Source organism: Rhinolophus ferrumequinum, chromosome 8, assembly GCF_004115265.2.
Source record: "Rhinolophus ferrumequinum isolate MPI-CBG mRhiFer1 chromosome 8, mRhiFer1_v1.p, whole genome shotgun sequence".
Classification (NCBI taxonomy): Eukaryota; Metazoa; Chordata; class Mammalia; order Chiroptera; family Rhinolophidae; genus Rhinolophus; species Rhinolophus ferrumequinum.
The window spans coordinates 44,835,912-45,124,269 of NC_046291.1; the positions used below are offsets into that span (position 1 = coordinate 44,835,912).

Genomic DNA, 288,358 nt, shown 5'->3' on the forward strand with positions numbered 1-288,358 from the left:
TTTCCGTCCCCAGGTTAGGGAAGTTTTCTGTCATTATTTCTTTAAATAGGTTTCCAATTCCTTTCTCTCTTCTCCAGGTATCCCTATGATGCAAATGTTGGTATGCCTGATATTGTCCCAGAGGCCCCTTAAACTCTCCTCATATATATATATATTTTGAGTCTTTTTTCTTCCTACTGTTCTGATTGGGTGTTTTTCACTACCTTATCTTCTAAATCACTGATTCAATCCTCTGCTTCATGTAATCTACTGTCGATTCACTCTAATGTATTCTTCATTTTAGTTATTGTAGTCTTTATTTCTGATTTTATGTTTTCTATCTTCATTTTTATGTTTCCTATCTCTTTATTGAAGTTCTTCCTGAGATAATTGAGCATTCTTATAACCAGTGTTTGGAACTCTGCATCTGGTAGATTGCTTGTCTCCATTTTGTTTCCTTCGTTTTCTATAGTAAAATAAGACCCAATCTTATTTTACTATTATATAAGATCAGGTCTTATATAACACAGTATAATATAAGCCTGGGTCTTATATTAACTTTTGCTCCAAAAGATGCATTAGAGTTGATTGTCCAGCTAGATCTTATTTTCGGAGAAACAGGGTAGATGTCCTGTGGGACACAGTGATGCAGTCTCCCTAGTCACCAGTGCCAGGTGCTCCAGGTGTGCCCTTTGTGTGGGTTGTGTGTGCCCTCGTGTTGTAGTTGAGACTTGATTGCTATTTGCACATGAACAGGAGGGATTGACCCTCAGTCTGATAGGTTGTGAGGACTAGCTGTGACTACAGTGGAGGAGCTGTTGTGCAGGGGTTGACCCTACAGAGCAGGGTTCACACTACCAGGGCTCTGGTGCCTGCTGAGTCTTCCCTTTGGGTGTGTTATCCTTGGTAGTGGCCAGGTGATGCTCTGGCCCAGTCCAAAGCTGGCCAATGGGACTGCTAATCTCAGTGCCTTCCTGTGAAGGGAACCACTGCGTCAAGTTCAGCTGTAGTCTGTGCCTTGCCTGAGGTCACCTGGCATAAGCCACAAAGCAATCCAGAGATGGCTGCCACCTGGGCTGTGCTTAGAGGTGCCTTGAGATGCCAAGCTGTGAACCAAGGCTGGCTGCTGCTAGTGCCGGGCTTAGGGCTGCTCAGACTGAGGTACGGGACACAGTGAAGCTACATGCTACTTGTTTGGGTTTTGTGAACCTTTGAGAGATTTTAGAAAATTTCGAAGTATGAGCCAAGTCAGGCTGTTTATACAGAAAAGCCACTGGAAGCAGCTTGGGTGTGCCCAAAAGTTGGGTGGGAGTGGCCTCAAGGAATCACTAGGGCAGGGCAGATGCAAGGTGGTAGCCAGGTTGATGGAGACTCAGATATGATGTCTGCCTGCGTCTGCATGCTGGGAGGGGAGGGATCAACAAAGAAACAACGGCTTTTGTCAGCTCCTCCATCTGACAGAAAGCTGCTTTTCCAGCTCACATCCTGAAGCTAGACAACTCAGTTTCTCCCCACATGTCCCTGGTGCCTTTCAAGCAGCTTCCCAGCACTGGAGCTCAGAGTGAGTGAGTCTATCAGTGAGTAAGTCCATGTGTGGTCTTTATAAGAGGAGCATCTTGGAATGCAGCTGCCCTCCATCTCACTCAGCCATAATCTCTGCTCGTTTTCATACCAGAACTTATGGTGAATTCTCTCCCTGGTACTGAAACTCTGAGTTGGAGAGGGACTGGGACCCCTTGCTCCTCACAGGGGTACTCCCCAGCCGAGATAGCCCTCCTGATTTTTAATGGTCACAGGTGGGTGTCAGACGAGCGGTTTCTGCATCTCTGTCCCTCCTGCTAGTCTCAAGGTGGCTTCTTCTGTAGTTGAAAGGCTTCGGTTCAGGTAGGTTTCAGGTGATTTTCAATAATTGTTTTTCTGTGGTTTAGTTGTATTTGATGTGGTCCTAAGAGGAGATCACCACAGCATTTACCTACTTCATCATCTTGACCAGAAATATCTTAATATTGGGTTTTTTAAATGAGGGTTGAATCAGCATTGTTTTGGGGAGCAGGGGAGGAACTGATAGGGTATCTGGCAAATATTTTCAAAACAAACTCTTCATTCCCTTGAGGACAATTTTGGAGAAGTCCAAAGAGGACAAACGGGAGCCTGGGTTTCTGTCTTATAGTTCCTGACTCTTTTGAATGCCAGCCTTGCTGCTCTGGTGTTTTTATATATGTTTTTGTTTTGTTTTTATTTTTAAGCAAGAAACTGGGAGGTATGGTTCAATATTCTTTCAACTATGACAATTCTGTGCTTGAAAATGAGGCATATTCCAAGGCTCTTTCTTGAGTCACAACTTCCTAGAAGTTGTTTATCACAGTTACTTAACTTGTACATGATTTTGCTTTGTTCTTATCACCATTTGGGGAAGTTATTCGGAGAGGATGAACTAAGAGTTTTTGTACTTGTTCTCCTAAAAAAAAAAAAAAGTTGTTTGTACTTGGCACTCAGGGCATGATGCTGCAAGGAACTGAGATTTTTCCATAAAAAAGAAGACTTTCCCTGCAGTGTTTACAATATGTTCCACACACATCAAACTTTATGCCAGAGCAAGGATCAGCACCATGTTATCCTACATTGGCCTTTCAAACATCCCCATGCTAGATGGGCTATTATAAGAAATACATAAGATGTTTCAGAACAGCCAATTAAATTTCTTTGTGTTTTTTAACCAGATGTAAAATAGTACCATGTTTCCCTGAAAATAAGACCTAGCTGGACCATCAGCTCTAATGAATCTTTTGGAGAAAAAATTGATGTAAGACCTGGTCTTATTTTACTATAATATAAGACCAGGTTTTATATAATATAATGTAATGTAATATAGTATAATACTGGGTTCATGTTAATTTTTGCTCCAAAAGACGCATTAGAGCTGATGGTCTGGCTAGGTCTCATTTTTAGGGAAACACGGTATATTTTCTCTAGAAGAAAGTATTCCTGGATCAACCAACTCTCAGTTCTTGTGTCATATTCAAGGTAATTTTCACTTATTAACCACTGTAAAGTCAGCAGGACAGCCTGACCCTGTTGACAGACATTGTGTAAAGTGCTGGGTCACTTGGGCCTGATGAATTCTAAATCACCAGGATACATGAGCCACCCCTTAACATAATCCTTTTCTCGATTCCTACAGAGTGAAAGTTCAAACACAATGAGAAATGAATATCACTGCATATAGACTCTCTGGTTCCCAAAAACAAAATTCACAGGAAAATTGTGAAAAATAAGACTGCCTGCAAGAAGTTTTCATTTCTAATTACAGATGTGACACTTCTTTGGCTCCTTATAATTCACATCGCAATGTACTAATTCTTCCAGAGATTTAACAGCATTTTCTGGCATATAGGAAGGTCATTTAAACATTCAAGTGCACCAGTATTTTGGCATTGAACCTAAGCTAGGTCACCCACTGACAAATTGTCACCAAAAATATGAGTATTTTCATTTTACTTTTCAAAGTCTCAAGAGAATTTTTATTGAAAATCTTCTACTAAAACAGATGGAGCAAAATATTTTAGCAGTGGACAGTTTTTGCTGCTTTGTTTCATTTTCTCTCGAGGATGTTTTCTTTTTTTAAGAGAAAAAGTTCATGTTTAGTCTACTCAGAATTAAGACTTAGTAGGAAAAGCAGAGGTTGCTCTTCAAATGCCTCTAAAGTTGTTCTTCTATAGCATAATGTCCCTTATGTTTAGGGAAGGCAAGCCCTTTAATAATCCCTTCTTGATGGTGCCTAAGGCAGCTGGAGTGCTTAAGTCACTGCAGACACCTTGTTTAGCTCAGAAAATTACCTTATGTTCTATCTCTTCTCCAGTTTCAACTTTTCTTACTCCTTTCTGGCTGCCCCCATGTGTATCCCATGGCCTTCCTGGCTTTGATGATGCTCCATGTTAGATGCTGTTGGTGCCCGGCCCATAGCCCCCGGGACCCTGCCACAATAGTGCACACTGGCCAGACTCTCAGCTGCAAGCACCTGTACCTCATGGCAGAGCTTGCTCTGCCCATCTGCCCATGAGCATCCCTCAGCAATGCCTGACAGAAATTGATGCACACAACTTTAAATATTTTATAATTTTATTTGTCAGTTATACTTCAATAAAGCTGTGGGAGAAAAAGAAATTGATATATGCATACCCTAGCTCCTCAAACTCAGGTGGGAGGCATGTGGTCTACAATGGCTCTATCATTTCTCCAGCAATATTAAGTTCCAGTTACCCATAGTAATCATTAGCTAATAACACATCCTTTATTCACTTCCCTCATTTTCTTGTGTCACTTCTCCATCTCCATACCTATGTTTGCTGGATAATCTCCCAAATGACCACCTTGTCTTTTCTCAGGGCCTGCTTTAGGGAAAGTTAATCAACATACTGCCACTGGATCTCCTCCTTTTCTCACATGCTTTCAGCTGTATTCAAGTCATACTCCCTAAACATAAGGACGCTATGCTATAGAAGAGCAACTTTAGAGGCATTTGAAGAGCAACATCTGCTTTTCCTACTGTCCAAACTAGGCAGCCAGGTAACGTCCTTGCTTCAGTACCCTGCATCCCTACATATATTGAAGCAAGTCTGAGAATTACATGTCATATTTGTGCTTGCAATTTGTTTTCATATGCAATATATTTTTATTATCTTTATCTCCCTAGATAAATTGATCTGTTAAACTAATATGCTAATGATTTATAAATCCATGTCTGGCGGCCAGAGCTCTCTCTCTCAATTTTGAGCATGTATATTGAATGGCCTACTTGTCTCTTGGAGGTACCCACACTCATCACACTTAGCATAAACAATCTTTAGCTCAACAAATTTCTTTTTAACTCTGTTCCGCCTCCAGGCTTCACTGCACCATTTATCCGATTACTTAATTCACAAAGCAGAGAAAAACCTTGACAACTCTCATTTAATCCAATATCAAAGAATCTTGCATTCAGCTACAAGTACAGTAAGTCCTCACTTAATGTCATCGATAGGTCCTGCAACTTTAAACAAAATGACAACAATGAAACCAATTTTACTAATTGATATGAAGAAGAGTTAAGTTCCTGTGGCATTTCATTAACATTATACGGAAACAACATTGAATGCAATGGCATTATTCGAGGACCTGCCTTAGTAGAAAACTCAATTTACACATCCTTTATTAACAGCAGCTTAATGCTATTGCTTTATTTTTCTCACAAAACAAGTAGGTTCAAGGTAGGTGGCTGTGGTGTTGATTCAATAACTTAAAAACACCCAGCAATATTTTTGCAGTTCACTTGATGTTCCCCAATGGGATCAAGACAGAGCTGCATCATATTTCTCTTTCAAGAAAAATAGAAGTAGAAAGCAGCAGCTGCCATGAGGCCCTTTCACCAGGAAATGAAGCTTTCCCTGAAGAACCTTCCAGCAGACTTCTCTTTATGGCTCATTTGTCAGAGCAGTCCAGATGACTGACTACCCCAGCTACAAGGGAGCTTGAGAAAGCAGCAAACAGGATTACTATGATTGGATTCCCCCAATCAAGATCTATTGACTTGAGATAGGCACATTGGTGCCTCACAAAACCAGAAAGAAAGTGAAAATAGATATTAAGTAATTTGCAGCATGTGCAATGAACTCCGTCCTCTTTCCAATCAAACATCAAGTTGGGTCTACAGGCATACCTCACTTTATTGTGCTTTGCTTTATTGTGCTTCGCAGATAATGCATTTTTTTTTTTTTACAAACTGTCAGCCAGACTCTCCACCAGCAAAAATATGACAACCCACTGTATTTCGATGCTCACTTGGTTGTGGTGGTCTGGAACCAAGCCCACAATATCTCCGAGGTGTGCCTGTACTCTATCCTTTAAGTAGCTCTACAATGAACCTACTTTGTCACTGCCCCCACTTTAGAGTGAACTATTATTATCTGTGCACAGCACAACAGTAAGACTCTTGCTATTTGTTTTTCTGCTTTAACTCATAGTTACTTCCTTCCAGTCTCTTCTCCAACTTTATCCAGATTAATCTTCCAAGGAGGTAGTAAGTCTGACCTTGCTATTTATTTGTCTTAAACCACTTCAGTGGCAAATACCAGGCTGTTTCTTTCCGCTGATCATCATTATCCCTCCTGCTTGGTACTTGCTTCACCAACCATTCCCACTTACCCACATTTAGCTAACTCCCAATCATCCTTTAAGTTTTTCTCTCACTCTCGCCATCATGTCCCTCATATCCTGGCTGAGTAGATACACTTTTATGTGTTCTCAATTTATATATTTGTGTTGCATAGTTGTTCTGTATAATACAATACTGTGTGATCATTGTCTCATTATATCATTGTGATCACCATTAAACAGAGTTTTTTTAAAAGTAAAGCATTCATTTTATTCACATCCAAATCCCCACCACCCAGCACAATCCCTGGTACATAAAAGTTCAACTAATGTCTATTGAATACACAAATTGATTAATTAAAGATGAATATTTTCATATTGTTGTTAATTGGAAAATTTGGGTAGTAATTATTTCTGTAGACATCAGTAATAAAAGAACGAACAAGCAACAGTATAACAAAATTATTTAGAATATGGATTCTGGATCCCTATAGACTAACTCCACAAGGCCAGCTCTGTAATCTTCAGCTGGTTAAGTTAATCTCTTTGTGCAAATTTCTTCATGTGTAAAATGTAGATAATGATAATACTCCACTTGAAAGGCTGTGAAAAGGATTTAAAATGTTAATGCTTGCAATTATAAGTAATGTATGGGATAATACCTAACACATGGTGACTATTACAAAAGTTTTTTGAATAAGAGAATAAGACAGTCATGATTTCCTGTCCCCATAGAACTTATAGGACAAGTTGGCACCATCCAATAGAAATATCAGATGAGCCACATAGTGTATAATTTAAAGTTTTCTAGTAGCCACATTAAAAGTGATTGGATTACAAGTAAAATTAATTTTAAGAATTTATTTAAACCAATATATCAAAATATCATCATTTTAACATCAATATAAACAGTTATTGAGATATTTGCACTCTTTATTTTGTACTAAGTCTTTGAAATCAGAGAATATTTCATACTTACATCACATCCCAACTCAGATGCTTAATTTTCATCTGTACTGAACCTGTATTTAGATCTGTATTTAGATTTCATACAGTTAAAAAAGTAGGCTCATATATCCACATTTGTTCTAAATATGGTTAATAATTTTACAACTGATTTAAATATCACTTTAAAATTTAAATTTATTAAAATTATATAAAATTAGGAATTTATTTTCTCAGTCACACTGGTCACATTTTAGTGTTCAAGAGCCACATATTGGATAACATAGGACTAGTGAAAAATACTTAAGTAAGCAGACAATGATAGAATGTGATTAAGTGCTACATTAGGGCAAGAATAGAGTGCCCTGGGAGCATATGTTAAGGATGCTGATGGAGCTTAGGCAGAGGGAATTTATCAAGGAAATTTTCCTGGAGAAAATGCTATCTATCCTGAGACCTCAAGGATGAGCAGGAGCCAGCCAGGTAATAAGGAGGAAAGAGCATTTGACAGAAGAAATAGCGTTGGAAAGGAAGGGAAATGTACCATTTTCTCAGACTTGAACATATTTCAGAGTGACAAATACAGAGAATATATGTATGTGTAGTAAGTGGGTTATGGGTTAGAAGGGAAGAAGTAGAAAAGGGAGCAGTTGATAGGGGAGGCTAGAAAAGTCAGGAAGGGAGGAAATCAACAGATTTCATGAGACATATGAAGGAACCCGGACTATCCTGAAGGCAATGAGGAGCCACTGAAGGATTTAAACAGGGTTGTGTTCATATGGAATATTGTTCAGCCTTTAAAAGGAACGAAATTCTGACACATGTTATGACATGGATGGAACTTGAGGACGTTATGCTGAGTGGAATAAGCCAGTCACAAAAAGACAAATACTAAATGACTCCACTCATATGAGGTATCTAGATTAGTCAAAATCATAGAGACTGAAAGTAGAATGCTGGTCGCTAGGGGATGTGGAGAAGGAAAATGGGGAGTTATTGTTTAATGAGTATGGAGTTTCAGTTTTGTAAGATAAAAAAAGTTCTGAAGATGGATGGTGGTGATGGTTGCAAAATAGTATGAATGTACTTAATGCCACTGGATTGTACACTTAAAAATGATTAAGATGGTAAATGTTATCTTATGTGTAGTTAACCATAATAAAATAAATGGCTGGGCATCAAGTTAAAAAAGGTTATCCCTGTGATGCAATCAAGAGATAAAGATGGGAACTGAAATGGGGTAAGATAAATATGGACAAAAAGAAATGGGTTGAGGCCGGCCCGGTGGCTCAGGCCGTTAGAGTTCTGTGCTCCTTACTCCGAAGGCTGCCGGTTCGATTCCCACATGGGCCAGTAGGCTCTCAACCACAAGGTTGCCAGTTCGATTCCTCGACTCCCTCAAGGGATGGTGGGCTCCACCCCCTGCAACTAAGATTGACCTCGGCACCTTGAGCTGAGCTCCCGGATGGCTCAGTTGGGTGGAGCGCGTCCTCTCAAACACAAGGTTGCTGGTTCGTCTCCCGCAAGGGATGGTGGGCTGTGCCCCCTACAATTAGCAACGGCAACTGGACGTGAAGCTGAGCTGCGCCCTCCACAACTAAGACTGAAAGGATAACAACTTGAAGCTGAACCGCACCCTCCACAACTAAGATTGAAAGGACAACAACTTGGAAAAAATCCTGGAAAAATACACACTGTTCCCCTTCCCCAATAAAACCTTAAAAAAAAAAAAAAAAAAAAAAAAAAAAAAGAAATGGGTTGAATCCAGAGATATTAAGGGTGCAATTAACAAGAATTTATTTAGCAATTGATGTTAGTCAATTGTTAGGGAGAATCAAGAGTCAAGCTACGTCCCAGGTTTCTAACATGAAAATCTGGGGTGGACAGTGATGACATTCATTGAAGCAGGAAAAAAAAAGAAGAGATACAGATATGCCTGGGGCTGGGGGTGAGGGAAAATAAGGGATTCACCTACAGACACATTGATTTTCAGGTGCTTGCAGTGAATCCAAGGAAAATTGTCTGCCAAGGAATTGGGACTATAGGTCATAATTCTGGAGACAGATCTTGGAACCACTCTCATATGGAGAAAATTAAAGCTATAGGAGTGGATGATTACCAAGGAGTATGCCATGGACGTTTATTTTTGTCTGCCAGCAAATGTCCCTTGGTTGATTTTGAGTATTTTGTACTTCCTCACCAACAGTCTGTGTGATTTGGGTGGGGGTCCCTCTCTGGCCATAAGGATAGAGCATGAGACCCAGGTCTAACTTAAGTAGAAGACCACATATACCCGGCCACAGTGATTGGGTATAGGAGTGGCAGCCTAAGCTACTAAAATAAGTAGGAACCTAAGGACTTGTACAGGAGCTGCTGATAGTGAAAACGCCTACTCTGCTTTATCTCATTGGACTACAACCTGGAAAAATAAGAAATTAGAGCTACTGCAGCCATCTTGGTACCATGAGAGTGACAGTCACTGGAGGCCATCACATAGAGGGTGAGAAGGTTAACCAACACATAGATTTGAGGTGGAAAATAAACTGCGTTTTTCTTTGTGTCTTTCACCCCTGAGTCCAGTCAGACCTGAAGCAAGACCTAACCCTGGACATTTCAATTTTGTGAGCTGAAAAAATGACTTTATTTTTCTTAAGCCATTCTGAATTGAGTTTTCTGTATCCACATAATAGTGTATAAATTCAGTCCTCAGTTCACATGGTAGTGCAGGAACATAAAAATGACCCTGCAAGCTAAAACAGGAAGAATCACAATTGGGTGTGACCTTTAAAATGTTTTTGTCAAAACATTAAAAGCTCTCTTATTTGGGAGGTGAAAAAAATAATAAAACTATTATAATATTTGTTTAGTACAAGGAAAGTTAAAGCATTAGAAACATTGAGAATTAAAGTGTTTTATTTCTTTATACAAAACTTAACAAAAGGAGTTTGAACACTTTTAGTCTTCTCATCATGTGACTTGAGATGTAGAGTGCACATTTTTATTATGCCTTGACAACTTATCCTACTCCTTTCTAAGTTTAAATTAGCTTCCAACATTTTATCTTTTGCTCTTTCAATGCTGTGAAATAGCTCTGTGATTTCCTTTCATTTGAAGTGTTGTTGTTGTTGTTGTTGTTTACCAGCGTCACTTCCTCTGGAACATCACACTTCCTGTCACAACCACTTTCCTCCTTTATGTTGATGCATCTCCCTTCATGAAGTTCCCGTGGCTGCATGTCTAGTCTCTTGAACACGGCAGTGTCAACATCCGCACAGTTAGCTATTTCTTTTTAACTCTATTTATGTTCAATTCTAATTCTGCAAAGTCTTGCCAATTTCTGAAACAATGAAATCAGCCTTTACTGGCAGAGAAAGGTTTTTCCTTAGTCTTCCTTTAATTACTGTTTTCTTTCAGCGGAGCACCTAACTTCAGTGTTTGGCCTAAATGCTAGTTAAACTAATTGGGTTTTTATTTTCATTATCATTTTCAATTCAAAGTAGAAGTAAATGTTCCATTTCCACCATTAGCAGCTTTCTCTTCTGTGTGGAAGTTAAGCTAAACAATGTTGAAGCTGCTTTACCTTGTTTTTGATTCATTGGATGTTAACAATATCGTTCATTCAGTGGCTTCATGCAGACCAGGTCTCGTCTTAGCTTTGTTCTGCTGTCTCCATTTTCAAATCTCCAAATCACATCCAATTTCACTTCCAGCATTATCACTTTTAATTTTTTTTGCTACACTTTCATTTGTTTTCTATTATTAATGTAACATGGGTTTGTCACTGAGAGACAAGGAGACAACCCAAATACAACATTTGCTGTCTGTGAATGAACTGAATAACTGATGTGCAATGGCCGATTACCAAGCAAATTTGAAAGAAGTGATTTGTTATTTATGTAGAGAGAAGTTTATCCTTTGCACAATTACTCACAGTTAATATACTATATAACTGAAATGCGTTATTGGAGGACTGGTATTATTTAACTAAACCATAGTAAATAAAATTTGTATATTTTAGAACTGTTCAAAAGCGGTGACTGCCTTACTCCGTCATGTAGAGATTATGTAAGGAGAAAACAGAAGAAATCTTGGAGGAAAACCAAGATTTAAGGGATGGCCAAAGAAAAGAAACTTGCGTAGTAATCACTCGTAAAGAGTGGCTAAAGAAGGAGGAGAAAAACCAGAAGCATGTGGTATCTATCACACAAGGCAAGAAAGGAGATACTGCAATTGCATCTTCCACTTCTTTAAATTGAGATGTAATTCTCATCCCATAAAATTCACAATCCAGTGGTTTTTAGTAGATTTACAAGGTTGTGCAACCATTACCATTATCTAATTCCAGAATATTTTCACACCCCAACAAGAAATGCTGTACACGTTAGCAATCACTTCCCTTTTCTCCCCTCTTCCCAATCTCTGGAAACTACTAATCTACTTTCTGTCTCTATGGATATGAAACAGTCTGGATATTTCACATAAAGGGAAATATACAACATATGTCCTTTTGAATCTGACTTCTTTCATTTAGTATAATGTCTTCAAGGTTTATCCATGTTGTAACATCTATCAGTACTTATTACTATTTATGGCTGAATAATATTTTATTGTGTGGATATACCACATTTATTTGTCCATTCATCAAATGATGGACATTTGAGTTGTTTCTACTTTTTGGCTATTATGAATAATGTTGCAATAAACATTTGTTTAAAAGTTTATGTGTGAACATATGTTTTCAGTTTTCTTGGGGATATACCTAGGAGTAGAATTGCTGGGCCATATGGTAACTCTAACTTTTTGAGAAACTGCCAGACTGTTTCTATAGTACCATTTTATATTCCCACAAGCAAAGTGTGAGGGTTCTTTCACTTCTTTTTTTTTTTTTTTAAATCTTATTTATGATTATTTCCTCTCATTTTATTCTTCTTGTCTAGTTTCTCATTTCATTTTATCAAGCACATTTCCTCTTTGCATCTTTGACTTCTGTATCCCACATTTGTTAAAGTTACCTTCTAAATATGCAAATAAATCTTCTTCATATTGCAAATCATGTCTGGCTTCCTTATCTCATGCTATATACAATTTATTTAAACTATACAGAGCATAAGATCTCTTACATATCTCAAGTCATTTGTCTAAGCTGTTTATAACCACCAAAAGCCTTTCCAAACTTGGTTAACTATGGATAAGAACCCTGACTTTATTTACCGTCCCTTCTTCTTCAATTGAATTTATGCCAATTCAATCATTTTTGGATGAAAAATCTGTTTAATAATCTCAGTGGTAGGTGGTGCAAAATGAAGCAAATTGCCTTTTACTTTGAAAGAAATATCTCAGTGTGCCCCACTCCAATGGATTGCCAGACTTGATTGAGGTGTCAAGCTTCTAAACTTTCCTTGGATTTACTTCCCATCCTTTAGCACACATGAACCTCTTCAATGCATCTAGGGTGTCTGTCACTTATCGCATCCCACATCTATCTACATAATGCCATTGAAGTAGTGGACCAGCTTGATGTTCTACAGAATAGTGTGGTGATCAGTCCTTGAAGTCTAAATTAACACATACACCTGAAATGGAATGTGTCGAAGCAAGCTGCTTCTGGTGCTCTCTGCTTATTGGGCTAAGAAAAGAATATTTGTCGGAACAACAACAGAATACCAGGTATCAGGGCTGTGTGAACTTACTCAATTAAAGGGAACATGTGTAATAGCACCTCATCACTTGTTTAAATTTATAGTAATTCACTGAGATTCTCCAAGACCCATCTGTCATCTGAACAAACCAAAGGAAGAGTTTTTTTGGTTTTTGTGTGCATTTTTTAATGGCTATCTGACAGGAACCACTACCTATATTTGTTAACATATGGGTTCATTTGCTGGAAAGAGGCCTAGAGTGATACAGGCATAAACAAGACAAAAATTTCTTTCTTATTTGAAAGCCCTTGTATAAGCAGACTAGAGCTGGTATAGTGGTACTATCAGTGGCCCAATTCCATCTATGTTGCTCTCACACTGTTGCTAAGGTGGTGCCTTCCAGCTGGCACAAAGGGGACAGAAGAAGGGGTAGACACATCACTTCATTATGATTAACAAGTCCTCGCTGATTTAAAGTCGCTTTGTTACTTCTCAGGAAACTAATAATATTCATCCAAGGTTGTAAAGAATGATAGGTTTTTTTGTTTTTGTTTTTCTTTTTAAATTTATTGGGGTGACAATTGTTAGTAAAATTACATAGATTTCAGGTGTACAATTCTGTATCACATCATCTATAAATCCCATTGTGTGTTCACCACCCAGAGTCAGTTCTCCTTCCATCACCATATATTTGATCCCCCTTACCCTCTGGTAACCATTAAGCTATTGTCTGTCTTGTCTATGAGGTTTTCTTTTTTTTTTTTTCCTTAGACGTTTATCATTTATAAAGAACGATAGTTTTTGATGGCCTTTGGGTGACTTGTGTGAACATAGGCTGTGGTTTCAGGGTAATCTTTTTAAATATCTTGAAATACGTTCTCAAGCTGTATTCATCTCCACAACCCGCCCAGTCCAAGTACCATCGTTTCTTGGTAGAGGAACTGCAATAGCCGTCCCTTACCCAACTCACCTGCTCAGCAATCAGATTTCTATAATGTGGTTAAAACAGTCTTCTAAAAAATATAAATCTTACTTTAGTCTCTTTCACACTCCTTTCAACAGCTCAAAGCTCTTCAGTGAGAAGCAGACTCTGGGTACTGTCTTTCTTTTTGCAACCTCACCTCTTACGATTGTCCCTCCTCTTCGTGGTGCTACCCTAGATGTTTTTCAGATTCTTAAACTTCCCTGCTTCTCTTGCCTCAGAGTCTTTGCATATATTCTCCCCAGGCCAACCCTCCTCAGTGAGTAACACCCCTCTCATTACCGTAGCGCTCCACTCACTCAGTGGAGCCTGCCCACATCAGTCTCTGCCTTGTTCCTTTGTCTCAGTTTTTATGGACTAGTGGCTTTTATTTTTCTTTCCTGCACTTATCTCAAGTTAGATGGGTGCACGTTCATTTGTGAGTGAATCTTATTAAAGTCTATCTCTTTCACTAGCTGATAAGCTTTGAGAAGGCAAAGACTAACGTCTGTTTCTACTTACCCCGGTGCACCTAACACCTATCAGCACAGTGCCTGGCACATAGTAGCGCTCAGGAGAGATTTGCTGAATATGTTTATTGTTCAGTGAAACAGGCAGTTTCTGGAAGGAGGTGAACGGGCAGACAAGCTCTGCAAAAATCAACTGAAGCGACTTTTCTTATGTCTGGTCCTGACTCTACACCCCAGTACTATGAACGAACATGAAAATATAGGGTTGGTGTTTTATTTTTTCCCCATCAGAGGTGATACATCTTGTCCACATCAAGCCATATGAAGTGGGATCCAGGAGTGAATTCAAAGCAGAAAAAAAACATATTTGACTTAATAGAGGACTGCTTTAAACTGTATCTCCTCTCCTTACTTTTTTTATTGTTGTTCCTTGAAAAAACTTCTCCACCTCTAAGATAAATAAAAGACAAAAATATTCAGGACCTTTTTCTTTCACCATCAAAGCATCTGAAAGTCTTAATAAATGATGGCTAGAGAGAGCTTCCCTGGAGGCTGCATCCTCCTCACCGCCTAGCCACATACCCCAGCACCTCAGGATAATTTTGAAGGGGGGCAAAGAGACTGCAGCCTGCACAGTGTGACTGCAGCAGAGCATGGTGCCCCAACCTCCATCCAAAATATACCTCTCTTAGCCTTAATTCATTTCTGAATGTCAATATTAAGTGTTCATTCCTTTTTCTTTGTGCTCTGTGACTTTGCAAGTTGTCCAGGTAGGAGCATCAAATTACGTCTCTCTCTCTCTCTCTCTCTCTCTCTCTCTCTCTCTCTCTCTCTTTCTCTCTCTCTCTCTCTCAGTGCATGAATTCATTCCTTTCAACAGTAAGCATGGATAAAAAGAGCATAAAGATAATGAGAGCACCTGAGGGGACTTGGAAAGGTATCACAAGTGGCAAGAAACTGAAGGCATATAAAGGGTTGGTGGAGGGCACAGAAGACATGGAGTCTAATTTATAATCTTGGCAATATTGGTTGTAATCTGTCTCATCAAATTAAAAAGTTTTCAAGGAAAGGGAAAGGAGGTGTGTAGAAGCTCATATAGTTACCAATGAGGAGAGGATAATTTGTCTTACATCAGGCAACTGTGGGTGTCTGACCTCACAGCTTCTTGCCATATGCTAAGATGGAAGGGGTGGCCAATTCCCTTTGAGATGGCTCTTGGCATTTATAGTCCTCTCCCTGATGATTTTCTGGTCCCACTTTTTCTTCCAGCTCTAGCTTGCCTGCCTAGGGAAAGGATAAGTCAATGAGTTCATGGGATGAAAGAGTCTCAGATTATCAGGCCATCTCACAAAGGAGAAAAGATCTCACAGCAGAAAAATAGACTGACGTGTTTATTCATAACCTGGGAAGTTGTTTTAAAACATCTAGTTCCATTACAAGTAGGTCCTCTGTTATAATACCATTGTGCAAAATACCTAGAGCTTAGGCACATTTGTGTCATTTAGCTATGTACACATGTGTTTATTTGTTTATTTATTATGAAAGTCTAACCTAATCAGACTGTCCTGGTTGTCCCCAAAAGTGTCTTGTCACTGAGTGAAAGTAATTCCCCATGGCAGGTGCTCTCAGCAGGTGGCTGCTCATGGTACCTGCATCGGAAAGGTAGATTTAGTCAGAGATTTTATTTTAATATGAAATCCGTATTACAGCCTGAGCCACTACTGGGTGATGTGCCAAAATTCATGTCTGCAGCATGATTTATTATGTGAAAATACCACAGAACTAATCAGTGGAGTTACTAATTAATACAAATCTGCATTTTTTGCATAAGCAATTAGCGCAAGGAGAAAGCAGTGAAAGAGGAAGTTTGACTCCTTTAATCTCAGTGCCTATTCAAGCGGAAAGACCCACCAGGGCCAAACTCCAAGATCTACATTTGGAATTTTCCCCCTTTGATTAGTTAAAGACATAAAAGGTCAAATTATCAATATTTAATTCATGTGAAAACATATTTGTTAAAGAGGAAAGAAAACATTTTATTTAAAGAAGGTGAGACTCTAGAGGTGAATTCTTGAATTAAAAAATTATATTTTCCATTACAGCAAAGTCTGAATAGAAATTAATAAGAATTCTGATTGCTTATAATAATGATGTTTGAAAATTATATCAATAATTGGAGGAGGGTATAGGGTATATATTTCTAAGATATTTAAATTACCAAAGGTGATGTTCTTCTCAGAGTCACATCTCTACTATACTTTTCTAATACATTTTAGATATTATCTGTATTAAGATGCAATATTTTAAATCTAGTATGATTTAGATAATTGTGTGGCTCACCACATCTGAGCAAATATGCCATTTAATTTTAATTGGTTTATTCCCCCATTAAATTAATAGAAATTATTTGTAATATAAAATGACTGGCCAGTTGATAAGATGATGGTGATAAAAAATATGTATATTATCAATAAAATGTATACTCCATAAAACACAAGCAAAATAAAAAAATATGTTTAAATATTATTTCTGTGGACAGCAAATAAGAGTTCATTTTTGTCTTGAAGCTGTGTGGCAAATAAATGCAAATGTTAGAAGAAAAACTATCTTTCTGAAAGTTATTCAATACATTTCTTTGTTTCAAACTCACTAACTCAAATTACAGTTTAAGCCGTTCCTCCACCCCTAAAGCTTGATATCTAGTTTTCCAGAAAACTTATTCTGAAAAGAAGATGGCTAATCAAACACACATTTACAGAGCTCTCTGATCAAAAGTTCAGATGTGGTGGTCAGTCGTTTTGCGAAAGAAGGCCAACAGGAAAAAGTGAAAGCTGCTGGACAGGGAGTGGTTTTGCTGAACCTTAACACTGAATTCCAGGGCTAGTGTAGTGGGAATTGTCCAGGGTGCTGATACCTTGAGGAAGCCATTTCTCCTACAAGCTGCCTGGGGCTCTAAACTTGGCTTGCAGGGCTTCTCCTGCCCTTAGGAACTTGCCGGATCTCCTCTGGCGACTCACTCACTACAGCAGCCGTTGTTCAAGGGATACCCAGGCGCCGTCAGTGCTCTTCGCGCTCCACACCGGCAGCTACACCCAGTTACAGAGGATTTGTGTGTGTTGCTTTTTACCGCAGAGGTGGGCAAACGCTGAGCACTTGTCAGTTACGCAGCCCTGCGATCCGCTTTAGAATGCAAACTGTTCCTCAATCCCGGAGAAACAGGTGCGCACCCTCTGTTTAGGCTCCTCACCGGAGAGCAGGGGCTCCCAGGAACACACATTCACTCATGCACACTCACACCTATACACACTAGCACTCACATAAGTCACACCCACACGGACACTCACTGACACAGTGAGTATACACATTTCATACACACGAACAATCACACACGCTCATACATTCATTATACACACTCCCATTCACACACAATCTCACATACGCTTATACACTCACACTCGGATTCACACACGCTTGTATACTTAAGCACGCGCACAGCCACACACACAGCCCATCTGACGCACGAGGCCTTGAGCCATCATGCAGGTGACGTGCGCCTGCCAGTGCTCAGAGTGGCGTTGATTTTATGTTGTTTATATGCATGTTGGATGGTTTAAGGAAAGCCCCTCCACTCCTGACCCGGATCAGAGAAGACCCTCTGAGACCTGTAGGCGCTGTGAGCGGCGCCACCCAGGTCCCAGAGGGACCAGGAGGACGCAAATAACAAATGAAAGAGCCCAGGCAGACGGAATGGGGAAGCCCGGTACTAAATCACTCCCCAAATCACAGCCACGTCGTGCTCCATCCAATAGCTCTAAGCGATTTGTGGGATTGGGGGTTGGAATCAATTTTTTTTTTCGTTCTCGCAGGTGCAATATGAATCAATTATCTTAATTAAGATTATGCCGCAAGCCCAGGAGATTTGGAGAGGACGGGTTTTTCGCTCGGGGCGACGACCAGGCATTTTAATAGCTTCTCTCTTGCTCCGGTCTCTCCCCTCCCGCCTGTCTGTAGAGGCCGGGCAGTTCCAGCCTCTGGCCGGGACCCGGGCTCCAGTGGCCTCCCAGGAGGTGGAGGCGCAAACCCGGAGTGGCGCCCGCGATCGGGGCGGAAACAACAGCATCCCCTTGAGGCCTCCCAAGTGCCTCTGAACTGCTGGGCCTATGGGGACCCTACAGTCCTCGGCCCCAGCACCCTACGGTCTCTCCCGCCCTTCTGTCCCCCACCACCTATCGACCCCGGAACCGCCCAGGCCAGGACAACCCCCTCCTGGGAGGGGCGGGGAGAGGACGCGGGAGCCTCTTCAGGCCTATGCGGCCGCCCAGGCCACACTGATTCTTTCATTGAGCGCAAGGCTCCCTTTGCTAGAGTGAGCGTCTGTTTCCCCGCGAAACGGGTCACCGCCGGGACCGCCAGCTCGGCCCCAGCTCTTTATCTTGGCCCTGTGAATGCATCGCACCCCGGTTCTCCCGACAGCTACACGCTTCCCACATCAGTCCTGGCTACACGCCTCCATCCCCCCTCTTTCTCCAACACACACACAGTGCTACACGCCTCCTTTCCCCCCCACTTTCCCCGCCCAGGCCACACTCCCCTCTCCCCACCCCCAGCCGTAAGCCCCCTCCTACCCCCCTTCCCGCCTGCGCTCCCGCTGCTGCTTTAACGGCCGGGACCGCCCGACCAGTGCCGCACGCTCTGAACAGGGACCCGGGGGGCGACAGATTTGGGGCATTGCTCGAGGGCAGTGAATCATGAAAGCCGCTTTTGTTGCCCGCGCGTGCGGTTCGCGTGCCGCTCAGCAGCCTGCAGCGCACAGTAGTGACTGGAGCTGGGGAACGGGGACCGCTAACGGGCAGCGGGAATAGAGAGAGAGAGGGAGAGAATTTAGGAAATCAGGAGGCGGGAAGAGTGTGCAACCGTCGAAACAAAGTTCAAAAAGGGAGAAGAAAATAAGGAGGTGGGGCGGGGCAGTGGCGACCCCTCAGTAAGAGCCCCGCAGGGCCTGCGCTTTCCTCTCCCCGCATTCAGGCCGCTGCAGGCTGTATGTAGCCCCACTTCTTGGCCCCACTTTTTCACCCCTCCCCTCCCAACAAAAAGCACCTCGATTTAAACCTAATCTGTACTCCTCCCTTCCGGGTCCGACTACCTGGCTGCCGCTTCCCAGGGGTGCCGCGTGCACTGTGTGCGCGGCGATGCGCGCCGCTGGGTGTAGACTGGTCCCGCGGGAAGGCGGTTGGGCACATGAGCCGCGAGTTGGGAGACCGAACCTCGCCAGGTGTCTGGAATATCCGAGAGTGGCCTTTTCTCTGTACAAATCCCCAGGCCTGGGAGAACGACGGGAAGTGGGATTACGGGTGAATTTATCAGGAGGAGAGGGAGGAAACGGGTGTAATAATTCCCGCACTTTCCACAGTAGAGTCTCAGCTGGTGAAACACCAGGGTTTCCTTCCCAGCCCGGGAACATCTGAGTCCACAGAGTTTACTGTATTCCACAGGATGACGCACACTGGGGAAGTTTCTTCCTGGGTGCCGGGGTGGTGGTGTCAGAGGTGGTGGTATCCCCTAGGCCACCTTCTGGCCTCCGAGGCAGATGGAGCCATCTTCCACCCTGGCTCCCAGCATCCCCCTCGGAAGCTCCCTTCCCGTAAGTCTGAAAAATGAGAGACAGGGCAAGAGCTCCACATCTCCTTTGCACAGAGGGCTACCCCATCGGGCCTGCTGCTGGAAGAGTGGCAGATCTTGGTCCTACCCTGCCGCAAGTGTCCTCGGGTATGAGAGTTGTGGACCGACCTCCTCAGGCTGTTACCTCGATGCCCCTCCAGTTTTAAACCATCATTGAAGATTCAGACGGTACAGAGATAAATACTAAGACTAGACTCTTGGGTGAATTCTTGTATTCTCCTTTGCGCCTCTTGTACACCAAAGAGCGAACACAGAAAAGCAAAAACCCATACAGTTTGCCGTGGAAACTCAGCACGACTCTGATCACGCTTTGGGTAACGGGTCGAGCCTCACATCCCTTTAGTCCTCTTTCAGGTTTGCGCTGGGCAGGGAAGGCTGCATTCGCCACCTTCCAGACACCAGCGATCTCATTAGGAACCTCTACCCCTCCCCACCGCATCTTTCCCCCTCCTCCCACCCCCCCCCCCTTCCCAGGTGCACCCAGCTCCAGTCGGTCAACCTTAACACTGTTTGCAAACTCAAGGGGCTTTTAGAGCAATTGCCTTTAAATAAGCATTCAAGTTCGAAGCATTCATTGCAAGGTGCTACCTGGGGAGGGTGGGAGTGGGGAGAAGGGGTTAGTTAACGGAGGAATAGAGGCTGGTGGAGAAAGAATGGAAAGGGGTCAGGCCAACTTTTTTTTTTTTTAATGTATCATTCTGTAACACGCCTTGATGGGAATGACTGAATAAAGAATCGCCCTTTAAACACAAACATGGCTCCTTCAGAATTAGTCGGGAAGCTCTGTGGTCTTTGCATGACCATAAGGTGGAGGTCGCGTCAAATCGGTCTTTGAGGTCTGGAAGAGTGGTGGCCATCAGCCCTGCCCAGAGTGGTGCAAGTGGTTTTTCTTTAGAGAGGAGCGAAACTGACCCTTTTCGCACAGGTCCTGTGCATACTCCCTTTGAGAAGTCTTGTCTGAACCAAGTACGTATTTACAGGCCCAAAAGTGGCGACTGAGGCGGTAAGGCAGCCTGTGGTAGGCAACCAGGGATGTCTAGGTGAGGGCACCCTTCGCAACGTTTCAATGGCCTTGGTTAAAGGCAGAATCCAAGCGTCAGAGAAATCCTCCAAAGCTACAAGGCCAACGGAACCAAGGTCTGAGAGAATGGACTAGCTTACTCTGAGAACAAGGACCTGTGGGGGAAGGGTGACCCGATGTAGTGAGAAGTCTCCAGAGACAGAGGTAGCTGAGGGTCAGGGCAGGCCGGGTAGGGTAGGGTGACGTGCACATTTTCTATACTGAAGGAGCTGGGAGTGGCCAATCCAGTTAAGGGGGCTAAAGGACTAGTCTCAAAGCTGCATTTACAGATGAAGTCGTTTTATATGTCGCGTATGTTTGCTTAAGGGGTTTATGGAGATTAGGAGAAGCCACCCTTTGGCGTCAATAAGCAAAGCATCTGCCAACGGGGAGAATCCAAGAGATGGGCACCTCAGAAAGGACAGGGAGTCTTGGCGCCAAGGAGGGCAGTGCCTGGGCGAGCGAGAAATCGAAAGGAGTCAGGACGTTTCACTGTGCGCTCCAGTCTCGGCGTTTCTGCCTTTCACCTCTGCCCTATTTCCCGCCCCGACGCTGGCTTCTTGCTCCGATCTAAACCCAGTCAATGTTAGTTTTCCCGCTTCCTTCCCTCAAATCCCTTCCCCCTGCCCTCCATCCCCGGGGCCCCCTCTCCATTCTGCCGCCTGAAAGGGTTAATCTCTCCTGCGGGTAAAAACAGGTCCACGGAGTCTCTAACTGGCGACAGATGGGCCACTTTCTTCTGGCCACAAAGGGGCCGGAATGGAGCGCTCCGCGGCATACAAATGGGCAGGTCACGTGGTTCCCGGCTCTTGGCCGGACTCGGAGGACCATATGGCGCATGCCGGGGAGGATGGAAAAGGGGCGGGTGTAGGGTGGGGGAGAAGGGAGCAGGAGTAGGAGGGGGTGGGAGAGGAGGGAGGTGGAAGGGAGCGCCCTGCCTGGACGCGTGCGCAGGCGCTGGGCGCAGGGACCTGCTCGCCTCTCCGCTCTCGCCCCGCCCGCGCTCAGCATCACCAACTCGGCTATATAACCTGAGCGCCCGCGCCGCAGGGACACGAGGAATTCGTCCCACGCAGAAAGCACGGTATCCGGAGGCCCCAGGGTTATGAGACCATCACTGCTCAGGACCTACTAACAGTTACAGGTAATTACAATCCTTTCCTTTTTGCTCGTGAATAAAAGCAGTCATTGAAGACCCATATTCTGTATGTGTGCATTTGTGAGCGTGTATATGTGTGTCGAGACAGGCATTCTTTCCCATAATTGCAGACAAGTACGCACACATTTTGACTCTCATCACTCAAATACCTACTGCAGGCTTTCTAATTTTTTAAAACATTGTTTTAATTTTCTGGGGTTTTTAGGCGGTGGGAGGAACGAGTATAGGGGCATCTTTGGGTTTTTAAATAATGCACAATAACTCTATGATTATTAGCTAGTGGCGATTTCAAAGTACTGAAAGCAAGCAACTATCTCACTCCCCCCCCCCACCCCAGTAAGGGGAAAAGCCCTTGTTACGAAGATTTATTTTGTGTTCATGTATTTTGTGCACATTGGAAGTACCAAATTATTTTTTTCAGTAATTGGAAGGGACAATGATACCTTGAGTATACACACCCTGCAAAATAAATTGGGTTGAGAGATAGTTTAGTTGAGGGGGTGGGGGAAAGGCTGTGGAGAAAGGGAAGAAAGGGAGAGGTACCCACTTCTGCTACCTGTTACTGCTCCAGAGGCGGCCAAGTCCCCAGCAGCCACTGCACGAGCCAGAAATCAGTTGTCTCACTAAAGGCTTTTTATCTCCCTTATTAGAAGCGTCAACTTTCGCCATTGCCAATCGCTGACCATTATAATTACTCAATCTTTTACAGGGAGGTTTGAGGGGAACTTTGAAAAGCCCCAATAAAGAGCGGGTGGCCTTTTCAATGGGCTGTTTATTAGAGAGGAGCCGTCCGCACCTGATCCCCGGCGCGTGGAAGAGCGCTCTGCGCGGCGCCTCCAGCCCTGTCCAACTAGCAAGCACTTTTACAGAAGGTAGAAATTCAGCAAAGGGCCAGGGGTGAGAGGCGAGAAAAGAAAGGCAAGGGTGGGATGGAAGAGCTCTGCCAACTTTTGTTGCCAAATGTTTTGTTGATGGTGAAATAATTTGGTGGAAAGTACTTTTCCTCCACCATGCATTTGCTCTTCAATCTCTGTTTAGTATAATCTTCTTAAAAATCACTGCCAGCGTTGGTAAATTACGTAATGGCTCTTCAACTTTAATCGCTAAGCATTGAGAAGCCAGAACAGAACTGGGAACAGCATCGCAGTTTTCAAATTCATTATTTTTATGAAGTTGTGATTTTGAACTCATGCAGATAAGCACGAAGTCACCGAAATGTACACTCATTTTCACACATATTATCCTGCCGGGCAACCACCGTAAACATACTTAAGCTAGTCACTAGGAAACACACACACATGAGTGTACATATACACACAGTCACTCTCTCCAGCACCCCCAGCGCTGTTCTGTCTCCTACGTACCAGCGGGGCCCACACGCATTTAACTTTTCCTTCGGGGCATCCATTTTGTAATGAGATGGTACTTCTTTTCCCATGCATTTCTACAGGGTTGCAAAGTGGGAGCTGAAGGCACGTGTAGTTTTTGAATGCGGTGTTTTCCTCCTTTTCTTTCTGTTTTCCTCTCTCCCCTGTTGAATGTAGGACACTGAACCATGACAAAATCATACAGCGAGAGCGGGCTGATGAGCGAGTCTCAGCTCCAGGGGCCTCCAAGCTGGACCGACGAGTGTCTCAGTTCTCAGGAGGAGGAGCACGAGGCAGACAAGAAAGAGGACGACCTCGAAACTATGAACGCGGAGGAGGACTCACTGAGGAACGGGGGAGAGGAGGAGGAGGAAGACGAGGACTTGGAAGAGGAGGAAGAGGAAGAGGAGGACGACGATCAAAAGCCCAAGAGACGTGGCCCCAAAAAGAAGAAGATGACCAAGGCGCGCCTGGAGCGTTTTAAGTTGAGGCGCATGAAGGCCAACGCCCGGGAGCGGAACCGCATGCACGGGCTGAACGCGGCGCTGGACAACCTGCGCAAGGTGGTGCCCTGCTACTCCAAGACGCAGAAGCTGTCCAAAATCGAGACGCTGCGCTTGGCCAAGAACTACATCTGGGCTCTGTCGGAGATCCTGCGTTCTGGCAAAAGCCCTGATCTGGTTTCCTTCGTACAGACGCTCTGCAAGGGCTTATCCCAGCCCACCACCAACCTGGTTGCGGGCTGCCTGCAGCTCAATCCTCGGACTTTTCTGCCTGAGCAGAATCAGGACATGCCCCCGCACCTGCCGACAGCCAGCGCTTCCTTCCCTGTTCACCCCTACTCCTACCAGTCCCCGGGGTTGCCCAGCCCTCCATACGGTACCATGGACAGCTCCCACGTCTTCCACGTCAAGCCGCCGCCGCACGCCTACAGCGCCGCGCTAGAGCCGTTCTTTGAAAGCCCCCTGACTGATTGCACCAGCCCTTCCTTTGACGGACCCCTCAGCCCGCCGCTCAGCATCAATGGCAACTTCTCTTTCAAACACGAACCATCCGCCGAGTTTGAGAAAAATTATGCCTTTACCATGCACTATCCTGCAGCGACCCTGGCAGGGGCCCAAAGCCACGGATCAGTCTTCTCGGGCGCCGCTGCCCCTCGCTGCGACATCCCCATAGACAATATTATGTCCTTCGATAGCCATTCACACCATGAGCGAGTCATGAGTGCCCAACTCAATGCCATCTTTCACGATTAGAGGCACGTCAGTTTCACCATCTCCGGGAAACGAACCCACTGTGCTTACAGTGACTGTCCTGTTTACAAAAGGCAGCCCTTTGGGTACTACTGCTGCAAAGTGCAAATACTCCAAGCTTCAAGTGATATATGTATTTATTGTCGCTACTGCCTTTGGAAGAAACGGGATCAAAGTTCCTGTTCACCTTATGTATTATTTTCTATAGCTCTTCTATTTTAAAAAAAGTACTACATACAGTAAAGTTAAAAAAAAAAAGCACCACAAATTTGGTGTGGCTGTATTCAGATCATATTAATTATCTGATCGGATAACAAAATCACAAGCAATAATTAGGATCTATGCAATTTTTAAACTAGTAATGGGCCAATTAAAATATATATAAATATATATTTTTCAACCAGCATTTTACTACTTGTTACCTTTCCCATGCTGAATTATTTTGTTGTGATTTTGTACAGAATTTTTAATGACTTTTATAATGTGGATTTCCTATTTTAAAACCATGCAGCTTCATCAATTTTTATACATATCAGAAAAGTAGAATTATATCTAATTTATACAAAATAATTTAACTAATTTAAACCAGCAGAAAGTGCTTAGAAAGTTATTGTGTTGCCTTAGCACTTCTTTCCTCTCTAATTGTTAATAAAACTTGCACAATTTGAGCAATTCATTTCACTTTAAAGTCTTTCCCATTCCTTAAAATAAAAACCAGATCCATAACTCTCAAGGGGGTGAAAAAAAGAGATGTATTCCCTAACAAAACATATCAATTCATTACTTGCACAAGCTTGTATATACATATTATAAACAAATGCCAACATACCCTTGTTTAAATCAAAAGCTGCTTGACTATCACATACAATTTGCACTGTTTCTTTTTAGTCTTTTACTCCTTTGCATTCCATGATTTTACAGAAAATTAATGTTTCCAGAAAATATAAATGCATGATTTTATACATAGTCACACAAATGGTGGTTTGTCATATATTCATGTAATGAATCTGAGCCTAAATCGAATCAGGTTGTTAATGTTGGGATTTATACCTATTGTAGTCACTTAGTACAGTAGCTTAAATAAATTCAAACCATTTAATTCATAATTAGAACAATAGCTATTGCATGTAAAATGCAGTCCAGAATAAGTGCTGTTTGAGATGTGATACTGGTACCACTGGAATCGATCTGTACTGTAATCTTGTTTGTAATCCTGTATATGATGGTGTAATGCACAATTTAGAAAACACTAATTCAGTTGCAATAAAATAGTATTAAAAATCTGAGCAAATGTTGCATTTATTCTTTTAGTATTTTTTTTTTAGTACAAATAATTCCTAAGTAGAATAGTTGCTTTATTTGCTAAGGTAAAAAAAAAAAAAAAGTACTAAACATTATGTGTAGAATAAAATAAAAGAGAAAAGTTTACTGTAGCATACTCTCTAGTCTGTTTATCTTGATTAGGAAGTCATCAGCTCTTTGCACATAATGAATGAACCTAACTGATATTTCATTACTTGAAATATGAATGAAGCTGTGTGGGGGTGGGGGGGTGGGGGGGAGGGTTGTGGAGAGACAAACAGTTGTGTTTTTGTTTTTCTTTGATTTAAGTGTCTTCACCATTAGCTTTGGGTTTCCATTCTTTTAAATTATTGTGTTGCTTCTCGTTTTTAAAAAAGGGAGGTTTAGTTAGTTATTAGCAAGTCAGTCCCCTAGCTTAGTTTGCCTACATATTTAAATGTATATTTTAAAAACTTTAACCTTTTCTTGGTGCTTGTTTATCTGTACATTTTCCGGAGCCGATGTGTTCTCTATTGCAAACCAGCACTATCCCCAAAATGAAGTTATATACCTTTAGAAAATGCCAGGGGAAAATGATTTAATTAATTTAAAGAATCCAAGAAATGGCATTTTATAACTCTATAAACATCTTGTGATGTCGTCAATCATTTTTCCAAGAAAAAATAGGTAGTGAATTATTTGTACTCAAGAATATACTATTTGTACTATAATACATTATTGGAGGCTGTAATTGTTTCCCCACCCACTTTGGAGCATTATTGTGCTGTTTCATAAGCAAAACTCATTGGAAAAATTTACAGATGATTCTGTCCATTGTGAAGTCTACTAAAAAAAAGTTTGGCATTTTTCTTCCTCTGGATATATTGACTGACAGGAATGATTTCTAGGGAATAACGTTTTGGCACTTGTGCTCTGGCTGTACTGTGGTTCTCTGATTACTGTCATTAGTAACTCCATTGTTCCTTCTCTGATTCGGATGCCACATTGGATGACTACCTCCCTTCCCAAGCTTGTTCCTTTAATCTCCTTCTCATTGGTGATTTAGGGGTTCCAGAAAGCTGACCTCATTTAGCAAGCTGCTCCAGAAAAATGTGAGTAATCTAATGGACAGGAACAATTAGCCATACTAATAACATTGCCAGTGGGGCTATGTCAAGCTGTGACAGTAGCAGTAAGGAATATTTCAACATTAAGAAAATGTTTGCGTGCAATTTAAAATATATTATTTTAGCATGTTTTCCATCAGCCTTCATCACGACAGAAACACTTTTATGTGACTCCCAACTTTATCCAAAATGTAATAATCTCATTTCAAGTGAATCAGAGTTGTTGTTTTGGAATCAAGCTGTTGCTTCCGATATCCAAGATTGCTCTTGCTGTTTTTGCTTTAAGAGACATAATACTGATATAATATCTGAACACTGCCATCCTCCCAGCCCAGGAGACCATGAAGTGGACATTCAGGTCTGATGTGATCTATTCAGCAGCTCAATTTCACCTGTAATTAGACATCTTCATGCGAACTAAAAACTGTTGCCATAGTGAACAGAAGTAATAATAAGAGAATGACATTTTTGAGAATTAAAAGAATCCAGCTCTTCAAACAGCAAGCAGAGAAATCTATAATGTGGATTTTTTTGTAAGGTAGAAGTGAAGACTGCAAGTTAGGATTTTTGTTTTGTTTTGTTTTGTTTTTCCCCATTTTCCCTGTATAACTTCATTCTAAATCATAAGGATTCTTTCAGTCAGTCAAGTAGTAACTCACATGCCACCATCTTTTATTCAAAGGCAGGCACAGATGTTCCTTCTGCAGGGGAGGTTTTAATTTATGAAAATGATATTGTTTATGCATGAATGAACTGAATGCACTCTGCATAACGTACAGCTCTTCCATCTGATCAGAGAAATACCACAGAACCAGTGCCAATGTCAGAAACATATTCTACAAATTTACTCACTTAAATGTTTAATGAATATTTGGAAGGCATTTTTCAAACCACAAGAAACCTTTTCAATTATCTTTTTCTTTTCTTTTGGAATTGTTAGCCATATTTAAAAGAGACGCTAGCAATTTTTATAATTGGCTAATACCTATATCTAGCTAATAAGAAAATAAAATGTTTTACTAAAAGTGGAAAGCAACCCAAAAGAAGAAACACTGGCAATTTTAGCTTCGTTTGGGAAAAATATTTCTTTTAATGTTGTTTCATATTGCTTGTTATGAGTAGTATTTAGAATTCTGTGTGTTCTTTCATCTTGAACAATTACTATTCCTATCAAATAATACCTTAGATCTACTCATTTAATGTGAAAATGCTCTGAAGATTTATTTCCAGAAAAAGCTGGAATTTAAAATCAGCAGAGAGTTTCAAAGTTAGAGATGAAATTTGGCTAATTATTTTAACTAGTGCATAATTCGTTTCAAATAGAACACTGCATAACTTAGATTTCATTTACATCACTAATTGCATTTATACAGTATTTGCTTTTAATCTTAAGAAAGACAATTAAAGGCAAATTAAAATGGAGGATTGTGAGATGTTGAGAATGTTCTGCTAATTTTAAGTTTATAATATGTTACACTAAAATAACATTTGAAACAAATTTGTGTCCTAATTTATTAATCTTAAAAAAGCTCCCCATGTTTTTCACATTTGAAATTCTATAATACTTACAAAATAAATGCATTTCTGAAACAAGCTAGCGATTACTAAAATGATATATGGATCATTAGCTAAGAGTTTGAATCAAGCTATTTTAGTTCTATAATTAAACAAGAGATTTAAAGTGAAAATATCTATTAAGCAATTAATAAAACTAGGTTCCAAAACATAGGCTGATTTTGTCCTAATGGGAATTCTAAAATAGCAAAGCTATTTCTTAAACTACACTAAAATCTTTTCTTTTCCTTTCTTTCCATCATCACTTATTTCCTGAAAACTACCTACATAAGATCTTTAATTCCAGGGTCTGATAAAGAATAAAAGAGCCAGTGCAACATCTTGTGGAACACCAAGACAGAACTCTTGTTGTTACCGTCGCACAGAGGCATTCTGGCGTCAGATGCACAGTGATTTGTATGGTGGCCTAATCACTGGCTCCTGGCCAGGCATTATGTTTCAGAGGACACTATTGTCAAGAACCATTCAACTAGAAATTTGCACTGTATGCACTGAAAAGTTGAGATCATCTGCCTTCCTACGTCAGAAAGAATTCTGTGCTGGCAATTGACTCATGGACTCTTCGCACACACTAACACTTGGTTCAATGGCTCTAATGGAATTAGCTGTGTAACCTAACTAGTGGCATTGATAAGACAAGGCCACAGCCTCTGGGGACTTCTGTTTAAATTGCTACTTTTAAAATATCTTAAAATGCAGAGTGTTATGTTAACACTGGACTAAATCTTCAGATACATTAAATGTAGATTGGGCCATCTAAACATTATCATGTTATTTGCTCATCTAATTCAGAGGTAGATGGATAGTGACAATAACCATCTTTACAGATCATTAGGTATGGAGCACTCCAAAAGGATGGATCTGATTGTTATATGACATCTAGAAATTAGACAATAAATTTCATCTCAAATATATATGTTCGTCGCAGGAAAGGTAGTAACTTACTTTGCTATTGACAAGATTAAAATCTAACCCTGCTTTAGGTTTTGATGTCTTAGGACAGCCAGCCAGAAAGATGGCTTCACATGGTTACTATGTCAGTACGAAGTGCTTTCCATTCCTTCACACATTTCATCATCAAAGAGCCTTGTGCTCTCTTTTACAGATGCAGAAACTGCAGGAACCTGGGATACCTAGATACTTGCCTTACTGGTTTCCTTTCTTCATTCAGGTTTAGTTCAAATGCCACTTCCTCAAAGAAGCTTTCCCTAATCCCTATCTAAAGCAGCAACCACCTTCAACCCCATAAATTTCATTATTCTATCACTCCTCCCCTTTTCAGAGCATTTATCTATCTGATGTGACCTTGCTTAGTTATTTGTTTAATTTATTTTTAAGTTATCTATCTCCCCAGTATAATGAGGGTCTCACAAGCACAGAAATCTTGTCTCTTTTGTTTGTTGTTGTTTCTCTGGTGCTTAGAAGACTTAGGAGATCCTCAATAAATATTAACATTCTAGGGGAGTCAAACCACCCTAATTGATGCCAAAACCTTTGCCTTAACCACTATGCTGTAAATCTAGTCAGTTGAGAAAGAAGGGGCCACAAATGATTCTCAGCCCAGTGCAAGTTACAATCATTAATTTATAAAAAGAGAACAAGTGAAAGTAGATTCCCATGGCACGATATGGCACCAACTCCCCTCCCCCCACTCCTTTGGAGGATCAGCAATCATAAGTTATCAGTCATCTTTTCTTTTTATTGATATCAAGTGGTTAAATATGATTTGCAATTGGAGCCAAAGAAGAAATAAAATATTATTGGCTCTTTCCAGACCCTGCCATTTTTCACATTCATTAAAAACTTAAATATATGTTACATTTTCCTTTCTGTTCATCATTCTTCTGGCAACTGTTCTTGTTCTATTGTTAGTGTTATGTAAAATGGCCCCAAACTTCCTTATCATCATTGAAAAGATTAGATTACAGCAAATCAGAATCTAACTCACAAGAACTATGTATTCCAGCAATGAGTTAGAGAATTTGAGTAGCATTCAACAAGTTAAAAGCAAAAATAGGCTACCTATAGGCAGATGACAACACAGAAATAGAAATCCACAATGTAAAAGAGAGTGCTTGATAGTCACAATACTTAGTTAAATCCATTTTCCTCCAAAGTATCAATTAGACTAAAAAAGTGGTATGTTTATGGGGAATGTGATCTATAATTGTGCTAATACAACACAATTAAGGAAGAACACAGAAATATTATTTTTATTACCACCAGTTATTCACTTTAGAAGTACATTTGGAATTATTATCAGAGCTGTTTAGGAAACAGAACATAGAAAGATCAGTAAATATTCTTGGAAGATGATTTAGTATAAAATCACTGAAAACTGAAGAATAACCAGTTCTTCATGACAGTCATATGTATATATATATATTAGGTGTATATATATCTATATATTTATATATCTATATATATTTTATATATATATTTATATATATATTTATATATATATATATACACATACATATATATACCTAATAACAAATAGTAACAAATATCTATATCTATATCTATATATATTTTTATATATATAGTGCTATGCTATTGGTTGAGATAAATGCTGATTTACCTAACCTATAATTTTTATTTTAAAATGCTCACTGTATAAACTTAGCACATTAGTAAGATTTCGTTAGTGTTCTTTCTCAATGATGTCAGTTAGGAGATCATCCCCACTTTCAGTGACGTCAATGAAGGGGTATTACAGTGCTTAAAAGATTTGTTAATTCCTTACCACTGGTGTCACCAGCAACTGTAGTGCTTGTCTGTTCGTAGCAGGAATTATAAATTTATAATCTGTGGCAGGTTGCAGGTACATGACCAAGTAATGTTCACATCCAAGAGTAGAGAGGATAATGCAGTATTCTGAAAAGGAGACTTGCTTATCGTTGTTAACAGACAACTAAATAGTCTTTATTCCAGCCAATCATTAAATAAACAATAGATAAATAATAGTAACAAATGCATATAAATTATAACTAGAATCTAGGGATATTTATTAAAATGTTTCTTTTTTTAAATTATTTAAAAATTGTTTCAATTGTAGTTGACATACAATATTATGTTAGTTTCAGGTGTACAAAATAGTCATTAGACATTTATATAATTTATTAGGTGATTACCCCAATAAATCTAGTACCCATCAGACACCATACATACTTATTATAATACAATATTATTGACTAAATTCTTTATCCTATGTTTTACATTCTCATGACTATTTTATAACTACCAATTTGTACTCCTAAATTCTTTCCCCTTTTTCATTCATTCCCCCATCCATTACCCCAGCTGAGAACCCTCAAAATGTTCTCTGTATCTATCAGGTTGTTTGTTCATTTATCTTGTTCTTTAGATTCCACATGTAAGTGAAATCATATGACATTTGTCTTATTCTCTTTCATTTACTCCACTCAGCATAATACCCTTTAGGTCCATCCATGTTGTTGCAGATGACAAGATGTGTAAAATATCATAATGTGTAAAATCATAATGTGTAAAATCACATTTTTTAAAAATGATTGTGGTCCAAATGAATTTAGGTGCCATGAATTTTAAAAGCTGTATTTATTTCAGGTTATGTAGGGCCTCAAGTTGGTATTTTCCTCTATGAGCTTAAAACTCAGGGGCTAAGAATCCAACCTTAGTTACACAGGACTGTACTGTACTGTGCTCTGATTACTTGACTTTTTTTATTACTCAAAATACCAGTTAGTGAAGGTATTCAATTAATCAGAAGTTTTATGTAGATCTGGGCACTATGTTGTTTTTAATCCTCTTCTTTTTGTAAAAAAAAAAAAAATTATTATTGTTTTAAATTTTTATTGGGGAACAGTGTGTTTCTCCAGGGCCCATCAGCTTCATGTCGTTGTCCCTCAATCTAGTTGTAGAGGGTGCAGCTCAGCTCCAAGCCAGTTGACATTTTCAATTGTTAGTTGCAGGGGGTGCAGCCTACCATCCCATGAGGGAATTGAACCGGCCACCTTGTTGAGAACTTGCGTTCTAACAAACTGAGCCATTCTGCTGCCCCTCTGGAAGCTCAGAGGCAGCTTGTTGTCTTCAGTCTAGTTGTGGAGGGCCCAGTTCACTGGCCCATGTGGGAATCGAACCGGCAACCCTGTTGTTCAGAGGTCGTGCTTTAACCAACTGAGCCATCCAGCCATCCCCTAATCCTTTTCTTTTTTGTTTTTAGACAGTTGGTACTTTTGTTTCTTATGCTTGCTCTCTTTTTAGTTTCCTGCCCACACTTACTCATGTGAACAAGAGTAAGAAATAAAAAATAAACCTTTATTATTCTAAGCCATTGAGATTAAAAAAAAAACACATCATAACTGCCTGTGCTGATTGATAAAAGGTATTAATTCATTAAGATGAACTGATATGCAAGGAAGTTTCTGGAAAAGGGAAACTCCCCTTGCTTAAGTGGGAAATATCAATAAGAAACATGCACTCCTTGTCTGACGAATGTTGTTTGTGAGATAGAGGTCTGGGTTGTGGCAGCCATTTTGGTTACTTGGAAGAGAGGTAGAGTGGGATAAAGGGACACACATGGAGCTGAGGATGATGCTCTCATTATCGAGGGCAGGGTGACAGGAAGAGGAACTGGTTCTTGTTTCATATTATTTGAGCCACTGGGTCAATTTTCTCCTGAAGCTATCCCTACCTCTTCAATTGGGTTTTACCATTCGTGTGCTTAGCTTCAGTTAGGTTTTCTGCCACACAAGAATTGCCTGATTCACACAAGGGAGACTGTGATTTTTGTTGTTGCTTAGTCATTTTTATACATTAAGATAAAGAAAACCCTGAATATAGTGAAAATGAAAGTGAGAAAGATGTGGGTATGTTTGATGGAGGAAAGTGTCCGGCAGAGTACAGGGTAGAAGATCTTAGAGCATAGCCAAAGAGTTCCTTTGGACAGGGAGGATACTTCTTTCCAGAGACACGAGTCAGACTAGAAAAAAAGAATTTTAGGAATATATTTCTGAGAGTATATTTCTGATTTAAATTGTCTCTTTGTGTATCAGAGTATACCTAATTTAAAATTTTATACTACAGCATTGCTAGCAGGTACTATGAGAGTTTCCAGCTGTCTTTTTGGTGAAGTACATTTTAAGTAGTTTACTCCAAGTTTACAAATATCACCACCTACCTTAAAAGGGGCTTTAAAACTTAAGGGGAAGAGATGAAGGGCCTATTCTTCTTTCCTGTGTTATTTATTGTTATGGTTTATTGAGGAGCTAGAGGTCATCTGGTCATTATCATCACATAGTCGGGTGAGATGTATCCGAGAACACAGAGTTTCTAGAGTTTTAAACAGAGCATAGATCTGGGTGTGAAAAACTGGCACATGAAGAAAATGTGATATTCTGATTTAGTGGGTTTTAGAATTTTTTTCTATTTTCTCCATAATTCTTGTAGGGACTTATAACTCTCTACCTTTTAGGCAACAGGAGCCAGAGTAGCAGGAACATTCTGACAAAATCTCCACTCAGCATGAGAGGGAAGCAGTCCCTTTGATACACTGACAATGGGCCCATTTAGCATCAGAAATGACTGAGAGATGGATGCAAACAAAGCTCACTTCATCTAAAATATATGCTGACATGAAGAAATCAAATGCCACGAATTTTTCTTTTTTTCCCACCCATGAGATATATGTTGAGTAATATCAGAAATTAATACAGAAACTCAATTTAAAATGCTTAATTCATGCATTTGAGAAACAAATTTATTGAGCATCTATTTTGCTAAAAGCACTGTTTTAGACACAACAGATAGATTCATAAACAAGCAGACTAAGTCACTACTTTTGTCGTGGTACCCATCTGAGAGGAGAAGGGAGACAGACAAGAAATAGACAAACAAATAAACCAACTACAGATTTTTAGATAATGGGAAGTATAATGAAGAAAATAACATTGAGTAGAGGTCAGCTTTTGATTGACCAGGAAAGACCTCTGGGAAAGTGACACACAGTTGATCTGGGCACCAATGCAAAGCCATACCATGGTGAAAATTGTCCCAGGCAGGAGAAACAGCAACAGCAGAGGTCCTGAACGACAAAAGAACTTGGTTTATTTGAGGAATGAAAAGAAGGCTAATGTGGTTGGACATAAGTATAGTAAGAATGGAAGAAAAATGATAGGAGTTGGGGTTCGAGCAGGTGGCAGGAGTCGGATCACATGAGGTCCCCAAGGTTATGGTAGGAGTTTGGGTTTATCCTACTTTATAGAGCAGTCCTTAATAAAAATAATCTGTAAAGTAACCTGGAGTTTGAACGAGAGCTACGTTGATCGGAACTTGATAATATAGGTACTCAATCATTTGTCATTAAAAAAACTCCTAATGTTAAAGTCAGCAGAGACTTTGGGAGATCAAAGGGAGTGACATAGGATTATCCACTGGCCAAAGCTCAGGCATTAGACTTCCTTGTCCCCTGCACTTGAGGCAGTAGGTCCAAATGTATCTGTTGGTTGTGATTTCACCAGCCTCCATCTGTGATACTAAGAAGGTGGCCTCAAATTCAGGAGGCTGTACCATCAGACCGACATCCCTGGGACTTGTCCAGATACTTAATGTCCTCCTGAAAACAATGGTAAAAATAGCAGAGAGTTTTTCAAGGTCTTCCGCTCAGCGGTAGATTTCTGAAAAAAACAGTGATGGAGAGTGCGTTTCTAGATCTAGCCAAATGCCTTCCAAGTAGAAAGCAACTCTGTAACTGTGAAGCAAGGACAGATATCATTTGATGACCTGAAAACAAATACTCAAGCTTCAGTCAAAGCAGGGAAAGCAATGTTCAGGAAGCTTCCTGAAAATGTTTGGAGTGTAATTTTTATGCATTAGTGTGTTATATATGTGAATCACTTATGGGACAACTGATCCTAGGGAGCTAGTGGGCACACAACTATTGAGCTGCCCACATCATTGTTACAGAAAAATGGTAAAGGAGTACATGCCTTCTTTCAGATATTTTTTGAGCACTTACTATGTACTATGCTAGATACTGAGATTCAGTGGAGAACAAGATAAATTCCCTGCCACCAAGAAGCTTTTATTTCAACAGCAGTCATAACACTTAACATTTATTGAGTGTGTCTTATATTCCAACACTGTTACTAAATACTTTAACTCATTCAATGGGAACCTAGACAATAAACAAATAAGTAAATATATAATAAGAGGTAATAATAAGGGATATAAAGAAAAATAAAGCAGGCATCGAAGCGCGATCGATGGTGGCCTGAAGATGTCTCTGTCCTAATCCCCAGAACCTGAGAATATGTTACCTTCCATAGCAAAAGGGAATTTGCAATGTAGTTAAGGATTATCCAGGCAGGCCCAATGTAATCATAGGGCCCTTATAAGAAGGAGAAAAGACTTTCAGAGACAGAAAATGTAAGAATGGAAGCATAGAGAAAACACGCTATGCTGCTGGCTTTGAAGATGGAAGAAGGGGCTCTGAGTCAAGAAATGCATGCAACTGCTAGAAGCTGGAAAATGCAAGGAAATGAATTCTCCCCTAGGGACTCCAGATGGAATGCAGGCCTGTTGACACCTTTAGTTGAGCGAAACTGAGTTTAGGCTTCTGACCTCTAGGAGTGTAACATAATACATTTGTGTTGTTTTAAGTCATGGAGTTTATCATACTTGGTTACAGCAGCAATAGGAAACTAATACACAGGATTACAGGCTGGTGAATCATGGATGATTCTCAGTAATGGCTTCTTAGAGGAGGTGACCTTTAATCTGAAAAGTGAATGAAGTGAAGGAGAAAGCCATCTGGTTGGCTGACTGGAAAAGCATTCCAGCCAGAGGGAACAGCAAGGCAAATGCTGTGAGAAGGGACTAATCTCACTGTGTTTGAGGAGTAGTAAGAAGGCTTATTTGAGTAACCAAAGGGACCTTGGAAAGGTAGCCACGGGCCAGATGATATAGGGCTTTGTAGCTTTGCTAAGTATTTTGATTTTATTCCAAGAGTGACGGGAGGTCAAAGGAAGGTTGTGAGCAGGAAATTATATGATCCTGTTATTTTTAAAGGAACAATGTGACTGCTAGGTAGAAAATAGACTCTGGGCTAAAGGAGGCAGTGCAGGGGAAGGGGAAAGCAAGAAGATGGATTGAGAGGTGATAGAAACTGACCAGGTGAGAGGTGCAGGGGTGCAGACCAAGATGAGAGCAGGCTGTAAGGAGTCTATTTTGCACATAGAGTTGACAGGATTTGATAATGGATTGGACATGAGGTATGAGACGAAGAGAGGAGACCAGGATGATATCAAAGATTTTGACCACACTGTTTGCTGAGATTTGAACATTCTGGGAGGAATAGGTTTGAGATGGAAAATCATGAGGTTGGTTTTAGATATGTTGCATTTCGATGGCTATTGGACAGCCAAGTTGAGATGTCAGTTAGGCAGTTAGTTGGACATGGTGTCTGAAGTTCAGGGGAGTGGCTGGGGCTGGAGGCATCATTTGAGGAGCCCTGGCTGGTACGTAAAGCCATGGCATTGATGCCTATGTAGATAGGTCCTGAGAACAGAGCCCCCAAACACTGAAATCTTTAGGGCCCTGGAAGAAAACAGCTTATCAAAGGAAAAGAATGGGCACACCCATCACTTTCATTCTCAAGAAATGCAAAGCCAATGTTTTTGACTGTCTGGCCGCTGGACTGAAGCTTCAAAAACGGCATCTTGCCCCTTGCCAAGGTCCTAAGAAGAAGCCACTGCCTTGGTCTATGGCCCGGGCTCTCAGTGAACTTTTAAAATGCCAGTGAGTCCTACCTGTGTTGATTGCCTGACAGCTGTGAATACAAGATGCTGACTCCAGAGCTGCAACTCATTCTGCGGAGGGCACCAGCCTTCCCCACGAATGACTGATGAGCTCAGCCACCTGAAGCCTGCGTGGGGTGCAGCAGCAGCTGCACTTCTGCTCCAAGAAACAGCTCGCTGCAATCAGATCAAACTGAGGCTCTTCCCCGCTTTGGCAGGGAGCTTGGGTATTTGTTTTCAGAGCATTAAACAGTAAGAACCCCAGCTTAACTGGCACACTGGTGTTTATGTTTGAAAGGGACTTGGCTAGCTGACTGTCTCCCTCTCTGGTTGTTTGAAATCTAAGTTTGAGCAGGGAATCTTGAGACACTCTTGCTACTACTAGTTCTTCTGTCTGACTTTGCAGTGACCAGGGAAGAAGACAGAATGAGAAGTGGCTGACTCTCTGATGTTATTGGTTAGGCACCAGCACACTGGAATGAGATCCAGAATTCCATTAATTTAATTTCTTCTTTAACTCCATCACTTGTAACTTATCCCGACCTTATACCCCCACTCTGTTCCTCTTCCTGAGAATACACTTTCTCCCTGTTTGACCATAAGTTGTCAGCTCCCTGTTATTACACGGCTTTTCTCAGCCCTGGCTGAATACTGGAATCACTCCAGGAGCTTTTAAAAATCCTGAAGTCTAGGTAGGTTTCATTCCACAGAGATTCTAATTTAATTGTCTTGAGGACAGACTGAGCATCTGGATTTTAAAAATCTCCCCAGGTAACTCTAATGTGCAGCCATGATTGAGGACCACTGGCCCCCAGACTTTCTGTGCTTTTCAAATTAACAATCAGCTAATTTTATGGACTGTGTAGATGTCTGACCACTGAGCTATACACCTGAAGCTGAAGTAGAATAGTACTGAATTTCAACTATAATTAAATATATAACGGGGTGCCAAAAATGTATACAAGTGGACCCTTTGGTCAAGCAGTAGTTCCCTGTAATCAGAGGTGTCTGGATGCTGATGCATCTCTTGTAATTGCAGAAGTCTGTTATCAGTATATATTGAGTACTACAATTTTAATACAGTTTTCCTTTTTAAAAATGTGTATACCTTTTTTGGGCACCATTTATGTGTGTATATATATATATATATATATATATATATATATATATATACACACACACACATATAGACACCAGATGTGGAGTACAGCGTAGGGAATATAGTCAATGGTATGGTAATAGCTATATATGATGTCAGAGGGACAATAGATTGGGGGAGGTTATCACTTTGTGAGGGGTGTAAATGTCGAATTATTACATTGCTTTGTACACATGATACCAAAAAAAAGGAAAGAAGAAAAAAAGAAAATAAATCAGGTAATTCCATGAATCTCAGCTATCAGGAGAAACTGAAGGATGAAGCCCCCCCCCCCACCAGGGCTCTCTCCATTTCCAGGTGACACTACATTACAGCAGTAGCCATCAGGAGAACAAGCCCTGCTGCTAGTAATCTCTCTTCAGGGAGTGCCAGATGCAGCAAAGACAAAACTACAGAGGAGATAGCTTGGGGGCATGGAGGCACCTTCCTTTAATACTAAATTTGTCTGGTGAGACTTTCTCTATGCAAACCAGACACTTTTTGACTTTCTCTCACGGCTTTTGGGAAGTCAGCTCGCCCACATTCTATACACCAGCTGCATAAAGATCAGCTAATTACTGCGGGCATGGAAACGTGGTTATAAAGCACCACCTCTGCTCTTCAGGAGAGCCCATTGCAAAGGAAGTGGGAAAACAGAGGCTTATACTCTTGCAACTCAAAGTGTGTTCCGCAGGCCAACGGCGGCGTCATCGCCCGAGACCTTCTTAGAAGGACAGTACTTTGGGCTTATTCAAGAAGATTCTGCATTTTAACAAGATACCCACGGGGGTGAGTATGCAAATCAAAGTTTGAGAAGCGTTGGTTTGTTCAACTGCGAGTAACGCAACGCGCCAAATTCCACTGAACCGGAGAGACTGAGTGGAGGGAGCTATTTATTCCTCTCCTTGCTCCGGGGTCTTTTTGTCTTGAGCAGCAAGAGACGAGAGGCTGGCGGCCTAAGGTGCTGGGCTGCGTCCCGCCCGCCCCGCCTGCCCGCCCCGCCTCCCTCCTGGGTCTCTGCGCGCGGTTGCTGTGGCAGCGCCGGACGCGACTAAAGCCCAAGCAGCCGCGGCCTCCGCTGCCACCTGTTCCTCCTCCTCCGAAGGTCTCCCGAGGCCCTGGCTTCGGCCCAGCCTGTGGCTCAGCCATGCCTCGGGGCAAGCGGGGCGGCCGCGTGAGCGCCCTGGAGGGCGGCGGGGAGGAAGGGGCGCCCCCGGCTGCGGCCGCTGTGCCCTCCGCGCCGTGGGCGTTCCCGCAGCCACCAGAGGCGGCTGCCGAGCAGGTTCTGCTCCGGGGCATCTTCGAAATCGGGAGGAACAGCTGCGATGTGGTGCTGAGCGAGCGGACCCTGAGGTGGCGGCCCATCCAGCCCGTGCGCCCCGCGGGTGAGTGCCCGGGTACCGGCGCCTTCGCCTCCCTCTGCTTCCTTCCCCTCCTCCGCCCCGCACTCTCCACCCCGGCGCTGCCTCTCCCCCTCCATAAGCTCCTCCTTCGTCCCCGCCGGCTACCTGGTGAGGTAGCCGCTGCCTCCTCCTTCCCAGCTTGGGAGAACCCGAGCCATCCCCAGGGGCCTCCCGCTACCTGCCACCTCCCGCCCGGCTGGCCGCCTGCGGGTGCATTCCCTGGGCCAACTCCACACTCAGCTTCTGTTCTGAGCCGAGGAGACAATTGATTCCCGCAGGGGTGGTGTTTTCTAAACGCAGGAAAGTTACCTACTCCTCCCCTCCAACTTGATGAAGTTTTAATCTACCAATTTCTGACGATAGGCTGAAATCATAAGCCTTTACAGAATTTACCTCCACGTGGACTCTGAATCCAATTCTCATTTTGCTGACTTCTGAAAGTTTAACTTCAAAACTTTGGGGTCTCTCTGGACTTTTTCATCCTTCATATCTCTCTTGCTGTAGTCTAGAATCAAGCCTTTTTCAGGCTCAGTCTAGAAACTTTTGATTTTTAATGTTGACTTTAGAATCATCATCATACTGTTTACTTGTATTTGACTTTTATTGACTTAAAACTTTAGTTATTTAGAACGTGTTATAATGCTGTACTTTACAATAGAAATATTTCAAGTCCTAGTCTAGATATAACTTAGAGAAAAATCTGGGGATGTGGTACAGTCTCTTCTAGCTAAACACAAACTGATGAAATTGAAAAAAAAAGTGTCCTCCACCTGTTGAAAAACAAGACAGAATGTGCTATTTCTACAGAATAGAAAAATGACACCGTTTTAAAGTTTCTTACACAAAAGTCTAACAAAATGAAATCCAGCACTGATTGAGTGTGAACTCTGCTTCTGCATTTGCCATGCTCACTCATGAAACTAAAACTACCTTTGACCTTAATTTAAAAGTTTTCATGTGTTTTGAAAACCAATGTGGAATGTTTTCTTAAACCTGTGAATGAAAAGCTAGAGATATGCACATAGAGTGATTGTTTTTAGTTTTTAAATCAGTTTGAATTTTGGGGTTATAGGTTTACAGTTAGAATTGAGGTTAACCTACAAGAGCCAATTGAAGCTACAACGAAGCTGAAATAGGATAGGATTAAAATGAAACATTATGCACCGAGAGGTCATACAAATTAATGTTGCAATGCTAGTAATACCAAAAGGCAAAGAATGATTTGAAAGAATAAATGATTTTTTATACTGAGTGGTGATTGAGGAAAGGTAGGCTTAAGTAGCATTACTGTCTGTAGCATTTAAAAATGCATCTTGACAGAACTCTAAAGTTTGCAAATGTTGACTCTTTGTTTAATTTGGGGGCCCCCAAACCCTTTGGTTTTCTTTTCCTTCATCTAGGTGTACCACTTTTACTTTGTAACTAGTGTGCAAACCACAGTTGGTGCCCTAAATTTGAAGGTACAGAAGTCTAGGAGGTTAGTAAATACTTCTATTTATAGAAGAAACCAAGAGATGCTTTACTTAGTAACATAGTAAGGGTGGGAAAAGAAAAGGAGTATTAAGAGATGAGATGTTCAAACGCAAGAAATACTGCCTGATGTGGAATTAATTTAGGACATACTGCCCGATGTGGAATTAATTTAGATGTAAGTGGTGAAAGACAAAATTGGTCCAGAAAATGAAGGAAAAACTCCATCAAGTTTACTGTACTTGGCAGGACGTGGTGTGGGAGGCTGTAGAGATGGAGACCTTGTCTGCTGCAGGTTGCCCAGTAACTGGCTCTTCCAGGAAAGGCTGAAGGTGGGGTCACTGGGTGTTTTTACATGATGCATGTGAGAAGTTTGTAAGATGACTCAATGCTTTAGTAGTAGTTGTTGTTTTTAAATAGACTTTATTTTTTAAGGCAGTTTTAGGTTCACAGCAAAACTGAGCAGTAGGAAGAGATATCCTGTATATCTCTGTCCTCACATACGCACAGCCTCCATTATCAACATTCACCACCAGAGTGGTGTATTTGTTACAATTGATGAATTGACACTGACACATCCTTATCACCTAAAGTCTATAGTTTACATTACAGTTCACTCTTGGTGTTGTATATTCTCTGGGTTTTGGCAAATTTATAATGGCCTGTGTATTGGGGTTCTCCAGAGAAACAGAACGTATAGAAGATAGATTTATTATGGGAATTGGAGACTTACTATGGTATCACGAAGGCTGAAATATGCCACTGTTTGCCATTTGCAAGCTTGAGAACCAGGAAAGCCGGTGGTATAATTCAGATTGTCTGAAGGCCTGAGAACTGGGGTGGGTGATGGGGGTGGAGACTATGAAATAAGGCCCAGCTTGAAAACCAGGAGCTCTGATGTCTGAGGGCAGAAGGTGGATGGCCAAAAAGAGAGTGAGAATTTGCCCTTCTTCCACCTTTTTGTTCTATTTGGGCCCTCAACAGATTGGGTGATACCTGTCCACATTGTTGAGGGAGGTCTTTCCTCAGTCTCCCACTAATACACTCAGAAACAGTGTTTTACCAGTTATCCAGGCATCTCCTGCCCCCTTCAAGTAGACACATAAAATTAAACATCATAACATGTATCCACTATTATAATATCAGAGTAGTTTCATTGCTCCTAAAAGTTCTCTGTGCTCTGCCTATTATTTCTCCCTCACCGAAAACCCTGGCAACTGCTGATCTTTTTACTGTCCCCACAGTTTTGTCTTTTTCAGAATATTATGTATTTGGAATCAAACAATATGTAGCCTTTTCAGATTGGTCTGTTTTATTTAGTAATATGTGTTTAAGGTTCCTCCATGTCTTTGCATGGCTTGATAGCTCATTTCTTTCTAGTATTAAATAATGTACTGTTGTCTGGATGGACCACAGTTTACTGATCCGTTCACCTACTGAAGGGCATCTTGTTTGCTTTCAACTTTTGGCAGTTATGAATAAAGCTGCTGTAAACATCCATGTGCAGATTTCTGTGTGGACATACGTTTTCAGTTCCTTTGGGTAAATACCAAGGAGTATGATTGCTGGGTTCTGTGCTAAGAGTATGTTTAGTTTTGTTAAATTTGGCCAAACTGTCTTCCAAAGTGGTTATACCATTTTGTGTTCCCACCAGCAACAAATGAGTTCCTGTTGTTCCACATTCTAGTGGTATTTCATTTTAATTTGCATTCCCCTGATGCCATATGGTGTGGAGCATCTTTTCATATGTTTATTTGCCCTCTGTATATCTTCTTTGTGAGGAGTCTGTTAAGATCGTTGGCCCATTTTTAATCAGGATGTTTGTTTCCTTATGTTGAGTTTTAAGCATTCTTTGTATATTTTGGATAACAATCTTTTATCAGATGCATCTTTTGCAAATCTTTTCTCCTAGCCTTAATTGTTCTCACTAATAAAATAAAATGTCTTGTGATCTTTCCTTAGTTTTCCATCTTGAGTAATGAGCAAAGACACTAATGTATTTTATGAGGGCTATCACTGCCAAAATAGTAACTGATGGTCTTGTTGGCAGGGCAAATGAGCTTGACCATAGTGATTGGAGTTGTCTTTATTGGGTTCAAGGGTGACTTGGAATAATGTTTGTGTTACTCTTCCCCATAGAAGTGAGGACTGTTAAGGACAATTTCTAAGTCAAGATGGGAGGTACAAAAGCTCCAGTACTTTTTTTTTCTTTTTGGTCTTTTTTTTTTGATGGAAGAAATGTTTTCAGTTTAGTATATTAGATCTAGTCAATCAAGATAATAATTTGATTAGTGGTTATTCTCTTAACAAATTACACATTTTGGTGCTAACTTAGTGCTAAAACACTTTGCTAGGTGCTACAAAATACAAAATGGGGACCTGGTCTTTGCCTTCAAGGAGACTTTACCTTTTCTGAAAGACATATGACCCTAAATACTAATGTAAGACCTGTATGTCACCAAACAGTCATTCATCAAACATGAAACAACTAATATGTGATTTGTGCATTGATATCAGTAAGATGTGAGCCCTGCCTTTAAGGATTTCTGTGTTCAGAGGAGGGAGATGTCTATTCTTGCATAAGAGTTTCTTTATGGAAAATCAATTTTCTTGTTTATTTAAGTCTTCCAAAAAGAACTCGAGTTCAACATCGTGTTTCCCCGAAAATAAGATCTAGCCGGACAATCAGCTCTAATGCGTCTTTTGGAGCAGAAATTAATATAAGACCTGGTATTCTATTCTATTCTATTCTATTCTATTCTATTCTATTCTATTCTATTCTATTCTATTCTATTCTATTCTATTCTATTCTATTCTAGACCCAGTCTTATTTTACTATAAGACTGGGTCTTATATTAATTTTTGCTCCAAAGGACACATTAGAACTGATCGTCCGGCTGGGTCTTATTTTTGGGAAAACACAGTAGTAAAAAGTACTTCATGAGGGTTTAAGGTGTTATATTAGTTTTCTAGGGCTGTGCTAACAAATCACAAGTTTGTCAGGTTAAAAGAACAGAAATTTATTCTCTTCTAGTTTTGGAGACCAGAATTCAGAAATCTGGGTGTTAGTCGGGCCATGGTCCTTCCCTCTGAAGGCTCTAGGAGAGAATCCTTCCTCGCCTCTTTTAGCTTCTGCTGGCTCCTGGTGTTCCTTGACTTGTGGTAGCCGATCTCCAACCTGCCTCTTTACATGGCCTGCCCTTCTGTGTGTCCTCTCTTTATATAAGGAAAAAGTTATTAGATTTAAGGTCCACCCCAAATCCAGGAAGATCTTGAGAACTTTAAGTTAATTCCGTCTTATATTTTACAAATAAGGTTACATTCTGAGGTTCCAGGTGGACTTGAATTTTGGGGGGCACTATTCAACCAGGTGTGATCAAAGTGGGAGAAAAATTCTAGGTTGATGGAATTAAATGAAGGTTGAAAATGGAAGGCCATTTTCTGAGAATAGTGACTGGTAATCTGTCAAAATGTAGCAGGAGGAGGATATTTGACAGGAAAGCAGAGGCCAAAATGGGGAGAGGCCTGAAAACAAAGGTAAAGAATTTGGGTTTTATTTATTAGAGAGTATGAAGATACTCCCCCTCCCTCCAGCTTTCTTTTTATATTTATTTAAAGCTATGTCATCTAACTCAAACTGTGTCTCTTTATCCCAAGTCCATTTTAGTGACTGTCACCCTCATTTCACATCATTTGCCCCCAGCCAGGGCCACAGCATAGATGTTTGTCATCTCTCTTCATAACCAACCCCTCCCATTTCTTTAGCCTTATCGAAAAATGTCTCATCTTTTATACCCTCTTTCTTAGGTTTTCAGTCCTTGGTTTGGCAGCTCTTTCACTTAAGCACAGTGATATATATGTTCAGGACCCTCATCCTAACGGCCCCTGGCCTTGCTCCTGTAAACTTCCCTTTCTAGCTGCTACCCTGCCTCTTTCCTCACTTTCTTGGATACGCTCCTAGAAAAATTAGGAGCCTCTAAGAGCTTACTTTTAATAGTTTGCTTCTTAATTAGTTCTCAACCATTGGAGATCTGGCTTTTTTCTTCTCTCTGCTAAAACTGCTTGGGCAAAGGTTAGCAGTTACCGTCTAATTGCCTGATCACATGGACAAATTCCATGGCCTTTACCGTTTTTGGATTACTCGTTTGACTTTGTTCCCTTGGATTCTGTACCAGCACCAGAACCTACTTGATCAGTCTCAGGGGCACTTCTTTCTGTTTGCCTAGTTTTGATGTTCTCAAGGAGTCTGGTCTGGGCTGTTCTCACTCTTCTGATGCTCTCTGGGTCATATTATCCATTGCTCTTCTCATTTACCCTCTGGCTTAATATTTAATTTCTATCTTTAGTCCTGAACTCAAATGCTTCCTGTATACATGAACTTGGGAGTCCCACAAATTTAATACTCGTACATCTACATGAAAAGCAACTTTTCTTGCTCCTTAAAAATAATACCTGGTCTTTGATTCCCTATCACAATTTTAGAACTCACTAATCAGTCAGTCTGTTGTCAGAATATTTAACTTAGCTTTTTAGGTGTGTGTAGGTTATGGTACAAAGAGTAGAACTCCTTGAAGTTTATGTTTGATGGATCATAGGATTGCATATAAAAGTAGTAAACATGCTGGGTTCATATGCGAAGGGGCATTTAGGAATCTATCTACAATGTTAACTTTGCCAGGATTCAGATTCACTGTCTCTCCCTTACCATTTCTAATCAGCCACCAATCCTGTCCACTGTATTTGCTACCTCTGCCTTCCTTCGCTGTCCAGGCAATTGCTGCCTAGCTCAGGCCATTATAGTCTTTTATTTGGCCTACTTTATTACCTCCCTTGAGCCTGTGCTTAAATGTTACCTTCTCAGTAAGACTGTCCCTCATCACTTATTTAAAATTCCTTTCTCCTGCACACTTTCTGGCTCCCTTTACTTCCTTATATTATTCCATGGTATGTTTTTAATACACTATGTAATATTTACTGTCTGTCTTACGAACCATCACCCCTAATAGTAAATAAATGGCGTACTCATATTAGGATAACTTGGTAAGAGTTCTTAAAAGGCAGCATTTACAAAGGTATAAGCAGGATGTAGGGATAGTGAAATACTCTTGGGACTAGAAATAGAAGGATAGGTGATTCCATTCTTAGCCCCAAAAGGGGAAGGATTGCCTGAGCCTGGATTCAGAGACTCTGTAGAGAAAGGGTCACTAGACAGGATCTGTGACGTTTACCCTGGCTTGGGTGATTTCCTCCACTAATTCCACAGCGATGGAAGGGGGCACTCAATATCCAAGCTGCTCCCTCTTTTCTGGACTTTACAATAGTCCAAAGCCAGCTATAATAGAAACTGGAGTGCAAGGGTACCACTTGAGGGAGGCACAGAGCAGGAGGAGAAGGATGGAGACTAGATCTGGATGGAGTAAAGGGAAGATGCTCAGAACATCTGTTTTGTTTACTGTTAGCACCTTGAAGATTGCCTTACACATAAACAATCAATATTAGTTAAATGAATGAATTTAACTGGTCTCATTAACTTTAGTTTTGCCTAATGCACTGTAATCTGATTACTGCTACTTAAGAGTGACATTGCTTGGAAGAGAGTATCTCCTTCCCTTTTGTTAAAGCATCAGAACTCTTTAAAAAAAATTCTTAGGCTAATATTGGCCCACTTTGCCTTTGTTAGCGTCACGGCCCGAAGGTTCCATCTTGCTCATCTGCAGGGTAGAAAGCACCAAGCAGAGCATAGACTGACCAGGGTGCCACTACTGTAATGTAAACTATGTGCATAAAAGGGCATCATCTGTCCAGAAAACATCTTTATTACCTACAGTGGTGCCTAATGATCTTTCTATTGGAATCTCCAATTATGGGCATTTTACTTGTAGAATCATACATGAGTTTATTCATGTTAATATAATTACCGAGTTAGCTGTCTGTAAACTAGGAAAGAGCAAATCCTGAAGAAGTGGGAGAGGGATCAGGCGAGTTCTTTGGGACCAGAGGAAAACAGTCAGACAAGTCTGGGTCATGGGACCTTGCCAGGCAAAGCCAATCAAGAGCCATGCCACAGTGTGGGTAGCCCCCAACACGGTGCCTGGGACTGGGCATCAGGTGACAAAAATGGAGGAGAGCTCACATGGACAGATGCTATAGACCGATTTGCCTATTTTGTAATTTAGCCTTCAGCTTGTGCTGTTATTGAATCAGATATTTTCAGAGATAATTTCAAAGCCTCACTTGCTGCCTGTTGGCATTGTTCTAAATCTCTACCAAGGCCAAACTTTTAGGAGCATGTGCTTACCAAGTGGTAAGCTTCTATTTGAAATGTTACAATGAAACAGAAGTTATAAGCATTTTTGTGCATTGCCAAAGTGGGACCTTCTTACTGTACTGTGTGACTAGGTTATACTGTTTTTATCTGTTTCCCATAAAGGAAAAGCTACTGACGGGGAGAGTTAGTCATGGGTAGGATTAGACTATATTAAGGTTATATTTCTGTACACTTAAAAATGATTAACTTAGGGATATCTGTGACTAGAATGCCAGATGCCCACAAGTCAGTCAATGTCTCTCTTTCTCTCTCTCTCTCTCTCACTTCATTATTTACTAATGGAAAGCACCTTGAAGTATGAAAAGCACTATAGGGTCCGTTTATAGGCTTCCTACTCCAGCTGTCTGTAATATGCTCCCATCCGTGGTGTGGGAAAGGCTTCAGGAGTGGGCACCAAAGGACCTGAGGTCTTGTCTCTGCACCCACAGGGGTGAGACTAACTTTCAGCAAATCATTCAACCCCTCTGAGTTACAATTTTTAACCTGCAAAATGAGGCATTTGTATTATGTATGATGTTCTTAGAGAAGAAGCATCAACTCTGTGAAGTTGCATTTTAAAGAAAATGCCTGTTTTTATAGACTTTAAGTGTTAGGATATCTTAATAAATTAAGTAAGTCTGAGTGAAGTTTGAATGATCCATCGGATCAACCTTGTGGTGTGTGTGGAGGAGTGCTGTATTATCCTAATGATTTTCTCATTAGAAGAACCACATGAAAAATACAGGCCAAGCCCCTTGTTCCTCTTCCCTAGCTTCAGGACACGCCATGGTGAGAGGTGAGCCATCACCTCAGTACAGGTTCTGTCTTTGGAAAGGAAGAAACCATTATCTGATAGAAATTTGTTGGTCAAGACTAGTCATAAGCAGATTTTTCATGATGGATGAAAGGACCAGCTTATCCTGTCTTCATGCTATTTCATTTCCTGTACCCTATAATCAAATTTCAGAGCAAGGATTTTATATGTTTACTTAGCATTAGAATATTTTGTTTTAAATACTTTTAAAAATGAAACAAAGGTTTCACATCTTAATTATGGTTTATCAGTCTCTATGTTTCATAGAATTATTATCTCAGGTTACACAACTTCATGTTGTTCTTACAAAGTGTTATTCCTACCACAACTCTGAGCTCAGCTGAATTAAAGCAGTAACTAGAGAATCTGAGAAAGCTGGGCTTCCAAATAAGGTCTTGAAAGTGTTTCTTTTATAAGAGAGTTAAAATGATTTTCTTGTGCTTTATATAAACATTTATTTGCTGGAAACTTAGCAACGTGAAAGGTAATGTGAAAAAATGTGAAAATGAGGAAAAAACAATCAATTTTTAAAACAACAAGAGTTAGTGATTATGTGCGATTTAGCAGACCTGGATGCATTGTAAGTATTAATCTGCCTAAGCTGTTTGGGAACAGATGTACGTGAAATAGATCCCAGTCTTCTGTTGTGTACATCCGAAGTGAGACATCTGTCGGTGGACCGTGTGGTCAGAAATAATGGAAGCAGGGGTTCAACCCCAAAATGACCTATTACTCACGGGAATTATTGGAGGACTAATTACTAAGTAAAACATGTTTTAATTCAGCATTCTACATGTTAAAAAGAGAATACATTTAAAAATTGGTAGTATGTTTCTAAGCTGTCAAATTTGAAAGAATTTTGAAGAGATGGTGGTGAAAAATCAAGCTTACCAAGTAACTGCATGTACTGTTTATGAAGTTTATAAATGCTTTGACAGGTCTGTTCACCTATTTTAATAAATATTATGTGAAGCTCACATTGTGTAAGTATTAGTTTTTTATTAGTGTAAATTGCTTCTTGCAGAAAAACAAATGTGGAGTGAATCTCTAAGCATGACTGTTCAGTTAAAAGTGCTGCGATGATGGAATGCTTTGTGTCTGAGTGTCAGATACCATTGCCACCAGCCGCATGTGGCTTTTGAGCACCTGAAATGTGGTTAGTGTGACTGAGGAACTTCATTTTAAATTTTATTTAACTTTAATTAATTAAAATTCATTAGCCACATACAACTAGTCGCGATCACAGCACTAATGTATGGAGAGTTGAACATTTTATTCTCTTTACTAATGATTTTAATCTTTATTTAAAAAGATGATAAAGAATTTTAATCTCTATTCCTATAGGTACAGTTTTCAAATAATTAATTTCTGGTGTAGCACTGATTTGGTCATCCGGTCAGACAATCTGAGCTGCAGATTTAAAGGTAAAGCCACTGAGTCCAGAGATGCAAAAGTGAAAAAAACCCTTTAACATATTTTGTTAGTACAAAACAAAAATGCTTTTTAATTATTGCAAATTAATTGGTGGACAGTAAAGTTGAAGTCTTGTTTATAAAAATCATTGTATTATTCTTTATGGTCATTGTGACTTATTATTTAAACTAAAATTTGGCCAGCTTAATGTTTCTTGCTATAGGATTAGTATTGAAATGGTAACTGTCCTAGCCTGCGTACTCTGACCCCATGAAAGTCTGCTACAACCATGTGGCACCATCGGAAGACAAGTACTTTCTAAAAAATGATCTAGTTTTGTTTTCCTCTTTATCTCACCCCTCTCCCATATGGGGATCTTTGGGGCTAGAATTGGTCCAGAAATGTCCACATAGGAGTTGGAAACAGTACTTGCATTGAAGCCAAGGGATGTAGGGACGTACAAACTGAGAGTCAGATGGGCTGGATCAAGGTCAGTAAACCAGAAAGGTTGGTGCAGTCGGGATTGTCCAAAGCAGGAGGACCTGAAGTGAACTACAGAAGTCAAAACATGATGAAGCTGAAGAATCAAAGAGCTAGGGCAGTAAATCTAGGGATCAGCCGATGGGTTGGGGACGCAATTCGGGAAAGTGGACCATCCTTGTTTAAAGGGCCAGAGATGTAGTAGCTATAATTCATTGTGATCTCAGTACCAGAATACGCATTCTGAACCTTACTGCTTATCCTGCCTAGCCTATTACTTGATGAGGTTAATAGATTACATTTCAAATAGTGACAAATCTACAAACATCGTCCACGTCCTCTGCACAAGCCTCTTTACGTTCTTTTGTAGGACTGTATTCCTGCCCAAGCTTGAGAAGTACTGTGCCAAAGATGGGGATAGTATATGCTGAGTGAGTTTTGGTCAGTGTGTGCACGTGCAAAGGGAAGGAACTTAGTAGCCATGGCTCTATATTCCCTGGTATTTTCCAAAATCAGTATATGATGAAGGGAGGTAACAGGGAAAGGAGGGAGGGAAATGGAGTTTGAAGGAAATTAAATCTTAAGCTAACTTTTGGCATGGGAACCAGAAGTTGAGGACCCTTAGTGTAATGGATGACTGAATCCAGAGGCAGGGAGGCAGGCTAGTAGGCAAGCAGGTATGCATACCAGAAAAAAAAAATTGTATACTGCTATGGACTTATGGTAAGCCTAAAGATAAATCTAAAATAATGCACCAGCTGGCGTCAGGGAGTTCCTATGTAGATTCCAAGATTTTTCATCAGAAACAGTGTTCTAGAAACTTTCTCAGCTGCTACACAACAGTGTCCGGTGTTTGACTGAAAACAGTAAACCTATAATGATGCTTACTCTGCCAGGTCCTGTGCTAAGTGTCTTATCTTGTTTACTCTTCCCAACAAGACTATGTAGTCTAGGTAGAATTTTTACCCTTAGTGCCCAGAGATGTTAAATAACTTGCCCAAGGTCCTGCTCATGATGACCTTAGAATTGCTGGGATTCAAAGCCAAGCAGACCCCAGTGCCCACACTGTACCCATTAAGTTACGCTGCTTCCGCAAGCAAGAAAGAAGTCCCCCTAAAGCCTTTGGGAGGCTGTCTGAAGTCTGAGTTAGTGGTAGGGTAGCAGCAAGGTCCAAACAAAAATTAAAAAAAAAAATCCTCTTCTACAGTAATGTCATCTGACTTCTTTCAGGCCTTTAAGAAAGATCCACCATAGGGAGTATATTCCATTCTTCTTGGCACTTTCATGTTATGAGTGGGTGAACAAAATGGAATAGAGAGGTAGAAGTTTAAAAAAATTTTTTTAAACCCAATATTTATTATGGGAAACATCAAACATACCCAAATGTAGAAAGAAGAATAAGCCTCCATGCTCAACTCAGTGAGGGGTGAGGCTCCATGTAACACACTATGGAGTTTAAATAGTTTTCGAGTCCTGTCTTGTTTCATGTGTGCCTTACCCTTTTCCCTTCTTTCTCTGGAATAGTTGGAAGCACTTCCTAGACATCATATAAGTGCATCTATAAATTTCTCAGCGTGTATCTCCAGGAGATGAGGATTTACAAAAATGTAGTACACAATATAATCACAATAATAGTATTCCAACGTACAACAGTCCTCTTTATACTTAAATATCTGGTCAGTGTTCATATTCCCTGATTGTTTCTCTCTTTTTTTTATATAAATCAACATTTAAATAAGGTCCACATTGCGATTGGTTGCTGTGTCTTTTATATCTTCTAATCCACAGTTTCTTCTGTCTTTTTTTCGCTTGCAATTTATTTTCTGAACAAATTGGGTTGTCTGGCCCATAGTTTCCCATACGCATATGAAAGATTTCCTGGGGGCAAATGTCTATGAAAGACCCAAAAGGGAGGACGCAGATTCACAGGGATGACCTTCAGATTGTGATGCCCAGGTGACACCTGTAAAGGGGAGATGAAACAGGCAGGGCAGGGCAGAGTCTCAACCCATGATGCATGTCTAATGAAGTCTTTGCTTATCTATGCTGAGAACTTGGGAGAAAAGCCTGTCCCTTAGGAGTCTTGCCTTGGGCAGAAATGGCTAAACCTCAGCTGTGTTCAGTCATCGGCTCTGGCTGCCTGGGAAGAGTGTGACCTCAGCTCTGAGGTTCCTGTGCATCCTGAAGGTACTAACGACAGGAGGCCGTCTGCTAACTGGCCTCCTTGTGGTAGAAATACAAGTTCTTCCTCAAAGGGAGATCACAGCAGCCACGGTAACCATTGAGGTTTATTGTTATTCTCATTGTGAACTTAGGTTTTTACACATATTAAATATGTTTTAATTCACAGCAATGACTATTTTTACTAATTCTCAAATTGTCCCAATTCTGGATTTTTGGAGAAATGGGACCCCTTCACATTGATTTCTGAGCCCTTTTGATGTTCCCTCAGCCATCTCTGATAACTTTGTTTTCTGGAATGGCAAGATAGTCAAGGCTGGTCTTGAACATGTCATGCCTCAGACGTTATTAACACTGTCGTCAAGGAAGCCTAATTCCTTCTATTGGGCAGTAGCATGTAGAGATCAAAATTTGAGTACCATGTGTGCTTATTGCTAGTACTTCTTTGTATAGTCCTGTTTCCTAGGCTTTTTAGAAAACAGAGCTAGGAAGTATGTATTTTATTTTTCTAAATTGAAAATGAGTCATGGAATGATGCCGACACTTATAGTTCAGGTTCAAGACGAAAAGAGTTTTACTCGTCTCCTTTCTCCTAACCTTAAAATCCCTAACTGCAGCAATATCGTTACTCATTTGCTTTATCCTGCAATACATGCACATTACAGAATAACAATACCAGTGCTACCATCAGCGATGTAATTACTGAAAGCCATTTAAGATCATTCTGTCATTTGTTGTTGTTCTTACAGTACATACACTCAGAGTATATGCTATGTGTAGTCAAATACTGTGTTTTAAAGATACTTGGAACCATTCCTGTTTGTGATATTATACAACCCCCTTCCCCCAACTCAGTGTGCAGAATTATTCATTTCATTTTGGGCATTGCTTTTTAAAAATCCAGGTTTGTTTTGTAATTATGTAAAATATATGGTTTCAAAGTGAAATCTACTAAACAAGCTATATTCTGAGAAGTATAACTTTTACTCTGTCCCTTCTAACATTTTCTCTTCTTCCAATTATAGGTAGGCTTGTTTTTGCAAATTTTTGGTTTATTTTTTTATTTTTTAAATATAAGCAAGTATGTACATGTATTCTTGTCCTTATCCCACCCCTACCCACCTTCTTAAATGCATAGTAGCATTCTATATATACTTTCTTTCCACGTTGATTTCTTTTTAAATTAACAACATACCTGGCATATCACTCTATAGAGGTATGTAGCAAGAGTCCTCATTTCCTTTTATATCTGCCCAATAATCTATTATGCACTTTAGTTTATTGAACCAACTCTCTATTGGAGGATTTAGGTTGCTTCAAGTCATTTTTGCTGTTGCAAATAATGGTGTAATGAAAAACTTGTCATGTGTCCTTTTGTATTTTTTCCAGTGTATTTTTGGAATAGATTCCTAAAAGTGGAATTATTGACTCAAAGGATAAATGCCTATAACTTTGTCATACACTTAAGTTGTTAGAGCAGTTTTAGGTTCATAGCAAAATTGAGGAGAAGGTATAGAGATTTTCCATCTGCTCTCTGCCTGCCTGTATAATTTTGCTCAATATTTCCAAATCCTCTCAAAAGAATTGTGCTGTTTTGCTTTTCTGTCATCATTGTATGAGAGCACCTATTTCTGTGTAGTCTCTCCAAAGAGTATATTGTCAAACTTTTTTTAAAAAAACCAGTCTGATAGATGAAAAATGGTATCTCATCATATTTTTAATTTGTGTTTTTCTCATTAAATTATTCATGTTTTTAGTTTCTTCCTCCTAACAACAGGGAGCACCTATTATACGCTGGGGTCTCTGATAGGTTCCAGGGATGCTACAATCAATTTGACACAATTTCTGCTTCATAGTCTTCACAATCTGCAAGGAGACTTAGTGAAATAACCAGGTTATCTATTTTATGTGCAAATGAGGTATTACTTCTAGGGCTTTATAAATAACCATGGAAATGTAGCTAAAGGAGAAAATCATTTTGTTGGGGTACCCAGAGGGGGAGGTCAAGTAAAGCTACAGAGGGGTGTGAGGGTAAACTTGAATGTGGGCCTTGACGCATGATTAGGAGTGGGTAGCACAAAGGAGTAAGGAAACCATTCTAGGAAAATAATGTTATAGGAAAACTCAGGAGAGAATACTTTGACGTATTTGGAAAATAAGACCATAATCTGTGGAGAGAGTGTATGTTAATGGGGGGAGATGACAGTGCTTTGTGATAAGTTAATAGTTTGTAAGAGGCCTTGAATATCATACTACGAAGTTGGTGTCTTCACCTGAGAGTTGATTAAGGGGTGGCAAAGGCTGAGTGTCAGAGGATATCAAGTTGTTGTTTTCTAAAGTAAATGAGTTTGGGGTTTAGAAAGGCAACCATGGGTGCAAGATAGACTATAAATTGACTCCACATTGAGGAGCCCATTTCAGTGGCCAATATATCAGAAAATCTAGGAGGCAGTGTGTATGTGGCAGGGAGAATGGACAGGTGAGGCTAGACAAAGAAATATTGTCAGAGGTAGAATTTAGAGGAGGTGGGGCTTGAGGGAGAGGAAAGAAACAATGGCGGTGCTGAGATTTTTAGCTTGGTCAATGGAATGGATAGTGGACCCTGCTAAAATTAATTCTCATATCAGCAAAATGAGAAGCATCTTACTTGAAATGTATTCTACCAAGTATCAAATAAGCCAATGACTAGCAAAATGTCCAAACAGAAAGGAAATTGAGAGCTTGGAAAATGCAGAAGCTGGAGAAATAGCTCCTGAAGGATTGTAAAGTGAACCCTATCAAGTTTAAGATCTGTGTTTTCCATGAGCCTCAGGCTCTCTCCTTCTGTGTCCTGTTTCTTAATAGATTGAGGCCTCTCAAAAAAAGAAGTTTTCTGAAAATACCTTCAAACATTATTCATTAAATATTGGTAAATAAAGTTATCTTTGTATAGCCATAATTTAGGTATTATTGAACTAAAAAAGACAGTGAAATAATTTTAAGCATATCAATTATAATTTTATATGTAGAAAAGAACTGTTTATATATTAAACTCTGAAGAAATTCATTTACTGAATAAAATCTGTTTTTTGTCTAATACAAATAATTAATATGTCTTATAAATTAAACTTTTAAGCTTACTAAAGGTTACAAGCACATAATTCAAAATACGTTCTCGTGTCCATCTGTGCAGAAAGAATAAGATCAATAAAATCGAGCAGCTGTTAGCATGTATTGGTTTCCTCATATTTTAAGTATGTTTTCATGTATTGAAAGTGTAAAGGGAAGATAGTATATGTTTTGTTGTGGTTTTCATTACACAGATGAGAACTTACTACAGTTAAAAATCTTAGTGGATATAATGCATTTTTAAAGTCCTGTTCATGGCCCACTTATTTTAGATAATGTTTTATTAAAATATTTAAATTAAATATTGTGGATACATTTTGTGTCATGGGATTTGATTTATAATAATCTCTTATTTTAAAAGTATAGATAAAATTTTCTATAAAAATTATATTTCCAGTTTTTAGAATTAGCTGTTTTCATATTTAGGGTTAAACTGTGTGGTATCCTAGCTTCTGAATGAAAGACAAATCTATCACTTTCCAGGTTGTTTGAATGTTTTATATTGGGACCAAATCTACTCTGTTACTGGGCTTCATGCCATGGAAACATCTTATGGGTGAACCTAATTTTACTCAAATCTTCTTGGCACTTGAACATTTTGTTAGGTGCATGCCAGACTCATCTTGCATCCAATTCTTCTGCATGAAAAACAAAAAAATGTGCCTTGAAATTCTAAGTGGTTTTTGAAATTTAACTTTCCTAGAGTACATGGTAAATCCCAACAATTTAGTTTGGAAAGCTATGGAATGCCTTTTGGTTTTGACTTTTCAAAGATCTTCAGTCAACAACAGTTAATTAGCATCCATTGTGTACATTGTATACTTTGGGGTTATATGACTAGTTGCAAAGAAATATTCTAGAAGATCTCAGACTTCTGAGGTTGACGCTGATAATACACTTACTAAATTATGTACTGCTTTACATTAAAATAATGATTCACTGGTTACCTATTATTTAACTACTGAGTATAGCAAAGCAGGTTGAAGCCATTGATTTTGAAGGGAAGAATACTAAACTGACCGAGTATAATTAGTTCTAAAAATAACAACGATCTTCACCATTATTTTTGGGTAGAACAAAGAAATCAAAAAATTCACTTTGGAGGCCGCTATAAAAAGTTTAGTGTTTTTATTGGTTAATAGTGTGCCTTTATAAGAGTCTCAATAAAATCAGTTAAATGCAAACTCTGAAAATTCAACATAGTATCATATTCAATTTACTGTTAAACAATATTATGCCCTGTATATAATCCTCTAATTTCATTTTTTCACCTTAATGGAAGCATTGGTCATTATTGCTGCCACTGATGCTCTTTTGTCTGCACATACTGTTGCAAGCTAATGTGTTGTGCATTTGATACGAATATTACCATATTGCCATAAGGAGCTGCTATTATTTTAGACACCAACTGATTCCATGATAGTGTCAGATTTCTTTAACATATGCTTATGTTTTTGTACAAATGACCCCAAGGAACATCTGCTAGCTTTGTGGTGGTATCTACTGTTTCTTTTTAAGAATTTGACCGGCCAGTTATTTTTTAATGGGAATCTATAGTATTTCATTAGAGTAGGCTCCCCGTTTGGTTTTTATGCTATTGATATTAATTAACAACATTTTGAGTCAGCTTTATGACATAATTCAGAATTGAAGCTGCCTGTGCACATTATTTTAAAAATATCTTTTCATGACTGTGATTTTAATTTTTGCAGTCATTGTTACTTTAAAATAGAAAAGTGCTTCTTTAATGGATCCTTTAGGATCCAAAATGTTAGGTCCAGAATTGCTTTCTAATGGTTCTGAAATTACTCTTTGAGTTTTACAAAAATGTATAGTAGTTGTGTATCAGTAGTGTGTGCGTATTATTGGTCAGTTCATATCCTGTGCTAATGGCTCATGTTTCTTAGTATGTTTGGGTGCGTAAGGGCAGACAAGGGAAAAGGAAGTGAAGTTTCTATAAAGTTGTAATCTTTGCTGAAGGAGACTGGAAAAACTTCTAGAGAACATATGCTGTTGAATACATTATAGGTGGGATCCCTTCTTTTACTTTGGTATGACCTTGACTAAGAAGCAATGATCACAGGTTTCCTTTGTCAGGCATTTCTTTTCTGCTTTCCTCTTTGTTTTCTCGAATTATTTTGAAAGACATAGCTATTTATTCAACGAAAGCAATATGGCTGTATGTTTATGATACTTAAACCTAAAACATCAACAAAATGAAAAACAAAACTTTCTTTGAATAGTAATATTTGTCCATGTTTTCCAGTGGAAAATGTATACATAGATTCTTTCCAACACCCTTTATTTTATTAGAGTACATTTTCTGTAAAATTTTTATTACTTGCACACTTGATACCAAATTTAAACCCCAAAAAGTAAATGTACATAAGAGCTGTAGTCCTTAATCACAGTGCTTGTCTGCGTTGTTAAGATAACTAGAACACCTTACTTTTATTTTCTTCTCACCTCCTTTCTGTGCATCGCTGTTGGAGTCCTTCAGACTCTAAGCATGTCATCATTTACATCTCTGTGCTCATTCAGTTGCCCTTGCTCTTAGTCTCCCTCTGTCCCTTGGGTGACTTACGTCATTAGGACAACCTTCTGTCTCCGGCTTGCCATCACTTGGCTGAAACTGAGCTGAGGCCCTTGCCAGTTACCTTAGGATGCTGGATCTGCTGTGGTTCAGCTTTGGCCTGAGTGAGGTCTATGCTTTCCATGCCAAAACTCAATTCTGTGAGGAGTGACGGGATTACTGAAAGCTTTATTTTCAGTGATAAAACCCAAGCAAGGCTGTGTTGAGTGCCTAAGTAGCTTACCTTTAGGCCTGAAATAGAGCCAAGGGCCTCAATGTCCCTTGAGAAAGAAGGATTTCCCTTCAGCCTTCTGGGCTCAACATTCAACCATTTAAGTGAGCTAGTTGCTGGACCCAAAGGGGAATGTAATTCCCTCAAATTGTGGTTTAGTTTCTCCCTCTGTGTATGGTGGGAGTAGGATCAACTAAGGGGGGGGTCCCCAGTGACTTTTCTTGCCTCTCATAGAAAGGCCATTTACTGATAGTGATAGCTTCCCACTCCTCTGTTCCCCGTACCCAATTCAAGGCACTGGGGCAAACATAGGGATGGGGGAGGATGTTCATAAAAAAGGGTTTTCAGGTGCTGGTTATATCTGGAGTTATATTTGAAGTATAAAGACTATTTAGTAATTTTCATTTTAGTACTTACTACTTCTTACACTTTTTGTTGTTACTTTTTAGTAGAGGGAATTTTGTACTATCATGGTGGTGTAGAGGTGGGGAACAGAATGAAATTTATTTCTATTAACTTTGTATGGGGTCCAGTATGATATCATGAACAGGTGGGCCCATAATTGTTTGCTTGATGCTCTTTTTAAGAAGTCAATTTTATAATGAGGAATAGCAAAATTCACTTGTTGAAGCATTCTTTAGGAAATCCTGCATGCATGTTCACTAGAGAAAATGGGGTCTCTCCCTTAAAGGAGAAGGCTTTGTTTTGTTCTTAAGAAGACACACTCTTTATAATTAAAACAAAATCCCAGTGTTAAGGGATTACTGTTTTAAATAACTGGATTTCTTTCCTTTGTTTCCCTGATCCCTATATATGAGAATAAATCTAATTGTGTCTTGGGATAATATATATTTCCAGATTAAATAATTCTCTTAACCACTGAATTTTAATCATGTCTCTCAAAGTTTATGGATGCTAACACAGAAAATAATGTAAGGTCAGTAACTTATTTTAGATTTGGGAAAGGCAAAAATGCAGAAACAAAGGTTAAGAACAACAGAAGCTGAGGAAACATGCTTTCTAAATGATGATGCATAGATCTTTGCAATAAATTATTTGATAACATAAACTCATTATTTTTATAATTTTATGTAATCCTGCCCTCAAATACTAAATTTAGTACTGTATATTAGTTCAGATAAATGCTATCCTGAAATGATACTTTAATGTCTGAAGATAATTTACCTTACAAATGGTTAGGGTTAAAATGATATAGGAAAAAGCAAATATAAATGTCCAGCACAATTATTACTTTTAGAAAAAATTCCCAGAATAAGCTCTGTTCCCCTTTCTTTCTCTTCTCTTTTTGGAGAAGAGAGACTCTTAAGGAGAGTCCTAAGTCACTTGTGAGCCTTGGAGAGGACAAGCATTCGGGTGAGTGGTAAGAAAGGGGAGTGTTTTGCTTGTGGCAAAGTTTTTCTCCATATGGGACTGTCTTAAAACCCTCCCTTCAGGCACTTAAATCAAAACTTGAAGTCCCAGGGAAGAGGCTGTGTTAGGACCCTGTTTCCCCAAAAATAAGACCTAGCCAGACAATGAGCTCTAATGCGTCTTTTGGAGCAAAAATTAATACAAGGCCCGGTATTACATTACATTACATTACATTATATTATATTATATTACATTATATTGTATTCCTGGTATTATATTATAGTAAAATAAGACAGGGTCTTAAGTTAATTTTTGCTCCAAAAGACGCATTAGAGCTAATTGTCTGGCTAGGTCTTATCTTCGGGGATACACCGGAGCTGCATTAGCAGTGGGCAGGAAGAGTGAGATGTGAAGGCAGATGAGGGACCATTTTTGTAGTTGGTCTCTTCTGTACTTTGATGAACCTTCTCAAACTGATCTATCTCTCCACTTAATCCTGGGTCATTCTTGACCCTTAACTATCCAGGTATAGCTGTGCTGGATCCTCCTGGGTTTGGAAGCTCAAGAAGGCACTGTTTCTAGTTCCAGTACAGACTTTTAGAGAACCAGTGGGACAAAAATATCAAGGACTTTTGGGAGATTGTTTGATCCTGCAGGAAGGCAACATGAGAAATATTGTAAATGGTACTTGCAAATCTTACACAAGTTTCTCAGTTACCTTCATCTGTTCTCTCTGGGCTTGATTGCATCCCTTGCTATCTTGATTAATTCCCACCTAAAATAATTGTGTCCTCCCAATATAAGTCTAGCATTCTAATTAATAAACTAAGCAATTAAATGTTTTTCTCCTTTTTGTGCTAAATATTCTGCAATGTTCACATGTGGAACATAGAAACAAACAAAAAAAATAAGTTCAGTTTCTCTGTTTGCCACGTTTTGCTGGATGTGGTGGTAAGACAATAGGACCCAGTGTAGAACAGATTCTAAAGAAGTTAGAATTTAAGACAAGTTAAGGAAGGTTGGTGTATTAGTCTGCTGGGACTGCCATAACAAAATACCACAACCTGGGTGGCTTAAGCAATAGAAATTTACTTATTTTCCCATAGTTCTGGAGGCTAGAAGTACAAGATCAAGACACTGTCAGAGTCAGTTTCTGGGGAGGTCACTCTTCCTTAGCTCGCAGATGGCCAGTTTCTCCCTGCCCTCACACGGCCTTTCCTCTGTACACACATGGAGAGTGAGACATCTCTGGTGTTTCTTCCTTTTAGTATAAGGACACCAGTCCAATTGAATTAGGGTGCCACCATTATGACCTAATTTAACCTTAATTATTCCTTAAAAGCCCTATCTCCAAATATAGTCACATTGGAGGTTAGGGTTTCAAAACATAAGAATTTTGGGGAGACACAATTCAGTCCATAACAGGTGAATTTACTAGTACTCCTTTGGCTAAATCTTTTTCAAGCCTGAAAGTGGGTTTTACCTCCTCTCTTCCAGATTTCTGTTATAGTAGTAAGGTGAGGTTTTTTTTCGTTTGATTCTTTGTGATTTTTAACATAATGGTTAATGCATGGCTATTTACTTTAAATTATATATAATGCTAAGAAATAAGAATTGTTAGGAGAGTCAAGTGAGCTAAAACATGTTAAAATTGTTTGGAAATAGGGTTATTTTTGACATTTTATGTAGATTTCTTCAACTCTAAATCTCTGTGACCTTGGGTAATTTAATTAGTCTAAATGCAACCAAACAGCAATCTTTTCGTTATGTAATAGCAACTCTGAAAGATAGTGAAAAACATTTGAATATTACTAACACTGTTAGGCGTTTGCTTGTCCTTCTCATGTATTTTGAAAGCATGATGAACTCATTGCTTCAGTTTTTTGTTTATGAGTACTAATGTTTGGTAAGAGATGACCATATCTCATTACTGCCCCCATTTACTAAGGGATTATTTCAGGTTTTGGTACTAAAATTAATGTTCACTTATCTCTGTATCTTCTTGGTATATCTTGCCAATGAATAATTATGTTGTATATTCGGAAGTTCTTTGGACTATCAGATTGTTGGGGGAACCTTAAAAAGGCTATTCACAGAAGTGATTTGGGTCAATATTGTTCTGCTTTTTCCAAGTCTGTACAATTCACTTTTGTGGTGCAATCAAAATACTGACCTACATTTTAAAAGTACAACATTGCCCTGTCTGTTATATAAATCCGCTGTGCTATTAAAGGGTGAAATACAGAAAAGAGGTCACCAGTATTATTTTCTCTGATGTCCTTGATTATAGTTGCTTGTTTTTTCTTTTTTTTTTGGTTAGACTGTCTGCTTCTGAAAGATTAACTGAAGTAAAAAATTCACTAAGATTCCTATATGAAATCATAATAAGATATTTCTCAGGATTATCAATAGTAATATTGAAAAATGATACAGTATCTGTCTTAAAATTTATCTAAATAGGGACTGAAAAGAGTTAATTCTATTTGGAAATATTTAAATTAGAATTAGCTTTTACTTTTGATGAATACTACATTAAAAAAAATCTGAATATTTAAGCTTTTAATACTTCACCCATTCTCCCTAAAGTCGATATAGAAGCGTGTTCTTACCTTGGATTGGTAAGGCTCTGAACATGCAAAGCAACAGATGTCGTACCCAGCATAATTATATGTATCCTGGAAACACATCTTTATAGAGTGGGATTGGTTCCTGGGAAAACAAAAATTTGGCAAACAAAGGGCATTAAATTGCTGATCTCAGCAGTAATTACCTGGGGTAGATTACAATAATCTTGTGTAAGTGGTAACTGCATGCATGTATTGGAAAAATAATGTAATTCTAAAATACATTAAAAGGAAAATGGACTATGTAAGCTTCAGCTCATCCATCCCCTTAAAAATCAGGAAAAGCCCTCAATTTTACTTTTTTGGAAAATTCTTTTGACAACTTTTTGGAAAAGGTGTCCAGGAGTCCAGATCTTACCGTATTTCTCTGAAAATAAGCTAGCTGGACCATCAGCTCTAATGCACCTTTTGGAGCAAAAATTAATATAGGATCCGGTGTTATTTTAATATACTATAAGACCAGGTCTTATTTTAATATAATATAAATATCACCTTATTTTAATATAAGGATATTAAATATAAGGATATTAATATAAGGATATTTAATATAAGGATATTTAATATAAGGATATTAAAATAAGGTGATATTTATATCATATTAAAATAAGACTGGATATAATATAATATAATATAATACCGGGTCTTATGTAATATAATATAACACCCGGTCTTATTTTGATATAAGACCGGGTCTTATATTAATTTTTGCTCCAAAATACTCATTAGCTGATTGTCCTTTTAGGTCTTATTTTTGGAGAAATGGGGTAATATATTGAGACTGAGGCTTTCAACCATATTTTTGTAGGTTACTGCCTTTGTTTTTTTATTATGCCCACTGAAAATAGTGTTTTAAGCAAATGAACTGACCCTTGATCTGCAAGCATTGAAGTAACTCACTGAAATAAATTGGGCACTGTGAGATCCATGGTTACTTGTAACAGCTGTACAAAAGCAGTGGTTTCTGTAATTTTGATCTCTTCGTTCCAAGAGCATCTTAAAGCATCCTTCTCCTCTCCCCCAGTAGATAAAGCAAAGCAGAGCTACTTAGGCCCTTGTCATGGAAGATCTGGAATTAATCTGAAGGTCAGTTTGAGAACCACTGTATAAACCATTTATTAAATAGGTAGCCACAAAGTTGTGGAGGTCCTTACAAAAATTTCTGAAGTTGATGGTGTTAGTTTTTGGAGTCTGAAGCTTTTTGAATAAGAGTTTGTTAGTATTCACGGTTTAAACACCCAGTTTGCACCAAGATCATCTAAATATAGAGTTGTTTACATTTTGTTTTCCACAAAAAGATTTTGAATACAAATGAAACCTTCAGAATAAGACCTTATATTTTGAGACTATTCTGAAATAATTGTGCTATGGGTATTATTTTGTGTATCTTAAATGATTAGCATGCATTTCTGTTGTTGATGATCTTACAGACATGTAATCTAGTCTCAAATTCTTAGCAACTCCTTCATGTGTAAACTGTTGCTCTGGTATAGTTTTCACATCTGTTGAGAGGCTGAAATGGTGAATAAGGAAAGTGGCATATTTCAGGGCTGGTGTGCTCTCACAGCATCTAGTGTTTCAATACTCAATCAGGGCAGTGATGTATTTAGTGTTTCCTTCTACTCAGAGGGTGCACAAAGGTTTTCCTTCTCAGCACAGCCTATATTTCTGTAATAGAATCCAGGATCCAAAGAAAAACCACATGATGATGAAACCAGGTGATTGTGATCAAATTTCTGTGTCATGCTACATAATCATCAGTATTTGTCAAAAACATTGTCATCCTATCCTGGAGTGGAATTGATGAAGAACTTTGCATTTTGCATAGGGTACATAAACCCTTTCAGAATCAATACAAACTGAACTTGATACATTTCCCGAAATATTTGGGAAAATATTTGCACCTTCCTAGGATCAATGAGGGTAGCAGTGGCACGTGCGTCAACACCTGGTACTTGTTTCCTCTTACTATTATTTCTAATTAATTTTCCCATTATTTTTTGTACTCTGTCAATTCCTACTTTTCTCCTCCTAACTTATTCCATATATTTCTTATGAAATAAGACCTTTTGTACCAATGGAGGTTTCCTAGTCTGCTTTGGGGAAGGCACTTAGGGTCCCCCCTACTAACAGGAGTTACCTTTGTAAATTTGAAACAAGGCCAGAACATTTTGTATTCTAAGTGTAAGGTAGAGGCATACTCAGATCATCCCTGCCTATTACCATTCTGTCACACGTGCCTTCTTTCCTGGTTTATCTGATTCAGGTACTGATGTGGTGACTGCAGATGGTGTGTTGAATTAGTTCAGATAATAACATAACAATTATCATCAATAAAAGGAGCAAACACCTATATCTCACCTCCTATGTGCCAGAACCTGTTAAAACCATCTTGTATATTAACTCACTGAATCTTCACAACAATCTTTGGAGGCAGGGCTCATTATCATCCCCATGTTCTAGACGAGAACACTGAAGAAGAAGACTTCAAATAACTTCTCCAAGGTCATACAGGTAGTAAGAGGCAGAGCCTGGATTCCAACCCCTTTCGTAAAAGGCCATGCTTTTCATCACTGATCTCTGTTGCTTTTCTCTAGTACCTTTTTCTTAATAGAAACAAATTCTGCTTTTCTGAGGTTTCAGAAAGACAGAAAAAGGTAATCTGAAACATGAGCCCATTCTATGGAATGAACCATATCCTCTCAAAGCCTACTTATAAAGCATATAATACAATTGTAATTACAGGGTAGTTGTTTATATGTACCTCTAGTCTATAGAACAGAATAAAAGAGTATGAGCTTTAAAGTCCAGTCTTAGGTTGCAATTAAGGCCCTGTCATTTACATCTGTAATCAATAAGCCCCTTCACCTCTCTGAGGATCTGTTTGGTCTTTTCTAAAATATAGAAACAAGGATGCCTATATTTTTTAATTTTTACCCTAACCTGAAGATGATTTATAGTTAAATGAAATGAGTGTCTGATTTAGTGCCTAGCCAGGCAGGCACTTGATCCCTGTGTTTCAGTACCATGCTATTTGCAGTGAAAACTGGCTGCTTCCTTGCAAGGCAGGTAGTACATTAATGGAATAAGTGAATGAATGAATGAATGAATGAATGAATGAAATAATTTGGAAAATATGTAAAGAGTTTTATTTCTTAGTATTAATTTTATTCCTACTGAGTACTTGGGAAATAGCTTCTGAATATAATGTTTACTCTCTAGTCAGCCATTCTTAGCTGCTTAATGGAACTTAATGAAGGAAGCAAACAATTGAAATAGAGAACTAATTTCAGGTAACGTAAAAACTACAGGTTTGAAATGTGTGTGTTTTCTGATTACATATGTAAATTGTATTCAGTGTAGAAATTGTACTCAGCTAATACAGAAGAATATGTAAAATAAAATATAAATAAAAGCCCATTTATCAGAGGGAAATTTAGTTCTAATTTGACCTTTTAATGCTGGACCATTTTTTTAACGGAGGCCTTTATTGGGGGGGTTATCACTTTGTGAGGAGTGTAAGTGTCTAACTATTATAGTGTATTGTACACCTGACACTAATAAAAATAAATAAATAAAATAAAAAGAGGCCTTTAGAGCACATGAATGAATCTGAATCTATGTTGAAAAGGTCCTCTTGGGCAGAGACAAGTCTGATGAATAGAGAGACAGATTGGATGATTGTTTCTTAAAATCTCTAGTGGGTCCCAGTGTCCTATTGTAAACCAGCAATTGAGAAATAAGAATATGGTAACATTCGACATCATGGTTAGCTACCGAAATGGGCTTCCACTCCCCAATATACTAACTGCTACAGGGAAAGAATCATAACTAATCATCCTTCAAGCCTCATTATTTAGGTCAGAAAACACCGTGCGTATGGTAGACACTTAAATTTTAAAACAAAATTTAAAACTTAAATTTTAAAACAAAAGATTATTGATGAAGATACTTGTCTCTCCAATTTGTAAAGCAGTATGATCTCCAAGTAATCTTCAGTATCCTAGGAGAAAATGCTAGCTTTAAGAGTAGTTCTTCAAAATGAAAAATGCAGTTACTCTAATGTCACCATTCTCTGCTGAATATTAGGGAACAGAAAATAGATCCCAGATATGGTGAGGGTCTCTGTGTGCTTAGTTCTGACTGGAAATCCCTGATGCAAAGGGAGGAGCCAGATACTGGTCCTCTGCAGAAAATCAATGGGTGACCTCAGTGGTTGTCGTTAAGACCAGGCCACTTAGATCTGCCTCCTTTCTCCCTCTCTGATTTCTATGAAGATTTCACCATTTAACCCTCAAGAACTGCTTTCCTTTTAAACATGATTGTACCAAAACATATGAGAAAGTATCCAGAGTTCCTCTCTGAAATATTTAGGGAGCATATTGACTTTGTTAGGCTTTTTTAGAAGTTTTGATTTTCAGTAAAGTTGATGAGTGGACATGTTTGAGAGATTTGGGAGAGAATGGGAGAAGGCAGGCCTCTGTGTGAGCAAGCCTGATGGACCCGTAGTTAAGCAGGCCTAATGATTGTCCTGTACGATTAGGCACGTGGCACCTGGTGGTACCTGCTACTGGCACCTGAACCAGCAGCTCGAGGGCTGTTGTTCTCGTCCCTTATGTGACTTCTCAGACTTCATTTTTGTTCATGTTACTCCAAAGCTTTGGTTTTCTTTGGGTTCTTTGGTGTTCTTGATTTATTATATCACTTTTCACTTCTGCAGTTTCTTTTTCTGTCTTACTCTGTTGTTTCCCATTTTCAACATTCAGAGAGCCATCAAGAAAAGTAAACTAACAGGAGAGGAGACTTAAACACCAGTAAAATGGGATATAATAGTATATTTTTATACTATTGAGGGTGATTGAAGGATGGGTTTCTGGAATCAGACTACCTGTTAGAATTTGGGCTTTCTCAAGCTCCTGTGTGACTGTAGGACAAGCTGTTAAAGCTATAAGTTCATCTTCCCACCCCATTGTAAAGTGGGGTATAATGATAGTACTGAGCTTACAGTTCTGTGAGGTTTCTGTGATCTAATAAATATAAACCTGTTTGCGTTAGCCTCGAACGGAAATCTTTGTCTATTATTAATATTCATTAAACAGCTATTGTAACATTTTAGAGCTGAAAGAAACTTTAGATTGAATATTTTTCATCTTCCTTACTAAGGGTAAATTCCTGTTTTTTATCTCTGCTGTTTCTTTAACACCTAGAACTGTGTCCAGCAAATGACTCAATAAATATTGAATGAATGAATGAATGAATGAATGAATGAATGAATCTACATCATTCCTCTTATTTTTCGGATGAGCTATCAAGCTCAAAAATTAAGACATTTTCCTCAAGATTGGTGACAGAGCTAGAGCTAAAACTAAGGTTTTTACTCCCTACTCCCACACTAGTGTTCTTTCCCAGAAGACTATGATATTGTCTCAATATTTGTTTATTTTGTATGGTAAATTCATAGGACGTTGTGCGTAGTGTAAACGGATGAGCTTTGATAATAGGATATTCTTGGAATCAGATTATAGCGTTATCATTAAAATCATTGGCACCCTGCTTCCTTAATTTCCATACCCTCATCTCTAAAGTGAGATAATTTTTACCTTCTAGAACTATTTTGAAGATAATTTGAGATAGTCCATGTAGAGCACTTGGTCCCATTTCTTTGCCCTCCCCCAATTTCTATCTGGACTTAATCATATATTCAGTCTACTTTTCTCTCGTTCTTTCTTGAATCTTCTATAATTAAGGCTTTGGACTCCCATCACTCCGCAGCACACTTGTCAAGGTCAGTCCTTATCTGACTTGACCTATGAACAGAATTGGACAGTTAAGTACACCGTGCTCCTGGATACTTTTCTTGCATTGCCAGATGTCACTATTTCGGTTCTCATACCCCTCTGGCCTGCCCCTTCTGTCTTCTCTCTTGGTTATCCTCATTTTCCCATGGCTGTCCTCTGATCTCTTAGTGTCTGCTTCCATTCTCTCTGTGGTTCAACCTCCTCTAGTTTCTGGCTTCAAATGCTATCTAAGTGCTCATGACATTCAAATTTATATCTGTAGTCCAGACCTTTCCTCAACATTTCAGATTTATCATCTAACTTAAATATTAACTTAGAGGTCTAACAGATTTATCAAACTTACGTCCTGAAACAAACTCCACAATTCCTCCTACAACCTCCAAATATGCACTTCCTTTGAGTTTTCCCATCTCAGTACATGGGGACTTCATCGTTCTATTGCCCAAGTCAAAAATACTTGGAAATCTGCTAGATTCCACTTTCACTCTGACTCTACATCCATCTATCAACAAATCCTGTTGCCTCTTCCTTTGAAATATACCCCAAATTGAGCAGCATCACTGCCACCATCTTGGTATGAGGAACCATAATTTCTCACCTGTATTGTATAAGTCTCCTTCCTCGTTTCTCTATTTTTCAATTCCCTATCAGTCTATTCTCCATGTAGTAGATAGAATGTTACTTTAAACTGTACATCGGATCATATTGTCCTTCTGCTCAAAATCTTCCAATGACCTTACATCTTATTGAGGCTAAAATCCAAAGCCGTGACTGTAATCTGCATACCCCTACATGGTCTACCTGCTTCCAACCTTTCTATTCTCATGGCTTCCCCTTCTCCTCCTGTCTCACCAGCTCCAGCCACAGCCTACAGGTTTTTGAATATACCAAGTATGTTCTTGCCGTGGACCTTACACTTACTACTGATCCCTCTGCCCAGAAACCTTTGGAACCAGCTATGTGTTTAAAATCAGATATTTACTGATTTTAGAAGGATAGTTACAGGAAACACACACAGACACATACATGTATATGTATATATATTTATAAGACCCACAACTGGCTTCAGATAGGATCCCATAGCCACACTAATTAAATTTCTGAATGAAACATTAAGAATATCTTTGCTCAGTGAGATAAATACTTAAAATCACACTGTCAGTTCAGGTCCAGTTTTTGCTACAACATGAGGTCAGCTAGGTTTTGCTGCCAAATGACTTAAGAAAAAACATACAGTTTAAGAGCTTTGGGGATTTGGGGATTGCAGATGGGATATTCTGGATGTGTACCTACATGGCTCGCTCCCTTATTTTTTTCTGATCCTTATTCAGTGATTATTTATTGGGTAGTCAGGAAGATCTCTATCTAAAAGGCTTCTCTCTGTAAAACAAGTCTGGCATGTGGAAAGTGTTCAGTTTCCAATTATTGAAGAAGGAATGAAGCTCAAATCATTTTTCACACACATATGTTACTTAGAAGACAGTGTGACCAGTTAAGAATAGTTAACCATTATCGAAACAAAGTAGTATTTGATTAGCAATAGTTAATTCAAATGTGTATTAGTATTTGGAAATCTTAGAAATATTTAATGGATGCAACATCTGCTGACATAAAAACTCATTATCTACTTTAGTGGCTGATATCCTTACCAGTTGGACTCTCTTTCATTGATCTGTTATTGATATGATATGTAACTTTAAGTCGAATTTTAGTATAATTTGATCCTTTTCTGATTGCCCTGTGTATTCAGGCATTTTCAAGCAGTTGATCAGGGATATTGCCCTGATATTTTAATCTATTTAAAATTAAAACGTCTAATACTCATATCCATTTTAAGTATCACTTAAAAATTAATTAAATAAAAGATAGTGATAAACTTTCATAAAAATCACCGAAATTTTAACATTTGTATCCCTTGCATAACATTTAACATTTGTATCCTTGAGAGGGACTCATTTCTCTAGAAAGAAAATGCAAGTAATTAAGTGCTGTAATAATATTTGTCTTAGTTTTTGTTGAATATCCACAGAAGAAAGTTAGACATGGGTAAGAATTATTGTGGGTACCACTTTTCCCAAAGGTTCTCTAGGAAGAAAGATTTTATGTACTTCCAGAAATTATCATTTTTCTCTCCTTTTGAGCTTTGAGACCATAATTCCATTTTTCCCGAAAATAAGACCTAGCTGGACCATCCGCTTCTAATGCGTCTTTTGGAGCAGAAATAATATAAGACCCGGCATTATGTTATGCTATGTTATGTTATGTTATATTATTATTATAATACCTGGTCTTATATAAGACCCAGTCTTATATTATACAGTATTAAAATAAGACAGGGTCTTATATTAATTTTTGCTCCAAAGACACATTAGAGCTGAAGGTCCGGCTAGGTCTTAATTTCGGGGAAAACAGGGTTGTATTCAAATTGCTAATCTGTTTGACGGCTACATAATTGTTTAACATTTAAATTCAGTCAAATTTGTGATTGTATAATTTTTTAGAACATTGAAAAATTAAATTTAAGAAAATGAGAAAATGTAAGTGTTATATAAAGTTTGCTACATTTAAAAAATTTGGCTCTTGATCTACAGACTGAAATCCTTCAATCATGAATTTTTATCGCTTTTCTCTCATGGACTACATAGAGCAGATGTGATTTTATTTTTTAATTCATATTATGGGGAAAGCTTTGTTTGGGTTTTATAGAAATGATTTCATTTGTTATGGTAGTGAGTGATACTTCAGATGCATAAGAAAATGCTATTTTAAATGCAAGTAGTAATTTACTTGCAGCCTTAAACTTAGCAGACATGCTTTAAGTAGTCAGTATTTTCGAAAGACTTTATGTAGGTGATCACAATGGCTTATATTCAACAGTGTCATTAAATGAAATAACATGGATGCCTCTTCTGCCACAGAGGCACAGGTGGACATCTTGGTAGCAAGCCTCATGCGGGTGTGACACATGGCACAACCCAACATGGGGGCAGAGAGCATGCAGCTTGAGTTAGGAGTCATTTATGGATGCTTTGTGGTAGATTTGTGTTTTTCTGTAAAACAGCCTTTATTTAAGACATTTACATAGTATGATATTTGTTTTTTTTAATTGAATGTTTATTATCATTTCTTAAAAATAGCCAAGACCTGACTAGAACAACTAATTGAGAAGGCAAAGTTTCTCTACCCTGCCCCTTGCTATCTATATAAATGATATTTTTGACTCTGCCCTTTATAATGTTGGCACCCTGTGCATATTAGATGTAATCAGGGCTGAAAGGAAACTTGAATCCATCTGGAAGCAATAAACTTTTCTAAAAGACTGCACAGTGTTATTTAATCCTGTGACTTCTTACTGTGAGTGAAATTAAGGTTTGATGCAGTTGTGTCACATCATATTGATATCAAATTTATCTTTCTAAAAAAAAAAAAAAATCCTGACAGTAATATTACAACGCAGAGGAGAAGGTGGCTTGCTGTAATCCTGTAACTGCTTTTGCTTTGATTACATGTTATGTAGTGTAGTGAAATAAATAAAATACTCTATCTAAAAATTTTAAGTTTTTCCTAAAATTTTCACATTATCAGGTAATACTTTCTACCTTACCTTTAATTTTGGCCTTTTATCATAGTACTATATGGTAGAAACTATTTTAAAACTTTTTATTTGGGAACACACTTATTTAAATACCATATATGTAGAATGCAAAGGTCAAACATTGAGTATATGTTCATATCAGACTCTTTGAATAAATTTAAATCTTTCTCAGAAAAAAATAACTTCTAATTTCTACTACAAAATGGCTTTTAAATTTTTGTTTTACATCAAATATGTAGGTAAAGGATCATATTTTGGGTGAATAGGAGCCTAAATCGTATGAACTGACCAGCATAATTTAGTGTTTTGTGTGGGTTTATTAAGATAATTTTTATTTATTAAGATAAATAAAATATCTATTGTGTGTGTTTATTAAGATAATTTTTTCCCCCTTATATTTGTGCCTAACTTCAACTGAAAATACTTTAGAAAGTTAGGAAATTTGACTACATTTCATAGGTAATTTTTATTTTTTAGTGAATCAATTCTCATTGGATTTACTTAGCTAGAGTTTTTGAATTCCAAAAACAAAATATATTTGTCAAGTATATGCTTTTAATGGTGGAAATGAAATAAAGGGACATATCTCCCTTGTGCCTAGCATATTAAAAATAAACATGAACTTTGTCTTGAATGCTAAGTTGGATTTTTTAATAAAGCCATAAGCTATGTTAAAATTGTTTATCACTTTTCTTTGGTCTCCACTATGTCTAGGACTGCAAATCCTCATCACATAAATACATAAGGGTTTTTACAAATACTTTTTAGATCATCTCAAATTATGTGTATTTGTTTTAAGTTTATTTTTGTTCAATATAAATAGCTCTGGCAATTTCTCTTTATCCTCCCTCTCGCTCCTACCCCCCGCCCACTGCACCCCTGTGATTTCCTTGACCACAGGTGTGCCTCCTCTGACACCAGGAAGGTGGACCGATGATAAGTTCAGATGTCCTGTTCAGAGGCTCATTAGGAGAATCTCTTCCAGTCCATTTTTGGATAATCAGGATGGTGTCATTCTGTTTCTAGCTCTCTAGGCTTCTGAAATGAACTTCTTCCTTTTTGGTACTACCAGTCTTCAAGAAGTAAAATTACTACTTCTTAGTCTCTCATGTAATCGTTCTGCTCCCTTTCAACAACACAGGTCTGTCTGTGCTGTGTTCAAATACCCTGGACTTTGAGTAGTTATTCTGAATAATTTCTTGTCTTCTTCTTTTTACCCCCCATAAATTTTATTGGGGAATATTGGGGAACAGTGTGTTTCTCCAGGGCCCATCAAGCTTCAACTCGTTGTGCTTCTATCTAGTTGTGGAGGGCGCAGCTCAGCTCCAAGTCCAGTTGTGGGAATTAAACTGGCAACCTGGTTGTTAAGAACTCGCGCCCTAACCAACTGAGGCATCCAGCCACCTAAGAGCAAATAATAACAGTCTTGAGGGGGAAAACTGAATGGGAGTGGTGTAAAAGTGAGCTTTTCAGCATTCTTCAGTAGCAGAATCCTTCCGATTATCTGGAGGGCTGTGTGTTATCTTCACGGTGATCTCTATAAGTGATCGGGGATCTGACTTGTACAGGTAGGGCATTGATTGATAGTAATGATGGAGGTGAAAGCAAAGTCAATGTGACTATCTTTGAGGTCCTCAGAGAAAAAAGAAAAGAGTGTCAGTGAGTCCGCTTGGACTGTGAGGTGTGAGGGCCTTTATCAAGCAGAAAGCTATACCCAGGTGTTGTTGTCCTTAGACTCTGGTAATAGAAGCTATCGTTATGGCTTAGATCTAGTCCTATTTTCACAGTCCAGCAAGTTTCAGGCCATGAAAGTAAAGAACTCCTACCTTTGTTTTCATAAAAACAGTTGTTTTATCGAGATTGTTACCTTAATATTAGCATTTTAATACACACAGGGTGCCAAAAAATTGTATGCACATTTTAAGAAAAGAAAAAAACTATTAAAATTATGCTGATGGTAACCATGTTGAGCACCTCTTATAATTGCAGAAGTCAAATGTGACTGGTATTCATCTTTTGTTAGAATATATTGAGTATTACAATTTTAATACACTTTTCCTTTCTTAAAATGTATATACTTTTTTTTTTTTGGCATCCTCTCTACATATAGACATGCCTGGAATGTGGTAGGTGTTCAAATACGTTAAACAGAAGAAGTAAACTTTTGGGCTTAAGCTAAATTATTATAGGATCATCTTTCTCTAACCCTTTCCTCCATCAGCATTTTTTAAACCACCATTTAATTACTATGTAAAAAAAATGCATACAACTTTAAAAGTTTTCAAAGACCTTTTTGCCTTTACCCTCTGGTAACTTAGGAACTTCTGATATGTGACTAAATCTCAGCTGAGTAATACTGTGCTATAGGAGTTCAGAGGAACTGGGAACTAAAGAATGTCTCTTTGAAGGAGGGCCTTAGTGCTTTGACAGATGGTTAATGTTTGAAAAGACTGGAGTCAAGAAGGCCGTCCATTTGCTGGGAAATGAAGGAGCAAAGGTTCAGAGGTGGAAATGCATACAGTATGATTAAGATATTATCTGATTGATCGTAAATACAGTCAACAACAAACTTTTACGGGAAGCCTAGCCTGTGTTTGAGGCGTTGAGCTGAGTGCTGGGATACAGAGATTAGAAATGAGAAAGATGAGGAAGGTATTGTTGAGGTGAGTTGCCGAGAAACTAGAAAAAGATCAATTGCCATACTTCTGAGGTTCATGGGGTGGGTATCTGTACACAGATCATCTGGTCTGATATATACGAACAACATATCATATATGAACTGATATACGTATCTGAACTGATTATGCCAAAAAATGACTAGATTATAAGACTAAGAAGAATCAAGTAAGGTCATATTTACCATTGATGCCCCCCATTTATATTTTTTCCTAAGGAATTGAGATGGCAATGGATATACAAAATGACAGATGCAACTATATAGATAGTAAAATCAAGGAATAAATAGTCCCAACAGAAGTAGCACATTAGTGCTCTTGCTGAAATAAAAAATGGCAAAACCCTATCACATTGCATGATAAAGTAATTGTATAGAACGTGGAATATGAATATGAAATTATGAATTTTGAAGTAGTCTTTTCACTATTTCCGATGTAATAGGGACTTGGTGCATAGCTAGTCCAAAATATTAATAATCAAATCTTAGTTATTTGACACAAAGTGATGAAAGAGAAAATATATGAATCATGCCATCTTTTGGTTGCATTTTCTTAAAGTTATGCCTATCTTCAGGATACTATATACCATGGGTTCTCACGCTTTTGGACTTGGGACCTCTTTACACTCTTAAATTATTAAAAACCACAAAGAGCTTTGTTTATGTAAGTTATACTCGTTAATATTTGTTGTAGTAGAAAGTAAAGACATTTAAAATATTAATTCATTAAATAACAGTAATAAGTCCATTGCATTTTAATATAAATAGTATTTTTATTTAAAATAATTATTTTCTAAAACAATCAAAAAAGCAATGCTACTTCCTTTACTATTTTTACATATTTGTAAATCTCTTTAATAGAAGTCATAGCTTTCTTTAATAGAGGTCTTCATAGAAGAAAGCGGAATTCTTAAGATTGCTTCTGCAGTCAATCTGTTGTGAATATGTTGTTTGGTTAAAGTGTATAAGGAAAATGCAGTTTCACGCAGATGTGTATTTGGAAAAGGAAAAGTATTTTAATAATGTTTTCAAATAACTGTGGATATCCTTTGACACTACAGCAAATCTTAAGTGCTAAATTCTTAAATGTTAGTTACAATGTGGAATCTAAGAACCTATCAGTGAACCTTTGCTGGTCTATTTGTCTTGCATTTTGAATGAATCTTTCACTCATGCATGATTTTATCACATCCTGCATTGGCTATTTGGAAAATCTGGTGTACTGAGTTATATAGAGCTTCCAAATGTTGAAACATTTTATTATACGATATTTAAACAATATTGGATACATTAGTATCACCGCCCATGTCATCAGGAAATTCTTTAAGTATTGGGAATCTGTCCAGTTCATTGTGGCAGATAAAAGTTTCACAAAGTTATAATTTTTGCTCGAAAGCTTGAATTTTATCATTGACAACAAAAATTCTCAGTTGTTTTTCTTGACCGGCTAACTTTGCTCATTTCCCAGAAAAATGTTTGCCAAATATTCATGTCTGAATTCCGTAGACTGTCAGTTGATCACTCAAATACAAATGGTCTTCCACAAAAACCAAATAATTCAGCTGCAACTGAAATGGTATAAGTGCTTTTCCTGGAGAGAATCACCACTTTCATTTGTAGCATAAATGCTTTATGCATATTTCCTATTTCATTATGCATAATATTAAAAAGAAATGTACTCAAGTCTAGAGATTTAATTTTTTTAAATTAAAGTGTTACTGTTTCATCAAGAACAGTTAAGTAAAACTGGCTTTTTTAACTGAATTTGAGGTGGTAAAGAATGTAACACTTATTAGTGAAATTTGGGTGTCACTGCCTTGATTCATGCTGATACCAGTCTTAACTATTGCCTTTATACTATCAGCGAAAATGTCAAATGGTGAAAAAGGCAAATATCTTAGTATTATTACAAAAATCATTTTGACCCTGTATATCCTCTGAGACTACACATTGAGAATTTCTGATATAAGTGTTTGATTTAAGTATTTAAATGATTGAGTTAATTTGCCAATTTCTCCTGTCAGTATACAACAACAGTATAAGTATAGATGTATTTTATTAACAGTAGAGATTTAGGGGGGAAAAATGATTTCTATGTGCTCCCCAAGCTATTTGAAACATGAATAAATTATGTGTCAAAAAAAAAGCTTTAGAATAGAAGATTTTCTATAATTGGAAGTCAAACTAAATTTTCAATTATACTGATATTTCCAAAATCAACTTATGTGGCATTTATGATTAAACATAGCTCATGTAATTTAAAATTGTTAGTATCACTTTGTATCATAGGCATTAAATGTTGGTTTAAATACAGAATTACATGTTTACTGTCTACATTTCAAATCCTCAAACTAAAGAGTAACTAAACATTTTTACTGATTAATTTATTTTGGACTTCAAGCAAAAATACCTATATATCTTTAAGCACTTAAATTCTTCACAGAAGTATCTAAGCTGTTTATACATGATAGAAATAGCTAAGTGGAAAAAAATTACAGATAGAAATTGAGCATTAATTTTTTTACTTGGTGTGATGAATATGTGACGGGTATTTGGCAATTTCTCTCTGTTTCTCTATGTAAATGATAAGTTTAGTTTCCTCTATAATTTTACTGGGTAAGGTGCTATTTTTTTTGTCACTCTTGGTATGTATATGTATTTAGGAACTTAAACTTTTCTGCTAACAAATGTTATGTCATAATTGAGGAGAGTAATGTATTGTGATGCATTTTTCAGTAAGCTACAGGAGCAGCCCTATTTGTTTAAACCCTGGTTTAACCTGATTATTAACAATTAAATTGTGTTTTCTTCTTACAATTAAAGTGTATTCAAATTTATTGGTCCCTTGCCTCACAGATTTATCTCAGTATGTGGTGTATTCAAACAGAATTTTGTATTTTTAATTAGGGGATTAGATAAGTAATTCTGAAGAGCCAAAAAAAAATTGTTAGACATCACATTGCTTAACCATCTAATATACCATAAATGTCTGTATGCACTATGTTGTGGGAGTCATCTCTCAGGCAGGCTTGTTTTTCAGGCAGTATTTTAAAGAGTGGACATGTGCAGAAACTGTGAGCACAATTAGCGCCAAGCAGATAAATCCAGCTCTAATCCTGTTTACGGTCTGCATCAGACAGATGTGCCAAGATTGATTTAGACAAGCCCTCGGCTTACAGTAATATTCTTAAAAGTGCCGTTCTCTGTTCTATTTTTGTTAAACCTTTGCTAAATATTCTTAAGTGTTGTTGGTTTTACTCTTCTTATTAACCACTGTAACCTACTTTAAGCAGGTCCTGCTTTGCTCTCATGGTGACAGGGTAATCTGCCAGGAGAGGTTATCTTTATTCCCTGTAATTAAATTGACTTTTCTCCCCAAGAAAATACAACAATAGGAAGTGGGTGCTGAATTAAATAAATAGCATGATATCCAATAGACGTATACTTAAATCCCCTGCAAGAACAGATGGTCCCCTGTATCTCTGTAAGTAATGTGAGAGGACAGTCAATGTTCTGAAACAACTAGCTATAACCAATACGATACTAATGAACCAATAGATTTCATGTAATAAACCACATGCCACAAAACCAAACTATATGTCATCTGGAAGGTTTTACTTCTCATAATCTGCAAAAAAACAGTGTCTCTAGGTGATTTCTATATTTTTATCTACTGTTATCAAATATTAATTTATGGATAAAGTTTTACTTCATACTTTTCACCAATAAAGGTATATTTTACATTAAGATAAAATTAAAATTATATTTAAAGTACATGCCCCAAAGTATGCTCTTTATTTTTTTAATGGCTCTTTTAACGTACTATCTTAGGTCGTACATGGAAATGTAGCTTTTGCCTACAATTATGAAAACATTTGCTTTTATGTGCGGCAGAAACTGGTTGTACAATAACAGGTTGCTAACAGAGATCGAAGCAGCTATCTCATAAATGGAAAACTAAGCAGAGATATAAGACCTAATTTTTGTCAGCATTTATAGATAAAATAGTTTATAAGTAAACAATATTTTTCTGATTCACATGGAGAATAGAATCTGAGTCATTCTTAAGTTACTACTACAAAGGAGTGTAACTAAGTGCTCAATTTTATATGCCCGAAACAATAGTCTTCTCTGTGAATAGGGTTTCTTTTCTTTCTTTTCCTCTTCAATCTTGTTTCTCATAAATATTTGTATATTCTAAGTGTGTCCCAAAGAGTAAGGTATGTTGTGGGGGTGTTGGGGGAGTTGAAGAGAAGCAGTGACCTGCTGGGATTTTCAGTTTATCCCACTATCAGATGATCTCCAGAACCTTCAACTTCACTGTGGGTTAGCCTGAGGGCTTTCCACCTAGAAACCTGAGGAACCTTTGGCCTTAGCTCTCTTTCAAGTCTAGGAAACCAAGGTCCCGCTGAGCCAGCTGGTCTGCTACTTATATCTTAATTTCAAAAACAAAATGAAGACTAGAAAAGCACCACCTAATCTGATGACTGATTAAACAATAGTTACAAACTTTTGAAGTAAAACATTTTAAATTCAAATTCACAGAATTCTAAGTTTTATTCCTGAAGACCGTATTCAGAACGAGAAAATAATTTTCTGTAAAACTAATATTACACGTATCTTCACCTGTGTTATGAAACAGTTACATTCAAAATGAAGTGAGTCCTGTGATTAGAGAGAACTGGGCAGATTTACTTATGTAATGTCAATGATCGACCTTGCAGGAATGAACAATAGATCAGAATTTCTACGTAGGACATTGGTACCTGAGAAATTTATATAGCTGCTGAGAAAAATAGAGTGTTGAAGAACATTCTCCTATTGTTAGAAATTTGTAAAAAGCTATTCATAGATATCCTTATTTTCTTTTCAAATAAAAATAAAATGTTTTTTTTTTCTAAATCTGTTATTCTTCTTCACCTTTTCTTGTCACATTGGCAAAGAGACCATTCATGTGAAAACCCGAATTTGAAGCTATAGGTAAATGAGGAAAAAAGAGATTGGAAGCCCGAGCAGGGAAAGCAGGAAATACTTCTCAGCGCGTTACAAGTTATAGGGATTTTCAGAATTTTTCACTTCTGTGACCTCTTAGTTGTTATAATCAAATCTTCCATCTCCTTGAAGGTCACCTCATTTTCTGATGAAATACTCAGTTGTTTGACACATTTATTGTCTTGCTGTTTTCCTAAGAACTAGTTAGAGACAACAATGGTTGGACAACTGTTTTTTAAGTTTGACCAGATTTAAATCAGAGCCAGAGGGTCAGATGAGAGTGTGTTTACTTGAAGAAGGTCCTAATGTAGGTCCAACATTGGTAAGGAGTTGTAGTAAAAACCAGTTCATTTGCTTGGATTTAAATCTTGAAATCTTCCTCCTATCAGATGTATGACCATGGACAAAGTTACTTAAACTCTCTGTCCTGAATTTCTTCTCTTTTAGGAAAATGCAGTTGTTACATAGGGTTGTTGTTTTGAGGATTAAATGAGATAATACATGTAAAGTGTTAAGGGTCATGTCTGGCATATAGCACATGCTCATGAAATATTAGCTACCCTTACATTTTAGGAAATGAAATTTAAAAAATTAAACAGATAATAAGAAACTATTTTAGGATGAGCAAAGGAAACAATCTTTTTCAATTAATTACAGAAAATTTTCATTGTAGAAAAATGAGAAATTCATATACACAAACTAAATCACAATCTTACTATTCTTCCAACTTTTCATATGCATATTCATATATATGTTCATATGAAAATATATATACATTATGTGTTAAATAAATACATGCAAAACAGTAATGGAAATGTGCTATACTATTGTAGACATGTTTCTAATCAGATTTCTACATTTTAATGGCTGAATAGCATTCTGTTATATAAATATATTTTACAGAACCAATACTCTACTATTGCACATTTAGGTTGTTTCCAAGTTTTCACTCAAATAATGCTTGGGTAAGCATTCTTTTAGCTAAATTGTGCATACTTTTTATTCCCTTAGGGTAAATTCCTGAAAATAAATTGCTGTATCAAAAATATGCATATTTTCAAGCATTTTTCCCTTTTCACATATAAAAAAAGTATAAAATGTAATGCTGATTACAGAAAGGGAAAACTATGGAGGTTTATTAGAAAAAACTAATCTCATATTCCCTACCTCATATCTCTCTTTTAATAGATAACCAGTGTTAAGTTTGTTGTGTGTTTTCTGCTTGGGTTTATTTCATCTCCCTTTAACGAAAGGTGTGATGAAATCCCTCAGATTGCTTTGTAACTTGCTTTTATTCCACTTATTTATACCTCTTAACATGAATGTCTCTCCAGATGAGAACACAGAGATGTAACTCGCTCCTTTATGAGTGCAGAAAGCTGCCATTCAACCATCCTCTATTGAAGAGCGTGAATAGTGCTTCAAATAGTTTTGCTATTATAAATACTGCTGCAATTAACATTTGGAAATCTTTTGATACATATTCCAAACTTGTTCTCCAGCAGTTACCATTTTTGCATTCCCACCAGCACTGGGCTGGTTCCCTTTACCCACACCATCATTGAGCATTATTTTTGATCTTGTGCCAATCTAAAAGGCAAAAAATGGCATCTTGTTTTAATTTGCATTTCTTTGATTACTAATTAGATTGAAGTTTCTCATATGTTCATTGGTCAATTTGCATTTCTTCTTTTGTGAATTGCCTATCTTGGGTCTTTTATGTACTTTTCCACTAAAGTTTCTTTTCTTGATTAGATAGATTAATTAACTGTCATATGTTACAAATATTTCTGCCCAGTTGGCCTTTGCTTGTGACTTCTATTTATGGGTCTTTAGGACTTTATAAGCATTAAATAATTTTTATGTTAAGTAGCTCAGTCTCTGTATGTCTGCCTATACTGTCATACTTAGGGCTTTACTAATTTATGGTTATATATAAAGTTTCTTTTAATCTAGAAGACTGAGATATGGCTCTATTTTTTCTTTGTTTTCAAACGATTAACTAGTTCTAAATCGCCTTTTACTGAATATTTCCCATTGAACTTAGATGCCATCATTATCACATTAGTGACTTTTTTAAATGTATACAAGTATTTCCTTGGACCACTCATTTATATAATCGTAGATATTTTAATTATTGTAGCTTTACAAAATATTATCTTTGGTTGGGCATGTACTCCCCTTCATTACTATACTTTTAAAACATTTTCTTCATTAATGTAATATGTTTATTCCAAGAAAATTTGCAATCATTTGATTAGGTTCCTTGCCCCTCACATCAAAGAAAATACATTGAGATTTTGATTGGGATTGAATTATGAGTAGTTATTAATAACTAGAATACTGGCATGAAAAAATATGTTATCTTGGAATTCGGTATGTCTCCATTCACTTCTTTGTCTCTCGGTATATTCTGAGTGACTCCCCACTCCCCATATTAGTCCTCGATTATTTTGCTAAATTTATTCCTGCGTGTAATGTGCTTATTTGTATGGAATATTTTTATCCTCATTATACCTTCTCCCCAATATTAACATATTTGTAATCAACTTCTTTACTGGATATTCTTTTTAGTTCTAATGATTTTAAGTTGGTTCTTTTTGGATTATACAAATATATTACGATATCATTTATAAATGGTTATAGTTCAGCTCCCCCTCTGCCCCTTCCACTGCAATTGGTTGTTTTTTATTTCATTTTCTTTATTTTATTTTATTTTTTTTATTGGGGAACAGTGTGTTTTTCCAGGGCCCCTCAGCTCCAAGTCGTTATTTTTTCAATCTGGTTGTGGAGGGTGCAGCTCAACTCGAAGTCCAGTTGCTGTTTTTCAATCTTAGTTGCCAGGGGCACAGCCCACCATCCCATGCAGGAATCGAACCGGCAACCTTGTTGTTGAGACCTTGCGCTCTAACCAACTGAGCCATCTGGCTGTCCCTCTAGAAGCTCAGCAGCAGCTTGTTGTCTTCGATCTAGTTGTGGAGGGCACAGCTCACTGGCCCATGTGGGAATCGAACCGGCAGCCCTGTTGTTAAGAACTCGCACTCTAACCAACTGAGCCATCCAGCCATGCCTTCAGTTTCTATATGTATGGCATTGGTCAGAATGTCTAGAATAATTGGGAATAGTAAGAGTGATAATAAGTATTCTTGCCCTGTTTCCAGAAATTCTTTTAGTTTTCACCACTAAATTTAGTGTCTTTAAATTTGCAACTTACAAGAGGTTTTACATTGAAATAGTCTTTGAGTCGTTTACTGACAAAGTAAAGCACACATGGTAAAAAATATTCAGATTATAATACGGAACTTAGAGTGAAAAGAGTTTATTTCTTTCATTTTTTTTCTTTCCCTCAATGGTTCTTTGCTCCCTCCCTTCTTTCCTTCTTTCTTTCCACCTTCCCTTGGAGTTCTTATTTGTAGTATATTTAACTACATTAAAAAATTGAATTTATATGAGACACAGGTCATAACCAATATAAGATTAGCCTAAAAGTATATATTTTCAACATATACATATATAATACAAGACTAAATTTAAGAATATCTGAAGGACTCCTACAAATTAGTAAGAAATATACAAACAACCAAATAGAAGTAGGGAAATACATGTATAGAGGAAACTCTTTTAAGAAATACAAATGAAAAATAAATAAATGAAAGATGTTCAACTTCATTAACTGATTTTTGGAAAAGCACACACAGATTTAATCAAGGATAAAAATAGTTGTAGGTAAGTGATACAACTTATCCTGCACACATTCAGCTATATGAAGTAGACACCGGCTGCAATCCGTATATGGCAAGCAAGCTTCTTTCCATTTCATAGGGAACCATTTACTATGCAGTCTGTTACATACTATAGGGTGAGGATTTGTAAGGACTTCTGACAGGCCTGCTGCATTTCATTCTTGAGGGTAGAGGAAGGTTGTCAGATCTCTCTGGTACTTCCCAAGTGTTCTAGAGACCCTGGTCATATGCCTACCTGTTCATCAAGTACAAATATAATAAGTTCATTAGTTATATTACTGATAATTTACTGTGAAAGAGCTTGGTTGCCTTTCTATATAATACATACTGGCCAGCTTTCAGTTTCTAATGTATTCTTCCCTAAAAGGAACTAGGGCTTCTGGAGGAATCAAAATGAGCTTGAAACACTATGCTGTTATAAGAAAAAAAGGTTATTTCGAAGACATCTGGCAATTGTAACAAAGGAGCCAGATTGGAGAAACTCTCACTGGTCAGTATGTGACAATTTGGAGTATTAAAATAGTACCAAGAATTTTAATTAATTGAAAAGGTGATTCTGCAAAGGTCATAATTTCACATTATATCATGAAAGGGAACAAACAATCTAAAATATGCTGAAGAAGCATTTTCAAATGTGATCTAGGATCCCTTTAGGGAGTTAGTGAGGTCAAAGCTGTTGCATATTTCTAAGAACTTATTTGTTATTTTCACTCTCATTCTCTCCCAAGGATACAGTGGAGTTTTCCAGAGGCTACCCCATCTGTGGTGACATTGTTGCCCTGATGGGTAATGGAATGTGTGCTTTGTATTCTCGTGTTTTAAAAAGTCTCAATTTTAATGTCTAATACAGTAACTATTGATAGATATAACCTACATAAATAAAAGTTATTTGGAGCCCACAGTCTTTAAGAATGTAAATGGGTTCTGAGACCAAGGAGTTTGAGAGCCATTATACTAGAGAAAAGTAAATCTGACCAACATAGTTTAATCCATTAATATTTACAGAAAAGGCATGGGGTGAACCACTCAGTTCATTAAGGCATGTGGAACATTTTGGCTTATAATGATAGCATACTTTCACTTTATTGATTAGTTTAAATGATGATTGTAGTAATAGTGATGATTGTTTTGTTTTCTAAGACATATAAATGTTTCCTGTTGAATTGGTACTTGGAGGTTATTGAATTTCAGATAGATCACTGGGTGACAATGTATGCCTTTTGAGGAAATGACAGGCCTGAAAAATTGAGTTTCGGTTCACCCCATCCCACCACCGTAAGCATTGAGAAAAAGGATTCTTTGTTTCTTTTTTTTATTGGTACTGTCTACTTTGTGAGCAAGTAGGCTTTATAAGAGTTTACAGAATGGTTGGGAGAGGCCAAAAAATCTCCCTGAGAATGCCGAGAAGGCAATTCTTCAAGTACCTGAGCTTCCTTGCTCCTGCCTGAGAATATCATTGAGCCTGGTTAAGGGCTAAGGAAGCTGAGAGAGGGTCTCTGCTTTCTGGGTCTGTTTTAGTGCTGGTGTTATTTCTGTATCGGTTTTTATTGATTACTTTTTCTCCTATCATGAGTCATATTTTTCTGCTTCTTTACAGAAAGATTTGTGATTTTTGATTGACTAAGAGATATTTACCACTTAGGCTTACTGAATATTTTGGTATTCGTATAAAGATGCTTTAGTTTTGTTCTAAAATACAGTTAAGTTACTTGGGAACACTTCAATCCTTTTGAGGCTTGCTTTTAAGCTTTGTTAGGTGGATTCAGAATAGCCTTTAGTCAGCTCACTGATGAAACAATAACTCTTCTAAGTACTCTCCCCACTGTCCCGTGAATTTCAATATTTTTCCACTTTGGCTGGTGTGATCTCTGAGCATTGTTCTCTGTAATCCTTCAGGTGGTCCTTTCCCTGGCTTCACACATATGCTGATCCACACTCAGCTGAAGAGTCAAGGAGGACCTCTTCAGATCTACAGAGTTCTCTATGTGGGCAGCTCTCTCCTTCCTAATAATTTACCCAGTGAATTCGAGTCATGTTGGCTTTCCTGGACTCCTAGCTCCTGCTACTCAGAGAGACAACCAAGCTCCCCCTGGGGTCCCCTACCTGTACTGTGGCCTGAGGCAATCCTATGGCTCCTTTGTTGTCCTGCTTCTCAGCAATCACTGCCCTGTGCCACCTCATATCCAATGTCTGAAAATTGAAGTTTCCTATATCTTGTGTGCTTTTTAAGTTTTTTAAGTTGTTAAACAAAAAGTAAAACTAGTCACTGTGATTCCATATTGGCTAGAGTAGAAGTTTTAGAAACATTCTTTCAAAAGTATAAGACATTTCTATTTTGAGAGTCAATTGAAATGTCCTTTACTACAGTTATTTTCTGATCTGTGGTTAAGCAATAAAATTTCATGCCTCTATAAAATGAAGTCTGAATGTGGTAACAATGCAAATGGATCTTTCTTTCTAGATTGGCAGGAATTCATGTTTTCTACTCACAGTAATCTTATTCTACTTCCGTTTTGCACATATGTTACTTTACCTGAAACGTATGTCTCCTTTCCTTTGAATGTTGCCATCAACAACCTGTCATAAACTCAGTCCTGTTAGTGAATTCTGTTCTTTACTTTACTCTGTCCCTATTAGTACCAAGCAGCTTCTTGTGTGATACTGAGTGATTATTACTGAAATGTTGCTTTATTTATGTTCTTCGAATTCTTCCTATATTGAGTATCCTCAGGTTCTGAATGCCCTATGCCTTGTGTGGCAGGGACTCTCTTCCATTTTGCTATGTTTCATTTTTGGGAAAATAGGCCCAATTTTTCTTTTCTTTCCTTCCCATCTCATATAGGGATTGATATAAAGGACAATCATTTAAATTACAAATGACAAAGATTTTCTGGGTTTTCAGTATTTATTATTCATTCATATAAGAAATGGACACAATGGTTTTGATTGGAAAACTTAATTTCTTTTCAGGTGATTCCAAGTATGACGTGTTACATAAAGAAGAATTTATTGAACTCAAGGACATATTCTCTGTCAAATTGAAACGGCGTTATTTTGCTACACAGCACAAAAATGGTACTTTATTGGGTATCACACTCTTCATCTGTTTGAAAAAGGAACAAAATAAACTAAAGGATTCTACACTTGATCTTATTAATTTAAGTGACGACCACTGCGACATATGGTTTAGACAGTTCAGGAAAATTTTGGCAGGTAAGTACTCCTTATGGAAATTTTTAATGAATATAGTTTCCTTGATGTTGGTTATTATTCTAAACATGATGTTGTATTTAGGAGCACAGTAACTCTTGATTATGTTGAGGTAGTTTCCTTGTAATCCTAGTTTGTTGAGCATTTTATTAATGACTATTGAATTTTATCATATGCTTTATCTACATCGATTGAGATGATTATTTTTCTTTCCTTCATTCTGTTAATGTGGTATATTACATTGTTCGATTTTCATATGTTGAGCCATCCTTGCATTGCAGGAACAAATCCCAGTTGGTCATGGTGTATTCTTTTAATATGTTATGGAATTTGGTTTGCTGTTATTTTGTTGAGGATTTTTATATCAATATTCATAAGAGATATTGGTCTGCAGGTTTTGTGTTTTTTTTTTGTTTAGTAGTATTTTTATCTGGCTTTGGTATCAGAGTAATGCTGGCTTCATAAAATTAGGAAGTAACTCTTGAATGACCATTTCTATGAAGAAGCTTTGGTAATTTGAAATAACACAATTCTCAAATAATTTAGCTAACTTGAGAATTGTTTGTGAGAGCATATTTATTTTTCTATTAATGCCTCTTGAACTTATATAAGAATTTATTTACCTACACAGGGATGGCAAGTTCATGTATGTACTGGGTAATGAGAATAATAGTTTTTTGATGGTATTAGGTTGTTGCAAAAGTAATTGCTTTTTTTGCAATTTTTAGCCTTTTAAACTGCAATTATTTTTGCACCAACCTAATAACATTTAAGTTGTTCATTTCAGGATAGATTTTTCTAAAGGTAGATATCAGAGAAAAGAGAACATATTTACTAGAATATTATCTCCTAATGAATTCAGGATATCTGAAATTGTGTCATTTATATTTTACATACTAAATAAAATGCATGAATACAAATACAATGCAATTTGGATTTTTAGAAGATATCTTGTTAAAATGTAACCAAACTGAGTTTTAGGATTGATTTTTTTTCCCCTCATAGATTTGTAAATCTTGCTTACTTTCTTTTTAGCTTATTTCTTCCTGTTTGACAGATTGATCAGGGTAGAAGCAGTTGGTGTGGTGGATGGTACAGTTTGGAGTAAGGTGACACAGGACAGAGATGAGGGCTGAACAAAGGGCAGGCACACGTTGTTGTTAGAAAGTTTTAGGCCCGACATCATTAATCAAGAAGACTGAGGACCCAAGTTGGTCAAGGGCAGCCAACTGATAATGTTACACTCCTAGAAGATAAGCTGAAGTGACATAGTAAAACTAGGTGACCTTGTTATTAAGTGGGCCCCATGCTTCCTTGTTAGCCCCTTTGGGACCTTCAAGGAGACCTGATTCTTTCAAGAAGGCAGGAAACCACAGAGGCCATAGTTTAGTGTATCTCTCTGAAAACATAGAGGATAGGTATATTTAGCTAAAAGCATTCCACTTTAACAGTAGGTCTTTTATAGTGTTATTTTAACTTCATCTCAAAAGAGAATTTTTTAAAAAAGCTAAAATAAAAACTTAGTTCAATTGAATTAAATTTCCTAACATGGGCAGGTACTTATGAGACCTGTGTGGTCTATAAAATAAGGCTGTGTCATTTGATTTAGAGAGGCAAAGCTCTTCTTTGCACTGAAGGTCTGAGCTTATCTTTTCCCGTAGGCATTGTGAAGGGCTGGCTGTGTGATGTCAAAGGCAGCTTCCTCCATATATCTCACCCATAAAACCAATAGCCAGTAAGCAGAGGACATCATGACAAAGCTCAATTTAGTAAAAGCAATTTTATAGGAGTAGAGGGACTTGTCAAAAAATCAAACAAACACAACAAACGGTTCAAATATTTTTTCAGCTTAATGAATGATGTTTCGTCTTGGTCTAGGGTTAAAATCTAGGCAAATTACAGAGATGAATAAATTACATATCTTTTAGGCTCTTGTCTTTTGGGAATGTTGCTTTTTGTAACTTTGATTTTGATAACAGTTTGAGTCAGTAAATTATATGGGGTCATATTCTCTGGCATGGTTCTGGAGTACAGAGTGATTTTGCCGACTACAAGCAAATAGATTGACTTTTGCAATCAACCAACACAAACAAACACAAAAATCCAGGTTGAAATCATCTAATACAAATGAAGGAAACTAACCAAGCCAGATTGAATGAAGGCTCCATCTGTGCCCCGACTGAACTCAGCAGGCTCTGTAGGAGGAGCCAACTCTGCCTCCCCACACTCCACAAAGACAGACCAAGATGAGCTTCATCCTATACAAAGGAATGAGTAGGGCTCCAGAGTTCTCTACTAAATGTTGCATTCTACCTGCACTTACTTTTTAAGGTTACAGTCTTACAATATTTTTCTTGATGTTTCTTTCACTTTCAAATCCATGTAATCAAGGTGTTCATTAAAGGGTCTATCATCTGAGAGTCAAACACAGTTGACAAAAGCCTCATTCCAAAGTGTCTTTCATAGTCTTTCTGGGATGAGGGCGATTGCTTACTATTATTTCCTGGTCCTCTCTGGCTCTGATGCCACGGCATTAGGTCTATTTGTGAATGACCTTCCTGTCTCATATCCATTATTCCTGCTCTGGGCTACGCTGAATCAAGTTTGGCAGATGGTGATGGTTCCTTGGTTTCCAATTTTTTTTTTTTAAGTCCCCGCCCAAGAAATTTGTGTTTAAGCAGACTTAAGTTTGAGTCTGTGATAGAAGTTGAGGGTGTGATAGAATTTACATCACAAAAATAAAAATGACTTACAGTTCAATATTAGATGTCAATATTTTAAGTGCAAAGAACTTGATTTTAACTGATGCTGTGACAAGACCAGAAAATTTAAAAAAAAGGTTTTTTTTGCATAGATTTATTTGAATGTTGTCTTTAATCAGCAAATGGAATTTTTTTTTCCTGCCAGCTTTCTACACCTTTCCCCCCTTTTCTCCTTCTGTTAATAAAAAATATGAAGACATCAAAAGCCTCAATTAGTTGTTCTTTTAGTCTAATTAGTCTAACAATTATAATTTTAGTATATTTGGATCCTAAGTGTTATTTTCAAATTTGCACATTTATATTTTAACCTGGAGCAATGAATAAGATGTGATGAATTTTTGAGGAAAGAACAAATTGGCAGCTCTAGAAGGAGAAAGAAGGCAACTCTCAAATACTTTGTTGTAAAACTAATTGACAGAGTGACCGGATTATACTGGGTTTATAAATATAAAAAAAGAGTCTTAGAACTATTTCTATTTTAATTTGAAAATAAGTTCTTTTACAATCCAATTTTTTTGAACATAGTTGAGGACAGCATTTTTTTCTTAGTAATAGAAAAGTCAACATAACTTTATTCACTAACAGGCAATATGGGTTAATTCACCCAGCACACATTTTGTATCAGGCACTATATTAGGTGCTGAGAATATAAAAATGAATGAGATGTAATCTGGTATAAAACACTTTTGCTCTTGGAGACAGACAAGAACACTTGTATTATAAAGGTGTTAAAGGCCACAATGAAAATATGAACAAACTAATAAGGATCAGAACCATTGATCATTGATTCAGAAATTCAAATTTTTAAAAAATGTAATTAATTAAAGCTGATATGTAGTCAGTGATAAGGCTAAATAATTGTGGTGAAAGTCATTTAACAGTCTTTTCTGGTTTTTTATGCCTGTGATACAAAGATAAACATGCACAACCTTTAAATATAGCGTGTGTGTACTAGACATGTTAATTTCTATTCAGTTAGGGTGTGATTTAATCTTTGCACATTTGAGTTTCCTAGAAATGTTGAATTGAAGCTCTTCTGGATTCTGAACCAACCTTTCTTCTAGACGCCATAATCTATAAAACATGTTCATACTAGAGATATATTACAATATCCTGTTGGAGATGTTTGGCAGGCTACCATTTTGAGAGGAATACGTGAAGAGATGAGGAAGGATTGATGTGATGGGAATAGATAAAAGTGGCAAGAAAGTCATACAGAGTTAAAAAACAAAGCAGTGGACTAAATACAGAATTTTGGGGGATACTCATATATTAAAATAGGCAGAGAAGATAGTAGCCAGAACTAAAAAATAGCAGAAATGGTGAAGGAAACAGAAAAACATGTATAGCACAGGATCATTTAATTTTGTTATATTTAGGATTTGCTAATTTATTTTTAATATTTAATGGTTACCCAGAGACAATTAACAAAGGAATTTTTAGCACATATTTGGTTGAGTTATATTCTGGTAATTTTTGTCTCATTTCTGATGCTAATTTCATGACTAGGCAAATATAAATGAGCCATATTTAATGCATTTTGTCCTTGTGACGCAGCCTGTTCTTCTCACTCAATAGCCTCACTCAGTTTTCAGCTATGAAAAATGAAGAAATTGGAAAAATTACTTAAATATTTGTTTTTTATTCCTAAGAAGAGTAATTTTTCCTTGTTTCCCATATATGTCAAATCTGTTTCCCAGGTGATAATACTTTTGGTCTTCATTGGATGTTTTCATTGATAGCAAAAACCAGGGCTTCTTAAAACATTGATTTTGTTTAATACTTATGTTGTCTTATATATTAAAAAATCATGGTAAAATATATTTTTGGATTTCTTTTTTTTTTTAATCTAAGTTCTATCATCAATTATATTATAATGAACCAGGCAGAATTTTTCTTTTTTTTTTTTTAGCAGAACAGAATGATGTGAAGTTTTACTTGGATATGCTGCCAAATAATGTACAAATAATTTTTGTTATAAGCAAAAATAAACTGGAAATCAACATTATCATGATTATTTTAAAATGAACAGTTGTTATATGTCAAAAGTATGATAGCTTCAGACATTTGGTTGCTCACTATTTCAATTGGCAACACTTGTCTCCTTAGGGACAAGTTATTTTCTGCAAGAACATTATGTTTGAAATATGGGTAGTTTCTCTTTTGAAGCACTGAAAAAAGTGATATGAGTCTTTGTTTTATGACCAGTTGGGTTGGACATTAAAAATCATTCACGTCACTTCTGAATATGTTTTTACTATCAATATGTATTATAGTAACGTGAAAACTGATTAAATATGTATTACCTCATTTACATGTTAATATCAAGATCCAATCCCATTTAGAAGTACGCTGTCCAACAAAGATCATGTAATGTCTGCCTCCTGTAGTGGTTTCCAACTGGGCTCCGTGGAGTGTCATCACCTCATGCCCCAGGATGTGCCTCACTGGGTAGAATCCACACCTGCCACTCACTCGTGAGCAAGTGGAGCTTCTAATTGATATGTTTTATGTTTGTAGTAGTTCTGAGTAAGGCTTTGTTGAAACAAAGCTTCCAAAACAAAAACACTTGAAAATCTCTGATTTAGTGATTTCGCTAGGGATTGTAACCTGTTAGCATTGCTTTAACCTGTCATGCCTTTTTTTGTTCACCTCTAAGCACACACAGACCTCATGTTTTTTAGCTACTCAGATATACACTCACTATGGCAATGGCAAATTTTGAACTATCAGAGTTTCCGTGTAATTTTATTCTTTTCAATAAAAGTTACTTATTAAATATGTATTTAAATATTTTTCCTTTCTATAACTTTGTAAGATATTGCTTACCAATTTGCAAATAAGAAAAATATATTTTACCAAATCAGAGATTGAAATTGAATTGAAAAGTAAGTTTACTTCGAAGTTTTCTTTTTCTCCTTGAACTTTCTAAGCTGGACAATCAGAGGAAAACAATGAAATTAAACTAATTTATATTAAATACATAACAACTAGTAGCACTGTTTAGCTCTTCAAAGGACATTAATATATTTAAAAGAAAATCTTTTAAAAACCAAATGTCTAATTTTATCACATTTGTAACTGAAAATATAAATGTATGGAGACATTGTTTTCATGCAAAATTTGCTTAATAAAGGATAGGAAAAATTTATCTTGAACCTAGAAAGTTCTAGTTTTATATTTTGAGCTGTTTCCATTCTAGCAATTAGCAGTGTGGAAAATCACCATGAGTTAAAAGTCTGTAGACATAATAAACTGTAGCAATACATCCCCAAGAACTTCACATGGTAGAACAAGCACAGAATATGGAACAAGTACTTTTAAAATGATCAAACAAAAAGTGAAATTGAAAACGTAAAAGAATGGGGTGCAATCAAAAGGGATATCATTTTTGCTATGATGTATGTATGTGTGAATTTCATTTTTTAAAAATTCATCCTCAGGGTTTGCTTTTGCTGAGTGTGAAAATTTAGAGGTTTTGATTAAATAGGTCTGGATGGACCCAGGCAGGAGTTTCCTTAAGAAGTCCCTGCAGTGATTCTAGTGTTGGCCAGATCCAAGAACCACAGATGTTGAAGATTTGAACAACACAAGTTAGAGTTAATGAACATATATAAAACTCTGCACTCCACACTTAACCAAAACTACCTTTGCAGGGGTTAATTATAGATGGCAGAACATTCTTAGTATGTTAAATGTTCTTAAAGGTTAGCCAACCCCTATTCCTGACACAAGTAATGCTGTCACTTACTCCTTGGGATTGACTGCTTCACAAAAGCCTGTTAAAGACTGACAGAGGCATGCCAAAGGTTTCTCTTGTCACTTTAAATTTCTTTTACTAGCATCGGCTGGAACTCATAGCCTTTACTCTTTCTACGGAAGGCAAACTAGAATTACCACTTTACAAACTGTAAGTGTTGTTTATACTTGTATGAGTGACCCAAGGCCATCTTCCCAAGTACTTCTCACTGGCCTCCACAGCATTTTTATCCTGGATGAGGTATATGTTTTTGCCTGCAATTCATTATATTAAATTTAAAAACAATTAATTGGTGTCTTATAGAAGAAAACTTATTCCTGCTTCAGTCATTGACAGAGTACCCTGAGAACAGGAGTTGAGGTAGATTCATTCTCAAGTTATTTCTGACATATTTCAAATTCTTTTGCTAGATAAAAGTCCTTTCGACTGTGTCTTTTGTATAACAAAATTTCATCTCTGGAGAAGAAAATTAGGTGTGCTTCGTCATATCTTATCATGTGATTATATTTAAAAGACTTAATAAGGATTTCTCTAAATATATCCATTCAGTAAAATGTTCAATCAGGTTTTTATGGTATTCAACAAAGTAGTTAACATTTTTTCCTTCATTGAATTACAGAGAAGTCATTATTAAAAAGAAAATTAAACTTTAATGATAATAGTCGACATTTATTAACCATTTGCTATATGCCACTTTTGTAAGCAATTATTATAAATTAGTTCATTAAATCTCATAATAGCATCAAGAACTACAAATATGTTCTCACATAAAAAGGGGAATAATACTTATGTGTTTTGTTAGGTTTGAGGAATTAAAATAATGCATGACTTAGCAAATAGTAGAATTAAGTAAATTATTATTCTCATTATCACCTCTTAGCTTATATATGAGAAAACAAAGGCTTAAAATAGTTGAAAAATTGGCTAATCTGAGGTTAAACAGCTAATATGTGATAGAGGAGCTGGGAACAAGTGTGTATCTGTCTGAGTCTGCAGCCTGAGCCCTCAATCCCTGCACTGTTGCCTCCCAGGTCGCAATCCTTAAGTATATGATATTTACTGTATGGTTTAGACTCTATCTTGAGAAAAGGACTTCAGACACTTTTCTTCTTAGTAAGGAAGTTCCTCATCATGTTCGAAGATTATCCCTTTCTTGTGTTTTTTTGTTTTCTTTTCAATTAAAGTTTGTTGGGCTGACAATTGTTAGTAAAGTTACCTAGGTTTCAGGTGTACAATTCTGTAATACATCATCTGTGTATCTATCACATTGTGTGTTCACCACCCAGATTATCCCTTTCTCGTGTTCTTTTTCTAACATGATACAGAGTCCTTGAGTTCTAAAGCTTACCCTCATCATGACTGCCACCATTATTAAGATTTCTCAAATGCCTTGGAATGAATTGGGCATACACTATGAAAAAAATGGCTGACTTTTTATTAGCCTAAAGGAATTTAAAAACACATATAACCACACTAGTTTGTGATTGATTCCCAGGCTTTATCTTTAGCAGAGTTTTTAAAGCAAAATACCAGTGCTTACAACCTACAAGAGAGATTAAAAATTGGATCAGTCTTTAGATGAGAGTATAATGGATTGTCATTTAACAACTTTTTCAGTGGAAAGAAATGAAGTACAAAGTAATAAAGCATCATTTTCACAGTATGCATAAGTGGAAAATACATAATATTTTGTAGTAAGTGACAAATTATTAATAAGCTCCCTGGCATTCATTAGACTAACATTAATGGTAATGAAATTGTGTGATATTTAGATATTATATGTAACTGCAGGATTTTTATTATTTTTTATGAATATATTTGTTGCTGTTTGAGGCAGGTAGGTGGATGTTTACAATGATTACATGCTGGAGCATTGTGATAATATTTTCAAATCAACCACGTTTTCATCTTATTTATCATTAAAGAGAAAACATCTATTTAAAAATTTTTATTCTTTGAAAAATTATCTTAAGTGGAAAATTATGTATTTTGAAAATGTGTATTTTCCGTTTCTACTAGTCATATGCTTTAGTTGTTTTTCCAATGAAAAGAGAAGAGATGGGTAAAGGTGAAGTCTGCTTGTGTGGTCGGGTTCCTGGGGTCTCGGCAGCATCTTCTGCAGGCTGTGTTCTCGTGTGCCTTCCCCCTTCCTAGGTGGCAAAGCTAGAAACTTCCATCTGTTTAGGGCGCTCCTCGTGTCTTATTTGCCCAGTGAAGTCCAGGTTGCAGTTCAACGCCTGGTGTAACCAGCAAATCCTCTGAAAACTGAACTACAAAGCACAATCAGCACTTCCTCTTTTAGGTTTGGTAGCATTTTTCATTCCTAATAGACCACGTGGTTGCTTGCATACTAATTGTTGGTTTATGGTAGGTGATACCTTGTTAGACTGTAAGCTCTTTTGAGCATAGAGATTTTTTTTTTTTAAACGTGAATAGGGTTTCACATATAGTAAGTACTCCTTAAGTGTTTGTTATTATCATTATTTTATTTCTAATACTTGCCACAGTGCCTAGCTCAGTAGATGTTGGCAAAGTGAACTGAATTTATGGCTTGTCTGTTGTTAGGCATTGTCCTAGCTGCTTCTGACATAAACCAACTCATTTAATCTTTATAACAATATTTTGTGGTTAAGATTTTTTTAAGTCCCCATAGATAGTTCAGGAAACAGAACTCTGAGACATTGATTGACTTGCCCTGGGTCATGCAGTTATAAAGTAAGTTTCAAACCCAGGATTTTCTAACTCAATAATCCACCTGTTTTTTACTACACTACACTGCCTCCCAACAGAAAGATTTAGAACCTTATTTATTTATTTATTTATTTATTTATTTATTTATTTATTTTTAATAAAAGAGTAGTTTGTATTGGTTTCTTGAAAGGCAGAATATAACTGACTGTGCTTTGTATTTGGAACTAAATCTGTTCTTGTCAAGTATATATTTTTGTAAAGTCTGTGGCAGCACTGGAAAGGGTGTCATTAATGGGCCATGCAGGCTACAGAATTTCTGAACGTGAGAAGCTGATTCTGAAACTGGTTAGCTGGAAAAGCCAGCTAGTGCTGAAACTTTGGTATTGATAAAGTCCTTTTGAAATCTAAGAGGACAGGGCTTTACTGTCCCCCAAGTGGAGCAGTAAGACTGGAAGGCTCAAAACAGTCTGACAGGATACATGCTCAGTGTTTACCAGTGGTTTTCTTTCCAAAAGGAAAGCATCATTTAAAAAAAATTTTTTTCATTTAGAGTTCACATTCAATATTTTATATTAGTTTCACATGTACAGCATAGTGGTTAGACATTTATATAATTTATGCAGTGATCCCCCTGATTAGTCTAGTACCCACCTAGCACTATACACAGTTGTTGTAACATTATTGACTATATTCTCTATGCTGTACTTTACATTCCCATGACTATTTTGTGACTACCTTTTTCACCCAGTTCCCCCACCCCCTTCCACTGGCAACCATCAGTTTGTTCTCTGTGAGTCTGTTTCTGTTTTGTTTGTTCATTTATTTTATTCGTTACAGTTCACATGTAAGTGAGATCATATGGCATTTGTCTTTCTCAGTCTGACTTATTTCCTTCAGTCTGACTTCAGTCTGACTTAGTTCACCTCTAATAGGTCCATCTATGTTGTCACATGTGGTAAGATTTCATTCTTTTCTTTTAATGACCAAGTAGTATTCCATTGTATATAGTATATACCACATCTTCTTTATCCAATTGTCTATTGACGGGCCCTTGGGTTGCTTCCATATCTTGGCTGTTTAAACAGTGCTGCAATGAACAGAGGGATGCTTATATCTTCTTGAATTAGTGTTTTAGATTTCTTTGGTTAAGTACCCAGAAGTGGAATTGCTGCGTCATAAGGTAGTTCTCGTTTTAATTTTTTGAGGAACCTCCAAACTGTTTTCCATAGTGGCTGCACCAATTTGCAGTCCCACCAACAGTGTTCAACCGTTCCCTTTTTTCCACATCCTTGCCAACAATTGTTTGTTGATTTATCGATGATAGCCATCCTCACTGGTGTGAGGTGATATCTCATTGGTTTTAATTTTCATTTCTCTGATGATTAGTGATGTTGAGCATTTTTTCATATGTCTATTCACCATGTGTCTATTCAGGTCCTCTGTCCATTTTTTAATTGGATTTTTTTTTTTTTTGGTGTTGAGATGTATGAGTTCTTTATAAATTTTGGTTATGAACCCCTTATCAGATGTATCATTGGCAAATATCTACTCTCATTCAGTAGGATGTCTTTTTGTTTTGTTGATGGTTTTCTTTGCTGTACAAAAACTTTAGTTTGATGTAGTCCCATTTGTTTATTTTATTTTTTTTGTTTCCCTTGCCCAAAGAGATACATCAGAAAAAATATCACTAAGAGCAATGTCAGAGAGTTTACTGTCTATGTTTTCTTCTAGGAGCTTTACAGTTTAAGATTAAAGACTTACATTTCAGTCTTTAATCTATTTTGAGTTTATTTTTGTATACGGTGTAAAAATGTGGTCTAGTTTCATTTTTTTGATGTATCTGTCCAGTTCTACCAACACCATTTGTATTTCTCCCAACACCATTTATTGAACAGATTGCTTTTACTCCACTGTATGTCCTTGCCTCCTTTGTCGTAGATTAAATGACCATATAGGTGTGGGTTTATTTCTGGGCTCTCTATTCTGTTCCATTGATCTATGTGTCTGTTTTTATGCCAGTACCATGCTGTTTTTATTACAAGAGACTTCTAGTTTGATATCAGGCAGCATGACAACCCCAATTTTGTTCATTTTTTCTCAACATTTCTGTGGCTATTCAGGGTCTTTTGTGGTTCCATATAAATTTTAAAATTATTTGTTCTAGTTCTGTAAAAAATGCCGTTGGTATTTTGATAGGAATTGCATTGAATGTATGGATTGCTTTGGGTAGTATGGACATGTTAATGATGTTAATTCTTCCTAAGCATGAGCCCAGTATATGCTTCCATTTATTTTTATCTTCTTCAATTTTTTTTTCAGTGTCTTATAATTTCTTGAGTACAGGTTTTGTTTTGTTTTTTTTACCTCCTTTGTTAAATTTATTCCTAGGTGTTTTATTTTTTTGATGCAGTTGTAAATGGGATTGTTTTCTTAATTTCTCTTTCTGATTGTTTATTATTGGTTTATAAAAAGGCAACCAATTTATGAATATGAATTTTATATTTTGTTACTTTACTGACTTCATTGGTGGAATCTTTTGGGTTCTGTACATATAGTATCATGTCATCTGTAAATAATGACAGTTTGACTTCCAATTTGGATGCCTTTTATTTTTTGTCTGATTGCTGTGGGTAGGACTTCCAATACTATGTTAAATAAAAATGGTGAAAATGGACATCCTTGTCTTGTTCCTGATCTTAAGGAAAACACTTTCAGCTTTCCACCATTGAGTATGATGTTAGCTGTGGGTTTGTCATATGTTGCCTTTATTATGCTGAGGTATGTTCCCTCTATTTCCACTTTGCTGAGAGTTTTTATCATAAAAGGATGCTGGATTTTGTCAAATGCGTTTTCTGCATCTGTTGATATGATCATATGATTTTTATCTTTCATTTTGTTTATGTGGTGTATCACAAATGATTTCCAGTATTGAATCAACCTTGCATCCCAGGAATAAACTCCATTTAATCATGGTGTATAATCTTTTTAATATATTGCTGAATTTTGTTTGCTGATATTTCATTGTGGATTTTTGCATCTATATTTATCAGGAATATTGGCCTATACTTTTCTTTTCTTTAAAGTCTTTGGTTTTGATTCAGAAAGCATTGTTCTTTAGACACCTCTGAATGTCCTATCAAAAATAAAATATTCCATTTTGCAGTACATAAAGGCTTTCAAGTTCAAATTTCATAAATTGTTTTGAAATTTCTTAAACTGCTCACCACAGATACTAGTAAATCTGTCAGAAATAGGGTGACTTAGCCCAGACTGAAGGGATGGGTAGAAAGTATGATCATCCTAGGATAGCATGGCTGGGTCCTCTTTGTATCTTCCTCTTTTTTTTTTTTTTTTTTGATAACTCTGACATGTTACATTTTGTAAACTTAAGGTGTACATCATGTTACTTTGAAATATTTATATATTTTAATATGATGGTCATTGAAGCAATGTTTATCACATTATACATTATTATTGTACAATATCGTTATCTATATTCATTATACTGTGTGTTGGATCTCTGTGACGTATTTACTACTTGTTACAAGTTTATGCCCTCAAGCTCCATCAGTCTTATCACCCATGCCCAATCCCCTGGTAGCCACCATTTAACTCTTTTTAAATTTTTTTTTTTTTACAGGTTTGACTTTTTTAGATTCCATATGTAAGTGATAGCATGCATACTTGTCTTTCTCCGTCTGACTTATCTCACTTAGCAGAATGTGCTCAAGGTCATCCATGTTGTCACAAATGGCAGGATATTCTCCTTTCTCATATTTCAATGGAATAATATTCCATTGGGTATATATACCACACCTTTTTCTTTTTACTTGAATGGAAAATATATCATTGCCAGGTTTATAAAAGAATGTTTGTGACCGATGGGATTTTTATTTGGGTAATCTTGGTTTGGTTCCTAGCTTTGCCACTTCTTGCTGTATAATTTATCTTCACATCTTCTCTGAGCCTTTGGCTTCCTATCTGTTAAATTAAGTTGATCATGCCAATTGTGCTAGATTATTGCGATACTGACATGTGTAATGTGTGTCAAGCAGCAGGCACTCAGTAAAGGATAACTCTTCTTCTTCTGTTGAGCTTCTTAGGAATTCACAGTCCCAAACCCTCTAGACCTTCAAGACTAAGTTTAAGCATTTTCTTTTTAGAGAAGAGGGTGAGAGGAACGGTTAATTCCCTAATAGAATATATACTAGGGTGCTACTGGTATTCATGACTATCACCGTCATCATCATGATTTCTTGCGGTGCCGGGAGGTATACTGTGTCACATATGCCAACTGATATTAATTTGCACAATATCCCTGAGACAGGTACTACTATCATTACTGTTTTTTAGATGGAGAAAAGGAGACAGAGGGGTAGAGAGTTTACACAAGGTCACATAACGGTGATGTTGTGAACTGGGATTCAAATGATAATTTGGGTACACAGACCATGTTTTTAGCTCACTGTACTATCCCAACACAATATTCTAGACACCATAGTCTGTAATGTTGCTTTAAAGAGAATCTAGTTTTAACTTGGTAAGGTCTGTTAGCTGCTGTCTTGGGTATGTTGGTCAGATACCGCTATCCTTATAACTCCTTTCCTGGCTGCATATGTAACTGGCATCAAATATATAAAAACTCAAAAAGTGACAAATGCCAACAAAATAGTTATTTATGGTCAATATGTGATTTGTCCTTATGTCTGAGGGCTGGTTGTTTCTAAAATATCATTCAGTATCTGGCTTTTCATTAAAACAGTAAGCTCTGTTCATGTTAATGTTATGCAATTGCTAACATTTTCTTGTAGTTGACTAGTATATCCATAAGTAATAATTGAATTTGATCTGGCAATTTTAGATCTGTCAGACCCAGCAGAGAAAAAACATTAAAATATTTCTGTCATGAAATCAGCTGAATCGAGAGAGGAGAGAGAGAGAGAGAGAGAGAGAGAGAGAGAGAGAGAACACTTCGATTCCTTGCATTAGTGGATGTGAGTGCCTGGAACTGAAATAAAGGAGCAGGTTTAGGGAGAAAGATAAGCAGTCCTTTGAGGTATAGAGGTGAAGACATTTTGAGGAGTTTTTTTAAAGCTGGTCCCTATGTTCCTTCACCTGGTTCCATCAATTTTGGAGCATTTCTTCACTTTTTGGCACAAGAGGATATTCCAGGCTTATTTTGCACCTTCTCTGCCCCACCTGCCGTTTCTCTAAGGAGTTGTGGTTCCTCTTGGTGGGGAATGGTGTTGGGAAATGAGAATCTGGGTGCTAGGTGTACATATTGCTCTTAGGTTTTTATAACATCAAGGCTCTTGCAATAGGAAGAGCTGGGAAATATTGATTAGAAATCAGGACTTTATACTTGATATATTTGTATACTTGTATTTCCCTTCTTCCATAGTAAGAATTCTGACTCCCAATGTTTGCCTATTTGATTAATTATATAATGTACACAACATAGTTTCAGAATAGCTGTGACCATACCTCTATGAAAAAAATAAACCTACTAAAATTAGTTCAAGATTTGTTGGTGTTTTTTTTGGCCCCTTAGATTGAAGGTATAGATTTTAAGTACTATGTTAAAAAATTATGTGGATTAGCTTTTTCCCCTTTGTAATAGTTATGTTATTCATTTGAATTATAGTTGGCTTTGTCTGTTTCTGTTTGTATTCAGTTTTAAGGTTCTCATTATCCTCTATCATCTTCATTGATTCAATGATATTTTTTGAGTATGTAGGACATAAGCAGGTTTCCAAAGGAAAAAATATTCCTTCAGGTATCCTTTCTACCTCATCCTTCTCATAGGCAACCAATTCTATTGGTTCTGGTTTATCTTACCTATGTTTCTTTTTGCAGAATTACCAAATATATGCATTGAAAAATTTTCCTTTCTTACACAAAAAGTAATATACAATATAAACTCTTCTATACTTTGCTTTTTTCACCTAATTACATATACTGAAAATCATTCCATGTCACTTCAGAGATTTATCTATGCATATATGTATGTATGTATGTATGTATGTATGTATGTATGTATGTATTTATACAGCCTTATAAGACTCCATTGTGTGGTCTGTGCCATATTTTATTCAATAGTTTTTCACGGTTAGGCATTTTGATTATTTCTGGTAAGTATCTGCAATCACAAATAACGCTGTAATAAATGATTGTTTTGCATATTGTATGTTGAAGATAACTTTATAGTATACTTCTGAATTATAAGTGCATGTGTAGTTTAGATATTGGCAAGTTCTCTTCCATAGGATTTGTACCATTTTTCATGTTTACCAGCAATATATGCAAGTCTGCTTCCTCACAGCTTCACCAACAGATTGTACTTTCATGTAGAATTTTTCCAATGTGGTAGGTGAGAAATGGTGTGTCATAGTTTATTTTGCAAAAATTGTAAGAAAAATTGAAGATCTTTTCGTATAAGGGCAGCTTGCCCATTTTTCTATAGTACTTCTGGTCTTTTTTCCACGCAAGTTTTTAAAAATTTTTTATATATTAGAGATATTAGCCCTTTTCTCTGATATATGTTGTAAATATTTTCCTCTTATTATACAATTTGTCTCTTGACTTTGCTTATAGTGATTTTGCCATTCAAAGTTTTTATTTTGAAAATTTTATGTTGTTCAATTTGCCACTCTTATTCTTTATTGCATCTGGTATTTGAGTCATAGCAAAACGCCTTTTTTTACACCCAGGTTATAGAGAAAAATCATCATGTTTTCTTCTAGTACTTGTACAGTTTAATTTTAGATCTCTAATCCATTTGATGTTTATTTTGTGTGTGGTATAAGGTAAGGACCTTATCTTTTTTTCATATACTGTATTTCCCAGAAAATAAGACCTAGCCGGACCATCAGCTGTAATGCGTCTTTTGGAGCAAAAATTAATACAAGATCGGGCATTGTATCATATCGTATCGTATTGTACTGGTCTTATGTTATCGTAAAATAAGATCGGGTCTCATATTAATTTTTGCTCCAAAAGACGCATTACAGCTGATGGTCCGGCTAGGTCTTATTTTCTGGGAAACACGGTAGTTATCCAGTTGTCTCAACACCATTTACTAAAAAGTCTGTCTTTATTCCAGAGTTTTCAGATACCACCTTTATCATATACTTAATTTCATGTGTACTTGGGTCTATTGCTGGACTTTCTATTTTATTTCATTGGTCTATTTATTTACATGCCAATGTTTTATTTCAAAAGGCTTTATAGTATGTTTCAATATGTGTAGGAGTGGTTCCTCTCATAGATTTTTTTTTTTTTACAGTGTTTCCTACCTATCTTTTACAGGTTAATTTTTACATATATATTTCAGTATCACCTTGTCCAGATCTAGAAAAAAATTGTTATTTTTATTTGAGAGTCACCTTACATTTATACATAAAGTTAGGGAGAACTGACGTCTTGTACCAGAAATAATGTGGCAAAACTTTTCAAACAGCTGCTGTAGTCTTCCATAATGGAAATCCCCAAAGTACTATGGTATCTTTTTGATGGAGAGTACCCCCCAGAATTATTTCTCAGCTTTCTTATACATAATTGTTAGGCTTTTAGAAATACATTGTCATTATCACGTATAATATAGGGCTCATTTTATATAAGTATCAGGCTCCTGAACCTTTTTCTAGGCCCATCCTCATACTTCTTTGTAAAATTCATTTTTAACAAGAACCCTGCTAAGTCAGTTAAACTAGAACCTTACCCCCACCCTCCATATCTGATCACCCTTAGTATCTGATCAGGTTCCTCATTCTCCACTATCCCCCTGGTGATATCAGGTCAGCTTGGCCTGTCTTCAGCCAAGAATCCTGTTAGGTAGGTTTAGCCAGAATCCCTCTTACCTGTTTCCTGTTTGTAATTTTCCATTCACTGATTCCCCCCCACCCTGCTATAAATTCCCAGTTGCCCATGCTTTCTTCTGAAATAAGCTTGGCTCTATACTGAGGTCTTTTTCCTCCTATTGCAATAATTGTGAATAAAATCCGTTTTTACCACTCAAGCTACTGTTCAGCTGAGGTTTTTCTTTGACAACATATATTACAGTCCATAAAGTTTTTCAAGAATCTTCATTTTTACACTGGAACATATGTCCTTGGAATAGTAAAAACTGGGTGATTTTTTTTTTCTTTCTTTTTTTTGGATGTCCTGCAGGCAGCTAACTGAAAAGTTGATTAAAAGTCACACACTTATGTGTGATCCAGAGAGGACACTTTGAAAAACCTTTCTAACTGATAAAATCATTGAATTAAAAAAGTGTTCATGAAATTATTCTCGAACATTTTCATAATTTCATTTTGTGAAGGATTAAATATACAATTATTTTATCAAATTGGATTTTTATAAAGGTAATCATATTTAAATGTTAATTATTTTAACTAATTCTGTGGTCCACTTCTAAGCAGAGCAGGGAAAAAAAGAAAAAAAAACAACTTGTAAAGCCAGTAACCTGTTTTCCTTTTCAATCTGAATTTTTAATTGGGGGAAGTGACATAATGAAATCGATCTACTCTATAGCACCTTCCAAAAATAAATAAAAATTCCATTTTATTAGGATTATTATAAAACTCTGGTAAAAATAGTTGGATGGTATATTTGGTTGGATTATTTTTGTTTTCCTCTCTTTTTGCTCTCCTTTCTTCTTGTCCTTTCTTGCTCTTTCTATCTACATAGTCTTGACTCCTTTATTGTTTTAAATACCAAACTTTTGAGGTGATTATTCCCAGAAGCAGGTAAGTCTTTCTACTAATTGCTGTTGAGTCCCATTCAGCTGTTAGAAAGATATGTCACATTGGTGGGCTGCTTGTGAATTTAGAAGTTATGGGGCTTGTTTGTTACTTTAAGTAAAACATATAGCATTGAGTTATTTTCATCTGTACATGTAAAGATGTGCATCAATAAGCTTTTGCTGTTAGTAAAATGAAATGAATGTATTTTAAAATAATATAAATCACATAATGTAAAATATCTCCCAACTCTGAGCTCTGCTGGGAAGTTGTCAAATTTTATGTGCAAAAGGCTTTTACCATTACTGTTACATATTAACTGGGCATAGTTTAATATTAATAGCTCCTGAGAATTGTGGCAAAACTGAGGTCTTTATTTCCTGTGTTTGGGTTTTTTTCTTTGCAACAGTTTGGTTGCTTGTCTGTATAAAGTGGTTGTGAGTACACAGGAGACTATGACATGGTTCTGGGCTCTTAACTTTGATGAACACCATGCCATTTCCATCATGGTGCACTCAAACAGCACAGATGTGTCTGGGAGTGGCGTCCCCTCCGCTCTCAGGAGCCTTTGTTTGGAGAACACCCTGATTAACCCCCACCCTTCATGGTTCATTGACTCTCTGATAGATCAAGTTTAAACTAGTACATATTAGCACATTTGTTACTAAGAGAGGAACAGTTGGCCATTCTGTTTTACATTGCTGGTTCATTGCAAACTGGCATGCTAAAAAGGTCTAGACTCCAGAGTTTGAATGGAGAGGTTACCAAAGGACTGAGAATGAAGTCAGTTGCATATTAATGTTGAATCATACCTATATTTTAATCTTGGATTATCTATTTCGGATGTGTTTCTACTATTGTAAAATTATGAATAAATGATCATTATCACTCTGAGATTTATTTTTTCAAGAAGTTCAGGGGATTTATGTGTCTCAATACAGCTTCCATATTAAGCATTGGATAATTGGATGAGAGAAGAGCAAGGTCATGACTGCCTGATGCTTTGTGTGGTCTCATTCTAAAACTGTTTTTCATAGAGTTCTTTGTAGCCAGTGATTTTACATAAATCTTTCCAGTGTATTACTTTTATATTTTTATATTCCATGGAAGTGTTTATTGTTTGGGCAAGAGGGCTAGGATGCACATTTCTGTTTTCACAAACAAAATTAAACTGTCTGCTTTTTATGTAACTGTTTATCAATTAATAATTAAATTTCTTAAAACTTAAAGAACTTTCTCCTTTTTCTTACCTCCCTAACCTAGTTTTCAGTCTCCAAATGCTTTTCTTATTGTTACAGGTCTTTTCATGGAATATAGGTTTATCCGATCATTTGGCAGTGTCAGCCTGTGAATTTTGTTTTAGCTTCATCTTCACTCACCAGTGCCATCCCTTTGGCTACCTACTTCTTTGCATTTTTCTTTCTCTTGTGAGATGATAAAGCACAAGTGCCCCAATGGGGCTGAGGGACAGCCCTGTGTTCGAGCCTAGGTAATACGACAACTGAGGTTACGTTTCAAAACCAGCCAGTGCTCATGTAGACTAAAAGCAGTTTCTTTCATGTCCACTTTCTGATTTTTATTGTAACTGATGATTTGTTTCTGGAAAGAAAACTGTTTTGTTTTAGATTCTGAGCAAAAGGGTCACTATTTCCTTTCCTCATTGCTGCTGTAAAGTTTAATTTAGAAAAGATTTCACTAGCTCTTCTACTGGTTTTTAGTTTGTAAATATAGGGAGTAAGTATGAGATAGGTTCTGAATTACTTTTTATTTTTTAAAAACTTAACTTGGCAGCAAGGAGATTGTTAGCTTTTCCATGCTTAATGTTTCTTTCAAGGATTTGCATGTCTATTGCAAAAACTACTTTTTGATAACACTTTGGTTCTTTGTGAAATGTTGGCCTTAGCCCTTTTGTTTTATTTTAGACATTAATATAAGTGGTTACATTTCTGGACTTATTTTATATCATAGCAGTTTAAAAAAGAAAGTTTTCTGCTTATAGGGTTATTTTACAGTGTTGATATTTTGTTTTCTTTAATACAATTGGGACTGTAATTTTATAATTTATTTTTCTTTAAGTTTTCTTTAAGTTTTTTTCTTTAAGTTTTTAAAAAGTATATTAATTCAGCATATATGTGTATTGGGTACTGTGTGCTAGACACTATTCTAGGAACTAGTAAGATAGCAGAGAGCAGAATCATACAGTCTTTGATCTTAAGTAGCTTAGATTCCAGTGGTAGTGGGGTGTCTTAGTCTGCTTGGGCTGCTAGAACAAAGTACCACAAACTTATGGATGGCTTATAAACAACAGAAATTTATTTTTCATAGTCCTGGGAGCTGGAAGTCTGAGCTCAGGGTGCCAGAATGGTCAGGTTTTGGTAAGAGTTTTCTTGTTGGGGCTTCACGTGGCAGAAGGAGAGCTAGAGAGGTCTCTGGGGTCTCTTATAAGAGGGCTAATCCCATTCATAATGGCTCCACCAGCATCACCTAATCTGCTCCCAAAGGCCCCGCCTCCTAATTCCTCACATTGGGGATTACATTGTCAACATATAAATTTGGGGCAGACATAAACATTTAGTCTATAAGAAGGAGAAATTGAAAAAAAATATTTCTATGATGTAAAATGATGATAGGTACTACCAGGCAATGGGATGAAGTGTTTATTCATACTGTTATCTACATAGAGCTTCTCAAGGAAAGCTTCACTGGCTGTGAGGTTTTAGAAGAGAGCTGGAAGTAATAGGGAAAGGGAGTCCTATGGATATCTAAGGGGAAAATGTTCCAAGCAAAGGGAATAGTAAGTGCAAAAGGTTGAGCAAGAAAGCCATGTGCAGAGTGGAGTCAGCAGGGAGCAAAGTAATGGGGAATTAGGTCACAGAGGCCGCTGGGGGTAGGGTCTTACAAGCTTTGTATGGCTTTTGACTTCTATTCTGGGAAAAATGGTGGTGGGGGGAGGGATTTGGGAGGTTTAAGCAGAGGAATAACGTATAATCTTACTTTTAAAGTGGATATTTTGGCTGCCAAGTGAAGAGCGGAGTATGAGAATTAGTGAAAGGATTGAAGCAGGAGACCAGTCAAGTGGAAATTCGTATAATCCAGATGAGAGATGGTGATTTAAATCAGGTTAGGAACAAGAGAGGTGGTGTGAAGAGGTCAGAGTTTGCACTTGTTTTTGACGATAGAGCTGGTTGGATTTTTTGACTTAGTGGATATGGAAGATGGATATTGAGAGAAAAAGTCGTGGATAATACCAAGGTATTTTTCACTCTATTGTGAAAAAATGTCAAACATATAGGAAATATAGAAAATATGATAATGGGCACCTATATTTCTATCACCTAGATTCTAAAGTTCTTAATATTTTTCCATATTTGCTTCAAACATTTTATTCTGACAATGAGTTTCAAAGCAAATTATAGACATCATGGCAAATAGTTCAGTATGCATCTGTAAAAACAGACATTTTACAAATAACAAAATATCATTATCCTACCAAATGAATGAAAAGCAGTTGGTTATTATCATCTAATACCTGGTCCATACTGAAATTTCCCCCATGTTTTCCAAAATGTCTTTTATAGCTGATTTGTACCAACTAGTGTCCAATCAAGGATCATTCACTGAATTAAATGTGTTTAAACTACAACACTAGAATGCTCCTCTTTTCATTTTTTTACTCTCTGGCACTGACTTATGGAAGAGACTGGGTTATCTGTCCTGTAGACATTTTAGTGTGCATAAGGAGCACTTACAGAGCCTTTCTAAACAGAGATTATTGATCCCCCTCCCAGAAATTCTGACGCACTGGGTCTGGTGTGGGGGTTTTTCTAATGAACTGCTGGGTGATGCTGGGCTGTCATTCTGGAGACCACACTTGGAGCAATACTGTCGTGTCACTATTCAATTATTTCTTGGTGGCATCATTCTATTCCCTGTATTTCCTACAAACTGGATTTTCAATCTAAAGGCTAAATTAGATTCGTGTTGGAAATTTTAGGCAAGAATACGCCATAAGTGGTACTGTGTACTTTGTATTTTATCATCTTAGATGGTGTGTCATGTCTGATTATTCCACTATTAATGAGGCTAAGGTGGATTCCCCAAAGCTAAGATTAATTCCTGAGTTGAGAAGGTGACAGTTTGATCCCTCCATAGTAATGTTTCTATTTGAAAGTGGTAGATATTTTGTTGGGTGATTCGTACTCAGGGACCAGGGAGAAATATCTAGCTCTCAATAAATATTTTATCTAGTGGTTTTAACATGCATTGATTGTGCTTGCCTGACCTAATTATTAAATTACAGCTACATCTTGGAGATTTTCTAATTTAATCATTCTTGCTAAATTAGTAATTTTTTTTTATAAGAAAGGATGCTGCTTTTGCAACTGGTACTATTTGGTTACTCAGAAGTATAGTGCTAATTAGAAAGGCAGGATAAATGCTTAATTTGTGATTTTTAATTACCAATTTTCAGAGTAAAGTGAAATTTCTGACTGGATCTAATGAAAGAATTAAGTTGTCATTTAGTAAGATGGGCAAGACTGGATAGATAGACCAAGTTCGGTGGGGAAAATCAAAATTTCAGTTTTGAATATGTTAACTTTGAGATGTCTCTAAGAAATATGTATTGATCAGAGTTCAGTTGATATAAAACATGAAACACTACCTATTTTAAATGGAAACTTGTTTCATACAGATAATATTAAAGAGCTAGAGGACGAGGATCAGCTAATATGCTGGTAACCTGCAACTGTTGCTGCATTGTATTTTTTTTCTCTTCACCCTACATACGAGGTGTGATAAAGACATATGGTGAATGTTTAAATTAAAATAAAAATTATTATAGTAAAAGACATTGCCATTAATCCCCCTCAAAATTCTCTCCCTCACTTCGAACACACTATCCCATCGTTCTTGCCAGTTTCTGAAGCAGTTCTGGAAGTCCTCTTTTGTGTCTTTAGTTGCACTGTTGTGGTTGCCTTGATGTCCTGAATCTATTCCAAATGTTTACCTTTCGTGGTCATTTTGACTTTGGGGAAAAGCCAGAAGTCACACAGTGCTAGATCCGGTGAATAAGGTGGATGAGGACACACCATAATGTTTTTATTTGACAGAAATTGCCGTGTACCAGAAGCGATGTGTGACACAGAGCATGGTCACGATGGAGGATGAAACGGTTAATGCGTTGTTCGTGATCCATGATTTATGGCACACTTTAAACCACAACTTTTCTCAGCTGTAGCTCACACCTGACTGACTGCACTGAACAAGTTGAAACCTGTCACACACTGTTACTAAGGTTCCATGTGCTGCTTTCCATATTGAAGATCCCTGCCTTTCCATTGGATGGCACTCAGCAGCACTATTCACCATAATTTTTTGATCACACCTTGTATATGGTCTCATGGGACGTTTTCTATGACCAGTAGACTAAAGGGAAATAAGTGGGGTTCTGCATGATATAGAAGTGAGCTACTGACTCATTCCTAAAACAGAGCAGGGAAGGGAAATCCTTCCGGTGGATAGAACTTCAAACAGTTGATACTAGTTGTTAAGGAATGATGGCTGGAGGCGTTGATGTGTATCACTGCATGGACAGTAGTTAAGAGCTTGGCCAAATAGAAACTTGGAGGAAAAAGATGTGATGGTTGCTGAAAAGTATTTATGAGTCAGAAGTATATGGATGACTTGCACAGAATCAGAACAGAATATGTGATTTGTATTTTATGTAAATGCTCACTAAAGAGAATTTATTCCAGAAAAGGAAATAATCAGGTAGGGAAGATGCCCCATTCCATAGTTGTTAGTCAGCATCTTTTCAGAGTAACCCCAGGGCTTTGTCAATGAACACATAAACAGTGGCCTTCAGGCAGGGATGGGTAAAATACATGGACTTAACTACAAACACTTCTGCTACCAAGGCTGATTCGACCACCACCATTGCTGAATAATCTAGCTGCAAACAGTTCAACCTTGAGCCCTGGATATGGCTTCATGTCCCAGAGCAATCTGCCAACCACGTGGTGGCAGGTTGATTACATTGGAAGCCCTCCATTGTGGAAGGTCAGTGATTTGGCCTCATTGCTATGAATGCTTACTTTTGGGATGGATTTAAATTTCCTGTCCACCATGTTTCAGCCAACACTACCATCGGTGATCCTACTAAATGCCTATCCAGTGAATTTACATTCTATACCATATTCCTTTTCATCAAGGGACTCAGTTACGTTTAAAAAAGTAAGGCAATTGATTGATAACTATGGATTCACTGGTCTTACCATGTTTCCTATTGTATTACACTGTACCTGGGAGACTAAATCTTATGACATTAGTTTTCAGTTCCATAAACAGAATACACGAGTCCATGAACCGAGGAGTGAAGTGGAAGTGTCATCTCTTATCTTCACCTTCTGTGATCCACTCATAATATTTTTCTTCCTGCCTCTACAACTTTGAATTCTGCTGATTTAGAGGTTTAAGTATGGGAGAAGAATATTTTCACATGGGAACATGACAGCGGTTCAATTGACTTGGACATTGAGAATTACCTGGGCACATTATTAAGCCATATGACTGAACCAATAAATAAAAACAATAATAATGAAGTTAGTGTGCTGGCAAAGGTGATCAGTTCTAATTATCAGGGGGAAATAGTGCTGCTGATCCTCCTCAATAGGAGGCAGTGTCTAGAACCCAGCAGGCAACTTGGGCTGCCTCATAGGAGAGGATTAAATGAATGAGTACATTGTCTAGGAAAATTAAAATGATCACACTGACTCCAGAAAACATAGAAAATGTAAACAGACCAATTATCACCAATGAAACAAATTTTTTGGTACTCCTGAAAAAGCACCAACTCTGATATTTTCATAGGGTTGTCTGCCATTAGGGGACAGGAAACCAAAACTAAGCTATTCCAGAGCAGGTAAACTATAGATTGGTTTTATTTATGAAAGTCAAGAAACTCTTAATAAAATAAGAATAGCTGGATATATTATTAATGTGCTAAATATATATGTCATTTTAAAGCCTACATGGTGAAACGTGAAGTATTCCCACAGGAATTGGCTGGAGGGAAGACAAAATTCATAGAGTTCTGTGTGCTGGGGTAAGACTTCATTCCCCACTGCCCTACCTTCTCACCCCGACTGCTACAATCAACTCTTATCTCTTTCATACCAGGTCATTGCCTGAGGCCCTTCATCACCTGGACTTCCGTCCCTCTAAGGCTATCTTTGTGTACCCCCTAACCTGGCATCATCCCCCACGCTCCTTCCCTCCAGACACTACTGTATTCTGTCCTATGGAATGAATGGTCCATCATTAGCAAAATCTCCTATATTTTCAACCATTTTTCCAAATATTCCCCTCACCTTCTTGCTAGTAGAGAGACACAGCTTTTTCAGGAGCATATAGCTTCCCCTTCATCTTCTCAAGTGGTGGCTGTTTTCTTTGCCATGTATTTCATACAACTAGTCTTGGAGGTGTTGTCAAGGTTTTGATGTCCTCCTTGCAATCCACTGCTATTTTGGGACCATTTTCTCAGTGTACTCTCTTAAAAATCCTCAGCATTGAAGCTCAATCCATAAGACCCCACCAGCTAGCACTACTTGTTTTAGTCCTGTACAGACTACTGGGTCCTTCTCCCAGTTCTTGAAGACCTTACCTCCTATCTCACTGTCACTCCCTCTAACACTACTGCTGTCGTCATTCTGTGTTTTGTAGGTGTTCTTTCAGGTTTTGGCCTCTTCTCCTTCAAAGATCTTGACCTGGGCTTCACTTCATGCACCTCCCATAATCACATCTCTAGATCAGTGGTTCTCAAAGTGTGGTTCCAGGATCAGCATCATCAGCATCAGCTGAGAACTTGTTATAACTGTGAATTCTAAGACCCCACCACACACCAAATCGAAAATCTAGAGCTGGGACCCAGAAACCTGCATTTAAGAAGGCTTCCAGGTGATTCTGATGAATAGAGAAGTTCATCAGATCTTTTTACTGTGATTAGCAATAACTCTCTCAAGTCTCAATTTTAAGGATCTTTTCCACCCTGTGGCTACTAACTTCTGTCTTAGTAGCTCACTTGATCTAGTCTCCCAACTCCTAAAATCCTGCAAGGCCACTGAGATCACAATTTATTGATTCTACTTTATTTTTTTCCACTAGTTTTTACTCCTCTAATATCCTTACTTTTCCCATATCCAGCCACATATTTGACTACTGTTTGACTATTCTCTTTCACATACTATATCCGAAGAGTAAATAAATCCTGTCAGCTCTCCTTTCAAAATATATCTAGAATCTAACTTTTCTTATAACCTCCACTTTACTCTAGTGCAAGCCCTTGGTCACTGAGTTTACTTCCCACACAGCAGCTAGAGTGATCCTTTAACACCCAAGGTTATGTTGCCACATTGCTCAAAATTCTCTATGCTTCTTCTCTCGCTCAGAACAAATACAGAAGTCATAAACACCTACGATTCTGGGTGATCTGACTTTCTCTGGCCAGCAAGTCACTTCTACCTTTGCCCTCCCTCTCTCCCACTATGGAGCTTCATTTTTATGGTTAGAACTTATTGCCACTTGACATACTGTGAATTCTCTTGTTTACGTCTGTCTCCCACCATTGGCATGGAAGCTTCATGAGGGCAGAGGCTTTTCTTATTTACTGATAGAGCCTCAGCCTCTAGAACCCTGCCCAGCAGACAGCAGGGATGCAGTTATCTGTGGATAACAAATGGATGTCATTGTTTTCTATACGGCCTAAGGTTAACACTACCCTTTTGTTCATTCATCAAATACTTAGTCATCTTATGTACCCTTCACTAAGGAGATAGACTATGGAAAAAAACCCCAGAGAGTTTCCAGTCCAATATGGGAGAACAACTAATAAATATATATTAAATCACATTATAAGTATCAAGATTAGGATGTGTATGGATCTGTAAAAACAAATAAGGGGAAAATAACCCAGCTAAAGCCTCAAAGCCAATGAGGCCATGGCAGGCTTTCCCAAGGAAGTGATGACTAGGGTGAAATCAAAACAGAGTAGAGGTTAATTGGGCAAAGTAGCTATGGTGGCAGGAAGTGTAGGTGGGCAGATAGAAGGGAGGGCATGTGTAAAGACACTGTGGTAGAGAGAGCATGGTGAGGTCAAGGAACTGAATGGAGTAGAGGGAGGATGGGGAAGGAATGCGGGAGGACAGAAGGTTGGAGACTTTTTAATTATATCTCTTTATTCCACTTAATTAAGAACTTGTTTAAAATCCTGCTTTATTCAATAGAAATCCCCCTTCTGATCTCTAAATTGGTATCATATTACTACTCAATTTATATATACTTAGACTCTATCTTCATAGTGATTATATTAAGTGCACCCAAAAGGAAAAGAAAAATGAGAAAATGAATACATGTTCAGTGAAAAGTCAGCTTTGTTGATTTGTATTTAAAAATACCTCACTTTACCAGAACATCTAAAGAATGGAGTATTCTGATTAATTTATTTAGTTTTCATCCCTATTGTTGGCTAACTAAGGCTTAAGAATAAAATTATTTTGTTTAAATCTTTTTAGAGAATCTTAAAAAAGTAATTTTTAGCCCCCTTTCCTGCCTTATTAGGGGATTATTTCACAAAAGTTAGATGGGACATGGGGACATGTAGCATGCACTTTTATATATAAGTGTTTAAAGTCGACAAGTCTTCAACTACAATGTACCCTCACAAGCCCTAAATTACTGTTCTCCTTTCCACAAATTTCTATTCTCCTATGGTCATGATGTAGGAAAAGGGATAAATACAAGTTGCTTTTTATGGTAACATTTGGGGACTGCCATATGGTGCCTAAATACCTTCTTTACTGGGACTGCCTCTATTTCAGAAATGAAGCAGTCTTTTGATAAATTTACCAGGGACGATAAACTTAATTTCGATGCTTAATCTGACTGTTGGACTCCAGGGTTTAGAACAAAGTTCTTGACCTTGTCATGTTTTCAATAAAAGTGAGCCCTAGATTTATGTGCAGAGTCCCCCTGGTTAAAGGACAGCAGTACTCTCCTTTATGGTAGTTTTTTTTGTTTGTTTGTTTGTTTTTAAATACCCAATTCAGAATCACACATTGCATTTAGTTGTCTTCTCTTTAGTCTCCTTAATCTGGAATATGTCCTATGCCTTTGTTTTTAATGGCCTGGACATTTTTAAAAGAGTTTAAGGCAGTTATTTTGAGAATGCAGTTATTTGCTTGTGTGAGTGTCTCATCATGGTATTATAGATCCACATTATAAACTGTGGGCAGGGTTACTGCAGAAGTGGTGGTGTGCCCTTCTGGGTGCTGTGCATTGTGTATCATGAGGCATACGCATCCGTTTGTACCATTAAGGCTGTTGTTAACTCTGATCACTTGACTAAGGTGGTGTCTACCAGATTTCCCCACTGTAAATGGGAAGGTTTTTACCCTTTGTAATGAAGGCAATAAGGAAAGACAGAGTTTAAGAATAAGTAAATATTGCTCATCAAAGAGCCAACTTGACCTTGTATTTTATGTTGGTCATGTACATATCACAATTTCCCCATATTTTCCACAGTTTTAACTGAGGTGTTACCAGTTTAAGAAGTGAGACCTTTTAGATGCTACACTACCTGACATTTCTATATCAATCCAAATTTTTGTACTTGTTTATCATTTTCGTGGACTTTATCTTCAAAACTGCTGGTAAGCATCAGTAATACTGGTGTGCTGTTTTTTCACTAGTTTGATGTGGAATCCAATTATATTTGTAATATTTTAAAATCCAAAACCACATATGAATTCCATAAAACATAAGATTATGAAATTGTGGAGTGATTGCCAATTAGATGCAATAGAAGATATAGGAGGACTCAAATTTTGATGCAGTGTTGATACATAGAGTTTTAGATTTTGGTGTACTATTATCTACTCTCACTATAGAATGTGATGTTGTCTAGACAGAGATTGCAATCTCTGTACATGGTAAATTTTAAATTTATTTAAATATTAAATATTTTGGAATAAAAAAAGAATGAGTAACTATTCGATCTTTCATGAGAGTTTTTTTTTTTTTTTTTTTTTTTTTTTTTACAAATGATACAGAAATAGTTAATAGAGACACATAGAAGAAAATGGGAGTGAGAAGCCAGAGAAGTGAATTCTGTTGGTGATTGGGAAACGCTTCAGTGAGGAAGTGGTATTTGAAATGAGCTTTGAAACAGTGGTAGAATTTTTAGAGAAATGGTCATTGGTGGAGTGGAAAGGAAAAACCATCTGAACAAAGGAAAACCTAGAATGCCTGGTATTTGGCAAATACATAACACAATGGATCCAAAGCATGGTGGGGAAACTGAAATAAAACAGGAAAGCTCTGCACTCACTTAGCTTTGTGCATTTGCCCTGCTGGTCTCACTGCTTAATTTCCTCCCTCACTCGACACCTGCTTTTTTGTTATGGGCTAGGCTAAGGTCTGAGGAAGGAGGGAATTCTGTGTAGTGAAAATACCATGAACCGAAAGCCCCACTCAGATACTCTCTTCTCCAGGAAGCCTTTTCCAGATCCCTAATAAGAATTAACCTCCCTCCTCTCATACATTTCCATAGTACTCTGTGCCTCTCTGTTAACAAGTCTATTATTCTCTCTTGTACTGTTTCTTTTTATGACTACATCGTCCTCGTTTAAAGTATGAACTATATATTAATTGCTTTGCACCTCTTCCCAGCACTCAGTACAAATGCTCAATAAATGTTTCTTAATGTGGGTTAGAGAGGAAGGAGAGAGACAATAGGTTGGAGTTTGTTGGGGGAGGACTCTGAATATCATTTTATGGAGTTCAGGCTTGCATTGCAGGCAGCAGTGAGGATGGCAGCTTTTGAACAATGCAGGGCTGATCAGAGCTGGGACGGAAGGAGGAGAACATCAAAGCGCCTATGCAGTGGGACCCCAGGGGCAGATACAGAGGATGTAAGGGGTTCAGCATGGTCCTCTCACTTTGTCATCCAAAACTCTCCTGAGGAGTTCATCCTGAACTCAAAAAAGTATGTGCTATTGAAAGATTTAATTATATCAAGTATGATGAGAAATAAAATATTGTCTCTACTTGCACAAAAAACTGACTTAGGTGTAGTGCACATTTTTCATTTGGCTTTAGTAATAGTTTTATTAAAAACGGATGTTAGTCACTTGCTTTTTTAACCTTGAATCCATGTGAGAGCAGCTTACCATAAAACGGTCCCCAGCTTTCTTTTGGCTCCTTGGTCCCTCCTGCCCCTTCCTAATAACAGAAAATTCGCTTTGCACCTGCTCCAACGGGGTTCCAAGTGATAAACATCTTGCAAGCCCAGAAAATTGTAGTATCAAATCTCAGCCCCAACTGTGAGGCAGCACTATCCTTGAATCCCCGCTGAGAGGCGTTGCTTTCCCATTTCCCAGGGGAAGAGTCCTTTCTCCCCTGGCCCCTTTTCAAGCTTGAACTTTGACCTGAATCCTCTTTTTAGCTCCCAGCATGCATTGCTCTGGGTGCGGGCCCTGACCTGGCTCTGGGTGTGCTGTATTCCATTCTGGGCTTATCCATAGGTCAGGCCTAGGTGGCCCTGAGGTCACTGAGGTGCCCAATTCCAATAATGAGCATATTTATCCAAGGAGAGGAAATAGACTTTTCTATTTGCTACAGTCCATTGCTTTTCTCCTTAGAAACAAATGCTAAAGGAGCATTTGATATATTATTTATGATTTGGTAAATACATATAAGCATTGCCAAATATTCATTAAGTTTCTTTCATTCACATCTTCCTTCATGAATTAAATGCTTTGTTATAAGTACTGATTTATGTTAAGAGGGATATTCTTATTTCACTGCTAGGAAATGTAAATGTTTTAATATAATGCCATGTTTAGGAAAACTCTTGTAAGAATTTCAAATAAAAATAACAAATACTATTTCAATAGGTATGTAACATTCTAACTGGACTTGGTATTAAAGGGAAAGAAAAAATTCTGACAGAGACTTTATAATTTTTTCTTTATGTTTGCTTCTTAGGTTTTTCCAACAGACCAAAGTCATTAAAAATATTCCTTAACCCCCAAAGCCACAAAAAAGAAGCTACCCAAGTCTATTATGAGAAGGTTGAACCACTGTTGAAGATTACAGGAATAAAGACTGATGTAATAAGTAAGTCATTTTCATAATATAATTTGGTATTTAAAAAAAAAAATCACACTTCAGGAAGCAAAATAACCCAAATTTGTTCTCAATCCAAATTTAGGAAGCTACTTGTCATATTTAAAGCTTTTTAAATGTGCCTCCATAACCTCTAGTGCAGCCTGCTCCAGGATTATAACTTAATTATTTTGTGTTTTCTTTTTCATTGTGTTATTTTTATTAGAATATCAGTATTTTCTCTTGAGACCCTTTTTCAGACTTGAAAATAATTTGGTATCACTTTAAAGGAAGCTGCACACTTTTTGATATCTTCATTGACATGTTTGCAATTTACACATTATTTCTGCAGTTTGGCAAACAATTGATTTTTGCTCACTTAAATGTTTGATGTCTTTCCATGGGATCCTTCATTAGGTGGTTTTTGTTCTGACTCTGACCCCTGCTGGTTAGGTCAAAACTAAGCACTTAACTGCTGGTTTGTGATGAATTTAGAGAAGCCAGAAGCTTAAATTTATTGTCTGAAATAAGAAAAGTGCTTGGGTTTGTGCCTAGGAAAATAGAAATTTGCTGATGCTGAAATTAAAAGAAAGAAGATTAGTAAAAGCCTTTTAAGCTTTTTGAATTTGGTGACCAAAGTCCTTTGGTTCCTTGAGACTCTTATTTTTCTCATGGGAAGATAGACTGATGAGGGTTGATGCTACTGAGAACCACACCCTCCATTTTTCTGGTTTTATTTCTATGTAGTGTCACTAACACACAGTGTACATTTATAGTACATTTTAATTGATGAGGAGAACGGAATAATAATCCTACTCAGGAGACAAGTCCAGAGTGCAGTTGGAATCTTCTAGTCCTAATTGTAACTTGCTGGGGAAGTATTCAGAGTGATCTGATTTTGCTGAGCTGTAACCACAGAAGAGGAGTCTTGTAATGTTACTAAGATAAGCCCACGCCTCATGACTTCATGGCTTGGGATAAAAGGAAGCTCCTAGGAATGAATGAATGAATGAATGAATAAATAAATAAATGGCAATCTTTGTGGGAAGATCAGCCACCCCAAAAGGCACCTATCACAATGGAGGTTCAAGAGAAACCACTGTGAAAAACTCAAGAGGAATTTCTGAATTAAAGTAAAATCATAGTGAAGGAGTTAACCTTTCATCTTTGTGGCTTTTGACTTTACTTAGACATGATTCATAGGGAAAAGAAACAACAAAGATCTATCATTCCTTCCCAGTGAAGATTTTCAAAGAATGGCCGAAGGAAAAGTGTGAAATTCATATTAGGATGAGACAATTAAAAGGGGAATAAACTTATTGGCAAACTCAATAACATTTATTTTGTTTCATTGATTTAATGGTCAGAACTGTTTCATGTGGATATTACTATATACCATTCAGTTAAAGCTCTTGTTGAATGTTTTGTTAAGCACTGTGCAGAATGCAAGATGAATAAGCTATACTTGAGTGCTCTCGAGTGACCTTTAGTTTATTAGAGATTCAAATAGATATTTAAAATAAATGTAATTGGAATATACAGAAAAGAACTGTGGTATTTCAGGGAGGGATATTAATTTTGACCAGAAGACTCAAGGAAAGTATTTGAACTGGACGTTTGAACTGGACAGTTTTGGAGAATCAGAGAAGGCAAAATGGTTTCCTGTGCGTAAGCAGCAGAAGAAAAGTAAGGAAAAGGAAGACAAACTAGCAGGCACATACAGGTGGTGTGTGTGTGTGTGTTGTGTTGTGTTGTGTGTTGTACCCATAATAACTTGGGAGTTCTTTCATAACTTTGCTTGCCCTTCCTCAATTTTGACATCACCTTAAGTCTGGCCCTTTCCATCATCCTAAAATGTTTACCAGTGGATTGGATGCTTTTTTATTCAAATCTAATGGAATGGGGAAAGGTGTATGTATGTGAGAGATCCAATGTTCTTTAATCCTGAACAAGGATTCACATTTCTTCCTTTGAGTTTGATTGTCCTAATATATAGTATATGTGCCCAACCTGGAGCCATCACTCTCTTAACTATCAAGACCCTTCCCATGGGCTGAGGGTGGGACCCCTTTTTCCTGAAGGCTGAGAAGTCCTGAGCTGAATCTGGTTCTATTAGGGAGGAAAAAGGGCAAATTGGCCTTTGGGCAGGCTCCCAGCCACGTGCACCGGAGGAAGTTTGAGTCTCGATTATGGATGGGTCATTATGCTCCTATACTTACGAGTTTACTCATCATGTATTGATCCAGAGTTGGCATAAATTTTTTATTATAGTGTTGTAATCTGGTTTAGCAAAGGTGATTCTGCCAGCAGAATAGAGATTAGAAAGGAAGAGAGATTGGAGGAAAGGAAACTAGTACAGAGGTCTGAATTTAGGCAGAGATAATGACAGGAATGTGCTTTCCTTCTTAAAACAATTGTATTGGAGAGAAAAATAGTATGTTCTAGGGCTTCCCCCCCAAAATTTGTAAATGTTATTGAATATTAAATTTTAATATAAAATAAAATTAGAATATTACATAAATCAAATTTAGAATTTATTTATATATTTGTGCAGAATGACTAATTATTAGCTGCTTAACACTCCTCCTACAGGCAAAATTATAAAATTGCATCTTTTGCTTACGAGCCATTTTTCTATGTATATTGGCTAAATATTGATATAAAAATGTTTCCTATTTTGTGTAAAGGACTGAAAACGTGGATACTTGGAAAGTTTCAGAATCTTCGTGCCTATTCTCACAGTGTAGTTTTGTAGTTTGAATAAGGTAATATATTTGAAACTACCTTTTGTATTATAAAGTGCTATAGAAATATGATCATAATGTACATTTTAGGTTCATAAAATTATGTAATAGTAAGATTCAATTCACATTTCATTTGAAAGAAAATATATCTTATATGAAAGAGTAAAGCAGAAAGAATATATGTTTTGTGCATGTCCAGTATGACTATTGTTCCAGTGTATCTTATGTACATTGCTGAGTGCAAATGGAACTTGAATTACGTAATAAATTCTATATCAAATTCCACCTGCAAGAGCAAAGGAAAAATAAACTATTATTTCATTCCATGGAAATCTTTAGTAAAAGGTGAAAGATTTATACGATTTGCAGAGAGAAACCAGAGTATAAACTGCTATTTCATATTTTACCTAAATAAAGATGGCACTGCGCTTAACATATTTTAAAGCTAATTTTGTATTGGATTTGAAAAGCTTTGCCAAAGTAAACTTTGTATAAAAGCAAGACTGAATAAACTCATTCTCAGCATAAATATTTCTTCATAATATCCTTAATTATTTTTTAAAATTGTATTAAATTTATTGAGGTTACATTTCAAGTGTACTATTCTATAATATATCATCTATATATTGCATTGTGTATCCACCACCCAGAGTCTACTCTCCTTCCGTCACCGTATGTTTGACCCGCTTTACCCTTTTCTACGTCCCACCCACCCCTCTTGCCCTCTGGTAACCACCACACTATTATGTGTCTATGAGTTTCCATTTGTTTGTCTTCTTCATTTGTTGCTTTCAGTTTTTAATGTGTCTATGTGAGTTATTATTTTGCATTTAAAGTTGCAAATACTTACTGAGGTTATAAATGAATGATCAACACACAATCATTTATGATAACTTAAATTTCCAAGCTTATAGCTTTCTTCTGATTAGAATTTAATATAGAGAGGTTTTATTCATGTGAATATAACAGCATTTGAATAAGCTATGGGAGAATTACAATGTAATGCTGATGGATACAGAATGATTCTTTTAGACACCAAGACTAATAATTTTTAACAATATCTAAAAACATTGTAGGAAAAGCCTGAACCATGCTGGCACCAGGGACAGACAGGCATGAAAGATTAATGTAATCTCGCATATAATGATGCACATTCTTACACAAAAAAATCCATCTGCAATGTCATGTCAGTCAGCAGAAATCTTTGATGGGTGGATACAGCTGGGCTGTCTCTTCTGGCAGAGATGCCCTAGAAAATGCTAAATGTGGTTGGGACGCTTAGTGCCATCTGCAGTGTGCCAGTTTATCCTGTCGTCACTGGCATTTACAATACTGCACAGGGCATCATGGCTGTAGAGACAGAGATAGGGAGTGACAGATTCATTTCCTTGGAGGATCCAGCTCTGGTGGGCCTGTGCCACCCTCCTCCTGGGCTTTGGGTCTGTTATCACTGGTGTTGGCTTTGCTTCATCTTTTCACATCCAACTCCTCCTCTTTTTAGTCTAGCAGTTCCAGATACACATTCTTCTAGTATGTAAATCTTACACTAACCTTTCAACTAATTTATTCATGTAAGGTTGCCAAAGTGATTTAACATTGAGTGTTTGATGCCAGCTAATGTGCCTTATTTTCAAAATACTACTGCTCTTAGGCTTCTGATTTAAAGGAAATGTGTCTTATTTAAGGAACACCAAACAGACAGGCACTAGGATAAATTATCTAACTGTTCTGTGTGGGATATCCCCAAATGACTTATGTACGTGGAACAAATATATGACCCTTTTTTACATAAAGCTATAAAACACATCAGGCAAGTAACACTTAATCCTCTTTCCCATGATTAAAATATAAATATTCAAGAATAAATGTTGTTTTATGACCTGAACATATGTTTATCATATTTTTTTGCCAAACCAAGTTAAAAAGTATAGATCATTGTTTAAAACTTTCCCTTTTTGTGTGTGTGTATGTGTGTGTTTTTCACTAGTAACAGAATATGAAGGGCACGCTCTGTCACTGCTAAAGGAATGTGAACTACAGGGATTTGATGGGTAGGTTATATTATTAATCTATGTATGTCCTATAGCTTATGTTATTAAATGTCTTCATTAGTTTTTAGCCATATATTTGGGACCTTTAATTTTTAAATATCTGTGATATATGTAATTAGGCTCTATTTCTTTCATGTCTGTCTAATAACAATTAATGATAATGATAATGTGGCATGGTCATCCACCTCTCAGGATTGAGCATAGGAAAGCAAAAGGAGAAATCTAATTGTACAACGTAAGTACTTGGAAATTACAGTGTACTCACTTATACTTACCTAATGTGCATACGTTTGCATCTATAGTCCCGAGTGCTTGGCTTTAACTATGTATCTAGAAAAGCATTGATGGAAGATACTATGTTGGTCATCTGGCATAACTACTATGATCCTCTTTTGCAACTTTATTGGTAGTGTTAATAGGTACCACCTGGTTATTTGATTGATTGAGGGTAAATATTTTATAAAAATCAATATATTATTTTCAGAATGAACAAAAGATGTTAATTTTAATTATCTTTTATACTTTAGTGGCTGCCCAATATGTGTGCCATTCACAGTAGGCATTAGAAACTTATTTGCAATATACTGCTAGAGTGTGTTGAAAGTACTCACTGAATTGTAAATATTAGAAACAAGGCAAGTGACATATGCTTTAATAGAAACTTTTAAAAATTAGATGAATCAGTTTGCTAAAGTGCTAGATTGATATGTAACACAAAAATATATTCTTTCAGGGAAGATTTTTTTTTTGGCAAGTTTTTTTTTTTTGTGGCAAGTTTATTTTTGGCAATAGTTTTTTTTTAAACTATTTCAGAGTTTTAAGAGGTGGCAAGTATGTGAGTTATTTGTGTCACATGGTGATGGGCGGGGGCAACAAAATACTCAGATTATCAGGAAGGGCAGTTGGGTCTTTCAACCCAAATGAAAGATTTTACTCTTCTTCCCAAAGAAGTATTAGAATGCTTTAGGGAGGAAAGTAATGTAATCAAAATGGAGTCTTAACAGGGTTGCTTTTCAGAAACACAATATTTTTTTTGGTGAGGAAAAAATATTAGTGGATGAAGAAGAAAGTTTGGTAAATAAAATGATTTTTCAAAAAGGAATTTAATAGAGAGGAGTAAATCTAGACAGCAATATTATATAAATATTGAAGATGAGGTAGGACATACCTTCAGAGGTTTATACTTAGAGCTGGATAGATCGATTGACAGACTACATTTAGGAAATTATCTTGCAAATATACAAGCTAAGAAAAGGAATTGGGGGAATCATACTCACTGCCTTAATATGCTGTATCGTACTGAAACGCAGCATGTGAGTATATATAAGTGTGGCTGCATTTCAAATAAGATTTTGCTTCAGAACATGATTATATAAGTAATGAAAATAACAGATGTCATAGGAACTAGACCTGGTCTCGTCCATCAGCATTTTGAGGTGTTCTGCTAAAAGTTGTATCTATAAGTAAGTTCCATTGGTAATTATACTATGCAAGGATCAAGGAGAACTCTATAGAATGATGAAAAGCCTATTGCTTAAGTGCAGTACAGTAATATTTTTCTTTTTACCTGGACATATTTAATTCTTGTTTATCTCACAGAGCAGGTATTGTTATTTTTCAGTGTGGCACTAAAAAGAGATATAGATCCTTTAGTCATTACTTACTTTTTAAAAAGCACATAGTTTGGCCTAATCATTAATTAGCTGTCTATAAACTCTACAGCATGCTTATTTATTTAAAACTTATAATAATTTTAAATTTCTATTGATAGTCATCTATTTTCTAAGATCATTTATTAGAAATAATGTATTTCTAATAAATAGCTCATTTATTTAAATAGCTCATTTATTTCCATGGGCCCACTTTTTCCAGTAGGAAATGATAATGGTGGTGGTTGGGATAACTATCTTAATAAAAGGGTAATTTTAAGTCACTCTACTTAGAATTGCATAGACTGGTCTATGAGGAGAACGATGGAAACATAATTTCTTAAGGCACTTCAAATTCTCTAACAAGTAGAATTTTTTGAAAATGGAATGCACCACGTTCATGAGTTCCCTGTTCCTGAATCTGTTCAAAGAGTGGCTACATAGGAGCACTTTTTGAGGAATATATACGGAAAACTCAAGGATGGGATAAGATAACCTCAATATTCTATGGTGTTTTGATGAGGAAGGGACTCCCCTTCCTTCAAGAATTTGAGCCTGAAGCATCTCACCCTGACCCTAGTGACTGGAGCTGTTGACAGGGAGTGATTAGAAAAATCACCTAAAGGATTTTAGACACAGAGAGGTTAAGATCTAAGAAAGATTCTATCTATGTTATTCAGTAAAGCAAAATGACTTGGTAAATAACATTTAAGAAATGTTATTTGCTAAGGTTAATGAGGTACATATGTTTCTATGAAGACGCTGACATATTTCTAAAGCCAACAGGAACAGTGTATCAATACTCATCTGTGACAGCTGGTGTGTAACTCCAGTGTATTCTAGCAAACAGATCCACTGCTAAAATTGTAGGAGCGTCAGCTTCTGTATTGCCCTCTATTTATACTGGGTCTGAATAAGAAATTTTGTAAAGGCAAAGAAAAGAGTAGGACTAGATACATAGACTTGAAGCAGTAACAGTTGAATTTATAAGGGTGAATATGGTTAAGCTAATCTATAGCTCTTATGCAATTATAAATATACTAATGTTTTCCTATTTTGTTTTGAAGTGTTTTTATTTGATTTTGTTGAGTTATAGACTTTGTTAATTCCACCACTAATGAGACCCACAATAATTTTGACATTATTTGGCTAACATTGACATTTTATCACATTAACCATGATATTTATATAACTAAGGTGATAAAAACATGTATCTCTTTTCCAAAAAAATTTAACTAAAAAATCCAATAATTTATTAAATAATTCAAAGATGATATTGGTTGATAGACAAATACACAATCACTCATTTAAATATTTTTCTTTTTACTTTTTATAAAGAGGAATAAGATATTAGCCCCAGTTGTATTTTTCTGGACAGAATCATTCTACTTAGGTTCATGGCAAGAAGGAGTTTACTTATTCTCAAAACATAAGATGTACCACATGCAAAAGATGAGTTACTTTGAGGTTTATGTTTTAGGGTAACTCTTAACTGTTGTTAAGGTAACTTCTTTTAAAACGTTATTTTTTTTTCCTTTTCTTGTAGTATCCAGACTCTTGTGATTTGTTAATATGAAGTATATTCCCTAAGTTGAGTAAACTATACCTGAAGATGAGCTTAATGATCTAGTGGTTGTCAACATGAATAAATATATTCCTTCCTAACTCACTTAATTCCATATTGGTTATACTGGTAAACTGATTTTCAAAATAATAAAAGTCTCATACAGTTATTTTCGTATACAGGAAAGGAATATGATATTTTTAATGGTAGTGCAGTCTCTAAGGCCAGATTGTCGTGTTTCAAGTTGTCTTTCTATCACTTACTATGGTAGGACTTTGGAAAATTGACCTAATCTTTCTATGCTTTAGTTTCCTAATCTGTAAATTGAGGGTAACAGTATCTATTGCGTACAGTTATTGTTCAAATTAAATGAATTAATACACTGAGAGGAGTGCCCAGTACATAGTAATTATTCACTATGTGTTACTTTACTGTTGTAATTATTGTAATTTGTTATAGTTTCTAAATATGTTACACAGAATGTGTTATGGTACAACAAAGTTTGTTGTAGCAGAGCATGTTGGTAGAAAAGCCATCTCTATTAATTCTAGCAATGAATTAACCCGCACATGATGCTATAACTGGAGGCAGGATTCCAGGGGTCAGATGTTGCCATACTGTATGGAAGTCAAGTCCTGGATGCTAAGTTACTTTGTTGGATGACTTCACATGTTCCTTTTAGGCCACACACACCTTCGCAGGTAGACAGACCTGGATCTGGAAGTTATAAGTTGATTGAATGTTTGAAAATCTCATAGAGTTCTTTAAAATCATACAGATAAGGTTTAAATCAAAACTTCGCTTCCCCATTTATAAAGATGAGGCTAATGCCTACTTTACAGAATTCTAAGGATTTAACAGAAAAGAGCCAATGTATCATTTAACATAAAATTTGGCCCTTAGTAGATATAATCACTTTACTCTGAATCTTTGGCCACAATGTGAACCCCTGGGATCAGTTCAGAAATGATTTTATTTCAGAAATTATTTCAGAAATGAAATAATACCCCTAGACAAAAATGACCTGGGTCACACTGCAAGGCCTGGAGTCGCTTCTAAATAGAGTGGACCTGCATTACCCAGGATGTGTGCGTCCAGAGGGCTAAACCTCAGCTAGGTGCAGGGGCTGGTAGACAGAGCTAGGTGGAAGAACTTGATGGAAAAAGTTCCCTCAGCCTCAGGATTCACCAACCTATGGAGATTCCTAAACTTAGGGAAACAGTAACCCCTGCTGATTATGGCCTGTTTTGTTTGGCACATAAACTTTTTAAATACGTAGAATGCTATTGCTAGTATTTACAAATCAGGAGACTCACCCCAAAACCAGCACCCGTGGCTTCTCTAGAAATATTAGAAGATGTGGTCCTCTAGGCTTGCCTCCTACTGGATGAGTGGGCAGGAGCCGAGAAGTGCGTTTCCTTTAGACTGAGCTACTCTTTCATTCCTCCTGGGCCCTAGCAGGCCTTGAGTTGTGACACCTGCTTTCAATAACACAAAATCTTTTGGGGAAAACTGAGGTGATTTTGCTACTTAAGATTATTTTGCTTCTTTTAAATACAAATGATTGTGAAACAAATTTCTAATATCTTATATATTACTTTCATGGAGTCCCACCTCCACCTCTCTATAGTCTGTTTATCATGAGGCATTAAAAAAGATTAGCAGTACTGAGTAGGGTCAAAGGGTAGCAACACTCATTTTAAAAGTGCCAAATAGCAATAATGTCCAGGAGACGATAACCATTTTAGGTCTGCAATGACTACCTTCATAGACTGATGATAATTAACAGTCCCTTAAATTAAAGCTTCATATTTCACATGGTTTTTTATTGCTGTCTGTCTTTTCAGGGCTGTATTGAAAAATTAGAATTTTATGACTTTGGTTTCCATCAGTGAGAAGAATTGCTCATGTCTATGAACACAAACAAAATGAGAATAATATGCTTTTGGATAGTAACAGGGCTAAATGCAGGTCAGATGTGAATTCACATCTCCAAATGTTTTAATGCCTCTTAACCCATTTAAAAAGATTCTGTCTATGTGGTATCATCTAGGTATGATATTCCTGAAATCAACGTGACCAGTGCAGTGTTAGAGTCTTCTTATCCGTAGGCATATACTAAAATGTTTGAAGGTGCGTGTGAGTAAGCATGCACGTAGAATATATAAGATTACTATTTTGAAGTATAGATTTCGTTACTATTAATCATTTTGAAGTCTTGCATTCTTTTACTTAATGTCTTACTTTCTAGTATTGTCTGTGTTGGTGGAGATGGATCTGCCAGTGAAGTAGCCCACGCTTTGCTTCTTAGAGCCCAGAAGAATGCTGGCATGGAAACAGACAGCATCCTGACTCCCGTCCGAGCACAGCTTCCACTTGGTTTAATACCAGCAGGCAAGGAAGCGGCTGTGAATTTGCTAAAAGGAACCTCTCCTTCTATTGTCCTATCTTTCTCTCTTTTACTTCCTAACCTAGACAGTGTAACTAACGTAAGAGTTAAATGCACAGATTTTGAATTTGAAAGACCCAAGCTTAGCATCTCCACTAGCAAATGTGACACTTGGACAAGTTAATTTCTCTGAGCCTCATTTTTCTAATCTATAAAAGATAACATATAATATTCACTTCATTACAACTTTATTGTAGGATTAAATTAGATGGTATATGTGGAGGGTTTAATGCATAGTGAACCAATCAATAAATGGGGTTATTATTATTCTACCTTCCCATATAAAGTTCTAATGATCACAAAGTCCCATATATGAAATTTCAAAATAGGGCACTCCAGTCAAAGTGTTTATAATTTCATATGAGGTAAAATATGGTTATCACGAGAATTGAAGTATAAACAGGTAACCTTGAAAACACCAAAATGGTTTATTCTGATTTATCCTAGCATCTCCAGCAACTAGGATAGAATAGAACATGACACAGTGAACACTCAATAATTAAGTTTATTAAGTGAATGAATGTAAAGATGTTATAGAGTAAGTGACACTTGAATTAGGCCAAAAAAATGTGTTGGGTAGGATTTGGCCTGAAAAAAAAAAGAAAAAAGAGAATGAATTCTTTTCTTGGCTGCAAAAATAATAAATTAATAAATGACAAGGCAGAACTCAGAAGTGTGGAGGAACAGGAAGTAGACCATTTCTTGGGTGATAATGCTATCCAAACAGGCCCAAACTATGGTGACTCCTGGGTGCCACAGGAAGGCGTCTAAATGGTATTTGATAAAAAATAGGGAACAATGGGAGGTTTAGAGCAAGGGAGCATCCTGTTAGGAGTCTGTTCTAGGAAGATTCATGATTAGGGGAAGGGGACAGGAGAACATGGAGGTTAGAGGCACAGAGAGTAGCTAGAGCAACACTGGGATCCAGAAAAGAGGAAAACATCTTTTGCAAGTTTATGAGATACAAGTCACTCCTCCCAAACTATTATTTAAACTAACAATAGTGAAGGAAAGTGATTATTTCTTTTCATTTTGAAAATATTACACCTTATCTCTTAAAGAAAAGCAGAAACAATTATTCTTTCCTATGAAAATAGAAAATAATGCACATGGTTGAAAAAAAAATTCAACAGTTTATCCATTTGATGACCACTTTCATTTAGTGTGGATTTCAGTATATGTAGTATTGTTAATTAACAAAGACAAAAGATACACAAATGCCTTTTTAGAGTATAAAGTCTTTCATACAAAGAAGGATTTAAAAGAAGAGGGATATTCGGCTATTATCTTGATAATTGTAAAACATATAGAGAAAATTCTGTGTTGGTCTTTAAGTACAACAGAACAAAATAACTTCATCTCAGAAAGAAAAAAAGATGCATTTGGGACTAGCCACTGTGACCCTTTGGTGTCATTTTAGTGGCTCTCTCTATAATGCACAGTGGATGTGCTTAGATCGCCATTGCTTTTCATTAGTACTTACAGTCCTGAGGTCACTCATTAACTGCCGGGCATCAAAAGTAGAAAGAAGGGTGTCCCCAAAGATATGCATTTGGCAAAGTGAATAGTTAGCTAGAAAAACGGGTGGCTATACTTATCTCTTTAATATGTAACTCAGATTTTCTAAAGGAATACCACTGAGTTTTATCATTATTGTACTTTTTAAGCCCATTTCTGAGCTTGAAAGCACTTTCTAGATACAGTAGATATGTAGAAATGCCATTTGAATACTTTTTGTTTAGAAGATATAGCCTGTTGCCAAAACTCTGGTCATTGCCTAGGAGTTTCAGCTTATGGATTCCATCTAAAGAAGGAGCAAGTCATGTGCAGGATGTATTTAACATAAGGACTCTGTCTACTCTGGGCTTTGACAGAGAATCAGGACAAGAGCTAGGCAGGAAGTTTCCAAGCTGAACACAGAAGACAATCTGCCTTTGAAGCCATTTGCCTCCTGGAGAGAGAGACCCAGAGGGAGAGTGTTTAGTGAATTACTACACTGAGCCAACAGACTAAGCTGCTGAATTATGGTCAGACTCAAATGGATCAGATGTGGAGAAGCCTATATTTGAACTGCTGGTTATTAGCAATGGTGTTTGTTGCTATGGGAACTGGTGCTAAGGAACTATACAGAGAAATTTTGATTAAAGGGTGTGTGTGTGTGTGTGTGTGTGTGTGTGTGTGTGTGTGTGTGTGTGTGTGTGGTGGGGTGGGAGGATAGAGGAAAAAGCCTGAGAGGACATAAAAATAAAAAAAGCAATCCAGTTGTTGTAAAACAAGACTCAATCCATATACTGATGGCTGCAAACCATATATTCCTATAGAGTTTGCATAAATAAAGTCATGCTTTCCAATTAATTTGAGGAAAATAAAATGTTGCCAAGGGACTGTTAATTTCTATATTTCAGGCAAAGAACCAAAGTGTAGGTATAGTTTTCATGAGAATTTTAGATATGCTTGACTAGGAAGTCATTACATCACGTTTATCTGTTGAGATGTGGGAGACATTAACGGCCTTATGAATATTCATGGGGTCTGGTTAATTAAGTTAATTGTTCTGCAGAAGTGCTTGCACTTCCAAGGACAATTTTTTTTTCTTTTTTTCTTTTTGCCTCCGTAGTTTCTGCCTGGTACTTCTGCCTGGTACAGCTTTATATGAATTGCTACTTCTGTCCTTACTCTGTATTTTGCACATTTTAACAGGTCTGGGGAGGTAGTGGTGAGAAAGTTGCTGGTAAAATTAAGAAAAATAACTTTTCTGGCTAGTTAAAATGTTTACCTAGAGGTAGAACATTTATAGCTTGTGTGAGGATGCTAAAATTACATAGTTGTTATTTATGTGAGCAGCGTGTTCTGTTGGCAGGTAAACATCTTTTCAGATGGATCATATTTGTTTCAGGAAGCTGTACTCTATCTTTTAGAGTATACAAACAAAAATATAGACCAATCTATAGTTTTATAATGTTAAAACTTACATGTTTTCATTTATAATTTACATCCACTTTCCTCATGAATTTTTAAGTCCGGGTATTAAAAAAAACATTCTTAAGGACTAAAGTACAGGTTAATCAGAGTGGAAGATGACTGATTTTCTGACTTCTGGTCATACCTATCAACACTGCCAAGTTCAAGGGAATTAAGAAAAAGTTGCAAAGCCTGAGAACTATAAAAATTAAAAAAAGTGATCTCTAGCACTCTAAAAGCATTTGTGCTTGGGCATGCTTGGCATACTTCAAACTCACAGGGAATAAACAGTCTACATTTTCTTGAGTCATGATATGTGTCATTCTCTATTGCACATGACAATACATTATGCTTTTTAATAGCTTTTCTAGAGGAATGCTTTTATGGCTACTCCTAATTAACCATGGAAGAAATATGGTTCATGGAATACTGGAATCCATTGATAATCCTAAATGTCTCACTCTAATTATCTGGCCTCCTCCAAAACCTTTACCATAAATCTGACTGGGAAGCAAAATATATTGATCTGTTTCCTCTCCCCCCGCTCCACCCTGACCCATTCCAGATTCATTAGCAATTAGATGTCCATGGGCAGTCTGTACAGGGTCAAAGGATTATTAAAAAGGCCTAGATATTTGACTCCTGGGTAAAGATCCACTGAGTAACAGGTTTCTGGACTACTTGTTCTCAAATCCTGGGACACATACAAATCACCTTGAGAACTGCTAAAACATGGACACCTGGGCCTTACTTCCAGACATTCTGATTCCATGGATTGTGGGTAGAACCCAGAAATTTGCCTTTTGAACAAGCTCCCAGGTAATGCTGATGTTGCTGATCCCTGGACCATGCATTCTAGAAGAGTACCTGTAAAAGTTATGGTGCCTACACGTAACCTGAGGACCTTATAAAATGCAGATTCTTGACTCAGCAGGTCTGGAGTGGGGCTTGATAGTCAACATCTTAATAAGCACCCAGGTATTGTCACTGCTGCAGGACTGTGAGCCATATTCTGAGGAACAAGTGTCAGAGCCATGACTTGTCATTTGGTAAATCAATTGGAACCAGTGTACCAGTTGGTTAAGGTGGATTTTTCTTTGCATTGGTATTACTAGAGATCTGGAAATCATTAACGTTTAGATATATACGTCGCTAATGATGATGATGATTTTCATGACAGTCTTGGTTGATGATGTCTGACTTGCCTCGGCTTCTCCAGGTGAGCATACCAAGCTCGCATCAGTTCAGAATGACACAAATTGAGGAGATTAACATTTTGCCACACAGGAATATTCCTGATTAACAAACCCAGGGGACTAGCCTTTGCCTTGAGAGCTCGAGTACACAGCACATCCTTGGTTTCACAGCCCTCAGCTGTTACTGCATTTCTTTTTCATATTCTTTAATTCAAGAAAAATTGTAGCTTCTTAATTTTAAATGCTATTTACCTCCTGGGAATAGCAGAGGTCAGCTAATATTTTCCCCTTTGGAAGCAGGCCTTTACCGCAAGATCTCAGAGACAAAAATGAGTTCTTTTCTTCTGTAGATGGGAAAAATTTATGTGGCTGTTAAATTATTTTAATGATTAGAAAAATCAGAAATCTATAGTATCCCAATACAGGTTTTCATACATGGCAAAAACCATAGAATTAAATATTTTCTTTATCGAGGATACTATTTATCAGACAATAGAGAGGAATACCCATTTGGATGAGGGCCTATCTCTTAATTAAGAGTCATTAAATGTCTTTTGTACTTTGTAGTGATTTTGTATTTATTCTCACTTATTTGGATTTTATTATTAATGCATGTATTTATCTCTGCCTTCCAGAGACACCCTTCTGCTGTTGCTGCTTGTTTGCTATAGAAGTTGGAAGCCCATTTCTTAAAGTTGGATGGAGTAGACTTTGCTATAGCTAGTATTTTTTTGGTAGAAAATAGAAATTCATGATGGAAAAAGCTGTGAACAAGGAGATACTATAAATTATTTAAAATTTTTTTAAAGTTGTTTAAAGATTAAACAATTCAGTAACCATTTTATGTACATCTAAGCTGCGAATGAAAAGTTATAAATGTCCTTTAATTTTTCATCTGAACATTACATACTGACACCTGTATAAAGTAGAGCAAATGGTTAATTTAAAACATATACTGCTGGGGGTGGCCTGTTAGCTCATTTGGTTAGAGAGTGGTGCTAATAACACCAAGGTTGCCGGTTCGATCTCCACGTGGGCTACTGTGAGCTGTGCCCTCTTTAAAAAAAACACAAACATGTACTACATTGACTGTACGTATTTTACAATTGATTTGGCAGGCTCTACCAATGTACTAGCACATTCTCTTCATGGAATCCCTCACGTGGTAACTGCAACTTTGCACATTATACTGGGTAAGAATTCTTTCAAAGAAGTTCCGTGTTATAAGGAAGTTTTTATATTTATGTAAGGCTATTTTATTTCTGTCAGACTTGCCTGAGGAAAGACAGATTCTTTGTCTCTCAAAGCAGAGAAATGTTTGACTAAAACCCAAAAGTCGGGCAATGCTTAGCTATTTGGACTGCTAATCTTTGCAGAACACAGGTGCTATAAAGAGCAGTAAATGAAGTTTTGCTATAATCTTGATAGAAAAAAATATTGTAATGTTTAAGATCACAATTTTATAACCAGATTAAGAAAATCCATGCATACTATTTAAGTATATCAGATACTGTTGTTTGATTGTACCATGATTCTAGGGATAGGATTATCTTATTAAAAGAGAAAAAAAGCACAAGATAACATTTTTTCAGCCAGTGTACATCCACTAGATCTTTTATTATCCCTATTGATGGAAAGCGTATAAACTCAGATAAATGAAATGCAAAACTGTTAAATCTGAGTTTACTTTGCACATGTACTTCCACTTCACTTCCTTAACCATGCTTTCTATGAAGCAGCAGTAAGCTGCAAAATTTACTGCTTTGTGCTTTTCCCCCTAGTACCTGAAAAACTTACAAATGGCTATTTGAGTCGTTATAGGTAAAGAGAGAGGAAGGCAAAGCAAGGATATTCATTATGATATAAAGTAGCTTGAGATCTTCTTCTAAAAGTCAATAAGTATGCTCTTTTCTGTTTGCCATTTCGACAACTGGCCTGCCTGCACTCACTGATTGACTAACCTTCAATGTAATATTCAAGGGCATCTACAGCCAGTCGATGTCTGCACCTTCAGCGCCACTGGCAAGCTCCTTCGCTTTGGCTTCTCAGCCATGTTTGGCTTTGGTGGAAGAACTTTGGCTCTGGCAGAAAAACATCGATGGATGTCCCCTAACCAACGGAGGGATTTTGCTGTAATTAAGGCACTGGCACAACTTAAGTAAGTCTTTTTATTCTTAAACCAAAAATTGCATATCCCCAGTCGGCGACTCTTAATAACAAATTTCATTGTATTTTAGGCCAGAGGACTGTGAAATATCATTTTTACCATTTAACAGTTCTCAAGATTTACAACAAAGGTAGGTGAAAAGCTCAAAGTAATATGTACATCAGTATCTTTCTTTAAAGCATAAAAGAGTTTGATATAAACAATTTATTGGGATGGGATCTTTGGTTATTTTTCTAACATACTAATGAAGAATATAGAATCATGGGGTCTTACAGATTCTATTAGGCCATGTAGTTTGGTTTCTGTCTTCAGAAATAACCTTTAATTCCATCCATCCATCCATCCAACAGCTGTTTTATTGTGTGCCTGCTATATGCAGGCACTTTGGATACAGCAAGAAGCCAAAAAAAGCAAACAAAACCCTTAGTTTCTGCCCTCGTGAGAGTGACAGTCTAGTGTAGAATACAAATATTAATCAAAGTCACACAAAGGAAGTACTTTGGTCTTAAAAAAAAAATGAAAAGCAGGTCTTAAAAAAAAAAGAAAAGCAGTTTTAGTATCAAAATGATGATACTAACTTTAAATGAATGAATACAACATAATGTAGTAAAGGATTGTTCACATATTTTTACTTACTGTCTAATTTAAGCAAATAGTTAACATATGTAATGTTGGATTCTATAATTTCCTCAAACTTAATGGATGATGTTTTCATGTGATTTTTTTTTTCTTGTTTATTTATTTTGTTTTCTTCATTTTAGGAGGGCACGGGGATCTCCCAAATCTGGTGAGTCTAAAAGTACCTCCTTGAGAACTGAGCCAGGTTCTATTGACATTTTGCTCTGGTGGGAAAGTAACTGATCGCTTCCATTACCTTTAGACTGCAGTGATCGGTGGCAAATGATCCAGGGTCAATTCCTGAATGTCAGCATTATGGCAATTCCTTGCCTGTGTTCAGTGGCACCTAGAGGTTTGGCACCTAATACCAGGTTAGTAGCATTTTTATTGAATCATTGATACTTGTCTGTGAACCAAAATTTTCTTACAAAATACTCTCCCTAACTCTTGGCTAGCTAGAATATTATGAAGAGGTTTTTCTATTCTTGACTATAAAATAGAGATTTTAAGGGATTTAAGGGATCAGAGTAGGTTCACAGCTGTTAAACTGGAAAAATTATCAGACAATCACTCTGATTTTTTAATATCACTGAGGCTAAAATAATATTTCTTGGGTTTTAGTGACATGATTTTATTATGTTATTTTATGTCTACTTTGCTTACTTTATTTATGTTTATTTACCAGTTGAGAACATTGTATTTAATTCTGGTATTTCTTATGACTGTCTCTACTTTCCAATTTTAGTACAGACATAAATATTCTTAGCATGAAAAGCATGCATGTGTGTATATTTGATACCTTGAATCAAAGGAAACATTTCAGTTATACTTAGTGTGAGTAGTGGTGCATATGAATCTACTGCCCACATTTTCTGTAAAATATCATAAGGTATTTTATATACTGTTTTATGGAATAAAGTATATTCCATTTCTTGCATATTGTTTTCAAGTGCATGTCCATTATTGGTCTGAAAATATTTCTCTCCTATTCTGTAGAGCATAGAAAGGAAGGACCATGAATTTTGTGTACTATAGTCAAATCTAGATTTTCCCTGGAGGTGGAATAAAAAAATGACTTATGTACTTTGGCAATTTATAACATTATTTTAATGATTAGTTTCAACTTCCCTGCAAAATATTTAACTAGAATGATTAACATCTAGCAAAAGGGATTGATCTTAAGTTTTTTTCCTTGGCAATTGACATGAAGGTAATAAACAGGGAAAGGTAATAAACAGGGAAATATCTGAAGTTAGAGAAGATAAAGATAGTTATATTTATGCCAGGCACATATGGTGTGTTCTAGTTAATAGTAAGTATTGAAAAGTTGAATATAAAATGCTTTTCATGTTTATGAATAAAAATTAAGCAATTGAGAAAAATAAAGGATGCACAAAACACTACTCTGAACATTTTGGTGCTGTTTATTTTCAGTTGGGAAGAGATGGCATGACAGGTCAAAGGAGCGTGGGACCCTGAGAATTAAGAGCTCTGGTTCCAGTCATTATTTTTCTCTGTGTGCCTTTGAACAAATCACTTAAACTTGGGGACTTCTTTTCCTGCTACATAAACTGAGTAAATGATAAATAATCTTCAAGGTCCCTTACAACTCTAACCTGAACTTCTGTAAGATTTAAAGAGCTCTTTTTAAAAATGTCGTTGATGTTATTTTTGGAATTAACTTTATATTTGCACTGAAATTGAGCTAGAAGTCATATGCATGTATTTCAGCAAACTGCCTTGTAAAGCTTGATACGTTTGTGAGTGGCTTTTTGGGCACTAAACTGCACAGTAAATTTTCAGTCTCTATATTGAACAGTTATGCAAGATTAAAATGCTTGGTCATTTAACCTAACATGTGTGGCAGCAGTTGTTCGTTTCATGTCATCCATCCAAGGGCCACTTTGATTTAGTGTCCTGTGTCACTTAGACCTGACTATAAATAAATATTTAAATCCACTTGAGATTTTAGAATGTGTTGAACTATTTGTTATACGGCTTATTAACTATTAACTATATTAACTATTTTACAACACATCTTTTTAAAAAAACATGTGGTTTCACATTTAGAATCTTTAAGTAAATGCATTGGATTTTAAATTATGTCGCTATATGGATAAGATGTATGATGGATCATTTTATAAAAAGCCCTTAACAGAAGAGCTTGCTGAGAAGGAAGCCAATTGTTTAGTAAAACCAATTTGAAAGGCTATGTCATTTAAAAATAAAACAACAAGATATGATTTAAAAATTTTAAATAAATGTAATATGATTTATCTATCTTGCCTAAAACTTCTAGTAAGCATATTTGTTAGAAGGATTGATACAGAATCATTTCTGATGTAATCTCTTAACTTAATGTCACATACAAATATTTAATTTCAGATTAAATAATGGAAGTATGGCTCTTATAATTGCACGAAACACTTCTCGACCAGAATTTATAAAACACTTGAAAAGATATGCCAGTGTTAAAAATCAGGTATAGTAAATTATTTTCATTACTTATGTGCAAAGCTATTAATCATGGGCAGAAATATGCTACAAGAGTTGACATCAAGTCCTGCCTCATAAAAAGCCTTTATTTTCTTCTGAATACATTAATATTTATTTTTTTCAATCTGTGCTTCCTCCAAATTTTCAAAAGCATCCACCAATACTAATATAGATTGGCCTTTTGTGAGCTATGGGTTGGTGGTTATATACATTTATGTTGTTTGTTTGTGAAATAGAAAATTTAGAGTTATAGTGACATATTAAATAAATTAAGGACAAAATTACATACTCGGGCTGTTCTTCAATGAAAAAGTAGTGAAATCTGAGATTTTTAGCCTTCTTAGTTTAATGGTAGCAGATTTTCTCTAAAGTTAGCAGCTTTAGAATTACCTGCTATTTATTTACAGACCTGTCTACCTTCAATGATTAAAATAGAGTCACAGATAAATATTTAAAAATATATCACTTATATGCAGATATTATTTTTTATTCAAAACTGAAATGTGTGGTGATGTTTGTAGATATAGGAAGACAGACAGACAAATATACGTAGATGATCGCTCGATAGAAAAAATATTTTCACTGAAGGGATTTGTTTTAAAGAGAAGCAGTAACTATGTATCACAAGCCAAATTCTTTTGGCAGATAAGTTGACTCAATTATTAGGAAACTTATCCTGTAAATAAGTGAATTTCTGAAATTGTGAGTCTTGAAGTATGTAGGCATGGTTGTGAAACCCTAAACTCTCACACCTTCTTAAAAGTATAAAATTGTGCCTGGATGTTGTTGGGAGAGAGCACGTGGGAGGAGGAGGAGAGTGAATCCAGGCAATGACCAGCAGCTGACTCTTGCTTACATATATAGCCATCACATGGCTCCCAGTTTTGCGTCTTTATAATTTTAAACTTTCTTCAGCAGCCTTCGTGAAGTTTCAGTTCTCTTCTGACTACACTATTTGAGCAATGTATATTGAGCAACCAACTGAAATATTTAGGAAATTATACCATAAAAATTAGATATAGTCCCACTCTACTTAAATATAAATCTCTAATGAGACAAAGTAGACAAAAGCAAATATAAAGTAGGTTGTGAACCCAAGTAATAACTTTAGGTATGCATATTTTGAGAAAGACTGTGATTTATTGATATTTTTAAAGGTATTGTATGATTGTATGCCTTTTCAGATGTTACTAAACTTCTAAAGATTAAAACCAACTTAATTATTTTTGTTAATCCAAAACATGTTCAATAATTTTTTTTTTTTTTTTTAGTCAGAGAAATAGAAACAGGTAAACAATATAAAAAGCACCCAAAATTCCATCGTTATCTGGTATAAATTTTTTCTAATTGTTTTCTATTAAATAAGTAAGAACTTAAATTAATATTAACCTTAATGTACGTACCCTGATAAGCTCTATATTTATTTTAGGGAGGCATCTCCCTCCCTGAAGTTATTTATAAACATTTTCTTTTGGAATTGTCTAAGGGGCAAATTCCCAAGACAAATTTTTGTAGACATCCTTTTTTTCAATATGAATTTAAAAGTATCAGATGCTTACTGTACAATGAAGACAAAGACATAGTGAATGTAATTCTTTATCTTTAGGAAAATAATTTTTTTTAAAAATGAGATCATGTTATGCAAGATATAATCTGTTTTTCCTATGTACTCTACCAGTCACGTCTTGCTTTTGATGCAAGAAACCATTGCATCTGTGCGTGTGTGTGTGTGGTGTGGCCCCGTAGGCTTAACTTTGATTGACTCAACTCTTTCCAAAAATTAAAGTCCATGCTACTGCTCTGTAATTTTTTGTAAAGAAATTCTAAAATGTTTTGCATAATGGTGTATATTAAGAATAATTAGATTGATTCCCATGGTGACTACTTTCAAGGAGAGTTAATTTGATATATTATTTGTTAAAAAATTATAGATACATATGTGTGTGTGTGTGTGTGTGTGTGTGTGTGTGGTCACTTTCATTCATGGTGACATTTTCAAAACTAAATTCATATAAATTATGTAATATTATAAAGATCAGGTAAATGTCAGATTATAAATCTATTGTTGAAACAGTAGTTCTGGTGTCCAGGAAGGAAAATGCGGCACTTCAGCCTAAGGAGAGCAGTAATCTAGGTCTCTGAACCATCTTTATCAGGTTGAACTGAATGTTCATATATATTAACAACTTTAGGACGTATTGAAAACTATAATTTGTGGCGTGACTCATCTTGCCTTCTCCATCTTTGTGTAAAATAGATAGAAAGTAAAAATTACCCTTCAAGTCCTCTCAACTCCATCCTATATCTGGCCTCCATTTTCACTGTCCATACATTTCTACATTCACTTTGACCATTATTTTTGGTATGGAGTTTAAAACCCTTAAATGTGTTTCCCCATGGATTTGTTTGCAGCCCTCTTGTCTTCTCTTGACACCTTCTCCTGGGTAATCTCTTGGCCCCCTTTTGTTTGAACTACTATGAGTGTTACACACTTCCAAGAGTCTACCTTCTCTTCTGACTTGCAGGACCACTATGTCTTCCTGTGTGCTGAGATAGTTGTACACCTCACAGGCATCTCAAGTCCAGCATGTCCACAGCTGACCTTACCATCGTTTTCCCTTGACATGCTTCTTCCCTGTTTCCCTACACAGGTCAATGGCACCACTCTACTCATCCTGGAGTTACTCTGGATTCTTCTCTCTTCCTCATTCCTCACAGCCTGTCCACCAAGCAGTTCTATTGGTTCTCCTCTTAAATGTTTCTGAAATTTCTCCCTCACCTTAATTCAAATCTAGTTCCTTCTCACTTATAATAGCTTTCTTTTGGTCTTCCTTTTCTCTGGTCTTATCCTCTATACTTCCTTCTAAAGAGATTTTTTTCTAAAACATCCATCTGATTTCTCAGTTCTTCAATGTCTTTCTCATTGTCATCAAGATAATATCTAATTTCCATGGCATGTATTACATGGCCCTTTGCATTCTGGCCCTTGCCTGTTGCAGCCTCACCTCTTGCCCTCCTCTATCAGATTTCCTGTGTTTTTGTCATTGTATTAGTTCTCTAGAGCTGCAGTAATAAATATTACAGACTGGGTAGCTTAAACACAGAAATCTAGTTTTTCACAATTCTGAGTTCTAGAAGTCCAGGAAGGTGTATAAGGTGTGGTTTCCCCTGAGGCTTCTCTTCTTGGCTTGTTGATGGCTGCCTTCTGGCTGTGTCCTCCTATGGTATTTCCTCTGTGTGTGCACATCCCTGTATCTCTGTGAGCCTCAGGTTCCTCCTCTTATACGGACATCAGTCATATTGATTTAGGGCCTACCCTAAAGACCTCATTTTAACTTAATCACCTCTTTAAAGACTATCTGCAAATATAGTTAGATACTGAGGTACTGGGGACATTTCAATTTTAATTTTTAGGGAGGGACACAATTCAGCCTACAACATTCTATGTCTATTTTAAAAAATTAAGAACAAGCATTTATATATTCTGCAAAATATGTGCCAAAATAGCAGTATTGCAATCAATATCACAAGATGCTAAATTTTTGTAGTTGCTTGACTATCACATAATTCGGGACTTTTTACAGCTGTTGTTTCTGCTCTCCAGAACTTCTTCCCTTCTCTTCTGGGCTACCTCTTCTGTGTTCTTTAAGATTCAGTTCAAATGGGAAGCTCACCTGATATCCTGAGCCTCTTTGCCTCTTCTCAGTTATTTCATTTAACTCTGTGTATACACCATCATGGCACTTAACATGTATCACAGTTGTAACTGTTTACTTCTCTTCCTCATCCCCCAAATATATCCTCACACATTATATTAAGCTCTTGACTCCCTAAAGTATCATCTAACAATATCTATGGCTTCATAGGTAATAAATTTGCATGGATGGATGGAGTTTCATTTTGTGAAGTAAACACATGAAAACTGATGATTTAAGATTTAAGATAATAGACTTAGTGGTGGTGGCCATCAATTGTTGACATTCCTTGGCATTCTTTCTGTGTGTGTCTGTTGTCACATGGCTCTCCTCTCTTATAAGGACACCAGTCATATTGGATTAGGGCCCACCTGAATGACCTCATCCTAACTTGATTACATCTGCAAAGACCCTATTTCCAAAGGTGACATTCATAGGTCCTAGGAGTTAGGACTTCTAGATGTCTTTATGGGGGACACAATTTAACTCATAATAGCCAGGTATCAATGACTCATTTAAAACTCATTAGTTTTACAATGGATGATTATGTATACAAGTGAATAACTATGTAGAAGTTTTTACAAGTACACAATATGGAAGATGTCTCCAAGGCTTTAAACCTAAGCTGGTAAGTCTAATGTAGACACTGTTAAACATTTTCACGGAGAGCTGCTCAGGGCCCTCTAATCAGAACAGCTAATTCCACCATATAACCCTAGTATAATCCACTGTGTAACCCAGTGTATTATACAGTGTAAACTGTAAAATCTGCTGGACCTTGTTTTCTACATATATAAAATAAGGAGGTTAGGGAAAATATTAGTTTTCTGTCACCTTTTAAAATTCTGTGCTTCATTGAGGTTTATATGTGGAAGGGGAAAAACATGTTGATAATACAAAGGGTGCAAAAAAAATGTATACACATTTTAAGAAAGGAAAAACCTGTATTAAAATTGTAAAATTCAATATATACCGATAACAAAAAATGAATACAAGTCATGTGTATACATCTTTTTTGGCACCCCCAGTATATTAGGAATAAATCTAATGTCATTTATCTGAAAACTGAAATACGAGTAAATAGTTGCTGTGCATTACCACTAAAAAGTTATTTGGCTGTCTTAGTTATTTCAGAAAGTGTATAATATTTTTCCACTGTAGTTTCCTCATGCAAACAAGAAACATTGAAATCTGAAGGTTACTTTGCACCATTCTAGAGTAGTCAGTAAGCAAACGCAATTATCTTGTAACTTGTGTCCATCTTTAAAGTGGGGATGAGGCGGGCGAACACCAATGAAAATCACATTTGGTTGACTTTTTTTACCTTCATAAATTTAGACCTAGGTTCCTCCTAATTAAATTCCAAGTGTGAAACTTAAACATTAGAGTTTGCTTTACATCAGTAAACTAACCAAGTTACTAACCAAGTCAGTGGATTATAGAAATCTGCTATATCAATAGACCAGCATTAAAGATTGTCTTTAATTGGAAATCCAACAGTATCGTTATTGTGTATAATTTCATAGACATTTAGTATTTGTCATAAAAGGAGTTTCCTAGCTCTAAATGAGCTAGGAAAGCTTCAGAAAAGGAGTTCCTTGTTTCAGAGAAATTGGGGATCCCTGGTTATAATTAAAGTTTCAAAGCTATAAAAACATCAGCATGCATATTGATACTTAAGAGAGCACAGTGAACTTAGGGATAAAGGACAAACCATGATTATTTGTATTTGTTTCATTTAGTTCAATTTTCCATTTGTTGAGACCTATACTGTTGAAGAAGTAAAAGTTTACCCAAGGAATAAAACCGGTGGACGCCATCCAAAGGAAGAGGATCAACTGCATGAAACTGCTTCAGAAGAGAGTTTCCCTTGGAATGTAGATGGTGATTTAATGGAAGCTGCATCAGAGGTCCATGTTAAGTAAGTCTATTTCACTGCCTGATATGTCCACCAGTTGACATAAAACTAATAGTATAATGGAAGCCGCCTTCTTGTAACTATCAAATGCCGGCATTTGATATATATATATATATATATATGTGTGTATATATATATATATATATATATATACACACACATATATATATACACACACACATATATATATACACACACCAAATATACATATATGTTATATATACATATATGTTAGTAAATCAGGGAAGGATAAAAAGACATAGAGTTTTAATAAAGTATGACTTTACATTATCATCAATTGTTATGGAGAGTCAAAGCATTTTCTTTGGTTATGAGTCTGTACACTGGCATTCTGAATTACAGATAATGCATGTCTTCAGTTTCCATTTTGATTTTTTTTAAAATTGATCAAAATCTTAAATCTTATAAAGCTATCTGAGTAACAGATTGTTACAATTTAATCCCTGAGTCTTTTAAAATTTCCTTTCCCCATAATTAATACTGTAACACTTGGTGTTTAGCAGTTCACTTTTATCAAGTCTTTCCAGAGCATTCAACTTACTTTACATGGGAACAATTTTACATATTATTTAAGTAACAAGAGCAACTGGTATAAACAGGTTTAGAAACATGCAAAATCATCCTCGGTAAACTTGATGACTCAGTGGGCAGAAGTGTGCAGGGACACCTTGGATGGCCCACTAGATGTAAGCTTTCTGTGGGCACAACTGGCTGGGTTTTACAGAAGCAGTGGAGAGCATTAGTCAATCGTGGAAGTCAGTTAAGGCTGTATAGTAATTTCTGGTGTTGATTTATCAGACCCCCACACCCTCTAACAGAATGATAGGTTGATGAAATAATCAATTATACCTATTTTATTATTTACAGATTGCACCCAAGACTTATCAGTCTTTATGGAGGAAGCTTGGAAGAAATGAATGATTCCAAAGTAACATGTAATTGTTTATAACAAATGAAAAAACTAGAATATTAATATGAAGGAATATGGTCATGCTTTGGTCACAGATGTGGCCACAGATATCCCAGCAGGAAAAATAGTCTTATTTTTTTAAAGAAAAAATGACTCTTTAAAAAAAAGAAATGACTATTTTGGGTGGTGTTGGAAATTAGCTTCTAAGGCTTTAAAAAAACCAAGATATAAAATATACCAAAAATGTGTAAATTCTGGTTTTTGGAAAGTATTTATTGGAACTGAAAGCAAACGTTTCATATACTTAAACATCATGATATGTTCTGTCTTTAACCTAGATAATTCCAAAGTGAAATAATTTGGATTCTTTCATGTTTCAGGATTCGAGCCCATCAATTTTGATGTTAAGTCTCCTAGGCCTGGTACAAACAGACCACAAAGTTCACAGAAGAATGATTGTCCTAATATGGTACCTAATCCAGTGAAGTTAAATTTCAAAATTCTATAATTTCAAAATTATACAGCTAGTTAATGATATAACCAGAAATAGAACTATTTTTTTTCACAATCTCTCTATACCTAGACCACTTGCCCACCTCCTCTTTCAAAAAGTTGTTATGGTACCAGTTTTGTGAATATCCTCTGAAAGTTGAAAATTCAGTTGATTTTCTTAAAGTAGTAGGGTTTTAAAATTCATGATACAGGTAATATTAAAGTTTATAACAAATTTTATTTTAAACTCTGCAAAATATCTAACTGGGAGGAATCTGGTCCAGTAGAGAGCTGTGGTGGGCCTCTTCCTCCTGAAAGCCACGTCATCTGGCAAGATAGCACAATTGTTTTCAATGCATCCAGTAAAATTTGAAACGCTGTCATTTCTGAACAGGAAAGAACCAAATTTAAATTTCCTCAGGGATCATCCTTAGAAAGCAATTCTAAATTTGGGTTTGATTTTGCGCCAATGATTGTGTAGACATTCTCCTGAACTGCTTCGCTTTTTATAATGAAAAAACAAAAATAGCTTCTGCTGAAGAAAATGTGTCCTTGAAAGTATATAATTTCTGTTGGCACACACGGAGTTCCAGAGGTTTCCTGCTCATTGTGATTGGGTTTCACTGCTCAAATGTCTTCACAAATCTCTGTGCATTCCTTCCTTTCCAGCCACAAATCACAGACTGCAGGCTCGTGAATGGATAATTTACAGGGATTAGGCAGTCTGAGGAAGACGGCTGTTGGCAGGGACTTCATATGAAGAAATATTGTCCATAATAGTTAAAGACTGCCCTCTAATTTATCTATTTGATCACTTCCTATAACAGATTTTCAAAATTTGGCCGCAATCTTTGACACATATAAATACAGATTGAGCACAGTTCAGATGAAATTATATTCTACAATCAGCATGTAGTTCATATGCATGAATAAATATTACAGAAAGATCATATTTGTAAATGTAAAGGCATTTAAAGAAATTATTTAAATCCAGAAATTACTTCATTATACAAAACTTCTAAAATAACATCATCAAAAACATAAACTATTTCACTTATCACTAAAACATATAGAAATTTTGATGGTACATTTATATTCACTGGATACAAGCTAAACCTGTATTTTTCAATTTACAGTTAAATTTTGTTCTTGCATTTCCATGCAGAAGAGAATGTTCTTACAGACCTGAGGAAACATATTTAATATTTACATTTGAATAGAAAAGAATAACATTCAAACAAGTATTTGTGTATTGCTTAATTTGAAAGTATTTTACAATGTTTCAAATTTGTATGAAATATTGCCCCCTAATCATTGTCTTTGTAGAGCTTTGATTTTTAAAAACTATCGTGAGGTACAGTTTTCATATTTTACATATATCAGAGTATTTATACTTCAATTATCAGCTAGAGTGCAATATTCACAATCTGTTTCAGGGTATAAATTAAACTTCTTAAGCACTGTTGTTTTTAAAAATGAAAAATTTGACTAATGATGGATTTTTAAAATTTACTCCTGGATACCCTTGATAAAATTGTGTTACAGGAGGACTGTATAAACAACTATTCCTTTAAAAAGTTATGTATATATACAGAAAGAAGAAATCCATACCTGTATAAACAATAATTACCCAGAAGTCAGCCCATGAAGCGCAAACCAGTGTATAAGTTCAGTCTGAAGTTTTTTCTTCAGTCCTATAATATTCATAGACCACTGAATAAATGGTTGTTGATCAAAAGCCCATAGGAAGTATATTACAAGTAAAGGTCTTACAAAGGTAAAATATGCTTTAAAGTGACAATAGCCCTCTTTAATTCACTAGGAGATTTGGAAACAGCTCTTTGAGAAATTCTGCTAAATACTTTTAAAGAACATATTTCAAACAAGTCTCAAAGATGTATTAGAAATGAGTTATTACATATTCAGTGGAATTTATTTTACTGAAGCAAGCACATATGGCAAATATTTCCTTTAAAGGAATAATACATCAAGTCCAAAACTTCTCCAATTGAGTTGTTTACTTCCTCAATATGATTCAATTCAGATGCACTTGCAGGATATCGAGGGATTACTTATCTTGAATAAACTGAATGCTTTAGTGTTTTTCTATCCATTTAAGAACTGAAAGAATATCTTTGGATGTATTAAATGTTACCTTTGCAGTTGTTTTCTCTCAAAGAGGTAATCATTGCTTGGATTTTTCATTTGCATTAAGACATATGTCACAAGATTCTGAGTAAAATACATCATCGTTTCTTGGAAACACGAATTTCTTTATTATACCTGAGTCTGTTATTAGTTCTCTCATTTTGAAAGAACTCTTTAATCATCATCATCATCATCATTGCTTTTACTGTTAACGTAACTCCAACTGTCTCTTCTGTTTTCTTCTTGTAGGATGGATTTGTACTGTCTTTTAAAGAAGCCAGCCTGCAAATAACATTGCATAATCACTAGTGAGTAGTTATTGTACTCATCAAATCTATACAGTGAGTCCTCACTTAATGTAGATTGTTTCACTTAAAGTCATAGAACCTACGTATAATGAAAACAATTTGACCACAGGCTAATTGATATACAACAAGAGTTAAATTCTTAACCTTATAACGAAACAAACTTGAATGAAATGATGTTATTCGAGAACCTGCTGTTTGGAAAATATTGGGTTAAAGAGCTTTAATTATTATTATTACTGCAGGACTTCTCAGTGATACATGCACACATTCTCCAAAATTGAAATAATGTGCAGTGTCTCCAAAATGCTTTTTAAAAAATAAGTTATTTTCAACAAATGTTCAAACTATATAACACTAATTTTGAAAGATGTTATCTTTAAGAAAGCACATTTTTCTAGAAGGACTTTGATACTGAAGTTAAGAGAAACACAAGATTAGTCCTGTATATTCACTTAGGAATTTTAAAAGTTAACATTAAAAAATACTGAAATATTTCAGTCTAGTAACTTGGGAGTCACAAAATGGCTTTGAGAAATCAAGGATGGCATTTTCAGTGGTTGAACATTGGTAATTATTAAAGAAAAGCTTACCTTCCACATAACATATGAAATCAATAAAAGTAAAATAAGTCCAAGTAACAAGCTACTTGAAATAATTGCTATTGTGAAGTGACGTTTCGGTCTTTGATGATGTAGTCCTTCAAGCAGAATCTACATAAATTAACCAAAAATAAAGAATTGCCAGTTTAAAACCTTGCTCCTATTTCCTTTGAAGCCCCCTCTATGATCTCCAGTAGCATTTAGAACAATCCACCACGATGTCTTACAGTTCCAACACAATCGTAGGAAACCTTGGTAACTATTTAGAAGAAACAGTGGGCTTTAAGCCTATTCCTCCAATCCATGGTACCACATTCACCTCCTAAAAGAGCTGTGTCATTCCCTCCTTCCAGTTTTGGAAAATGCCAACTCTCAGTAAAGTATTTCAAGCCCTCTATGACCTAGTCAAAATCTATTTTCCTGATTAAACATCCTAGCAATATTTTCCCCCCTACAAATCTTAATGTTTCAGTTAAAAAAGGTAATCTTACATGTGCAATATTCTCATCCTTGTTAAGTTCAATAACTTTGGGATTTGGCTCTGGAAAAGCTGTCGCTCTTATTTCAAACTTGAGTGCTGAGGTCTCATCCTATTTAATAAAAGAAAGAGCATTGTAGCCTGATTCATAGTTTTATTTCATGAAGACATTAATAGAAATAACTTTTCATGATCCTTACCTACTATCTAGAGGTTTTCTCAATTTATTTTCCCATGTTCACCACTTGTAGTTAATTGCAATGCTTCCTTTGGTTCTAGAGGTACGGTCTTGGTATTAATTTATATGGCATCGTTTTTAAATATTTTTATTAGACATGGCTACTTTGCAGCTAACTTAATTTAAATATCATTTGTTAGTTACCAGTGTATTTTTCCCTGGATACTGAATTTTTATCCCCAAATAAGACTTTTTTCACCCGATAAACCTTTCCTAAAACTCATGATAAACCTTTCCTAAAACTCATTTTGTTTGGGCTTTTTATTTATTTTTTTATCTTTCTCTCAAATGGACAGTCATTTTCTTTTACTTTAAATTTATTGTGGTGAAATTGGTTAGTAAAATTTTATAGATTTCAAGTGTATATTTCTATAATACATCATCTATACATTGCACTGTGTGTTCTCCACCTACAGTCAGTTCTCCTTCCATCACCATAGTGTTGTCATCTTGCTGCTCTAATCAAATACATATAGTCTATTTAATATTGTAATGGAAAAATCTGGTACAAATAGTTATAGCATTCAAATATAAAATCAGTAGATGAACTCAGAGCTTTACTATCTAATACAGGGACTTTACAACCCAGAATTCACAGAGGTTGGGAATTTGTGGACGGGCTCCACAGCTAAGGACTTTTTGAAACTGTGCAAAATTGAGATTCTTTTTTTCATATGTGCATTCATTGGGGTAGATGAGAATATATTTTTGGGTCGGATTCTTAAAGAGCTCTGACTTTCAAAAATTAAAACTACTGTGTACAGGTTATTTAACATTTTGGAGAGAACACATAGAGTTTTAGGGCTGAAAATAAATTACATACATAGTTTATCTAGAGCAGTGGTTTCCAACAGATGATTTCATACCCCAGAGGACAGCTAGCAATGTCTGGAGACAATTTTGACCCTCAGGCCTTGGGAGGTGGTGCTACCAGCATCTAGTGGATAAAGGTCAGCAATGATGTCTAATATCCTACAGTGTACAGGGCAGCTTCTGACCACAAGGAATGACCTGGTCAAAAATGCCAATAGTGCCCACTGTTGAGAAACCTGGACTTCGAGCCTATGAGATGGCAAACTGCAAAAGTTTAAATAACTTGTTGATCCCATGACTTAATTGTTAGCACAACTGTAACTAAAACAGACATCTCTTACTTCCCTGTCTGGTGCATGTTCCTCTTGACCACCACGTGGTAATTTCAAATATTTCTCCAAACAAAACATAGCTACCATTTCATTTAGCTTACTAAGTGCCATGCACTATTACAGTCATACCTCGGAGGTCATGTGGGTTTGGCTCCAGACCACCACAATAAAGAGAATATTGCAATAAAGCGAGTCACACAAATTTTTTGGTTTCACACTGCATATGAAAGTTATGCTTACACTATACTGTAGTCTAGTAAGTGTGTAATAACTACATTTAAAAGATGTGCATACCTTAATTAAAAAATACTTTATTGCTAAAAAATGCTAACCATCACCCAAGCCTTTTGGAAAAATGGCACCACTAGACTTGCTGGATGCAGTGTTGCCATAAACCTTCAATGTGTAAAAAAAGCAATTATCTGCAAAGCTCAATAAAACAAGGTACGCCTGTACTAAATGCTTTACAAAACTCATTTAATCTAACATACCTGCAAAAGAGATATTACCCATATTTATCAGATAAGGAAACTGAAGAACAGAACTCCAGATAAAACAAATTTATCTCAAAATACTTTTATAAATATGTATAGTCCTTTCTAGGAAGAAGTCTAAAGTGTATTTAATTATCTTTTAACTCAACCTTTCAAAGTTCATTTTCTTAAAAGTGTTTTTGTTATTGTATATTTGTTTTGTTGTTGATAAAGTTTGATGTTTTAATTTGATTTTATGAAAGACCTAATTTTACTTCTTAGCTTTTACTTTCTTAGGTCAAGTAAGAAAGCATCATTTAAAATGCTTTGGAAAAAACTTTAAAATTATATGAAATGTGAAGGTAGCCAATTTCTTTAATTCAATCCAGGTTCATAAGCAGTTGGACACGTTTTCTAAAATAAACTTCTTAATGATTCCATAGTCTATTTTACAGTCTTACTTGTCTGTTTAATTATGAAAGCCATGTCATTTAGACAGTGTATTCACCGAAATAATAAATCGAAACAGTTTTAGCATTTTACTCCAAATTTTCCTCTCATAGTACCTTCTTAGTTTGTTGAATGCCTCCTTACCTACCGTCCTATTTCTACAAGACAGCTGAGTTTGCAGATTCTGTAGGAACCTCCGCACAAAGTTGTCACAGGATATAAGACTTACCATTTCTACAATGGATGGCCTGCCTTCCAACTGAATGTGAACACTCGCTTCTTTTCCACTTTCCATTGTCCCCAAATTGCACAAGAAACTTAAACAGTGTGGATCAGCTTTTATGCAGTACTTAAAAAGAATGCAAAAGAGCTACATTAAAATTTCAACATTTTCTTAAAAGATGACTAAAATTTTGCATGGAATGAAAAAATCTGCTCATTTATAAAATTTATCTTGCTAGAAACATGGACTTTAAAGAGCTGCTTTCATTAGTGGCATTTAAAAAATATCTTAAACAAAACACCAATGTTTGTTTTATAAATTATAACAAAAACCAAGTATTTGAACTGGAGCATGTGTTCTCATTCTTCTTATGAATGGAACTGCCTGGGATAGACTTAAAAGAAAGACACCTAATCACAATCTTGCTAAATTAAATGTTCTATGTTCATTGTAAAACTTGCATAATTTGAAGGGTAAGATTGCTTCGTCGTTTTTTTGTTTTGTTTTGTTTTTTCCTAAATTGACTAAAATGAAAAAAGTAAAAATTAATTTCATGACACAAAGGCTGTTCTGCTGAAGATAGCATCTTGGTCTCCTAAAGGGTCTGGAACAATGTCTGGCAGGCATAAAATGGGCATTTGTTAGATCAATCATGAAACTGTATAGTGTATATTTAATCCTAGGTCTATCTCAACTTCCCAGTCATGCCTGTTCTTCATATACAAGAATATTACCTGAACTTGTTTCTCTCCTACTCTCATCTAGCAGCTCAAACCCACTGATTCTTGGCTTTAAGTATTTCACTTCTGTATGTTAGAAAGCACTACAATCTGAAAAACTGAAACTTACCAACAGCCTCTTATCAGTCTTTGACAAGAAGTTGAGTATATCTTTCAGGGTCTCCATTACACCTTTTTCCTTCTCTGAGGAGCACTGTCTCTGATAATTTTTAAAATGGCATTCTCCAGTAGTAGTCTATGAACATAGCGAGAATAATTTTATCGTTCAATATTGGAAAGAACAACAAAAGCTGCATGGTTTTAAAAGTTCCAGTTGGTTACCTTTTCTAAAGTATATCAAGTACTTGTGAAATTGTTAAAATAATATTTTACAGATACATTTGGGAGAAATTAAATCAGTGCAGCAAAATCACAAAAACCCAGCAAAAATTTAGAGGGTTGGATATAGGCCCTAAACTGATCAAATGGCCTTGACCTTCCGGACATTAGGGCACTGTGAAAAATGGACATTTTGTCATTAGCCTGAAATTAAACATTTCTTGGGCTTTAGACATAAAACAATAATGTTGTAAAAGCATGTCCTACCATGTAAATCTGGAATTCAAGTAAGATTTAAAAAAATTAGATCTCAAACCTACTTGGTAGATTTATTTATTAATTGCTTTTCTTGAAACTGGGAGAATAAACCAATTCTGATGAAGTCATCAATATAAGAACATTAATTCTTAAGTAGTGATTTGAATATTCTTCCTTTTAAAAAGGATAAATTACTGATTTTTAAACAGTGGTCTCAAGTTTTATGGAGAATTCTACCAATTAAATTACTTTCCCAGGTCCGTATCCCAAAGCAAATGTACTGAAGATATAGAGCATAATTCTGTTATTGTCCAAGTCCAATGCAGAGATCCCACTGTAATCCTAGAGTTCTAATGCAATGTGTTCTATTCAAAGTATACTTAAATGCACAGCAAAGTCATAGCTCAGGGTGTCACCGAAATAAGTTAACAGAAAGCTCAATTTTAGCAATATTACTTACAATAAAGGGAGGAACGCATTGTTACCTGGACATCCAGAACGTTGAACAACTTATCAGTTTGGGGGATAAAAGAATTTGGTACCATTATTTCCACACTAACATTTGGAGCCACGCTATGGCCAGTGTTGATAACCTGATAAGGAAAAATTTTAAAACAATTTTTAAATATTTTTCATAAATGGAGGTATAGATATTAATGAGCTTTTCGGTGGACCCATATGTTTCCCGCAACATTTATAGTGGTGGAGGTTTGTAGTTGGCAGCTGAACAGTAAAAGGAGACAGAATATCTATAGTGAGAACTTTAAAAAGTTGGCTAATAATTGCAACCTCTAGTCATTATTCCCAGCCCTCTCCTTTGGTATTAATTAGGCCAAAATGTCCAGACTGATGTTTTATTGTAGAAATAGTCTAAAAAAAGAGACGTCAAACAGTATATTTGTATGGCACATGATGTATCTAAAAAAAACCATGCTCAATTGGTCCTGATAACTATCCCACAAGGTGGTCTGACATTTAATTATTTGCGAGCTCAGGAAAATGCTAAGAGGTATTAGTTAATGATGTGTCCAAGATGAAATTTAAAAAGTGGCAAGAATTGGGACCAAAACTCAGGTGTTCTAATTTTAAATGTTATGATGTTTTCAAAAATCACTCTGTGTTGAAGGGGTAATCATCAGCAGTAAGTGAATAAAACTGTATTTTATTTCAGGGTAATTATAATGCTAAGGCATTCAGAAAACGAAGGGGTAGTTTTTGGGATTTAGAGAAAATACAACAGGTTTTTAAATAATAATGCATAAGGGAATGATATTTCATTATTGTTGATAGATTTGGGGATTGCAGATCCTTGTAAAAGGAAATTGGGCCAAAATATTGCTTCCCTGAGAGTTTAACTATAAAACAAATAACAATAAATCAGAAAAGAAATGTGCCACAATTTATGAATGAAATAGCATGATTCACAGAGTTGGCAATAATCTTTTGAGTGCCTATGATATAGATAAAGGAGAATGTCCCTGGCTTTGGGACAGGTGGTAGTTGCTAGGCCAGACAAGGACAGGGTAGTTTCAAAGGCGATGTCACAATGGGTAACCGGCAGTGCCGAGACCTTTGGACGAGATTATCCTGACGCTAGCAAATAATCCTTCTAATCTATAATATTTTTCATCTTTGTTCACCTGATAACATTTAGGCCTCCAAAGGCATCATACTTGTACATAATCACAAAACCTACAGTCTGAAAGTATGTCCAGTCCAGTCACGCCATTGTAATTTAACTAAAATACTTGTTAACTATTACTTATAAATTAATAAATAGACATTCCAAAGTCCAGCTCAGTTTCTGTTTTAGTTTATCAAAGCACAAACCCCCACTGGGCTCCTGACAGGACCATTTCTTGGGACTTCAAAGGAGAAGGCTAAATTTTTTCAACACTACCCTATGCTAACAAAAACTTGAGTGTACATAGACTTAATAGGATTTCAAAATCATTCTTTTTCCACAGATTTGGGGGAGGGCCCAGGAATTTGCATTTTGGGTAAATACCCCAAGTGACTCTGATACACATTTTGAAAAGCGTTGCCTTTAAAAATATAATGTTCCTACTTTAGACTCACATTCTATACATGGTTATACAGCACTCAGAATATTTGGACAGTGCTTTTGGCTCAAAAAATATTTATGTGGTCATTATCTCCAATTATTTATTCATCAGAAATACCCCTGGTGCACCAAAAGTCTCAGTTGATAGAGAAATTTTAAAAAATTTATATTACTATATTAATACTTCTGGGTATTGATAGTACTTTTTATAAAGGTTATTGAATAAATGATGCATCCGTTGTGACAGGTCATATACCTATGGCTTGAAAGACTGACCAAGTAGACCGTGGGAGATAAGAGCTTCCTTGGTCATTTCAGACTTCTGATATAGCCTGACCCAAGAGGAGATTTCACTGATTTGCTCCTGAAGATGTCTTTCCCTGGCCTATCCTGTTTTCTGGATGCTCCTCTAGCAGATTCATTTCCTCCCCTAACTTTGCCAGTTTCAGGCTTTACCTCTGTTCCTACTTGCTTCCTCCAAGCTGTACTGTAAGGAGATGTGGGCTTGAGTAAGAAGGGTAAGACAAAGGGGAGGAAAGGAGCAGGAGGCTGAGAGGACAGGGCTTGAGTTGCCACGCAGCAGCCCCCGTCTCCCGCCAGCGGTGGGGGGCCCACGGCTGAGGCACGTCGCAGGTGCATGGTGTCTGCTCGAGCAATGCGTCAGTAACAGTCTTTCAATTTCCTACAAACATCAGCACAATCGTCTTTTCTTACATGGAAAGTGAAGTTCATTGTCTCTGCCATGCATGTTTCAGGCTCATTTTCCTCCTCTGATCCATATACAAATGAAGTTGGGTTTACAAACCTGATAGAAACAAACTCAAATTTAACTTTTTTTTTTCAGTGTTAACAATCTCATTCATTTATTCACAAGGTCCGTATTGGGCATGTATTAGGTGCCAGGTCGTGCTGGCCGCAAAGATGGCATATTCATAAGACACCTCACCCCACTCGAGAATTCGGTACAGTCTATTTGAACATAGTTAACTGTCTTTTTTTGATGACGTATTATAAACAGTTTTCCTCTATAATCTGGATTATAGCACATATCTTAAATGATAGAACATATATCATTTAAGATAGCATATATCTTAATTATGCTATAATCCAGACTATAGGTGCCTCCTAAGCACCATGAATACTTTTGGTTTCTTGGTAAGATAAGAATTTTAGTGAAAACGTAATGAAATTGGAAAGTCATGTGCTCTGACTTGGATGACAATACCTCTTCCCACCAATATCCTGTGCTTGCCTTCCCAGCACTGCCGGGCTCATTCGACTATGATTCATGTAAATTTGACAAATATGAGATAAATTCTTAGCTTTTCCCCAGGGCGCCAGTATCCTCCTATACTTCAATCTATCTTACCTATTTTTGAGTTATTTCTTCTCATCCCCTAATTCCTGCTGGCTACTTGTAATGAAACCCAAGTCTGGGGCACAATTCAAATACCAAACAATTCTGATGGTAAATTTTTTTGTTAGAATACAAGGTTTCCACCTTTTTACCTGTGATTAGACATATGTATGGTCAGTAATGAACTTTAGGAAAGACTTGTCTGGGGAAATTCTGACTCTACAAGTTGTGCATATTTGGCAGCAATAGTAGGAGGTAATGCTAATTACACATTACACAGGAAAGAAATTAGAAATATTCAAACGCAGATGTAGGCAGCTTAATAGTTGCGAGTTTTCCTTGTATAAAATAACAAGATGTGGATAACAGAAAGATAGGAAAACACTCATTACAGGAAAATCAAGGAGGGGATGTGACACAAACATTCAAACCCAGGAAACATGCTATCAGTTTTTCTTTGCTTCCCACTGACTCTAAGTCCTCCTCTCCCTTGAATGGCTTCCTTCATCCCACTGCTGGTTTTATCTCAAAACCTTGATAATTCCATCAGTTTCAGACACTGATATTTTGTTTTTATATAATTATATACAATCTTTATGGGTGGTTAAAAACGATCACGGATGATTTACATTTAGAGCAATAAGGAAAGCTCATCTGTCTATTCTGTATTTATCTTCAGTTGCTTTTAAAATGTGATTTTGCAGGTTAATAGCCCAATAATTTCCATAAAATATTCAAGTTTTACTTACTACTCCTTTCATTCTTCCTCCATACATCTCCTCCTTGAATCAGAGTCACAACCAATGACTAAAATTATGAGGAATCAGTGAATACCGGCTCGGGGGCCTTGGGTGAGCAACTCCATAATTCATGAGCATAAAGAGAGGAAAAGGGACACCCTGCATTCAGCTTCTCTCACATCTCAATCCATTTGCCACATAGGTAGACACGGGTTCTAGAGAGCAGTGATATGGCCAAGCGCATACTGCTTTAAACTTCACACTTGCCACGGCCACTGAGTATGATCATTTAAACTGCGTGCTGCTCAGCTCCCGGGCCCCTGGCCTGCGCTACGTCCAACTGAACGGCTGTACGTGGCCCTCTAGAGGCTTATCAGGCTCTTCCAGTAAGAAATCTCCCCCAGTGGGGCACTAGTTTGATGTGGTCTCAGTGATTATAGAGGGCATTAAAACAATGAACAGCTAGGCAAGGGACTGCAAGGTCCAGGCAATTGTTAAGAGACAGAAACAGCACAGGATCTTTTATACTTTTTTTAAAATATGGTTTTGACCAATAATGTCAACAACAATGGAATTTTAAATCAGCCCTCAACTTTAGAGGAGGCCTCAATATCTACTTACCCATGAAGAGTGAGCATGACTTCATACTTCAGAGGTATTGCTACAGTCACTTTGTTCTGCTTCAGATCGTCCATTTCCCCTTCATTATCACTACAGAAGCAAATAGAAAACACCCTGTTAGAATCCATTCAGCACAAAAATCACCTTCAGAGAGAATTACATACTATGTATACCTAATATACTTGGAGGTTGTTTAAATGATGCTTTTTTAGGGGAGTGGTCATGAAAGTGGAAGTGATAGTAAGAAATTTCAATGACAGGGTTGGCAGAAATTTGCTCTCATTATTTACATGATTATTTGCTTCTACTGTGTTTCCCCCAAAATAAGACCTAGCTGGATCATCAGCTCTATTATGTCTTTTGGAGCAAAAATTAATATGAGACCCGGTCTTATTTTACTATAAAACCCGGTCTTATATTAATTTTTGCTCCAAAAGACGCATTATAGCTAATGATCTGGCTAGGACTTATTTTCGGGGAAACATGATATGCTGGTTGGAGGTTTTTTGTGTTTGTTTCTTAGATCACAGAAGAAAACTTTTCTCCTGCCAGCAATGGAACACAGCTCCGTGGTTCCACTAAGGTTCCCCTCCCCCCAAGAAAGTCAGGGCTCCATTTCCTTTAGTACAATTATTGTTTCCCAATGAAACATACCAGGCGGCATGCACTGTGACGTTGAGATCCTCGTCTGCTCTGCTGAGTGAGCTTGCATCCAGGAGAAAGCTAATATCTATCTGTAAAACACAGAGAAGGAAAGCTCAATTTTAAAATTATTTAAAACACATTTTTTGAATAATCTGAATTTTAATTTTCCTTAAGAGTTGATCTGCTGTGGAATGTAAATTTGTAACTCTATTCTAGAGCACAGGCTACTCATCTCTAAGGCAGTGACCTATGAGGATGCTATTGGGTTTGTGGTAATTTTAAAGCACCAGCATTTCCGTAAGTGACATTCAGAGACAAAGCCTCCTCTAAATGTAGTAAAGACAGCAGGTCCAGACTGACAAAATTAGAGATGCTTTAACAACTTGAGTGGGGACTCTTGCCAGAAACACCTTTTTGTATAGCAGAGGTAACATGCCTGGCAGATAGGGCCACCTGGGATGGGGCGCGGTGGGGTGGCGGGAGTGTTGGGGAAGAGTGAAACAGGGGAGTGGAATTCTGACAGATACATTCACAGGCCCATCTTGACAAATACAGTTTTTACATTTGTACTTTTTTTCACAGTGAACATTGCCCAGCATATAAATATAATCTCAAAGATCTCAAGCCCATTTGGTGTTGGTTTTATTTCATTGCTTATTTACCCTAGGCAAAAAATAATAAATTATATATTTGTATGCAGCATAAACACAGGAAAAATAAAAACAAATGATTCATGTGGGCAAACAAGAATGATAAATGTTAAATGCTTACCCTTGAGAGATGATCTACATATATATAACCAACATTGCAGTCAAGTTTTACAATGCCAGAGCTGTCTGTTACTTCACAGTTTATTTGCTTCTCTTCCTTAAAAAAAAAAAAAAAAGAAAAGGTTTAGGTAGGAAGGGAACACAAAGTTTGTAACATATGTTTAAGGGTGGTTTTTGAAAAAAAAAATCATTCCGCCAAATTTACTTTCCTAGACAACTATTTTTGCTATAAATGGAAACAAATCATACACACACACACACACACACACACACACACACACACACACACACATATATGTTGGTTTATTCTAATAGTCATGTAAATTCTCCACAGAACAATTCCTGGACTTGTGGCTTTCATCCATATTTGTGTGTTCCCTATTTAATTCAAGGTCCAGATCCCTGAAAAATCATGAAGCAAGGAATTTATAAGGTCTATATTTCATTGGCCCTCTTCTGTGTGATATGTGAGAATGTGTTTAAGATATTTAATTGCAAAAACATTAACCAGCAGAGTGTATACACACACACACACACACACACATATTCAGAGGATGCCAAAAAAAATGTATGCACATTTTAAGATAACATCTCTTAAAATGTTTTTGGCAACCCTGGTATATATACTCAAATATTTCAGGGAAATATACATCTCTATATGTACATGTGCAGATATATAGTTCTCTAAATATTTGAGTTTTCTGTCTTACTAGTGCAAAAAGGCTCTTAATGCTCTAGAGAAAGGGGTAATAGATATTTCTGAGAGGAAGAATTGGTCTCTGGATATGACATGGGTAAGTTTGCTAAGGGATAGAGAAGCATCAAAGGAGAAGGCAATTGAGGATTTTGTCTTCGAAATTCCACCTTATTAATATTTCCCTGATGGATTTAAGTGCTGATGACTGAGGCATGGTGGTAAGAAAAGTTCTCCAGGTGCTTCAGACCCTTGCAGGTGAAGAGACACTTGCCTACAATGTGGTTGACCCCGGGATTTTGGAATTTGTGGAGGACTGCAGGTTCTAGCCTGGTGGAGGGCCTTTGGGAACAAGACTGGGTGTGTGAACTTCCAGTGCAGAGCAGTAACTCTGGGAGGACCAATATTGCTTGTGCAGGGACCCAACCAAGAGGAACGGCATCGAACACCAGATGAGGATGTACGAGTGAGAATAGCAATGGCACCCAAGAACCTAACTGATCAATTATTTCTCTCTAGTAGTAGCATTTGGAAGCAAGAAGCTGACTCTTGATCTCAGTCAGATCTCAAAGGACCCGGCATTTTGATCAGGGGCGTGGAGGAAGTCTCAAAATCCCTGGAAGCCCGAGAGATAAGTCTAAATAAGACACAGATATTTAGACCTCAAATTGAGGAAGTGAATGATATCATTTACACTTGTAAAAAATTAAGTAAAATATCATGTAGTATCATGCTATTGTGCTTTTTGATACTTACCAGATCTAAAATCTTAATGAAGTAAATCCCAGTGGGTAGTCTGATATGCAAAGTTGTTTCATAAGCATCATCTCCAGCATTAAACAAGGATACGTTCAACATTAACATCTTCATACTTCCAACAGCAAGATAGGTTTTATTTTCATATGGCCTAAAATTAAGTAATATCGTTTAGTTCTTTTTTGTGAAGTTAAAAATCACATCTCATTTATTTATCCCAAACATAAAATATTAATTTGGAAAAAAACACCAGGAGGAAATGACCCCATGCAAGGTAGATGCAAGTCTATGTTAAAAAGAACACAATTTCCCATGCTTCAGACAGATTCAGTCTGCTATTACCCAAGAAAAGTTTTTTTTTTAATTAGTTATAATTAAGCTAGTCGACTTTCTGTTTTACTTGTCTAACTTCTTGCTTCTATAATTTTAACATATTTTCCAATATTTTTCTGAAATCATTTTTTTTTTCTTTATTCTCAAATAGACATTGAACTAGCTGCTGCCCAAACCAAAGTGGGGAATGGAGGGAACTGGGAGAAAAGGAGAATAGAGTATTTCCACCAATAGAGACGATGTTTCGTGGAAGTGAACACGGCATGAGGACAGGTTGCTAGGCCCAGCAAAGGAGTCCACCTCAAGTCTGTTAGTCTAGAATTAATTTCTTCAGACAGGCTGCTCACCTCTATCATAACTAGACCACATTAAAAACAGAATTGCAGAAATGCTCCACCATCCTGTGAATTGGGAAGAGGAGATTACTGCAAATCCAGGCATGACTGGACTCAAGTTCTGGCCCTGGCCCCAGTTCTTCTGGTGGAGGTGGAGTTCATTTAACATTCTTATGCCTCAGTCACCTCCCCTGTAATAATAACTACTATTCAGTGAAGATTTGGGCCATGTACGTTCCATGAATTCCTCATAAAAACACATTTATATATGAGGAACTGGAGGCTTAAGGAACTGATTCAAGGTCTCAGGGCTAGAATGTTCTAAAGTCTCAAGGCAAATGCAAATCTCTTTGCTTACACAGACCACTCATTTCACCTATGAGAGAGATAGAAGAGTTGAATGTCAAGGAAAACTGTTTTCAGTTACAGCATGATACTACAAGCTTTCCTCAGAGCTAGACCTTCATAAATATCCAAAAATTTAGAATTTAGAAAAAGTAGTTCAACCAGAGAAGGATGGAAGCCAAAGCAAAATACCAGGTGAGGATAATTGTAACAATAAGAAAGGTAAACATTTACCTAGCAGTTCAGAGTTTAGAAAGTTTCTTCAGTGTTTACATTGTATCATTTTAATCAACATCCGTATAGAAGATTAGTATTTGAAAAAACTATTTCTGGAAATGCTAAACACACAGCAGGCATTTAATAGTTATTTGTGAATAAATTTAAGACAAAAGGTGTTTAAAGACAGAGTTTAAGAACATGTTTCAAAACGTATGCTTTTAAGCATTGTTTGAAGATTCATGAATGAATGAATATAATGGATGGATCCTGTATAATCAATCAGGTAATATGATCATTACTTCTTGACACAAAACTTTTTTTTTTTTAAATCCCATCTTTGTAGTCTAGGGTAGATTTATAAACAAATGTGAAAAAAATATATATATTATAAATTCATGGGAAAGAGTTAATGAATGAAGGGCTCCAGGAGCCCAGGGCAGGGAACCACTTTTGCCTGGAGGTATCAAAGGCATGTAGCTTTTTGCTTTTCCACTATTTTGATGATTTAGGTTGAGCTGAATGAAGATTTAAATTTTTTTTTTAAATAAAGAAAATTTCATGATTGAAACTTTCATGATTGAAACTTTGTTCATTTGAATTATACCCTTAATTGATTTCTCCAATCCACTTTCTCCAATCCAATTCCACACAGTTAAAGAGGGTCACTGTTCAGAAAGCAAACTTGGTGATGTCACATGCCTGCTTCATGTCCTCCTGTGCCTTCAAGATAGAGTTCTAATTCATTAGCATGGTATATGAGGTCTTCAAGATCTGGTCCCTGCCTCACTTTCCATTGCACAACGCACGCCTTAGTTTTAGTCATACCTACCCACAAAGAGGTATCGAAATACACCACAGTGTTTTATATCTGACTTCAAGCTATCCCTCTATTTTTAACATCTTCCCTCTTCATGCATCTGGCTAACATCTTCAAATCTTAAAAGTTCTAGCTAATACTTATTGCGAACCCCCTTCACCCAGCATCGCATTATCCTTAACAAAAGTGAGGTGTGGCTTCTCCCTCTCCCATAGCACACTGGGGCACCCTTATCCAATATTTTCACATTGTCTGTTTTTTTCGTACCAGTAGACTAAGTTCTCCTGGAGAGATGTTTGGTCATGATTATCACTGTTTTCTCAGGCCTTTTCAAACAAATATATGTGGTATGTATATATTACACACATTAAAACATCAAAAAGGGCTAGGTAACACTAAAGGAACACAGCAGAAAAATTGGGTAATTTATTGGATAGGTGATTATTAAGAGTTCATAACCACATCATTATAAATTCTATCAAATTATAGCCATGTTTATCTGTTCTCAGTGTTACACAAATTTCAAATGTTTAATTAAGAAAGTAAGCTCCCACACAACCTATACTCCTCCCACACAACCTTTTAGTGGCAGTACAACTATTAAATTGACCAATGAATTAAAGGCAACATCAATACTGGAAAGAGTATAATTTTTGAGAGGTAAATTATTAATTCTTATGAACCTCAGAATGTGAAAACAAATTATAATTTTAGATACATGTCCCCACTTTTATACTTTTAATAATATAACTCTAAGAAATTGGACAGTTCACTTAACACCTAACAAGTCTTACCCTCATTCTTTTTATCCATTATAAACTTATCAAGGTAGAACATTCATATAGAAAAATGCACATACCCTAAGTGTACAGCTCAGTGAACTTTTACAAACTAAATATACACATGAAACCAGCAACCAGATCAAGAAAAACATATTACCAGCACCACGGAAACATCCTTGGGCCCCCTTCCTTCCAGGTACCACTCCCACCCACTATCCTGCTTTCACTAGTATAGACTGGCTTTGCCCAGCTCTATATTTCATATCAGTGGAATCACAGTATGTAATCTTTCTTTACTCAAAATGTATGTAATCAGGCTTCCTTTACTCAAAATTTTGTTCGTAAGATGAATCTACATTGGTGCATGTACTTCTAAGTTGTTTACCTCACTGGTGTATATATTCCATTTCATAAATTTACCACATTTTATGCATCCATTCAATTATCACTGGCAATTTCTAGCTTGGAGCTATTACAGTCTTCTGCTGAAATATATATATAATGCAATGGACTGTCTGTCTATGAGCAAATATTTATGGTTTTCTAACCTGGGATTAATTCCTTCAAATCTCTAAACCTTAGTTTAACAACTAGTTTATACTAATGAACTGCATTTAAATGAAATATACTATAAGGAACTATATTTAAATAACCTAAAATAAAGACGGTACTACAGAATTATCATATAAAAAACAAGCTGTACCACCCAGTAGGAGTTCAAAAACTACTGCCTGAAGGCCAAATTCAGATCTCTGCCTGGCTTTGTAAATAAAGCTTTATTGGAACGCAGCCATGCTCATCCATTCATCTGTGGCAGCTTGTGCATGACGCCAGCACAGTCGAGTAGTTGACACAGAGATCTCTGCCCTACAAAGCCTCAATTATTTCCTATCAGTCCCTTCGTGGAAAAAGTTTGCCAGCTTCTGACATAGAGCAATCTGATTGCTAAGTATAATTAGTTTCCAAATAAGCATATGACATACTTAAAAACTACTATGCTTAAAAACTACTCTGTATTATTCTGACAACAATAGAGGCTCATTTCAAACAGCTTAGGATGCAGAATTAGAGGAAACGGTTCCCAATCCTCAAAATTCCTTGCTTGGTAATGGAGACAGTGAAGAGAAAGGAATGAAGAGCATATCCATATGTGGCCTTTCCAGCTTCTGATCCCCAGGTTTGAGAAGTTGGATGTGTCAGGAAGGATGTGTAGTATAACTAACGAAGTAGTAATTCTAAACAATGGCTATCATTGCAGGGTGGACAAATTTGACTCAGGGATAGTGTGTTATTTCTCCCAGTATTTTAGGCAAAGGCTGTGATTTATTCATTCCTGTAACCTCTGTGTTACGTAAGTACTCATCTGCTTGGTGTCACTGTGTTAAACGGCAGAGACGAAATACACAGGAACATGGCTGTCCTACATTCTCCTACTGTTCTCTAATCATGTTACAACCAAAGGAACGTAGGAGGTTCTAAAAGTAAACTTCAGCTTGACATTCAAGTTTAATTAAGACTTGTAGAAGAGCTGCCTAGAAATAGACATTTATAAAATATTCTGGCTTGTAACCAAAGCATTAGTCACTGAACACCTTTGGGAAAGAAGTTGGCACTTAGACAAGCAACAGAAGGTGAAAGCACTGCATAAACAGCTAGGTTCCAAGACAACGGCAAATTAAAGAGAAACACAATGTTCACATTTCAGCAGCAGACTCCTGGTTTATTTTCGATTTTTAAGCTATTTCGCCACTTTACCATAATTACGATTCTACTCTTTTTCTTTTTTTTTAAATATACATCTTACTGTATCTTGATTCATTAACAAGGTGCCATCGGAAAGATACCCACCAGCTTTTTATGGGAGACATAATAAAGGACCAGGTGCACATCTGGAAATGCGACAAGGCTGAACCAGAGCTTTCCCCAGGAATCATAGTTCACTCTTCATTAAAACATGCACAATGCAGACGTGAAATTTACAAAGCAGCCTAGAATCCGTGCAATTTAAACAAATCAAGGTACTCTGTACATACAGAATCAAACTTAATAAGTGAAAGAGGAAAAATGGGGAAATGATGTATTTCAGCAACAAAGCTCTATGTTTTGCCTGAGTGAATGATATCGTTTTGTTTTGCAAGAAATGCTCCCCACATCTTAGTACAATGAATGCACTTTGCCTCAATAAAGTGCTTCATAGATAACTTGTTTTTTATCAACATGCTAGAACAAAATATGATGTAAACTGATATGTACCTGTGTCAAGATACGTGAGTCACGTATTTGACAAAAAAAGTAGCCTACATCGAGTGACTTACAGCCCAAGTAAAATTTTGTTTTGATATCCATCTACACACACATGTATAACAGACTTCAGGGGAAAAAATACTGGAAAATTATTGTCTACTAAAATACATCGGTTACCTGACAGTTAAGAAGATTTTATTGAATAAATGCAAACTCAGTGAAGTCTAGAGAAGCACAGCAGAACCTAGATTGAATGACTAAACTAGGAATTGGCATGTTTTAGTGTTTAAGGCATTAGTGTATTCATCTTCCCCAAACTCTAAGAGATCAGTGAGGCAGGCACATACTTCTAGAATCTCCATTTTAAAAACGGACAATTTGGTTAGACTAGCTCTTTTGGGGGCTAATAGCATGGTTGCAGGTGTGGCACATTGCTCATTGTCTACCCAACAATGATTCCCTTTCTTAGCTGCTACAGAACCCTGGCTTATTCAGGCAGTAGGCAACATTCCCTTGATATTGCAGAAGATAAGCCCCTAGTTTAGCTACAGGGAATAAATTATGATCCATGTAATATGTTCAGAATGACTCCATTCTCCTTCAACCATGATGGGTTCAGAGCCGGGCATGTGACACAGGTCTGGTTAATCAGAATAAGAAGCCTACCAAGGCACTGCCCTTCCTGGAAAGGTGGCCTCAAGAGGACACAGAATTTTGCTCTTGCTCCTTTTTTTCTTGCTGGGAAACTTGGTGCTGCTGTAGCCATCTGGTGACCAGAAGGGAAAAGCCAAGAGAACTGGAAAGATGACTATGAATGTCCTGGTTTTTGTAGCTGGTCACTAAACCTGCAACCACCTCCTCCAGACTGCACAGTATCCCAAATAATTAAGTGCCTTTATTGTTTACTTGCACTTAAAGGCATTCCATTTTTTAAATTTATTGGGGCGACACTGGTTAATAAAACTATATAGGTTTCAAGTGTACAATTCTGTAATACATCATCTAGATATTATATGCTGTGTTCACCACCCAAAGGTATTCCTAACTGATACGAAAACAGTTGTTCAGGAAAAGCCTACATCACGTACCCTGGAAGCATGACTGAGAAACACAAGTTTACATCTGAACCTATATGAAGGACTTGATTTCAAATTGCCTATGGGACGACTAACACCTACTATTACATTTGTAATCTTGATAAAATATTTGTTCATCTTCATTTTGCAGTGTAAGTCTATTTGAATGTGATTTACTCTCCTGAGAAACTAGGTATTCAGGACAAAGCCTCAACTTAATGAAAACATGAGACAGAGTGCATAGCACTGTTTCGTGTGCTGTCGGCAGTCTGTCATGGCAGTCTTCAGAAACTCATGTTCTTTACTGAGTAACTACATTTACCTAAAGCAGGAGGGTGGCTCTGGGGCACATAAATACCCATCAGTTATGGGTAGGAGAATGCGTAGAACATATGGTCGCAATGTGGCTGCTATAACTGAGGAGGGAGACATGACGCCTACGTGAGAGAGGCATATATTAGTCTGATAAAGTATAAATTTGCTACAAATGCAAAGCAGTTTGTGAGAGGCCTTCACTGTGGACCTAAAAAATGTATCAGAAGAGTTTTTATTTGAAAATCCCTCAAATAAGTTACCGTTTACTATGTAGAAATCACCTGTCACTTTCCGAATTGATGCAAAAGATGCGGGCCTTGTCCTTTACACTGGCATTCATGCCACCTCAAATCTAACACTAAAAACTACTGACCCAGTTATAGTCAGCAGCAGTTTGGGGGCGTAAAGAGATGAACTCTGGACAAATAACCAGTACATATGCAGAAACTATTTAGACTTCACTGGCACTATTTCATTTTATGGCCAAACTAAAACAATTTTTATCAGGCTCTCTAAATATTCCGACCATAACATATCAACAATAACAACTTTTATCAAACTTTCCTGTGTACTAGGTTGTGTGCTGCCCACCTGGCCTGCACTATTACATCTTGTCTTAAAACCACCTTTCACAGAGTAGGCACTAGTTTACCTCCTCATCAATGAGGAAAGAGATGTATAGAGGTTCAAAGACACCTCTGAAAAGTCATTCAGCTCGTCAGTGAGAGATACAGCACTTGAACCAGGTTAGTTTGACTTCAAATCTGAAACTCTTCACCATTACCACACTGGTTCTCATATTTTAGAGTGGTACGAACCACTTAGAGTCTTATTAATAACGAACACTTGTGGCCTGGTCCCCACAGACTCTGATTTGGATGGTCCAGTGCTTAGGAACCTGTATTTCTATCAAGCATTCCACGTGCTTTTACGAAGGTGACTCAAAAGCTACAGCCTGAGAAACACTGTCTCACCCTCTGTTGTCTGCCATTTAAAATCATAACGGGCTTGATATTTAGACGCCAAGAAATATTATCACTTCAAATTAAACATGAAAAGTAGACAGTATCTTATTGTAAGAAAACATGTAATGAAGAAAACTGGTAATTCAATGAAATAATTCCATATTTCCTTCAATAAGACGTATTTTCATTTTTAAGGAAAGCAGTATTCTTAGTAATATTTTTGTATAAATTTCAATGTCCCCTTTTCTCCTAAGCCAGAGGAATTGCAATGAAAGATGACAAAGGTGACAGCAGGAGTATCTGATTTAAGAAAATGAAAACACTACTTATTTGTAGCTTAGATAAGCTTTCCCCCACACAACTCCTCTTATCAAAGACTTGTGATAGCAAAAACAGCAAGAAAACTAAGCATTTTAAGAAGAAAATAACTACATGAGTAGGAGGGTTATAAGTTTTTCAACTAATAAATTAACAAATGCACCACATTACATGCTGGGATACAAAATAATTAGTAGTCACTGTTTTTGGACTATCTGAGCAGCCACTCTGGATAATTTAAGTATAAAGTCCAATTATCAATCAAATAGGTTAGGGCTTCTTGGCCCTCGATTGTGGAGGTTCAAGGCTATATTGGCATTGTCGAAGTAAAAACAATTAATTTATTCTCTGCCATATGTGGCCCCACCCCAGCAGGATATTCAACACGGTTTATCAACCTTTTCACTCATTCTAAGCTGACTTCCTATCCCATTTCTCTTAACAGCTATTTTGAATCTTTCTTCAGGCCTTTCAAGTTCCCAGACCCATCGTATAGTCCCTCACTTTCCATATATGAACCGTTTTTTGTTTTGTTTTTTTTTAATCCTGGCCATCCATGAATTCTCTACATTTCATTTCTTTCCACATTGAGATTTCTTAACCAATGTCAAGCATCTGTTCTTAGCTGTTTAGCTCAAGATAAGGATAACCTGCACTTCCTTCTAAGGTTACCTCTTTCACCTGAGTCTGACCCCTTCTAAGGTGTTTCTTTAGAACCTTGTTCCATTCTCAGCAAACAACGATGTCACTCACAGTGTTCCAGACATTGTTTTAGTCATTAGGAACACAAAGATGGAAAGACACGAACCTGCGTTGAAGCAGCTTACAGGAAGGTGTGGAAACAGGACAATGGTGATGAGTATAAGTGCAATGGGACCGAAGGGCTCAGGAGGACTTAGGTTTATGTAGCTGGAGACAAAGGGGACCTGACCTAGGAAACAGCTGAGATTTACAAGATACATAAAAGCTAATCAAGTACATAAGTGGGAGAAGTGAAAAGATCCAGAGGCTCAGGAGAGCATGGTGTGGCCAAGCAAGTATAAGTAGTCTGCAATCGATGCAAAAAAGTCCCAGGGAATTGGTGAGAAAGAAAGGAGTTTAGAGTATAAATGTATAATGAGCCACGGAAGCACTGCTATCAGATGTGCATGTTAGAAAGCTCAGTCTGAAAACCTCATGGTAGAAGAATTAGAGTAATGCAAAGTAAGAGGCCAGTAGCCCAGAAAGAGGTAAAGCTTGGTGATCTAGGCAGGATACTGAGTGCCTGGTTTGGAGCAATAGTGGTAGAGACAAAGAATTATGGTGGATAAAAAATACATGTAGGTGGTAGTACTATAGGACTTAATAACTTATTGGATGTGTCAGGGATAAGAAAGGGAGAAGAATGCAAATTGAGTTCTAGGTTGTTGGTTTTGGTAACTCACTAACTGTATGTCATTGGTGGACAGTGATTGGGTGCCCCAGAGGGCATGCCCAATAGACAACTGAAGGTGCGCGTGTGGAGCTCAGAGATACTGATTTGGGCATTGACAGTGTAAGCAGGCCTGGTGAGTCATGGTTGTGGTCGAGCTTACCCAGAGAAAGTATGGGAGTGTGAGAAAGAGGTGTGAAAACCATTTCAAAGATCCTCCAAAGATAATTGGGAAGGAGGGGGTTAGAGAAGGAGGAGAAGGCAGTAGGATGGCATCAGGAAAATTAAACCAAAAGACATTCAAATGAGGACGGGAACAGCTGTCAAATGCTTCAGAGTTCAAATAGGGATGAAAAGTGACCACTGGATTTAAGTAGAAAATTTCTCTCTCCAATTTATTCTTTTCCCTGCCTCTGCATGATTGAATAAATAACAGCCTGTGATAAATACATAAAAATGCTTCAGCTGAATCTACTTTTTCCCAGTACATTCTCTCCCCTTAATCACTGACCCTGTCATTTGGCTACTACTGCAGTGAAATTTCTATCTTAAAATTTTCCAGTGAAAATTTTAAGTTTACCCTCATGTCACATTCTAAATGCCAACTTCCACAACCTTTCCTCAGTCACTATGCTCTCTAATCTCTCTACAAACTTTTACAATATTAAGTTCCTCTTTTTATATTCTGTATTGGCTATTTCACATGGGACTTGGTTCTCCGCTTTGTTCTAAAGGGACCCCTCTAATCTTGTTGGGCTCATTAAATAAAATTGTCCCCTCAAGAGCTGATTTTGTTCTTTTCTCTGAGAAATGCACATTTCACCTCCCCCAACCCGAGCATTCTCACATGTCATGAATGTGTAGAGGACTTCCATATACCGGGGGTACCAAAAAAAATGTATACAAGTGGACACTTTGGTCAGCATTACTCAAGCAGTAGTTCACCATAATCAGAAGTGTCTGGACGCTGATGGTAACCAATTTGAGTACCTCAGGTAATTGCAAAAATCAAATGTGACTTGCATTCATCTTTTGTTATCGGTATATATTGAATATTACAATTTTAATACAGTTTTCCTTTCTTAAAATGTGTATAGATTTTTTTTTTGCCACCCTCTGTATAATCCTGAACTAGATTTTAAGTGAAGAGCTACATACAGAAGTTGCACCGAATTCAACATACCCCAGTTTAAGCTTGCTTCCTTTGTAGCCCTACCTCCCTCAAACTTTTTTCCCATTTTCCTGCTGTCAGTGATGCCTCCTTCACCTCTTTTGCTTCCCATACATAGTCAGCCTTCAACCTGAAGTGTGGATTTTACCAAATCAGTCCTCATTTTTCATATCTTCTCTCTAATATGCAAAATAATTTCAATATAGGGGATCTAGACATGACAAAACTACAGTGGTTTATTTTCCATCATCATAAAATAATAACAGCAATCAACATTTATCTAGTTTTCACTATGTGCTAGACACTATTCTAAGTACATAATATATGTTTTCTTTTTACTGTTTCCCTTTCAATGAATTTAGATGAACAAGATGGTTTATTCCATTTCAAATGCATCATGTATATTTAGAAATTTATTTTGTACATCAATCTGAATTATGCAATCAGTTTTCTGGGTGATAAGAAACTAAGCATTATGTAGTCACGTTTAGCTCATTTTGCCATCAAAACTCTCTTAAGAAGCACTGACAAATGTCTAAAACACAACTACAATTATAATAATGGTGACCTAAGTCACAATTAAATCCTGAAATATCTCCTGAGTTATCAATAAAAGATTACGACATGCTTCATAAAACCTTGGTGCCCACATATTCTCATTCTTTCAAAATGTGGTAATCTTTGGGTGTATACTTATGTGAATGATGTACAGATCCCTTAATCTCTCTCAGTAGCATGTTGTTCTTGCCCAGTTCTTTAAATACTGCTAACCTTCAAGGATCAGTTTTTTTTGGAACCCACAGGCACACAACCATTATCCCATCTTAATAAATAAGAGAGTAACTGCACTTACTTCGAAAATCCAATTTTTGCAGAAACTTGTAAATCAGCAGAACAATTTTCACGGGTACAAAACCTTGCAAAATGTATCTGGAAATAAAATATGACAGCATTTTTATTTTAATTCAATTGGTAGACATATTTCTATGTTATTTTTAAAGGAATAAGACATCTATGATACATGAGAAGAATGAAATGAATAAATCAAATTGATAACTCCTTACATTATTCCTTCTTACAGAGTTCAATGTGAGAGTCAGTATGTTCAAATGACAAATAATTGCAGGGCTAACAAAACCCTAAATTCTTCTAATAGGTAAATTTGTTAGGTGGAAAAATGATTTTTTCTTTCATAATAGTTGTGGGGAAAAATTTTTAATCAATCTGTGGTAGTAACCTGTGTAAGTATTTAAAACCTGTGCTGCCAAGATGTTCTTTGTTGAGTTCCTCTCAATTCTGTGGTGTGACAGTTTGATTCCACTTATTACACATAAGCATGGCACTTAGTTTCACAGATGGTAAGGCAATGATTTTATATTTTTTGAAAATAAAAAAATGTAGAAATTTCACTTTAAGAACACATTGAACAAAATGAAATCATAGCCTGTCGTAGAGGTTCCAGATTTATTTAACTCTGAGCATTTTAATAGGACCCAGAAATACTACAAGGTCCATGGGAAGACCTGAGTTATAAGCTGGACAAAGAAAAAATGGAGAGAGAAAAAAAGAAAGAAAAATGAGATCCATAGGCGAAAGGAGAGATGCAGAAAAGAAAGAAACCAGAGAAGGAGCCAGGTACATGAAATGGGAAACAGCTAGAATGTTGTCAAAAGGCATGTCAGACTACAGACTACGTAAACCTGTCTCGGGGGACAGAGGGAAACTGTTAATCTTTCTCTAAATGGTTAGGTAAATATGGTATTTTTTCTACCATCCTTATTTGTAAAACAGATCGTTCTAAGAATCAAAATGTGGATTATTCTACAATAGCTACAAATTGCTAAGGGTTTGGCTTGTGTACTTACAATAAAAGGCATTTAAAAATAATTGATATTGAAAAGTGAAGTCCAACGAAAGAGAAAAATTGACTTCCAGAAATATTTTCAGATATGGGTAGTAAGAAAATTTGCTCTTATCTTTATTCAATCTAATATTGTAGACTAGACAATGGGGATATAAGCTCAAATATTTTAAAGTGACTTGGCAATTTTGTTGGAGAAAGATATGAACTAGACCTTTAAATGTCCCTTTCATCCTTCACATTCTGTGTGCCATTAGCAAATAGTTTAATGAATTCTTTTACCATAACCAAAAACATCCTGTTGACTATATCTTTCTGTTGTTGGGCAGAAAAGGTCTGAACTGGACTCCCAAAAATAAATGCCATCAGTAAAACTGATGTATTTGGGGATAAATTAGAAAAAGCAGTTTACAGGTTAGAATGCAGGGCCATCTCAAAATGCACGTGGTCCTGGGATATGGTTGGAAAGAATGCAGTTAACTTTAAAAGAGAAATTGTTGTGTAACATAGGTAAGTACACATGCTTATAAAATGAGTATAACTCTGTAAGGGAATTTGACTTAACAAGACTTCAGTGAATTGTGGGTGAGGTGAGTGAGAGGGAGACAAAATGAGAGAAGAGACAGAAAATGAGAAAGACAAAGATAAACTCAACCTGCATGAAGATGGTGAATTAACTAATGAATACAACTGATTTCCATCATGAGTGCTCCCTAGTAATATATTTTCTTCACTGGCGAGGCCTCAAGAAGAGAAAATTAACGCTTTATGTATGTGGGAAACCACTGCTATGACTAAATGCATATTTTTAAATATTCAGTTCAATATTCTAAAGAGAATGAATATTAAAAAATAAAGAAAAATGATAAACAAAGACAGACCATAAACCTCTTTTATATATAAAAAAATACAATTTTGTTTTAAAACCAGAGATTTCATTTCCCTAGAATTATGCAAAATTTCAAAAAACAATTCTTTAGTTACATGTCACATAATTTTTGAATAAAGGAAAATATACCTACTGTTTTTTCAATTACGTCTTTTTCTTTCTTCTGTTGAAGAATTGGCTGAAGTGGTGGGAATTCCTCCGTACTTCGTTTACTGATGACATGATTCCCAAGATAGTAAGCGGCTTCAATCTGAATGGGTGTGAGGATGTCTCGCACATCTTTCTAAGGAAATTTAAAACCATATGAATTAATAAAAATAAGCACGCAAATTAAAAAAGAGAGAGAGCTCCTCCTTTTCTGCATAAGGCACATAGACGTCAAAGAAAATCCTTATCTTTTAATCTAAATTGCTGAACAAATTTGAGTGTGTATATTTTTTTCATATTACAAAAGCAATTATGTTTATTAAGAAAAAACACAAAAATAATATATAAAATAAGAGAAACTATAACCATCCAATAATGAAGGACTACATTTGGGCATAGTTTCTTGCATGGTATTTTCTATACATACTGTTAATAACTTGACATTATAATATAAGCATTTTCCATTATAAAAACTCTTTGTAAATCATTTCCAAGTGCTAATAAACTTTTTATTCTATTTAACATTTCCCTGTACTAGACGTGTAGAAATATTCTCTCAATTTATTCAAGTTTTCTTTTTAGGTCTCTCAGTAACATTTGTTTCATTTGATTTCATATTTATTATGAAATATATCCTTTTTTTCCTATTCTTCATGGACCTTTTCCAATTATATTTTCTAACAGGCTTGGAATGCTATATAGGAAAGTTACTTGTTTTTGTATATTTAATCTTTTATCCTATTCATTTTACTGAATATTCTTGCTAGTTGTTGTATAACGTTTTTCTAGGTTTATTGTGCTTTTACACTTCACAAAGAAAAGGTTATTGAATTTATTCAATTACACTGAAATTTGTAGCCCATTTGCCATCCATTATGTTCTGTATGACATTTTTCTAAATTTAATATCTTACTAATTTTGAGTTGTAATTGACAGACTTCCTAGTGAGTTATGTCACTGGGCCAGGTTTCTATTTACCTGTAGATACCTCAGAATTGAGATATGGTTTACCAGTACTGCCTAAAGGCAAAAAAATAACAGGTTATTTCCAAAGCTCATCAATTAATAATACGTAATGGATAGCTGTGCTACTTACATCTATAACTTTTGATAACAATCAATGAAGTAAAACAAAGACACATAAAAGACTACATCTATTCTACGTATGTCTTCGTGTAATTATAAAAAAGATGTAACTTTTTTTTTTCTTTCTCATCACTTATAACATTATCAGTATATGTGGTGAAAGGCAAGTGGTCTGGAGGCAAAACATTGGGGTTCAAATCTCAGGTCTATCACTTATTATCTGTGTAACCTTAGGTAAATTACTTAATCTGCATGTGGCTCAGTTATCTCATCTGAAAATGGGAATCATAATGATGATAGTGATGATAGCTACACCTTATTGTTGTGAGCATTCAATGGTACAATGTACATGAAATATTTAGCACAATGCCTGGCACTTATTAAGGTCTCAATAGATGTTAGACATTATAATTATAATGTGTATATTGCCTCAAAACGTAGCTATATAGGCTAACCAAGGATTTACTGAATTTCAGTTTCTCATAATAAGAAATTCTGGTGAACATTTGGAAGGCATAAGAAAAACAAAAATTAGACTATTGCCAACCAATGAACATTAAATAGAAAATGACGTATATAACAAGTATCAGACTTGTATTAAACAGTTCCTGCAAGATTTAGAGCATGAATCAGAGTATTCAAGATCTTTCATTACTTTTCCAATCTTATAATGGAGATGATTTTATTAAATTACTTGATAAGTGATCATCTCAATATGAAACCTTGACCATCTAGCAATGCTACAAATCAAGGTCCAAATCCCAAGTTATCAACTTGTGAAAACAGAACAGCTTGAAGCCCTGAGCATTACAATAGCAAACTTGATTAAATTATTCCCTAGGTGTAGCAGCTAGACAGCCACTGATTGTCCCTCCACATGTCCACTGTTTTAATTCTTCTCAACAAGTTTGCCTCAACCAAATCACATGTTATCTAATTCGTACTAATTTTCCACAAGGTCTTCTCTACATCTGGTGTATATTACTTTCATTATCCTAATTAGCTATTAATTACGCTTTTCTCACAATATATAAAATGTACATGCACTCTTGCAAGAACTGTATTTGACAGATATTCGCACTTATTTAACTTCAACAACTCCACCTAAGGACAAAAGCTATAATATGAAAAATGTCCAAAGTGACTAATTAAGTATTTGGGAGGAAAAAAGTAGATTTCTTAAAATTTTTAATTTGCATGGTCATGTGCTATCTATATTAAAAATAATGAAGATTCCATGCCACATTTTTATGGACAATTACATGAAATAGGGCACCCACAAGCATGCAAATTAGCACATGCCTAAAATTATACAAAGTCTACCTTCTTGTTTGACCTTCATGGAAATTTGTATTTATGGCCAACTGGAGAAATGAGGTATAGGCCCATATCCTCCTATTGTGATTATGTAGCGAAGGAATTTATATAAAGGATGGAGCCAGACATACTTATAAAATATTACTGAGTTAAAAAATGATGTTGAGTTATTAAACATTTAAAGATATCTATTCATGGATCTACTGTGTACAAGGCAGGCTCTGGGGATATAAAACTGAAAGCCAGAACCGACGTCACAGTCTATAATCCATAAATCCACACATATAGTGTGTTGCATGAATGTGCTGATGCAGGCATACTCAAGTACAGAAGAAGGGGGGCCATATAATGTACACTTCAAGGGGATGAGAAGGCTCTTCCGCAGAAGAATTATAAGCAAGGAATAGGATCAGATTTGAGTTTTTGAAATGCCCCTCTAGTACCAATTGGGGAAATTTGGGAATGGGTTGGGGAAGGAGAAGGTAAGAGTGAGGCATAGATTGGAACCCAAACCAGCACAACCATGTATAATTATAATCACTTTATTTAGTAAGCTTGGTTTAGGAAGTGGAGAACTGTCAAACATCTGGCACTACAATTTCCTGAGAAAACACCCCCAAGACAAGTGCCCTAACTATTTTACTAATAGAACATTATCAGATTTTCCCTCACAGAATTCTTTAAATAGTACTGAGAACACATCGTCCATAAATTTATTAAACATTAATTGATTTACTGTCTTATGTAATGAATTGTGTTAGTTCTAAGAAATACAAACATGCAAAAGATAATATCCTGTCCTTAAAGACCTTGCCATCTAACAAAGAATTATCTATTCTTTGTAATAATCAATTCACTTCTAGAATATCATAATATCAGTATAGTTATATAGCTTGCTTGCACTTAGATTTTTAGCAAAAACGTACTCGCATGCATATGTGGGTTGGTCCATAGTGTGCTGTGATTAAAATATAACTGCTTTGGAGCAAATGACACTTCACAAAACTATGTCCTTATATAAGCAAACAGGATATATAAAATAAAAAAATATATTTACTATTCAAATACACCATTCATTTTCTTGAAGTTATTACTGAAAAAGACGGATTTTAGAAGTCACCTAAAGACCTATAGAACAAAATAAATTCCTTTAATTCAGAAATCCAAAATCCAGAAATGAGAGAAACCAAGGGAAAGAAAAGAATGAACTAATTTACTAAATAGACAGATTGAATTCATGATTGTTATACAACACGCTAAGGCCACTGAACTCATTGGATCTCAGGACCAATAAGCATTGCTCGTCTGATGACTAAGCTAGATATTTCTAGCTTTTATTGGAAATGTTGTAGGCAGGCAGGGAATCCTGTTACTTTATTTGTTATTCCAATGCAGTACCTTTTTTCTCTTCTCAAACATCAGTGAATATTTTCATGCAGAGACTCCAAGTTCTACCAAGAAGTATCATCTATAAAAACCGTAAGGGATATCTCACTACTATTGCTGCTTCAATATTTCCCAAAACTGCTATCAGTTGTTGGTCCAGTTATACATGGGTAGTACTAATTCCGTATGTATATGATTTAAATGCTGTTGCTATGCTTATGAGTAAAAAGTGTAACTCTAGAAATCAGTGATATCCATATGCAAAATAATACCCTGGAATATGATAATCAGTTTTGCTGAACTTACAATGAATTTACAACAACGAAGAGTTCTTGGCCCTCTATGATGCATAAATGTCGTAAATTTGTTACCAGCACATAAAATTTCTAGTACCTTGTATCTGTTCTTGTGTTCTGCAATAATTTGCTACATAAAATTTCTTGCACCATATGTTAAAAATGAAATGCTAAAATTCTTTTAAAATACAAAAAACAAGTACCTAAATGTAAACAAATAAAAGTTTGAATTAAAAAATTAAAAGGAAAGATTTTTTCCCCTGAAAGTTTGGGCCAAAAACATGGGTGCACATTATACACAGAAAAACACGGTATATGACAAATGTTTCACTTTATTGGACCATACTCCTCATTGTAAAATCATGCTATTTCTCCTATCTTAAAAAAGAACACTTCATTCCACTTTTCATGTCAGCGGCTGACTCCCAACCCCATTTCTTTGGTCCAGTTGGAGCAAACTTTGCAAAAGAATAACCTATACTCTCTGTCTCCAATTCCTCTTCCTTTTTCCCTACACTCCTCTGAAATGCTGTTGCCACGATCACCAATAGCCTCCACATTGCTAAACCCAATGGTCAGTCCTTAGCCCTCATCTTATCCAACCAAGGGGCAGCATTAAAAACTGGCATGCCCTCCTCTTTGCTCTGCTTTATTCACTTCACTTCTAGATGCCACAAGCTCTTGCTTTCCTTCCTTACTGATCGATCCTTCTCATCTCCTTTGTAAGCCTTTTCTCTCCAACCTCTTCATGTTACAGTGCCCCAGAGTGCAAACCTTCACCCTTTTCTGTGGTGATCTCGGCCATCTCATAAGGCTTTAAAAACCATCCATATTCCAAAGATGCATTAAGCTATATTTCTAGTTCTGTGCTTTTCCCCAACTCCAGATGAGTATATACAAGTGTTTAATTGGTGTTTACAATTAAAAGCAAAACAGGTCTTTCCAGCTCAGCATGTCCACACTGAACTCCAGAACTTTCCACCCAAAAGTGTTTCCCTTGCATATTACCTCGATTGATGGAAACTACATTATTCTAGTTGCTTGGGCTAAAGCCCTTGGAGTCACCTCAGAGCCGCTTTCCCATATGCCAGACATCTCATCTGTCAGCAAAACATATAGGATCTTTCTTCAACTCCTTCTCACCATATCCACTGCCACCAATTTCAATAGAGCCACCATGTCTAACCTGGGTTTTTGTTGTATCCTCTTCTTCCTGTGTCAACCCTTTGTCCTTTACTGTCTCATCTCAACACAGCAGTTAGAGTATTCTTTTTCATTATTAGGTCAGATCATGTCACTTCTTTGCTCAAAACTCTGTGATAGATCCTCATTTCATTCAGACAAAAAGTCACAGGTCCCATACAATCTCTTTTTTCACTACTGCTTCCCTATGTCAATTTTCTAGCCATCTTTGCCCCCGCCCCCCGCCCATTGTTCTCTAAAACAACCAGGCATATTCTTGTCTTGAGATATTTTTACCTAGCTCTTCTTTCTGTAATGTTGTTCTCCTAGACCAGGGGTTCTCAAAGTATGATTCCCAAGCCAGCCACATCAGCATCACCTGGGAATTCCACAGAAATGCAAATCCTCAGGCCTCACTGAGGACCTCCTAAATCAGGACGTCCGACTGGGGCCCAGCAATCTGAGTTGTAACAAGCCTTTCAGGTGCTGAAGTTGAGAACCACCGTCCGAGACCTCTGCACAGTAGCTTCTTCACTTCCTCAAGTCTTTGCTCAAACGTCACCTTCTGAATGAGGTCTACTGTGACCACCCTAAAGATGTACTCTTCACCCCTTCCATAGAACTTCTAAGTTTTTGAACTCTGCCCTCTTTATTCCTTTTTCTATCACCCGTATCTTCTTCTAAAATACTATAAAATTTACATTTTGTCATGTTATTGTTTGTCTTACCCCACTAGACTAAAAGCTCTATGAAGGTAGTAATCATTGTATGTTTTAGTCACTGACCTACACAAGTGTCTCGAACAGAACCTGACACATGTAGGTAACTCAATAAAAGTCTACTGAATTGATTGAGCAGATGGATAAGTGGAGCTTAACTGATAGCCAATGGAAACAACTATACAAAGAACGTGTGCCTCACTAGCAGGCAAGGAGTCCTCTGAGAGGACTGCACTGGAGTACGAATCGGAAGTCCTTCAACTGAGGAATTTGTTTTTATTTTTCGTGTGTGTGGGCCTGAGTATACAATTAACAAGCATCACCTAATTTCATGATTAGGGGTGCCAAGGTAGAATGCATACGTATATTAACACTCCTGATACTGGACATGTTTTACAGAACAAAGGGGCAATCTAGGCATCCTGACCACTGCCCATCTTCTTTTCCTCTATGAGGAAGATAGCAGAATTCAGGTTGCTGTTCTATTCTCTCAGACTGTAGAAGCATAGCATTGTTAATGCTTATGAATGCCTCAGGTACCATGCTGATGTGGGTGGAAAATGCACTCATTATATTCCTACACTTTCCTAAATAACAGCTAGAGCTCCTTGATCAAACCCAAGGTTGGGGCAGCTGCTTCTGAAGTTCTTACATCCTCCTTGGGTTTATTGTCAGTGAGAGGGTTGTAGTAGCCTTTTGCCTTCCTATATGCGAGTTTTAAAATGTCCCAAACAAAAGCAAGGCAATTTAGGAAGGGGAATAAAACATTGGAATAAACAATCACATTTAAAAAATATCCCCACTATGTACCAATCCCAGAGCTAAGTGTTTTTGTTTGACATTGACAATAAGGCCCAAAGTCAATGGCTATAACCTGCTGCCGTCGATACCATGGTAACTGACACAAGTATTACATATAAGCAACAAACACAAAAACCTCTGCTACACTGTCATTTCCACTACAAATTTGTTCTGAAGAAAATGTACAATTTTTATGAATGCTTGCTCATAGAAACAATGCCAAGAAACATAGGCCTAAATAAATCAGATCAATTTACTGCCATTTATACAAATTCAACACAATGTTTCTTTGTGAATGTCTAAATGTCACTTTTATCACCTTTAAAATGGTCTCAATGTTAGTCTCTAAAATTGACTAGTCTAAGTAAAATCACAACTATGTAGGATTAAAAAAAAAGAACCTCTTTAATCTCTATCATATAAACAACGGCTCATTAATATCATTCTATACTTTTGACTCTCAACTATCTAATAGCTTTATTCCAGTACAACAATAAAAACTGTTAAGGGAAATGAGGAAATAGCGTAGGGATTAGTGCTCTTAGCATTTAACAGTGTATTGGAGTCCTGATGCTTGTTTGCATTTGCTTGGAATAAGTATCTAAGGGAAAATTGAGTTCTAAGCTGAGGCTACTATTTGAAACCCCAGAAAGGGCTCCCAGGGAATAGGTTGGCTTTTCAGTAACAATAGGTTTTTCTGACGAAGTACACAATTCCCGAATGAAAAAGGCTGCTTCGTACAATATGATGTGACCCGTGCTAGGAACGTGATGACCAGTGTGGGAGTGAGTGTTTTGATAAAAGAAGCATGAAATCAGCTGTGAGTCGGCAGGACATATCCCGAACCATCCTGTCCCCCAGACGATCCCTGCCACAGTACAACTGTACAAGGGCCCATTGACATCACTGACAATGCTGGCATGGAGACAAAGACATAATCCAAAGGCACTCATGTTGGATTCTGCTTCATTACAGGCACATGAAAAACAAACCAACTGCCCCACCTCCTGCCTCCCGCCCACCCCACCGCCCACATAAAACAAACAAAAAAACCCTGCAGAGGGGAATAGATCTAAGTCTCAGCAGAGTTCTTCAATATGTACATTCCTAGGCAAGTGTATAAACAGAGATAGGAAAAGGCAAATCTCTAAAAACAGTGATGCAGTAAGATGTAATACATGTGGAATAAAGAAGATGCAAAAAGTAGACTTTGAATTATTCGGATCATAGGCTGTCCAGCATTTTGTCTCTGGAACAGTAGGTTAGCAAGTTCAGGAGGGGACAACCCTTACTTTTAACTATATTTTATCAAAAGATACCAATGCCCAAAGATTTTTACTGTACTGATAATATTGAAGTTTACATATTCATATACATATTTTATAAAAACTAGTTTACATTACCCGCATAAATGCTTGATATGTTCTACAGTTAGCTACTTTGCTTGATACTTTCATGTTTCCTGTAATCACATCAGAAGTTCCATTAGAAGAAAAATAAAATCTTGATGGAGACTCTGCCTTTCTGTTCACATCCAGACTCATGTTATAAAACAAAACTGCAAAAATGTACAGAGAATTGCAATTAATATAATAATCTAAAAGCATTAGTTTTGAAGTGATAGTAGTTAATGTTATAGAGAATACTGAGAATATATTAAACTATCTTCATTACATACTGTTTTAAAACTAACCTGAAATACGGAAAAGGGAACATTATAAAAACATAAATTTAAAGTTATTTTTATAAATAAAAAAATTCATAAACTTTTCTTCAGTTTTCTATTTTCAATATTAACATCTTTAGTTATTTGCTTAATCATCCTATATATAAGTGTTTCAAAACTCCAATTCCATAATTGTTACCAATAGTAACAGTCCTGAGTCAAGTTTCAAGGTTCCTTTGGAGTCCCTTTTGCCTGTAGAACATCCCACAAAGGAAGTACACATACAGCACTGTGCTCACGTGTCACTTGGGATACGTATTTCTATCTTGTGTAGTCACATAATTAATTTCATATGTGGTTAGGTTCATTTATTTCTATTTGTTTCCGATTTGAGGGGTTATTTTTCTTTTTTCTTTTTCTTTTCATGTAACGTGAACACATGATTCAAAAGTCAAACCTGTATAAACAGTTTACTCAAAGACATCTCCTTTTCTAGCCCTAGGCCCTCACTAGTCTCCATGTGTTTACTGGTTTCTGGTTTGAACATCAAGTGTTGATTCATGCAAAAATTAATATAGATAGACATTCTCTCAATAAATATTTCGGCAGTTTGGTAAGAACTTATTTCAAATCTGACATAGTAAATAATCTGCTAAAGATTTTCAATAAGCAAAAACAATAAGGAAAATTTATAAGCCACCAAAAAAATTCCAAGCCAGAGCTTACCAAGACAGACATATTTATTGAACCTAAAAGGAATTTTTGCAAAATAAGCTGCATCTAATAGTCTGCTGAGATATCACTTAAATAGGAGTAATAAATCATTAAGCAATATTTTAAAGAAGTTATATAATTCCTGAAATGTCCATTTACATTTTAGGAGTAACTTTCTCTCCTGGAAGGATTTTATCTACTTATTGCAAGCAAAAAACCCATACCACTCCTACAAATTTCAAATAAATCTTTCAACCGTCCTTTTATTTGGATAATAAAGAATAAAGTCCAAATCAATTGGATTCAAAATTACAATAATTGAAATTCAATGTCTCAGAGATGGCGCTGCAATTGAAATAGCCACCTGCAAATTCATCACCCTGAGTGTAGACAAAAAGTAAATGAAAACCAGGGCAAATAAAACCCACTCACAGTAAGAAGCAAAATGTCCTGGCTTTATTAAACATGCTTACCATGTGAATTATTTCTCCCAAGGAATCATTTTACAACTATAAAGCATGCTTTTGTAACAATGTTGTGATTATTTATGTATTTCACATATTTATTTTCAACCAATCTAAAATACCTGGTGACGTTAGAATTGGTGGTACAATATACACTGATTTTTATATAAAGGGAAATAGTCCTATTTAAATATGCATCTTTCAGATAATCCGTCAGTTTGTCTGTGTTACTAGGACCACACCCTCAAACAGCCACTTCTTCAACCAAGAACCAGATGAAGGTTTTGGCCACCATCCTATCACTGCATCTCTAGCCAGGACTTTTGCAGAGCACTATAAAAAATGAGTATGATTGAAAGTAGAGATGCCAGGCTCATTCTATACTTCTCAGTAGAGGCTATTTCAGACTGGGACCTCTGTTACATATCCATAGTTTCAGCCAGTATTTGTTAACCTTCCTGATGTTTAGATGATGACAGGCTGCAGGGTCATGAATACAATCAACTCTTGATAGGTCTTGTGGGGCTCACGAACTTTGTGAATTACTGGTGTCCAAAATATGCTTCTCCACTACCTTAGGCTAGTTTTATTAGTAGTTATTCTAATATTTGCTTAAATATAGCATAGTTAGAAACATTAACTTGCTAGTAAAATTGTTAATACTTATTAAGTCACATATTTGTGATTTGGGCTTAACCACAAATTTGGATGAGCCATATCAATGCTACTTTCTCCATAGCAGGTAACTGAGAGTTGCACACATATAGGGAAATAGGCCTGAGCTCTCAGGAGCTGAAAGTCATAATAAGCCCTTAACAAATATGTATTATTTATGAAAATTAGAATCAGGGTCTAGATTGCAGATGAGCTTCTTCAATTACTAAAACAGGATAAAATATGAAGAAAAGAATCTTCTTTCTCCCAGGCTTTCCTACTTGAGCCAATTCTAGGCTTTAAGGAGCCCAGTGAAATAGACGAGGAGCTGTGGCTTTTTTGACATTCCTTCTATTCTAAGGAGATCTTACAGATTAAGCGCAGTTAGTTCACTTTCAATAATACAGCAAGTGATACTCTTGATTTGCTTCTTGTCATAACCTCTAAACAACTATAGCCTCTTACTTTGGCCCACTCATCCGTTAGAATAATGAGCAAATCCGGAAACGGGGAAGAAAGGTATGCTCTCTCTGGCCCTAAAGCAGACCTTTCCAGGGCGAAACACAGGGAGGGCTCAAAAGAGGTCATGAGCGTAATGAATGACGTACACATTCTACCAGGCCTTCATTCTGTAATGGCGCCCTTACCGATATAACCTGGAACCTCTTTGCCCTTGTATGAGAAACAGAGTGTGAGATCCATGCACACAGCAGGCATCCCATTTTCAATACAGTCAAAATTTGTTCTATTTACTGACTCAGGGTGGTTTAAGGAAGCTTCAACAATCACAACAGGTCTTGTCCTAAGAAGGAAATACAATTAGCAATATTAATTACAGAACTATTTTTCCTTAAGAACTGTATTGGTTTTGTCAGTTTCCATTGACCAAGTAATTTCATGAAACTGTTTTATTCCTAGTATGTGCACATAAATTCAATTACATTCCCATGCATGAATCAAGAGGAATTTTCATTTAAATGTCTAAAAATAACAACTTTGTCTGATTATTTGTTTAATTATCCCTATGTAAGGTAGGAAAAGTATCCTAAAGTTCAATAATTAAATTTCGGAATACCAGGAAGAACCTTATGAGGTCACCACCACTGCTGATTTAAAACATTGCCTCCCATTATTTATAATTAAACCTAATTGTCATTAATCAGTGAGATGTATAAACCTTACCTTAGCAACACAGCAGAATTAGATCCAAAAGCACCGACGGCTATATCTGGAGGATAAAAAACACAGAGTGATGATCATTATTAGTCAAAGAGAATTACTTTTCAATTGCAAATACTTAACTACATATCACCTTTTGACTATATCAAAAACATTATTTACAGAAAATTAATTAGAAAAGATACACTTACATTTTAAGATTCATTCCACATTTGTCTGAATCTACAATGATATTCACTCCTTTATAATGTAAACAAACTTTATGATATGAAGATAGGCTTACTAAAACAAATCTAATTTTTGGATTAGAAACGTTCACCCAGAAATCTACTTTTAAATTACCAAAAAAAAAAAAAAAAAACCAAAAAAAAAAAAAACAACCAAAAAAAAAAAGGCTTCTTTCTTTTCATATATTTGGTTAACTTTCATGGCTGTTTTTCATTTTTTTTTTTTTAAGAATAAGGAATAAAATGTTAAATAACTAACAATGTAAAGCTAAGAAATTACTTGATTATTTCAGACCCATCCTTGAATTCAACAGAGCTATAAAAACGGAGGAAATAAATTATCAGTAAATTAGAACTCTTCCATACCAGTTTTATATACTTCTCAATAAAGCAGCATCCACAATAGAGCTTATTCCAGTTTATAAAATGAGGTAAATTTTATACTCACCTACATATCCATTATTATCTGCATCAATTTGCCCAGATATAGACTGTCCAAACATACTTAATGACTTGCTGATTTGAAGTCCTTCAATTCTCTGAAAAATAGGTAAGTTGCGTGAAGTATTTTGGAACACCTAATATCCCAGAGAAGCAATGATTCAGTTAAATAATGAGCCTTTCCATGCGCTGGCATACCATTTCTGGATGAATAAAGTGCATTTTAGTTAAGCCAAATACTTATGTCTAAGAGAAACAAAAGTTTCCAGCTTTCAGAAACAAAAGTTTTTGCAGTTGACAACTATTTTGGGACCAAAAAAAAATTCCTTTCTTTATTTTGGGAGCAAAAGGAAAGTATGTAGTATAGATCTTCCAAAACAGTCCTGACTTCCTCTCCCCAGTCTTCTTTCATTTCTCTGAGTAACGTGAATTATCAAATAAGTAATTTGGAAAATAAGATAAGTCAAATCACTTAGAAGCCTACAACCCAGGCTTATAATGGAAGCCCCCCTATTTAGCCAGACCGCTTCCTAGCATTTGCCAAGGACAACTCAAGTGATGTGCTTCCTATTCCGTGTGTCTAATTTCGTGTCTACATAGTGATTTATAAGTATCTGGCTACCATCCACACTAAGAAAATCAGTATTTTTTACTAGACAAATATGTATCTTTCATGTTAAATATAGAAAGCCACTTGCCTATTTTTGCTTAATCAGAAATAATAGTGTTAGCTAATGTTGCCATAAAAGTATCTTTGGAAAAGCTTTTCTTTTCTGCATATGTGGGTAGGTTTTCCTATGAAGTAAAATGGTCTGATGTTTCAAAATATAAAAGTGAAGTCAGAGTTAGACCAGAGAAATGTATTCAAGCGCTATCGTCTTACTGTTTTGCACTGAAAGGAACACAGAGTATCATATGAGTGTTTTCTCTTTGCGTGTGATCTCCGTGAAATATGGGACTTTAGCCACAAGACATGACACACTTAATGAAATCCAAATGTGCTTATTTGGAATAGTATGGAAATTACCTCAACATAAAGTTAATGAAATGCAGAGAGAAATCTTTCATAGGTTAAAGACAAACTAGAATGGAGGTGAACCCGAACTATTACATATATATATAAAAAAAAGATGGTTCCAAAGACTTACTAATGTCCTTAAAAATGAGACCATCTACTGTTACTGTAAGAAAATGGTGAAATAGAATATTAAGTATTTGAAAGAGCAAATTAAGAAAAATAAGTCCTTATTAACATGGGAAGTTTTAAGGAAGCTTTTATTGCCAATGCTTTAAAATTTTATTTACTTATTTATTAAATTTATTGGGGTAACATAAGTTAGTAAAATTATATAGGTTTCAAGTGTATATTTCTATAATACATCATCTATATATTGCATTGTGTTCACCACCGAGAGTCAGTTCTCCTTCCATCACCATATATTTGATCCCCTTTTCCCTGTTCTATCACTCCCCTCCCCCAAGAAAAGATGAAATACTGCCATTTGCAACAACATGGATGGATCTTGAGATTATTATGCTAAGCAAAATAAATCAAACAGAAAAAGTCAACAATATGGCTTCACTCATATGTGGGATATAAAACTGAAATCAACAAAGAAACAAGCCAATTCGTCTTTTGAAAATAGAATTGTCTCTTACCTGTGAGAAGGCTGATGAGATCCCTTCTGCTCGGCCATTGTAAATATAAATAGCGCCTTGCAAGTCATCTTCTTGTGGAGCTCCAATAGCAACATCTATTCAAGAATTTAGATGGTGGAAAAATAAATTCTTGATACAAAGAATGCAGCTCTGAAAACTAACTTTCATGCTCCTTAATTCATATCATATAGGAAAACTTATTTTAAAAAAATAACACTTTTCTCATGAGACAGAAGAAAAAATTACAAAATCCTAACATCATCAAAATATTCAGGGTGGTACAGAATAATGTGTGCATGCAAGAAGCAGAGTGAATGGGTCTGAGAGGCAGTCTATGGGAAAGGGCCTGGGCTCTACAGCCAGACCTCTGGGGCCTGACCCCAGCACTGCTGCTGTGCCCTGCTGGGCCCAATCCTTAACCTCTCTGTGTCTCATCTGTTCCCTATCTATAACACAGAATCATAAGAAAACTTACTCTCTTAGCATAGAAGGATATTATTCATGTAAAGTACTTAGAGCAGTGCCTGGCAAATAATAAATTATTTCCATCTATGAAGAGTATAACAAAAGAATCTTTATTTTGAGCTCTAGGCTTTACTTTATTTGCAAAATGGCTTCTAAATTAACTCCTGTACCAATGAAAGCGATTAAGGTATATGTTAAAGGTGTCTGTCTACACACACACACACACACACACACACACACACACACACGATTTCAGAAAATGGATCTGTTCTGTAAAACAATGACTGAATCACCATTACTTTATTGAGATTCATATAAGATTATGATACAAGGAGAAACAAGATTTGATCAACTCACATAAAGAGAAAATAGAAACTATGAATGACACGGTTGCTTACATGCTATAAATATATAGCACATAAAAGAAAAATCATATTCTATCATTGCAAGAGCATTTCATTATTTTACTAAGTATTATGTCTATTTATTTGAGTATATTCATATTTTTATTTATATGCAATGTTTTCTTATTATGTTAATAGAAACCTAAAATACAGAAAGTTTGACTTTATGATATTCATTTCTTATCACAGTTTATCACATCTAAAACTTTTTAAACAACTACAGTGGTAATTTTTGACTGTTATTTCAATGCAAATAAAAACATCTTTAATCTACCATGCAAATAAAAACAACTTTGATCTATAACTTTATGCCAAATACCATTCAATTTTAAAAATGCAAAAGCTTTTCTATTTTCATCTAAAAATAACTAGTAGACACACTTTATACTTCTTTTGTTTAGACACTCTAAGGCTACCCTCTTTTGACTTGTGCAAATTATTTTAAATTTTCATATGTAAATACACTCATTGATTTATTCAGTCAGTGGACAACTATTGAGCACCAACAGTATTCCAAGCATTTGCCAGGCACTGACAATACAGGAAAGTAACACAAAAAGGAACTGATAGTCCAGTGGGGAAGAACAGCAAATTAAAAATGAATCATAACACAGCATGCAAGAAGGTGGTGGAAATTAGGGAAGATTTCTCATAGATGATGGTCAACTCAGGTTAAAGTATTGATAAGTCATAGCCAGGCGAAGAAAAAGAAAAAGATAATTTAGACAGAGGAAACAACCAGTACAGCAGCAGGGGAGCAAGAGGCAGCATAGCACACATGAAGATTGGGAATTAGTTTGGAATAGTGGGAGCCATATGTGTGCAGATTAAATACATTTAGGAACATAATAGGGGAGATCAGGAAGAAAAAGAGGAGAGGAGAGGAAGAGGAGGGTGAGGAGAAGGAATGGGAGGAGAACTATCCTATATCACTGAAGACAGGACCAGTTAGCAGTTTTATCAATCAGGGCTGGGTACATATTTCAACCGTTGTGGCTACTCCTTAGTAACCAGAATTCTAAATCTTGATTCTTAATGATACTATGTGAAAAGATAAGTCTGGGCATAAAGTTGTTGATACACTAAAATTCTTGTGGTATCAGTTCTTAGCACTAGAGATCTATATTGAGGCAAATATCTTGAGATAATTCAGATAAACCTTTTTAGCTGAAATAAAGTCCCAGATCAATTTGACTGCAAGAAGAAGACATTTGGGTATATTCAGTCTTTGGCTATCTTACTCGTATATATAGGTCCAAATTTTTCCTTCCGAGGATTACACTTTGATCCACTTTTTAACACACTAAAGCTCTAGCTATCATTATAGAAATGAGGAAAATACATTTGCAATATATATATTATATATTTATATAAAATAATAAAATGTTTTTCTGTGCCTATGCAACTAAATTTGGGACACAACATGCAGAACAAACACTGAGATATTTGACGACTGTTTTTACTTTTCATCTGAACATTTTATTTCATTTTGTTAATATAAATCATAATTATCATTAGTACAGTCGTAATAATCTTAACACCAGCTAACATGTATATAAGGTTTACAATGCAGGCACTCTGCGGCAGGCTCTACACATGGGATTTAAACCCTGGGGTCTGAGCCCCTATCTCTAGGCTGACATCATCAACAAAAGTTATTAGAGGAGCAGGAGTCCAAGATGGTGGCAAAGGAAGATCCTGAACTTACCTCTGCCCACAGACATACTAAATCTACAGTTACGTATGGAACAATTCCATCTGAAAAAGACCTGAACACTAGCTGAACAGCTTCTCCACAGCAAAGGATAAAAGGGCCACATCGAGACAGGTAGGAGAGGCAAAGACATGGTCTTGACGAAAACCCTACCCCTAGCACAGTGACCCACCATTGGGAAGAGTCTCATAAAGCAGCGGCTTCTCCCTGAGAAATGAGGAGTTTGTGCCCCACAGCAGGAACCCCAACCCTTGCGACCTGCACTGAGACAAGCCCCCCAAATATGTAGCTTTTAAAAACAAGGCTTATGTCTAGGCAACCTAAAGGGCTGTAGGGAACTGAGATACCATTCTTAAAAGGCTTGCACACAAACTCACTGGCAACGAATCCCAGTTTGCAAGTGCTTAGACTATTTTGGAAGAAGATTCATTTGCTAATCTTAAAGAGTCTGCTGGAGGGGCAGGGGCCTGTTGGGACTCTTCCCTAGAAGAAGGTTTTGGCAAGCACCATTTTTGCCCTCTCCCTCTACCTTGCTAGTGCAGGCAGGCGCTCACAGTTTCTGCACTCTCCACAACCCTGCTAAAGCTAGCAGGCATACCTCACCCCTGCTAGCAGGCACACCTCACTCCTGCTGCCCTGCTAAAGCTGGCAGGTGTGTACAGTTCCTGCCTTCTCCCACTGCTTTGCTAAAGTTGGCAGAAGCACAGGGTTACTGTGCCTTACAAAAGCTGGCAGGTGTGTGCAGTTCCTGTGCTCTTCAATTCCCTGCTAAAGCCAATGCGCACGTACAATTCCTGCACTCACCTGATGCCCTGCTAAAGCTTGCAGGTGTGTGCAGTTCCTAGTCTACCAATGTCCTGCTAAAGCTGGTGGACAAGCCCCACCGCTGCATTCTCAAGCTACCTTGTTAAAGCTCATGGGTACACACAAACCACACAGGGGACTCTCGTTGATCACCTGGCTGTGGTGACTGGGGAGCTTGCATTCCTGGGTCCTACAGGACTGTAACAATCAGAGAGATAGTTCTTGGAAGGCTACCACACCCAGGACAACTCACAAAGAGCAAATTGAAACACAACCCCCGTCTTCCTGTAAAAAAAAAGCCTTATTTACTTAAACTGGAGCTTCAGCCTGAGGGGCAGGCCTCAGGTTTCTCACATATGTAGAAGCTATGGAAGTATTCAGGGAATTTAGGCCTGGGGACACCATCTTTGTGCTCTCCCCATGACCTGTTACAGCTTGCCAGTACCTCCCAGAAAAGAGCTTATATACTTGTCTGGAGCCCAAATTTTTGCAACTGTAACCCAGGGAACTCTTTCAGATGGCCTGCTGTGGAGGCCAGCAGGATTTACAATCGTGGTCCCACAGGACTGCATACATTGGCATACTTTAAACGCAGTGGCCTAAAGGTTTGACTTCCATTCAGCCTGAAACTAGGTGCTGACTGAGATCCCTCCCTTCAGTACACTGACAAACCTTGGAATACCCCCCAAAACTGGGGCCAAACAAGAATAAATCAGGCTGCTTTGATGATCACAAAGATTCAAAAGAACAACAACACCCCAAGAAATAGGGCAAGGTTGAATGACAATATTTATCTACAGAAGGGCACTTCTTCAAGACAGGGAGAGGTAGTTTTTAAATCTAATACATAGAAACAAACACAGAGTGTCAGGAAAAATGAAGAAACCTAAATACATTCCAAACAAAGGAATAAGCTAAAACCTCAGGAAAAAAACTTTAATGAAATGGATATAAGTAATTTACCTGATTAAGAGTAAAGTAGTGGACAGAAAAATGGGAGAAGAATAAATGAAATTGGGAGAACAATAAATGAACACAGTGTGAACTTTAACAAAGACACAGAAAATAGAAGATCGTACCAAATATAAACCACAATAACTTAACTGAAAAATACACTAGAAGGGTTTAACAGCACCCTCAATGAACTAGAAGATAGGACCAGTGAGCCAGAAGACAGGTCACTCTGCCTCATTCAAACATAGCAGCATAAAGAAAAAAGAATTTTAAAAAATGAAGATAGTTTAAGGGACCTATGGGACAACATCAAGCAGAATAACATTGGTATGATAGGGGTCCCTGAAGGAGAAAAGAGAGAGAAAGGGGCAGAAAACTTATTTGAAAAAATGTGGCTGAAAACTTCTCTAACCTGGAGAAGGAAAAAAAAAAAACATCCAGATCCGGGAAGTTCAGAGATTTCCAAATAAGTTGAAACCAAAGAGATGCACACAAAGGTATATTATACAGTAAGTAAATTTTCACTTAATGTCATCAATAGTTTCTTGGAAACTGCAACTGTAAGTAAAACTATGTACAACAAAACCATTTTTACCGTAGGCTAATTGATATAAACAAGAGCATATGGCATATTTCTGGTCACAAAAATATCACCAAACTTCTAAACAAAAACCCAAAACACTGCTAATATTAAACACTGAAATAAATGTGAGCTATACATACATTTAATAAACATTAATAAAAACAAATAATTATTTTCCAACCCACTTATTCCAGTCCAGGGTCACAGGAGGCTGGAACTTACAAACACATCCACAGTCATTCATACTGGGACAATTTAGAAACATCAACTAACCTAATGTGCACATCTTTGGGATGTGGGAGGAAAACAGAGGAGCCAGAGAAAACCCACACAAACATGGGGAGAACATGCAAAATCCTCATAGGCAGTGGCCCTCGCTGGAATTGATTTTTTTCTTGTCAGTGTAATAATGAAAGGGCATTGAATAAAATAATGTTATTCAAGGACCTATTGCAATTAAAATTTAAAAAAGTAGAGATAAAAAGACACTCCAAAAGCAGAAAGAGAAAAACAACTTGTTACATACAAAAAAAAAAAAACCTATAGGATATCAGCAGATTTTTCAGCAGAAACTTGCAGGCCAGAAGGGACTGGCATGATATATTTAAAGTGCTGAAAGGGACACAAAACTTCCAACCAAAAATACTCTAGCCAGCAAAGTTATCATTCAGAATTGAAGGAGAGATTAAGAAAGAGTTTTCCAGACAAGCAATAGCTAAAGGATTGCACCATCAACTAAACTGCTCTTACAAGAAATGATAAGGGACTTCTTTAAGCCAAAAAGAAAGGGAACTAATTAGTAACAAGAAAATATATGAAAGTATAACTCTCAGCACTAATAGTAAATCTATAGTAAAGGTAGTGGAATAATCACTTAAAAGGTAATATGAAGGTTAAAAGAAAAAGTGGTAAAAATAACTATAACTACAATAATAAAGAATACACAAAATAAAAAAGAATACAAATTGTCAATACCCCCCAAAATATAAAACCCACAAAATCATAAAACGTGGGCAAGGGGAGTAAAAATGTAGAAGCAAAAACCTATAATAGATACACAATGGATAATGAGAAAATTCTAAACATAATACTAAAGAAAGTCATCAAACCACAAAGGAAGAAATTAAGAAAAGAAGAAAGGAACAGAGAGGAACTATAAAACAATGAGAAAACAATTAGCAAAATGGCAATAAGTACATACCTATCAATAATTGCTTAAAATGTATATAGACTACCCTCTTCAATCAAAAGATAAAATGGCTCAATGGATTAAAACAATGAGACCCATCTGTATACTGCCTATAAGAGACCCACTTCAGATGTAAGGACACGCAAAGACTGAAAGTGAGGGGATGGAAAAAGATGTTCCATGTAAACAGAAACCAAAAGAAAGTTGGGATGGTTATATTATCAATCAAAATAGACTTTAAAGCAAAGACTGTAATAAAACACAAGGGAGGAAATTGCATAATGATAAGAGGATCAATTCAACAAGAGGATATAACATTTGTAAACATTTATGCACCCAATATAGGAGCACCAAAATATATAAAGCAAATATTAACAGACCTAAAGGGAGAAATTGACAGCATATAATAATAATAGGAAACTATCATACCCCAATTACATCAATGGATAGATTATCCAGACAGAAAATCAATAAGAAACATCGGCTTTATATGACACATTAGGTCAGATAGACTTTGTATATATATACAGAGGGTACCAAAAAAAAATGTATAGACATTTTAAGAAAGGAAAAAGCTGTATTAAAAATATGCTGATTGGAACCACTTTAAGCATCTATTGTAATTGCAGAAGTCAAACATGACTTGTATTTATCTTTTGTGATTGGTATATATTGAGTATTATAATTTTAATACAGCTTTCTCCTTTCTTAAAATGTGTATACATTTTTTGGCAACGTGTGTGTGTGTGTGTGTGTGTGTGTGTGTGTATAAAACATTCCATCCAAGAAAAGGAGAATATACATTCTTCTCAAGTGCAAATAGAACATTCTCCAGCATAGATCATAAGTTAGGCCACAAAATAAATATTATTAGATTGGTGCAAAAGTAACTGCAGTTTTGCAATTATTTTTAACCTTTTAAACCGCAATTACTTTTGCAGCAAACTAATAATAAATTTAAGAAGACTGAAATCACATCAAACATAGTTTCTGATCACCATGGTATTAAACTAGAAATCAATTACAAGAAGGAAACTGGAAAAATCACAAATATCTGGAAATTAAACAATACGCTACTGAACAACCAATGGGGTCAACAAAGAAATCACAGGAAATAACAAAATACCTTGAGACAAATGAAACCTACTGAATAGAAGAAAATATTTGCAAATCATATATAAAGGGGTTAATATTCAAAATATATAAAGAACTCATGAAACTCAATAATAAAATGAGAAACAACAATCCAATGAAAAATGGGGAGAGGATCTGAATAGACATTTTTCCAAGGACACCCAGATGGCCAACAGGCACGTAAAAAGATGTTCAACATCACTAATCATTAAGGAAATGTAAATCAAAACCATAATGAGATACCATCTCATTATACCTGTTAGAATGGCTATTATCAAAAAGACAAGAAATAAGTGTTGTTGAGGACATGGAGAAAAGGGGAAGGAACCTCATGTACTATTATTGGTGGGAATGTAAATTGGTGCAGTCTCATTATGAAAACAGTATGAAGCTGCCTCTAAAAATTAAAAATAGAACCACCGAATGTTCCAGAAATTCCACTACTAGGTACTTATTCAAAGGAAATAAAAATATTAATTCAAATATACACACACACACACACACACACACATTTGAAGTATATGTATATTGAAATACATATATATATATATATATATATTTGAATTAATTAATTAATTAATATCCTATGTTCATTAAAGCATTATTTACAATAGCCAAGATATGGAAACAACTGTATGGTTTCACTTATATGTGGAACCTAGAAAAACAAAACAAATGAACAAACAAAATAAAACACATAGATATAGAGAAAAGGATGGTGGTTTTTAGAAGGGAGGGGGTTTGGGGTTGGGCAACATGCCTAATGGGGGTCAAGAGGGACAAACTTCCATTATAAAATAAATAAGTCATGGGGATGTATTGTACAACATGGTGACTATAATCAATTACATCTGAAACTAAAATAATGTTCTATGTCAATTATACTTCAAAAAATAAGTCAATAGAAGTTATATACAATATTTTCATCTCTTAGTAACTTTTCCTGTTCTGTACCAAAAGTGTTCAATTAATGATTGATAATATATCAATATTTATTTAAGGGACACATAAAATAATAATGCAGTGTATAATTTACAATTGGAGAACTTTAATATGGTTCTGCTTAAAATATATTCATACATATTCAAACAAATAGTCTAAATGTCAGATAATACAGCTCAGGGGGAAAAGCCTAAACTAAAAATAAGTGGTCTTGAGAAATCTATTTTATGAGTGAAATCTGAAATGCTATCTATTTATTTGTCAATAACATTGATTGAGTAGGTCTGTCTATTATCTACCTAGCTATTCTGTAACTTTCTCATACTTTCTAAAGTATAATACATACAATATTATATTAGTTTCAGGTGTACAAATGTTGCGATTCTACATTTGTATACCTTACAAATGAGATCACCATGATAAGTCTAGAAATTATCTATCAATCACACAAATTTAGTACATTATTGAGTATAATCTCTATGCTGTCTATTACATTCCCCCATGACTTAGTACTCATATTTATAGCTGAAAGTTTGTACCTTTTATTCCCCTCATCTTTTTCAGTCATTACCCCTAACCCCTGCCTTTGGCAACCATCATTTTGTCTCTGTATCTATAAGTCTGTTCCTTTTTTGTTTTGTTTGTTCATTGTTTTTTAATTCCACATGCAAGTGAAATCATAAAGTATTTGTCTTTCTCTGTCTGATTTATTTCACTTAGCATAATACTCTTTAAGTCCATCCATGTTGTCGCAAGTAGAAAGATTTCATTCTTTGTGGCTGAATAATATTTCATTATATATGTGTATATCTTCTTTATCCATTCATCTATCAGTGTACCCCAATATTACTTCCATATCTTGGCTATTGTAAATAATGCTGCAATGAACATAAGGGTGTACATATCTTTTTGTTTTAGTGTTTTCATTTTCTTTGGGTAAATGCCCCAAAGTAGAATACCTGGGTCATATGGAGGTTCTATTTTTTAATTTATAAGTAATCTCCATTCTGTTTTCCATACTGGCTGCACCAATTTTCATTCCCACCAAAAGAGCATGAGGGTTCCTATTTCTCCACATCTTTGCCAACACTTGTTATATGTAACTTTTTAATAATAGCTATTCTGACGGGTGTTAAGTGATATCTGATTGCAATTGTGATTTGCATTTCCATGATGATTAGTGATGTTCAGCATCTTTTCTTTTCATGTGCCTATTGGCTATGTGTAATGTCTTCTTTGGAGAAATGTCTATTCAGGTCCTCTGCCCATTTTTTAATTTGATTTTTTTATGTTGATCCTATGAGTTCTTTATATATTTTGGGTATTAATCTGTTATTGGATATGTCATTTGAAAATATCTTCTTCCATTCAGTAGGTTGTCTTTTTGTTTCATTTTGCTAATATCTAAAATGTAGAAAATGCCTACTAATGGGCAAAGTAGAAATGCTAGTCAGCCATAAAAAAGAAGAAAATCCTGAAAATATGGATGAACCTTGAGAGCATTGTACTAAGTGAAGTAAGTCAGACAGACAAAGACAAATACTGTATCATCTCACATATATAGAGAGCATCTAAACAAACCAAACTCATAGAAACAAAGATCAAATTGGTAGTTGCGGCAGATGGTGGGTGGGGCATGGAAAGTAGGGCAATTGGGTGAAGGCAGTCAAAAGATAAAAACTTCCAGTTATAAGATAAACAAGTCCTAGATATGTAATTTACAGCATGGTGACTATAGTTAACAATATTGCATATTTGAAAGTTGTTTAGATAGATCTTAAATTGTTTAGATAGATCTTAAACATTCTCATCACAAGGAAAAACAATTGTAATTATGTGAGGTGATGGATGTTAATAAAACTTACTGTGGTATTTCACAATGTATACATATATAAAATCATTATGTTGTGTACGTTAAACTTATACAATGTTTTCTGTCAATTACATCTCAATAAAATTGGAAAAACAAAGTGAAATTAAAACTGGACAAGTAGACAAAGATATATGGCATGATAAACATGCATTGAAGTGAATCAGCATTACTATAGCCACTAAATGTGAATATGTTGTGGTGTATAAATGGAATTATAAATGCTATTATAAGTAGCACAAAAATATGCTGAAATACTGAAAACAATAATTTGAATAAAAATCTTCCAGATATAAAGATATTACCTTTAGAGTTAAGTGCTGAGGACTGTAAGTCACAAATTCTTGTCTGAAACCCAGGTTCTCATAGGCATTCTGAAATACCACATTGTGTCTTAAAGGTCTCCTCTGAATTCCTCTTCCTAAGTCTATGGACAGAATAGTTTCTCGCTGTCCTTTATACCACTGGCAAATTGCCAGGGGTGTTCCCAAGCACTAGAATGACTTTAATAAGGGGCTTTGCCTACTGTCCATGACATTTGTACAAGTCAGTCTGATAATAACTCAGGTTTCTCATTGACATTTTGATGTCATAAAAATGTTCTCATGTAGACACACACATTTATTTCAGTACATTCAAAATAGTAAATGATCTTCCTTGAATATGTCAGTTAAAACAAGATATAAAAGGAATCATAAGTAAACAAAATAAGTATTTTACTAAATTATGATTTGTTTTTAAAATAAAGAATTATAACTGTATATTTGCCTCACCCTGGTGATTCCCTGAGATCTTGCTCCACACAACTTGTAGACCCACTTAAGCCACTTTCAGTGGCTTTTCCATACAAACAGCCTGCCTTGGCTCATGTTTCAGAAATTCCTAATAATCTCTCAAAGGTTCACAAAACCCAAACAGCATCTGGCTTCAATGTGTCCCATACCTCTTGATAAGCAGCCCTAAACCTAGCACTAGTGACAGCCTGCCTCAGTTTGTGGCTTGGCTGCTGATGTACCTCCAAGCCCAACGTGGGTGGTGGCCATCTGCGGATTGCTTTGTGGCTCATGCCAGGTAGCCCCCGGCAGGACACAGGCTGTGGCTAAACTTGGCCTGTGGCAGGGACCCTCCCAGGAGGCCCCAGAGCTGGCATGCCCGGCAGCCAACTTCAAACTGGGTCAAGCTGGAGTATCACCCGGCCTCCTCTAAGGATGACACACCCAAAGGGCAGACTGGGCAGGCACCAGAGCTCTGCTAAAGCAAATCCTGCTCTATAGGATCAGCCTTTGCACAACAGCTCCTCCACTGTAGTCACGGCCAGTCTTCACAACCAATCAGTCTGAGGACCAATCCCTCCCATTGATATACAAACAACAACCAAGGCCCAACTACAACAGGAAGACACACACAATACACACCTGGAGCACCCAGCTGTGCCACTGGGCCCAACAGGACACCTACTACATATGGTCACTCTACTAAGACCAGGAGACATAGTAGCCCTTTGTAATACATAGAAACAAATACAGGGAGGCAGCCAAAATGGAGAGACCAAGAAACAGGTCCCAGATAATAGAACAAAGCTCTAGGATAAGAACTAAACAAAATGGAGACAAGGAATCTACCAAACAGAGTTGAAAACACTGGTTATAATAATGCTCAGTGATTTCAGGGAGAACTTCAATAAAGAGATAGGAAACATAAAAATGGGGATAGAAAACATAAAAAAGAATCAGCCAAAAATAAGGAATACAATAACTGAAATGAAGAATACATTAGAGGGAATCAACAGATTAGATGAAGCATAGGATCAAATCAACAATTCAGAAGGAAAGATAGAAGAAAACACTCAAGCAGAGTAGCAAAAAGAAAAAAAGAACCCCCCCCCCACCCCGCCCCAAATGAGGATAGCTTAACAAGCCTATGGGACAAAATGAAGCATACCAACATTTGCATCATAGGGGTACCGGAAGGAGGAGAGAGCAAGGAATTGAAAAATCTATTTGAAGAAATAATAACAGAAAAATTCCCTAACCTGGTGAAGGACATAGACATACAAGCCCAGGAAGTGCAGAGAGTCCCAAACAAGATGAACCCTAAAAGGCCCACATCCAGAGACATCATAAAATGCCAAACGTTAAAGACAAAGAGAGAATTTTAAAAGCATCAAGAGAACAACAGTTAGTCTCCTACAAGGGAGCTCCCTCCCATAAGACTGTCAGCTGATTTCTCAACAAAAACTTTTCAGGCCAGAAGGGACTGGCATAAAATATTTAAACTGATGAAAAGCAAGGACCTACAACCAAGATTACTCTACCCATCAGCTATCATATAGAATCAAAGGACAGATAAAGAGCTTCCCAGACAAGAAAATGCTAAAGGAATTCATCACCACCAAAACAGTATTATAAGAAATGTTAAAAGGACTTCGTTAAGAAGACAAAGAAAAAAAATGATCGAAAGTATGAATAATAAAATGGCAATAACTGCGTATCTATCAAAAATTCCTTTAAATGTAAAAGGACTAAATGCTCCCATCAAAAGATAGGGGGGCTGAATGGATAAGAAAACAAGACCCTTACATATGCTGCCTACAAGAGACTCACTTCAGATCAAAAGACACACAGACTGAAAGTAAGGGAAAAATACAGAGGGTGCCAAAAAAATGTATACACATTTTAAGAAAGGAAAATCTATTAAAATTGTAATACTCAATATATACCAATAGCAAAAGATGAATGTAAGTCACGTTTGACTTCTGCAAATACAGAGGTGCTCAAAGTGGTTACCATCAGCATCCAGACACTTCTGATTGTGGTGAATTACTGCTTGAGCAACGTTGACCAAAGTGTCTACTTGTATACATTTTTTTGGCACCCCTGGTATATTTCATGAAAATGGAAATAAACAAAAAAAGCTGGGGTAGCAATACAAAGACAAAATAAACTTTAAAATAAAGTCTACAGCAAGAGACAAAGAAGAACCCAGTAATCCCACTTCTAGGTATTTATCTGAAGAAACCCAAAAGGCTACTTTAAGGGGACATATGCATCCATATGTTCATTGCAGCATTGTTTATAATGGTCAAGGTGTGAAGGCAGTCTGGTGTCCATTGATGGATGAATGAATAAAGAGGAGGTGGTACACATATACAATGGAATATTGCTTGGCCATGGAAGAGAATGGGTTCTTGCCATCTGCTGTGGCATGGATGGACCTGGAGGGTATTGTGCTGAGTGAAGTATGTCAGATAAAGACAGATGCAATGGCCTTTTGCCTAGATGTGGAATCTAAAGATCAACATAAATAAATCAAAGAGAAACAAACTCATAGATAGAGAGATTTTGGTGATTGCCACATTGAGGGGAGGGAGGTTGGGGGGTGGGTGAAAAAGGAGAAGGGATTAAGAAGTACAAAGTGGTAGTTATAAAATAGTCATGAGGATGTAAAGTAAAGGATAGGAAATATAACCAATAATATGTTAATAACTATGTATAGCGCCAGGTGAGTACCAGACCAGTCAGGGGGATCACTTCTTAAATTATATAATTGTCTAACCACCATGCTGTACATCTGAAATTAAAATATATTGAATGTCAACTGTAACTGAAAAATTTAAAAAGGTGGGGATAGGTGAAGGGGAATAGGAGGTTCAAATTGTCAGGTATAAAACAAATAAGTCATGGGAATATAATGTACAGCATAGGGAATATAGTCAATAATATTGTGATAGTGTCAGATGGTTGCTGGACTTATCATGGTGATAACTTCTTTAGGTATATAAATATTGAATAACTATGGTGTACTCCTGAAATGAATATACTGTATGTTAGCTACATTTTAATAAAATTTTTTTAAAAAATACAGAGGTAAAGAATATTATCTCATAATATACATGACCTATCAAGGTGTATAAATATGGTTTTGTCCATAGATATTCATTAGGTAGAGTCCTTAAATTCATCACTTAAATATTTTCTATGTCTTAATTTTATATACCATTTGATTGTAAAACTATGAAAAAGTGCCACTATTTCCTGCATTAGCATTTATTATGTCACATGCTCTATACCTAGCATAGTAAACCTGACACAAAATAAATGCTCAATAAATATCACAGAATTTCTGACTACTTGTGAAATGTAACATCTATCAAATAAAATTTTATAGATGTGCAATGTAAAACGTCATGTGTAATCATAATAACCATAAAAAATCTACATATACTTTTTATCTCCTTTTGCTTTTAAAATGGTAAAAATAAATTCCAGAAATAGTACCAAATTATACTATCTTACATATAATAAGGTTCGTTGGAAGCATATGTTCAATAATCCACTGACTCTCTTCTTGTAGAGTAACATTTTACACATTTAAAGTAGAGTGAAGCACTGAGGCATAAGAAGAAATTAAGCAAGTGAGAGTTAACAGTATTTTCTTCATTTATTTCCAGTATCGAAGTAGGTTTTGACCTAATATTACCACATACCAATTGTCAATGACCATATCAAGAAGACACAATTCTGAGCCCCCAAAATAAATATCAAATACTTATTTGCTGAACTCTAGGAATTACACACATTCTTTCAAACCTATTCAACATTTTATGACCAGTTTTAGCAAACTTACTCAGTGCTAGATTGAAAAAACAAATTTTAAGAGAGAAGGCTGGTAGAGACAGGTACTTCAACAGCAGGGCTGACATCCGGGCAATAGGCACAATTATGAGGGTCCATCTATTCCATTATTGAAATCTTTCCATATTAGTTGATAAATAGCCACTGTCCCTGAGTCTGCAAGTTGCCCCCTCACCACTGCTCAAGAGTATCTCCTAGGATCCCTCTAATCATCCCACAATGCAACAGCAGAAGGAAGAATCTTGGCACAGCAGGGGGCTTCCAGAATCCTGCCCCAACTCTGCAGCCAGCCAGCCTCTGTTGGGTTTTGTCAGTGTCTTTACCATACTGATAGCTAAAGAATATGGACCAACAAGTCTATGACACACAGTTTTTTTCACATTTTAACATTTTTGAAATCAGAGTGCTTCAAATAGAAAAATGGCGGGTCACAGCTTAATAGACAGGGACACACAAAATATGCAACTTATAACGAATGGTGCCTTAGAATCAATGAAATACGGTATTTTGAATATCATCCTTCATTAATAACAGTAAAAATCAACAGCTGATAACCAAGGAGAGAAGTCAGGTGTAGCACTAAAAACAAACAAACAAAAAACAGACTTAGCAAACTAGTCTGGCTCTATTTTCTATAAAATGGCAAACAACATAAAACTCCAATCATATTTTCTTCTATGTACCATTTTAAAAGTGGAAATCAAATACCAAAATAGATACTTTTAATTACCTTCAAAGCCATCATTATCAATGTCTCCAAGATTAACTATAGATTCCCCAAATCTTGCAGCATATTTGTCACTTCCAATGAGCTCTATTTCCATTTTATTCATTACCGCCCCCTAGATAGAAAGGAGGAAAAAGGTGTCATTATAACATTCCCGGACAACTTTAACATGATTTACTGTTATAATTGGATATGGATTTTTTCTAATTCTTCAAACAAGTTGGACAAACTACAGACTGAGCTTTAGTACACACATCTCAGTTTGATTCAATAAATATTTATCAAGTATGTGTCAGTACATATAATAGTATGATTAGAGCTTGAAGCACATAAAAAAAAGTGTTAAACTCATGATCCCTAGCTTTGAAAAACCAACAAATCATTTTGATAATTCAATTTAGTAAATATTTATCAAGTTCTTACTAAAGGCGCTGCACTGTGCAAAGACTAATGAGTGACAGAGGACAAAGCAGTGTGTGTATAAAGCACACTCCCTTTCCTGAAAAAGCCTACAGTCACAAGCAAGGCTTAGCATAGGCATGTAAGTTATTTAGAAGTTCAGACTGTTTTGCAATATCAAAAAGAAAGAAGAGCGTAACTGTGAGAGCTGGGAGAGGTTTCCTAAAGGATATTCAAAATGGCAATTGAAGAATGGGCATAGTTTTCATATATAGAGACAATGATCAGCAAACAGAAATTCCAAAGAAATTTGCTATAGTGAACAGTATATGTAATGAATGAAAAATTTAGATCGGAGTCTTATGGTGTGGGACTGTGAATGTCAGGGGAAATGTACACTAAATTTGGGGAACAAAAGGAAGCCACTGGAAGTTCTGAGTTGAGGAGTGAAACAACTGAAGCTGGCCTTTGGAACCTTATTCCAGCAGCAATGGAACATGGGTTGGTCAACTGCTATCTCTGAAGTTGGAAGATGAGTTATTACAATAAGACATTCAATAATGTTGCAGTAACAGTTACCGGACTGTTTCCAAACTCCGATTATGTCACTCTTTGTAGAAAAAAAAATTCCATGTACTATTCATCCTAAATCATTTCATCTTCTCAAACAAATCTATTCATTACATCCTAAGCACACATGCGTTTTTCCCCTGGGCAAGTGCCCTTCACCTATTATTTTCCAACTAAAAAATTCCTATACTTTTCTTGCTCTTAGAGAAATACCTCAATTTAAAGAGCAGAAAGCAAAAGAGACTCCAGCAAGGATGAGACAGTGTAGACCTAAGAAAACACAGTAGCACTGAAGTTCCAGGGGGAGAGTTATAAAAAGTGATAATCACTCTTCCTCAAGTATTCTCCAGTCACAGAGAATGGTGACCAAAAGTTTGCTAGGGACCCCTGAGAGCTATTTTAGCAGAAGTAGGTGGAAGCCATATTCATTCAAGTATCATTGTTTCTTGAGTTCGTTCACAAACAATTACTGAGCACCTACTTGTCCAGATTCTTTCAGGCCCTGAGGACACAGCAATAAACAAGACATGATTCCTCTCCTTACAGTGTCTACATTCCAGTAGAGGAACAGATATTAGCAAACCAAACCAATAAATGTGTAATAGAACATCTCTTATTGGTAAGGGTAGAGGTTAGCGCCTTTTTAGAGAGGTAAGAAACAGGAAGTTAGGAGGAAACAAGGGAAGAATAATCTATGCCAGACGTTTTAAAAGCTGAAATCAATCATTAAATTAATCCCAGCGCCTCAGGACAGGAGTGAGAGAAGAACAAAAAGGCAACCTTGTGGGAAGGGCTCCTCTCTTACCCTTTAAGCAAAGGAGCTCCACTCTTTCGTTTTTCATATTGGGATTGCTTAACATTTTTGTAGGAAAAAAGGTTGTAGCTTGTCTTATTTTAGGTATATACCACATAAATTGCCCTACGAGAAGCGATGTGTGACACGTTGTGATCACAAAATACAGTGAATGCCGCTGCCGAGTGCCATATAACGGAATGGATCTTCAGTACCAGAAGCAGTGCGTCAAACCTTAGAGACAGTGTGTGACAAATTTCCACTTGTTTGATGCAGTCAGTCAGGTGCGAGCTATGGTTGAGAGAAGGTGTGTTTTAACGTCTGCTGTAAGTCATTCTCCATCATGACAGTGCTCCGTGTCACACATCGCTTCTGGTATATGACAATTTCTGCCAGATAAAAACATTACAGTGTGTCCTCATCCACCTTATTCACTGGATCTGGCATTGTGCGACTTAAACTGCTCTTCCCCAAAGTCAAAACGATTCAAGACATCAAGGCAGCCACGACAGCGCAACTAAAGACACTTATGAAAGAGGACTTCCAGAACTGCTTCAGAAAGTGGCAAGCACGATGGGATATGTGTGGTCTAAGCGAGGGGGAGTATTTTGAGCGGGATTAATGGCAATGTGTCTTTTACTGTAATACTTTTTTTTTTTAATTTAAACACACTGTATTTTTTGATCATACCTCAAATGCTACTGTTTAAACTGTTCTCAAAAAGTTTAGCTGTAAAGAAAAGGAAAAGGGAAGTAAGTAGAATGAGGATGTAGCTAGTATGAGGAAGACCATTTATTGATGGAAAATGTGAAATATCTAAGCAAGGAAAAGTAATGCCTGATATCGCTATTAATGAAGTATGATCATTTTGTAGATGATGCTTTCACTATTAAATTTAAATGGTCTAGAAAATGCCAATGCATGAGTAACTTTCCTGCTCTATATTTGGAACTTTGAGAATCTCTCAGCTTTATGAGACAGAGTATTTTCTCTTAAATTTTAAAGAGTTTACTCTGATGCTCTCTATAGAATTAAAGGCTCTGAAACCATTGATTAAATAAGATTACAAATACCTTTTTGAAACAGATTTCACTTTGTTAAATCTTGACTGAAAATTCTGTGCCTTAAGAAAGGAACTAATTTTGTCACAAACACATTCTTGCTCTTAAATCAAGAAGACCCCATTAAGACCCTACGAATTCTTTGTTTTGATTTAATGTCAAGAAGATGACTGGAAGACAAGGCCATAAGAAGTCTTTAAATTGATTTGTCAAATGTTGAGTTTCTACTCCCAACTATCCTCCATAATGTAAAACTCAGCCATAAGCAGTAATTACATATTACTACAACTACTATACATACTTTGGAATAAACTACATCAATTTTATATTCTTATCAAGAAATCTATTAATGGTGCAAATTAACATTTAATCGAACACGTCTTATTTCCAATTGTCAAAGCAAGGAATTGAAAAAATTTCATATCTTCTACTCCTAGTAATATTTTATAACGATTAAATTATATAAGGACATTCACTGCAGAACCAATAAGAAATCCACATTTTGAGACATGTAAGAATCATTCTTTCAAATAAGATTTGTGTCATAATAAAGCTGGAAGAAACTTCAACTGCTGGAGTAAAAACATACAACCTGAGAACAGAGAAACTCGAGAACAACTGATCTCATACTTCTGGAATATCAAAATGGGACAGCTAGCTGCCCATTTATCATTATGTTCCATTTCATTTTCAGAGCATCAGTACAATACCAGAATTTTCACTGTCATCAATAAAAGAAGCCTAAGAATCTATAGTCTCAGAACTCTGGAATAAGAAGAGCTTCAGTTTCTATCATAATCCTGTAAGTGGCTCCCAGTTAGGCAGCCATGGGACTTACCGAGCCAGAGTTGATGTACACAAACACTCTCCCTTCCTCCCTGATGATGCTCTGCATCGGAGCTCCCACGAGTAGGTCTGAGAAGCCATCTGCGTTGAGGTCCACAGCACAGACAGAAGCTCCAAAGTAAGAGCCAAGCTGCCCCAAAGCAAACCAGATTCAGTCATTGAGAAAAAAGCAGGGTTATTCACAAAAGCCCTCAGTGATACCAAAAGTAGAGGAATATTACCTTTTTACCTTTCATTTCATATAAAATATTTAGTTGTTTTGCATCAATGCTGAATATGTATGCCTGCAATTGGGAAAATAATTAGATAATGTTAGACCGCTACCACATTTAAAAAAATTTTCATTTGATCAAAACATCAATTTTCATAACTTGTAATTATTCAAATATATTTTAAAAATGCTTTGCAGAGTGATAACAAAGGTTTAGGAAATCATGTTCATATTAACATGATTTCCTTGCAAAACTATATTCTCAGGAACTAACTTATTGATCCCCGAGAGAACACAGAAAGCATTGTTTGCCTCACTTTTCAATGTAGAGCTCAGAAAAATTTAGTAACATTTACATGACAATGTAACAAAACCTAGAGCCAGAAATAGCATCTTTCTCTTTCTAATCATACCATAAAACATGTAGCTCTCTAAATTTCCCTTCAGCTGTAAACTTATTAACCAATAAGTACATTCCCTGGACATCTTGAGATAATTCTTTCCAAAAACAATTTACTCATAAGAAGGAAAAGTTTCATTTGATTTACATAATTTCCCTTAAAAGCTTTTCTGCTAAATTTTATCTAAAATTTTATCAATCTTTTCACCAATTCCACTAAATGTAGCACCCTGTTCATCATTGCTAGCTTTCATTCCTAGAATTTTTGCAGTTCCTCCTTTAATGTCTTATCTCTCATGCAATCTGTTCAAACCTTTGTAAATATACAAATAAATATACTACTAATAAATAAATGTAATAAATATACAAATGTATATCTTACTTTACCAATCTGTTCATGTTGAGGGGCTCCTCCAACTACTTCGGTAGTATGCCTACTCCAGAAATGACCAGCTCCAACTGAGTATCCTTCAAGGAAATGGAGACAAGTATGAGAAACATCATTTGCAATGGGTATAAATCCACGCATAGAATTAAGTGAGACTGAATTCCAAAGGACTACATTAGAGTCTTAAGAATATTTAGCATAGCAATACACAAAATTGGTCATTCATTATATGCTTTAATCAATTATTAATATGTGTATTATGAAACTAGTCACATGGATTATATTTCTAAGTCCTAGAAATTGAAGACAGCAACACGTTTACATTTGGTTTGTTAGTCTCTGTGTAATATCAGGACATGATAGCTTCTAGGATTACAACAGACATTTTTTAGAGTACATGAAATACGACATTTGAAATCTTAAGTACAAAAACTTCCTAAATTTCCCCTTTTTTTGCTGTGAAATCTTCCTATTGTGATACTATTTTATGATGACAGAAAAGGGAAAAATATTTTTACTTTATTATGTGATAAAAGGAATAATACCAAGTTACACTTTTATAGCACTTAAAGATTTCCTTCAACCATAAACAAGTAAATACTGAAATGTATATGAATTTCCTGTTTGAAAGGAATTCCTTCTGTTTGAACAGGGAAAAATAATACTGTTTTTTCTTATTGTAATTATTATGTGAATATAGGCTGCTCATATTTGAAGCACATACGGTTTAAGCAAATCTGTACTTTCTAAGAGACTACAGGAAAAGCATTCCCTTTACTATAATGGGAATTAATGCCAGAAAAATTTTGTGTTTCTGTAGAAATACAAACTATAAATTGTCTTACTGCTAACTTATTAAATAAGAGTAAGAATAAGAAGATAAAAATAGTCAAGTTCTGGGAAATATTCTAAGAACTTATGAGGAAAGGTCAATGAGCTGTTTTTAGACCCATGAGCTTCATAATGTTACCCATTGTCTAGAATGCTGTCGAGAGTCACATTGATTTTAAGTTCGCCCTTTCAGAAACTATACTTACTTACTCATATATATTTAAATGAGCTAATTCACGTAGAGTGCTTGCAGAAGTTCTGAGGATAAGGTAAGCACTCAGTAGATGCTACCTTTATAATAATCAATTGACTACATAAAGATACAAGCTTACAAGTGTTTTACTGCCAAGTGTAAACTAAACCAGGAGTTCTAGTCTAACAGTTACATATTGATGAGTGGAGTTACATATGTAAAACAGTAAGTTAACTAAAGTCTCATAGATTATATTTTAGAAACAAACTGTCTCTTTGATTGCCACTAGCTATTTTGATCTTTTGAAAATACAATTTCCCTTATTTGTAATTACTAGTTTCTGTCAGAAACATTATAATTTGAGTGTCAATTTTTTTAGTACCTAAGTAACTTCCAAATTCCACTCGATTGTCGTCGTCTAAAAAAGCCTTGTATTTATTTCTAGTTATATTGTAGACAAAAAGAGACCCTTTCCAATAATCTGATCCTGGGGCTCCCATCACAATTAAATCCTGTAAGAAAAAGAAAAGTTTATCATAATTTAAAAGTTTAATCTCACCACCTAAAACCTCTTCCAGATATACAGTTTAAGTAAATAATGAATTTTTATAATAAATTTCTGAAATCTGAGCATTTTATAAATTTAAAAACACATCAGGAAAAAAAAAAGCCTGAGAAGCTAGATAATGGGATTTTCACCTAAAAGTAGAATTTCAGAGAAACTGGAACTTTCACTTCACAGTTACCGGTGGACTTAGAAATCAAAGGTAGAATCATTGAACACTAGAGTAAGCTTTCGAGAGAAAAGCAATGTGGTTTCTATTAAAGTCAATCATATCTGGGTAATTCATTACTACTCATTACAGAGATAATAATATGTTGCCAAAGAGTGAAAGTGGACTAAATTTATTTCCATTTGCTAAGAGCCATTAACTAGTTTCCTTAACAATGTTAGCTTAGAAAAAAATAAGTCCAATAGAATTTGGGGACTATTTGATGGTAAATACAAATTTAGGAAGAGAAACAGAGGGAAGGTTGGAATGAGCAGATATTTCTCTGGTAAAATATGATAACTTTTAGCAATTAAATCTATTAAACATATTTCTAAATTTCCTACACAATCCTGAACTTAAAAACAAAAGTCAATTTAAATTTTGAACTTAAAAAAAAAAAAAAAAGTCAATTTAAATATAAAGAAAGCTGAAAGCATTTTTTTTTTTTTTTTTTACACAGTAGGTAATATTTATAGAAATGGTTAACCCATGGCTTGATACAGGCTGTCTACGTAGATTCAGAAAACATTTATAAATTTATCATGGATTTTTCAGAGAAACTGGGAGATTTGGGAGTTGAGTGCAACCATGATATCTCACTGGAAGTCAAAGTTACAATGACTAGAGTGGTAGAAAGAGAATAATGGAGTTTGGGAATATATCTGATTTAAGAAGATATTAAATTCTTAAATCTCTCAATTTTCATAATTCTAATAAAAAGAGTGGATTCATATGCTTCCTTGCCCCTTTAGCTCATAACTAAAAAGAACATACTTGGATATTTTCAATACCGAAATTAACAAAGCAAATAACTATAGTTACTTCTAATTTACATTAAATTCTTAATGAAAGTAATATTCTTTAGTACAGACTTTTATTTAGACTTATGTGGCATAGCCATATAAATATTAATATTTTCTCAAAATATATATGAAATATTGAGTGGTGAAAATTAAGTTGTAGTGCTGTACTCTCAAATTTAAGAGACATAGTCAGCTGTTACACAATTTTTACTGTAAAGTATAATATCAGTGTCTTTAGAAGAATTAAAGTTCTATATGTAAACATTTATTTCAGCTATCTTTTGGACTATTACCTTTGTGTAAAAACTAGATATTCCAGCTTGACATGATGCAAAATTTTCTCCAAATTTCTTCACATAATCTAAAATCAAGTAGAGAAACAATTCAAAATTTCATTTAAAAATAAAGACAAAATCTGCATAATTTTTTTATCTTATATTTACAAATATATAGCTTTTAAGGTCTATATGTCCCATTACCTTATTTTTAAAAGAATAGCAACTCTGATAAAATTGAAAACCACAAATCTCTTCCATATTAACCTTCAAAAAATCCCTATGAATTAGCAATAAAGATATCTACTCTTGCCTCTTTTTCCTGGGGAAAATATTCAGCACACACTCAAAAAATTGTCAAGTGAGTATCTAAGACAGAAGTAGGATTTGTAGCTTCTAGTCCAGGTTTCCTTTAAAAATAGACTTCCTACATTTTTCCCAGCTGAAAATAACAGACGGAGTCAAAATCTGCATGGACACTGAGGATCTCTTATTACAAAGCCACATGAATGGATGCTTTGGGACTTACTATGATGACAAAGCTTTGCTTCTCCTGAAGAATTGACATAAGTAAAGTTCTATAAAAATAAGAATTAGGACCCCATTTTGCTATGGCTTTGCTAACTAGAAAAGTTAAATGAATTGCTAAGTCATTTATAATTAATATTCCCTGTCATGATTTTTCACTGCTTTTTATATCTTCCCTGACCTTTTTCTTTTTTTTTCATTTTTATAAATTTCCCTATAATTATAGATGTCTTAGGTTTATGTCATCTTCAATCGTTCGTAGAATGTGGCTAGGTATATCTGAGCAAAAAATAAAACCTGAAGATGTTTAAAATGTAAACCATAAACCATTAGGAAAAAGAATATAATAAACATACAGAAACCTGAGTTTTACCGTAATTAAGAATTTAAAATTCACTTTTTACCATCTTGGCATCCAAAGGTAAATCAGTAACATATATGATAAAAGCTTCTCCATGACATCAAATGCCAGAGAGAAAAGACACCCGTATTAGCAGAATCAGTAACTGAATTTACATAAATGGTCAAAATTTTGTTAGATAACAGAAATTTTCTTGCGATATTAGGGTAATCATTTTGGTTAGAAAAATTAGAAACTGAAGTGCATATATATTTCATTCTGAGTTTTCTAAAGACTCATGTTTAGAATTGTACTTCTTTGTAGATGTCATGTTTAATGCTCTGCTGACATTCACCCCAACTTTGTTCACCTCAGATATTTATGTCCTACCTCTGCATGTGTCAAATGCTACCTGTGGCCTAGAATTTTTGTGGGAAAAACTTTCAAACTTAAAGTACCAATTCCTTGTTGTTTCAAGGAAAATATGTGAATTTGAAAAAAAAACAAGGACATAGTGGAAAATATTTGCTTATATTATACTTGAGTCTTTCTCAGGATTCTTTGAAAAGCTAAAGGTAGAGCAAGAAACCTAAACAGCTTTCTTCTTTCTGATTCGACTTTCAATCTAATTTCATAATTTTAAGTGCACTATATTTGTTGAGCATTAGACTCACTTACACTGAATTGAAAATATATTAATGCAAAAGTGGGTAATTGTCAACTAGTTTATAGATTTAAATTAAACTGTAGAATTTCTATTCCTACAATCACAAAGTACATTTAATAACGAATAGTACTGCAATTGTGTAAAAAAGGATTATTTGAGTAATTAAAAAGAACACAACTATTTTAAAGATCTCCCCCCTCTGCACATCCAAAATTGAAAATAATTTGCAAAAAATTTAAAAGGTATTCGTTTGTTTCTCTTGATCCAGCTAATATCAAAATCATGCCTTACCTTGATAACATGGAGCTATTCTTTTACTCAGTTCTGTTCGTAAATCAGGGGGTATTCCATAACAAACACCCATGGGGAGTTTATTTTCATTCTTTATATAAAATATATTTTTCCATATATGCCCACAAGTCTGAATAAAACAAAAAAATAGTAGACCAAATGATGTACAAGTCATACCCAGAATAACTGATTTCATGATGTGATCAGTGGACCAATTCCAAAAACCTACCAGGATGGATCCATTTTCTCCTGGCTGTCTAGAAAGCGTGACCCCCAACCACTGATTGTCTCTGTCTTCCAAACAAGTCTTTCCACAAGGTTCTCCACCAGGGCTACCTACAACATTTGAAATTAATGTTATCATCAGTTATCTTGAAAATCATGCTATTCTAAAACAGCAGAGAAAATAAACACATCATGCTTCTCCCCAATGTTTTTTTTCTTCAACCATATGTGGAGTGCCTTCATCCCCTGTTTCTCTAACATCTTGTATTCATTGCACAATGTAGGGGTAACTGTGAGTTACTCTGTGCCAACACAACTGTTCTCTCACAAGGTGAATTTTATTTGTAGAAAAGACTGGTAACATCGTGAAGAGATGGCCTCAATATAGTAGATAGCTAACCAACATGACGAGGATGGGAGAAATCCAGTATAAGCCAACACAGGCTGTGCCAATACAACAGCAGTACGTGATGCTTGGCAAAGAATTTGCACCTTTGTTTTCACCATTTATCTAGCATCATAGGCAACGTTACCAGAGCCCTTTTTAAGACATTTCTTGTATTGTGACATTAAGAATAAGAGACAACAATGTGGTCCTCAGCATTTAAACTACTGTTTATTGAAGCTGAAAGGTGATATTGAGCTGGAAGGAGCATGTGGAAAGTGACCATGTATTCTAATAATGCCTATGGTTTACATTTATGGATTGTGACTATTCTCCACAAAGAATAAAAGACTTGAAAAACTAGATTATTTCAGTAGTAAATACACTTCAGTAAGCACTTTGGCAAATCCATGAATGTCCAGGTAGTCAAACATAAATAAAATATTATTCATGCACAATACAGTACTTCTAAACTGTACGAGAAAAAGTGACCTTCCCAGTGAGAATTTTTTCTTTTGTTAGAGTGACTTCTTTGCTTTATAGCCGGGATGCTGTATTAAAGTGATTTCAATTAAGTCATTTGGGGAGAGAATAAGAGACAGTATCTTAAGAATCCTTTTGCTGTTTTTATTTTCACCCACTTCAATTGCCACATGACAGTTCTATTCCACGTGAGTTTAATTCCAAAAGCAGGTAAACACATTCACATCAATTTGATTGGATAACTATGTCAAACTTGGATTTCTTTACTGAATATTGAACACTGGTCACTGGTACCAAGTTGTCATACATTTTTAGGTACCATTCTCTAAATCATTAGATATTTTGTCTCCTATAACTTTGAACTCTATATAAAGCTTCCTGGGAAAACTCAGAATACTTACATAGACAAGGCTAATATTTTGAAATAGAAATTATTTTCAGAAAATCTCCTGGGTAGGAGAGATTTTGTTTTAAGGAGTATAGGAAGATGTTTGTGTATATACTTGTTTGTTCTCCAAAATGTTGTTCAGGATAAACAACAAAACACCTCAACACAGCTGAATGGAGGAAAGCTTCCTAGCGCCTTCTCTGGAGATTCTGATTCAGTTGCTCCAAGTAGACCCTGACTATCCCAGGTGATTCACATGGTCTGGAACATTGTTACAATAGAATGTAGATAATGTTTATCTGGCCAGGTTTCTTATAGGAAAGGGAAGATGACTAGGATGGAAGAATGCTGGGGTTGATTAGCAATGTCTACTTAGAATGGAAGGGGAATCTTGCTGCAGTCCAAACCTTGATAAAAGATGGTCTCAATGGAAACATGAGATCTCTATGTTAAAACTAATAAAGAGAAAAAGGAAGGAGAGACGGAGAGGGAAAAACAATTGTATTGTGTTGTGTTGGGTAGTGAAGTTCTAACATAAAGTTATTATTTGGCTGTATGATGTCAACCTAATTGAAGGAAAGTGAAAGGGTGACAAGTTTTAATTTTCATTGTGATGTAATTTTCAGTTTTGTCTTTTAACTAAAAATGCCGGTTACATTTTTTTCTAATGTCCAAAATAGATGATAAATGGTAGATTCTGTTTATCTGAAGTTGAAGTTCCTATTATTTACCACTTCAATGAAATATCTTCTGTGAAAATACAAAAGTTTTCTAAATTTATAGTCTCTCAGACAACTCAGCAGGAGGAAAATTAAGGATAGGAGAGGAAGGTCACAAATAACACATATCGCTATTAAAATGTGGTATATTTAATGGACACTTTCATCAAAATTATACCCAATATTTAGAAACAAATTTACTGTTCTAGAGATGCCATCCAAAAAGTTAAAGTAAATGTATAATAGTTTAGAACCATGCAATACTATGTGAATTGCTGGATAAAAATGGCCAAAAAGTTTTTATGTGCAAAAACAGTGAATTGTTATTGTCTGTTTCTTGGCTGAGTTCTCATATTTTTAATTTTTTAAATGAAGACTTGAGAAACTCTTGTGTGATTAAACTATTCTCTGGAGTCATAGAGGATTCTACATTGTATCCATTTTAGCTCCACCAGGTGATACCACGATGTCACCACTGCACACATCAAAAGCAAATGACTCACTTTCCCCCTTTGTCAATGTCGCTTCCCTCAAACATCTCTCTCCATGTCGGAATATCTCTCAGAACTCTGGGACTCACCACCGACACTCCTGCCCCACTCAGATCCCTCTTCTCAGGCCTTTGGCCAGAATTACACCACCAGGTTTCCTGCTTCTTCAGCTTGCAGATGGCAGATCATAAGACTACTCAGCCTCCCTAACCGAGGGAGCCAATTCCTATAATAAATCTCCTCTTAAATAGATACACAGATCTACCTAACCTACTGGTTCTATTTTCTCTGCTGAACCTTGACTAATACAAGTACAGGAATTTATCCACTATTATTCTGTCTACTTCCAAGGCTTGGTAAATGATGACCTAATTCATCCTGATCAGTTACTGCAGCTTGTTCATCATCAGCCCACACACAACACATAGCCCAGAAACGTGCTGAAAATGGAAGGCCAATAAATGAAAAACAATTCAAAGCTTCCACTGTGGTTTGACCAAGTATCTCTATTTGTGTTTTGTATCAGAATTTGAAATGTGAGTCCAAAAGGATGAATGCACAGGCAAAAAAGGAAATTCATAAAAACGGCAAAGTCATGAAACAACTATTCTTCCACATAAAAAATCAGAATCAATTCTAATAAGTGAACAAACGCACAGACTCACTTTTACACAGGTTTCTCCTTTTCACCTCCTCACACAGCTTCTGCCAGCAACGATAATACTGAGGTACTTTTAGCACTGGTTACAAGACAGGATCGGTTCAAAGAACAGCCTATCAGTCCCCACTACCATTTTAAGTCTTTCTTAATTTCCAGGAACTTTTTTACCGTTTTCTTCTGTAGCGCCTGCAGAACCTTGGCAGAGAGGTCAGATCTACATATCATCAGCTTATGCTCAGGGCCTCCTCCAGAGCTTTCCCTCAACCTCGCTCACTCCTCAGTCCACTCCTTTATCATGTGGTTCTCAGCCTTGACAGGCATTAGGGTCGTCTGGGGGCAGTTCTGAACAAATACTGACACCTGGATCCCACTCCCAGAGGTGCAGGTTTGATTCATCTGGCTTGAGATCAGAAGTTTTTGAAAAGCTCCCCAGGTAGTTGTAGGGTGCAGTTGGGCTTGTTGAGCAACTGCTCTACAATGTAAATGGCTATGTCTTTTCCTGTATCATATTTTATTGGAAAATAAACTACTTCCTTTTAAAAATAATAATAATGATAATACTTTTTTGTCCTCTCTGGTTTCAGCTAGATGTTGAAATAGGATATCAAATGCTAAGCAAATTTCCTTCATGTGAAAATATAGTATTGCTATTTTGGTCTGAAATGATGACTATTAAAACGGTCATGGGAAAGCTAATTTTCATGAATTTCCCTGACAGAACATCATAAATAAACTCAGATTATCTTTATATTTTACCCAAATGTCATGCGGAAATGATTTATAATCTGGTTTTCAACTCAGCTCATACATTACTAATCTAAACTCTTAGTAAATCAAATTAGCTTCATAATTGAAAAAGTACTTTACATGGTTTAACATAAAAGAGGTCAGCAGAAATTAACATGTGATAATTTTGCATGCTTTTGTACAACTAGAATGACTAATTCTTAGTGCAGTTGAATGCATTTTCCCAGTAGACATTAAAAACACAAAGCCATATAAAAACCATACCTGTCATTCAAAAAATTAAGCCCATATTTCTCTCTCTCTCTTTTATTTAACTATTTTGTTGTTTTTGTTTTTCATTTGGGAAAGAAAATATAAAGATGTGTGCTTACCTCTTCAGTTTTGTATTTCCATCTACTAATTTTGTATTAGTACACAAACGCGTATGGATATGTAATTGTGAGTAGGCAATAATTTCAATAGGGAAATATAAAGGATGTTGTACAAAACCAATTAGATATATGTTTTACCACCTCTTTTTTTTTGTGTGTGACACCATTTTTAGTGTCATTGTTCTAAAAGCCAAAGCATGAAAGACTATGGAAGACCAGATATTCAATCTTGAATGTCACCTTTGTGAGGGCAGATTGTGACATTCCCACAGCACAAAACAGGGCCTTCTATGCAGAACACAGGAAGGAAATATGTATTTGCTGAAGAAGGGAATTCTAAAATACATTATACCACAAAAATCCTTTACTAGATTTACTAATCCTTTCCTGTAAAAATTTCACCAAACTCTCAGAAATCTAAGCTTTGGAGAGGTCTTCTTCCTTCATTACTCTTCTTCCCTACCTCTCTTCTAAAATATTATCCCCTTAAATTTTAAGATAGTAACAGATGGTCTGAAGGGAAACAGCGTTTATAGGTCTTTACAAAGTGTTATATGTGAGTAGGACTATTTAAGACTCAGAATCAGCTGGGGTCCTCAGGAGGTGCTTATCTCAGAGCCTTCCAGCAAGGATTATGAGTAAATGAGATATGTGTGAAGTGCTTGGGCCAGAGCCTAGCAGAGAAAGCATGCAAGTGTTAGTTGATGGTGACATTATTATTATTTTAAAGATTAAGCTAAACATATGATTAAGCTGTACACATGTCATGGCATACATCCTCCTCCATAAAATATCTGTGGCACTTTGCTGTTATCACTGAGGCCTTATACACGTTAATTCAATTCTCACAGTAGCAGCAGAAGACGATCTTATCAATCCCATTTTACAGATGTGAAAATTGAGTCTTAAAGAAGTAAAGAAACTTGACTGAATCCATGAGGCTAGTGAATGGAAAAGATTACAATCAAAAACTTATCAGAAACAGAAAATCTGTGACTTCTTACTACTCTGTAGTATATACAATAGAAGTCAAGAACCATATGATTTCACTCACATGTGGGATATAAAATCGAAAGCAACAAATGAACAAGACAAACAAAAACTCATAAACACAGACAATAGTATGGTGGTTACCAGAGAGAAAGAGGGATGGGCAGGAGGTAGAAGAGAATAAAGAGGGTCAAATATGTGGTGACGGAAGGAGACTTGATTTTGGGTGGTGAACACATAATGCAATAGATAGATGATCTATTATAGAATTGTACACTTGAAACCCATATAATTTTATTAACCAATGTCCCCGCAATAAATTTAATCCAATTAAAAATAAGTCTACAAATATTTTGGACATATGAATTAACTGGAATCAATTTCACTTTCTAAATCTTTTCATCAGAAAATGTGTAAAATATCACATATCTGCCCACAGACTGTACAGTCAACTTTCTAGTGTTCAAGAAAAATGTCACTTACTTGGTCCCAAGCTTACCCTGCCCTTTTCCTGTTTGTATCAGTTCTCAGTATCTTGACATTTCCACTGCGGAGTGACCAAGAGGAAAGATCAGACTCAAAGTTCTTCTGTCTATAACTTGTTAACAGCTTGAGTGAAACCTCTGTGGGTAGGGGTGCCTGGGACTTTTGGATGTAATGTCATGTTTGGTTTTTCTGCCTGTGCACTGTGCTGTGACTTCCCCATCACTTCAGACATTTGATTGGGGCTCTCAGTCTCGCTTTCCAGCTACTAAGACAACATAAATATTTATCTTATCTTTCAAAACATGTGATGTGATTTCAAGTTTCAGAGAAATAGTGAAAGTCCTTACTTCTACCAATTACCTTTTACAAGTTGAAGTTCTATTTCGTTGAAAGAAAAGTCCTATATGTTTTAAACTCTTCCACTCTTTTTCTTAAATAATCCTGAAAAATGAATGACTCTTGTTCTATTCTATGTTTTATAAAGAGTCATTCATTCAAGATAGCTTTGTTTGCAGAAGCAGTATTTGCTGAGTGAAAATAATTTTACAAACTCATTCCTCAACCTCAATTCAGAATATTAAAAAAAAAACATATGGAATTAAAAGTGAACAAATCAGTTCAAATGTGACAAGATTATAAGACCTACCATTGCAGGGTTATGAAAATTACAGAAAATTTATCCCTGTGCACGTAAGGCTGCCTGGCACCTAATAGGTGTTCATTAAATGGTAAACGCTCCTGCTCCCCAGCATACCGACATTATGTTAATTTGGACTCACCAGCAGAGGGAGCTCACAGTGCTGAGAGATTTGATCAGCAGCCTTCAGTTCTTTAAGCCAAGTGGCCCCTTCTGCCCGTTTTTCTTGTTATACTCTTAATTACTATTAAATCCATTATGTTTACTATATTAAGCTATGTACTTTTCTCATGCATCTAATAAAACGTGATGATGATGTTTCTAAAAGATAACAGTAATATCTGTGAATTCCATACTAGTAACGATAGTAATTTTGAATAATAAAAAATAAAATATCCATGTTGTTGAGATGATACGGGACATGAGAGTACTAAACTTCCAAGACCATTGCTTCCAGCTTGTCCAGTGGCAAACAAGAGTCAAACTATCAAAATAAACATCAAGATTAGAAACCATTCTCAAAGTTTTTTTTTTTTTTCCCCATCCTGGAAAAGCAAGTGCATACGTGTCATATTCTCAGAGTTCCTAGTCAAAATCTGATAATGGCTAATAATCATACTCATTTAATGTGAGAAACAACTAATATAATCATGAGCCTGAAAAAGCCAGCTATTTCAGTCCTCTATTTCATTTCATATATATTTTTACTTTATATTTTTATTTATTTTACTGTATTGTATTCAGAAAAAGAGTTCAACACTGAGGTTTATATCCACAGGGAGTAGTGCCAAGTTTTAGTGTTTTAATTTTATAAATCTGGGTAGAGTCATCACAAGGCCTCAGAACTTGAGAATTTCCAAGTACTTCAAAACTAAAATCCCCTGTTTTTAAAGATGATCAGTTCTCAGCTCCCAATCTCGGGAGTGGGTATTATTGTTTAGATTGCCTGGTGTGAGTAGGCAGAGACTTTGGAACCCAAGACTGGCCAGCACCTCGGAATGATGCAGAAGTGTGCAGCACAGGATCTCATCCAAATCTGAGAAATGTATCCATCCATCTCACATTTATTGCGCTTTTATTATGTGCTCATCAAAACTGATGAGAACTGGCTCAACTGTTCAGGAGTCTGCTGTTCTAGGAAACCTCTCATCATCCAATTTCTTCTCCCTTGCTTGTGTCTCTATCATCACACTTATTACATTTTCTCATAATTAATTATTTGTTTACCTATCTCTCCTGTCAAGCCCCTTTCCCCATCCAGGAAGTCAAGGGGATGGGACTGAAAGTTCCCACCCTCTTATCACATGGTTGGCTCCTTTGGCAACCAGCCCCCATCCTTAATTGGGGTCCAAAAGTCACCTCATTAACATAACAAAAGACATCTTTGTTTCTCATCACCCAGGAAATTCCAAGGGTTTTAGCCCTGTGCTAGAAAAAACCAACAAAGACCATATACATAATTCTTATTATATATCATAATATCACACCTACATAGACTCATCCCCAGAAATTTTATTAATTTAAGATGAACACTGGTATTTGTAAAGCTCTGCAAGAGAATCTAAATTACAGCCAGAATTGAACAGCACTATTCTTGCCATTTCTCAAATTGTAGGCATCCTCTGGCATCTATCCTGGGCCCTAATCTATTTAGCCTAGAGATTTCCCAGATTAAATTCATTAACCTCCAGGGCTTTTATTGTCCATTACCTTCCATCCTGAATTGCCACTACAGACTTATCCTGCCCACGTGACCCATACATCTAAATGATCTCTAGATATTACTTCTATATCTCATAGGACAGAGCACCGTCATCCATCCAACAGTCCAAGTCAGAACCTTCATTAACGTCTTCGAAAACTTCTTCTCTTTCATCTTTCTCATTTAATAATTACCAAGTCCTGTTGATTCTGTCTTCTAAACAATTGTACTATGGATGAAAAAAGGGGCTACATACTAAACCTGACAAGCTCAGGGAAAGCCAGCATGGCAGGACCTACAAACTCAGAGACCGAAAGAAACCACATAGAATGGTCTGAACATAGACGTTCCTAACTAAAAGAGAGTCATGGTGGGTATTCACATCCTAGGCCTACAGCTTCCTTGACAAGGGTCAATCTGTACCTTAAACCAGCCTGTCCACTGTCTTTTTGCATCTAAGATAACATACCTTTGAAATGTCAGAATAATCACCTTTTCCAAACCCCTCAGGGCACGACCTCCACACCAGAGCACTAGACGACAGAACCCCTCATTGTTATTTTGTTACCCAGATACTATCTCTATGTGTTCTGAATGTTATCAACTATCCTGTACCCACTAATGTAAAATACAATATGTGTCTCTCTGTTTTTTATCCAATCCCAGAGATTTCCCTGCTGTGCTTTCTCCAGCCCCTTTAATCTACCACCAATAGAGTTCGTGTAACCCTCCTTACCTCTCCTCTTTCAATTCTAATGTATAAAATAAGCTGCAAAACTGGCATTCTCCAGAGCATTTTCTCAATTTGTTGAGATTCTGCATCCTGACCATTGTCAGTCAGGTAGGCTTAAATAAACTCATAAAAAATCTCCACACGTTTGGACATTTCTTACATCGACATTTCCTTGGCATAGTTGGCAGGATTCCAAAGAAGCCCACCCAGGACCATGTTGTGGACCCGGACTCAGTGCTAGTTACCAGCAGGGGCCTATTGTGTCCCACCGGCTCCCAGTTTTGCATCTGGTGAATTTGGTGAGTTTTTCTTGGAAGTCTGGACTTCCCTGTTTTAAGGTAGTAGGCCATAACTTTATCTGAGATGTTCTTAAAAAAAAAAAAATCCTCGAGGTGTCACTAAAGGATAAGGATTGAGATAACTAAGGGACAGGAGAATAAAAATGGGTGGCTGGTTTTAATTTTAGCTTTTCAGTTGGAATTTCTTACTGAGAGTCTGAACAAAACCTTTGGCAAGATAAATGAGAGCTTGAACTCATTCAACTCTGAAAATAAGGGGCATTGACTCCCTCCAGCTCGAATTTTAGATATTCTTAGGTGACTCAGAATCTCTGTGGAGGTGTCTGAGAATACCCTCTAGACAAGCAGGATCCCATAGGGAATTCCAATAGAACTGAAATTAAATAATTGATTGGTCTGGGGACATATACATAAAGGCTGGTTACCTAGCGCTCCAAGTACTCACAGTTGTACTAGACAGCTAGGGAGAGAAACGGAGACATGTAAGAAGGCTGGAGGGACTTGGGAGGTGACAGCCCCTTGGAGCTCAACCCATGAACTGCACACGTCTACCCACTACACAATATCCCTAGAAATTTTTTCATTTCTTCAGACTTTGCAAATCTCAAAAGAGAACTAAAATTAGCGTGGGAAATTGTGCCTCCAAGGCCAACAAGGCTCCAGCTCCCACCTCCCATTAATATTCCTGCAGACGTACAAATCATAGGCAGCCTTTAGTTACAAGTACTTACAGAAATGGGAAGATTTAACTAGAAGTGATATCAATTTAAGATAGCCAAAATGGAGCTCTTTTGACAGTTAATTTTTTGAGTGCACGATAGAAAAAAAAGTCGGCTCTCAAATCAAACTGAATGAATAGGAAGCTTACCTCAACTGGCAAATACAAGCCTTTGAAACGGAACTCAAAGAGACTTTGTTCTCTCCATGAAGTTAATAAGAAAATTTTAGAGACTGTCTCTGAACTAAAGAAGGTTTCCGAAGCAGCTCAATGCCAACACCCCACTCTTCCCTTTTCTCCAACTGCCCCACTGTATCCTTTACTTCATTGTGCAGACTTAATTCTCTTCCTCCTCCTTCTCCTGTCTTTCCTACACCTGCTCCACCACAGTTCCATACCACCCTAGGGGACACTCAGAATAGAAAACCTGACCAGGATACACTAAGAAAGAAAAGGCAAAATAGAAATTCTGGCAGCTTCCTTAGGGGAAATGCCCATCTCAGGCAGAGAGGAACCAGTGACTTGTATACATCCCTTGTACTAGAACAGAATTAAGAATCTACCTAATGATTTACCCAACCCTCTCCACGACCCTGATGTTTCACACAGGAACTTGATTTGACTATTAGCACATATGATCCTGGCTATTCTGACCTATTCCAATTAATACACCTACTGGTTTCTGAGAGCAAAGCAACAGAATGGCAAAATAAGGTTTGTTGAGAAACTCCTGTAGAGGACTTAAAAAAAAAAGGCAGACTAAGGAAAATACAGGGAATTGGCCCATCAGCTTTACTAAGCCAAATCTGAGATATTTTTCTCCAGAAAATGGACTGGACCAAGATCCAGTAATGTAAAGGAGAGACAGATGAACCAGTGCTTGATTTCTTTGAACATTTCAAAAAAACTTTTAAAGAATCTGTCTCCAGACAGTTTTAAAGACCATCAAAATCATGCCTTACTAAATTCAGCATTTTGGAAGGATTAGATAAAGAGCTTATAACTGATTAAACAAAGTAAATTAAATTGGCCAACCACAAGTACTAATGGCAATTCTGGCTGATCAACTATCTAAAACTATTCAAAAGAGAGAAAAAGACAAAGCTGCCAAAATCATGAACTTATAGCTCCAGAAATTAAGCAATCAGGTCAGACCTCCCTGAAGGTCTTTAGGATAAGGGGAGAGAGGATTCTGTTTTTGTTGTAAAAAGTCAGGTCACCTTAACCAGGATTGTAGAAAACTGAAATGGGATTTTGGAAAAGAAAAAACAAATTGATAGACAAACAGTTTCGTGGTTACCAGAGAGTAAGAGGGTGGGAGAGTAGTAGAAGAGGATAAAGGGGGTCAAATATATGGTGATGGAAAGAGATTTGAGTTTGGGTGGTGCGCACACAATGCAATATACAGATGATATATTATAAAGTTATACACTTGAAACCTATATAATTTTATTAACCAATATCGCCCCAATAGATTTAATTAAAATTAAAAAAAAAATAATTACAAACAAAATAATTTTTTAAAAATTTATATTCTGAAAAAAAAGAAAAAGAAAACGAAATAGAAGCAAGCATAGGGCTATTCCGAGGACTAGGAGAGGGCACTTCCCCTGCTTACTAATATTTTTAGAAGAAACTGAAATTAACGTAAAAGGGGAAAATACTGAGGCCCTTGTAGACACTAAGGCTACTTTATCTGTTCTTAATCCTACCCAATTAAGCTGCCCTTTCCCTCAGACTAAGCTTCTACACAAATAGTAGGGACATCTAATCAACTGTTTTTAAATCAAAACCTGTTGCCTTCCAGCTAGAGAATGTTATGGGGCAACACATATTTTTACTAGTCAATTATGCCCCAATTCACATGATAGGGTGAGACTTTGTTGAAACCAATAATGCCCACATATCCTTTTCCCAGAAGGTTAAAATGTATTTAGAATTCAACGAATCACACTGAGCTGACTGGGAAAATAATGATTTTAAAGGAAACTCTACAAGAGGAAATTAATATTGAGACTGACTGAATGTTTGTTACAGGACATTCCAATGCAACTTTGGGCCTTTTCTACTATAGATATTGGCAAGATTAAGTCAGCCACTCCTATTAAAATAACTATTGACAATATTTTGCCTATACCTAATGCCAGTATCTTTTAAGACCTGATACACTAGGTGAAATTAAGCTCATTATACAAAATTACTTAAAAGTGGGGTTTATAATTGCATGTACAAGCCCCTGTAATTCTCCTCTTCTTCCAGTAAAGAAACCCAATGGGAAAGGATGGAGATTTGTACAGGATCTTATAGCTATAAATAAAATAGCTATTCCCAGACATCCTGTGGTGCCAAATCCTCATACCCTATTAGTTATTCCTGTGGACTGTCAATATTTTTCAGTGGTAAATTTATGTAGTGCCTTTCTCAGCATTCATATATATATACAGAGGGTACCAAAAATGTATACGCATTTTAAGAAAGGGAAAGCTGTATTACTTGTAATACTCAATATAAACTGTAACAAAAGATGAATACAAGTCACATTTGACTTCTGCAATTACAAGAGGTGCTCAAAGTGGTTACCATCAGCATCCAGACACTTCTGATTACAGTGAACTACTGCTTGAGCATAGATAATATCTCTTAAAATGTGTATACATTTTTTGGCACCCCCGGTGTGTAAATATATACACACCGGGGGTGCCAAAACACACACACACACACACACACACACACACACACACACACACACACACACTACCTAAAGGCTGATTTGAATTATGTTGAATTTCCCAGAAATTCCACTTTAATCCAACATGTGGATAATTTACTTTTATGCTCTAGGACATATCAAGACTCTCAAGAGGACACAATTTACCTATTACAACAGCTAGCCATAAAGGGACATAGGGTCTCAAAAGACAAGTTTTGATTCTGTTTACCCCAAGTAAGATACCTTGGTTATCTAATAGCTAAAGGTAAGCTATTAATTAACCTTGAAAGACTCAGCAGAATCCTATCCTTTCCTCTTTGAAAAACAAACAAACAAACAAACAAACAAACAAACAGCTTAGAGGGTTCCTGGGTCTGACTGCATATTGTCAAAACTGAGTTCCAAAGTTTTCATTAATGGCCCAGATTCTATATATATGTCTTATTAAAAATCAGATCGACCAGATCCAATTCAATGGAACCCCAAAGGCAAACAAACTAAAGAAGCTTTAGGGGAAGTATTATCTAAAACTCCTACTCTGAGACACCTTAATCATACACTCTCTTCCTTTTCATATGTGAAAATAAAGGAAATGCTTTAGGAGTTTGAACTCCAAAACATAGAGATCATCGTAGACACAGAGGATATTATATTCAGCAATTAGACTCAGTAGCCAAAGGGCTCCCTCCTGCATGACAGCCATCTGTGCTATCGCCATGTTATGCAAACAAACAGAACAAATAGTAATGGGCTCTCCTTAATTTACAAGGTCTGACAATTAAGTTCTTGAACTCATCCTAGAAAAAGTGCTACATATCTCATTGCTGAATATCACTACAGTCAACTTTGCAATATTCCTCTCGGGAAGCTATGCACCGATGCCAGCACCTAGTCCACCCTTCAAAGCAATTTTGGAACCCTTTTCCTGGAATGGCCATCAGAGCTTTCATTGTATTACCCTTGAGGCCCTGAATGTCATCAAAATGTCTTCCTTTCAATATTTCCTTCATTTTGGGTAAAGAAAGAAGCCATCGGGGGCCAGATCAGGTGAGTAGGGAGAGTGTTTAAATACAGTTATTTGTTTACTGGCTAAAAACTCCCTCATAGACAGTACTATGTGAGCTGGTGCATTGCTGGGATGCAAGGGCCATGAATTGTTGGCAAAAAGTTCAGGTTGCCTAACTTTTTCATGCAGCCTTTTCAGCACTTCCAAAGAGTAAACTTGGTTAACTGTTTGTCCAGTTGGTACAAATTCATAATGAATAATTCCTCTGATATCAAAAAAGATTAGCAACATCATTGCAACAAGTTCAGAAATGTAATTGTCAGACCTTGTATTTTCCTCATCGTGTTGAATCTCCACTGAACTCTCATCACACTCAACACTTCTGTCAGTCAGCTTCTTAGGAAGTGCCCTTGCTCTCTGCACTTAATATTACTTTAACTAGATTTAACAGTCTTAATCCAGCAACTTTGTGACTGTTTTTGTAAGTTGAAGACATCCACGATTGTTCCTTCTTGTACCTAGGAATGATTTACAGGAAACTCCTATTGATAATGTTGACTTAATTTGGCTGACAGATGCATCTTATCTGAAAGATGAACAGGGACGTTACTAAGCTGGATATGCAATAATGTCCATGGTGGACATAACTGAAGGTTCTTATTTACTTGAATGAAATAAAATCTGTCCAAAAAGCTGAATTAATTGCTCTAACTCAAGTTTGTCAATTGGTCAAAGATCAGATAGCCAACATCTCCAGTGATAGTTGCTATGTCTTTGGTGTAGCTCATGACTTCAGAATGTTGTGGAAGCAGCGAAGTTTCTTAAGTTCCTCAGGGCAGCCCATAAAGAATGGAAAACAGGTTGCAGAATTAGATGTCATACAGCAACCAAAACAATTGGCAATTATCAAAATTCCAAGACATTGTAACGCCGCCAGCATGGAAGCAAAAGAAAACAATTTAGCTGACACTGCAGCTAGACAAGCAGTAATAAGCAGCCAAACTATCCAGAACTGAGAATGTTTCTTGCTCCATATTAAATCAACAAAAACCTCTTTTACAGTTCTAACATACAGCTACAGAAGAAGAAAAGGGGATGACAACAAAAAGGGGGAAACTTTGACACAAATAGATATGGTTTGGATCCAATCAGAGACCAATCTTATGTATAGGACCTAAATTACCTATACTTCAACATGTACATGAGCTAACACATTGGGGTCCTGAAAAGATGATTTAATGGAGTAAACAATATTACTGGAAACCTTCCATTGCAGCTCACAAAGTGTATAGCAGATGTTCTATCTGTCTAAAATATAACCCTGGAAAATCACCAACAACATTTCCCCCTTCCTTTAAGTCCATTTGAGGCATGGTAATTGGATTTTATCCAAATGCCATAATCACAAGGATAGAAATATATGTTAGTTATGATTTGTATGTTCTCTCATTGGGTTGAGGCATTCCCTTGCAGGAGAGCAACAGCCTTAACTAGAAGTAAATTACTATTGGAGAAAAAATAATTCTCAATTGGAGGATTCTCTCTGAGTCACATAGTACCTGAGGGATTCATTTCACTAAGCAAATAATGCAATCCACTTGTAATATTTGGCCTATTCTACAGCATTTTCATTGTGCGTATCACCCCAGTCTTCTGGATTGGTGGAAGGTACAAATGGTACAATTAAAACTCAACTAAGTGAATTTTTCAGCTTTTAATTTCCTTTGGCCAACAGCTCTCTCTATAGTGCTTCTCAACCTGAGATCTCCTTTTGGTAAACATAGCCCCTCTCCTCATTAAATAGTCACTGGTTATTCTATGTATCTGGATGAAGAGACATCTGATCCAACCTAACTAAAAGGAGGCATTCTGCATTATTATCAAGGACTTATTAACCAGCTTAAAGAAATTGATAAATTAGTACTGATTCATTTCACAGTGTGTTCCCAGGACATGAAGACTTCAAAGACCATGACTTACTACCAGGAGATTTTGTCCATTGGAAAAGACGTCAATTAAAGACTCTCTCCAACCCCTCGTTGGAAGGAACTTATCAGGTATTACTAACCAATCTATGTGTAGCCAAACTTAAGTGAGTTAACTCAAGGATTCACATTTCTGATTTAAAAAAAAAAAAAGGTGTCTAACAGCGAATGGAAATCTGCCCCCGTCTCTGACACTTGCCTCTGTATACAGAGACCCCTCAAGGATGAGAAGCGGTCAATACCAAAGGTAGAGAGCTTTCCTAAGACATCGAGAAGGCCTGTATCCCTACAAATTGATGTTGAACTTAAAAACCATTGGTTTGGTTGTCTTTACTTGTCTATTGCTAATAGTAGTCATAATAATAGTTATACTTGTTTGTCGGACTTTTCTCAGACCCTGTTCTTATAGTTAATAATTGCTGAAGTATGCAAGGTAACTTTTGTATTATCACTAATACTCTTTTATGGCATCTCTTTTGAAATGTAGAAGTAATGTTAGTGAAGAAGGAAGGAAAGGGATGCCTGTGTGTTTGAGAGAAAAGACAGTAGTTTTTCATAATAAGTTGGTTATTTCTGAATGAGTAAAAAAGAGACAAACTAAGAAGGACAAGGGAAGTTGTAGAAAGTTTGTTGAAAAGAAATCTTGAGAAAGGTATTTTATGTATGAATAATGCTAGAAGCCAATTATGGGAGTGTGCTTACCCCCTAACTCAACAAAGACTATTAACTAGATGGAAGTTGAAGTGGCTACAAAAAAAAAAAAAAAAAGGTCCTCTATAATGGCTTCTGAGGCACACGAAATTTAATTCTGAAATTCTTAGTGTCCTCCTGGCTTCTGGAAACTTTTTTAATGATAATTATAATTCACCATTGTGGTCTTACAGCCTGGCCTATTAACCCAATTGTACAACTAGTAGGAATCAGATGAATAATAAATAATACTTGAGTGCTTCCAATGGGAAGCATATTAAAATAATAATAATAATAATAGTAACAACAACAGTGAAAGGGAATCCATCTCATTTGTCAGATTGTGAAAACTACAGAGGTTTATGGTTGTGCCCGCAAACTATAAGTAAATGTTATACTAGATGCAAAATAGAGAAAAAGTGATCCAGCAAATCTTAGATCATGCTAGCGTGCAGGTTAGAAAGGATCTAGAGTATTTTTTTTTAATGAAGGCCCGTAAGATTTGATTACCTCCCATTTACCTGACCTTTCCTTTTGAGAAAAATTCATCCTTGACTTCCATCCAAGGTTAGGTCTTGCCCCATTTAATTTTTTTCCATACGGTCAACCATTTCAGCAAGACAAATGACGACACAAAGATGAGCCTTCCTAGCACCTAGCAACATGGGACCACATTATCCAACCAAGAGGTTGGTCATTAATATATCTCTTGATTGATTTATGATCAAAAGGAGGAGGTGTGGACAAAAAAAGGGTCCACAAACTAAACCTGACAAGCTCAGGGGAGGCCAGCGTGACAGGGCCTACAAATGCAGAGACCTAAAGTAACTACACAGTGTGGTCTGAACATAAAAATTCCTCACTAAAAGCAAGTCATGGCAGGTAGTCACATCCTAGGCCTGTAGCTTCCTTGACAAAGGTCTAGCTGTACTTTAAGTGAGTCTCTCTACTCACTTCTTGCATCTAAGATAACATACCTTTGAAAGGTCAGAATAATCTTCTTTTCCAGACCCCTCAGGGTACAACCTCCTCACCAGAGTGGGAGACCACAGAACCCTTCATTGTTATCTCGTTCTCAACATACCATCTCTATGTGCTGTAAAAGTTAATTATTAACTATCCTGTACCTACTCATGTAAAAGAAGTATGTGTCACTTTGTTTTACTTTTTATCTAATCTCAGAGATTTCCCTACCTTGCTTTCTCTGGCCCCCTAACCTACCACAAATAGATTTCATGTGACACTCCTTATGCTTCCTTCTTTAATTCTAATTATAAAATTAGGTGCAAAATTGCCATTCTCTGTTACATTTTCTAAATCCATTGAGATTTTGCTTCCCGGCCACTGTGTCAGTTTGGCTCAAATAAACTCATAAAACTTCTCTACAGGTTTGGACAGTTCTTACATTGACAGTAGAATCTCTATTTTTTTCTCTACTCTTACTGCCCCCTGTCTTAGTACAAGCACAAATCATATGTAGCCTGAATTATAACAAAATCTTTGCACAACTGTCTCACTACTTTCAGTCTTGACCTATTTACTCCAAAGCAATCACTACTCAGCAAGGAGAAGTATCTAAAACACAAAGCTAATCATACCGTTCCCCAGATTTACTCACTTTAGGACAAATTCATACTCCTAAAGAGAGTTTAGGAAGTGGTACCAAAAATAATCCCTGTTTACCTCTCCAACCTACCATCCACGTCACACGTTACAGTCCAACTGTATGCACTTTTCTTTCAGTTCAAAGATACCATGCTGTGAAAGACCTCAGAGTCTTCATGCACATCCTTTGCTCTATGTGGCACCTTTCCCATAACCTCTTCCTCTAAATTCTGATTTTTACTTAGTTCCCCACTTGCATATCAGTTCCTCAGGAGGGTATCATCTTATTCTCCAAACTAGATTAGAGCTTCTCACCATAATTTCCTATAATAACCTAACCTGTGGGTTGTAAACCCCTTGGGGTAAGGACCATGTTTCTTTTGTATGACTAGGTTCGGGCCTTCTGGCATCCCTCAATGAATGACTGAATTGAATAAATGAGAGATTTATTCAATGAGAGATTACCATATCTCACCCCAGAACTGTTGCCAAGGGAATATTTTTAATCATTGCAAATGTGACTCAGTGATCAAGTACACTTAAGACAAAAAATAAAATGCATTTAGAAAACCTCATCTCTCAAATTATGTGGAAACCATTCTTTCAGAGATAGACTTTGGGAAATTGCTGGAAATCAGGGAACTTAATTCTCTTAACATGCCAGTTTATTAATGAAGCTGTCTGGTCTTGATTTTCTGCATAATTACCACAACAACCTATGTTCAGGAATGATTTTTCAAAATGATCAGTCTGTCTCAACTCAGCTTCGTAAGTTACAATTTAAAGTATTGAAAATGAAAAAGAAAAGTTATCAAAAACATATTTGAAGTTCGACAGTGAGAGGTTTGCTTTTAATATTAAGCTAATAATTCCTACAAATCAGGCAGAAGTGAGAGTGAGGTGATCATTAGTTCAATGATGCGATGCTAATTGACTTAACCTCTTCCAAATAGGTCATGTAATATAAACCAAGAGGCTGACTCAGGTAATATAATCTCCAGAAAGAAAGCTGAAGAGGACTAATGCCGACTAACTTGTGATAGACCACTGTACTTTCCAGTAAGGAAAAGAGAGGCATAACCAGGGAGCTAAAACGTCTAGTAACTGTTCATGCTTGGTCTGGAAAAGTGAAAGTCCCATCCATTGACGCATAGACACTGGGAAAGCACTTACTAAATAGTTAGTGTTATTTTAATGCAGGGAAGTTAGTCATGTTTCTCTAGAGCCATGCTGTACAACAGAAACATAATATAAGCCATATATAAAAATGTTTCACGTTATAGTGATCACATTAAAAAAGTAAAAAGAAGTGAAATTAATTTTACACTTGATCTTAGCCAAAGGCCGAGAAGTGATTAAGTGAAATTAATTTTAACAATGTTTTATTTAACCTAATACATCCAAAATATTATCATTGAAATATGTAATCAATATTAGTTTTTAAATATTTAATTCAACAGGTAATCAGTATCTAAAATATTAATGAGGAATTGTGGCTTTTTTTTTTCTGTACTGCCTTTGAAATCCAGTATGGAATTTACATTACAGCACCTCTCACTGTGAACTCTCCACATTTCATGTGCTCAATAGCCAACTGTGGCTACTGGCTATCGTACTAGACAGTGTAATTGTGTAACTTCAGACTCTGTTACCCAGATGTGTGTGTGTGTGTGTGTGTGTGTGCGCGCGCGCGCGTGTGCACAATGCTATTAGTGGTAACTCCAGAGTAATGAAAGACCTGGAATGTCTTCTGAATAACTAATTAAAGACAATTTTAAAAGCATAATTTTATAATCATTTATATATTTTATGTTTAATTCTTTGATTATTGATAATCTGTAGATGGACTATGATTAACTAGAGTAAGGTGGAGTCATTCTTTGTAATGCTTTAATTTAGCAACCATCTATGATCAAAGTTTCCTTTTACAAAACGTCAGCAAGGATGCAGAGTGCCTGAATGGAAAAGCAACTGGACATATGGCAATTACTGTTGTCTCCTCAGACTCGGAGTCTTCATGAATAAGTCTGGGCTCAGACCCTCCTAATGGGAGACTATCTTCCTTTGGTTCATAGAGGGAGGTACCAAGGGAGTGAGAGGAGAAATACTTCTCAAGCAGGCAGGGAGGTAAAGGAAGTCTGTTTGCATGCAGGAAGAAAAGCACCTCTTCTGCAGCCACTTCACTAAAACGGCTATCTTATTTTCAACATATCACAACCTGAACATTCTAGATAAACAGGCATTTGCTGCTCACTACTGATTATGGCTATATTGACTATACCATAGTATGAAACAACATTATCCACAAAGGTGGGGGTGGGGTATTGATCTCCTCTTTTGGGGGCAGGAGGAGTAGTCTGTTTGAATCGAACTTTGAGCTGAAATTCTGAGACTTAAAGACTAGTCCATGTGCATAGTAATTTGACTTGCACAGGAGATGGGCACCATTTTAAGAGATCTTTCAACTTCATCTCCCTGATAGCAAGTTAAGCCATTCCAAATGAAAGACAACACCTTACTGACATGGTAATCATAGCTCAGTTTTTAGTTATTATAAGAGTTTTTGGTTGAGCCAACAAGAAAATATTTTTCACTGTATGTCATTTCAACTGTTACCTTTTAATTTACACATTTAATTTTTTGTTTAATCGTTTCTCAACCTGCTTATAACATACAGATATAGATTTCAGTAGAAAATAGATGTAAAAAGAAATAAACTAATGTTTTTAATGTATTTTCTATGTCAGTTACTGAGCTAAGCATTTTCCATACATTATAGTCACACAGGTTGACACAAAAGCCATTTTCACAATCTACAGAATTAGAAGATTGCATATATATATATATATATATATATATATATATATATATATTCCTTGAAACATCCTCATAAAGAACACTACATACTCCACAAACCTGAGAATACTTAAATGTCTTTGGTTATCAATTTATTGTTTTCAGTGTTTCCTTTCTAGACTTCATTCTCAATCCCGTATTTTACAGCTTCAAATTACTTCTGAGTTTGTTCTGGATAGAGACACAATTTCTTTATAAAAGGGAGAGAAGATATAGTGTTTAAAATGCTATATGAAAAATTATTTCAGTCAACTCTTATGCAAATATTCAAAGCTATTACTACAGCTATTAGTGCTTCAAGCAGTGATTGAATAAAAATCTTGTCTTCCTTTTTGCCTTTCATCTCAGTAAATACCTTTTATTGACCAAAATTTTAAAAGTTAAAACTATCACTTTGGCTTGTCATTTGTAATTACTTCCTTATTCACCAATCAGCTTGATGACAATCAAATTTTCATGTTGCTTTTATTCACTCATCCATCCAATAAATCTTCACGTAATTCGTATTTATTGCACATCTTCCATGTGTTCATTTCTCTGAGGATATTTCTGTAGACAACCCCTATGCTCCATGTGCCTAAAGAATTTAGGTTTTCCTTCAGTTTTGAGAGGCATTAACATCTTAAATTTTATATAATACTATGCCATGATCTTTCCCATTAAAATACAGACATCTAGAAATAGATTCAGTGCCCTTCCAGATAGGAAGTACGTGCTAAATACCAGTAGTTGTAATGTCGTGGATCAGGAAACTATGAAAGGACAACAGAAATGAAATTTTTCCCTCTTGAGACCTTGTCAAGATCCTCTGACAGATCAAGGTTGCCTGCTCCAATCCTTAATTTTTTACCCCACAACTCTCTTATGCAATGAAAATAATGTTTTGCAGAATTATTTTAACTAGAAAGCTCTGTGAATGCGTTATTCTTTCCTAGTCTGCCTTTTGGGATGGAAGGTGCTTATGAGAGGGTGGGGCTTATTCTACATGCTACAGACAACTACTAGACTTTTATGGATGCTCTCTGAGTTAAAAATAAAAATCCCATTATATGCACACTCTATTTGAATTCATTCTAAATGAAGCGAACCAGCTTCCCAGTTTGAAAAAAAGCAAAGACTACTAAAAAAAAAAAAAGGTTAAAGATACAGTAACTGGTTTATCTCAAAACTCTATTGATAGCAAAAAAAATATGAAAAGGGTACCAATTATAACCTTTTATTCACCATTTAGAGATGACTCATCAGCTCAGCAGACAGCATATTGGACTCCTCATTTAATTTTTTTTGTATTGAAGATGCATACATAAAAGGTAAGGACCTGAACTTTGAACCTAAACCGATCTGACTTTGAGTTGGGGTCCCATCTTCCACTCACTAGCTGAATAACTGTTAGAAAAAGGACTTGCAACCTTCTGAATCACAGATCCTCATGTGTTAAGTAGGAACGATGCCAACCATGACTCAGTGGTGCTTTGAGAGGGAAAAAAAAAAAAAGCAACATATATAGCAGCGCCTAACAGTGTTTGGAACAAGATAGGTCTGAATTAGTATTAGTTCCCCTTTGTTCCCCCTGTGTCTATGCAAAGCAAATTTGTTTTGACTTTTAGACGTGAACTTTCTCCCTTCCCCTGTCAAGACACATTTTTCAAGTTGTCACAAATCTAAGAAGAGACATTAAGAAATGACTTCAAATATAGGCATCCATTTAACATGAGAGTTTTGGGAAAGAAAAATTCATAATTATGTGTTAAGCCTCTTTTTAATTATATTGACGATAGAGATGCCAATTTTTCCTGTGCTCTTCTTTTACACTTCACATTCTAAGTAAAACTGTATCATTTTCTTTTTTGAAAAGCCCTTAGTCTAAATGACACGATAAGGGATCAATTCCGACTGCTATTCCTGATCTGTCCCTTAGTCTGTTATCTTTAACAAGCTGGTAGGTCAAAGACGGAAATAAAATTCTTATGTCTTGGCTTAGTTGTATCCTGTCCTTGATGTACTGAGACTTTAAAATGTATTTTACACATGGCTGGGGGAGATGTGAAAAGAAGGTATTATAAGAAATTTTCTTCTACATCGTTTTGTCAGAGTACTACATTCATTAGCAAAACGGAGTAAAACATTGACTGAAAGAAGGGGACCACTTTTACGTTAGTAAGTGAAGATGGTATGGAGTTAAAAGTGAAAATCATTCGTTTTAAACTACATACAAGAAATAGGCAAGACGAGTTTCCCAGGACTCGTGTTTAACGTGGAGTCCACAAGTGGGGGGTGGGAGGGCTCACTTGCTTCTGGTCCCAGACCCAACTCACCCAGCTGGAGTTGTTGGCATATCCGCTTTGGATTCTTTCCGATCCTGCAACTGTAAATCGCCCCGGGATTGATCACAGAAAGATTGGCGAGCCAGTTGGCGGTGGGGGCCCCCACTACGAGCCTAAAGAGAGAAATACGCACGTGCGTGCAGACGTGAGCTATGCTACCCACAGAATCTTGGTGTCACCAAACGTGCAGTTGGCAGCGGGCCCACTCCCTCCACCTCCTCCTTCGCCCACCACCCCACGCATCACACCTGCCACTTCTAACTCGCAGCTCCAGGGCCTTGCGACAGAACGCACCCCGGGCACTGACATCCCAAGATAAGTTAGTTTCCCGAGCTGACCTCCGGTGAGCCTGTCGTCGCAGCGTTTCCCTTCTGCCTCCTTCTGAGAGAGGAAAGTATGAACCGGGCAGGGAATCCCTGAGGCACCCTTCACTGCCAGCTCTGAGATGCCAAGCGCGTCCCAGGCGGACTCCACTCACCATCGGTTCGCCCCGTGGCTGTGCAGCACTACAGAGTAGCCGAACAGGGTGTGGCGGGGGCCCTGGAAGAGCAGCGCGCTCTCCGTGTCCACGTTGTAGGGGCGGCCTGTCGGAACCCCCAGGCACAGCAGCAGCATCACCGCCTCCGGGACGGCGGCCCTTCGGGGGCCGGGCCCGCGCCTCTCTTCCCCAGCCATGCGCTCTCGGAGGGGTACATTCAACTCCAAACCGCACTGTCCCGAAGTTGTGCGGGATGAGGCATGAGACGGACAGCCAAGGGGAAGAGCGCCCCAAGAGAGGACGCGCAGCGTGTCCGGCCCCAGCGGGCAGGAGGGAGAGGGAGGGAAAAGGGGAGGGAGGGACCGACAGACAGAAAGAGGGAGGGAATTCGGCCGCCGCGGGCGGAGCAACGAGGGCTCCCCGGGAGGCAGCGCGCCCTCCTAACCCTACTCCGTGTTTCTGTAGCAGGGAGGTGCGGGTGCTCCTGCGGTCTGGGGCTCGGGCCACAGGGTGGGGGCCAGGGCGTGGTGCAGAGGAGCAAGACTGGGTGAGGTCCGCCCCCGCGTGTGGCTGTAGGGGGCGCTGGGGGTCCTCTACTGCTCAGGACGATCGTCCCGGCCGGGGGCTTCACAGCCCCCACGGAAAGCAGTATGACTCAGGGCTCTCGGGCTTTACAAGAGTGGAACTGGAAGGAGCACGGGCTTCGCCTTTTAACTGTGGTTGGGTCCTGGATGCGGAGCGGCGTGGCCCCAACTCGATCCTCAGGGGACCCACTTTGAATGCAGAGGCTCCACGGCCTCCCCCGTATGGCCCAAAGGCCAGCCACAAACCCGGGCACCCAGGGCTGCGGCAGGGAACCGTCCAGATCTTTTGTTGACAGTTAACCGCCGTATCTGATTTTGGGGGCGTAAGCAACCGCTAGAGAATAACCAGAGGGCCACAGATTAAAAACAAAAGGAACTCCTGAAGGCGCCTGAGATCTTTGGTGACAAGACGTTAAGGCTGTCTATTTACTTCAAGACTCAGAGCCCTGTGCCTTTGTGTGCCCACTTCCTTCCTCCTCACACTTCCTCCTAAGTCCTGGGCCGCCTGCGCGAGGAGCCAGATGAGTACCGCTCAGGCTGAATGGCACGTGGGTTTAGGCTGTTAGCACTCTAACAGCGAGGCTGGGTAAAGAAAGCAGTGGGACTTGTCCCACTTTAAGTAAGATTCGGGTTCTTACTGTTCCCCCTTTCTATGCATACAGGACGTTGCCACCCGATACCCAGTGTGAGGTCAAGAGACAGACACCATGATAAGCCTTCGAAGGTGCGCTGGAGACCCACAGCACTGCACACCGGAACTGGGGCTTATTCTCATTCTAATGCAATCCATATGTGCCTCAAGTTTCTTCTGTGAGCAGCCAGAGACAGCTGAAGACGATTAGACTGATATTTGCAGGAGATGCAGGTCCAGTGATTAATTATTACTATATGAAAAAATAAAGAAAAGGGGTCCATCAAAGGGTGTGTGTGTGTGCGTGTGCTTTGCATTAAAACCATACTGAAATAGCACATCTTAAGTTGCAATGGCAGACATATCACTAAAATACGTGTTCATTTCTTCAGCATGTTCATTGAGCTGGCACTTTACAAGCCCCACAGGATACCACAATGAGCAAGGCAGGACAGGCCTTTGGAAAAATTTCAGCCAAGTGGTACACAAACTTTTGCTCACTCAAGAAAGTTCTGAAAACTCTAGGGACACTTATAGAAAGATTTGAAGGACAAGGAGAGTCGACTTAGGGTAAGCAGTTTGAGAGGAGGAATGAGGGCCAGCTCCAGCCCAGCCAGGTAAAGGAACTGGAAGAGGTGGTCTTGGTGGAACTTTTAGTTGTCTACACACAGGTTAGTATGATACCAGGCTGACTAGAGAAGCAAGGACACATCATAAACCTCCTAAGCCAGGTTAGAAAAATTTAACTCTATGCTGAGGCTGATGGGAAACTGTTGAAATATTTGTCTTGGACAGCTGCAAGTTTCAGAAGTGTGAAGAAAAGACTGAATACAGAAAACCTAATTTTGGAGGCTCCTGCAATAACGAGTAGTGAGATGATGGTGGCCTAAACTGGGAATTAGCAGAGGAGGAACAGAGGAAATACATTCAACAGCTGTGCCAGACAGAACCCAACAGAATTTGGTGATAGTATTTGTAGATACAAATATGGAGCTAAGATGAAGGAGTTAGGATGATGCCTAAGTTTTGAGTTTGGGATCTGGGTAGATGGTGGTAATTCATACAGAAAAAACACACTGGAGGAATGAGGTGATGCATGTGTGTATAAACACAAATGAGCACACATATGGGACCCCGATGAATTACGTTTTAGATGTGTGGTTTGAGATATTTGTGAAGTGGTAGGATATTCTAGCCAAACTCAACCCAATATTTTTTTAAAATTTTTTTTTGTCAACAGACAAAGCAATAGGAATATTATCATTTGCAACAAAGTTCACTTGGCAAAGTTCAAAGGCAAACACTGGTGTGTGATAAATCTATTGTAAATATGAAAGGGCTTTTAGAAAAGTAGCTGTCAGGGCCCAGGCTGAATGACCCTGCTCTGCTTTTCCAGTCAGAGAGTATTTCTTTCTGAGTAGATCTGCCTGCTGACTTCAACCAAGTTCTACAACTAGCTCTCATTGTCATTATTCTGAAATAAGCAACCTCTCTTGTTTGCAGCCATAATATTTTCAGTTGAAGCCCAGTAAGCCGATGTATCAAAGGCACTTCCATACTCTCCAGAATCTGGCAATGTCAGAGCCACTTGTCTGAACCCATATTATTTCTTTCCCTTCATCAAGCTCTCATATGATGAAATCCACTCAACACAATTCTTTTCCTAGTATAATTAATATGAGTAGTGGCCAGTACAGCATTTAAGGGGCAGGACCTTATTTCTATGATTGTGGTTATAGTTATGATTTCATCACCAGAGAAGAAACAGCCACCCTTTCCGACCTCACACGCTGTTAGCCCCAAGTTTCCTTCCTCCAAAGCTTAGAGAACATTCCGCTTTTCCTAAGTCAGCAGAAATAAAGGGTGTTTATGTTGCTTTGACAAAGTCTGAAGATACTGCCATGTCTCTAATCAATGCTTTTGTGGGCAAGTGTGAGAATAAGGTAGGGAGAGGGCACATGGAATGGGGAGAACAAGAAGACTTTGAAAAACTAGTTATACCCATCACTTTCCCTCAACTGAACTTAAATACTAACTCATTCAATTAATATGTATCATTTGATTAATATGTGCCAAGTGCCCACTGTGCGCTGGAAGCTGCCTTAAGGACTCAAATAAGTTTTAGATGTGAGTAAGAGTAAAAGATAGAATAAGAGTAAAAGATAAAATACAAGTCACTTTCTATCCTTGGTAAGAAGTCGTCCCAAGTAGAGAGGATTCTCATATGGGCTCACCCACCTTAGCTGTTATCCAAGAGTGAGCATTTCTCCTTGAAAGCCTCTCTTTTTGTGATAGAACCTTTTTTTAGAAAGCTATTTCCCTCCTTTCTATCTGTCTATTCTGAGTCTTTTTGCTGGCTTCTTTCCTTCCAACACAGTGTTGGGAAGCCTAGGCCTCTGTTTCTGGGCCCTCTTTCCTTCTCTTCCCATCTCTATCTTAGGAGATCTAACCCATTTCCTTTGTCTTTAAATGCCAGCTAAATAATACCACTATACTTGTACCACCATGAGTCCCCAGTTCACGTCTCCAGCCCGGACCTCTCTTCTGAGCTCCAAGTTGATATGTTTTACTGTCTGCCTCACATCTCTACCTGGATATCTAGTGGGCATTGTGCACATAACATATCTAAAACTGAGTTCTGGTTTTCTCACCCCACATCTAAAGTATTCTTCCACCCAATCTCTTTCTTTTGAGAAAATGTCATTCCATCTGGCCTGTTGTTCAGTTCAGAAATTTGAAAAACAATCCTTGATTCCTCCCTGTCTCTGTTCCCCACAGCTAATCCATTAATCATTAAATTCTATCAATTTGACCTTTGAAATACATCTCAGGCTCATCTGTTCATCTTCCTCTGTCCCGCTACAACACTCTTCCAAACTGCAGTAATCTCGTCTGGGCTGTTCAATAATCCACTACCTGAACTCCCACTTTGTTCCTCCCCACACCATCAGTTTTCTAAATAGAAGCTAAAGTGCATTTCTAAAATTCTAAATTAAATCATGCATGCCACACCCTTGCCACACATCCTTCAGTTTCCCATTGCTTTTCCAGTACAAACCACGCTGGATGTGGTCTACAAGGAGCCTGCTATAATCTGGCCTCTGACGACTTTGCCAGCTCCCCATTGGCCATGTTCCCCAGGATCACTTCACTTTTACCACATCAGCCTTCCTTAATTTCTTTAGGTGCCTCGAGGCTTTTTTTCACCCTCGTGGCCTTTGTCTATCTGTTCCCTCAGCCTGGACACACAACCTCTGACTTTTTACATGATTCTTTCTTCAGTTTCAGCTTACAGGTCTCCTCCTCACAGAAGATTTTCCTGCTCATCCACTTAAAATAAGTCACCATATTGTCTTTTTGCAGACAACCTATTCATTGTCTTCAGAGCTCTTTAACTTATATAGTCATGTATGTGTGTACCTTTTCATTTTGTCTTCCACTCTAGAATACGAGAGAAGAACAATGTGTTGTGTTGTTATTGGTGTTCACCACTATGTCTCCAGCATCCGATATACTACCTCGCAGACAGCAGGTGGACAATAAGTATTTTTTGAATGGCCCTTAAATGATTTGGACTTTTAAATCATTAATGTCATGAACTGAGAAAAATCTGGATATTTTATAAATTTATTTTCAGTATTATTACATGCAAAATACTGTGTTAAGCCCTTTGGCAAATTCAAAGATGTATAAAATGTGGATCCTACTCTCAAACAATTTATAATTTACAAGGAGAGATATGATATGCCTTAGAGGACCAGAGAATATAGTCAAATGTGAATGTCATAAACATTGGGGAGAAAAGAGATACTTGGTCGCTAACCAGTGGTGTAGGCATAAAGGACAATCTTGAAACCTGAATTTGGATAAAGTGTAGGGCAGGGAAAATGAAAGAGCTGTAATAATATATGGGGAAAAATTGATATGAATTGTCGGCTGCAAGTACTGTGGAGAAGTAAAACATGACCGACATTTTTAGGCTGGACATTGATAGAACCATGAAAAACAAAACAAAAAACAATCAAAATGAAGAGCTGGAATGGGGAATGGCACCTGTTTGCAGGCAAGCATGTTCCCAGACGCGGGAGTCTTCAGGCAGAGAAGATGGATACAGGCGCCCTAGCTGGGAAGCTGCCAATGTGCTGAAACTGTCTATACAGCAGCTGGGGAGCTCAGCTAGTCCAAGGGACGGGGCATCGACAGAGGCTGCCACAGCTGCCAATCAAAACCTTACTGCCATTTGTGACAACTTGGAAGGATGTTGAGATTATCATGCTAAGCTAAATAAGTCAGACAGAAAATGTCAAGAACCATATGATTTCACTCATATATGGGATATAAAACTGAAAGCAACAAATGAGTAAGACAAACAAAAATTAATAGACACAGACAACAGTTTAGTGGGTACTAGAGGGGAAAAAAAGGAGAGGGGAGCTGGAAGAGGATAAAAGGAGGTTAAATATATGGTGATGGAAGAAGACTAGACTCGGGTGGTGAACACACAATGCAGTATACAGATGATGTATTGTAGAATTGTATGCTTGAAATCTATATAATTTTATTAACCAATGTCACACCAGTAGATTTTTAAACACTTTTTAAATCTACTTTGACATTCAATGTTATTTTATATTAATTTCAGGTGTACAGCATAGTGGTTAGACATTTGTATGATTTAAAACATAGCTATTACCACATTACTAACTATATTCCCTATGCTTTACTTTACATCCCCATGACTATTTTGTAATTACTAATTTGTACTTCTTAATCCCTTCACATGTTTCACCCTGCCCACCAATCCCTCTCGTCTCTGTCACCCCAATAAATGGGTACAATAAATCTAGTACCCATCTGACATCATACATAGTCATTACAATATTATTGACTATGTTCCTTAGGCTATGTGCTTCATCTCCATGACTACTGTGTAACAACCAGTTTGTACTTCTTAATCCATTCCTCTTTTTCATCTATCCCCAAACCTCCTGCCATCTGGCAACCATCAAAATGTTCTCGGTATCCATCAGTTTGTTTCTCTTTTGTTTGTTAATTTTGTTCTTCAGATTCCACATATAAGTAAAATCACATTGCATCTGTTTTTGTCCATCTGACATACTCCATTCAGCAAAATACCCTTCAGGTTCATCCAGGCTGCTGCCGATGCAAGAACCCATTTTCATCCATGGCCAAGCAATAGTCCCTTGTATATATGTACCACCTAATCTTTATTCATTCATCCATTGACAGACACTCAAGCTGCCTCCACATCTTGGCCATTGTAAATAATGCCGTAATAAACATGTGGATGCACACATTCTCTTGAAGTAGTATTTTGGGTTTCTTCGGATAAATACCCAGAAGTGGGGTTGTTGGGTTTTTCTTTGTCTCTTGTTATAGCCTTTGTTTTAAAGTCTATTTTATCTGGCGTAAGTATTGTTACCCTAGCTTTTTTCTCATTTCCATTTTCATAAAATATCTTTTTCTAAATCTTTACTTTTAGTCTGTGTGTGTCTTATGCTCTGAAGTGAGTCTCTTGTAGGAGGCATATGTAAAGGTCTTGTTTTCTTATCCATTCAGCCACCTATCTTTTTATTGAAGCATTTAATCATTTACATTTAAAGTAATTGTTGATAAATATGCAGTCATTGCCATTTTAGTATTCATATTATTTATTATTTATTTATTTATTTATTTAATTTTCTTTTCGTCTTAAGGAAGTCCCTCTAAGAATCCTTGTAATTCTGGTTTGGGGGTGATAAACTCCTTTAGCTTCTTCTTGTCTGGGAAGCTCTGATATCTGTCCTTTGATTCTAAATGGTAGCCTTGCTGGGTACAGTAATCTTGGTTATAGGTCCTTGCTTTTCACTTTGAATATTTTGTGCCAATCCCTGCTGGCCTGTAAAGTTTCTGTTGAGAAATCAGCTAACAGTCTGATGGGAGCTCCCTTGTAGGTAACTCACTGCTTTCTCTTGCTACTTTTAAGATTCTCCCTTTGTCTTTAACCTTTGGCATTTTAATTATGATGTGTCTTGGTGTTGGCCTCTTTGGATTCATCTTGTTTTGCACTCTCTGTGCTTTCTGGGCTCATATATCTCTTTCCATCCCCCCATTAAGGAAGTTTTCTGTCTTTATTTCTTCAAATAGGTTTTCAATTCCTTGCTGTCTCTCTTCTCCTTCTGGTTCTCCTATGATGCAAATGTTCATACACTTGATGTTGTCCCAGAGACTCCTAAACTCTCCTAATTTCTTGTTGGATTTTTTTTTTCTGTTCTGATTAGGTGTTTTCTGCTATCTTATCTTCTAAGTTGCTGAATAGATCCTCTGCTTCATCTGATCCTCTGTTGATTCCCTCTGATGTATTCTTCATTTTCATTATTGTATTCTTTATTTTTGGCTGGTTCTTTCTAATGTTTCTGTCTCCATTTTTTATGTTTCCTGTCTCTTTGTTGAAGTTCTCTCTCTGAGATCACTAAGCATCCTTATAATCAGTGTTTGGAATTCTGCATCTGGTAGATTGCTTTGCTCCATTTTGTTTAGTTCTTTTTCTGGAGCTTTGTCCTGTTCTTTTATTTTGGACATGTTTCTTTGTGTCCTCATTTTGGCTGCCTCCCTGTATTTGTTTCTCTGTATTAGGTAGGGCTGCAATGCCTCCTGTTTGTAGTAGAGTGGCCTTATGTAGTAGGCATCCTGTGGGACACAGTGGCACAGTCTCCCTGGTCACCAGAGCCAGGTACTCCAGGTATGTCCCTTGTATGGATTGTGTGTGTCCTCCTGTTGTAGTTGAGCCTTTGTTGCTGTTTGCACATCAGTGGGAAGGATTGACCCTCAGGTTGATTGGTTGCAAGGACTCACTGTGACACAGTGGAGGAGCCATGGGGCAAGAGCTGACCCTATGGAGCAGGGTTCACTTTAGCAGGTCTCTAGTGCCTGCCTAATCTGCACTTTGGGTGTGTCATCCTTGGAGGCAGTTGGGTGATGTTGGGGTTTGGTGCAAAGCTGGCCACAAGGTGTGCCAGCCCTGGGGCCTCCTGGGAGAGGACCTGCTGTAGGCCAAGTTTAGCCGCAGCCTGTACCATGCCCGGGACTACCTGGTATGAGCCACAAAGCAATCCACAGATGGCTGCCACCCACATTGGGCTTGGAGTTGTCTTGAGAGGCCAATCTGTGAACCAAGGCTGGCTGTCACTAGCTCTGGGCTTAGAGTTGCTCAGTCAGAGGAAGGGCATATGTCAAAGCCAGATGTTACTTGTTTGGGTTTTGTGAACCTTTGAGAGATTTATGACAGTCTGCAGCATGAGCTAAGACAAGTTGTTTGTACAGAAAAGCCACTGGAAACAGCTTGGATGTGCCTGAAGGTTGGGTGGGGCAGGGTCTCAGGGAATCATGAGTGTAGGGATGGATGAAACACCTTTGGAGTTTGATGGAGACTCAGCTTGGTGTCTTCCTGTGTCTGTACACAGTGAGGAGAAGGGCTCAATGAAGAAACATTGGCTTATAACAGCTCCTCCCTCCAGGAGAAAGCTGCCTCTCACCCTGAAGCTAATGAATTCAGCAATTCCCCATATGTTCCTGGTAACTTTTCAGCTGCTGCTCCAGCACTGGAGTTCAGAGCAAGTAAGTAAGTCTGTGTGCCTATGATGGTAGCCTCTCTCCAGTTCACTCAGCCACAATCTTCGCTGGTTTTCACAGCTAGAAATGATGGGGACTTCTCTCACCAGCACTGGAACCCTGGGCTGGGGGACCTGGCATGGAACTGGGACCCCTCACTCCTCTAGAGGGGATATCCACAGCTGAGATATCCTTCCCAAATTTTAATGGTCACACACGGATGTGGGACCAGCCCGTTCCATGTCTCCACCCTTCCTACCAGTTTCGAGGTGGCTTCTTCTGTATGTCAACAGTTGTAGGGCTTTGGTTCAGCTAGACATCAGGTGATTCTCAATGATGGTTTTGCTGTAGTTTAGCTGTAATTAATGTGGTCCTGAGAGGAGGTGAGCATAGCGTTTGCCTACTCTGCCATCTTGACCAGAAATCTCCCCAATAGATTTAATAAACAAAAAAGAAAAGAAAAGAAAAACCTTATGCAGTTTGTTAGTGTTGTTCAAACTTGGTTTTTATTCTCTTAGTGAAGTTTTCTCTGGTTGGATGGGAAAGTGTGTGGGCAAAGCCCTTAATACAGTGCTTAACACATGATCAATACTGAATTAGTGGTAGAGCTTTCTCCTCCATTCCTCTTTTCTTGCCATCATCATCATTAATGATATAATTTGTATAGAAATTACCTACAGAAATAAACTATGTATGGAAATCTGAACTCAGGGTCAATGATGCATATGTGGAAGGCAGTCTAAGTTAATCAGAAGCATTTATAGTAAAATAAAACCGGGTCTTATATTAATTTTTGCTCCAAAAGACACATTAGAGCTGATGGTCTGGCTAAGTCTTATTTTCAGGGAAACACGGTACCACCCCAAACGTAGCCTTTTTTTCCCTTCCTCTGGAAATGTTCCATTTAGTTTGGGAAATTATCAGATCAAGAAATATTATTTAAGCCAGTAGGTACCAAATGCCATAGAAAATGGTGCAGAACAGAGAAATTCAACAGATAGGTGTCTTCTGGCTGAGGTGTTTGGGACAATTTTTCTGAAGTAGATGGGCAATTTTGAGGAATTTAATTTTTACCAGTCTTTTCACAACTCCTGAAACTATTAATACTTTTTCACTTCTTAAACCAAGTCTATTTCATGCTTCAGTTCAGAAGAAGAAACAACTGTTCCTCTTCTTACAGTGTATAAAGGACCTGGTATAAAACCATTCTCCCTTTAGAGCACATAGTTGTCATGTGATAACATTTTACCTCGTAAGTAATCCGATCTGCAAGATTGGATTTGTGCACTGGAGTGATTTAACAATTGGTCCATGCAAGATCTCAAAGTTTTATAAGACACACAGATAGTTGACAACCTCAATCTCTTCTATTAGGAGAGGGTGGAGGCCATGTAAAAGAAAAGTTCTACCCAACAGTGTCTTATGTGAAACCTCTTGTGCGCATGACCTCATCATGAAAAAGAGAGTTCCTAGGCATTTTGGAAAGGCTCATGATAAATAGACAGTGGGAAATTGGTTAATCATGGGTAAAGTTATATCACACAACAAATATTTATGTACATATATCCCAAGCACTTTGCAGATATAAAAGAAGTTAAAAATATGTTCGCCTTCTTGAATAGCTGGCAGTCTAAATAGACACACAATAAACTTGAAGCCAGAAAACAATTTCAAACAACTTACAAAAAATGTGAATATAGCACAAATTATGTAATGCAATAGTGATGTTTCAGAGTAGCAAAGTAGTTTTTTTTGGGGGGGAGGGATAAAAGAAATAAATTTAATTTTAGGTTATCTTTTCTTTCTTTCCCAAATCAGACCAAACTGGAGGAACATGGAGATAAATGTCTTTGTAGACGAGATGAAAGAGATAAGAGAACATCAGAGACTAAAATATCATTAGTAAATAAGAAGAATGTAAATAGTAAAAAGAGGCTACACCACTTTGTAAGGACAATAATGAAAAATATGAGAAATAATTTAATGTACCAACGTTTCCTGAATTGTTTAAAATTCTGCAGAAACTTCAGGAAAATAATTCTAATTTGGATTAGTAAAATATAATAATACTACAATTAAAAAAATAATTCACTTTTATCTCTCATCCGTGCATCGGAAGACCAGCAGAGAGCTTAGATATTCTATTTGTGGTGCATACTGAAAATCAGCTTTGTTTATAACAGTTGCACAGTATGTTGACCTAGTAAAGTAAATTTCCTCTGTTTACAGAAACTAGAAAAAACTATTTTGGTTTTAAAAGCACATGTTGCTCATAAGGAACTCAAATAGAATTGTGGATGAAAGTAAAAAAAGTCAATTTCAGACCCATCTTTAAATTACTGTCTAAAAGATTGCCATACTAATTCAATGCAGTAATAATATCAACAGTGTGTGTGTATGTGTGTGTGTGTGTGTGTGTGTGTGTGAACTGTAGAGATATATCTTACTATTTTCATGCTTCACATAAATATAAGCAGGCTTCTTAAAAACCAGTTCTAGAAACCATACAGGGATTTGGAAGACATGAAGTCTGATAATGGAACTGCCTTTATATCTTTATAGATCTGTTAATAAAATGAAAGCGTTCAATTAGATTGTCACTAAAGTGATTTCCATTTCAACAATGTTATCGTTTTAAGTTGCCCTACACAGCCCGGGAAGCCCGTTCTTTCAGTGCCTACAATAGAATCAGGAAAACACACATAGATAGGCAGGTCAAGGGCATTCATGTCAGTTGACAACTCTAATCAAGAAGGCAAAATAATGCAACTGTGAGGAGAAAAATATGAATCTTGAATAAATGTCAACAACTATGTGTGCATATGTCAATATACATAATTGGCTATCTATCTATCATCTATCCTCTATCTATCATATGCTGGCTTAGTTAAGTATATGCAGAATAGAAAAGTTTAACTTTTTTTCCAGAAATGTTGGATAACACTCTTTTCTAGTTGTGATACTATGATATAATAAGAAATACATATTTTGGTTTTCATCCTCAGCCATTGGCAAGAGCTTCTAAAACCTTGTAAATTCCTAAGTATATCTTTTGTTACATAAATATATATAAATATATGTATATTTATTGTATATATTCTATTATATATATAATAATATAGATATATAATTTGTCCCCAGCTTTTGAAATAGCTCTAGAGGGATAGAGGTGACTTTTGGAAAGTTCCTGAGAATGTGGGGGTAGACTTGTTGCCAAGGGGAACCAACCATGTGACTAGAGAGTTACAACTTTCAGTCCCATCCCTGACCTTCAAGGAGACAGAAGAGACACTAGAAATTGAGTTCAATCACCAATGATTTAATCAATTATGCTTCTGTAATGGAACCTCCATAAAAATTCTAAATGATGGGGTGTGAAGAGCTTCCAGGTTTACAAACACTTTGAGGTTCTGGAAGGACAGTTTGCCCAGAGAGAGTATGGAAGTTCTGTGCATCTCCCTGCCCTTGTACCTTGCCCTATGCATCTCGTCCATCAGGCTATTCCTGAGTTTTACCCTTTATTACAATCCGGTAAACATAGTAATATTTCCCTGAGTTCTATGAGCCATTATAGCAAATTCCTGAACTTGAGGAGGGGGTCATGACCATCCCCCATTTTCAGTTGGTTGCTCAGAAGTATAGGCGACCCAGACTTGCGACTGGCATAATTTTTGTGGGACTGAGTCCTTAATCTGGGGAGTCTGTACTAACCCTGGGTAGTTAGTTTCAGAACTGAATTAAGTCAGAGGACACTCAGTTGGTGTTTGCAGGGAATTGGAAAATTACTGGGTATAGAAAACCCACACATTTGATGTCAGACGTGATTAGTATAGAGAAAAGAAACAGGTTTTTTTTCATTGACTAGTGTTTTTACAATTGCCTTATTGTCTTCCCCAGGACTCATTTCCCTTTGTACTCTTATATTTGTGGTTTTCTGATAAATGACCAAAAAAAAAAAAAAAAAAAAAAAACCCAAAAAAACAACGAATTGCACTTGTATGGATCTTTACAACTTTACAATTTACAAACAATTTACAAAGTACATTTTCCAAGCTGCACTAAAATAGATATGAAGTAATTATCAGTAAAGATTGAGATCCCAGGGAAATAGCATGGTTTAAAAGCAAATGACACAAAATGCACCATGGTAGCCAAAACTGTGTTTTTAAATTAAAAACAAACAAATATGTGGACAAGATTTTCATCGTAGACTTAATCTGGAAATTATTATTTTCATCAATAAGCAAGCAAGTATGATCAGTACTACAATATTCAGATGAAATGTAAAAATGAAAAGAAAAAAAAGAAAAGAAAGAAAAAACCAGCTAGACAGGAATAGGGAGAACTGCAAAGATAGAATCAGGTCTGCAAAGACAGACCTGATTAAAGATGATTTTGTAGTATAATTGGAGAACACTGGAACCTTTGTTAATGGAGACTGAGCTTTGAGTAACTATATGTGGAAACTTGAGAAGCCTGTGTATTCCAAATTAACTATCCTAAATAAAAGGAAGTGCTACCCCAGGTCCCATTAATGTGACACAAGTACAAACTGGGGCATGAAGGTAAAGGATGTACAGAAACCAAGTCAAGAAAATAGATAAGAAAGAACATTGACCATGCTAGCAACAATTTCCTTGGCCACAATTGAGTAAAGATTATTACTGATTCTTCAGGGAGGAGAGATTGAAAATTAATATCAGACGTCTGCAACCGAGCTGGTTTTTTTGAGTTGATAGTATTATAAGTCACACATAGTTCACATTCCTCTGTGAGTTTAGTACAACCTAGTTGATGCTTTTATTACTAGTACAAAGTACTAAGATACCAGTGTTAATTATATATAGAGTTCTGGTCTAGAAGCATCTCAACTAAAAATTGCAGTCAATACTCTGCTACCTGGAATACCTACCAGTTAGCTAAGAGGTAATGCTGCCTTACTTTGGTTTATTTCTGGCTACTTAAGTAAACTAGACAGGTTTACTGTACTGTAGGTTTATATACACTAACTTTATTGACCCTTAGAAGAAAATATTGAGGTAAGATAATGGTTTCTTTCATTTTAGAGATGAGACAATCACTTCCAAAGTGTTAAATGGCTTGTTTAAGGTGAGTGACTACATTTCCTGAACCTCCCTCACAAGGGCAATGGATAGGCTATTCATTCTTCTTGTAAGGCCAACCATCAGAATGGGTGCCAGGGCTTGGGTCTCTGGGAACAGAATTGGGCAAACATAGAACTAACTCAAGTTTGAGTTAGAGAAACCCAGGTTGGTCCACTCAACCAAAGAACAGAAATGGGGGAAAAGAAGACAAACCTACGGTTCAGGAAACACGTGGAAACTCACAAAACAAAAGCAGGTCTGAATGTGCCTGGGCAGTTGCTGTGAACAGAGCTGAAGCATCTATGCCTTGTCTAGACTGGCTTTGACCTCTTAAAGATATGGAGATTGCCTGAGGAGGATGTTACAGTATTAGTAAGTGACTGAGGTAGGATTCAAGGAGTGGTCTGATATTTCAATTTACTATTGTGTTTTCTTTCCAATACACCTCAGCATCTATGCTACCTGTGTATACAGAAGAGAAGCTCAGTATCTGAAGACATTAGAAAAAGAGCCTAATCTGAGAAGTCATCCATGATTCCTCCAAGAAATCTTGCCTTTAAATGTTGACAGTACTTACTCATTTAAGTTCTAACTTAGTTGATTTCAGATTCACAGTTTTTTTCCTTGTAAATTAAGGAAGCTTTGGGAATGCAAACTCTGAACCACTTTCCCTATAAAGGTAATTTTGAGAAGCCACTCTGTCTAGTCTAGTGCTTTTCACATGCAAAAGAGTTCAGTATTGGAAATAAGACTAAAAGAATGAAATTAATCAGAATGACTTTCTAGACCCATGTAAGTTAGACCTTAATAATGAGACTTTATTAAAAATAATTTCTGGACCACCTGACCTACCTACATTCAGGTAGAAATGTAAAAATAAATCTATTTCAATCTTTATTCAAAATAATTTTCACATTATTCACACTTGAAACATAATGACCCTTCTACATTTCTGCCAATAATTAGGGGTGGGTATACGAACACTAAATTGAACTTCAGTAAGTTAATAGTATAAAGACTACACTCCAAGGCTTCAACAAACTTGCGTAATTCTTTAGGGGCAACAGACATGGGCCTTGCAGTAGACAGAGCAAGGACTGGGTGGCAACAATCCAAATCTAATCTCGCTGCTCTTTTCAGCAGTCACTTCTACAAGCCTCAGGTTTTATTCAGACACAGAAAACGTTACTATATGGCTTTCAGCTGTTAAGTGATTTTGGAAGTGTTCATAAATCTTTATGAAATCCAGTTTAGTTTTCAACTAATAATAGTTTAGGGAATGGGCAAAAAATGCTTTTATAGCTCTATTGAAAAAATTTTCATTGAGTCCAGTGAAATTTTAGTGGCTTAACTGAAATGAATCCTGGTTTTGGGATCAATGTTAGTATTGACAGTGGTTATTGCTAATGGACATTTGAGCAACTTTGGCTGTTTATAAAATAAAAACCATAGAGCAGAACAGGGGTGGGCAGGATTAAAACTTTTCCACTGCCTTCATAACAGACTCACATTCTAAACCACATTATCAGTAGCACCAGGCTATTTTTTACTTTTAGCCAGAAGAACTGTCTTAAAAAAAAAAAATCCCAGGTTTTATACCTTTATTTGATAATTTTTCACAAACAGGACTTCCAAATAGCTTTTGATTTCAATTTAGGGGAACTCCTTGTTTTTCACAGGAGAGAACTTAGCTAAAAAAAGACAGGAGGTATACACTGGCTATGGATATAATTTGACTTGTAAACAACATCAAAAGTTCTCCTGTATAAGAAGGAAATAAAGAGAAGAAACATTTATCTGAGGGAAAGCCTTCTTGTTCTTTCATGCTTCTGTATGTATATAAACCCAATGGCTGTTAATAGATAAAATCTGCCCCTGTTTTTTTAGAACTTCTTTGACTACTTCTCAGTGCCCATATCCTTAGGAGATCTGCTTCCTTTCAGGTTCTACAGTCATAAGTCAAAGAATGACTCAGAGCATTCTTTTAGGCCATGCTGTGAATGCTGCCTAGTCTAGTCTTGAGGATGACCCCAGAGGCATTTCATTTTAAATCTGGCTTTGTCAGGCTAAATTTAGGTATTAACAAGTAAGCTACAGACAAGTTCCTTATTTAAAATTCACCCCATGCCTATATACAGAGGGTGCCAAAAAATGTATACACATTTTATATTACAATTGTAATACTCAATATATCACAATAACAAAAGATGAATACAAGTCATATTTGACTTCTGCATTTATAAGAGGTGCTCAAAGTGGTTACCATCCGCGTCCAGACACTTCTGATTATGGCAAACACTGTTTGGTAGACTTCTGTGGCGAACGTGTAAACTGTTCCAACACCACAGCAGAAGAAGCAGGACTTGTTGTTGTGCGAGGCTTCCTGGATCTTCCCTTCTGCACATCACACACAGTACCATGTGTCTCAGACTTATCACGAATGCGTGCAATTATTAGGCCTGTTGGGCGTTCTGTTGGTATACTCACGTCTCCATTGTTGTACTTCCACAACGTTCTCGAAATACCTCTTCAAAATTGCTCCTCAAAAGACAACTGTGCTTCCATCATTTTCTTTGACTGTCCTGTCTGTCTGTCGCATGGTGACGCTAGCATTCATTTAATTAATGCTATCTGTTGAGCGAACGTCATACTACACATTGCTAATATAATTCAATTCAACTTTGAAAAGTAATACATAGAAAACATCTCTTAAAATGTGTACACATTTTTTGGCACCCTCCCCAGTATTCTTTCTTCCTGTCAGTGAACATTTACTGACACCTAGCCTATACCAAGCATTGTGCTTGGTGCTACAAATACAAATATAAATAAGACAGGAAATTACTATCTATCTATCTATCTATCTATCTATCTATCTATCTATCTATCTATCTATGAGATTAACATAAAACAAATAAAGTACTAACTACACTTTCTAAAAGTGCAATATACCATGTGGAAACAAAGAAAGGAGTGGCCAATTCTGAGAGGCAGGAAAAGCTTTACCTGGGGGCTGGGGACACGCCTAAATTGAATCTTTCAGTGTGATTGGTAGCTTATCATTGAATGGGTTGGGGAAGCACTAGGATGACATAAAATCATACGGTGTGATTAGGCAACTTCAGGCATTCGGCATAGATCAAGGAATAACATAAAGAAATGCAGAAGAACCAGACAGAGTTTAGATCATGGACATCTCATATGCCATGCTAAGGAGTATGAATTTTTGTTATATTCAGAAAAATATTTTACGCAGTAGAATAGCACACCTACAGAGATCAGAGTGATAGGAAATTAGAAGCCTGTAGTCTAGTTAAATGACTGATGTGTTAGTATAGGAAGACAGATGCCAAAGCCTGGATTAAATGAATCTTAAAGGGCAAAAGAAGGAGGAATGGGGTGAGGGCTTGGTAGAAATTGAGCATGGTATCCACAATTCTTGGGTGACTGAGTATTGACACTTACTGTGATAAAGCATAAAGGAGGAAGGCAGATTGCAATGGGAAGATAATTATGGCCGAGCTGGTTGTATTGAGTTTGAATTTCCTGAGAGACATCCAAGTGAATGTGTTCCAGAGACAATTATATAGACATGTTTAGGAAACAGGAGACACACCGGTGCTAATGATTCTATTTTGGTAGCATCATTAACATATAGGTTGATGATGGAGAGGATGTAGAAAGAGAATACAATAGAACTTGGGAGAGAATCTTGGAGGATCCCAACATTTTGGGTCAGGTAGAGGAAAAGCAACCCAAAATTAGGTCTATGCCGGAATCACCAGAGAGGTGAGAGAACCAGGGTAATGTCAGGTCTCAGATGACCAAGAGTAGAGAGTATTCAGAAGAAAGTGGCCTGCTTGTGCAATGCAACTGACAGGCCAAGTACTACAGGAATTAGCAATTAGGGGCTCTTTGGAGACATATGATTTGTAAGACTGCTTTCGTATACTCAGAGTGTCTGGGCAAAGCTGGGTGAGAAAGACAGGTCTTGAGGATGACCCTGGGGCTGCAAGTCTATTCCATCTCAGAGGGAGACCTGAGTGAAGACCCTCTGAAATCATCACATCCTTATACTCAGGACTAGCATTAAGGTCAAAAATCACTCCTGAGAGGGAAAAACTGTTCCCTCTGAAGACTGGCTTTTCCATAGAGCTGCTTTTCTCATTTCCCTACCCACCTTTTCTGCCAGCATATGCCTCATCTCCTTTCTCTCCCGTTACTATCAGATACCAAGCACTCTCTCAAATCTCGACCCTCTTAGCCTTGGTCCTAACACTCTGTCCCTCTCTCCTTCTCTAAGGATGGCAACTAAGGATGACTAACTGCCTATGAACAACTTCACTACTCCAAATTGCAGCTACTTCACTCTCTTCAAATTAGGAGGAGTTGGTTTATTGAAGGAGGAGATGGGCATATGAATCTTAGGACTTTCAAACCTTACGTGAAGAACTGAGCTATACCACAGAGTATTGGCACAAGGAGGGGAAGCAAGAAGGTGTACATGGGAAGGCCAAGTGGGGCTCAGCAGAGGAAGAATGAAGGCAGCCAAGGATGTGGTTCTACTTCAACGTAACACCCCAGACCCTGCTGTCAGATGCCAAATCTCCCCAGTATCACTGCCCTATGGTGTGCTGCTGGGTTGAGTAGTCAGCGTGTGACCATGTTGTTACATTGTAGACTGGTGCATAGAGAAGGTCGGGCTGTGAGAAGATCAGAGTTTCTTGAAATTTTAAGTGACCTCATGCCACCCAGGTATTTTGATGACACAAGTATGTTTGAGGGTGTGTTGAGTCTCAAACAGACTTGGGGATTTTAGAAAAGCTAGATTTCAAAGAGACCAAATGCTTCCAATAATGTAGGGGTCTTGTTCTGGGGAAATTAATGGCAAAGGCTTGGCTGTTTCCACTTTTGCTTATTGGTGAACGTGGAGCCCAGGCAGCCAGAGCAATTACGCATGCTTCCAAGAGTGTTTTTTTCTCTCTCTGTCTCTGACTCTCTCTCTCTCTCTCTATCACACACACACACACACACACACACACACACACACACACCACAATGCTTTGTATATGTGTGCCTTACTAAATTGAGAATAGATAAGATATGAAATTAATTATCTATTCAAAATTTGTATGTCAGATCTGTACGAAGTGTGTTATGTGTATTGCACTCTAAATAGTATTTTCAGTCCATTGTAGATCATATATTTTAACTGGGTGGACAGTGTCAGGTTCTTAGTAAAACCTGCTGATCACCCCAAGTGGAGACAGAACAATCCCCAACATAAACACCTGGAGAATGTCTTCTAAGGCAATGCTTCTCAAACTTTAATGTGCCTATGAATCACTTGGAAATCTTTTTAAAACGCAAATTGCGTTTAGTAGGTCTGGGGTGGGGCCTAAGATTCTGCCTTTCTAACAGGTTCCCAGGTGATGCCAAAAACACTAGGCTATGGATCACAGTTTGAGTAGTAAGGTTTTAATATTCTTGGTTGAATTTCATTACACAGTTACACTGGTAAAGTATAAAGTCTACTGTCAGAATTGCCAGCAGAGAAAATCTAAACTGATCAGCTAAGTGTAAATCACTCTATTCTGCCAACATCTTGTGGTTGAGAAATTAGACTATGTAATGAAAATCTATTTTGACATTTAGTTATAAGCCATCTTAATCCCTTTTCATGATGAGATAAAATTTTGCAGCATGCTATCTTTTATTACCAGAGTCAATCTCTCTCTCTCTCTATATATATATATCTGTCTATAAAGTGTCATGGCAACATTTCTAGTGTAGTTCAGATTCTTTATTTAAATTAAATGCTATCTGTAAAGAAAACGGTTAGCTCTTTCCTTCCTTCCTTCCTTCCTTCCTTCCTTCCTTCCTTCCTTCCTTCCTTCCTTCCTTCCTTCCTAGGAGGAGGGTAGCAACTTCCATAATAACTCAAGTTCATAATAAGTCTATTTAAATAAGGGGAGAAATTCAGGAATCAATTTTCTAGCTATATCTTTATTGAAACTTTGATTTGAATGAGCTTCTAAGTATTGTGAATAAGTAAGATTTATTAAACTCCAAATCTTAACATCACACATCTGCTTTGGTCGATTATCCCAAATAGTTAACCTATTTTTATCTCAGAATACTTTAACACTTAAATTTTTAGATATTTGTAGCCTGCTGTGGGCTTTCTGGGCACATCAATGAATGGTGTGCCATGGTTTTGAAGAATATTATTTGATTCTACAAAATACACTCTTTTCTCCAATATTAACATAATGATGATCTGAAGAAGACTAATGTTGTGAACCAGATTATTATTCCTCAAACTGGAACTCTATGGTTCCAGAAGTCTGGGAAAATCTGTGTTCTTTAGCTTTCCCTTGAACATCCATAAAGCACATAAATATTTGAAAAAATCCGAGAATAAACTTATTGCACTCAATCACAGTATTTCTCAAGTGTATTTATTCATAGAGTACATTTTGGGAAATGTCTCTCTTTTCCGTTTTCTATATTTTTCCATATTGATCACATTTTGGGTTTGAAGACGAGATGAACAAAATGCCTTTCCTTCTATCATCAATAAGAAGAAAACCTTCACTGAAGTGTCCTCAGATGACTTTCTCTGAAGTCTTTTTGGATAAGCAGGATATTCTGAGCTGTGTTAGGTAAGTGAATGTCTAACAAGCAGAGGTGGGAAGGTCAGGATATAATTCATCACCAGAGGCTGGCATACCAGATTACTATTGGAGCACTGTTAGCAAGGAATGGAAGTGAGGCTGGCTTTTGGAAAAGCAACAAACAAAGCGCATTTCATTTCACCGTTTTCAAACTGGTTCAAGTCACCATCTTTTCTTATTTCTGTAAAAACCCTTTTTTTTTTTTTTTTTTTTTTTTTTTACTAGTGTTTTCATTCTTACCCACTTACTATTAATTCTCCACACAGCTGCCAGGGCAATCATTTAAAAACATAAATCAAGTCATGTCACTTCCCTGTTCAACCCTTCTAATGGGTTTCCATTTCATTTAGCATAAACTCCAGCCTCTTGGTCATGGCTAAAAGGCCTTGTGAATTTCTGCAAACTCACCTCATGCAATGTTCCATTCATTCTAGTTTTGGACTTTTTGACATTCTTCAAAAATGCCAGACTGTTTTTTCGTGTGTTTGTGACCTTGGGACTTTCTATCTTCTGCCCAGAAATTTCTTCAGATTTTTACATGACTTGCTCCTTTATTCCCTGCTCATATGTCACCTCCTCGGGGAGAACCTCCCTGATCAGTCTCTCTAAGACACCTGCTTTATTTTTCAGATATATAATTTTTGTTATTCACTTTTATATTATCTTTGTTCTGCTGCCTCCACTAGGATATAAAAGCATGAGTTGATCTTGCCCATCTCCGTATGCTTAGTACTTATAACGTGTACCACACATGCTTGCAAATATTTATGGAATGAATTCATGAAATGCACAAAGTTAAAGGAAAACAACATCACAGCCAGTTAAAAGAAAAGGTGATGGGTTGTTTGTAAAGAATATTGCAGGGGTGGCCTTTTGGCTCAGTTGGTTAGAGCACTGTGCTCATAACACCAAGTTCGCCTGTTCGATTCCCACATGGGCCAGTGAGCTGGCCCTCCACAACTAGATTGAAAACAACGACTTGACTTAGAGCTGATGGATCCTGGAAAAACACAGTTTCCCAATATCTCCCAAGAAAAATTAAAAAAATATATATTCATTTTTTTTTAAAAAAAGAATATTGCACAGCAGTAGAAATCATTTGGAGACCCTCAAAATGAAAACTGAATAGCAAAGACTTGTTGACATCTTTGACCTCTTAAACCCAGGGATGAGGATAATTCATTGAATGTTAGCAAGACTAAAAAACTGTATTTGCACAGCTTGATTTTGAAGTTCTATGCCTTCAATTCCATTTAAAACCCCACCTGAGCCATCTGCTACCTCTCATACCTACTGCACTGTCATGTTGATGTTGGAACCAGAGGCTTTTCTCATCAGTATAAGGGAGAGCTGCCTATAAAGATTTGGGGCCAGGATACTGATTCTTAGTGCATCTCACAGATTGAAATGGATGAAGAAACACATCTGGATTAGAATCTAAGGTGTCCTCTACATATTGGGTTTTGAATTCCAGTTTTCCACTTAGCCAAAAACTGATACTTCCCTTACATTCTAATTCTATTTGAAGGAATTCTCTTAAAAAACATCTTCTAAGACATTAAAATTCAAGGCCAGGTTATTCATAAACTTACCAGACAATTTTATCTGGGTCACGCACTGTTTTACATACAAAGAACCCAAATTAATTGTTTCTGTATGCAAGAACATTTTGAGTATAGATGATATTGTCAGACCTTAACACTTGGCCTGGTTTCTGTTCAAACCAATATTTTTAAAGCTTATGACTTGTCTATCATACCCTGTCTCTTATAGTGTACATTACATTCAAGGAGTAAGATTTATATTAGAAGTTAGATTGGGTATCTGGAACTGATTAAAGACATTCACTTTTAACTTATGGCCTTAGTCCCAGAAGTTTACATTAGCATTCCAAGTTTCTATTAGCATTCCAAGCTAATAGAAAAATTGGATTAAAATTAATATGAGGTTATTTTTCAAAAGGCTTTGTAGTTATGTCAATGACCTGATAATAAATGTTCAAGTAAAATTTGTACAATTAAGTATGTCTTCCCTCTCCTGGGTATCTCTCCAAAAAATCTGAAAACATTTATCCATAAATATATATGTACTCCAATGTTCATTGCAGCATTATTTATGGTGGCCAAGACATGGAAACAATCAAAGTGTCCTTCGATAGATGAATGGATAAAGAAGATGTGGTATATATACACAATGGAATACTATTCTGCCATAAGAAAAGATAAAATCATGCCATTTGTGACAAAATGGATGGATCTTGAGATTATTAGGCTAAGCAAAATATGTCAGACAGAAAAAGTCGAGAAGCATATGATTTCACTCATATGTGGGATATAAAACTGAAGGCAACAAGGGAACAAGAGAAACAAATATAGAAACAAAAACTCATAGACACAAACAACTGTTTAGTGGTAAGGCGGGAGGGGGTAGTAGATGAGGGTAAATGGGATCAAATATATGGTGATGGAAGGAGAACTGACTTTGGGTGGTGACTACATAATGCAATATATAGATGATGTGTTACAGAATTGTACACTTGAAACCTATGTAGTTTTGTTTACATTGTCACCTCGATAAATTTTAATTAAAAAAAAAAAGTTCTATAGTCACAGCATCCTGGGCACACCACAGTCTGCCTTTGGACGGTAGATACAGAGAGGTTCTATAAGCCAGGGCTGACTAAGAAGTAGCTATGGCAGAGAATCCTGGCTATTCACCAAAGTTCGTTCTCCCTTTATTCCCTAGTAATACAGTTGGGTAGGATCTGACCACCAAGCCAGGGACTATATTTTGTAGCACTGGCACCCCCAATTCTTTCAGCTATATATGACTATGTGACTTCATTTTCACCAGGGGAAAATAAAGGGAAGTGCTGTGTGTCTTCCTGGGAGACTTAAAACATTGAGCATATGCTCCTTCAGGCATTTTCTCCCTCAACCAAACCGGAACAAATTCTACTTAAAGAATTTTTCCTTAGAAAGCATTCCTTATGGGGATAAGGGAAACACCCCAGATGATAATGGAGAAAGAAGATGGGAGGAGCCTGGATTCCTAACTGTGTGGAGCACAGCTGCCTGCCTACTTGCCCCAGATTTATATGTGAGCAAGAAACAGAAGTTATTTTTAATGCTTCTCTATTGTTAAGACTCACTAGGATAGCATTATACCAGCTTAGTCTTTTACACTAAATAATACAGGGATTAAAGCCATCTTTGGTACCCTCCCCCTCCCCTTTAACGTTCTGCTTTGTCTTGATGGTATCTTCTCATTCACCGAGACCCTCAGGAGATACCAGTGTGTGCACTCTTTTCTGGGTTTTTTCTTTACTGCTCTCAGCTTGTTTAACTGTGTCCTGTTGCATTTATTTTTAGCTATCTAGCATTTTCAAAGGACTTAAATAAACTCAGTCATTTTTTCAGAACCTTATAGGCCATAACTTCTCCTAAAGATACTCATTTTTCCTGAGACTTGTGACTTAATCCAAATTAATGGATTTTTTATTGGCAGAAGTTCAAGTAGAAGCCCACAGACCATTCCAGTATCTGTCCAGTTATAGTCTATAATGCTAGACTTTCCCTTATTTATGAAAAGGAAAGAAGCTTTTCCTCTGAGATTCTCAGGCTAGAGCAGGGCTCAGCCTTCCCTACCAAGACAGAAAGAGAGGAAAAAGGGAGGCTCGCCTTTTCATCCCATCTCTTTGCTCCTGCCTCTCTAGGTTACTAGAAGTAAAAGAGAGTATTCCAGTTTCAATCTGAGAAACATAGGCTTAATTTGTAATATCAAATGATCATGAACTAAATAAATATCAATTACTACCTACTGTCTGTAAGTAGACTTAACTAGTGAGATTGTGTAACTCAACTTTGGTTTTCTTACTTGTCTCAATGAACTGCATGTTCAAAGTTTCTGAGTACTGCCTTAGATATTCTAATTTAATCAGTCTTTGTGAGGCTAAAAGTGAAATAATTTGTAGATAGCATGGATCAAAGGAAGTGCATGTTCTCTGGCCGCCTCTGCTTGGAAATCAGAGAATAACAGGAGATCATTGTACATGTCATTCTTCATAATGTACTTTACAGTACTTTTCAAAATGCTGGATGCTACTTTAAGGGACATCACATAACTTACTGGTCATGGTTGACCGGGAAAAAATAGGATGAATAGAATAGTAAAATAGTGTTTAGGCTATAATCCCAGTAAGTATTGTTTTCTGCAATTTAGTTTCAATTGTATATAAATGTGAGGGCATATTTGTGTTTTTTTTTTGGTGTGTGTGTGTGTATGTGTGTGTGTGTGTGTGTGTGTTTGTGTGTGCATGTGTTAGTCTGTACTGGGTTGTGATGCAAAACTATTTCTTACAATTAAAAACAAAGTTTTGAAAAGACGTGCTGTTCAGCCCGTCAGTTCATTCAGAAAGCAGAACTGCTCCTCCTGGTAAGCGCCTGCCTACTTCCCTAGTGCCACTATACGTCATCTCTTAACAATCTTGAAAGTGCTTCAGTGCCATTGAGTCATACACTACACATTTATGTACCAGGAGTTGGCTCCAGGTCCATTCTTCTGCAAAATTATTTAATTCTCTCTTCCATAAAAAAATCAATCCTTAAATCCAAACACTGCTCCAACTTACTAAAAATAATACATTGACAAGAAAAAAAAACTACCCCATAATATATATTTATCCATGGTCACTAACTGAATTAAACACATGGGATACACATGGCCTCTAGTTTTAAATTTCCTTAATTATGGACAATCTCATGCTGTACTTGTTCAAAGTAACATGCAGTTCCTTTCCAAGAAAGCACCAATGTACAAACGAACAATGTAGAGGACACATTATTTACTGCAATAAAAGGAATTTGGTCAGCTTTATGCTCAAATCCATTTGTAGATTCTACTACAGATTATCTTTTGGGGATAGAAGGTTAGGGAAGCATTTGTAATCTACATAAAAAAATACATTTTACTTGGTAGAACTCAAATATCTTAATGTAAACAAACTGCATATGACATTTAGATATTAGATTTTTATGTGTAGCATTATTTATATTCCAGATGAAATTACTTATAGCTAGATGCATTTGTTTAATTATTGTACATAGTAAAATGTATAAAACATTTGCCAACACACTCAAAAACATAAATCAAGGGAAAGGAGAAATTCCTGACTGATTGCCTTAGTTAGAAATGCTGACACACTAGTTTATCTCATGAATGATCATATCCAGTAGCTTAACTAATAACCTGCACCACTGTCTATTCTACAGTGAAAAGAAAATTTGAGCATCAATATGATTGAACAATGAACAGATGAAAATATTTACAGTTATAAAAAATGGTTTAATTTTTTAAACTCCAAAAATTCTGCTTTTCAGAAAGCAGTCTTCTCAGAATAATCTGTAACTGTATTAATTCTTTCAAAAGTACCAACTTTAAAAATGAAAATAAAAGATAAAATATCAAAACTCGTGTCTTAAAAAGAATAGGCTATGACAATTTTAGTTATTCTAAGATCATGCTAGCAATACTTCAACTGAGAGCTCATTATTGTATATTTGAAAGCTTTAGAAAACTGCTTTACCCTTTTCCTATATATTATTATTATTAAAAAACTGTCTTCAAATAATCTACAGGTTTTACATAATCTCTAAAGCTTCACTATAAAATAAATCATTTTGTGCTAAGACACTCCATTTCTGTGAGCTGAGAAATATTTGAAAATATGCAAAAGATAAAAAGTGCAAAGAAAACAAAGTGTATTTTTCAGTCTTCTCTAATATAAAATTTGTGATTATTTGGATTTGGCCTAGAGTGCAGTTTATCTTTTCACATTATCTTTTGAGGAAAGGGAGAGGATGAAAAGAAGGAGAGCAGCTTGTTAAGCAACTGAATGCGCCCTGCTTAGCACTGGGGAGGACTGCTTAGAAACACTTGAGAAGGGTGCAAACACTATAACTGTCACACAAACAAAAGGCACCCTGCTCAGTAGAGCTTGGCCTTGGGATTATGGAATTTACAAGTCACTTCTTTTAATAAAGCAGGATTTCTAGACAGCAACCCTTGGGTCCTGCTGGTTTATGGAGAAATACACTTCTACTTTTTCAGACAACACTTTCCTCCTAACAAAGTTGGATCACAGGTGGTTACTAGTATTTTGCCTTGCAATGCACCAAGGAGGTTTAATGCATTGGCCTCACAAACCAGTGGATCATTAAAATTGGTGAGGGTTAGATGGGTTGGTACATGAAGAGATTTCCAAAGTTGTAGATTTTCTTTCTGTCTCTCACAAAAAAATTCTTTGAGAGATAACTTTGAGAGATAATTTTCAAATTAGCATTTTCTTATTATTTGTAAGGTGTGAAAAGTGGCAGTGCTATATCCATGAGCTATAAACTTAATTGCATGTAATAATTTTGTGGAAAATATTTTATGGCCTTCTAAACAAATACACATAAAGTCAATTTACCCTCTTGAAAATGCTATCTTTAACAATTTGACAGTGGACTGAATTCTGAGTATTCAAAGGCCCAAGAAATTCCAATGACCATCCCAAAGAGGAATTTGGCAAACAGAAATTTTCTAAGGAAAGAATGGCCTCAGTATTTCAGAAAAGGGATGGTACACTGAAAAGGGGTAAATAAAGAGAATTTAATCAAGGGATATTTAAAAGTGAGGTCAGGGTTACAGGTAGGTAAAAAGGAATGATGGAGCAAATATCACTACTAGATTTGAAGGCTAAGATGAGGAAGCAGTTACCGGGACACACAGCTGATGGACAGCTGCACTATAGGAGGATTTTCCTGTTGATAAACCAAGCTGCTGACAGCCCAAGGTCTGCCACGGACTAAAATCTCCAGCTTCTTTCCCCTCCACTTTCCAATCTCCCGCCATGGCTGCCCAATGGCTAAGACCAACCACAGCCAGAGGATAGGGACATAGTTGATGTGGCCTATAGAAGGTGGCCTCCCAATACCCACAGCAGAATGGAGACACTAATAGAATAGGCCTGGAGGAGTAAGACTGTCTAATACATTCAGATTTCCTAAAATTCAAGTAGCTTGAGATCTACTCGAAGAATCACTGAGTAAAAAGTGTGTGGAGAGCAGTACCGATGTTTGTGAAAAAAGAGGGCATTTGTGAAATCGTTGTAGCTTCCTGCTCAGCCCTACTTCTTTAGAGAAGAAGGCAGGGCGCCTCTATCCTGAATACATGGAATATCTGACTTTATCAAAAAACAGCCTGCTCACTCTCTCCTTCTCCCCTACCCACTGGCTCAATGAGTTAACATTGCCTACAGATTTGTCATGGAACAGACCCATTAGTTAGTGGTCAGAGTCATAGATTTGAACCCTTTGAAGATCTAAATATTTCTTCAGTGGTTCCAAGGCGATAGATTATATCATTTGGTTGACTAAACCCTGTTCATATCATCAGTGTGTGTGATGGGGTGGGGGGTGTAGTTGAAAGCAGTGCAAATTCTTGTGAAGATAATGCCTTGAAAGGTCTTCAAAAGATTAATCCCAGGCTCTAGACTCACTGCAGGAGAAACTTATCCTCTTATCCTCTGGAGGACCATCCTTTGGAGGACCATCCTCTTACTTATCCTCTGGAGGACCATCGTCTCTGGAATTTCTTTCATCCAACAATGTCCTGGTCTAACCACATTCATCTTTGGGCAAAACAAAATTGCAACATACACAAGTCATCTTCGTTTAGTTTGTACTATTACCACAGTGATGGAAACGCACTTACCAATTGGCATTTACTAAACCTGACTCTGAAAACTGAGATTTCCTACAAAGAGAGGAGAATCTTTGTTTTTTTAAGCACCTTTATCAACATATAATTTGTATGCCATAAAATTCACTTTTAAGTGTACAATTCAGTGATTTACAAAAATTTGCAGTTATGAGACCACTCCATAATCTGATTTTAGAATATTCCCATTATCCTACAAAGAAATCTCCTTGATTTTTAAATCTGTGAGACAAACATAAGTAAATGACTCCTATTTAAGAATACAATGTAAAAATATGATTATAACTGTTCTAATGAGAACGGTTATTTTATTTATGGATTTTTGTAGTTACAGTAATACACAGAATTCTTGGTTATCACTGACTTGACAGACTGCTTGGGTGAATGGAGTTATTGTGAGTTTACTTCTAATCCATGTAAAATGACTGAATTTTTTTTAAATTAAAGTTTATTGGGGTGACAATTGTTAGTAAAGTTACATAGATTTCAGGTGTACAATTCTGTAATACATTATCTATATCTCATACTGTGTATTCACCACCCAGAGAAATGACTGAATGTTTAACTGAATTATTTTTATGCTGTAGTAGAATTTGCCCAAGTGAAAGAATTTTCTTCCATACATAGGAAAAAGCAAATATTTAAAAATGCATGTCTCTACAAATAATTTTATAAGGTACTCTTTCATCATTCTGAGAAATGAGACTATTCCCTTTTATGATTGCAGAAGAGCAATAGGGTTTGAAATCTGTTTAGATCGATACTCAAGTCAGAGACGACAAGACCAGTTGCTGAACTGAAACAACTATTTACAACAGTAGTCAATATATCAGCACCAAAATTGGAAACGCCACTCTCTAGAAAAAGACCATCAATCCAAGCAACTTTCTCAATCAGGCAATTACTCAGTGAAAACCCAAATCTCATAAGAAAACTATCTTACAGTTTCTGCATTTGCAACTGAAATTTTCTTTTCTGTGTGTTTTAGTTTCCTAGGGCTGCTCTAAAAATATACCACTACCTGGTTGTCTTAAAACAATAGAAATGTATTCTCTCACAGTTCTGGAGGCTAGAAATTTGAAATCAAGTTATCAGCAGAGGCATCTTTGACTTAGGATAAAAATCCTTCCTTGCCTCCTTCTGGTTTCTGATGGTGGCTACCAATCCTTGGTATTCCTTAGCTAGCAGCTGCATCACTCTAATCTCTGCCTTTGTCAACACGTGACCTTCTCCCTGTATGTCTCTGTCTTCCCATCACATTTTCCTCTTACAAGAACACTCATCATACTGGATTAGGAGTTGCCCTATTGAAATAGGACCACATTTTAACTTGATCACATTGGAAGACCTGGATCACTTTGAAGACCTTTCTTTCAAATAAGGTCACATTCACAGGTGCTAGAGGATATGACAACACCCTATCTTTTGAGGAGACATAATCAACCCACAACAATGTTGCTTTTCAGGAATCATTCATTCTATGCATATGCCTTTTACAAAGCTTAAAAACTTTCCAAAGAGCAAATGAGTCTCTCTGAGGTCATATGTCAAGGTTGAAATGAGGTTTTAAGAGGTCAGGTCTCTTCTTATATCATGTAGGTCTTTCTGCACATAAAGAAACAAACAGAAACAAAACAAAACAAAAAAAGCCAAGCTGAGAGAGAAATATATAATATTTTTCTATTCTCTCAATATAGGAATAATTTTGTGGAACATATTTCATGTGTATTGGAATAAACATCCCTCATTTGTTCTCTAGTTTTTCACACAAAACACGCAAATATTCTGAATTGAAGGCATATGACTCATTTCTTTCTCTTGTTGTTATGCTTCAGAGATGTAAAGAATAGTTTATTTTCCACTTTGAAGTGCAATATGTGTTTAAAAGTGTCATTTCTACGGAAACAAGCAGTACAGGCGGGGTTAGATGAGTTTTACATGTCCTGTGCACTGAGCTTTATCTGTCATCCTACTGGTTGTAGTTTTCCTCATTAGCCTTCTCTAGGACTCATTTACCTAGATTTGTTTAACAGTCAAATATGAATTTTATCATTTTGATAAATATTTAATAAATATCTGCCTCTCAATGGTGACAGGATGTTCAATGAGGCTCTTCCTGTTTGAGTTTTAGCTGAGGCCTAAACTAGGGGTGACAAGTGTACTCCCATCTCACACTCGAGTTGTCAACCAACTTCAGCCGGATTGCACAGGAGGCAGTTTTTGGTTCCCTGAGCTAACCACTGATTGACTGCAGCTCATAAAGTAGCTTGGAAAGCTCACAAGAGGAGAAGGGGTTTCCAAGAGGATTCTTTAGAGAGACGTGTCAGAGTACTTGGATTCTTTCTGTTGAGGACAGGGTTGAGAGATGTATCTTTGTTACTTTAAGTCAAGTGAGAGAGGCTTCAAGGAGGCTACATAGAGAGTTTCATATGTATCTCCTGGAACTGTGGGGGCATGGTGGACTCTAGTCATGCCTGAGCATGTCATGAGGACAGGTGGCTGGCTGAAGTGACCCCTGGTTCCAGAGGACAGTGCTGCTCTTGGAAGTAATCGCATGGCCTACAGACAGAGGCCCAGATGGGGGCCACATATAAGAGCTGTCTGGGTTTTTTTTAGGATTCTTCCCAACAAAGCTATTGGAGGGTCAAGGAGACCTCAGCAGAAAGAGTCTGGAAGCGACTTGCTAGATAACCAAGGACTGAAGGAGAAGTGACAAAGGATGCTGGAGAAGTTGAGTGATGTAAGTGAGACAGCTCTAGTGATGAGGGATTTTTAGAAGAGCCCAAGAAAATATGCATAAGTGAAAAGTGTCACTTTAAACACCTGCCAAATTCAGAGAATTGTAAAGTCATGGACATTTTAGGGGGAGGGAAAGAATTAGGTCCACAAAACAGCTTTGAATGGCTGTGAGGGAAAAGAAAAAGGTTGTTTTAGGGTTTGTAAATATAAGTTTTACATTGTTTAAAAAAATGTCCTGAAAATCCTACATGTAGTGAGTTTTGTTAGGTGATGACTGCATTCTTATGTGGAGAAAGCCTAAAGATGTCACTTACAAAATGCTGTGTCACATGTATCACATCCATGTACACACACTCCCAACATTTGAATACTGAAGAACACTTTCTGCACACATTAAGCACTTTCAATATTAATTAAAAAGCATCAGTAAAGGCAGTGCACAGTGAACTAGTGCTTTCATTGGAAACCAGTGTTTCACCTAGATGGTGATTTATTGTAGAAAAAGCAGAGGCTGGAATTTTCTTGACTGCTCTTCAGCTATACATCTGATCAGAGAGAGGACACACAAGCATGATGCAGTTTATACCTCTCTGTCCTCTGTCGACCATCATTCACAGTCTTTTCTAGGACTCAGAATTTAGGCAGCAGCACACAGAAAGATCTCAAGTCCTAGAGTGCTTCTCTTGGTGCCAGAATACGTAATGGGGTGAGAAAAAGGCATTTTTCCCTTGCACAAAGACATTTCAGTCCCATCCTACATCCCAATTCTTAGAACATTTCTACTTAGATGTTATGACCTCATTGCAATCTCTAATTCTCCTTATGTTTCTGTCAAATCAATTTCCCTTTCCAACTTCCCTATTCTGGTAAATGACAGAAGTATTTTTTTTAGTTACCAGTATCAGAACCATGTTTTACTTCTTCTACTTTGCCCTTATGTCCAAGGGTTGCTCTTTAGATTTTCCAAACAGCTTGCATAGCTGTGTCTTTTTCTGTAGTCTCATCAAATATAACATGTTGCCCCCATTTCTTCAGTCTTCAAAATTGTTTTCCCAGCTTCCAGGTTCTCCTCTCTTTTGGTTTATCTTACACACAGCAGGAAAATTACTCTCTCCAAAACACAACTTCTGTCTATCATTCCATTGTTCAAGAATATTCTGTGGCGTACCACTGCCCTCAGAATAAATATAAAACTTCAGACAGAACTATAATGCCACCTGTGATGCAGCCTTTCTGAACCAAGTCAGTTGTATACTTTACTCCTACTCTGTAAAATTGCCTTCATATCCTTAAAGGCAATGTCATTCATTCATTAAAAAATGCTTTCAACTCTGCTAGATGCTGGAATGCACCAATAAAAATGAAAGACACAGTTCTTGAGCACACATCACTGGGAGTCTAGAGGGGCATACGCACAAGTCAAACAAGTTTCATGTTTGACTGTAAGACGAAAGAACTGCTCAATATCCAAGCTTGGATAATCAGAGAAGGCTTCTTAAAGGAAATGAACATATTTGTCATAGAAAGTACACTCTGGCTGAAGGGTGCTGAATGGGCCAAGAAAGGAGGCAGAGGACCAAGAAAGAGGCTGCTTCTAGAACCCAGTGAGTTTATGGTGGCCTAGCCCTGAGTAGTGGCAGAGAGGGTAAATGTAAATCCTTGAGATAAAAATGATAAGAATTCTAATTAATTGTAAATGTGGTCAGTCAAGGTTGAATCACAAGTTTCTGTTTTGGGCAATTGCAAGAATGATGGGATCATTTACTAAAATAGGAAACACAAATGGAATGGATTTGAGGTTAGATATGATGGTTTGCTTTTTGACACGGTGATATTGAGGTATCTATAAGACTTCTAAGAAAAGATGCAGTACAGACTGTTGAAGAAGTCGGTCTGAAACTCAGGAGAAAGATCTGGGCTCAAAATATAGTCTTGGGAATCCTGAAGCTATAGGTGGTGACTGAAGCACGAGGAACGAATAAGGCCACTAAGGGGCAATGAGAGGAAAAGCAGCCTTTTAAGAGCCGTAGCCCTCAAGAGCACGAGCATTTTGAAAAAGGCTTAGGATATAGACACTGCAGAAGAAGGTGAGGCAGAAGGTAAGGAGTTGCAATGGCATAAACGGGTCATAAAAAGGAGCCTTTCGAGAAGAGACCAACATTGTTAAGTGCTACTAAAACCCACATAAGAAGAAGACCCAAAGCTGCACAATAAATTTAGCAATAAGGGTGTGTCGGCTATCTTCTCTTTGTCCCATCCTTCATCTTGCTCCATGCCCAGGAGTTTGACCAGTATGGATGGCTCAATGAGCTCTATTGCTTCCTTCTTTCTGGTTGAGTGACACCAATGGTGAGTACTGGAAGGAGATGAGAAGGAGAGAAGGGAGGAGAGTGAATGGGAATACTTTCCCTCAGTTTCTTCTCTGTGCATTTGCTGCAGTCTATCCGTTTCTTGATTTAAGTTGCAGTTCCTGTCAGGTAGCTCTCACTGCTTGCCCTAGGGCAGGAAAGAGTTTCCGGCATTTATTAGCTCTGGAGTATTGTGCTATCGCTTGAGGGTTCACTATACACTTTCAATAGCCCTTAACAGTCTATGACATTCTCTTCAAATAATTTCAACTTGAATGTCCCACCTTGTTCCTGCTGGAATCTTGATAAACACGATGGTCATTTGTGACTTCGGTGAGAATCCTTTTAATGGTGTGGTGGACACAGAAGCCAGATTCCGGATGGATCAAAGTAAATTGGAGGTAAGGAAAAGGAAATCGCAACTAGAGTATTCTATCAAAAAAAGTTAGCTATTAAAGGGTGAACAGAGGAGGCGTAGGGGCCACAGAGAAACAACCAGAGAGGTTTTATATATTTTTAAAATTTTTATGTTGGGAAAACTTCATCATTTCATTATTTGTGAAAATAAAGCAATATAGGACGAGATTTAGAGGATAAAGTAGAAAAAAGGAGACAGCAACTGCAGCATGGTCCCCTACAAAGGTGAGAGGAAATGGGATTCCTCCTGATCGAAGGGCTAGTTTTAGACAAAAGAGACCCTGTTCAATAGGAGGGAAGGAGGAACATATGGGTGACAGGCAGGAAAGTCTACAATCTGAATGAGAGATGGAGGCTATTCTACTTGATGGCTTCTCTTTTCCTTGTGAAGCTAAAAAAAATGTGGCCTGATGAAAGTGAGAGTCAGTGAGGGGGTTGGAGATTCAAGAAGAAAAGAGAGGTTATAAAGACTTTGAAAAAAAATAGATTGTCAGAACTCTTTGAGAACACAGTTGAGGCTAAAAATCATGCCATTCAGTTAGTGCCAATCTTCAAGTTTGTATGAAATTTCTCCCAAAGCACTGAGCAGTGTGGGTTTTCTAGCAGAAAAGGTGAAGAATTAGATCTAGCTAAGTTAGAATTTTTTCAACTACTCAGCCTGAAGGACAATAGGAAAAGAGGGCTGAGAGTTAGGAAGAGAGTATTTGAAATATGGAGCATGGGTTTTAATTTAGATGGGGAAGGTAGTGCTAGAGAGATAAGAGTCAAGAGACTAAACGTGCCTAAGAGACTGAAGACAGATGGGATGGGGCTAACAGAGTGGGATTGGTGATCAGAGACCTGAATGCCTGAATTTAATATTTCAGTGTAACTCTTCGGAATACTGACAAAGTCCCAGATGAAACCATGATGGTGGGTGGCCGAGGTGGAGAAAATATAAATGTAAGGCTTGGTGGGTGACCCATAGGAGGGTTGCCATTCCTCCGGTATTGTCTTCTTTGCATAGATTGAAGCTTGACTTTTTTCAGTGAATATTATTTATAATTAATGCCTCATAAGCCATTTATCAAATTGTAGTGTATCACAAATATAATTTAAGCATGAGAGAGTTACTCTTTACAATTCAGTTTTAGTTTTCTGAATCATTTAAATCCTTTACTTGAAAGTATCGACTTCAAAAATATATTTTAAAAAAAGAGAAAACAGGTGGGTTTTTTAAACAAGGCTGCCCAGAAAAGTTCCTCATTTGGTTTTCTCATTATAAAACACAGAAGGAAGATTTGGTTTGAAGTTTTAATTTACCAGAGCTATGTAGGATTAGTTTTTTTCTTATGCAATCCAGTATTTGACAGTTGTTAAATATTTGCTTTAACCATGAATTTATTTTGAGTACAACACAATTGCACCTACTGTCTCTGCATGACTCTTTAGGAATTGGCATACACTCATAATATTTAACTAGAACAATGAATGATTTAAAAATAGAAAATGCACAAATTACTTACTGTACTCCCTTGGAAGCACATAAGCTTTGACAGAAAGTAGAAAAAAGTGGTTGAGTAAAAAGTTTCGATGTAATTTTTTTCAAAAAACCTTTTAGTTTTATTAACTTTAAATGTATTTAGCTCTTCAGCGGGATTTCTTTGGAGCACACTCAAAATCCAATAATGTGCATGAGGCCTATAACTACGGGCCTTAAGTTTTTTTCCCTTGGAAAGCATAAGTTATTATATAATAATGATAATATTGATTCACATCTTTTAAATTTATAGATATACACACATATATGGCATTATACACATACACACACATATATATACACACACAGGTATGTGTTGCATGTTTGTATGTGTGTGTGTGTGCATACACACACACACACACACACACACACACACACTTATACTTATCCTGGTCTTGGTATATGAAGGTGACATTATTAACATTTGTTGAAAAGCTGTGAAGGATTGTATTGGACTGGAAGCATTTTCTTTTGTGACCAATGAGTAACTTAAGTGATGGAATAGGGATACAGTGGGTTTCTGGCTGGAAATAAAGATACAGTGTGTCTTGGTGACAAAAAAAAACAAAACACCCAGATATGTTCAGCTTAATGAACATGAATTTGATCTCATTATCTTCATGATATAAAGTAACTGTGAGAACCATTCAGTCATTCATGAAACATTTATTAAAACCCCACTATGTGTTTCCCTAAAGATAAAGTGAGTTAAGTATGAGATTTGCCCAATATGGATTGGGTTTGTAACTGATCTATTTATGCTTAATGTTTCATATATCACCTGTAGAAATGATGTATCTTAATACTGGAAGTATTTTTGTATAAACCAATCTATACTGTTCTAAAGAATTTTATAACATTTTGGTACTTTTTAATTATAAATTACACTGATTCTCATACATTACTCCCATTTACTTTATGAAAACTATGTCTATGTTTTCCTTCTGTATGAACCAGAACATATTTTAATAGTTGACTATTTGTATTTTCTTCTAAGTTTTATGGATTTTTATTATATTTCATAGCATTTCTTTTTAATCTTAAGGAAAAATACTAATTGCAATCACCAACAAATACTACAATATAAATGTAGAAACTCTCTGTGTCTATTTATATGAGCTGAATTTTAGAAAAATTCGAGAAGAAATGCTGATGTTCCAACTCTGGGGTTTTACCTTGATTCATATATGTTTTTCCCCTCAATCATTACAGATTGTAGATGAGAACAAACATTAGGTGCTGAGCAACTAAAACTATTCAAGCACCATCATTGTTTTGTTACTATTCATAGCCGGTAACAATCAACTACTCAATAATCTTTTGTAACGAAAGATGTGCTGATCAGATCTAGGTAAATTGGAGAAACCAGAATATAACGTTGATAGATTAATGAAAATGATTAAAGCACTAGCTTAAATTATAGTATATTTGTTTAGGCAATATTTGAAATACGTAATGACTGCTAATAATCTTATTTATTATGCTAGTTTATAAAATATCTGTTTTTTTAAAGCAAACCACATTAATTTTAATATCAAAGTATTGGTTATTCATTTATATATTTATTAAGAACACTTCACATGATTCTCAGGATTTAAGTAATGTCCTCATTACTTCAATACTAGCCACTGGGTATTCAGTGGTAAATAAAATAGATTCCAGACCTTCATGGGCCTGTCAGTTTAAGGCTGTCTTATGCAGCCCTGAGGTGCTTATTAGAAATACAGATGTCTGGGCCTTAGTTCTGAAGATCTGGGATAGGGACTAGGAAACTGCATTTTAAAGAGATCATCTGAGAAAATTTTGAAGCACATTCTCAACTTTCATTTTGATGACTAGTCTTTTTTAACATAGATCTTCTTGAAATGTTTATCAGATCGTCATTCTTCTACTTAAAACCATCCAATGGCTGCCTGCTGGTTTAGAAAACTTTCAAACTTCTTAGCATCGCTTCTGCACTCACCTCTGACCTCCTTTGGCCAAGGTTTTCCCACTTGGTGAAGCCGTGATTTATTGGCGTGCTCTGCTCCTGGAAGCCGGGCACTTAATACTGTGCTCAGGGTCTCTGCCCTTGACATTTTCTCTGCTTGGAACCCACTTCCTCCATATTTTCTCATCATTCGGGCGTCAACTCAAACACAATTTCCTTGGTAGGCTTTTCTGGACCACACCTACCTGGGATTCTCCATCAAATATTTCCCACAATTGCAAACCTGGGCCATGTGTAAAATAATGGATTTGTAGGACTGATCCAGATGTCATCAATGAGCAGTTTCAGGAAGCAAGCCCAGGATTCTGTATTTCTAATAAGCCACCAGGGCAGGTCTTATTATCAGGCAAGTCTGGAAACTGTGCTATCTAGTGTCTTAATTATTATTTTCACGGGGGCTATCACTGTTAGAAAAGAGCTTTGCTGGGTGAGAGTAGGAACTTTGGGGTGCTCCTCTTAGGATCAATTTTGCCCTCTTTGGTAGGATTTAAAAGGGCTCTAGCCTGGGGCTTTCTCTTGTGGCCATAATCTGGTCAAGCGGGAACATCCAATGTGTCCTTTATTGTAATATATTCTGGGAGTCCAGACCATTCTTGACTTGGCTTCTTCTTCCTGCTTATCTTTCAGAGCAGCTAGTCTATTGCCTTTAGATATTTCTAGCTGAGAGTCTGTGGCCCATGATTCACGGGGGGACATAGAGCAAGATCACTGAGCAGTCTTATCAAAGTCTCTCCAGGAAGCAGAAAAGGGGCAGGATGCAACTCCCACCTCTTTAGTGTATGTATTTTGGGGGAGCAGCTCATAGCACATCATCAATTCTCTCTGAAAAACTAATTTTGAAGGTCCAAAATCTCTTAGCTCTTTCACCCCATTTGGTTGAAGGTTAACCAAGAGTTGTAAAACCAAGTTGTTCATCTCCTTGAAAAGTGCTGCATAGGTAGTCTAGCACTTCACTTCAGAATATTGGAGTATTTTTCACCTCTTGTTTTGTAAACTCAGCTACAACGTAGGTAAAAAGTCCCAATTTAAGGTTTTCAAACTATAATTAGTACAATGCAGACAATTAAAAATAAGGTGATATGATAGACTCACTGGACAATTTCTTTAGACTGGATGGTTCAGGCAGGCTTCTATGGACCAAAAAAGGATGAGCTGTGAAAAGATCAGGGAAGGAAGCACATTGAACAGAGGGAAGAGCGGACTTGAGAATGGCCATGGAACGGAAAGCAGTCCAGGGTGTAGAGTATACAGTGGGTGAGGGAGAGAAGAAAGTCAGAGAAGTAGTCAGGGGCCAGCGTGTGTTGGGCTTTGTAAACCATAGAAAGACTTTATTTTTTTAAGTGGATGGATCGGAATGGGGATGGGTGATGAAAAAGAGGAATCAAGGCTAACACCTCAACGTCCAATTGAATCATGCTCCTCGTCATAAAAACAAAGGAAAGGTAGCAAAGAGGGGTCCTGCCCTTTCATGAGGAGAAGTCATGTAGCTTGACATCAGGCCAAGACTTTTCAGTTCATTCCACTAAACTTTTGCAGAACATATGGCTACTGCATTTTCAAGTTCAAATGTTCACTTTCTGAAAAATTAAGCATTTTATTCAGCCATTTAAAATGCTTAAATTCATGCCATTTCCTGTGTCCTTTCCTTTTCCACCATACCAGCTGTTCTGGTTAACAGTCTGCTTTATCATGTGCTTGAATTTCAGCCTTGATTGAGAAGGTAAGGGATCGCAAATAGTCCTTCGTGCTCTAAAAGGACCTAAACTTTGTAATGGTTAATAAATGACTCAAAGGGGGAAAATAAGGAATTTCATTCTAGACTCTCAAGAGTCGGGACCTCAGATCAAGGTTATGAGCATCCTTGGAGGAGCCTGTGCTTTGTGAAGCTGTATCTCGTGACAGGAAATGTCAATAAGAGGATTACAAACATCTATCTACGTTTGATAAAGTGGGTTGGAATCAAGTGTCTGGGGGAAAGCTATGGAGATAAAGGAATTGAGTTCAATTTCTACAAAGAAAAGACAGGAAGTGTGGTGACTAAAGAAGTCATACGATTTTATCAGTACAAAGAGAATCTTTTTTTTCTTCTGGTTTGTCAGAATGTGACTGAATGAGGAGCCTGACAATGTAGAAGCTAATGGGACCTGGAGAAGAGATGAAAAGCAGAAACATTAGATATCGAAACACTGTTTTGGGGCATGGTGGCAAAAAGCACAGGCTCTGGCGGTAAACTGCCTGGGTAATCCTGGTTTCTGTCTGACGAGTTGTGTAACCAGCAAGTCACTTATCCCTCAGTGCCTCAATTTCTTAAGCTGTGAATGGGGTAATGATGCTTCATGTCTCTTAGCATTGTAAGAATTCAATGAAAGCCTATATATGGCGCACTTAGAACATGGCCCACGCTGTATAAGCAGAATGTACATAAAGATATTAGAGACCCTTGTGATCATACTGAAGTGGTTTCCCCAAGGATGCTTGTTAAGGTGAGACTGGTAGACAGGATCAAATTCTGCTTTCTTTGACAGTTGTAATCTGTACAGGAGATCTATATAGGACTAGAGCTCTGAGATGAAGTTCAATCTGAAATGAGGTCCACACATGGTAGTGGATAATAAGATAAAGGCTCAAATAGGATTATGTTAACTAGGAGCCCAGGGACAGATGAAAAGGAAGGGAACTGCAAAGCAAGACAGTTTTGAATAGCCTAGTGAAAGCAAGCAGGAGAGGCTCCACAAGGTTGAAAGAATGAAGAGTCAAATGGACAGGTTCAGGGTGAGTAGAAAAGAGAGTATGAAATCATTCAAAACACAGATGATAAGGCAATGACTATATTAAATAAATAGATAAGTGGGTAGGTAGAGAGATGAAAGACCTAATTCTTTTGAGAGCTGTAGGGAAGTGAAAAGAATCAGTTTTGGCTACAGATGTAAATATGGGAGAAAAACAAATGATGTGTTGAAACTGACAGATTGCTCACTTCAAAAAAGATGAACTGTGTTATAATGTCACCCATTGAGAGAGAAGCCAGACGCTGGGGAAGTCAATTCTATCTGTTCTTTAAAAAAATCATTGAGATTCAAAGGGTTAATATGGAAAAGGGTGTTATCAGTGACAGGAGACTTTTGGGATTCTTCCAAACACTGGAGCCACAGACCAAACACACTGCTCCAAGCATAAGGCTAAGATGGCAAATGTGAAAGAAACGGCTAGAAAACGTGTCTAGTTATGTCTGCCACATCTTTTGTGCTCAGTTTAAACTGATTCAAGTGAAAAATCCTGGCTGATCAGTTTTCACAGCTGCTTTGCCATAGGGAGCAGCTGCTACTGGTGCCAAGTGAAATGCTCACATAGGATGCCAACAGACAGAGTGCAATTCAGGGCAGGGTGCAGACAGCGTACTCAGAGGGCAGAAAATGGTAAGCACAGTGAGAAATGGCATTTCAGGTTTCTGAGTTGGTACCTTTTCAAAATTTACGACTAGATAAACAGAGATGATAGAGGGATACTGTCAAGCACTTTGTCAACAAGCATCGAGACACATCAGGCTTGCCTGACTTTCCGCTTGCTCCCATTGGGGCATGAGTTTCCAGGGTTACTTAAGTTCTAGTGTGTGGTCAGGTATAAGTAAAGCAGTGTCATTAATACTACTATAGTCAGCAAAACAGGACTCACAATTTAACCAAGGACAGGGGAGAACTATAGGAAGGAGTCAGAGAAAGGTTGGCCACTATTGAAATCTCAGGCTCTCGGTTTCCTTGATAGTATTTCAAGGTGCCTGGATTTCCCTCTCAGGCATTTGGAGCCATTACTGGGTGTGGAAGTGGAGATGTGTATAAAGAAAAGGAACTGGGTGATGGTGGAGATGGAACTAGCTACTATGTGTTTAGAGACGTTGAATTTTTGACAAGGACAGGGAAAAAGATAAGGGAGGATTAAAACGTTATATCTAAGCAGCAGGTGGAGACAAAAATCAAGGATCAGAAGGGATCAATCTGTCTTTGGGTGGGAAGACAGAGGCAGGAGAATGGGAGGGCTGGTCCGGGATGGACTGATGTATTGGGGAGCCTAGAAATGTCCTCAGGGCCAAAGGAATACAGGTGGAGATAATGTTCTGGAGCAGCTGCAGCCAAACTCATGGCTGAAAAAAGTGCATTAAGGGTATAACATGAACATGGCTGAGATCAGAGTCTTGAGTAAAATCAGACTGGAAACACATTCAGGGAGGAACCATCAAGGATAGCTGAGAAGTAAGGTCAAGAGGCAAAGATAAGGTGAAAAATCAAGAAGTTATCTCTTCCTTTTCAAAATTGTAACCTCGGATTTAAACCTATGCTAACTGAACTAAAGAATTTTAAAAGTTAACAAAGCTTTCAGAACTTCTGGTGGTATAACCTAGACTTTCTCTACCCCCACAAACAGTTACGTAAAAAGTAATTTTAGATACACATCATTTAGGACAGAGTTGGATATTAATGTACTATAGGAATCAATTTGGCTAGCAGGAAACTGATTTTCTCTTTAGTGTCATGAGCCTTATAAAACATTTCAATTCCTTTTTTAAAAAAAAAAACTGGAAAAATTATAGCCTACTTTGCAAAATGAGTAAAGATAATTTGAGTCTGAAAAGCAGGAGGAAAGAGGTCATGATGGAGTGTGAGCGCAGAGCACTGTAAGACAGGGCTTGTCGAAGTTCCCGATTTCAGTTCACATAGGACCTGAGCAGCCTAGCACCGGATTTGTTGAGCAAGGGAAGGAAAGAAAACCAAAATGAAATCTCGGAAAGTTAAAATTACATTATAGATGGATCAAAAACCCTCCTGCTTTGCCTAGATTGATGTAGTGTCAAGGACTCTGACTCCCACGCATGAGGAAGTGTGTCTGAGCAACCCCATCACATCAGGCACAACATAAAACCTGATATCCAATCCAGCCCCTGCCTCATGATTCATCAAAATAATGAATCCAGGTTTCCTCCAATCAAAATCCACAACATGCTTCATGAATATTAAATTTGAAGACAAATATTATTTTCAATAGTATGAGAAATCTATAGAATGTATTCTAAACCCCTGTGAATTGTATTATCTTGGTAATCTGGAAAATCAAGATGCTCTGACAATGAGAACCTCATATTATTTTCTCAAATTATCATCCTGACCTACATTAAGAAGACTTTCCATAAGATGTCAGTGCAAAATTGGTTAAAAAGCAAGAGATTTTCAAAGCTCAGTTGTATTTTGAAGAAACTGGCTTATTGACTTTGTGAAAGATTTTTTTCATAGTTTTCTGGGGGAAAAGACTAACAGATGACTGAGGAGTCATTATTAATGGTAAATTAAATGGGTACATAGATGTTTTCTACTAGCAAACACAACTCCCAAATTCATTGAACAATAGAAGAGAATGTTATTTTTTCTAGAAGTTCCAGAATGCAAGCTCATTTACTAAAGAGATAAATCTGCACAGAGGATTGTTTAAGATGCACAAAATGTTTTAGAAAGATCTTGATCAAAATGAATACTATCATCCAGAACTGTCACATTTCAGATGCTTTTTTCTTACTGCATTCACTATATCATTGTTATATTGACTTTTGTGGATGTTTATATTAACTGTTGTTGACATTTTGTTATACTAGTATTTCATAATATCTACAAATGTATGTTCCTCTAACTTCCAACAATGCCATGTATACAGTGTATCTTCCATTCTGGAGAGAATTACTTACATCAGTGCTTCTCAAATTATGTGTTTGATGCTTTGTTTTTGTTTGCAGTCGGTTGTGGTCAATTCTATTGTACAACAATGAAAATCAATTACTGGCAAAATGAAATTAATAAAACAGGCATATACACATAAGCCACATTGTGTTATTAAATTCAGTAGTTATATTATCCTGTCAAATTTCTATGAAAGGTTTTAATGCTTACTCCCAGTGTTTCCGTTTATCTCATAATAGACCAGTAACAGTTTGTGGATTGGAACAGATCCATGGTTCACAGTTTGAGTAGCATTGACTTGGAGGGTTCAGATCAATCTGATCTATCATGCTTACCCACAGTACAAAAAGACATTAAGTTATAGAGATCCTGCTTCACATAATAGCTACAGCAATAAGCACTTTTATTTATATAGCATGTTTTCACTTCCCAGAATGTTTGCATGTTTATTTTACCATTTATCTTATTTATCTTCAGGACAGACTATGTGGCAGGTACATGATATCTCATTACTTTATCAGCAAGAAGCCAACATGTCTTCATCATGAAAATGAGTTTTTTAAGTGCACGTTTTAGCCTACTATTTTCTAGTATTGCACTGTGAAAGTCTGGATAGAACACGTCCTGTATAAACCACAGAGTCAGCTAAGTTATTGACCTTTTTATTTCAATTCCAGAAACATTTACTGAGGGCTCATATCTGCCATGCACTGTCTGGCCTCTGTGGGGAATCTGAGCGATTAGATGTTGCTTCCGTTCTGTAGGTAAAGCATACAATCAGCATATTTAGTGCAAGGCACAAGGTGATAGAGGTATTAGATGAGTACTAAACCAAGTGCTATAAGAGCCGAGAAGAAGGAGAGGTTAATTTTGGCTGGAGAAAGTAGCATTTGGGTTGGGTCTTGATTTAGAGTAGCTTTTGGAATTGCTGAAATGAATTTTGATGAGGAGGTAGAATAACATGAAACATCACAGAAGTATGAAAAAAAGGGAGGAATCTAGAAACCAGTTCATTCTAGCTGGACTGTGGGCACGTAAGGATAACTTCTGGGAAATAAATCTGGAAAAGAAGATAGGTGCTAAATCCTGGGAAACTGAGTATGGAAGCTAAGGAGTCTGGATTCCTGTTCTGCCCCACAAGTATGACTGCAATGCTGAGTGGAGCCTCTCTGCTCTCAACCTTACTCACTTTGACTTAAAACTTGATCACAATTCTCAGAAGGTATTCTTGACCATACAAAGCTTAACAAAAATAGATATTACAGAAGACATGAATGGGAAACCAAAAACAGAATGACATCATACAATATACAACAAAACATAACAAAAGCCCTGATTAAACATGTATGTCCTTCTCAGCAACTCATTTCATTTCTTACTGGCTATCAAGACAATTCATCTCTCAACTTTTCCTTCTCTCTCCCAGAGCAATTTAAAAATCTCTCTTTGGATAATCTTATATTTCCATATTTCTCAGCCCGTTCAGTAAACCGGGGACTCTTGTTAATATCATCTTCCTTAGAATCTACACAGGAAAGGTATAAATAACATTCAGATCTCCTTCTGTTTCTCTAATTTGAATAGAAGCATACAGAGATATTTGGTAAATGATGGTTGGCATTGAAATACTCAGGTAGTGGAAAAGCTGGGCAACCAGTGGTAAGCAGAGGAATGTGCTTGAGAGGGGAGAAGCAAAGAAAGGAACAGGGATAGAAAGCACGTGATGTTTGAGAACTAGCAAGGACAGCCCTGGCATGACCTTCCAATGCACTTTCAGTTCCACATCTACTTGGACTCTTTTTCTTAGATACCTGCACAACAGTCCTTAATGCCTTACAATACATCTCTTTTTATTTAATTTGGCTTTAATGAGTTTTGATTGTGAAGACACACTGTATTTCTTATCTGGTTGTAAAGGAAGAGGGAAATAATAACCGTATAAATTATCTTCAAATCTACAAAAGTCACAAATGGTATAACAGAGGCCAGATATTAACTGTCTCCAGAATAATCCAGGCTCATGTTTCTCTCCCTAGTCTTAATGAAGCAGAAGCTGGGCATATATAATTTTAAGTTATCTAAATTTATTTGTGAAAGTTAATAAAAGGCAACTGATAAAGGAAGAGGAAATACTCAGAACAATAACGGCTTTGGTGTGTTGGATGCACATACCACTTTGCAACTCCCCACAGTTCCCCGTTTTATGAAACAGAATGATGAAGAAAACTTAATTAAGAATGTAATGATCATATTAATTCAGGTAAGAATTTAGAATTAAAGTAAAAGAGATTTTCTTCTCAAATGAAGCCAAACCATAAAGCTGACAGATAATGGTAAAAATCAGACTCTTGAACCTGCAAATGGTCAACTTTGCATGCTGAAGGATGGGAGTTGTTCTGTGAACTCAGCATATTCTTTCCATCAGCCACACTCTTACATCGTCCGTATTGTCACCTTTGGTTATGAAGGACACCAGTAAATACAGCACCCTCAGGAAAGCATGATGAGAGCTCATAGACATGCCACCAAGAAAAGAGATAAAGTCACCAGCATGGGACAGAACAGGCTCTAGGTTTCAGAACATTGAATTTTATGATTAAAAAGGCTAGTTGCTAATGACACTCAGTAATTATGACATGATTTCCCCAACCATACTTATGGTAACACCAAGGTTACACAAACCAAATATTGTAAGGAATTCATAAATACCAGAAGGCATTTCTCGATTTCCCAGCTGTAAGATTTCTAAAATATAACTATTACATTCAGCTCAACACAACAGTAGAGCAAAAACGCTTAGCACTGGTGACATTCCAGGGAACAGTTAAAATTGCTTTATAGCCTTTGGTAATGACAGTGGACAGCAGTGTAACAATACATAATAAGGTGAGTTTAGTTTTATGTCCTGAGAACAATCTGCTTTACCCTTATCGTTCAATTCTTTAAACTGTTTCTATTTTAAGTAATTATAAACGATAGCCAGCAAGTGACAGTTATAACCACTGTAGCAAATGGACTTTGTGATAGCACTGTAGTCTACCCCTTGAGGGTTATAATCTTAGACTTCTAGAGAATTTAGTGTGAGAATGTCACAGGAAACGAATATCTCCTCACTTACACTAGACTTAGAAGAGTCTCCTTCAAGCAGGACCAGCTCAAGTTTGTGCCTACTGGTGCTTTCCAAAGGGGAGTACATATAACACTAGAGATGCTTGAGTTGTTATTAGGAGATACAAGGAAAAAAAAGTATTTTGTTTTAATAGTCATCTGTTTATTTGGAAAATATTTATTAAAATAAATATAAAGACCACATCAAATCCATGATTTCATAGATATTATTGCTTAAGATGGGTTTGTTTAAAATGTTCATGTAAAGAAGTAATTGTGTAAGTGGGTGGCATGTGGTAGAAAAGGCAAAACTTTTGATGTGGCTCCAGCAGTCCTCAACTCCTGGTATGCATGTCTTGTAAATTCCCCTTGCATATTGAGTAGGGCTGACGTGTAACCAGTAGAGTCTTGTAACCAACAGCCTGTTGTGAAAATGAAAGAGTGTGACTTCCAAAACTAGAGCAAAACTTATTGAGACTTCACTTTGACATTGGATCATTCGTTATGAGCGGACTCAACTGACTTGCCATGAAAAGCAGCCCTACGGAGAGTCCCATTTGCTGAATGACTGAGGCCTCCTGCTAACTGCCAGCAAGGAACTAAGTCCTTCTGTCTACCGCCATGTGAGTGAGCCAACCTCTCGACTGCAACCTGTATGGCACCTAGGACCAGAACCACCTCAGCTAAGCCACTTGTGAATTTCTGACCCATCGAAATTGTGTGAGCTAATACATGTTTATTGTTAAGATGCGAAATTTGGGGGTAATTTGTTAAGTAGCAGAAGATAATTAATAATAGATAAAGAACACCATGGCCAAGGCTGGGAAACAATGATAGAGAATCCCATTTACCATTGCTCATGTATCGCTTTGTTTTTTTCTCCTCTTTTCTGAAACGTGTTACATAAAGCTGAAATGAGATCTAATACAAAGTATACCTATTGCTTCTGCTGTTTGTCGAGCCTGCACATTGTACCTTTTATCTGACAAAGTGTTCACTATCACTTATTCCTTCTGATAAGGAAGGGGTTATAGGCTTTTAGTGAATACAGACATTATAGCCAATAGAAATTTAATGCCTTCCAACAGCAGTCTGTGAGATGTGATGTGAACTTCTGACTTCCAAACGCTAAACAACTTGCTGTTTTTCTTGTTACATTTTGTTTCTAAAGGATCTCAAGGCAGCTGCCATCTCTCAGCTCTATCCTCAGGTGCGATTTTATAGTTTTCCTGGGCCTCTAACTGGGTCCATGGCAAATTCAGAGTTATTGTTAATTATGTAATGCTTTTTTAAAAATAACAACTTCAAAAATATACATTTAGGTATTTTTCTTATTAATTAACTTTCTCCTCATGTCAGCAGAAGCAGGTTGATTTAAAAAGTTCCTTGACAAGTTAGTCCAGATTCTTACCTTCATTCAGACGACTCGGTGGGAAGATTCTCCTGATGCTGTTATTTCCTCAGATTAAGGGACAAAGAGCTAGTGGAAAGAGAGCAGAGACAGAATAAGGAGAATTCAGTTCATTTTCTATATTTACTCACATGCTCACTTTTTTATTTCCCAATTATTTTCCCATCATCAACGGAAGTTTCTTATTAGGTCTTGGGTATGCATGTTGAAAATTAATTTGGTTTCCACTGTGTTATGCTGTGTCAGCATTTCCATAATTATACCTCACCATTGGCTGTCTCCTAGATGACTGCTAAAATTATATATCATGGGGTTTAACTACCCACTAGACCATGGTGTTTTTTAATCTTCACTAGAATTACTTCTAAATAACTAAGGAGCTAATCGTCCTAGCTCTGTTTTTTCTTTGTCTCTAGTTTGGGGCTTTTCAAGCACCTCTCTTTCAACAGAACAGAAGTTCCTTTACCTTTTAAATTATAAAGCTGCTTTTGTTCATGGTTTGGAGGAAAATGAACAGGGTCTGCATTCCTCCATAATTCCATCAGAAGAGATTCCATGAGCCAGTCTCATTAATACTTTGTAGGATGTTCTGACCCACAGACACATTACTTGCCACGTAACAAATTTAGTGAATACCTAATTTTGTGGATACTTAAATCCCACACTACCACGTCTTGATTCTAGCTCAGGAGTCATCTTTTTTAGTGCCCATATAACAGTTAGCCAAGATGAAAGCAAATATTGGTAGAGATGTAAGCTAAATACTCCAGGAAGGCTAACTTCTAGTTCTGGTTCTACGTCTCTCATGATGACTTGGATGAGTCTCATCACTATCCAGGTGCTAGTCACTCTATCTGTAAGACAGGAGGGTTCAAGTAAATAACCAAAGATGACTTCCAGCTCTGTAAGCCCAGAGCCTCTGCAACCGTGATGGCTGCTCAAGATGCCCACCACACTTTAGGTCCCAGCCACTTTTGTTCAGTGCTCACTGGCTATTTTATTGTCACCAATCATCCCTGTACCTTTTCATTGCTTTGTTGCCTCACCCCCACAGTTTTATTGATTCCCCATCCTTTATTTCTCTCTCTAAAGTCTCCACAAGGCCAAGAGGGTAAGATAGAAATGCAGATTGGCTACCTCATGATATAAATTATGTTCTTGTAGCTTGTTTAGGAAATAGACCTGAAAAATATCTTCTAGGAAAGTGTACCCCAGCCATTCTTTATGTGCTTATCGTTTCTTTCTGGAATGTTCTCCTTTAATTAATTGGTTATTTATTGGTTTGGGGTCTCCCCTTAAATGTGCTCTCCATATAAACAGTCATCTACGTGCCATATTTGGTGCTTCAGCCCCAGCACCTAGGCCATTGTTGGATAAAATAATAATTGTGGTTGTTAGTATCAAGTTACATGCTCAATATACTAAGTTAATTAATTGAACCAGAATCCCTTTCAAGGAAATCTGGCTTCTGAAAAAAGTATGCCCCCAAAGACATCAGAACTATTTAGAAATAGCAGCGGTTCAGAAAACACTTAATGTAGTCACATTAAATTATCCCTAGTGTGATATGAGGCAGAAAATCGGAAAGAAAGAAAAAATTCCTAGACAGAGCAGTGTCTAGTAAACCTTCTCTAAATAGTTTGCAGCTGTGTGGCATGTGGTATGACTGGATAAACAAAGTTAACAAGCACATTTGGGTTGAAGAATTCTGGCTATAATTACACATTACATATCTTTCTGTGGTCAGACACAAGGTACAAATCTTAGGGGTGCTATTCTGAATTACCATGCCATTTAGGTTATGAAAATCCCCCATTAATTTTAGTTCTATAAATGTAGACTTTACTAATCTACAATTGATTTAGTTTTTTAAGTAGGAGTGGTTTCTGAGAAGAAATATTAAGTGAAATGAAGGGAATATAAATGAAATTTTAAAAAATTAAAATTCATGACTTAAAGTCTAGTTCTACTTTGTAATTTGGTATAAAAGAAAGAATGGACTCTTCAATTTTGGTAATTAAATTACGTCTGTGTATTCCACTAGTGTTTTGAAAGTTCATTGCTTATTTAATTAACTAAACAGTCCTTTGGGACCCTTATGCAAGAGAATACAAATTGCAAAGATTAAAAGGACTGAAAAAAGCTCAATTATTTGTACTCCTTTTACACATACCTAAAATATAAAGATATAGCTCACTTAAAAATTATGTTTCAGTAAAGTTTTGCTTTTCTAGAAAAGAGTTATCCTGAAGTACTTAATTTATAAAATTGATATGTCAAAGTGAAATTATTTTGAGGATTGGCATTTCATAAGCAAATATAAGTCACAAATTATGATACTATTGAAATATACTTCTACTTTTATAACTAAAATTTTCCTTTGGAAATTATTGCAAGCAGAAGTTTAGAAATATTTTAATATTTCTTCTAGTTATTTTTTTAAAGTTACATACATATTTAATTGAATGGGATTGGCAGGGAACATATTTTTTGATGAAATGAAAGGAATCTGGGGTTGAATAAATGTGAACTGAAAATCTAAGTAATGCTAATGAAAGTCAGTGACAGATACAATAAATTTAATTTCCATATAATGCTTTAAATACAGAAGATAACTTCAGATCCCTATGTGACACAAGACATAGTTCATTTACCACAAAAATTTACCTTTTTAATTTCAAAGATTATTCATAATCAATATATAAAATCGTACGTTGTAAAAACAGCAGAAAAGCAAAAGAATGGGAAAAGTAAGCCATGTGGAGAATCACTGCTAACATTTTGGTATTGTATTTGTGTTGTTTCTGGAAAAGCAAAACTCGCTCTATGTCTCTGACTCTCTAGTTGGCTTTCTATCTGCCTCCCTTCCTTTTCCCCAGGAACCCTGTTCTCTCCCCGGAACCCTATCTACCTGGTCCTTCCCACTGATGAACCCAAGGGGAAGTAAGAGTGTGAGAGAGCTCAGGTGGTGCAGGACATGGAAGTCAGCTTGCGGGCACAGAGCACCGTGGAGAAGAGCAGAGAATGGATCTGGAAGGACAAATGGAGGATCATCAGTACAAAACTCATTCTTGTTTTCTTTGGATATTACTATTCATAAAACTTGTTGCTGTTTGTGACTATTTTTACTAAATAACCCAGATGCAAAATAATTTCTTTGCTATTAACCACCAAATAGTAATGTATGCAATTATGGTATTTGTTTCAAATATGGCATTTTAAAAAGTTTTTCTCAAAGTCATATCATATTGTTCCACTGATTATCTATTCTTATTAGAGTTGCCATTTTAAACTATTAACCTAACAATAGTAAAAAAAAAAGTATATAGAACTTCTTCTTTTTAATGTTACCTTTACTTCTTATTAAAGTCTGTAATTCCTCTCTACTTGGTATGCTCTTCTTCAGGACTATTTTGATCCTTCAATTTTTTTCAAAGCACAACCTCATATTTGTAATATGTAAGAAAATACATCAAGTATGTTCAAGAAAAATACTCTGAGAAAAGTAGAAGTGTGATAGTACATTCATTGCTTGTGGGCAAACTTTCTAACACTGTTTGGCCCCCAGAAACTAGCAAGAAACCACAATAGCCTTGAGAGTGAAGTTGAAGAAACCAGCTCCCCTGCTATAAATACAAAAATAACCTCCTGAAATACTCCATGGGACCAAGGGTCCTTGATGCACCTATTTTTTTTTTTTTTAGCATCCCTTGTCCACATGTCAAATCAGACAAAAATTTTGACACTCTAGCTTCAGTATAGATTCAACTTGTCCCCCAATTTCCTATTTTAATTGGTATGTTAGAAAAATTCAACCATTTCTACACTGATATAGTGATTGGTTACCACAATATTAAATCTGCCCTTCATGATATTATCTGAGTAGTGGTAGAATACTATTTATTGGGATGAAGAACACTTGGGGAAGAGAAGATCTGAAGAGGAAAAAAAAAAATCAAGGGTTTATTTCCGACCCATTGAAACAAAGAGGCCTGTTGAACATCCCAGGGAATAACTGATTTGGAGTTCACAGGAGAGGCTTAGACCAGAGATATGAATAGGGAGGTTGTCATTATGAAAGGTGCTTAAAGCCTGAGTAAGATCACCAGGAAGAAAGAAGAGTTAGGGACGGAGTATTGAACAGCTCTTCAAAGCATTCTGATGTATGGATTGCAAAGCATTTGGACAGAAAGGGAGCTTTCCAGATATTAAAGTGTCTTTTTTAAACTCTAATAACTAAAACAACGTGATAATGAATTGCAATAGAGATCAATGATAAAGAGTCCAGAAAAAGATTCAAGAATATATGGGAATTAATAAATGATAAATGTCACATTTCTAATCTGTAGAGCTGGCATAGATTATTCAAAAGAACATAATCATCCTGGGATTCCTTCTCCATTTTCCTTGGGTGTTGCTACTTTTAAAAGTTGTTGCTAGTTTGACTATTTCAACAAACAAAACTGAATAGATAAAAACCTGGAAAAATGTTAGATCCTGTCTTAAATCCATATGCAATTTATTTTGATGTAATTTACAAACAAATAAATTAGCATACAAGTAAAAAATGTAATTCTGGGGTAAGGAAGTATAACTAAGCATGGCATATAAGATATGCAATACATTTAAGGAAAAACACTATTTTTAGCCATATTTTAAAGAATCCAAAACAAAGCAAAAAGTCCCCGTGGGGGTGGGAGGGGGAGTTTATAAAAAGTAAATAATGCCGTCAGAGAGTAAAAGAAATGACTCACTGGGAAAAATATTTTCAACAAAACTGACAAAGGATTATATTCTTAATATAGCATATCAAGATGTTTTATAAATCACTATCTCACAAATGAATACATCCATAGAAACCTAAAGTTTATGTTAAATTTTTAAAAATCATGAAAAATATAAATGACAGACAATTTGCAAAATGATGTTTGGTATATTTAACTATAAAAAAAAACTAAAATGATAGTGAAATTCCATTTTCCATATCATCAGATAGTCAAAGATATTACTCAAATTTTATATTATTGATGGAGGTCACTTTGGTGATGCATATCAAAAGTTCTAATACTAGCTCGGTTAGGTAGTGTTTTCCAAAGACAATAGCAGCAATATGTAACCCATTCCACGTGTTTTTCTTACAAATGTGACATCAACACTCCTCCATCTAGAGATGGGGCTTATGCCATATATATATTATATATAGGATACTTATATATAATATGTATTGTATACATGATATCATATATATATGATACTTTCTCTTGAAACGCAGCCCCACCATCAATCACGGGAGGAAGCTAGGCCCTGAGCAGATGCCTAGCATCAACCACTAGAAATTTCTAGACAGCTAGAAATGTGAGTGAATAGGCAAGCCTTCAGATGACTCCAGCTCTTAGACTTCCCGTATTCCAGCTGAGATCCAGTAACACAGAGCATAGAAAAGATGTCCCTGATGTGAATTTCTCACCCATAGGGACCATAGGAAATAATAAATGATTATTATTATTTCAAGTCACTCAAATTTTGGGGTGATTTTTAATGCAGTAATAGATAACAAATACGCTGGCTTTTGGCACCATATCTCAAAGGCCTGAATACAGGGGATATCTGCTGACTAATTTATCTTGAGGAAGCACTCAGACAAG

At 36.9% G+C, this 288,358-nt stretch overlaps 3 protein-coding genes, 1 long non-coding RNA gene and 1 pseudogene across 5 annotated transcripts in view; 2 read left to right on the forward strand and 3 right to left on the reverse strand.

Annotated features, from left to right (window-relative positions):
• Nucleotides 1-21,850: 21,850 nt before the first annotated feature.
• On the forward strand, nt 21,851-25,914 carry NEUROD1 (neuronal differentiation 1). The gene is made up of 2 exons (XM_033111965.1): nt 21,851-22,006; nt 23,566-25,914. Exon 2 carries the CDS (start codon nt 23,577-23,579, stop codon nt 24,642-24,644), a length of 1,068 nt encoding a protein of 355 aa, XP_032967856.1. The 5' UTR covers nt 21,851-22,006; nt 23,566-23,576; the 3' UTR covers nt 24,645-25,914.
• A 13,677-nt stretch (nt 25,915-39,591) lies between these two features.
• Nucleotides 39,592-144,648, forward strand: CERKL (ceramide kinase like). Its single transcript, XM_033111966.1, has 13 exons — nt 39,592-39,924; nt 86,284-86,526; nt 117,519-117,650; nt 122,370-122,433; nt 127,898-128,040; nt 133,371-133,445; nt 134,233-134,410; nt 134,490-134,549; nt 135,181-135,206; nt 135,300-135,408; nt 137,423-137,519; nt 142,971-143,149; nt 144,035-144,648. Exons 1-13 carry the CDS (start codon nt 39,687-39,689, stop codon nt 144,114-144,116), a joined length of 1,626 nt encoding a protein of 541 aa, XP_032967857.1. The 5' UTR covers nt 39,592-39,686; the 3' UTR covers nt 144,117-144,648.
• On the reverse strand, nt 120,663-120,756 carry LOC117026385 (uncharacterized; annotated as a pseudogene).
• A 139-nt stretch (nt 144,649-144,787) lies between the features above and the next one.
• ITGA4 (integrin subunit alpha 4) lies at nt 144,788-235,446 on the reverse strand. Its single transcript, XM_033111967.1, is given in 29 exon segments — nt 144,788-146,999; nt 147,616-147,735; nt 148,116-148,214; nt 150,638-150,757; nt 151,481-151,606; nt 152,433-152,540; nt 154,727-154,817; nt 156,731-156,820; nt 157,385-157,464; nt 158,147-158,242; nt 159,596-159,746; nt 170,780-170,856; nt 172,810-172,959; nt 181,014-181,168; nt 183,756-183,910; nt 184,291-184,336; nt 184,963-185,053; nt 186,615-186,709; nt 202,038-202,149; nt 205,696-205,833; nt 205,925-205,987; nt 206,697-206,782; nt 208,109-208,238; nt 209,596-209,663; nt 211,404-211,533; nt 211,633-211,739; nt 234,606-234,727; nt 235,093-235,250; nt 235,253-235,446. Coding segments are annotated over 29 exon segments (3,129 nt in total). The 5' UTR covers nt 235,310-235,446; the 3' UTR covers nt 144,788-146,891.
• A 46,018-nt stretch (nt 235,447-281,464) lies between these two features.
• The window catches only part of LOC117025778 (uncharacterized), a 248,039-nt gene continuing 241,145 nt past the window's right edge, over nt 281,465-288,358 (reverse strand). Inside the window, exons 3-5 of one of the 2 annotated variants that reach the window (XR_004423653.1) lie at nt 285,625-285,743; nt 282,714-282,782; nt 281,465-281,724 (exon numbers count right to left, since the gene is read on the reverse strand). This is a non-coding gene — a long non-coding RNA (uncharacterized LOC117025778). The remainder of the gene's footprint in view (nt 281,725-282,713; nt 282,783-285,624; nt 285,744-288,358) is intronic. The other variant, XR_004423654.1, reaches the window with a different exon arrangement.

Coding starts and splice junctions, on each gene's coding strand:
- CERKL (XM_033111966.1), top strand. CDS start 39,687: ATGCCTCGGGGCAAGCGGGGCGGCCGCGTGAGCGCCCTGGAGGGCGGC. Junction 39,925..86,283: donor CCAGCCCGTGCGCCCCGCGG/GTGAGTGCCCGG, acceptor ATTTCTTTTCAG/GTGATTCCAAGTATGACGTG. Junction 86,527..117,518: donor GTTCAGGAAAATTTTGGCAG/GTAAGTACTCCT, acceptor TTTGCTTCTTAG/GTTTTTCCAACAGACCAAAG.
- NEUROD1 (XM_033111965.1), top strand. CDS start 23,577: ATGACAAAATCATACAGCGAGAGCGGGCTGATGAGCGAGTCTCAGCTC.